General features: G+C 42.7%; 10 protein-coding genes across 22 annotated transcripts in view; 6 read left to right on the forward strand and 4 right to left on the reverse strand.

Annotated features, from left to right (window-relative positions):
• The window catches only part of GCKR (glucokinase regulator), a 28,873-nt gene extending 8,942 nt beyond the window's left edge, over positions 1 to 19,931 (reverse strand). The window contains exons 1-17 of one of the 2 annotated variants that reach the window (XM_027850535.1): positions 19,853 to 19,931; positions 19,173 to 19,328; positions 18,900 to 18,968; positions 17,542 to 17,610; positions 17,087 to 17,160; positions 16,917 to 16,983; positions 16,653 to 16,706; positions 15,828 to 15,922; positions 12,827 to 12,932; positions 10,819 to 10,937; positions 9,831 to 9,929; positions 9,440 to 9,537; positions 8,951 to 9,027; positions 8,237 to 8,333; positions 7,959 to 8,056; positions 7,781 to 7,864; positions 225 to 374 (exon numbers count right to left, since the gene is read on the reverse strand). In XM_027850535.1, coding sequence (XP_027706336.1) covers positions 225 to 374; positions 7,781 to 7,864; positions 7,959 to 8,056; positions 8,237 to 8,333; positions 8,951 to 9,027; positions 9,440 to 9,537; positions 9,831 to 9,929; positions 10,819 to 10,937; positions 12,827 to 12,932; positions 15,828 to 15,922; positions 16,653 to 16,706; positions 16,917 to 16,983; positions 17,087 to 17,160; positions 17,542 to 17,610; positions 18,900 to 18,968; positions 19,173 to 19,328; positions 19,853 to 19,912 — 1,572 coding nt within the window. In that variant the 5' untranslated portion in view covers positions 19,913 to 19,931. The remainder of the gene's footprint in view (positions 1 to 224; positions 375 to 7,780; positions 7,865 to 7,958; positions 8,057 to 8,236; positions 8,334 to 8,950; positions 9,028 to 9,439; positions 9,538 to 9,830; positions 9,930 to 10,818; positions 10,938 to 12,826; positions 12,933 to 15,827; positions 15,923 to 16,652; positions 16,707 to 16,916; positions 16,984 to 17,086; positions 17,161 to 17,541; positions 17,611 to 18,899; positions 18,969 to 19,172; positions 19,329 to 19,852) is intronic. The other variant, XM_027850536.1, reaches the window with a different exon arrangement.
• A 13,931-nt stretch (positions 19,932 to 33,862) lies between these two features.
• FNDC4 (fibronectin type III domain containing 4) lies at positions 33,863 to 37,364 on the forward strand. Of its 2 annotated transcripts, none has more exons than XM_027850490.1 (7): positions 33,863 to 34,228; positions 34,421 to 34,590; positions 34,672 to 34,787; positions 35,050 to 35,254; positions 35,740 to 35,829; positions 36,398 to 36,519; positions 36,759 to 37,364. In XM_027850490.1, the coding sequence occupies exons 2-7, from the start codon at positions 34,467 to 34,469 to the stop codon at positions 36,792 to 36,794; spliced, it is 693 nt and encodes a 230-aa protein (XP_027706291.1). In that variant the 5' UTR covers positions 33,863 to 34,228; positions 34,421 to 34,466; the 3' UTR covers positions 36,795 to 37,364. The 2 variants fall into 2 exon arrangements, with proteins under 2 accessions (XP_027706291.1, XP_027706292.1); XM_027850491.1 differs by having other exon boundaries at positions 34,439 to 34,590.
• A 3,747-nt stretch (positions 37,365 to 41,111) lies between these two features.
• Positions 41,112 to 89,875, forward strand: IFT172 (intraflagellar transport 172). 2 transcript variants are annotated; one of them, XM_027850379.1, is made up of 48 exons: positions 41,112 to 41,243; positions 52,454 to 52,597; positions 52,828 to 52,940; positions 53,426 to 53,465; positions 53,748 to 53,813; positions 54,156 to 54,235; positions 54,675 to 54,762; positions 55,447 to 55,661; positions 56,172 to 56,295; positions 56,686 to 56,781; positions 60,970 to 61,131; positions 61,565 to 61,618; positions 61,887 to 61,990; positions 62,409 to 62,494; positions 64,874 to 64,986; positions 66,028 to 66,195; positions 66,958 to 67,094; positions 67,291 to 67,398; positions 67,677 to 67,761; positions 68,073 to 68,165; positions 68,482 to 68,559; positions 68,759 to 69,007; positions 69,600 to 69,678; positions 69,871 to 69,991; positions 70,494 to 70,638; positions 71,463 to 71,552; positions 72,203 to 72,300; positions 74,419 to 74,554; positions 74,640 to 74,756; positions 74,996 to 75,138; positions 77,088 to 77,181; positions 77,294 to 77,358; positions 77,541 to 77,721; positions 77,962 to 78,071; positions 78,258 to 78,399; positions 84,633 to 84,731; positions 84,937 to 85,046; positions 85,163 to 85,226; positions 85,340 to 85,426; positions 85,615 to 85,731; positions 86,576 to 86,686; positions 86,836 to 86,955; positions 88,253 to 88,348; positions 88,511 to 88,570; positions 88,670 to 88,768; positions 89,095 to 89,248; positions 89,363 to 89,454; positions 89,706 to 89,875. In XM_027850379.1, the coding sequence occupies exons 1-48, from the start codon at positions 41,205 to 41,207 to the stop codon at positions 89,793 to 89,795; spliced, it is 5,262 nt and encodes a 1,753-aa protein (XP_027706180.1). In that variant the 5' UTR covers positions 41,112 to 41,204; the 3' UTR covers positions 89,796 to 89,875. The 2 variants fall into 2 exon arrangements, with proteins under 2 accessions (XP_027706180.1, XP_027706181.1); XM_027850380.1 differs by lacking the exon at positions 56,172 to 56,295 and adding an exon at positions 56,345 to 56,435.
• KRTCAP3 (keratinocyte associated protein 3) lies at positions 84,659 to 91,519 on the reverse strand. 2 transcript variants are annotated; one of them, XM_027850382.1, is made up of 7 exons: positions 91,448 to 91,519; positions 91,150 to 91,334; positions 91,005 to 91,064; positions 90,686 to 90,874; positions 90,452 to 90,586; positions 90,228 to 90,334; positions 84,659 to 84,743 (listed from the first exon to the last, which is right to left on the reverse strand). In XM_027850382.1, exons 1-6 carry the CDS (start codon positions 91,473 to 91,475, stop codon positions 90,233 to 90,235), a joined length of 699 nt encoding a protein of 232 aa, XP_027706183.1. In that variant the 5' UTR covers positions 91,476 to 91,519; the 3' UTR covers positions 84,659 to 84,743; positions 90,228 to 90,232. The 2 variants fall into 2 exon arrangements, with proteins under 2 accessions (XP_027706183.1, XP_027706182.1); XM_027850381.1 differs by lacking the exon at positions 84,659 to 84,743 and adding an exon at positions 89,930 to 90,055.
• Positions 91,520 to 91,647: 128 nt separating this feature from the next.
• Positions 91,648 to 105,404, reverse strand: NRBP1 (nuclear receptor binding protein 1). Of its 5 annotated transcripts, none has more exons than XM_027850458.1 (19): positions 105,248 to 105,404; positions 103,264 to 103,323; positions 100,983 to 101,212; positions 100,539 to 100,661; positions 100,219 to 100,320; positions 99,636 to 99,725; positions 99,411 to 99,451; positions 98,986 to 99,080; positions 97,267 to 97,350; positions 97,030 to 97,088; positions 96,787 to 96,885; positions 95,157 to 95,289; positions 94,760 to 94,865; positions 94,193 to 94,243; positions 93,959 to 94,094; positions 92,828 to 92,881; positions 92,675 to 92,738; positions 92,300 to 92,355; positions 91,648 to 92,215 (listed from the first exon to the last, which is right to left on the reverse strand). In XM_027850458.1, the coding sequence occupies exons 3-19, from the start codon at positions 101,190 to 101,192 to the stop codon at positions 92,111 to 92,113; spliced, it is 1,608 nt and encodes a 535-aa protein (XP_027706259.1). In that variant the 5' UTR covers positions 101,193 to 101,212; positions 103,264 to 103,323; positions 105,248 to 105,404; the 3' UTR covers positions 91,648 to 92,110. The 5 variants fall into 5 exon arrangements, with proteins under 5 accessions (XP_027706259.1, XP_027706260.1, XP_027706257.1 ...); XM_027850459.1 differs by having other exon boundaries at positions 105,244 to 105,404; XM_027850456.1 differs by lacking the exon at positions 103,264 to 103,323.
• Positions 105,405 to 123,640: 18,236 nt separating this feature from the next.
• PPM1G (protein phosphatase, Mg2+/Mn2+ dependent 1G) lies at positions 123,641 to 159,023 on the forward strand. Of its 2 annotated transcripts, none has more exons than XM_027850496.1 (10): positions 123,641 to 124,132; positions 152,217 to 152,286; positions 153,444 to 153,529; positions 154,730 to 154,862; positions 155,459 to 155,874; positions 156,407 to 156,550; positions 156,935 to 157,169; positions 157,530 to 157,659; positions 157,964 to 158,066; positions 158,362 to 159,023. In XM_027850496.1, the coding sequence occupies exons 1-10, from the start codon at positions 123,989 to 123,991 to the stop codon at positions 158,566 to 158,568; spliced, it is 1,668 nt and encodes a 555-aa protein (XP_027706297.1). In that variant the 5' UTR covers positions 123,641 to 123,988; the 3' UTR covers positions 158,569 to 159,023. The 2 variants fall into 2 exon arrangements, with proteins under 2 accessions (XP_027706297.1, XP_027706298.1); XM_027850497.1 differs by lacking the exon at positions 123,641 to 124,132 and adding an exon at positions 126,531 to 126,581.
• A 544-nt stretch (positions 159,024 to 159,567) lies between these two features.
• Positions 159,568 to 163,793, forward strand: ZNF513 (zinc finger protein 513). Of its 3 annotated transcripts, none has more exons than XM_027850373.1 (4): positions 159,568 to 159,802; positions 160,614 to 160,793; positions 161,922 to 162,509; positions 162,621 to 163,793. In XM_027850373.1, exons 2-4 carry the CDS (start codon positions 160,769 to 160,771, stop codon positions 163,442 to 163,444), a joined length of 1,437 nt encoding a protein of 478 aa, XP_027706174.1. In that variant the 5' UTR covers positions 159,568 to 159,802; positions 160,614 to 160,768; the 3' UTR covers positions 163,445 to 163,793. The 3 variants fall into 3 exon arrangements, with proteins under 3 accessions (XP_027706174.1, XP_027706172.1, XP_027706173.1); XM_027850371.1 differs by lacking the exon at positions 159,568 to 159,802 and adding an exon at positions 159,809 to 160,004; XM_027850372.1 differs by lacking the exon at positions 159,568 to 159,802 and adding an exon at positions 160,201 to 160,284.
• Positions 163,794 to 163,878: 85 nt separating this feature from the next.
• Positions 163,879 to 170,022, reverse strand: SNX17 (sorting nexin 17). The gene is made up of 15 exons (XM_027850375.1): positions 169,842 to 170,022; positions 169,302 to 169,376; positions 167,749 to 167,866; positions 167,136 to 167,200; positions 166,600 to 166,710; positions 166,414 to 166,504; positions 166,193 to 166,280; positions 165,915 to 165,984; positions 165,627 to 165,719; positions 165,319 to 165,522; positions 165,012 to 165,137; positions 164,741 to 164,818; positions 164,566 to 164,640; positions 164,441 to 164,482; positions 163,879 to 164,357 (listed from the first exon to the last, which is right to left on the reverse strand). The coding sequence occupies exons 1-15, from the start codon at positions 169,902 to 169,904 to the stop codon at positions 164,244 to 164,246; spliced, it is 1,413 nt and encodes a 470-aa protein (XP_027706176.1). The 5' UTR covers positions 169,905 to 170,022; the 3' UTR covers positions 163,879 to 164,243.
• Positions 170,023 to 170,161: 139 nt separating this feature from the next.
• On the forward strand, positions 170,162 to 175,484 carry EIF2B4 (eukaryotic translation initiation factor 2B subunit delta). The gene is made up of 13 exons (XM_027850374.1): positions 170,162 to 170,363; positions 170,686 to 170,729; positions 171,338 to 171,473; positions 171,654 to 171,860; positions 172,088 to 172,170; positions 172,366 to 172,457; positions 172,681 to 172,795; positions 173,002 to 173,078; positions 173,388 to 173,490; positions 173,716 to 173,843; positions 174,199 to 174,376; positions 174,808 to 174,988; positions 175,239 to 175,484. The coding sequence occupies exons 1-13, from the start codon at positions 170,339 to 170,341 to the stop codon at positions 175,433 to 175,435; spliced, it is 1,566 nt and encodes a 521-aa protein (XP_027706175.1). The 5' UTR covers positions 170,162 to 170,338; the 3' UTR covers positions 175,436 to 175,484.
• A 22,488-nt stretch (positions 175,485 to 197,972) lies between these two features.
• Positions 197,973 to 209,506, forward strand: part of GTF3C2 (general transcription factor IIIC subunit 2) — a 12,514-nt gene continuing 980 nt past the window's right edge. Inside the window, exons 1-18 of one of the 2 annotated variants that reach the window (XM_027850516.1) lie at positions 197,973 to 198,252; positions 200,698 to 200,981; positions 201,455 to 201,812; positions 202,368 to 202,659; positions 202,907 to 203,001; positions 203,382 to 203,459; positions 203,599 to 203,697; positions 204,255 to 204,482; positions 204,653 to 204,764; positions 205,031 to 205,139; positions 205,950 to 205,975; positions 206,166 to 206,295; positions 207,236 to 207,380; positions 207,483 to 207,644; positions 207,811 to 207,898; positions 208,250 to 208,378; positions 208,901 to 209,053; positions 209,189 to 209,296. In XM_027850516.1, the coding sequence (XP_027706317.1) occupies positions 200,717 to 200,981; positions 201,455 to 201,812; positions 202,368 to 202,659; positions 202,907 to 203,001; positions 203,382 to 203,459; positions 203,599 to 203,697; positions 204,255 to 204,482; positions 204,653 to 204,764; positions 205,031 to 205,139; positions 205,950 to 205,975; positions 206,166 to 206,295; positions 207,236 to 207,380; positions 207,483 to 207,644; positions 207,811 to 207,898; positions 208,250 to 208,378; positions 208,901 to 209,053; positions 209,189 to 209,296 (2,577 nt within the window). In that variant the 5' untranslated portion in view covers positions 197,973 to 198,252; positions 200,698 to 200,716. The remainder of the gene's footprint in view (positions 198,253 to 200,697; positions 200,982 to 201,454; positions 201,813 to 202,367; positions 202,660 to 202,906; positions 203,002 to 203,381; positions 203,460 to 203,598; positions 203,698 to 204,254; positions 204,483 to 204,652; positions 204,765 to 205,030; positions 205,140 to 205,949; positions 205,976 to 206,165; positions 206,296 to 207,235; positions 207,381 to 207,482; positions 207,645 to 207,810; positions 207,899 to 208,249; positions 208,379 to 208,900; positions 209,054 to 209,188; positions 209,297 to 209,506) is intronic. The other variant, XM_027850517.1, reaches the window with a different exon arrangement.

Here is a 209,506-nt window from a genome sequence, read left to right on the forward strand (position 1 = left end):
ACACACACACACACACACACACACACACACACACACACACACACACATACACACTTGTTAGTAGTTAATATTTTCCCAACAGTCTATATAGGGTAAGGTGAGGAAGGTGAAGGGCAGAAACAGGACAAGAAGTATGAAAGCAGCCTTACCCCTAAACACATTTTATGCTAACGAAGAATACCTTCTGATACCCACTTTCACAATATAGCCAGTCATTCCCTTACCTGCAGCATGGCCAAGCCCCTCCAGAAGAGCTTGGAGTTGCCCAATCTTAGGTCCAACATATGGTTATGCAAGATCTTCCCACGAAGAACATGGGCCCCAGTACTCACTGTGTTCAGCACCCACTTGGTGCTCAATTCACGTTGGAACTTCTGAACAGAAGAGACACAAAAGATGAAGTTTACACTAGCAGGAGCAAGCGAACCAAATCCTACAATCAAAAGAAAGTAGACAGCGGTCTACTTGAGTCCTTTAGCAAAAGAATTTAGCTGATTCAAGACACCCTTATAAACTAAACTTTTGTTCCCTCCTCTTAACCTTGATACCTTGACCTCTTGCTCAACATCTGACCCCTGGTCTTTCTTAGGTAAGATAGAACCAATGCTACTGTCCCCTAGTGGGGAATACTAGTAATTCAATTCATTTCAATTCAAATGGATTAAGCACTAAAGTTACAAAGGTGAAAAATTGTATAGAAGCTTATAATATAAAGGTACCACCAAATATTTGTAAATTCGAATAGGTTGAGGCCCAAAAGGCTTAATTAACTTACCCAATATCATAAAGTAACTGGTAGAGTCCAGATTTGAACCCAGGTTTATTGACTCCAAATCCAGCATTCTTTTTACTGTATTACATTGTCCCTATAATCCCCCAAAACTGTATACAACTAAAGATCAAAGCACTAGCCATAAAAATCTAGAATAACCAAAGAACTCAGGTAGTCACTTAGATTTTGTTGTAATAAGATTTTATATGAATATAGGGTAAATCCAAAAACATTAAAGTTTGGCGTATCAACCTCAGTTTTCATGTAACATACACAATTACATGTTATAACCAGGTTCTTTTGATAGTAAATCCTGCCTTTTTTCAAATTCTTCATGATAGAGGATCATGGTACAGCAATACTCTAGTGAATTATTATTCCTTAGAATATTTTTCTATAGCAATCAAATTTTTCAAAGCACTTGAACATTATTTGATCAGCAATAATCAATCAACAATAAGTATTTATAAAAGCACCTACTATGTGTCAGGCATTATGGCCAGCATTAGGGATACAAAAACAAAAATTCGAAAAGCTCTTATTTTCAGTGAGCTAGACTAGCCATGAGAGACAACATGTATATATGTTGTGCACAGCACTAAAAAATTAAGTGACTTGCCCAGTCACACAGCCAGTAAGTGTCAGAAGAATGACTTAAACCCAGGTCTTCCTGGATATGAGGCCAGAATCTTGATCCACTATGCCACATAAAATATAGTAGATACAAGGTGATTTTGGAGGTGGAGAGAATTGTTAGCAGCTCATGAAGTAAGAAGGTCAGATATTATTATCTCCTTTATACAGATAGGGTAAAAGAAGGATGTTACATAATTTATCAAAGGAACACAGTGAACTAGCATTTGGGTCTACTGACTTGTAGTCCAGTGTTCTTTCCCTTTTAACGTTTTTTCAAAAGAATACAAATCTAGAGCTCATAATCTAATCTTCACTAGTTGCCTGAGTTGGAAATATCATATTGGTATGGGGAAGAAATTTTGTCCTTTGAATTCATTGATAGTGAAGACAAGAAGAGGAGGAAACAATGCATTTGAAGCTAGGAGTAGCTACAGAATTGATATCACTACTAAGTCTATACCTTAAAGAGATTTAAAAAGAAAAGGAAAAGGAAATGTACAAAAATATATTCGCAGCTCACTTTGTAGTGGCAAAGAACTGGAAACTAAGGAGATGTCCATCAATTGGTGAATGGCTGAACAAGTTATGGTATATGAATATGATGAAATAGTATTGTGCTGTAAGAAATGATGAATGAATTGTTTCAAAGGAACCTGGGAAGGCTTGTATGAACTGATGGAGAATGGAAATGAGAACCAGAACAATTTATACAATAACAATCTGTAAAGATAGTCAACTTCAAAGTCTTAGGAACTCTGATTAATATAATGACCAACCATAATTCCAGATGACTCATTTTGGAACAGGCTATCTATCCCTTGATACAGCCAGCTGGATGGCACAATGGATAGAATACAGGTGGTCTGAAATCAGGAAGATTCTTCTTCATGAGTTCAAATCTGACCTCAGACACTTACTAGCTATGTGACCCTAGGCAAGTCACTTAACCCCATTTGTTTCACTTTCCTTATCTGTTAGGAGCTGGAGAAGGAAATGGCAAACTACTCCAGTATCTTTCCGGAGAAAAGCCCAAATGGGGTCACAAAGAGTTAGACATGACTAAAAAATGACACAACACAGAAACAGCAACAACAAGAAGCATACCTGGATTCAAATCTTGGCTTTGCAACTTATTGTCTATACAACTTTAAACAAGTAACTTAACACATCTGAACCTCAATATCCTCAACCATAAAATGATGATAATTTCAAGAATGTTTTCTAGCTCTAAATCTTTGATTTAATGACCCTTGTTGTCCTACAAGATGTGACTCAATCATTTCTTAGTAGAGATGTGGTTCAAAGGATATAATCAGTCTTTTTAAAAGTGCTCAAGGGGGCAGCTAGGCGGCACAGTGGATAGAGCACCGGCCCTGGATTCAGGAGGACCTGAGTTCAAATCCGGCCTCAGACACATAACACTAGCTGTGTGACCCTGGGCCAAATCACTTAACCCCATTGCCTAGACCAAAAAAATAAATAAATAAAATAAAAGTGTTCAAGGTTACTAGTAAACAGAGAAATGTAAATTAAAACAACTCTGCAGTATCATTTACTGTTAAATTAGGAAAGATAAAAAATATTACTTGTAGGGATATAGAAAAACAGGAATGTTCACTGTTGGTGAAGATGTAATTTTGTCTAGCTATTTGGGAAAACCATGTGGAATTATACAATAAAAGTTTCAAAATTGTTCATAACCCTTGACCTGTTGATCCCATCACTAGGTTTATATACCAAGGAAGCTATAATGAGAGAGGAAAACTTTACAAAGATATTTATAATAGCACTTTGTCAATCTTTTCAATAATTTTCAGTCATGTCTGACTCTTCATGACCCCATTTAGGGTTTTTGTTTTTGGGTTTTGTTTTTTTGTTTTTTACAAAGATACTTGAGTGGTTTGCCATTTCCTATCTTTATATTTATAATAGTACTATTTGTAAAAGTAAAAGTAAAAAATTAGAAATAACTTGGGGTATATGAATGAAACTGAATATTACTGTGCTGTAAGGAATGACAAATATGAAATATTCAAAGAAATATGAGACTTGCAAAGAGTGATGCAAAGTGAAGAAATCAGTACTGCAAGCATAGCATTGGTGCTACTTTTTAAAAGTTTCTTCTCTTTTACCAAATGGTAACTTACCAAAATGAGGGACTGCATAGACTATTAGAGATATGCAGTGTTCTGTAGAGCTTTTTTTGGTCCTCAAGGCATGCTGGAGTTAAGATTTATCCATAAAGCGCAATAAAAAGCTCTTGGCCCAAACTCCTCCACTCCAGGAGGACTAACTCCAAGATTACTTAACTCCTCTGCTTAATCCTGTCTGTCTCAGATCACTCTTACAACTCTGTCCTCTTGTATATTTTCAATGCAACAAGCATCTGGAAGGTGTTTCCCCTTTGGGAGTTTCCAGGAGCCTCTCTCTTCTCCTGCAGGGATGAAATGGCTTTGTAGACACCCACTATTTGTACTTTTTGATACCCTGTTTCATAATGGCTCTTAATGGTACATGTGTGTGTGTGTGTGTGTGTGTGTGTGTGTGTGTCTCCCCCCAGCTAGATGATAAGTGCCTCCTCATAAAACAGTACTCTGAACTCAATTCTTACTTCATATAGGTACACCCTCCACCAGCATAAATCACAACCCCTCTGCTACATCTTGAGTTGCTATAGCCAAAAATATATCACTCAGTCAATCTGATGATAAGACTCTTGGCACTTAGTGAAGTTAATCCTCCAGATACACAAAGTCAATATAGTAGTATAGTAGGAAGAAGTACAGCCTAGCTCCCCTATCACACCTCCTCCAAAAAGATCAAGAAAATATACTAGACCTAATTCTGATCAAGAAATCCAAGAAAAAAAATCACAGTGAATAATTTTTCCAACCCAGATCAGTTTAGGGAGACAGAGAGGTCTGAGGATAGTGGAGATGGAGTTTGGCCAGGAATGTAGGGCAATGCAGAGCATTCCCCAGGTACTGAAAGAAGGTTGAGAGTGGGCATGAGGATAGGAAGCATAGGAGTAGAAAGAGGTGTCGAGGAATTCCTGAAATAACATAGAGTTCAGAAATAAGTGCTATCTGGCAGCTTTGTCACTCACTACCCAGCTCTGGGTTACTAATCCAAGATGGGCTGAGGGAGAGACCTGTGCCTAGGAAAGGCGTGGTCACATTTGGACCTTTGCTGTGTCCTGGGATAAGAACAAGTTCAAAAGCAAACAGTAGTTGTGTGGCTCTGATCCCAGGAACACAGCAGAGACTCAATTCTGGCCTCCAGATCAGCCTAAAGCTTGCAGTGGAATAAGCAGGGTCAGAATCTCAGACCTGCACTTTGGTTATTCTGAACCTACAAAGTGTCCCAGGAGCTAACAGTGGCTGAATCCAGCAGCAGTCTGTTGAAACTTTCAACCAGAGACAAACTAACAGAGGTCTTGCTCAGAACAAAACTTGGTTCAGGAACTTGCAGAGTTCAAACAAACAGCAATAAGCAAACTTTGCCCAGCTCATATCATCCTCTGTGAACACTGAAAGCTTGCAGATACAGAAGCTTAAGACAGAAGCTCAGAAGAAAAGAATTATTCAGAAACATCTACAAGCAAAAGCTCAAAAGCTCAGTGGCAGCTTGGGCACAAGACCAATCAGAATTCAAGGACGAGATAAAGCAAGAGTTTTTTTTTTTTTTTTTAGAGCTAAAAAATTAATAAAAAAATAAAGAGAGAACAGTAGAGGGGAAAATGGGAAAAGAAATGAGACCCACAGATGAAAGATATGAAAAAGGAATCAACAGCTTGGAACAAGGGGTATAAAACCTTACCCAGGAAAATAACTCCCAGAAAATTAGAATTGACCAAATAAAAGTTAATAATTCTATGAGACATCAAGAAATATTAAAACAAAGTCAAAAGATTAAATAAATAGAAGAAAATGTAAGCTATCTCTTAACAAAAACAACTGACCTGGAAAACAGATCAAGGAGAAAAAAAAATTAAGAATCATTGGACCACCTGAAAGCCATGACCAAAATCAAAACAAAAACAAAAAAAAGCAAAAATTAGCCTAGACACTGTATTTTAAGAAACCATAAAAGAAAAAATGCCCAGATCTCTTAGAATCAGAGGAAAATGTATAAATTGAAAGAATCCACTAGTCCAGGGGTGGGTGACCTGAGGCCCTGATCTAGGCTAACAATCAAGGATAACTTACTCAGCAAAACTGAGTACAATACTATGGGAGGAAAATAGAATTATAATGAAATAGAGGACTTACAAGCATTACTGATGAAAAGACCAAAGCTGAGTAGAGAATTTGATATACAAATGAAGGAGTCAAGAGAAGTATAAAAAGGTAAGTGTAAACAGCTAAACAAGGTTAAATTGTTTACATTCTTATGTAGAGAGATAATACAGGCATTCCCTCAGAACTCATCATCAAGAGTCATTGAAGGAGTCTACTTACACAGAGGGCCTAGGAGCAACTGTAACATTTTGATGATCTTTAAAAGAAGAATGAAAAAGGAGGAAAAGGGGGATACATGAGGCACTGGGGATGAGATAGGGAGAGGAAAAATGGGGAAAATTTTCTCGTATTAATGGGGAACGTAAGTAGAATCTACACAACAAAGAGGAAAGAGTATCTCATCTGAACTGGTCAAAGGAGGGAAGAATATATATGCACATACAGTTGAAATAGAAATACATTTCACTCATGAGGGAAACAGAAGGAAAAAGGGCTAAGGAAAGGCAGGGATAGAATAAGAGGGAGGGCAGATTAAAGAGAAGAAAAAGTGTTAGAAAAAAGAATGGAAAAAAAGTTACAATTCATAATCATAGCTGTGAATGTTAGTGAGATGAACTCACACATAAAATGGAAGAGGATAGTAGGATGAATTAGAAACCGAATCCAATATGTTGTTTACAAGAAATGAACAAAAAAAAAAGTAGAAAAAAGAGACATACAATTCATCACACTTTAGGCTGTACTCCAAACCAGTACAGCTTAGGAGGTTGAGAGGTAAGCAAGTAGGTATGAGAGATAATGTATAGCCACAGAAAGAGTGCCAAACTTATAGTCACAAGACCTGTGTTCAAATCCCAGATCTTCAGCTTACTAGCTTTGTGTCCTTGTACAAATCACCTACCTTCTCTGTAGTACAGAGAGGTGACTTCTAACATTTCTTCTAGTTCTAGACCTATAATCCTATGGTAGGACATGCCAGAGTTTGCGCTCCACTGATGTGATCTTCAAGAACCCAGTGTCATCTCTACACCATGATGAGGCATTGAAGGATGACTTTAGTAAAGGGCTCTACAGAAAGCTGGTGTTCAATAAACACATATATTTGATGTTAATACTATAGCAGGCCTCTTCAATGTATAGCTCACACCTGTGTCCCAACTGCCTTGTGACCTAGTGAAAAAAGAATTTACCCAGCTTGCCCCATTGTCACATTCACAGAAGTGGGACAGGGCAATATTAAATCACCAGCTTTCTACAGATATGGATTTCATTGTCACACCAGACAGCTGTGGAAGAAGTTTAAATATGAAATGTCAAGTAGTGTAGATAAAGCACCAGTCTGGGTGCCATGAAGATTACCACATGCATCATTAGTTAGCTATGTGACATTGGGTAAGTCACTTAACCTCCCTAAACCTCAGTTCCTGCAGCTATAAAATAGAAATAATAATACCTACCTCACAGGGTTATTCTGAAGATTGAATGAGATAATACATATATTTAAAACACTTTGCAAACCTTAAATAACTATATAAAACTGAGCTAAATGATTGGTTTTGCTTAATTTTTTTTGTTACAACAGAAGGGTCAATGTGAGGAGATGAAGGGTAAAGAAGAAATGACTGTGATACTTTAAAAAATAATTTAAATTTTAAAAAAATTATTAGCTTTCAGCTTCCTCCTTGAGTAGTTGTGTTTTTTTCCTCTACATTTCTTTCACTGAGAACACCACAGTATGGTGTAGTGGAAAGAATGGCTGGAGACCTGAACTCAGATCCTGAACTCTGATATACTTAGGATCACAGAGGTGAGCCAAAAGGTAGCCCACAGGCCACCTACTCCAATCCCTTCACTTTACAGTTGAAAAAAAAATGAGACAAAGAGGTTAAGTGTCTTTCTCATGGGGTCACATAAGTGGGATTTGAGTCTGGGTCTACTGACTCTAAACTAATGTCCTTTCCACTGTACTTTCTCACTAACAGAGGGATCATGGGCAAGTCATTTAACCTCTCTAAATCTTAGTTTCCTTAACTGTAAAATGGGAATAACAATATTTTACCAACTGCTTCACAGAGTTGTTTGAGGAAAATACTCACTTTAAGTAATATATGAATATGAGTTGTACTTTTACCTGGATGAAGTTCCCTTCATATTCAAAGAAAAGCAGGGGCCAGGTGATGCTGATGATGGATGGAAAGAGCTTCTTCAGTGGGGACTGAGGATAGAAACGGAAACGAAAGAAATATGACATATGAAACTCCAGCCATGCACTTCCCATCACCCCCCTCCCCATCCTTGCTGTTTCTCACCGGTAAGTTCTGCCCCACTGTGCTGTGAGCCAGGGCTTGGATATTAGGAGTCTTCCTCTCTACCTGCTCCACCAATGTTTCCACTTCTGTGAGGTTGTCTGGAATATAGGGAGAAGGGACCAAAGCTGAAATTCTCTTTGGGAAGAAGCAAATGATTGAACTGTGGGTGAACTTGGGGACTACCGCCAAAGACCAAAGCTATACTGTGGGGGGGGAGGGAACCACTACCCTTCCCACTCTTTCCTCCCTACAACCACCTCCTCCATATCCCCTCTCACCATCCAGGGTGAAGATGAAGAGCACAGTGTCAATTTCAGTGAGGGATGGCAGGATAAAAGTGAGGAAATCTTCTTGGGAGAAGGAAAACTGTGGACCCTGGGGTAGGAGGAAAAAGGAGAAGAAATCCAACCACCCCCTCCCCTAAACCTTTAAGATTCCTTGCTCCTATTTCCCTTCTTCATACACTGAGCTAATATCCTCCTGTCCCAAACCACTTTCAGTTATCTCTGTGGCCTTGTCACCCTAGGATATACCTCCCTGTCCTCCCATTGGTGAGTTCCTCTTGAGGCCTCCATATTTTGGAGGGGCTCAGGCCAGTTGACCTTCATTCCTCTCCCAACTCTCCTGACTTTTCAGACTTCAAAACCATGCCCCACCTTGTATATCTTCATAGTCCACACCCCCCCACCTCCAGCTTTTCAGTTTCATTTTGTGTGTTGTTTGCCTCCATTAGAATGCAAGCTTCTTGAGGCCATGGACTGTCTTCTTTTTGGGGGGGGGGTGCTGCATTTGTATCCCTAGTACTTAGCACAGTGCTATCTCATTGTAAATGCTTAATACAGGCTTCTTGCCTTGCCTTGCCTAATGACCCCTAGCAAATTCTAATGCCTCCCCATGAACCCTCCTCCCACCCCCTGCACTCTCTCAGTGGCCATGACTCTTCTCCAGCCCATCTATCTCCCCAAGTTTCATCCTTCCCATCAGCTTCCAACCTGGGCAACAATTTCTTCCTTCTGATTAAACATGTCACTATGATCACCAATTAGGAAGCCTCGAACATCTCGGAAATCTAGTAAGTTTAGGAGATAAACAGGTACTTATGTCAGATTTTAAAAGTTAGCTTTTAGGAGCATGAAAGCATATGGACATAGGGAAAGGAGCAGACTTCACCAAGATCTGAGGTGTTGGGGCTGGAATAGGATTAGAAAGGAGGGGGTTCAAGCTGTGAAGAACATGGGATGACATGGAAAGATACCTAAGGGTACTTAAATCTTGGGACTGATTAACAAAGGGTTAATAGGGTTAGGGAATTGCATTGGATTAAGAAACAGTGCCCATAGGATAGGGGCTTCAGGTTAGTTTGGGTTAAGAGAAATGTTGGGTAAGGAGCCCACTGTGTTGGGAATAGAGAAGTGTTGGGGTGAGGAGGCAGATGGGGTTAGCAATGTAGATCAGAGAGGCAGGCTGGACTGGGTTCCCACCTGCACCAAAGGTGTGTATACACTCCACTCCATCCATGAAGGCAATAATACCTAGAGTCTGCCAACCAACCAGGTACACTCGGCCATTCTTCTGCAGACTGGGAACAGGGTCAGAGATCAGTAGAGTCAGTTCAAAAGTTAGAGGATTTGAGAACAGATATTACTAGAGAAAAATTCAGAGAGAGAGAGAGCTAGCCAAGCACAGAAGAAACAACCAAGGCTTCCCAACGGCAACAGATTAACATCATCCAGGAAGACAACAAGGAAGGACTTTTATAACACCCATCTTTCCTTTGTCACCCTATTCTAGATTCACAAGTGCTTCCCTTAAATCTTTGTTGTCCCCTACCCAGACCTGGTTCACACCGCTTTAAACCTGTCCCCTCATCACCTGGTGCTTGCCTGCTTCATCAGCGCTGCAATCTTGGGGCTTTGGCTGTAGGTGACTTTGTGTGCTCGTTCAAATGTTCTCAAGATCTCCAGGAGACAGCTATGAAGAAGTGAAAGACACCTCCCTTCCAGCTCTAGAATGCCCAGAAAGTTCCCAAGCTCTGCCTTGTCCCTACAACAGCTCTTTCAGATAGATCCCTCTTTGAGAAAGGGATCTCCCCCCAAGAGAAGCACTGTTCCTAAATAGATCAAGGTAGCCAGACCTTAATGAAGTAAAGTGGTCAGTCAGGCTGACATCATGAAGGGCAAAAGAGGGCTTGATAGATTTGCAGGTAACAAAAAGGGCATGATAAGGTCTTCCTGGGAGGGCTGTGGGGAAGATGGCAGAGACCTGTCAAGAACGCATCATTTGATGCTGAGATGATGCTGATGCCACCCTTAGCACCTCTAAGATACCCTTTGAAGTAGGAAGATATAGTACAAAACTACTCTGGCCTTGGTCTTGAGTCACTCTAGGTCAAAAGTTTTCCCCAGAAATCAAACTGGTTCTGGATACTCCATGGGTTCCTGTCTTCCCTTAAACAGGCCCCATGGTTTAGGTTAGGATTGCTAGGAATCCTGGGGCCTTGTTACACAGAGAGAGCATTATTCAGTTCAATAGAATGTAAGCTCCATGAGGTCAGGGACTGATTTGTCTTTGTATCCTTAATGCCTAGTACTTGGCATATAGTAGACATTGAATAAATGCTTATTGAATTGAACTAAATGTTCACCTGCCAACCTACCTTCCTTTCCTGTTCAACTGCCCCAACTCTCCTAACTCTATCACCCTGCTCTCAGGGATGATGGAACTGCCTTTGTCCCAGCTCCTCTCTATTTCTTTCCTCTCCCACTTTTTCTCCATTGTCCATCTATGCTCTGGAATGCAGTGTTCTACTCCTAGTCCCTTTTTTTTTGACCCCTCCCTCCCCTTACCTCTGGCTTCCTACCTCTGAGAGGCTGCAATGCCTCTGTCCACAGTCTTGTGTGCTGCCAGCAGAAGAGTTTCCAGCAGGATCTTCGTGGCACTTCCACCCTTCATTCTGGAGGAACCACTGAGCCCTTCAGGCTGAGGTGAACAGGACAGGAAAAAGATTGGGAGAGGGTAAAAAGAAATCAGAAATAAAATTTGCCAGGTGATATTAAAGGTGCTCTTCTTTCAGGGGAGATGGATGTCAAGATGATCTGAAGCGAAAGAACGAGAAAGCATGGGAGTAGGAGGTGAGGTGAGAAAGGGAGCAGATCATCTTCAGTACTTTTTGTTGAAAATGGGGCACCTGGACTCTGAAAGTAGAGAATTATGCTGCAGGTAGATGACTTTTACACTAAAACACTTTTCGGGGATCCCCTCTCCTCCCCGCCCCTTGTTTTTCTTTTTTTTTTTTTCCTATCTAAAAATTGTTGTTTGACATGCATCTGGTAGGTCATGATATCACCTTCCTGATGTCATGGTCCTCTTCGAGAACAAAGGACAAACAACAACAACAACAATGATATCACATCAATAATTGCTCCGGACATTTAGCAAACATAGCAAATAGCATAGAGGCATATGTAGGGAGAAATCTAGGTTGAGACAAAAGTAAAGAGATGGATGGTGGCAATGTACAAGTTAGAAAAGATCCAAGAAGCATCAGAGAAGAGATATCAGGGAGCCCAGGAGGCTTGAGAAGGACTTTTTGCAGCTTGGTGGAGGGGAGCAGAAAGAGTAGGAAGACATACAGGTTTTCACTATTTTTAAAAAACACCAAAACATTTATGTGAAGATCCAAACTTATAAGGCAGATTTATATTTTTGGACTGAACTTGTGATTTCACTGGTACAGGTAACTTCAGAAGAAGCTGAACTTGCTTTGCAGTTTGAAGCTTTGGAGAGTTGCCTGAGGCACTGAGAGGTTAAGTGAATTGCCCAGGGTCACACTTTAGTATGGGTCAGAGATGGGACTTGAACCAAGGTCTATCTGACTAAGACCATCTCTCTATCCACTATCTGGCTTAGTGATTATTTATATTACATTAACTGATTTTTTTTGTATGGATCACAAACCTTTTTTAAAAGTTTCATTAGATGTTTTCCTAATGTAACCCATGGTTTAACATTTGCATAATACTCTCTTCATTGGTGGAAATTGATCATTATAGGACTGAAAAGTAGCGTACCTAATCTTCAGGCAGTAGGGTCAGGGAAGTCAGTGTTACATTAATAACAATCATTAACAGAAAGATTTAAAGGGTGAGTACTTGGGAGAAGTGAAACCTAGAGCTAAAGTATTAGGTATTGGCTGCTAATTGAAAGGGCAACTAAGTGGTGCAGTGTCAGGTCTGAGGGTCAGAAAGACCTGAGTTCAAATCCTTCCTAAGATACTTACTAGCTATGTGATTCTGGACAAGTCACTTAACCTTGCTTACCTCAGTTTTCTCATCTGTAAAATGAGCTGGAGAAGGAAATGACAATCTTTGCCAACAAAAACCCCAAATGGGGTTGCGAAGAATCATACATGATTAAACAACAACAATCTAACTGAGAATCAGAAATAAAGATAAAGCATCGGGGGCAGCTAGATGGCACAGTGGATAGAACACCGACCCTGGAGTCAGGAGGACCTGAGTTCAAATGTGACCTCAGACACTTGACACTCTCTAGCTGCGTGACTCTGGGCAAGTCACTTAACCCCAATTGCCTCAAAAAAAAAAAGCATCTATAAAGTTAAAATGGGAGTGACTGTAAAGCAGAATTTCTTTTTCAATAATCAGTTGATGCTCAAGTTTTTCATAAAGTGAGGAATCACTGTCTTCCAATTGCCAACATTTGAGAGCAACTTGAAGAGTGCACAGGTCAATGTAAAAGCAGGAAGTTTAGGAAGGCAGATGGCAAGCCTAAGAGGGTAAGACAGGTAAGATGACTGAGGCGGGGTTGGGGGCAAAGACAGCGGGAGAGAGAAGATGGGAAGAGCTTACCCCGATTACAGGGTTGAGCACAAATGCTTCCTGTTTCTCTTGCAGCTTCTGCATCCGTTGTGCAATTTCAAGGAATGTGGAATTCCAGTCCTCAATGGGATCATTTCTGGGTCCCAGAAAGGCAGAGGTTTGAGAGGTGGAAGTGAATGATTGGGGTCAGCCATCAGGTCTATGCTTTAACTTTCCTGAATTGGTGGCAGCACTATGTTCCCAAGACTTTCTGGCATTTAGTCCAGTGGGGAGCCATCATAGCAATAGAAAAGGCATGGGTGGCCCTACAGAGCTGGAGGTATTGAGTTGCCTTGGCTACATGTGTACTTTATGTGTGTGTTCATTCCTACTAACACTGTGTGCATTTGTGGGAGAGTGAGCCCCCAGATTTATGAAGGGAACATTTTGTTTCTACTATTCACTCTGTGCCATTTCAGTAAATGCCTTTGCTTTGAGCTAATTGTAGCCACTGACTGACTATTGAAGGTAAATCCATTGGTGGAAGCTTGAAAACTATAGTTTTAGGAATATGGACTCACAGAGTACTTTGAACCTAGAGGAGTTTTTCCCCAGGGAATCCAACTTTCAAGAATAGTTGAGAGGAGGGAGCCCAAAGGGGCACTACACTGAAATAGGGAACATTTTCAAATGCTCAGCTACTGAGGTTCAAAAGTACACTCAATGTAGTGGAAAGGCAGTGCCCACAATACCTTGCTGTGTGATCTTGACGGAAATTTTCATAAATCTAGCTCCTAATAGACTGCCTTGAATTTAATAAGTGCCTGAAAATATTTGTTTAATTGAAATGAATTGAAGTAATTTAACTTCTGGGAGTCTCAGTTTCTTGATCTGTAAAATGGAGACATTAATACTTGCATCATCTTCCTTATAGAGTCATTCTCAGGATCAAATGAGATAATGCATGTAAAGTGATTTGTAATATGAGTTATTATAAATGTTGCTACTACTATCACTACTAATCTAATGATATATTTGAGTTTCCAGTCCTAAAGATCACTCTGCTCCTTGTATTTAATACCAATGACTGTGCTAGCCCATATCCTCTGGACGACTCTAGCAGGATCAGTACCATGAGAATATTAGAAATACTATTAGATATTAGAAATACTGGCCCATCCAGACCAATACAAGAAGCCCTCTACATCACAGTGTATATTATAAAGAGGGAAATCTGAGAGTACTGAAGTATACTTGTTGTGGATAGACATGTTTTCCTTCATTCAATTAACCTGGAAGCAAATTGTAATGTGTTAAGAGGTATGGAATATGTGTGTCTAAATAAATGTTTGTTAGTAAATAAATAAACAAAAGAGTGAATGAATGAATGAATGAAGAAAGCTTTGGCTATGTGGGCATCAATTATTGAACTGAATTGAAAAGATTTCTTGTATCTATCTGATAGTTATATGAAGGTTCAGTTGACACATAATAAATATTCTTTAGTAAGTATTCATTGAAACTGTGAAAGAAAAATAATAATAACCTTCTATTATATTATCTCCAAAAAAAAGATTAACAATATACCCAGAGCCCCTAACTTCATTTAATCACTTATTAGTTCTATTATCCATTAATTTATTTCAACCTTTCTTGAAGTTATGTTTTCCACATTCACGGATTTACTACCTGCTATGTTACATGTATTTCCTGAAAATAGCTGCCTGAGTATTTTGTTGCCAAGGCCAGTTAATTTTACCTTTGTAACATCTCTCAAATATGTCCCTTTCTCTGCTCTGATACTGTCACCATCTTGATGCAAGCGCTCAATACCCTGATGCCTGGACTATTGCAATAGCCTGCTGGTTTGGTCTCCCTGCCCCAAGTCTCTCCTCACTTCAATCCATCCTCCACTCAGCTGCCAAAGTGCTTCCTGAAGCACAGGTCTGAGTATGTTATCCCCCTCTTTAATAAACACCAGTGTCTCCCTATCACCTTTAGGATCAAATATAAAATCCTCTGGCATTCAAAGTCCTTCATAGCCTGTTCCACCACCACCACCTTTTCAGTCTTCTTATACCTTATACCTCATCCCACCCTACATGCCCTGAGATCCAGTGACACTGGCCTTTTGCTCCTTCTCAGGCAAGATACTTCATCTCCCAATTCCGGGCATTTTCATTAGCTATACCCCATACCTGGACCACTCTCCCTCCTCATCTCCTCCTGGCTTCCTTTAAGTGCCAGCTAAAATCCCCACCTTCTACAGGAAGCCTTCCTTAATCTCCCTTAATTCTAATGCCTTCCCTCTGTTGATTACTCCCCATTTTTCCCATATATAGCTTGTTTCTACATACATTTTGTCTTCCCCATTAGACTATGAGTTTCTTGAGAGCAGGTTCTGTCTTTTACCTTTCATTGTATCCCCAGTGCTTAGCATAGTGCTGGGAACACAGTAGACATTCAAATAAATGTTTGTTGAAATGACTAGCAGATTAAGCTTCAAACTTCAGGGGATGCAAGCACCCAGTTTCATAAGTAGGAAAGCAGGCTATGCCTACATGGTAAACTTCTTTGCCCATAAATACCAGTTAACATTTTTAATTTCCCTTAGTCACATTGCCTAAATTCAATCAATTTAAGATTAATTTGTGTTAATAAATGTCTTCTTCTAAAATATGGGCACTCCTGGGAAGGATAAAAGTATCACTCGTTTACACTCAAACGTGAATTAGACTAGACTGGAGTATTTTAGAGTTGGAAGGGAAAACGTACTAAGCCTGACCAATTCAGGAATCTCTTCTCCATTGTACCTGATGACTAATCATCCAGCCTTGGAATACTTATAAAAACAGAGAGATCACTATCCTAGCAGTCAACTCATAATAACCAGTTGAGATCTTCCCCATCTACCAAGACAGATAACAGATCAGAAAGACCTGAAGACCTAATTAGCCCATTTCCCTTTAGTTTATTCAAGGAAATGCCTCCCCAGTCAGCTTTCACCTTTCCAAGGTGGAAGATTCCTGATATTTCTATTTGGAAGACTCACCTAGCCATGTTCACTGGATTGAACCCTACCAGAATAGGCAAGAAGATGTCTGGGTTATTCATACAGAAATCCATCTGACCAGCCACAAAAGGAGCCTGAGATAAGGCAAGAGAATGAGGGGAAATAAATAAAGAGGAGAAAGCAAAAAAAAATGTTTATTAAATAGTAAGATATAAAAATAGACTAGTGTGTGTGTGTGTGTGTGTGTGTGTGTGTGTCTGTATGCTTCTATATCCCCTACAGTGTCTAGCTTAGTACAGGCACCAAAGTAGGCACCAAATCAATACCTCCAGAATAATGCAGTTGTTGCAATGGTATGTGTGACTTGTTTTCACATTCACAGAAGTGGGACAGAATTAGTGGGACTGAGATCCAAGTACATCAGTAGGTCAAGGCTCTATGATTTCACAGGTATGGGAACTTTCTCTACTACATGCAAACCATTAAACAGCTAAACAACATTAAAGATCTGAGTTCAAATCTTACCTCTGATAGCTTATTTAATTTCTCTTAACCTTAATTTCCTCATTTGTAAAATGTGGATAATAATAATATTAAATGACATAACAGTTGTAAAGTATTCTGCAAACTTATGCTCTTAGAAAATTAACCTAAGGCTCAGAACCAAAGATAGAATTTGAACCCAGGCCTTTCCTGACTCCTAGTCAAGCACCCTATCCATCATACTGCTTCCGAAGTCTCAAGATCATGTTAATGCTGTCTATTATCTTCTTCTAGACCTCAGATCTATCCTCCTCCTCATTCTCTCTCCAGCCCCATCCTCCTTACAAAATCTTTCCATCCTGCCTCTGTATTCACACTCACAGAGAGTCCAACAGAAATGCCAATGACAATCACTCGTTTCTTTCCTGCAGCAACCTAGAAGAGACAGAGAGGTTCATGGGCTCTGGGGCACTTGGAGGAGATCCCTAAGGATTAGGATCTTGGATAAGGAGGATCTTGAAGGTTCATAGGGCACAAGACCCTCCTGGGAGAAGGGACACAAACTAGGAAAGGTGATGAGGGATCAACTGGAAACAGTCAAGAGCTTTTGTCCATCTAAGGGGTCTGAGGTTGGTTGTCTCTGACCTTCTTCAGTTCCTCAGTCCCATGCAAGGCACTATCTTCAGTTCCCTCCCTAGAGGCCACCACAGACCTAAGAGGACAAACTCATGGTCAGTGGGCTTCCTAGGACATTAAAAGCCTATAGTATAGGAAGGATAGGTTGAGAACTCTACAAAGGCCATAAGTCCCCTTACCTGTCACCCCCTGCAATGAGGTAGGTATAAAGAGGTTTCTGTCCCAAGCCTTTCATTAGCTGGTTAAAGGAAACCTGTCAGGGGAAAAGGATGTAAGAAAATAATAATAGTGAAGAAAAGAAAATTGTCTTGAATTTTAACTCTTAGAGATCTTAGAGACTGGGTACTTCTCTTTGTATAAGACTTAACTCTGCCTCACAAGGACTTACACACTTAAAAGCTTTTTCATAGGGTAAATTGGAAAAATAAGATAGCCAGAGTGTTAGCAGATGTCTAGGATGTGGTCAAAGAAAACTGAATACCATGGAAGATAGAGGTTGGGGAGGGGACAACTGGGCAGGAACTATGATCAGGATGATGGTTCTACTTGGGGGTTCAGATAAGGTGGGCTTCTAGGCTCTGGGTGGTGACAGTGGATATGGAGTTAGCAGCATCATTGGGATCAGAGCACTCACCGACATAAGAAACGCCATCCGGCCTGAAGTTTCCCCTCCACTCAGAACAACAAGCCCCCCTTCAGGATCCTAAGAAGTAATATACCCAAAACTATCAGCAAGATCTGGTTTAAAAGAGGAAATGGACATCCCTCCCTTTATTAGTAAAGAGAAGAACCCTTTGCCTCTCCTCTCATCTCTATATATAAATAAGAAATACAAATCAGAAGCAGTAGGATATAGAGCATAAAAGGTTGACCTTGGAGTCAGGAAAACTTTAGTTATGTTACACATACTAGCTGTGTGACTATGAACAAGCTACTTCTCAATTCACCTCCATCCCCAGCAAAGCTCTACAACTATCAGTTACAAATGACTTGCTAAATCTGCATCGATGGAGAAAATTTCCACACTAGTTCTTTGGACCAATTAGTCCAACTCCTCATTTTGCAGATGAGGTAACTGAGGCCCAGAAAGGCTAATGATGCTGCCCATTTGGGGTCATACAGGTGATCATTGGCAGAGGCATGATTTGAACCAGCCAAGTCCTCAGAACATACATTTTTCCAGTACACAGCCTGCTTCTCTGTCATAAGGGTGGAATTTGGGGCAGCAGTAAACAATGGCCCTGGAATGGGTTAGCATGTTTTTTGATACCACCAAGCAGAGGAGGGAATTATAATTCAATCAAGAATAGTCACCTGGGGCCTCCCTTACCACCTCAGAACAAGTAGTAGGACATGCTCTCTGATTGTATTCAAAGGCATTGAGTGGCTGGATGCCCAGGTTTGCATAGCAGTCTGCTGTCAGCTGTCATGCCATGCAGTGCTGGAGTGATAGGGTCAGGGAGCATGGAACAGTAGTAAAAGAGGAGAGGGGTTCTAAAAATCAACCAGGAGGGCTTACTCAGGATGAGGAAGGTGGGATGATAACTTTGCAGCATCAGTAAGTTTACTGGAATTTCAGAAACCAGTTTTAAGTAGAATTGGGTACAGTTTAAACCTTAAGCATACTTGAGTTACGTTAAGAGGAGACAGTCCCAGTAGAGGAGGACCACAGATTCCTCTGGTTATTGTTTCCTCACACCCATGACAACACAAGCTCAGACAAAAAAAAAAAAAAAAAGAGTAAACTGGAGGGTCAGGGATTGACGTTGGGAAGTCCTGAAAGCAGAGCCAGAGTTTCATGAGGTGGAGCTAAGTGAAACAGGAGAACATAATGACAGGTGGTAGAAAAGGAGGGGGAGAAGTAAAAATATAATATTAAGCTGGACTAGAAAAGATAAGAGAGGAAAAGAGAGAAAGGGTCAGGACAACAGAAGATTAGGAGACCTGGAGATATTAGATTATTTAGACAGAGGGATTGATAAGTATTAGTACCTTTAGTACTTCCTGAACTTTTCCAGCCACATGGACCATGGTGGTTAAGATCGATTCACTGTAGAGCCGCTGTGAGAGGCCAAATTAAGGTAAGATCCAGAGAAGAGGGCCCAGGCCAAAGTTCCCTCATGTTGTTACTCCTGGATTTGAAGGACTGGGGACTGGGATCCCAGGGCAGAGACCGTTGTCAAGAATGGGGGGAAAGAGGTGTGAAGGTAGAGATTAGGTTTGGAGTATATAGATCTGGCATATGTAAGGATGTTGAGGAGTTACCTGGTAGACAGGCACTATTTGTCCTTCCTCCTGGAAGATCTCAGCATCACACTGCCCCAGGAGCTGTACAATTTGTTCAGCATTTGCCTTATCTAAATCCTGGGTTAGAGGATGCGACTTTTCTGTGATTGGCAAGGATGCTTCATACCCAGACAACTAAAGGGGAAACATAATCAACAATAAGAATTTATCACCAGGTGCCAGGCATAGGAGCTAGGGTAGAAATACAAAAATAAGACAATCCTTGCCCTCTGGAGCTTACTTTCTACTAGGTAGGAAACCCTATGTGCATGATAAGTAAACACAGTACATATTCAAATAAAGTGAATCCAGGGGGAAAGGCTGCAATACGTTACAACCAATACCTGAGAGAATCAGGTGGCACCAAGCTGGGCTTTCAGGAATTGGAGAGCATACCTATGGTCCTATGTCATGCCCATTTAGCTGAGGAGTATTGGCAGGCACAAGAGTATACAGGGGATGGACATACACAGACTCAAGCACTACATTCCTTTTTGGTATCCTTATTTCATTGGCGAAAGAAGGGGGTGAAGAAGAACTAGAATGGATAAGGGAGTAAAAATAGAGTGGGGGGAATAGGACAGAGGATGAAGAGCAACAGAAGCCAACCCAGGGGAGGGGTTTTGGGGAAGGGTGTAAATACAGAGAAGGGCTTTCACCTCCCATTTGCCTGGCTCAGGGGTCTCAATCACATGTTGAAATCGTTTTGTCCCAGGCATGGACTCAAGCTCCAGCCACACTGTCTTGACAGATCCTCTGGTTTCACAAAACCTTTCATCTCTGCCTATGTTGATCTTATGTACAGCTGGCAGAGGCTTATCAGAGCTCCAATGATGATTAACCAGCTTCCCCTAGCCTTGTGTACCTCCGTCTGGGTTAACTTTTCCCTTATTCAAACCCCAGCATTCTTCTAAACCTGAGAAACACCATGAAAGAAAGACCCCCTGGAGTTTCTCCTAATATTTCCCCTTCCTCCTCTTCCCTTCTCCCTATACCTTAATCTGTGAATTTGCCACTTGCCATTCTAGGGTCAATGTCTAACTGTAGTGGCTCAGTGGTCACCATATCCTTTCCTGGAAGTGAGGACAGGGCTATAGATTCAAAGGGAGGGAGACACCCTGGGAGAAGTCAGTCCTGGACTGAGAGACATCCGAAACCAGGATTCTCTTGGAAATCAGAGATCAGAGATCAGAGTCCTCTGGGATGTTAAATATCAGAGGTTGAATGAACTCATGGGTCATAACTGTATCACATGTTCACATTACATGATCCTCTTCAACTCAGCTCCCCCCCTTTCCATAGCATACACTTCTCCAGAGGAGAAAAATGAAGGTTAAAGAGAGAACTTCAAATGTGTACCAAGTACTACAATAGACATGGGAAAATATAAACTAAATATACTGTACTAAGAAATAGAAGTCCAAATCTCTGCCCTAGCTACAGGTTAGTTAGGGTTCATGAACATCTATCCTAAATGATTTAAGGAAATTACAGAGTAATATATAAATAAGTATCTAACAAGGATTATACTGGGGCATTTCCCATGGATCTAGGCATTGCTTCTACCCCCTTCCAGTGAGACATGTTCTGGCCCTTTAATAAAGGACATGCAATCCTGGGTGGCCCCTTGATCCCCATAAGGGCTATACACCTTTCCCTCTTTTTAATTTTTAAAATTTTTCTTTACGCAGTTGGGGTTAAGTGACTTGCCCAGGGTCACAGAGCTAGTAAGTGTCAAGTGTTTAGTCTGGGGCCACATTTGAACTCAGGTCCTCCTGACTTCTGGGCCAGTACTCTATCCACTGCACCACCTAGCTGCCCCTTTCCCTCTTTTTAGTATATTGCTTGAGACTCAGAGAACCTATCCCATGAACTTCCACCAAGAGAGAGAAATTACCTGACTACCTAGCAGGAGGCAATTCCTACAACTATAATGCTTCTCAGAGGAGAAGAAACAACACTACTATGAGAATTTTGTAACTGAAAGGTCTAAGATCAGATTTGAGGTGAATATTATATATTGTTCCATATCACCACAAAATTGTCTTTACTTCTCTTAAGAGTATAATTGGTATTGTGTGTATTGTTTTATGTGTTAAATATTATGGAGAACTGGTTCTGAGTCTTTTATGTTTTAGGTATTCCTTTTGTGACAGATAAAGTAAATAGTCTATTATATGTGGTCAATATTTTAAATACTGAGTATCTTTTCTAAAAGGGACATGAACCATACCCAAGCCTTGTTGTAGAGATTTTTTCTGAAACTCTAGGGTGGAGCCATAAGAAGCCAGAGCAAATTTTTTAAAGTGCAAATGGAATGTAGTACATAAACTTAGGGAAGATAATGTTAATCAGAAAAAGCTTTCTGGAGATGACCATTGAGGTGAGGCATTAGGGAAAGAAAGGATATCTGTTGGCATTGTGTATATCTGCAGGTGCATCATTTTGAAAGGTGGGAGAGGAATTGCACGTGCAAAGATGGAGAATCATTAAGTACTTATTGGAAAAGATTCTTCAACAGAGAGGGATGATCTTTGTCCTGGCACCTAGGGTCAAGATTTTACACTGGATAAAAACCTGGAAAAGTTGGAGAAGGTGGTTAATTTGATTCAATTCAATACAACAAACACCTATTAAGTGACTGTTATGGGCAAAGCACTGTGCTAGGCACTAGAGCTACAAAGACAAAACCCAAAAAATTGCCCTTGTCTTCAAGGAGCTTACATTCTCCTGGATGATCACTAACGTGGGTCCTTCAGTGATAAGATAACAACTCATCCATCCCCCTCATCTGAGATGATTCTTGTTCATGTTTCCCCCTAAGTCTTCCATAACAGTCCACCTGAAGTGCTGAGTGACTTAGATCTCTTGACATAGTGTAAATACCAATGGGGCATGCCACTTCTTCCATCAGTTATCCCTTGCTCTCAACACATTATTGGACCACTTTTGCTTCTGGTCACACATCTCCCTAATGATATCTTTTATGCTACTTCTCTGGTGCAGTTCTTGCTTAGTAATGGGTTGCAACCTGTTCAACGTCATCATGTTCCTCTCCATGTTCTTCTATGAATGACCCTCAACTTTAAACATTCAAAGATTGTGGCATTCCATGACACAGCCATATTACATCACTGGAAGACTATTGGGGGTGTGTGTGTGTGTGTGTGTGTGTGTGTGTGTGTGTTGGGGGGGCAAAGTTAATGACCCTTTGTTTCAGGGAGCCGATTAGGGTCATTAAAAGTATCAGTTTTCCAAAGTTTTTTTTTTAATCTTGAAGTTTTATTTGTTAATTTGGAGTACAAACCAGAATTTAACAGTTTATGTGTCATTTTTAGGAAGCAAAGTTCTAAAAATTACATGTGATGTGGATGACTTCTCCTAACTTTGAAATAACTGGATTGGGATGGGAAGTGCATTCCCTGTCACAGTTCCACATTTGGAGTTTATATGCCTTGATTTAAAAAACCAAAACTTTGACTTTACAATTAGAAGTGGTACCTTGATAATCTAAAACAATCTAAGTGATTTATGATTTACGTATGATGCAAATCCATTGAATATTACAGTTCTATTGCTTATTTGGAACAATACATACTTAGCCTTAAAACAAAACAATCATTTTGCATTTGGATACAGTGAGTTAGAACATAAAAGCAAAATCAATTCTTTATTCAGTATGTCATTTCTATAAAATGTCATATTTTTAAAAATATGGAACACTGACATCCCCCAAAGAGAAACAATGGAATAGTCTATTGGTTTGCTAAACAGAAGAGGAAGAAAGTGTTTATTGTTAATTATGGTGGATATTAAAATATATTATGTCAGCTTCTTTAAGCTCACTCTCAAATCTTATAAATTGGCAGTTTTAATCCCCTCAATTTTACGGAGACAGATCCATTGAAAATTGGAAAATTTTTGCAATGTTTCACTCCTGTACAATGACAGCAGATGTTAAGCAAGATAATCATAATAGTGAACCTATGGTTTACACAGGGGAAGAATACTGGACATTACTTTTTTGACGTTTATTCAATCAGTTTTTGGTACTGATCTATCATTTGTCAGTATTGGTCAGTTTCACAGTACAAAAAGTATTTTCTCCCTTTTGAAAAGAAGACTTTGTGTTCCATTTGTATCTAACTTAGAAGATTTGGGCCCTGATGGTTTAATGTCAAACTTTTCAAAACAACATCTACTCTTTTGTCTGTAGGAAATCCTCTAGACAAATATGCCAGATAATCTGGGGGCAGGATGACAATCCTACTTTTTTTAAACTGATAAATGCGCTCTACTGATGCTTTTAATGGGTACAGGGTTTAGAACTGGCATATTTAATGTTTCTTCTTCATTCTCTTCTAATAACTTCATATACAATGATGGAGACCAAGTCTTCACTTTAGTTTGGTCATGTTCTCTATAAAACCAGTCATCATTTTCCTCAGAGATGAGCAAAATGATGATATCTCCCTGTGCAATGTTAAGTAATGTTTGGTGACTTTCAGCAGTATGTAGAAAGATTGTTTCTACTTTCTGCCTTTTAATCATGTTTGATCCCATTGCCACAGAAATAGATAACTGTAAGCTGAGATCCTCTGAAACCTTTTTGAAGTGTTTGTGATGGTTGCTTAGTGGTTAAATATATCGACGACAGGGCTAGCATATGATCTGGATGAAGGGATTGAGCAAAATTTTGGTGAATACTTAGGGAGGGCATCATGATCTTTCCCAACCATGCTGCTTTTCTCTATAATTGGTGAAGGTTGAGGCTTCCCTTTTCTACCTGGACATTCATCAAGGCAGAAGGCAATCCTAGCTCAGAAAGGCATCTGCCAGGCATTAGGAAATCAGATGATATTAAAACCATAAATAACAAGGAAGGCAATCAAACAGTAAAACATTACCTGAACCTTTTTCTAATAGAAAGAACTGGAAACAAATTATATGACCATTGATTGGTGAATGGCTAAACAACTTGTGTCACATGAACACAATGGAATATTACCTTTCTATGAGGAAAAATAAACATGATGAATATAGGGCAGCATTGGAAGACTTTTGTGAACTAATTCAAAGTGAAATAAGCAAAATCAGGAAAACAACATACAATAATGACTATAATAATGTAAATAGAAAATATAACAATAAAACAATCAGAATGGAATGTTGAGAAATTAGAATTTCTTAGCTTGACCTCCAATAAGGGAAATAAGAAGGTACGTCCTCCCTTCTACCTTACTATCAATTCTTTACAGAGGTAGGGGCCTATGGATATGAAACATATATTATGTCAGAATTTTTCAAGATATTGGTTAGTTTTGCTAAACCAGATTTTTCCCCCTATTTTTTTTTATTAATTTTCATGAATGATGGATTTCTAGGATAGGGGATGGGGACAGATACATTGGGAAAGGTAGAGGATATGAAACTAATATTTGTTTCATTTGGCTTTCCTACAGAAACTATAGATATTGTTACTATATCATTAAGAATCAAATGAAATGTTATGGGAACAATACTTTGCATGACAGCTGAAAAATGTCTTGATGTGAGGTACTTCTTCCTATGGAGTGAGGGGGAGTGTGGAGGTTTTATTTTTGGTCTAAGGGAATTTTATAAAGAGTCAGTGAGGAGCTGGCAAATAACAGTATATTCTGGAAAGACTATTTCCTGTGACGACTAGAGAGAACAAAGAAAAAGGATTTACTTAGCTTATCCCCTAAGAGACTGGATTTAATTCTTATCTTGAAGGAAAAAATATGAAGAAAATTATGAAAAGACTATAATCAGTATTTGGAATGAACTAAATTATTAAATTGTATTTCTGGAAGTGGAATCATCTACTCTTATCTGGAGGGTTTGAGGTGATGCTAGCTCAGTCAAAATATTGTGAAGTTGTCTATGTCTTTGCTTTATTACAGATTTAATTTGTTAGTAAATTGTGTATGAGTGACTACTACTGGAGAAAGAGATTTCCCCATTGTCTTTATGAAATAATATTTGGACTTCGAGTCAAGATGGGTGTCTAAACAAAGGCAAACTGCCCAGCTCCCACAAATGTATTCCAGTAAAACCCTGAAATTTGCACCAGAACAAATAACGAATGAGAAATAACAATAGGAAACTATAGCAAGTGACTTCTTCCACCCCAGAACTGTACAAAAATTCAGCCAGAAGACAGAAGGCAATAGGAGGGTGATTGGGCATGGCAGGAAAGTAGACTCCCACGAAGATTTTCCCAGTCTTACCAGAGATGGCCAGGGACACATGTAGAGTGCAAGGCTCTGTCTAAGGAAGGTGTGAGAGTGGGGGCCTCAGGGTAGTCAGATGGGGACCTTGTAAACCCTGAGGAGCAACAGCAAATACGCCATGACAACAACCACAGTGTAGGACAGCAACAATTTAGACCAGGACAGCTTAGGCCCAGGGGCTCTGAGATCCCTAACAATCTGTCCTTGGATGCCAGAGAAGTCCCTGAAGATCCATCACTCTGAACCTCAAAGATCCTTGGAGTCCAAATACTAGAAGTATTTGACAAGTCAACACAGAAACCCACGGGACCCAGAGAAAAATCAAGTACAGCCAATAATCCACCAAAAAGTGGAGCAGAGGGTAGAGCCTGGCTGTGGCACAAAGTCCCAGTTTAGGAACTAAAGTTGGAGAGATGAATAAATTGAAGAAAACATCAACCAGTATAAAAAATTTGTGCAAACCTAAAGATCCTCCAAAAAGAAGAGATTAATTCCATAATAACTATAAGCAGAGACTCAAAGGAAAAAATAAATTATCTATAAGAACTGCATGAGTATCTAAAAGAAATGAAGCAAGAGATAAGAAATGAAATACAAGTGTTAAGAGGAAAGAACTGGAAGGAAAATAAATAGCTTAGAAGAGAAAGTAATAAACTTTACCTAAGAAAAGGATTCCTTTCAAACTAGAATAAACCAAGCAGAAATCAATGAGTCAAGAGATCAGCCAAGATGTGTGTATAAGAGAAAGCAATATATCCCAATTCCTCTCACAACTACTCCCACAAAGATCTAAGAAGACCACCAGACCAGTAGTGATTGGTCCCAGGCCATGAAGAGTCAGCAGCCTGGGTCACCCAGAGCAAATGCCAGATACCCACTCATCCAGGTCAGCCACACAGGGTCTCCCCATTTAGTCCCTAGGGTGCAGAACAGGGCTGGGTCCACAGCATAGCAGACTTACCTCTGGGCCTAGGCCAGCAGCAGGGTCTCCCAGAGGGGCTCTTTTGAGGACTTCCCAGATCTCTGAAAAGGGCTGGACCAGCAGTCCCTATAGCCCAGAGAAAAATCAAGAGCTCCAATCCAGATCCAGAGAGGGCTAGGTCAGAAACACAGTTGCTCTGAACCAGCTGAGCCTTTTAAATAGCTGTCAGGGGCTGGGGCCAATTACTTTTTACTAGAGAATGAATCAGGTGCAAATCTGCAACTTTGTTGCATGCAAAGCCCTGGAGGAGAGCAATGGAGAGATGATCTTGATCTGACTGCATAGGGCCTGCTGAAAGTCTACAGTTTCCTGGCTCAATCTGCCTCTGTAATACTTGAAGAACACAGCATTCAATAGCCAAATATGATGAACCAGGATCATACAAAGCTACAACAGTCCCACTAGAAGTGTACAGATTCTGGTCTCAATATAAAGTCCAAATCTGGAAATAAAGCTGGAAGAATGAGTAAATAAAAAAAGATAAAGAATTTTTATGATGCCAGGGATATCTAAGACTTTACAAATCCAAAAGAGGTGAACCTTTCCAAAACACCTAAAAGCAAATACCCCCCCCCAAAAAAAAACAAACAAAAAAACAACACAGCTTGACCAGTGAGAATTTTTAGAAGAAATGAAGCAAATGTTTAAAATAAGAGAAAAATGATAATATAAAATGAAATAAGAGTGATAGAGGAAAGAATTGGAAATAAATGAGAGCTTTGAAAGAAAGTCTTGGAAAGAAAATGAACAGTTTAGCACAAAAGGTATAAAACCATACCCAAGTAACAGACTCTTTGGAAATTAGAATGGCCCAAACAAAAGTTAATGACTCTACAAGATAACGAGAAATATTAACACAAAGTCAAAAGATTGAAAAAAAATGGAAGAAAATGTAAGGTATCCTATATAAAAAAATATGACATGTAAAACAAATCAAGGAGAAATAATCTGAGAATCACTGGGCTAGACTTCTGCATTGAGTCAGCACCTATTTTTACACTAGCCCCCATGCCTTGGCAGGGCTGCACAAGGAGACCCAGGGATTGTGTTAGGAGATCCACACTACACTTCTCTTGCTGCTGCTGCATTCTAAGCCAGCATACTCCCTGCTCTTGCGCTCACTAGAGCATTCTGTGACAACAAGCAATGGAACTTAACTCTGTCCTTGCCCTTCCCCACCCCATTTTCCGTATGGAGGATGCAGAAGTATAGAAAATGGAAGCATGCTCTGCTGGGGCAGCAGCACAAGTACACTGCACTGCTGCAGTGCTCAGGCAGAGAACTAATGAATAGAGAGAACTGGGGCAGTGCAGGGTTCCACCAACCCTGAAGTACAGGGATCAATACCAAGCTAGGGCCAATTCTGCCCCTCAAAAATCACTTGGGACAGGGACTAAAGCCAGTGAAAAATGAATTTCTCAGAATTAATTCTTCTCCAGGGAAGAGGCTGAGATAGTGGTGATATCCAGCCTTTGAGGGATCCATCATCAAAGGGGAGGAAATTAGAAAGTGAGTAAGAGGAAAATATAAAGAAAAAAGAACTCAAATTGCCAAAGATTTCAGGAGGAAGAAAACAGAGAAATCTTGAGCATAAGCAGATTAAAGCCAACAGAAAAGATATTAAAGCAGAAAGGAATGTCCTTCAGAACATCTAAAAATCTAAACAGTCTAAACATCTCTAAAAAATATTGTAAGACAAAGTAAAATGAATCAACATCCGATGAGGCAGAGGACTCTTTGGATTCCCAGGACAGCATTTAACCACAACAGGATGTTCTTAAATGATTCAAGAAAGAAATAAAAATCATGAAAGCAGAATTTATGCCCTACATAGCAGAAACAATTTGCAGAACAGAAAAACTTAAATCCACAGTGGTGAATCTCTTCAAAGACACAAAAGAGAAAACAAGTGGTTGGGAATACAAATATACAGACGTAAAGGATACTATAGAAGAAGAAAATTAAAAAGTCAAACAGGATATTACAAGCAAAACATATTAATTTGAAGTCAAAATGTGTAGCAACAACTTGAGTAGCAGAACATGACAAGTCAAAATAATCTGAACATCATAGTGTAAGAAATAATACAAGAAAACGCACCAGAACTGAGCATAGAAAACAAAAGTGCCGATTGAAAGAACCCACAGATTGCCTCCAGGAAAAGACAAACAAATGAACAAACAAACCCTATACTGCAAACACATTGTAGTTAAATTTAACAATTCCAATTACAAAAAAAAAAATCATTGGATGCCTAAAAGCCATGACCAAATAAATCCTGGATAACATAGTTTAAGAAATCATGGGGCAGCTAGGTGACACAGTGAAAAGAGCTCTGGCCCTGAAGTCAGGAGGACCTGAGTTCAAATCTGGCCTCAGACCAAACACTTGACACTTAACTAGCTATGTGACCCTGGGCAAGTCACTTAACCCCAATTGCCTAAAAATTTAAAAAAAATTAAAAAAAAAAGAAATCATGAAAGAAATTTGACTTGACATATTAAAACAATAGGGCAAAGTGAAAATAGAAAAGATCCATCACCACCTAAAAGAAACCCCAAAATGAAAACTCCCAAGAACATCATAGGAAAAATCCAAAGCTTATAGAAAGAGAAATCAATGATTGCATGGGACAGCAAGAAATATTAGAACAAAGTAAAAAGACTGAAAAAAATAGAATAAAATGTAAAATATCTAATCTCCAAAACAATCAAGAATATATGAGATCTGGCAACTTCTGCTATAAATGAGAGTAGAGCTTAGAAAACAATATTCCAAAAGGCTACAGATTAGGCTTACATCCAAGAATAATTTATCCTGCAAAGCTGAGTTCTCTCCCTATGGGGAGAAAAACTGACTTTTAGTGGAATAGAAGTCTTACAAGTGTTTCTGATGAAAAGATCAAAACTGAGTAGGAACTTTAAAATAGAAACACAAGAGTCAAAAGAAATTTTAAAAGGTAATTGTCTGCCTCAGTTTTCTCAACTATAAAATGGAGATAATAATGTCACCCAATCCCCAGGGTTTTTGTGAGGATCAAATGAGATAATATTTGTAAAGTGCTTAGTACAGTGCCCGGCACCTAGAAGGCATTTAATTCTTTTCTTCCTTTCTCTGTTAGGAGGTAGGTAACAAGGAAGGAAGGACAAGTGAGTTAACATTGTAATGGGAGGAAAAGAACCAAGTACCCTTCTGGAATTTTAAAGTCTTCAAAGGGTACTGAGGGAGTTAAATAAGAATACAAAAGTTCTGAGGAAGGTGAGGGTGATTGATTCTTTTCTGAGAGTTGGATGAGGTGAAAGAAAAAGGTAAAAGGAGAAATATACCAGTGTCCAAAAAGAGGAAAAAGAGATTGGAACTTAACAATTTCTCATAATTGAGGTACTTGAGAAGAATATATAATATAGAAAAAGGGATTGGAGGAATTCATAACAGATGAATTTCACTCCTCTAAAACAGACAAAGGAGGGATTAACACATATACACTCACAGTTTGATATAGAAATGTATCAAACTCAACAGGGAAACAAGGGAGAATGGAGGCAGAGGATTAAGAGAAAGGATAATACCAGAAAGAAATAGTCATAAGCAAAAGAAATTTCCTGATCCTAAAGGGTGATGAAAAGAAGGAAAAGAAAATTAAAGGAAATGATGAAACTCTAAGATGGTGTCTTAGATGACCTCTTAAACAGTTGGCTGAACAAATTGTGTTAGATGAATGAATGTAAAGGAACATTATTATGCCTTAAAAAATGATGAAAGGCACAATTTCTGAGAATCCTGGGTGGTATGCAGGATGCAGAGTAAAGTAAGCAGAACCAGGAGAACAATTTACACAAGGATAGCAACATTATAAAGAAAAAAAAACTTTGAAAGACTTAAGAACTCTGAACAATGCATTGATCAGCCAGTTCTCCAGAGAAACTACAATGAAGCATGTTACCTACCTCCTAACAGAGAAAGGAAGAAAAGAATTAAATGCCTTCTAGGTGCCGGGCACTGTACTAAGCACTTTACAAATATTATCTCATTTGATCCTCACAAAAACTCTGGGGATTGGGTGCCATTATTATCTCCATTTTATAGTTGAGAAAACTGAGGCAGACAGAGGTTAAGTAACTTGTCCAAGACCACATGGCTAGTAAGTATCTGAGGCCAGATTTGTATTCAGGTCTTCCTGACTCCAGGCCAACCTCTCTATCTATTGCACTAGATTGTGAGCTTCTGAAGGACAGGGACTATCTTTTGCCTTTCTCTGTATCCTCAGTGCATCGTACAATGCCAGACACCTGCTAAGTACTTAATAAGTGTTTATTAAATTACATACTATATCACCTAGCTGCCTACACAGGGGCGATGGGCATAAGATGCATAATATACTTTTAGACATGTAAATCAAAACAACCCTGAGGTTTCACCTCTCACCCTTGGCAAAGAAAATTGGCAAGAAATGACAAGAGATGAGAATAGTCAATATTGGAGGAGTTGTGGGAAGATAGGCTCTGCCATTGCAGGTAGAACCATGAATCAGTACATCCATTTTGGAAAGTAATTGTGAATTATGCAAATAAAGTCACTAAAATGCCCATGCCCTTTGACCCAGAGATTCCATTACTACCCCCAGGAGACCTTTAAGAAGAAAGTCATCATATACATAATATTTATAGCAGCACTTGTTTTAATTAATTAATTAATTTTTAGTTTCCAACAATCACTTCCATAAGCTTTTGAGTTTTAAATTTTCTCCCCCTCCCATCCACCTCCCTCCCCAAGACAGCATGCAATCTGATATAGGCTCTACATATATATTCCTATTAAACATTTTCACATTAGTCATGTTGTAAAGAATTAAAACCAATAGGAGGAACCACAAGAAAGAAGAAACAAAACAAAACAGAAGGAAAAAAAAGAGCAAATAGTATGCTTCAATCTGCATTCCAACTCCATAGTTCTTTCTCTGTATTTAGATGGCATTTTCCATCATGAGACTTTTGGAGATGTCTTAGATCCTTGCATTGCTGAGAAGAGCTAAATCTATCAAAGTCAGTCATCACATAATATGACTGTTACTGTGTGCAACATTCTCCTGGTTCTGCTCACTTCACTCAGTATCAGTCCATACAAGTCTTTCCAGGTTTTTCTGAAGTCCGTATAGGAGCACTTTTTGCAACAACTATACCATCTTAATAAATAAAAAGTGAATTGTCTGGCTGACCAACTAGCATCAATAGATATCTTGGGAAGAAGCACACCAGTGTGGGCTCGTGAACTATTGAATTGAACTATATCTCCCTAACCTCTCAGAGCTACCCCTCCCCTGTGGGGAAATGTAGTATCATGTAAGTTAAGATGTAACACCATGCCTGCCAGTGTATGAGCTGGAAGTGTAACCGCAAAACGCCTATGTGCTACTCTTATCACAAATAAGTATGGTTGAGCTAAACAATTCAATACATTGACTATGTGTGAAAATATATGCTCTCATTCTGCACCAATCTTCTGAAATCATGATTGGTCAATGCATTGATCAGAGTTCTATAATCCTTCAGAGTAGTTTTCCTTGTGGCACAGTAAATTGTTTTCTTGCATTTGCAAGAATTTTATATACATTTCATTCTCTATCACTTTATACATGTCCTTTGTATACACTTTATACACACCCTCTTGTGTCCACTGGCCTCCCACTCCATAGTTCTTCCTCACCAATCATAATCCTCAAGTGATATCACCATTCTGTGTACTCCAGGCAACTTTTGGAAGATGCTCTCACCCCTAAGTATTGAGGGAAATAAAGCCCTATAAACACACTCCTTACATAAATGCAGGATAACTTGAGAAAGGAGAATCACAAATAGCAAAGGGGAGGAAGGAAGAGAGGAGGTTAAGGTTTCTTATTGGAGGTAACACCCCGAGCTGTAACTTAAAGGTTTCTAAGAGGCAGAGGTAGAGGGAGTATATTCTGGGAATAGAGGGTAGCCTCATAGGAGTTGGAATGCCAAGGACAGGAAACAGCAAGTAGGTCAGGTTGTCAGGAGAGTATAGAGTATAAAAGAGAGTAATGTGCAATAAGTTTATTAAGGTAGGATGAAGTCAGACTGTGAAGAACTTTAAATGACATTTTGAGGAGTTTGCACTACCCTGAAATCATTCTATTACCTTCTGTTGGTCTCCTCACTTCTAGCCTCTTCCCTCTACAATCTGTCCTCCTCCTATATCCCAAAATGATATTCCTAAAGCATGTCATTCCTGCTCAGAAATCTTCAACGGTTTCTGATTTTCTTTAGAAGAAAACATAAAAATTCTCAAAACAGTTAAGGTCCTCTGCAATCTAGCTTCCACTTACTTTTCCAATAATTTCATATTGTTGTTGTTGTTCAGTCATGTCTGACACTGTGATCCCATCTGGGGTCCTCTTGGCAAAGATACTAGAGTGTTTTGCCATTTCCTTCTCCAACTCATTTTGCAGATGAAGAAATGAAGGCAAACAGGGTGAAGTGATTTGCCCAGAGTCATACAGCTGATAAATGTCTGAGACCAAATTTGAACTTAGGAAAATAAGTCTGCCTGACCCCAGGTCCCATACTCTATCCACTTTGCACCTAACTGCCCTTCATTTATTCTCTGTCTCTGTCAAACTGATCTGCTGGCTCTTCACTGTACATACCATTCCGCTTCTCACCTCCAAAACTTTGTTCAGGTGGTCTTCCATATATGAAATGTACTTTCCTCATCCCTACCTTACAAAATTTCTAATTTCCTTCAAAGCACTGTTCAGATTCTTCTTGAAATTATTTTGTATTACTTTGTATATACTTAAAAGTAATTATATACATATGTAAGGACATACAATGTGTATGTCCTTGTGTGCTGTATTTCCCCACTAAAATGTAAGCTCTTTGAGGGCAAGTACTGTTTATTTTTTTTTTTTGTCTTTAAGTCTACAGTATTTGGCACATTACCCTGAATATAGTAGCTTAAGAAATATTTGTTGAATTTAATTCTTGTAGAATGCTGTTGTTTCCTTAAGTTTCACACCTAAACCATCCCATTTTGGTTTGTTTTTGTTTTTGTTTTCTCCCACTTGAAATCATGGAAGTTGAGACTTGGAGTTAGCAAGAGAATGGGTTTGGGGAGGGCCTGGCTGGTTGGGTTGGAGACTCAATGTTAAGAAAGACCCTACTACCACTTGTCATCTGCAGACAACATGCATCCCTTACTGGACCACTGGGTAATCTGTTCTTGTTCTATATGTATGGGAAACAAGGGGGAAAACAGAGAGAAGTAGGAGGAAGAGAGCCTACAGGGGAGGGAGAGTCGAGGGTGGGGCGGTGGAGAGAAAGAAGGGAGGCGAGAGCCCTGGGCGGGGGCGGGGGCGGGGCTGGACCACACGTCCCAGCTGCGGCGGCAGAGCCAGCGCGCTGCAGAACCCCAGTCCGCGGTCTCAGTCTGGAGGGTCACATCCTGCTGCAGAGAGCGGCGGAGCGTGGCATCTCGGCATCGCGCTCCGCACCGGGGAGCAGAGCCAGCGTCAGGATCCGCAGGGAAGGAAGGAAGCGAAAGAACGACAGAGCGGAGTCCTCTGAGAGCCAACCGGACCAAAGCCCAGCTTTCAGAGACAAGTGCTCCGCATCACGCCCTTAGCTCCACGGACCGGGCCCTGCACCGCCTTCCTTGCCGGGCCTGGGCTGGCATGGGGTAGGGACAGCGCAACGGAGCTGAGAGATGGGCCGCTCCCTAGGCATAGAGCGGCCCCTTAGGCTCAGAGTGGCCTGACTGTCGGAGACTCTGGGGCCCAGCAGGTGGGTGTGGGCAGGGCAGAGACATGTTCAGAGGTGTAGTTAGTGGAGCTGCTGTGTGGGTGTGGGCGGAGCTTACCTGGGGGTTTTGGGGGTTGTGGTGGACATAGCATTGGGGAGCCTTCAGAGGGGAGGTTGGGTCGCATCTTGGACATCGACTGCAGATCCTATTTGTGGGCATTCTTTGATATCCAGGACTCCTGACACCTGCAGGAGCCCCTAAACTGGCTGGATTGAGCAGATGATGACCCAGTGCCCCAGAATGGACTCTGTGGGAGCAATGGCTTCACTGATTCCACTGACCCCATATCTAAGCCCTACAGTGCTACTGCTGGTCAGCTGTGACTTGGGGTTTGTCCGAGCAGGTAAGTTGAGTGAGGATGGGAGGGATCAACTAGAACCTACTTTATAGGTTGTCATATTAACTTGTCACTTTGTTGGCACAGATCGGCCTCCTTCCCCTGTGAATGTGACTATCACTCAGCTCAAAGCCAATTCAGCCACAGTGTCCTGGGATGTTCCAGAGGGCAACATTGTCATTGGCTACGCCATCTCCCAGCAAGTATGAATCAGCCCTCTGGTCCCTCCTTTTTTCAGATTCCCCTGCATCCTCCTCAGGCTCTTCCCAAGTTGGGGAAATACTGGAGTAGGTATCTCCCATAACAGGTCTTCTTTAATGAGAACTCCAACACTTTCTCCCCATTTACATAATCATTCCCCCAATACAGGCTGTATGTGATCCCTGAGAGGAATATTATAACCAGAACCACAATGTGTGCTGTGTTCAGAGTCCTATGATCTACCACTCTTTTCTGCCACCACAGAGACAGAATGGACCTGGACAGCGGGTAATCCGAGAGGTGAATACCACAACTCGAGCCTGTGCCCTTTGGGGTTTGGCTGAAGACAGTGACTATACCATACAGGTCAGAAGCATTGGTCTTCGGGGGGAGAGCCCCCCTGGGCCTCGGGTTCACTTTCGAACTCTCAAGGGCTCCGACCGACTGCCCTCAAACAGTTCAAGCCCAGGTAAGAACCTGACCTGTACTCAAGATGTTCTGACCCTTACTTACCTAACCACTCAACTTACCCAAGGCAAGTAACTATCCTAGATAAATAGAAAGAAGGGTGATTGAACTAATTATGCTACCACCGTATCTCTAAAGGAAGGCAGACTGGGAGGGAGGGAAAAAAGAAAGGGCTGGTAATTTGGAAGAGCAACTTTTTACAAGGCAACCTTAACCTGATCTCCAGCCCACAAAGTTTCCATCCTGAGTAAAAACCTGGCTTTTTGCCCCACCTCAACTATCTGATGCCTTGATTCCCTGACTTTCCAATCTCTCTGTCCACAAATCAGCCATCCTTGGGGAGAGGATGACCTACAATTTGAGCTCAGTGGCTGTGAATCTATCCCTCATTCTATTTCCCAGCTGTGCCTTCCTTAAGTGCCTTTTAAAATAAAGCTTCCTAGCTATCTCCTTGGTAATCCTTTAGGCCTTGTATGTCCTCCTCAGGTGACATCACAGTAAAAGGTCTGGATGGAGAACGAACCTTGCAGACAGGGGAAGTGGTCATTATCGTGGTGGTGTTGCTTATGTGGGCAGGTGAGCAAGAGGTTTGGAAGAAAAAGGGTCAGGGTTGATTGAAGACTACTTAGGGTGGGCTGGGAATTAAAAAGAGAGGGGTAGAGAAGATGGGGGTGGTGAATAGCACTGGGAGAAGGGGGACAATAATAAGTACTTGAATTTCTAGAGCACATTGAGATTTTCAAAGCACTTCCCTCACAACAAACCCATAAGGTAGGTAGTGAGAATAATATTGTCACCCTTTTACAGATGAAGAAACTGAAACTCTTAGAGGTGAAGTCACTTGTCCAAGGTCACAAGCAAGGGAAAGAGAATGAGGGTTGGTGAATTTAGGGAGGGTGGAAGGGAATCTGGAAATAACTTGAAGTTAGGGAGGGGATGCTGATGAGAGTCTATTGAAAAAAATCAAGGGGGGAGGACTTTGTAAGAAGGAGGCAAAGAGGAAAAGATCAGACTACCTGGGATTTATAGAAATTGTGTGTGTGTATGTGTATGTGTGTGTGCATGTGCACACATAGTAATGGTGGATAGAAGGATCCGAAATTGGGATTATGGATAAGAGTAAAGTATCTTGATGTTATTACAGCTGTGATCGGACTATTCTGCCGTCAGTATGACATCATCAAGGATAACGACTCCAACAATCCCAAGGAGAAGGGAAAGGGGCCAGAGCAGAGCCCTCAAAGTCGGCCAATGGGGGCCAGACAGGTGATGTGGGAGTTAGGAACTGAAGAAGGTTGGAAGGGTGGGTGCTTTAGCAAAGGTCTCCTCAGGTAGCCAGCAAGACCCAGATAAGTGAAGGGGAAACCAAAGACAACAGAGAGAATGGAATGGCTTGGAAGAATGGAAGGGAAGTAGGTACATGGAGTAGGAAAAGAGAAAAAAGGAACTGTATCCCTAAGATTCTTGAATGATTTCAGAGCCTCAGGCATAATTTTCCATTACAGAAAAAGTCACCATCCATTAACACCATTGACGTCTGAAACAAATGGAGCCAAAAGAGAGAGATGGATTGGGAATGGTAATAAAAGACTCAGATGGTCATCCATCCAAGATAGAAGGATCCTACCCACTTCCTTACAGCTGAACCAGAGGGGATAACTAGCATTCCTACACACTCAAACCTGCCTCCTATTCCCCTTTCTCACTGTAAGCTGGGTCATGAGGGTATGGTAGGGAAAGCTTCCTTAGACCTGGAGAGTGAGTGAAAAGTGGGAGAAGTCCCCAGTGTTCCAGGTTCTGAGAGGAGTGACTTGTCTAAATTTATCTCATGAAGACCAAGAAAGCAAATGACCTACTTCACCTGCATCAAGACTGTCAACATCTTTAGCTGCCTCTAAACACAGCCTCTGTCCCCAGGACTTAAATGGGGGTCTTTCTGTGGGCTCTGGGCAGGGGGGAGGGACTGTTGGGGCCCACGGATCAGATACCACGCTGCACTAATCTAATGTCTTCCATGAAGCCTGAGGAGCTTCATTGCCTCATCAGGCAGCCTCCAAGAGCTGCTGGTGATCACACCCTTGGGCGTTTTTACAATAAAAGGTTCTTCGAACGAAGTAATTTTCCTATGTGACTATTGGAATTTCCCCACCTTTTTCTATATGACATCCTAATTCAAGACTTGCCCCCCCTCATACGAGCCCCCAGGCTTCCTGTATCAAATGCTCTATTTCTTTACCCAGAGCTAGAAAAAGGTGGAGAAAACACAGGAGGAATGGGTGTAGGGAGTCCCTAGCTCCAGTTGTTTTAAATTCAAGCATTTTATTGAGCACTTTGTATCTTACTATGGGCTTGGTACTCTGCTAGGTGATGGCAATACAAAGACAATGCCAAAAATCTGGGAAGAAACAATGTGCCCACAGAAGTATATACAAAACACAAGATAAAAATAAAATTTCTGGGGGTTGAGGCAGGGCACTAGCAAAATTGGCAAGTGTGTGTGTGGGGGAAAGAGTAGTGTCAGGATAGGTTTTATGAAAAAGATGGTGATGGGACTTAAACTGAGCCTAGAAGGAAGCTAGTGATTGTAATAGAAAAAGGTGAGTTTAGGCATAGGGACTCAGTGATGGAATGCCCTAACTATACAGGGAATAGCAAGTAGATTGGTTTAGCTGTATAAGGACCTGAAAAGGTATGCAGAAGCCAGACTGTGAACATGGGAGTTTTTATTTTATCCTAGAGACAACAGGGAGCTACTGGACTTTTTCTGCTCGAGTGTGGGAGGGATGTGGTCAGACCTATGTTTTGGAATTTCACTTTGAGAGAAACCACCTAGGATTCTATTGCAATAGTTCCAGAGAGATGGATGAGAGCCTGAATGAATGTTGTGGCTATGCAAGTGGAAAGAATGGCATCAAAAAATATTACGAAAGTTGAATATTATGAAACTTGCCTGTTAATTGGAAACAGTGATAGGAAGAGTAGAAGATGACTGGGGTTGGGAATCTGGGTGACTGGAAGGATTTGCCTTCCACAGAAATGGAATTTAAGAAGAGGGGAAGGTTCAGGGAGAAAGAGAATGAGTTCTATTTTTATTTTTTATTTTTGTTTTTTGTTTGTTTGTTTTTAGGCAATTGGGGTTAAGTGACTTGCCCAGGGTCACACAGCTAAGTAAGTGTCAAGGGTTTGGTCTGAGGCCGGATTTGAACTCGGGGCCTCCTGACTTCAGGGCCAGTGTTCTATCCACTGCACCACCTAGCTGCCCCCAGTTCTATTTTTAATATGTCGAATTGAGATGCCTATGGGACGTTCAGTTGGAAAGATCTAATAGGTGACACATAAATGGAACTTGGAAAAGACTAAATTCTCCTGATTATGGTCAAAACAGGGTAGTTATAACACATCAATTAACATTATTCAAAAAAATCAGTCTCTACTATGTGGCAGGCACCGTATCTTTTGACAAAAATGAAACTGCCCCTATCCTCAATAGGGGAGGACAGAGAAGGAGGGTTCATACTATCACCAGTAATACCTTTTATATCTTCCCTGCCCACAGTCTAAATCAGAACTGTCCACTTTTGCCTCTTGTGACATCCCTGCTGCACAGGGACAGGTCTGAGCAAAGCAATGTTGGTCAGTCCTCCCTAATGATAGCGTCAACAGTCCTCGCTCATCTCTTCAGTAGAAGTGGGACTATCCCAGAATCTGTTTACCCCTTTCTAAACATTTACCTGCTTGTCTCTAGAAGGACTCAGGCAAGGATAATACTTTCTATATGGGGTCTGTACAGGGTTAGTGTTCAAATGTTCAAGACACATTAATAAAGAAAAGCTTAAATGGCGTCATATTCAGACTCTGTCTCGAACAAGGTCCTGGAAGCAGAACTAAGGACAGGGGTTATTTTTGCCCAGTGAAACAATGTGACCCTGATCTAGGTTATTTTCTTTCTGGGCCTAATTTTCTGTGAAAATCATGACTGTGTCCTGCACCCTCTTTGTTTCTTTCTGTGAAGATGAGAGAAATCCTGGATAGCTGCTCTACTAGCAAACTAACCCAGAGGCTAAAAGTTTCTAAGAAGAAGACCTCTGTCCTGAGAATTTCTGCCCCTCCCAGCCTCATCCTCTTCCCTCTGGAAGCTTCAGAGCCTTCTGATTCACAAAGAGGTGACTTTTGTAATCACCTGTCCCCATTTCCGTTGCTAACTCTGGGTAAGAAACAAGAATTCCAGAACACAGAGGTAGGCAGGCATGGTGGAAAGGGCACTGGAGTCTTTAGCTAACACATCCAGAATTGGAAGTGACCTCAGAGACCATCTGGTCCAATCCCTTCATTTTACAACAAGGAAAATGAGGCCCAAAGAGGTTAAGTGACTTGCCCATGGTCACACAGGCAGAAATTGATTATGAACCCAGGTCCTCTGACTCCGTGTCCAGTGTTCTTTGTACTATACCTATCACACTGTCTCCTCCCCTCCACAGGGCCACAACACGCCAAAACTAAACAAACTCAAAAAAAAGATAAGAGTGTTAAATAGAACTAGGAAAAGAAATCAGACACAGAGATTACAATCCTCTGAGGTAAAATGAGATAAGCTAGGACTTAATTAAACTAGCAACTTGGAAAAAAAAAACCTAGTTGAAACATAGAAACGAGTAGAGGGAAAGACTTCTAAAAAAGTTTGGTTGTGCTACCTGTGGAGTACTGGGAAAGTTACTTTATCTTCTCGGTTCTCCATCTCCTTATTTGTAAATGTCAGAGTTCAGATGAATCAACCTCTAAGAGCCTTTTCCATTTTCATCCTGTGACCACAAGGCAAACATCTATCTCCTCTACTTAGCCTGAGTCAAGGTTCCTATTTCTATAAGTTCTATAGTCTTAGAAATCACCTAAGAGTCCAAAATAGGAAACTGAAGCCTAGAGAGGCTGTGACCATCTGGATATTGAGCCGGAGGGCCCAGGTTCAAATCCCCACTCAGCCACTTGAATGTCTTGACTTTGAACCAGTGACACAAACTGTCAGGACTTGGTTTCCTCAACTGTAAGATGAGGAGCTTTTTCTAGATCACTACTGAACCTGTGCTTCTAGCTTTAAATCTGATTCTCCGACTTGCCTAAGGTAGCAAGTAGCAGAGCCGGACAAGAGAGGTGTAGCAGAAAGAGCAGTGATGAACTATAGTAGTGGCAGGTTCTGAATCTGAGTCGGGCTCTGGCACTTGTACCCCTACTGTGACTTGTACAAGTCACCCCAGTTTCCTCGGCTGAAAAATGAGAGTGGTTGGATGAGACGACCCCCGAGGTCCCTTCCAGCTCTAGATCCGTGATACTAAGATCTGACCAAGGTCACACAGCTAAAAGCTGCAGAGCTGGGATCTGGACTCAGGTCCTCTAAAGTCAAATCTAGAGCACCTTCTGCTGCAGCCTGGTCCCTAAACAGCTCCTGCTCTAAGGGTCATTGTCCTCTCCCCCTCTCACTCCCACCGTGCCCTCCAACTGGCCCCGACCCCGTTAGAGACAGAGGCCTTTGAGCAACGGCTCAGAGGTGAATTTGGGGGGTGTGGATGCTGCGGCTATCTCAGACCTGGGCTCAGGCTCAGGAATTGATCTAAACTGGGAAGCTGGGTATAGTCCAACGGATGGGAACATCCTCTCTACCCGACAGCTTCCCCGAGCCGGTTTCCCTCCTCCCCCTTCTTTCTCTCTCCTCTCTTCCTCTCTCCTACCCCTCTCTCGCCCCTTCTTCCCTCCCTCCTCCCACCCTCCTTGTCCCCCGCCCCCCTCCTGCCCCTCCCCTCTGCGTCCCCACCGTGCTTGCGCCGTCGCCGCGCGCCGTTTGACGCGCTGGGCCTACGTGAGCGCGGCGCGGCCCAGTTAGCTGTGTGCGTGAGGGCTGGTTGCCCGGGTAACCGCGGGAGTTTGTTGCGGAAGGTGCGGGAGACTAGTGCTGGGTCGCCATGCAGTTGAAGCACTTGAGGACGCTACTGAGCCCTCAGGTGAGCTGCCACGGGCCCTTCCGGCCGCCCGCCGCCCCCTTTACGTTACTCAAGGCTCGGGGGCAGCGGGGCACCGATGGGGCCTCCGATGGGGCCTCCGATGGGGGCTCTCCCTGAAGGGAGATCTCTGGGGATGCCTGCGGGGCCTCCCTCCCTCCCTCCCCGCGGCCGGTGGCCGGTGGCCGGTGGCCGGAGGCGTCCGAGCAGCACCAGCCCTGGTTCCCGCGGGGGTCACCACAATAACAACCGTCGCCCCCGAGAGCTGCAGATGGGCGGGGTCTCGTCCAACCCCGCCGTTAGACAGAAGTGACCTGACCAAGGTCACACAGCTAGTGAGTGGCAGAACCCGGGTTTGGATCCTGGGCCACCGACTCTAGACCTGGGTTTCTTTCCACTGCACCATCAGTCAGCTTGTGGAATTGAAGTTCAGCTCTCAACCTGGGCTTTTGTGATAATGGTAATAATAGAGTTTTAAGGTTTGCAGAGTGATTTACATAAGCTTATTTGATCCTCATAACAATCATCCTGTGAAGTACGGTGGTATTGTTGTTCCCAGTTTACAGATGAGGCAACTTAGGCTGAATGAGGTTAAGTGACATAACAATAACCATAATTGTGACAGCTAGCATTTATACGGCAGCTAATGAGAAGTGAGATTTAAACCTAGGTTTTCCTTACTCCAAATTCAGTATTCTATCTACCTGATCTCAGAAAATTGTTGAGTTTACAAGGGATCTGTCCAAGGGGAGGGATGGAGAGATCTGAGAGGGGACATGGTAGCTGCCTTCAAGTATAGGAAAGGGGTTAGGATCAATGGTTGGAACTTGCTAAGTGGAAGATTAAGACGATGTCAGGACGCGCTTACTAACTAATTAGGATCATCCAAAAAGTACAGGCTGCCTCAGAAGATAGTATGTGCCCCCTTTGAGTAGATGGCTGTTTCCGTTCCTTTTAACTCTATTTCTGTGGTTCTGTGAGAGTTGAGTCCAGGGCAGTGCCTTCAGCCCCTTCTTTCAGCCTAACAGAAGCAAGAACTGGAGACTGATAGTGGTGGTTTTAGTAGTGTGACTGTGTTACTGGTTCTGGCTCAGAGAGATTGCTCTGGGTAGTTAGTCTGGGTAGTAAGGTTTTTGTTTTGTTTTTTTTGAGAGGAAGACTGTAGGGCAAAGAAACTTAAGTAGGTAACCAATCTTATAGATTAGCTTGAGGAATTAGGATTACAAAGGATGATTCTGACCTCAGTTAAGGGAAATCCTTGGTGACAAATCTGAACAGGGCTAGTGTGGGGGGGAGTAGATACTTTAATGCTCCATTGATCTTGGGCATTCTCTTCTCTAAGATCTAGACAGTGAGATAGTGAAGTCGATAGAGCAGCACTGGGCCTGGAGTCAGGAAGACCCAGGTTCAAATCCAGCTTCTGCCACTTATTACTAGTATAACCTTGGGCAGGTCCACTTTTCACCTTTCCAGGCTTCAAGTTTCCTCAACTGTAAAATGGGAATAATGGTAACACCTACCTCCCAGGGTTGTTATGAGGGTCAAGTGAGATAATACTTGTAAAATGCTTAGCACAGTGCCTGGCACATAGGAGGTACTATGCTAGCTATCATCATCATCATCATCATCATCATGATCTTTGTGTCTTCCCATAGAGGATCTACCTAAAATGCATGAGGCCTTCTTTTGGTTATTTTGATATTTAATGAAGCACTTAGGTTATTTCTTATCTCTTATTCTTGTTATGCAACTAGCCTACTTCTTTTTCCAATTATACATTCCTTTGTGATGTCTTTTATGGTACTTCTGGTTTGTAAGTCTTGAGTACTTCAGAGATTTGTAATTTCCCTGGTGAGAATGTTCCCATAACTAAGATTGATCACAATCCTTCTGTAACTTAGATTGTCATCAAGAATTGCTGTGACCAGGTGGTGAGGTGGATAGAGCACCAGCCCTGAAGTCAGGAGGACCTGAGTTCAAATCCGGCCTCAGACCAAACACTTTACACTTACTAGTTGTGTGACCCTAGGCAAGTCACTTAACCCCAATTGCAAAAAAAAAAAAATTGCTGTGACTATCTGAATTTAGCTAGGCTAGTCCTTAGAATCATAGAATTTGAAAGTTGGAAGGGACCTCAGCAACCCTCTAGTCTAACTCATATACCAAAGGAATCTCCACTGGAATTTCCTTGACATGTGGTCATGCAGCTTCTTCATGAAGAGCTCCGAGGATTCCCTAAAGGCAGCTCAGCCGACTTTTGGATGACTCATAATTAGCAAGGATTTGGTCACATCAAACCTAAATTGGCCTTTTTGCAACTTCCACTATTCCTCCTGAGTCTGCCTTTTAGGATGAAACAGAAAAAGTCTAGTGCCTCTTCCACAGAGGCACTTTCAGATATTTGAAAATATCATGTGCCCCTTCTCTTCCCAAAGCAAAATGTGTCCAGTTCCTTTAACCATTTCTCGTGTGTCATGGACTCAAGGTCCTTCACATCCTGGTTACCCTCCTTCCTTCACTCTATCTTATCAGTGCTCTTTTTAAACTATGATGCCTAAAAATGAACACAATATTCTAGATGAGGACTGATTAGGGCAGAGTACCTAGGGATTATTACCTTCTTATTCCTGGATATTATGCCTCTTCATGCAGCTCAATATTGAATTAGCTTTCTTGCTATCATATCACACTGTTTAACTTATTCACTTTGCAGTCCATTAAAATCCCTTAGTCTTTTTCAGAACAGTTGCCATCTTATTATGCCTCCCTCTGCTTGTGTTTGTGAAGTTGATTTTTTGTACCCAAGTGCAACACTTTTATATTTATCCCTGTTGAATTTCATCTTTCTGGCTGCTTGAAGTATTTTCTCTTTGACTTGGGAGCTCTTGAATTTGGCTATAATATTCCTGGGAGTTTTCATTTGGAGATCTTTCAAGTGGTAATCAGTGGATTTTTTCAATTTCTATTTTACACTTTGGTTCTAAGATATTGGGGCGATTTTCCTTGATAATTCCTTGAAATATGATGTCTAGGCTTTCTTTGATCATGGCTTTCAAAAGGTCCAATAATTCTTAAATTATCTCTCCTCAATCTGTTTTCCAGGTCAGTTGTTATTCTGATGAGATAGTTCACATTTTATTCTACTTTTTCATTCTTTTGACTTTGTTTTATTGTTTCTTGATGTCTCATGGAGTCATTAGCTTCCATTTGCCCAATTCTGAGTTTTAAGGAATTATTTTCTTCAGTGAGATTTTGTACCTCTTTTTCCAGTTTTCCAATTCTGCTTTTTAAGGAGTAATTTTCATCAGTGAAATTTTGTACTTCTATTTTTTAAGGTGTTATTTTCTTTGTTGTGCCTCTTTTACCAAGCTTTTAGTTTTTTTTCACGATTTTCTTCCATTGCCCTAATTTCTTTATGTAAGTTTTCCTCTACCAGTCTTATTTGATTTGGAAAATAATTTTTTAGCTCTTCCAAGAATTCTTTTGGGGCTTGTGTCTAATTCACATTTTTCTTTAAAGCTTTGCTTGTAGCTGTTTTGACATTATTGTCATCTTCTGAGTTTGTATCTTGATCTTCCCTGTCACCATAGTAGCTTTTTATGGTCAGATTCTTTTTTTGTTACTTACTCACTTTTCCAGCCTATTCTCTACTTTGAACTTTATGTTAAAGTTGGGCTTTGTTCCTGGTGTGGGGTGAGGAGGAGTGTCACTGTTCCTAGCTTCAGACTTTTTTGTACTGCTGTTTTCAAAACTAGTTCTGAGGATTTGGAAATTTTCAATGCTTCTAAGTGGTGTGATCTGGGAAAGGTGTGGTCAGTGCTCTCCTAGTCTGTACTCTTGTCCTTATCCAGGCACGGCCCCTGATCCCTTGGGATTACAAGTTATACTGCTCCTTAAGGACCCAGCTCCCTCTTGACTAAAAGTGTACCTCTTTACCCTCAAACTGTAACCCATTAGTGGGTACAGGCAATGGTACTGCCAAACAACATTTGGTCCTGCATCCAGTCCTAGCACAGGGATCCCCTTTAATATCTTTCTGACCAGTTGCCAAATCTCCTTACCATCTATGGCTTCCGAACCCTCAAAGCTACTGCTTGCTCTGTCACCACCAGCCAGTCCCACCACTGGTGTTACATCCACATGGGCTCCCTGTCAGCTCTCATCTCTGTTTCACAGATCTCTCCTTCCAACCTCCTAAGCCTTACCCTGACCATTTGTTGATGCTACCACTCCAGAATTTGATTTGAGGTGTTATTTTAAAGTTGTTTGGAGGGGAATGTTGGGAGAGCTTAGCTGAATGTTTCTTCTATTCTGCCATTTTGGCTCTGCCTCCAAAAGTATCTCTGAATTTCATCTTATTAGATTCAACCCAATGTTCTAACCTGTTAAGTTTTTTTTTTTAAGAGCCTTTTAGAGCCTTAGTCATTCAAGAAAGGTGCAGAGAGCTGTCCCTCTCAGCTTTGTGTCATCTGCAAATCTTACGCTTAAGCTATCTATGCCTTTACCTTTGGACTTTGATAAAAAATATTAAACAACACAAGATGAAGCACAGATCCCTTGGATGCTCTACTGGAGATCTCTTACCACATTGACATTGAACCATTAACTTTGGTTTGAGTCCAGCCATTTAAGCAGTTCTGAATCCATTTGATTGTATGTTGTCTAAATATCTTTGCATCTTTGCTCAAAAATGGTATGACATATATGACCAAAAGTTTTCACAAAATCCAGGCAAACTATATCCACAGCATTCCCTTCATTTAACTAGTTTGGTAATCCTGTCAGAAAAATGAGATGAGGTTATTCTAATATGAGCCCTTTTCTTGATGAAACCTTGCTTCTGGCTCTTTGTATTAACTACTTCCCTGTCTAGATGTTCACTGTCTCTTTAATGATCCATTGTAAAATTTTCCCAGGAATCAAAATTAAGCGCGTAGGCTATTGTTTGCAGACTCTTCAGTCATTCAGTTAGTTAAAAAGCATATATTAAGGACTTATTACAAGTCAGGCACTGTGCTAAGTGCTGGGAATACAAAGAAATACAAAAACATGATTCCTGTCCTTAAGGACCTAACATTCTCTTGGGGGAAACAGCATATAAAAAGAGTATATAACTATGTAATACAAGATATAAACAGATTAAGTGGAATGTAATCTCAGAGGGAATGTGCTTGGGAGGGAAAGGAGGAGCGGGGGAGGAGAGATGTGCTAGGCAAGGCCTTCTGAGATTTAGGATGGGATGAATCTTGAAGGAATCTTGAGGGAAGTCAGGAGACAGAGGTGAGGAAGGGAGAGTGTTCTAAGCATGAGAGACATCCAGTGAAAAGTCATAGAGTTAGGAACCAGAGTGTTATGTGTGAGGAATAAAAAGTAACAAACCGAGGATTTTATATTTGATCCTGAGGTAATAGGGAGCCACTGAAGTTAGTTGAATAGGAGCAGTGACATGGTCAGATCTGCACTTAAGAAAATTGATTCGCAAGCTAAGTGGAAGATGGCTTGAAGTGGGTAGAGACATGAATGAGGTAGGGAGATCAATGAAAAGGCTGTTGCAGTAGTCCAGGGGAGAGGGCCTGAACTAGAGTAGTGGCTGTGAATGGAAAGAAGGGAGTATATAGAGAGAGATTTTGAAGGTTTGACAGTAGATTTGAATGTGCTAGAGCTGAGGGTGACGCCAAGTTTGTGAACCTAGGTGACTGGGAAAGTAAGAGTGCCATTGACAGTAATAGAAAAGTTGGGAAGAAGAGGTTTTGGAGGAAAGATAATGATTTCTGTTCTGGACATGATTAGTTTGAGATGCTTGTGTAGTATATTGCTGTATCCAAAAGGTAAATCATTGATGTAAAGCTATAGAACTCAGGAGAAGGATTTGGGCTGGATATATTTATTATATTTGTATAATTGAGCCTATGGGAGCTGATAAGATCACCTAATGAAATAGTATAGAGGGAGAAGAAATGAGGGACCAGGATAAAGCCTTAGGGGAAATCCTCAATAGTGGATATGACCTGGAGGAAGATCTCGCTTAGAAGACTGAGAAGGAGCAGTCAGACAGGTAGAAAGAGAACCAGGAGAAAACAGTGTCACAAAAACCTGGAGAGGAGGGAGTATCCAGAAGTGATGGACAGTGTCAGTGATTTCAGTGAGGTCAAAAAGGATGAGGATTAAGAAAAGGCCATTAGATTTGGCAATTAAGAGATCATTGATAACTTTGGAGGGAAGTTTCAGTTGAATAAGGAGAGTGGAAGTCAGATTGCAGATTTTAGAAGCAAGCAAGAGGAGGGAAAGTGAAGACACCAAGTGTAGACAGCTTTCTCAAGAAGTTTAGATAGAAAGGGAAGGAGAAAGATAGGATGATAGCTAGTGGGGATGGTATGGTCAAGGGATTTTTTTTTCAAAGATGGGGGAGACATAGCCATGTTTATAGGCAACAAGGAAAGAGACAGTAAATAGGAACAGAATGAATGTATAGAAGGAGTTGGGTCAATAGTTGGGGCAATCTGCTATAAAAGATGAGAGGTGATGGGATCAAGGGTACATGTAGAGGGGTTTACCTGGGCAACAAAAAGGGTCATCTATTCCTGTGAGATGGGGATCAAGGAAGGGGGAGATAGGGGGGAAGATATCTGAATGGTGTGAGATGAAAGAGAGAAGAGAGAGCTTCTCACTTTTTTCAGTAAAGTATGAGGTCCTCAGCCAAGAGGGTGGGGGTAGGGAATAACTTGTTGGCTCCTCTTTCTGAGAATCAGGACATTTGCTCTTCTCCAATCTTGTTGTGTCTCTCCTGTTTTTCATAATCTTTCAAATATTATTGATAGGGATTCAACAATAACATCTTCCAATTCTTTCAATACCCAAAGGTACAGAAAGACCCTAGTTCATCTGAGCTAAGTAACTTGAATTCATCAAGTTCATCCTTATTATATCAATTCATCCTTATCACCAGGCTTATACTTGGCAACTTTCTAGCTTGTTAGAATCTGATAGAACTTGCACCCCTCTTGCATAGCTTTTGAGAACCCAGGATCATTTTCATACTCCTTTGGAGTCTCAGAGTAGGATTTCAGTGGCATACAAGTCATCTCTGATAATAAGCTATAGCTTAATTTATACCCCGGGTCCCCTCCCCTCCCCCACATCATGAGGAGAATATTGGAGTTTAAAAAAAAACAAACAGGTTTTTGCAACAACGAACAGCTTGGAATTACTGAAAGTACTATGCAGTTTCCTAAATGCAGTCCATCCTAGTCTTTTCTTCTTATCCAATTCTGGGGTACAGAGAAAAGCAGATAATTTGGTAAAAGATAATTTACAGGATTCTCTATTTAACTGAACAGATACTTATTAAGCATTTAGTATATGTAAGATATTGTGTTGGTTCCCTAAAATGTCAATGACCTGTGATAAGATTGGTGTGGGAACTTTCTCCTCTGGAGCACATGGCAACCTATCTATAACTTATCACCTTAGAGAATTCTTTGCCTGAGGCGTGGAGGGTAAGTGACTTGCCCAAGGTCATACAGTTAGTAAAGTATCCAAGTCTTCCTGATCCCAAGTCCAGCAGTCTGTCCACAGTTCCAGTGACTCTCTCAGGAGCTCCTAAGAACAATGCACAGTTATTGTCCTCAGGGAGCTGACCGTTCAGCAGTGAGATAAGGAAAGGAGTTTGACTTAGTAGGTGGAGAGTAGCATGTCTCTGAGGTAAGAAGCTCTGTGTTCACATTCTACCTCTGACAGATACTGGCCTTGTCACTTAACATCTACGTGCCCTGGGCAACTCTAACATGCTAACGTATTGAATAGCATGAACAGAGGGGGTTTCCTACACCAGTGAAATCATAGATCTAGTTTAAAAAAGGTAGGGAGCAGCAATATGTGGACACAAGGTTCTCTACAACGATAATTTGAACACAGACTGTAGTATGAAAACGGGAAGGTCCTATAAGAAACGTATAAAAAAGTCAACAAGCATTTAGCCTTCTGTGAGCTAGGGACTGTGCTAAGTGCTAGGAATACAAATTCAAAAGTGACATGGTCCCTGCTCCCAGATACATTGTATTCTACTGAGGGTATATTTGGTCACAAATAAATAAAGACATAGACAATAAATACAAAATCATTTGGTCCATCTTACATGCTCGTGTTTCTTATTTTCTTTCTTTTTTTTAAGTAATAAATATTTATTTTTAGTTTTCAACATTTACTTCCACAAGATTTTGAGTTCCAAATTTTTACCCCATCTTGCCCCTCCCCCTACCCCAAGATGGCATGCATTCTGAATACCCCTTCCCTACTCTGCCTTCCCTTCTATTTCTTCCCCCCTTCTCTTATCCTCTTCCCCTTCTATTTTCCTGTAGGGCAGGATAGATTTCTGTAACCCATTTCCTGTATTTCTTATTTTCCAGTTGCATGTGAAAACATTTTTCTTTTAAACATGTGTTTTTAAAACTTTGGGTTCCATATTTTCTCCCTTCATCCCTCCCCACCTACCCTCATTGAAAAGGGAAGCAACTCAATATAGGCTATACATATGCAGTTATGCAAAACACTTCCATAGTGGACATGCTGTGAAAAACTAACTCTATTTCCCTTAATCCTATCCCGCCCCCCCATTTATTCTATTCTTTCTTTTGACCCTGTCCCTCCTCAGAAGTATTTGCTTCTGATTACCCCTTTTCCCAATCTGCCCTCCTCTCTATCATCCCCCTACTCTCTTGTCCCCTTCCCCTCCTATTTTCCTGTAGGGTAAGACAGATTTCCATACCCAATTGAGTGTGTATGTTGTTCCCTCCTTAAGTCAAATCCTATGAGAATAATATTCACTCATTCCCTCTCACCTTCCCCTGTTTCCCCTCCACTGTAAGAGCCTTTTCTTTTCTGTTTTTTTTTGTGTGAGATAATTTATCCCGTTCTACGTCTCCCTTTCTCCTTCTCCTAGTATAATCCTCTCTCACTCCTTAATTTTATTCTCCAGATATGACATCTTCATCTTCAACTCACCCTGTGCCCTCTACCTATCTATCTATCTATCTATCTATCTATCTATCTATATATATATATACACGTACATATATTTTTTTCCCTCCAACTACCCTAATACTGACAAAAGTCTCATGAGTTACAAATATCATCTTTTCATGCAGGAATGTAAACAGTTCAGCCTTAATAAGTCTCTTATGATTTCTCTTTCCTGTTTACCTCTTTATGTTCCATTTGAGTCTTGTATTGGAAAGTCAAATTTTCTATTCAGTTCTGGTTTTTTCATCAAGAATGCTTGAAAGTCCTCTATTTCACTGAATGACCATTTTGTCCCTTGAAGAATTATACTCAGTTTTGCTGGGTAGGTGATTCTTGGTTGTAATCCTATCTCCTTTGCCCTTCGGGATATTATATTCCATACCCTGCGGTCCCTTAATGTAGAAGTTGCTAAATCTTGTGTTATCCTGAATGTGTTTCCACAGTACTTGAATTGTTTCTTTCTGGCTGCTTGTAATATTTTCTCCTTGACCTGGGAACTCTGGAATTTGGCTCCAATATTCCTAGAAGTTTTCCTTTGGGGATCTCTTTCAGGAGGAGATCGGTGGATTCTTTCTATTTCTATTTTGCCCTCTGGTTCCAAAATATCAGGGCAGTTTTCCTTGATCATTTCTTGAAAGATGATGTCTAGGCTGTTTTTTTGATCATGGCTTTCAGATAGTCTAATAATTTTTAAATTCTCCTGGATCTATTTTCCAGGTCAGTTGTTTTTCCAATGAGATATTTCACATTGTTTTCTAATTTTTCATTCTTTTGTATTTGTTTCACAGTGTCTTGATTTCTCACAAAGTCACTAGCTTCCAATTGCTCTATTCTAATTTTTAAGGAAGTATTTTCTTTAGTAATCTTTTGGACTTCCTTTTCCATTTGTCCATTTTTGCTTTTTAGGGCATTCTTCTCTTCATTGGCTTTTTGGACTTTTTTTGCCATTTGGGTTAGGCTATTTTTTTAAGGTGTTATTTTCTTCAGTATTTTTTGGGGTCTCCTTTAGGAAGCTGTTAACTTGCTTTTTATGATTTTCTTGTATCACTCTCATTTCTCTTCCCAGTTTTTCCTCTACTTCTCTTACTTGCTTCTCAAAATCCCTTTTGAGCTCTTCCAAGGCCTAAGACTGATTCACATTTTTCTTGGGGGCTTTGGATGTAGGAGCTTTGACTTTGTTGTCTTCTTCTGGTTGTGTGTTTTGATCTTCTTTGTCACCAAAGTAAGATAATATAGTCTGACTCTTTTTTCGCTGCTTGCTCATGATCCCAACCAATTACTTGAGTTTTAAACTCTTTTTTAAGGTAAGAGCCTGCTTCCAATGTGGAGAATGTACTGTCCCAAGCTTCGGGGGTTTGTACAGCTGTTTTCAGAGATACTTCTAGGCACCTGAAACGTGTCAGTTCTTCCAAGGTGCTATGATAAGGGGCGAGGTGTTTCCTCTCCACTGCCACAACAAGCTCCACCACGCCAGTGTTCTTCCTCGCCCCAGGACCGCCCCTCAGAACTGTGATCCAGATCCAAGCACGGTCAAAGCAAGAGATTCCTGCCTCAGCACTGGCAAAGAGATCCCTGCAATCCCCCTCTGATCAGCTACTTGATTCCCCCTCAGTCTGTGGGCCAGAAGCTCAGGAGGCAGCTGCTGCCCTGGGGGCAGCTGAGACCTAGCTTCTTCTCTCACCGCAGTCACAGACTTTTCCCACTGACCTTCTAAGTTGTCTTCGCCGTTCGTGGGTTGGGAAGTCTGGAAGCCACCACAGCTGCCCGAGATTCAGTCCTCTGAGGCCTGCTCCAGGTTCACTGTGGCCTGCGCGCCCATGCAGAACTGCACTCCTCTCCCCACCCGGCACAATATACCTTTCTGATCAGCCATCCAGGTTGTCTTGGGCTGGAAATTTGTTTTACTCTTTTTTTTGTGGGTTCTGCTGCTTTAGAATTTGTTTAGAGCCCTTTTTTTAGGTATTTGGAGGGCTTTGGGAGAGAGCTTAAGAAAGTCACTGCTTTCCCTCCGCCATCTTGGCTCCACCCCCCCAATCCATCCATAGCATTTTCAAAAACACTAATTAAATGCCTACAACATGTACAGCAGGAAGGTAGAATGCTTTTGTTTGTATACTTGAATGCTATTACTTCTTAGTAGAAGCTAAAGTAAAATTTTCTTTTTAATTTTAAAAATTTACCTTTTCCCCCAACAGGATGGGGCTGCAAAGGTGACCTGCATGGCGTGGTCCCAGAACAATGCCAAATTTGCTGTCTGTACAGTAGACCGTGTGGTGTTGCTGTATGATGAGCATGGGGAACGGAGAGATAAATTCTCCACCAAACCAGCTGACATGAAGGTGAAGAGAGAGACTGCTTCTGCCTTGGCCTCTGCCAGGGGTCCTGAGGACAATGGAAACTTTTCAGCACTTTCTCTAGACTTAAGTCACAAGAAATGGCATATCACTCTCTTATTCCATGCACTTCCCTTTTCACCTCCACATTACCCTTAATTTCAGTACAGTCATGTAAATCTTTTTTTTTTCATTATTCCTCCTAATATACTTGCATTCCTTTGTCTCACCCTTAGTATGGTAGGAAGAGCTATGTGGTGAAGGGCATGGCTTTCTCTCCTGACTCCACTAAGATTGCCATAGGACAGACTGACAACATCATCTATGTATACAAGATTGGCGAAGATTGGTAAGGCTAGAGATAGTGAAAGTGAGTGGCTTGGATATGAGGAGGGAAAGGGAAATGACCCCCTGGGGAGAAGGGGCTAAGGATGAGCTATTAAGACCTCAAAATATAGAGGCATTTACTATGCTTTACCATGGTATTGGTGCTTCTGCCATTGTGATTTCCCAGTCCGATTCCTAGGAGAGTCAGTGTCACATAAACAAAGCAACAGCACTGTGTCTCTGCTTAGTTACTGAGGTATGGACCATGTCACTGAAACTTGGTATTGTTCACAAAGCCATGGACACTCAGAATGCCACATAGGCTTCCACCTAATGTTCCCATGGAGCCTCTATGGATGGAAATACAAATGGGCCTAAAGAGGTAGTTCGGTGGTATTTTCCCTTGCTGCTTCTTACCTAAGGCTTCTCTTAATACTTCTCTTACGATTTAATTTTAACAAATTGATTCTGCTTTTGATACCTTTTTTTTTTCCTTTTTTGGGGCAGGGGTGACAAGAAAGTGATCTGCAACAAATTCATCCAAACGGTAAAGTATTATACTCCCTCAGGATGATTTTATTAGAATATACAGATTTTTATCAGGATATCTGACTCTCTAAGAGGTCCTTAGTCTGACATCTGGTGCTAACTCTTTCCATTGTCAAGAAGGTAGCAGTCTCGGTACTCATCCTTACGTGTTTTCTCTTTTTGAGCTCAGTTGTCTCTTTCCATGCAAAAGACCAGAGGAGTGCTTCTGTATTGATTGGTTCTGATAGTTATAAACAGTGCTAATTCCACAAAACTTTTTTATTCTTTTTCTTCCTTATAGAGTGCTGTTACTTGTTTACAATGGCCTGCAGAATACATCATTGTTTTCGGACTGGCTGAAGGGAAGGTAAAGGAAGGAAACACAGAAAAGGTCGTCAACAGGGCCTCTTCTCTCTTAGGATCAGATCTATATAGTATTAGTATTTATTTTATAAAGGTAAGGTGATTGACCTTATTCACACTAAATTCACACCAAATGACAGTGCAACTGAGAAAAGCTTTTATATTCCCAACACCTGAGTTTAATTTTACTGGAGGGAAATAGGAGTTGAGCTATTTTAGTCTTAGCTGTCCCTCTTCTTAAGTCTTGAGCATGTGCAGAGTCTAGTCTCTTTTTTGTTGCCTTTCTTCAGGGTCAAGGTGAAGAAAGAGTTCATCTGGCTTCTTACTCTCTCTCTCTCTCTTTCAGGTCCGTTTAGCAAATACTAAAACCAATAAATCATCTACCATCTATGGAACAGATTCTTATGTTGTATCACTAACATCAAAGTAAGTAAGGGAGAGTGCTGCTGGGGGTAGGAAGGACATAAAGATATTGAAAGTGGGTGGATGGATGGCTTTTGAGGGGTTGTATATGAGGGATGGAGGGAGTCACAGGTTGGGATAGGGCTTGAGAGTAAAAGGGCACTTGATTGCTGGTATTGAATGCCTTAGGAGAGGCAGGGTAGTAGGGGGAAAATACTTTGGAGTCAGATAAGACTTGGGTTTGAATCCCAGCTGTGACATTTATGAGCTGTAATCCCCAAGACTGTTTTCTCCTTTGTAAATGGGGATAAAAATTGATGTTGCATCTATCTTATAAGGTTGTTATTAAGTTCAGATGAGATAATGGATATAGAGTGTTTTATAAATCTTTAAAATGCTCTACAAATGTCAATTATTATTACTTTATTTTCTCAATATCTACTTTTTTCTCTTGACTTTCCAGTGGCTCTGGGAAAGGAATTCTTTCTGGTCATGCTGATGGCACCATTGTCCGATATTTCTTTGATGATGAGGGCTCTGGGGAATCACAGGTATGTATGTTAAGGGATCCTTGGAAATCAAGGTGTTTAAAGAGTAAAGGTGAGGAATGGCTTAGAGCTTCATAGGTAGAAGATCAGAAGACTTAGATGTTTGGACTTGGGAAGTCAAGAGGGCTAGAATCTTTGGAGAGAGAGGGAATGAAAATCCCAAGGCTAAAAATTCCTGGGAGAAATAGGCATAAGGATAATAGAAGTTGAGGGTTTTTTGAGAATGGTACCTTAAGAGGGCTTGAGGCTAGAATGAAATAAGGACTCTGGGAAAAGTGGATTGTATGGGTGTGGGTCTGCTCACTGCATGTTGATCGGTGTGTGTGATCTCACTAGTAGGACTTACAAACTAATTTTATTTGATATCAGTTTGTAAGACTTGGCCTCCCTCATACTAGTTGTTGTGTGTATTGGGGGTAATTGCCTCTTGGACACTGGTCAGTTTGTGTGTGTGTGTGTGTGTGTGTGTGTGTGTGTGTGTGTGTGTGTGTATGTGTGTGTGTTTTGTCTTCCTAAAAGAGATTTGGTTTGTATAAGTAGGATATCTCTTGTATTAAAGGTATAATTTCTGTAGGGAGAACATGGTGAAAGTAAGTGTGAAGAAGTGATGAAAAGAAGAGATTTTTCTTTTAAATGGAAACAAGGTCAACGTGGCTGCTTGCCAGACTTCCTCCATTCCTGTTCTAGGGGAAACTGGTCAGTCATCCATGTCCACCCTATGCCTTGGCTTGGGCATCTAATAGCATTGTGGCTGCTGGTTGTGACCGAAGAATCGTGGCTTATGGAAAAGAAGGCCATGTATTGCAAACTTTTGATTATAGCCGTGACCCTCAGGAGCATGAGTTCACGACAGCTGCAGCCAGTCCTGGAGGCCAAGCTGTTGTCCTGGGAAGTTATGACAGGTGGGACAGGAAAATGGTTAAACAGTCAGCAGAAACATTGGGAGTCATCCCGTAGTCTTGTCCCATATATCTCTGTGCTTCCTTTTAGTCTCTTCTCATTCTCTCTTCTTTAACCTCCTCGGCCTCAGACTTCCTATTTTTGTCTTTTCTATATTTCTGTCTTTTCATCCCTTTGTGTCTCTTTCCTAAATGACTTCTTCCATCTTCCTTTTCTCCAGCTTTTGCCCATTTCCCTATCTGTAAGAGCTCACCTCACCACTTCCTCTTCTTTTCCACAGCTTCCCTAACCATCACCCTTTTGTCCCCTTCCCAAGTCGCCTTGAAGTCTTCATTCCCTCTCCCACTGGACTTCTCTCCCTACTCTCTCATTGACCCTTTTGCTCACTAATGAAAGGAAAACATTTTTTCCCATCAGTACCATGCCCCTACTCTTTCTCCTTCCTCTACACCCCTCTGCTTAAGTCCCCATTCCTTCTACAAGCCATATGTTTTGTGTCTTTAAATCCCTAGGCTTCGGGTGCTGAACTGGAGCCCTCGACGAAGCATCTGGGAGGAGGCAAAGCCCAAAGAGATTGCCAACCTATACACAGTCACTGCCCTAGCCTGGAAGCGGGATGGTTCCCGACTTTGTGCAGTATGTTTACCTAGAATCCCTTCCTGACAAGAACTTTTCCCTTTCCTAGGAAAATCTTCTCTTTTCCTAAGGATGTTTACCTGACCCCACCAGCAGACCTACTTTCTTTTGGCCGCATTCTGCTAATCCAGGGACTGGAAGTAAGAAGGAGAAATTAAATCTTCTCTGTTTAGAGGTCACTGGGAAGATGCAAAGAGACATGTATAAAGGTCTGGTGTTTCACCAATGTCTCACCAGTTTGTGATGCCCTGTTTCTACCATCTTTTGCTTTTGTAATGCTTACTGCCAGTTCTCTTCCAAATATTCTATGTCCCCAGCTGCTTCTCCTTGGTTAATAATTCTGCCTCAACACTTTCTAGTGGCTTCCAAATGCTACCATTTTTCTCACAGGGTACATTGTGTGGCGGGGTGGAACAGTTTGACTGCTGCCTCCGAAGAAGTATTTACAAGAACAAGTTTGAGTTGACATATGTAGGACCCAGCCAGGTAAGTAGGACATAGTCCAACCCATCTAGGCTTTGCCAAAAGTCACCTAGCTTTGTACTATTTCCTTTCCTCCCAGGATATATCACTATTATATCCAGGGATAACTATTTTCATCACACTGGAGGCAGAGCTTCAGTGAAAAGCAGGTCATATCAGGGTAGTTCTCTTCCTTCAAGCCACAAAACTTCCTTTTTTTAGACAAGAGACTGGCAGACATCAGATCTTTTAAACTGGGCTCTAGAGACTGATTCTCAGACCTTTTCTAGTCTGAAATTGTCTTGATTGTGAATTTAGGGAAGAAGAATGATTCATGCTTACATGCTACTTTAAGGTTTGTAAGCATTTTTCTCACACCTCTGTAAGAGAAATAGTGCAAGTATTATTATCCTCTTATTAAGATGAGGACACAGATTTAAATGAAGTGCCCATGACCACAAAGCTGGGATTCAACTGTAGGTCCCCTGATACCTAATCCAACTCTGCTTCCACTCTACCATGTTGCAATAGAGTTTGCTGATTTTTAAAATCTTTTTTTTTTTGGACTAGACCTGTGATTTCATTAGTATTGGGAACTTCTGGTAAGGAAATTCCCTCTACCGTTGCTGGTAAGTACGTATTCTGCAACTTATCGAATTGGAGAGTTGCCTGGGGCACTGAGAAGTTAAGATACTTGCCTAGGGTCACACTGCCAGTATGTGTCAAAGGCAGTATTTGAACCTAAACTTCCTGACTCCAAGGCCAGTTCTCTATAAATTAGACTATAATGACTTTTAAATCTTATTTTTTATTGATTATCTTCCTTTTGCTAGTAGCTGATTTATAAGTAACTAGCATTTGTATAGTATTTTGAGGTTTGTAAAGTACTTTATAAATATTATCTATCTCATTTTCTCTTCATAACAATTCTGAGATGAAACCTGTACTCAGATTCATTGGGATTGATTCCCTTTCCTTGTGGGTAGAGAGACCCAAGTTAGGAGAGGGGAATAGGGGATGGGGGATTGGGTAGGGACACATTTCTTCTCTATACCATGTCTCCAGGGCACTTGACTCTGGCCAAGGTGGCCAGGTAGGCCAAAGTAGGCCAAAGATTAGAAGTGCAGAGGGCCAAGAACTAAGAACCCAAACAGACAGGAAGGCATGGATGGCCCTAAGCCCAAAGAAGGTGTAGCCCAGGATCCAGGCTCTCACTCTCTCAGCAGACACAGGGTGAGAGGGCCTAGGACCAGGCAGAAACTCGAGGTCTTGTTTCCTTTTTCCCCAGACTCTTTCCTTTCCCCACCTCCAATCTGTAGGGCTGACCCATCACCTAGGGAGGGCCCTTCCCTTACTAGCCTTTGCTTCCTTCCACTGCTCAAGTCCCTGAAGGCCAGATGACCAGGGCTAGAGGCTGATTTCAGGTTAAAGGCTGATGTCTAACTTGGGGTGAGAGTGATATCTTATGGGCATGTCCAGAGCCCAAGGGCAGGTCTTAGAGCTAGGCTCAGGGAACTCCCTTAGCTGGTCTAGGACCAGACAGAACCTTAAGGCTCTTAATCCCTTCCAGGGGGCACAAAAGCAGTCAGGCAAGCCTTGATTCTCTGGGAGGGGCTCACCTATCAGGCACTCTCTCCCACAGCAGTCAGAAGGTCTGAAAGAGTGCCAAGGCCCAAGACTAGGCAGAACTCCAGACTCTTACTCTATTTCCTCTAGGGATAAGCAAGCAAGCAGGCAAGCCTTGAACCCAAGGAGAGCTACAGGTTACATTCTCTGTGCCACCCTCAGCAGCCTCTAGGCCATCAGCTTCATTTCCATGTATATGCCTTTTCTCTTCTTATCCAATGAACCATCCCTTATAATAAAATATTAAAGCAAGAAAGTTCAGCAAAACCAACTCACACATCAGTCTTGTCTGACAGTATGTGCAATGTTCCATATTCAAAGTCCCCCACCTATGCAAGGAAGGGAAAGAGGTGAATTTGTAGGGGCAAGCTTGCTCATTATCATTACACAGCGTTCAGTTGTTTTGGGTTTTTTTGTTTAGTCATTTATTTTGTTTATTTATTTATGTTATTGTAGTCATTGTATATATTGTTTTCCTGGTTTTGCTTACCATATTCTGCATCAGTTCATAGAAATTTCCCTATGTTTCTCCATTTATTATGGCATAGTAATGTTCCATTATATTCTTGTACCACATTTTGTTTAGCCATTCCCCAATTATTAGTTGACATTTTGTTTCCAGGTTTTTGTTTTGTTGTTGTTGTTGGGTTTTTCTTGTTTGTTTTTTTGCCAACCTGTGATTTAATTGGTGTAGGGCTCTCTATTGTGTGACACACTTCCTCTATCAATGCAGTTCTGTGCCTGTACAACTGATACCACTAATAGCTTAGATAGTCACCCAGGGGACTTAGGAGTCAGCTCATTTGTCCAGCATCCCACAGTCAGCATGTGGCAGAGATCTCCCTGATTGTGTGGCCAGCTTTCTATCTACTATACTACACTATTTCTTTAACCAGTTCTTTCCTACTACAAAAATTGGAGATAATCAAGAGGCAAGGCACCAGAATTAAGAGGGATCATAAAAGGTTTCCTGAAAAAAGTATGATTTTTATCTGGGACTTGAAGAAAACCAGGGAAACCAGGAGTGAGAGATTAGGAAGGAGGACATTCCAGGCATGGGAGCCCAGAGTTGAGAGATGGAGTGTCTTGTTCAAGAAACAGCAAGAAAGTCATGTTACTGGATTGAAGAATATGTGAGTCGGATGTAAGAAGACTAGAAAAGGGAACGGGGGCAGATTTTAAAGGGTTTTGAATGCCAAAAAAGATTTTTATTTATCCTGGAGGTGATAGGGAGCCACTGGAATTTAATGAGTAGTGGGGAGTCATAACATGTTCATACCTGTGCTTTAGGAAAATCACTTTGATAGCTGAGTGGAGGATAGATTGGAGTGAGCAGAGACATGTGGCAGGAAGACCAACCAGTAGGCTATTGCAACAGTCTAGGCATAAGATGATGATGGCCTGCACCAAAGTCGTAGCTGTGTCAGAGAAGAGAAGGGGACATATGTGAGAGGTTATGAGGGCAAAATTGACAGTGCTTGGCAACAGATTGGAAATGGGGGATGAGGAAAAGGAGTTGAGGATGACACCATGGTTGTGAGCCTGGGTGATTGGGGGGATGGTAGTGCCCTCAACATAATAGGGAAATTTGGAAGAGGGGAAGGATTTTGAGGGGAAAATAATGAGTTCTGTTTTAGACATGTTGAGTTTAAAGTGTCTTTGGGAAATGTAGTTCAGGATGTCTAATAGGCAGTTGGAGATGTGAGAGGAGAGGTCAGCAAGAAGGTTAGGGCTGAATAAGTAGATTTGAGAATCATCAGCATAGAAATAATTATTGACTCCATGAGAGCTGATAAGATCACCAACTATAGAAACAGTATAGAGGGAGAAAAGAAGAGTGCCCTATGGGCAACTCACTGTTAGTGGGTATGACCTGGATGAAGATCCAGCAAAGGAGACAGAGAAGAAACTGTCAGACAAGTAGGAAGAGAATCAGGAAAGAGTGGTGTCCCAAAAACCTAGAGAGAAGAGAATATCAAGGAGGAGGGAGTGATCAACAGTGTCAAAAAAATGCATAGAGTTTATGAAGGATTAGGGTCAAGAAAAGGCCATTAGATTTGGCAGTTAAGAAATTATTAGTAAACTTTGAAGAGAGTTTTGGTTGAACGATGTTTGGAAGCCAGATTGTAGAGAGTTAAGAAGGTAAAAGGAAAGGAAGTTGATATTTATGCAAGTTGTTATGTTGAGCCATCAGCCCTTTGTTCCCTTCACATTATCCTCTACCCATTTTATTCCCAATTCCCCATTAAATCAGTACCAGCCCCTGACCTGTGCTTATGGAAAAGCCAGGATAGGTGAGAGGATGAGTAGGGTTCAGGATGCTGACTCCTCTCCTAGGATAAAATGTTTAAGAGCAAGGGAATGTGGTGTAATTAAAAGAGTACTGATCTAAAACAGATGGAAAACCTGGGTTCAAATTCCAGTTCTGCTAATTGGTACCTGTGTGATCTTAAATAAGTCACTTCACCCCTATGGGCCTTAGTTTCCCCATCCATAAAATAAGAGAATTAAACTAGATAATCTCTAAGGCCTCTTTAGCTCTTAACATTTTATGAGGTGGTTCTCTGTGCATTACCTTCTACCCAGGTGATTGTGAAGAATCTTTCATCAGGTACTCGTGTGATCCTCAAGTCCCATTATGGGTATGAAGTAGAGGAGGTGAAGATTTTGGGCAAGGAGAGATACCTGGTGGCCCATACCTCTGACACACTGCTGCTAGGGGACCTGAACACCAATCGGCTCAGTGAGGTAGGAACCAAGGATGTAGGAGTTGTGGGGCTGTCTTGGATGGCTAATAGGAATCCATTCCTCAGAATGCCTGAGGAATAGGAGGTGGGGAAAAGTCTTTAGGCACTGTAGACATTTTGATTCTAGGTCATCTGGTTTTAATCATTTCAGTGTTAAAGGTCTGGCACAGGGACCCAGGAGGCTCAGGGGACTGGGACAGAGAGATCTCTGAAAAGCATGATACTGTTACTATATTTGGACTCCTTAGGGGCATGGTAGGGTAGAAGAGAGGGAAACCAAGATAACCAAAACAAGATCTGCCACTAGAGCCTCATTGTGTAATGCCCATTATTGGTCTCCTTCTGGCTCTCTTCTATCATTTTTCCCTTCATCCCCCACCCCAATCCTCTTGGATTCATGTCTTGACTAGTCTTCTTATCTTCCCTTATTGCAGGTGGCTTGGCAGGGATCTGGTGGCAATGAGAAGTATTTCTTTGAAAATGAGAATGTGAGTGGAGCTGAATTTATGGCCCACCTGGCTTACCAGTCCATTGACTATCCCAGTCTTTTCCATTCTCTCGCTTCCTACTGGAGAAACCTGGCAGTGAATAGAGAAGATAATGGTCGGAGAGAGAGCTGATTAAGTAGAGGAGTGAAGCAAAGAGAAAATCGTGAACTTCTCAGTGCAAGAATCAATGTTCTAAGATGCCACATTCCACTATTTTTTTTTTTTCTGAAATGAAATCTTGGTTAATGTTAGTGTCACTCTTTTCCAGGTCTGTATGATCTTCAATGCTGGGGAGCTGACTCTGGTAGAGTATGGGAATAATGACATCCTGGGTTCTGTGCGCACTGAGTTTATGAACCCCCACCTCATCAGGTAAAACCCAGAGACCCCACCTTGTCACGGATGCCTTTCACTCTGACTTGTGACTCATCCCTTCAAGTGAGACCAACACCCAGATATACCCTGCCTTCAAAGACTTAGAGAGATAGAGATAGAGAGCGTTTGGGGTTTTGGTGAAAGAGCTGACCTTGGAGTGAGGAGGACCTTAGTTCAAGTTCTTCTAAATCTAATACATACTGGCTTTGTGATTCTGGGCAAGTTACTTAACCTCTCAGTGTCCCAGGTAACTCCATTTGATTGTATATTGCTAAGAAGGTTTAGATCTTCATTGAAAAGGGAGTTCCTCCCCTGAAGCTTGCTACTCCACTGAAATCACTGAGCAAAAAAGAAAAATCAACATCAAGATGCCAAGAACCTAAACCTTGTTTGTACCCTAATACTTTTCTTGAAGTGTCCGTATCAATGAAAGACGTCAGCGGGGAATGGAAGAGAACAAGAAGCTGGCTTATCTCATAGACATTAAGACCATTGCAATCGGTAAGAGCATTCCACAATCCAAATAGACATACTGTGTACCCACATTGTGCTTAACTGCTCAGGGCCCCAATGTCCTTATCTGTAAAATGGGGATAATAATACTTTGCATTGTCTGTCTTGCAAACCTTAAAACTCTCTAATCACTTAAGTCAGTGTGAATTATTCTTATTATCATAGTCAGTTCTAATGTAATGTTTACATATACACATCTGTATCTCAGGCATCATGATATCATGGATAGAGAACCAGCCTCAGAATCAGGAAGACCTGGGTTCAAAGTCCAACTCTGATCCATACTAGCTGTCACTTTAACCTCTCAGTGACCTCAAGCAATTTAGGTTAGAATATAAGTTGCTGAAATGTGCCCATCTACATTCCTAGAGAGAGCTTTCTCCCCATTAATTTCCCTCTCCTGAGGAAATTACAAGTCTGCAACCAACCCCTGACCCTTCCCCCTTCAGTAAAGTATGTTGTTCAGTCTTGTTTGACTCTTCATTACCTCATTTATGTTTTTGGTTTTTTGTTTCTTGGCAAAGATACTGGAGTGGTTTGCTATTTCCTTCTTCAGATCATTTTACAGATGATCAAAATGAAGCAAACAGGGTTAAGTGACTTGCCTAGGGTCATACAGCTGGGAAGTGTCTGTGGCCAGATTTGAACTCATGAAAATGAGTTTTCCTTGACTTCAGGCCCAGCACTCTAACCATTGTACCAGCTAGCCGCCTTCAAGTAAAGTATCCAAAGAAGGATACTTCATTATTTTTTAGTCCTTTTGTCTCCATTAGTCATTAATTGGTCTTTAGCCTAAATATTTAATAAAAGGAAGAAGCTAATGGTATATAAGGAGACTCTATTGGGGCTCTAGTGAGGGAGTCTTAACAACCCTGAAAAACTCTTTGCCATCTAACTCGCCTGATCTAAATGCCATGGCCTTCCTGATCACCTCCAAACCCTGATTGACCATACTCATGCTCCATGCTGCCAGTTTATCTTTAGCTAAGGTTTCATAGAATCACTGAATTTTAGAGTTGGAAGGGACGTCTAAACTAACCTATGCTCCCCTCCACAACATACCTGACAAGTACTCCTCTGGCTTTCACCTAAAGACCTCAAGTGCAGAGGAACGCACCCCCTCCCAAGACAGCCTATTTCACTGTGGGACAGACCTAATTTTGAGTGATTTTTAGAGTTGGATGAGCCTTATAAATCGTTTAGTCATTTAATTTCACATTTTGAAACTCTGAGAGGTTTGAATATAGTCAGAATGACAAGAACTAATTGCACATCTGGGGACTAAAGAACCCAGCACTAAATTCACCCTGAGGAAAAAGGACCACAGAATTCTTACAAATGGATGTGTAGGGAGATGGTGAGAGATGAAGGAATGTTACATTTTCTCTGCATTATATCTGGGCAGGTCCCTAGTTTTCTTCTGGGACTATCAGGGTCAATTTATGCCATTATCTCTATTGCTTCTCCTATCATAAGACAGAACACCTCTGTTTTGTTCCTTGATGGGGCAATCAGACATGATTGCATTAGCTGCACTAAAGCAAAAATATCTCCTGTTTTACTGTAAAGTTTATAAGTGCTTCCTACACAACAACCCCACGAGGGATACAGTGGAAGTCTTAATATGCTCAACTTACAAACGAAGAGACTGAGGACCATTGAGGCCAAGTGACTTGCCAGTGATTACACAATGCATAAGTGGTCCCACCTGGTTTTTCTTGTCCTAATATTTTTCTCCCTTCTTCCCTACATCTATTTATGTTCTTCCCTGAATCCTCACATAATAACAATACAGTTAAGCTTATTGATCAAGCAAATATTTCATATGAACGTAAATTTGAAGAACATTTCATTTATAAATTGTTTATCAATGAGGTGACTACTAAGTTGAAATTATGGTCCTGAAGTTTCTCTTAGGTTTGTCTCAATGAGATCTTCCAGCACCTTTGAAGTTATAGTCACCATATGTCTCGTCTGGGGCGGATTCATGCTTAGTGATCTCTTTTGAGCTCCTCCTAGTTCAGCCCTCTCTTCTGATTTAAAGTTCTGAGTGAGGCCAGATGTACAAAAAATTGTCCTTTCCTCTAACCTCCAAGAATCCCAGATATGAATTATATTCTTTGGACTAGTCTGAACCATTTGGTTCTACTAAAGACCTGAACTGGACTCCTAAAATTCCAGAGCTGGGTCAGCATGTCAAGCATCCATCAAAATAATGTCACATCACCATGTGATATGCTTTGGGACAGTGCAGAATTCCTGAGGCCACCTTATGCTTTTGAAGCCTTTTCCAAACTGTTTTGGTACTCAGTGGGTGGTCCCATGGTGTCACTCAGCCCTTCATGACCCCTTCTCTCCATTCTGCAGTGGACTTGGTTGGTGGCTACAACATTGGTACCATCAGCCATGACAGCCGTGTTGACTGGTTGGAGCTCAATGAGACTGGACACAAGTTGCTCTTCAGGGACCGGAAACTTCGTGTAAGACACTGGGCTCCCGGAGTGGTCACTTTGGCAGTAGCCACAGGCACAGTTAATAGGGGGCGTGGTGCAGATGTTGCTAGTAGTCCTTGAATGGAGGGTCTAGCAAGGCAGACAGGGCCGTTGAATTCTTCCTGCTGCTGCTGCCGTTGCTACTACCTGGTGATGACTACTTCTTGCTTCTTCTGTACACTAACCACTTATCAATGGATGGCTTAGTGCCTGAGTGATCAGCACCCATCCCTCTATTGCCGTTATTGTAGCACTATACTGTAGCAACAAAAGGGAGATGGGGAAAGGGGATCAGTCATCACTGCAGACAGCTCTCTTAGGATTTTTGTCATTTGGGAACTTCCTACCCTTGTAAATCCTAATCTCTTTGCCTAACTGATTTTCACCTATCCCTGCTTCAACATTGATATAATAGTGAAAGTAACTATTAAGACAATTCCCCTTTTGTTTCCTCATTAATTTATGAACTCACACATTAAAGGTTATTTTGATGACTCTCAGTGCAGCATAACATCATAATGTCAGAGTTCTACATAGAGTTGCCCTCTATGAAACCCTATACCCTCAGAAACAATGTGACAGTGTTTGAGTGAAGTGAAAGACAAATCATAAAGTCAGACCTTTTGACATGTCCCTCAGCCTAGAGCTCAGAACCTGTTGTGATTCTGGAACCATCAAGTTTCTGGGGCTCATCTGGAAGTGTCAGTCTGGCCCGTTGTCAGTGTAGGCTTCCAAAGAGTGGGTCAGTGGTCATAAGAGGCCTGTGCTATGTTAAAGGGCATGCACACTGCATGCCTTTCTGGCTCCTTGGTTTCCCAGAACCAGAATATTTCATATCAGAATGGATGAAAAGGGATGCCGCTTGAAGGGTTTGAGGGGTGGTATGTACCTGACTAGATGCACCCTTACCTCTGAGAATCACATGTTTACCAAAAAATCTTCAATTATTTACCAACTATTGTTCCCACTGGGGGAGACCTTCACTGCATCTCCTACTGATTCTCTGTCCTCTACCCATTCTTTCCTCAGTTGCACCTATATGACATCGAAAGCAGCTCCAAGACGATGATCCTGAATTTCTGCTCCTATGTGCAGTGGGTGCCAGGAAGTGATGTGCTGGTAGCTCAGAACCGGAATAGCTTGTGTGTGTGGTACAACATTGAGGCACCTGAAAGGGTCACCATGTCTTCTATTAGGGTATGGTGGGGCCTGGAAAATTTCAGCCACACAACCTGGTATTGTGTTAATTCAGATTTTGATACACATTAGTTACAGTTTTCATGATTTTCAGCTGAGGTATAAAAAGAGCCTTAGGGAAGCATGAAGGGTCCTTAGTATGGCACACATAGTAGTCTGTTCCTCACTGCACGGCCACTACAGCATGCTCCTCAGACTGAAGTAAAGCCAATTTGGAGAATCTACTTGTAGTTTGGAAGACCCCCACCTAGGTAAATTATGTCTAGATCTACCTCCATATATATTGTGATTCATTTGGTGGAATCCTGGTTTGGTTCAGGCTATCTCTGATCCCTTTTCCCTCAGCACTGCCCACCTTCCTAATTAGAAATCTTGGAAGAATTCTAGATTAGCTTAGGTGTGCAGAGTAGAGAATATCCTGACTTATACTTTCAGGGTAATCTTGGAGCCATCAATGTGTTTAGGGGTAGCAGACCAGGACTGCCTTGAAATCTAGTAGAGCTGATTGGCACAATTACTGTTAAGCATCAGTGCAGTTTTGCCTATTGGATCCTACTTTAGCCCAAGAACTTAATAGCATATAATAGATGTTGAAATACTGTGCCTTGGGATAGACCCAGAAAAGTCATATTACTGTGTAATTCCCTCAAGAGTGGAAAAAAAAAGGGAATGGGCAAGGGTGGGCCTAGTCTCTTAATGGGAAATTAATCCAAAGAAGAGATACTAATCCAGAACCTGGCTGGGGGGGCGGGGAATCCACAGGGTGATGTCGTGAGTCTGGAACGGGGTGGGGGAAAGACAGAGGTGATGGTGACCGAAGGAGTGACGACTGTTGCCTATACGCTGGATGAAGGGCTTATCGAATTTGGGACCGCCATTGATGACGGCAACTACACCCGGTGAGGGGATGGGCAAGGGCACAGGGAGGCAGAGGTTAAAACCAGAGCAGAAAGAAGAACCAGTTTTGAGTACTGCTAAACCTGAAGAAGGGTGGTTCAGGGAGAGGGAGGGCCATCAAGGGCCAATTTCCCTGCTCTGGTATTCCAGAGTTCCTGTGTTTTCTAATCCTGTGGTCATTCCTCATGCCACTTCTAGAGCAGCTGCTTTCTTGGAGACTCTGGAAATGACCCCAGAAACAGAGGCAATGTGGAAAACATTAAGCAAACTGGCACTGGAAGTGAGACAACTACATATTGCAGAAAGGTAAGTCAGAGGGTTGGATTGAAATACTGAAAGTTTTGACTGGAACAGTAGGTGGCCAAAGGAGGTACAACCGTGCTTCAATCCTGCTTTCCTGAGTCCTTCCTTAAGGTCTTTTCTTGGTGCATCCCCTCCTAGGATCCTGACAGACTAAGATTATAAATTTCTTGAGGATAGGAACCATTCCTGCTATTACATTTTTGCATTCCTTAATTGTTCACTAGCTCTGCAGCCCTTGTCACCCCACCCAGATTTATACCTTACCACACTCCCCCGTCCAGGTGCTTCTCTGCTTTGGGCCATGTAGCAAAAGCTCGGTTTCTACACGAGACCAATGAGATTGCAGACCAGGTGTCCAGAGAATATGTAAGTATCAGCCTTCTGATCCTTTCAGTCTTTCAAATTGTGATTCTTCAATTTTTTTAACTTTGTGATGTAGCTTTCTGGTCATCTCTTTACTTTTTACCACCCCCTCATTAAGAGACAACCAGTTATTTTGGGATAGCTCCTCAGCTCTCTTGGCCTTTAAGCCTCAAAGTTTTCACCATTTTCAGTACCCTGATCCCTTAGCATCCAAGACCCTGTAGCCCTTCTCCTTGTCATCCAGTTACACTCTCCTTCTTCCATGCTTCCTCTTTGCACACACCTGTGGTTAGAGTCTCCTTTTTCTTTGGCAGGGTGGGGAAGGAACTGACTTCTATCAGGTCCGAGCACGTCTGGCCATGCTGGAGAAGAACTACAAATTGGCAGAAATGATCTTTCTGGAACAGGTAATAGAATGGATTTGCATGGATGTGGATAAGCAATCTAGAGACATGGGAAGAAAACTCGCATGTGGTGAGGAAACAGTGGTAGAGAAGTAAAAGCAACAGTGACAAACTGCTTTTACCTAAAGGTTGGAAAGAGTGAGTTTTGGGAAAATGTTGTGTGGTTAATGCTGGCTTTGTGTGTGTGATAGAAAGTCAAAGTTAATTCCATTTGCTTGTGACGACTCTCAGGGCAGTCAAGCTGCGAAGGGTCAGGTGATTGGTCGGCGATCCTCATACCTTCTTCACATTCCCATTTCCTCTCCCTCTAATCTCTCAGAATGCTGTGGAGGAAGCTATGGCCATGTATCAAGAACTGCATCGTTGGGATGAATGCATTGCTGTGGCTGAGGCCAAGGTACAAATTTCTCTTCCCACAGCTCTTCAGAAGTAAATTTCCCTTTTTACTTCACTTCAGAAACTTTCTCCTTTTGTAGACAAGACCAGAAAGTAGAGGTATGGTTGAACCTAATGAAATTGGTAGAGATCTGCAGCATCCTGGATCCTGAGGGCAGAAACATGTACCAATTTTCCCCATTTCTCTCTTCTACACACAGGGTCACCCTGCCCTGGAGAAGCTGCGCCGGGGTTATTATCAGTGGTTGATGGATACGCAGCAGGAAGAAAGGGCTGGTGAATTACAGGAAACCCAAGGAGATGGGCTGGCTGCCATCAGCCTCTACCTTAAGGCTGGACTCCCTGCCAAAGCCGCCCGGCTGATTCTAGCTCGAGAGGAGCTGCTGGCCAACCCTGAACTAGTGGAACACGTCACCTCGGCCCTTGTTAAAGGAGAGTTGTTTGAGAGGGTGAGACAGGTTCCCTTGTCCCTGTTTGTCTGACCCCTCAAAGTCCTCCTTGTTCGGATTCTTTTACCCTCTATCCTGGTGTTTGTGATGGGGGAGGTATTTCTTTTTTTAACAATAATAGCTTTGGTACTGCATCTTAACATGTTCCTAGTAATAATAATAATAATAATAATAATAATAATGACAATAATAAGCATTTATATGGTGCCTACTATGTGCCAGATAGTGTATTAAGCATCTTACAAACATTATTTCATTTGATTCTCACAATAACTCTGGGAGATAGGTGCTATTATTAGCCCTATTTTACAGTTGAGAAAACTGAGACTTTTTAAACAGAGGTCAAAGTTAAAAAGCAAGTAAATGTCTGAGGCCTGAATTGAACTCAGGTCTTCCTGACTGTAGGCCCAACACTATTCACCACACCACCAGCTACATCTACTTTTGTCAGTATTAGTCACACACCCGGGCATTACCAGAGTTGGGATAAGATCTTAGATCGCCAGAATGCTAGTCACAGAATCCTTCATTCTTCATGCTGCCTCTTCCAATACATGGACTGAAATTCCTGTAACATTGTATATGTTAATAGGCAGGAGATCTATTTGAGAAGATCCGGAATCCACAGAGGGCCCTTGAGTGCTACTGTAAGGGCAATGCGTTCATGAAAGGTAACAGTGCCCTCAACTATTTAACTGCTCATATACTGGGCCCCCATATTTTCTTCTTTGGATTGACTCTGCCTGCAGTTCTCCCCCATTCTTCTACTTCTCACAATCCTCCCCTAGCCCTCATTTTCTTCTCCTGTTTTATGGCCTGAACCCTGAAAGTCTGAGCTGGGTTCTTTTCTTTGTCTCTGGCAGCGGTGGAGTTGGCCCGCATGGCATTCCCAGCTGAGGTTGTGCGACTAGAAGAAGGTTGGGGGGATCATTTGGTGCAACAGAAGCAGCTTGATGCTGCCATCAATCACTATATTGAAGCCAGGTATGAAGAAGCCAAGAAGGGTAGGTCTGCAGGTGGGAGATAGGAGCTCTGCAAGGGCAACTAAATTGGAGATAAAAGTGCTGAAAGAAAACAGGTCCCAGAACAAGAAAGAGCACAGGTTGGAGTATTTCTTTCTATGCTTATCTGCATACAGTTCTATCCTCAACTTGAATGAATGAATGAAAAAGCATTTATTAAGACTTACTGTATACCTGGTAATAGAAATACTAAATTCTGGTAATACAAACACAAAAGTGAGACAATTCTTTACCCTCAAGGAGTTTACGTTTTTAATGAGGGAAACTAGACTTACAGAAAAGTGTAGCCAAGAAAGGTGTTTTGATCTGAGAAGTCACAGAACAATCTATTGATAGCCTCTTTCCACATGTAGTGGCAGTTTAGATGGTAAAGAGTCCTTGACTATCTCTCTTATGTCTGTCTTCATATCTGAACATGTTTTCTTTGCCTCATCTGATAGCATCTCTTCTTTCCTAAATGTCAGGTGCTCCATCAAGGCAATTGAGGCTGCTGTTGGTGCCCGTCAGTGGAAGAAGGCAATTTATATCTTAGATCTGCAGGACCGGGCTACTGCGTCCAAGTACTATCCTCGTGTGGCCCAACACTATGCATCCCTCCAGGAATATGAGGTGAGGAGTCAGCCCCTACCATTACGAGGCCAGCAACACAGTCTAGAACCTCTCACGAAGTACAGTACTTCAGAGAGGCAATGGTGCCACTCCTTCCTTATTCGACCCGTGCTGCTTGTTTGGAGGTCCAGCTCAGAAAACTCTTCTCAGAAAAAAACAAAAACCCACCACACCATGACCTGAGAGCTTTGTAGAAACGAACTATTATTATTAGCCTTGGAGAAACAGTCGATCAACAGTGAACCCATAGTCATCATCATAATGATACCAGATGTTTATGTAGCACTTTATGATTCCTTACAATGTGCTTTACATGTTTTCTCATTTGATCCTTACATAACCCTGTGAGACATTTTACAGATGAGAAAACAAGCCCAGAAAAGTTAAGTAGGTTGCCCAAGGTCTTACAGGTGGTAGAATCAGCATCCAGGCATAGGTTTTCTGACTCCCAAGTCCAGTTCTTTCCATGCTTTTTATTTAAGTCGAATTCTACAGTCCCTCAAGAAATGTAAAGTGAGGCTTTAGCCCCCTTCCCCTGCAAATGTGAGGGTATTGCTTTACACTACAGAAATATAAGGTGAATTCCCCTTGTATTTCTCTTCGTGTTGTTTAGTGCTCTTCTGTGCTACACACATATAAAATTGTAACCTCCATGTAACCTCTTCTTGTCTTTCTACCTCCACTAAAAGAATCAAGTGAGAAAACTTCAATCTCTCCTAGTAGTTTCCCACCCTAAGCCTAGCTTATATTCCATACCCTCTTAGCCCAGTTTTCTTTTCCTATAAGCCCTGACTGTTTATGTTTTCCTCTCTTTTCCTTTCCAGATTGCAGAGGAGTTGTACACCAAAGGAGATCGGACAAAGGATGCCATTGACATGTATACCCAGGCTGGACGCTGGGAACAAGCACACAAGGTGGGGAATTGGGGTGGACTGCCATTGTGGTCACGTTGCTCTGGGCACGTGACAATGCCCCTTGTCAGTTTGAGAGTACTCTGTATGTTAGGTCAGGTTAACATCTAGTCTCCAGCAGGGAGAGGATTGAGTAAAGAAACCAGTTTGGGTTCCTGTCCTTATTACCTTGAAGGGAAAAGATAGAAAAGCCATGGGAGCTGTGGGAGTTGGCCTCCCCCTCCTGAAATCCCAAGTTCCAATGGGTGACTTTGCTCCAATCTCAAAGGTGTGGGGAATAAGCACACACTCCTCAATGATGCAGGGAATCTCTGAACCAACCTGCAGAAGAAAAAGGAAATTCCTATTCTATTTCTTCACTCTTGAAGAGTTTCTAGTCTTTGTAGTCCAGAGGCAAAGGTTGAAATAATCTTCCTTGAAATAATCTTGGAATATGACAGTAGCATTAGGATTTCAGCAAACCTGTTATGGTTTTAGGGAAGGGCTGTTGTCCCTGTACTGTGAATTGGGGATTCATAGAAGCCAGGCCTGACTTCTCATCTCTTCCATATACCCTTTAGTCTCCCTTGTCCCCAAGTAGCAAGGGGGAGCACTACAGCCAGATGGCTCCTTTTGGCCTAAGGGACTACTCATGTCTCTGTGTCTCTGGACAGTTGGCAATGAAATGCATGAGGCCGGAGGATGTGTCCGTGCTGTACATTACCCAAGCTCAGGAGATGGAGAAGCAGGGGAAGTACCGAGAGGCGGAGAGGTAAGGGGGAAAGAAAGACAAGAATAGGAAATTATTATAACAGTAACAAGTCACATTTATGTAGCTCTTTAAACTTTTCAAACACTTCCCTCACAGCAGTCCTCTGGGCTAGGCAGTACAGATATCATTGTCTCCATATGAGAGAAGAGACAACTGAGGCAAGGAGTTAAGTGACTGAGAAGTGTCTGAGGAGGCATCTGATCCCAGGTCTCCTGATTCAGTTTAGCTTTCCATCTCTTATGCTTTTCTCAAGGAAAAGAAAGGAGGGAGGCATCAAGGAGAAAAAGTCTAGTGTCCCATCTCAGGAGAGGCAACAGGATATAGTCAAAGACCTAAACTTGATTCCTGCCTCCAACATTTAATAGCCCTATAACAATAGGCAAGTCAGCTTCACCTTATTGGGCCTCCGTTCCCTTCTCTACTCAAATCCTTGGATAGATCCATGATCTCAGTGATTCTGGAGTCCCCTTTCATAGTCCAGACCACAGCTTGTCCTTGCCTAACCATACTATGTGACTCATCCATCTCCTCACAGAAGTTTGCCACAGAGGGTAAACTCAGCATGCTGGAGACTTTCCTTGCTCTCTCCCCATACCAAGAGACTGCTCAAGCTGTTCATTTATCAGCCCTCACTCCTGCCACGTGACCCACTTCATCATCTCTTCTCTGGTCTACATTTTTTTGATGGCATCCTTTACTCCTAGTCTGCAAAGTTCCTCCCTGGTTATGTGTTACAGCCTATTCACGCCTATCACATACCTTCCTATTGCTCTCTGTGTGATACCTATCTCTAGTGGCAGTGGTATTCCAGGTCTTGTTTACATGTAGAAATACAAGTAAAATGTTTGTGTTGAAAAGATGGGCCTTTACTGTTATGGGAAGCTTGGGGTCAATAAAAGTGCTTTACAGTGTCTCCATAGCAATCAACCCACTCTCCTCCTCCTCTTCAACTCTGGGCCCAGCTCTTTGTCCATCTGGACTGCCTCTCCCAGATGAACACTGTGGGACAAGCTCAATAGGATTTTTATTCTTCATCCATGTGGTCCTTCTATGTGGATGGATAGGCCAACTCCTCTGAGTGATTACATATCTACATCCTAGAACTTTATACAGTCAATTCAGTGTCATCCCAAACAGCATCTAGAGGACCTCAGCATCCGCTGGGGCTCCTCCTCCACTCCGACTGTACACTGGACCCTCCTCCATCACAGAGCATGCATCTCCTTCTGTGCTTTACCTGACATTTTTTATCAGAGGGTCTTTAACAGGATTATCTTATTGTTACATCTTTCAGGAAACCATCTTGATAGGTGGGTGGGAGATATTTTGTTGTAAAAGAGCCTAAAAGTGTTTGGTTCTTCTGAGTTAATACTTTTTCAGTCAATTATGAGATGTTAGATGTATGCTGCATTGTTAAATATTCACCAGAGCCTGCTTGTTCCCTACTAATACCCTTATTGAGGATGTCCTTAAATGGAAGATCAGGCATGGCAGTCATTGATCTTTTCACTTATTTTTTGGTATCAGTTAAGGGCCTAGATTTTTTTCCACACCTTTGATATCTTTCCTTCCTTTAGTTATGTTGTAAATTTGCCCCTCAATGCCTTCATAATTTTATCACCTCCAGGACAGATCCATGTATATTTATATCTATATTTCTATATTAGATCTTTTTATATTGGATCCAGTTCAGTTGCTGTATCTTTTGTACCATTTGCATTTTCTCTGTCAGCCCCTCAGGGAGATTTGGGTCCAAGTGTGGGATTCCACTATTCTTGATGGAGAGAACAGTTGTAATGTTTTTTGCAGGTCTTTTCTACTTTTTTTTTTCTGTTTCTGTCCTCTTTCTATTTTCATCCTTGAGTGTCTTTGGAATGACTTTACTTAATTAATTTGTCAAGTTTTCTTTAAACTGATTTTACCCTTTACTTCTTATGTCTGCTATTTCTGCTTCTCTTCCTTATCTATAAAGTGGAAATATTTACCTCATTGTTGATTAAGAATATATTTTGTAAACTAGAAAATGCTATGTAAAAGTGCTGTATTACTATTGCTCATCTCTTGGGGATGGTTCTAAGGGAAAGTATCTGGGGTAAAGAATGTTTTCACTACCTGTAGGTTATATGTGACAGTGGAGGAGCCAGATCTTGCCATTACTATGTTCAAAAAGCACAAATTATATGATGACATGATCCGCCTTGTAGGGAAGCACCATCCAGACCTGTTGAGTGACACCCATCTGCATCTGGGCAAGGTGAGACATTTCCCCGTCCTGATCTGTCTTTCCCTTAACCTCTACCTGTCTCCCTTTCTCTCTACACTGGCTTATCGTTCCCCAGGAGCTGGAGGCTGAGGGCCGACTACAGGAGGCTGAATATCACTATTTGGAAGCCCAGGAGTGGAAGGCAACTGTGAATATGTACCGTTCTAGTGGGCTTTGGGAGGAAGCCTATCGGGTAAGGAGCAGATTTGTTTCTTCTTCTCACCATCCAGTAATTGTCAGCTTCATAAATAGCTTAGTTTCTTCTGATTCTTGTCTGAGGTTCTGTATCCTAAATTAGAGGCAGATGTAAGATTAGGAATCTGAGGATGGGGCAGGGAAGGAATGCCACTGGTACATGGGGTGAGGATCAGATACTATAGAGCAACCACGTGCCTTTGGATTGGAGGATCACTGGGTAGCTCTTCCTTTCAGGTGGCAAAAGCACATGGAGGTGCTAATGCTCACAAGCATGTGGCCTATCTGTGGGCAAAAGGTCTTGGGGGAGAGGCTGCTGTTCGGCTACTCAGCAAACTAGGACTCCTAGAAGCTGCCATTGACCATGCTGCTGATAACTGGTGAGACCCTAAACCTTTTCTCCCATCTCTCATTGGAAGTGGTGTCTCATATACCGTAGGAGTATCCCCTTCCCATTCCTGCCTCAAGGATATGACACAATTTCCTTAGGATACCACTAGCTATGAAAGTTTCCTCACCTGTAAAATGGGGATAGTGATAGTCCTTTCCTTCCCAGAGTAGTTGTGAGGGTAAAATGAGATAATATTTATAAAGTACTTTGTAAACCTTGAAGAACTCTATAAATAAATGTTAGCTATTATTATCATTGTTAATTATAACAATAATAATTAATAAAAACAAAAACTGTCCATGAATCTGAAAAAAAAAGTTTGGAACCTAGAATTGAAGAAACGAGTATAGAAGAGGTCTTTGGAGTGAATTCTAGGAGGAGCAGGAAGAAAGCGAGTGTTTTCTCATTTTGCAGGGTTCAAATCAAAGTTAAATCAACTTCTTCCAACCCATTATCGGCCTAAGCATGGGTTGGGGATGGGGAAAAGTCTATCCTCAGGCCTTAAAAGTAAGGGTTTTTTAAAATATTTTATTTTTACATCATAGTAATTTCTGAAGATAAACCATTGCTCCTGCCCCCCTGAAACTGAATCCTCCTTTGTAACAAAGAATAACAGTTATGCAAAAACAGCTAATACAGGGACCTCATGTGACAACAAATACAACATTCTGCTCAAATTGTATCTCACTCATCTCTGCTGAGAGGAGGGAGGTATATATTTCATTTTCTGTTTTCCAGGATCCTTTTTGGTCTTCCAGTTACTCAGAATTTGGCTTTCTTTTAATGATCTTTCCCTGTACATTGTGAAAGATATGTTCTTATAGAGCCCTATATTTGTACCAGGCAAAGTTGGGCTGAGGTGAGGGACAATGGACAGGAAGGAGGAGGGGACCCCACTTGTGTAATGGTAGCCAAAAAGTACAAATAGAAGGAGCATCTTAGGATTGACCAGGTAAAATGGATAATGTTTCCATGGTGTCTCCTCCAAACCACAGGACCTTGGATTTTGCAGCACAGTAAAATTATCCCTGGTTTCTTTCTTTTCCTCCCTAAAGGAACTTTGTTTCAAAGGGAAGGGAAAAAGTTTTAGTGTAGATGCAATCATGGGTTTCTATCTCTCCGGGTACCTCTCTGAGTCTGTCTTACAACTAAATTTGATACTAGCATGGGATAGCATTAATAATTCTGGCACAAGTGAAGTGCACATCCTTTTGTGGTGGGGTGAGGAATCAATGAAGGAAGCCATTTAATGATGAGGATCAACCTTCAAGGTCAGCTCTATACTAAGCCTTCTGGGACACTAAAATTTGCCTCCATTGGATCTAAAGTGAGATTTTCTTCAGCAAGTGAGAATAACACTAATATAAACTGAAACTGTCAGAATGCCAGGGTATTTGATTTATTTCTTGGCCACTTGATTTAAGGCAGGTCATGTTTCATAGTAATATTGATGGGTCTCAGGAGATAATAGGGTGAGAGTCTGCATTAGTTTACTGATGTCATCCCAGTGAAAACATGAGGCAGCCCCATTGATTATATAAACTAATGCTATGAGAATCAAGTGCGGTTTTGGAGGAAAAAAGGGAAGAAAAGAATCAGGTGTGATGACCTCTCTCCTAACCAACCTTTCTCATACATACTCTCTTATCCACTTTTTCTGTTCTTCTTCTTCATTCCAGTCCTTGAGGCCCAGCACACCTTATCTGGTAGTAATGCCTGTGCACCTCTGCCTCCTCCTGGAGAGAAAAGGGCTCTGTGGAAGGTCAAAAATGCCAAAGATCTCACTTCTCCTTTCTCTTGTGCTTTTCCCAACTATTTATCTTTTTCTCAATCTTTACTTTTTAATTCATCTCACTCACCATTATTTTTCAGTTTTTGTTTTTCTTTTGCAAATACAAGTATTGAAGTAGGCAAACTTCATTTTCATCTTTGTTCTAGCTCCTTTGATTTTGCTTTTGAACTTGCTCGACTTGCCCTCAAGCACAAAACCCCCGAGATTCACTTAAGATATGCCATGTACCTGGAAGATGAGGTATGGTCCCCTAGTCCCAGAGTCTTTCTTCTGCATCCTTAAGTTAATATCAATGGACGACTGTGACCCCTAGAAGCTTCTGACTGGTGTGGCCTGTCCTCTCCCTGAACAGGGCAAGTTTGAAGAGGCAGAAGCGGAGTTTATCCGAGCAGGGAAGCCCAAAGAGGCCGTCCTCATGTAAGTAATTCCTATGGGACTTCTTCACATTTCCCACCAGAAACGACCCCCAAGATCTTTTCCTTCACCATGACCATCATTCATACCTAATATCATTAAACTCAGTGCCCTTCACACAGGATGATGCTACCCTGTACTTTTTTCCTCTTTTTTAAACTCATAACACTGATCTTTATGAACAGGTTTGTCCACAACCAGGACTGGGAGGCAGCTCAGCGGGTAGCTGAGGCTCATGACCCTGACAGTGTCTCTGAAGTGCTCGTCGGTCAGGCCCGGGGAGCCTTAGAAGAAAAAGATTTTCAGAAAGCTGAAGGGCTGCTGCTTCGAGCCCAGAGACCTGGACTGGCCCTCAACTACTACAAGGTACAGAGCTTAAGTGAAAGCCAAAGAGAGAGGGTGGGGGGTAGAAAGGCCTAGATACTCAGTGACTTCCAAGAAAGCCTGGAGAACAGGACAAATGAGAGGAAAGAGACCAAGAGACTCGGGACAGCAAATCAGGTGGGCTGGTAGAAGGGAGCTTTGAGTGTTGGGATGCACGGCAGTTGTAATTGGCTTCCTATCCTCTAAAATTTCTTGAAACCTCCATGAATACACTGTTAACAGGAGGCTGGGCTTTGGAGTGATGCTCTTCGAATCTGTAAGGATTATGTGCCTGGGCAGCTGGAGGCACTGCAGGAGGAGTATGAGCGGGAGGCCACCAAGAAGGGCGCCAGGTATTACACCATTAAGGAAACCAGAAAATGGAAGACCAGGGTGGGGAGGAACATAGAGGTGTGCAGGAAGCTATGGCAATCATGGGTTTTAGATATTCAGCCACCCTATCCCCACATTCTCTGTCACTCCTGCCCCTTTCATGCATATCCTTTCTTTAGCTATGGACTCCTTTTTCCCTTCTGTAGGGGTATGGAGGGACTGGTGGAGCAGGCACGGCAGTGGGAGCAGGCTGGTGAGTACAGCCGCGCTGTTGACTGCTATCTCAAAGTGCGTGACTCTGGAGGCGCCAGTGGAGCCAGTAACCTTGTAGAGAAGTGCTGGATGAAGGTAAGGGACTCCAGACCCTCCCTTCCCTCCCCATTCTTCCTTTAGCTACCCCTAGGGTATTTCCATGGAGGCCTCATTTCTCCCCCTGTTCTCCAGAAAATATTTACTGTGACACACTGGAAAGGACTCAGAGAATAAAAAACATGGTCTTTACTCTGAAGGAACTCACAGACCATTTGGAGTCATGAGACTACCAAACCTTATACATTGAACAAGCAGGATATATAATTAAGTGCTAACTTACATGATAGACTCCGTGTACTGTAGGAGCACTCCTCTTAATTCAAATCCTTTAAACAAAGATCTGAGAGCTAATTACGAGAAGGATCTGGTGATGGCAGAACACAGACTATTCCTAAACAGCTTCTGGGAATAGGTTTTCAGGCAGTTCCTGGTTCTTTCTTCCTAAAGGATCAGGGGGTCATCTGGAAGGACAGCAAACCCTCTCTTCTGGCGTCTCTTTCTTGCCAAGTACTCACTATAGAAGGAGTAAATCTAGGCCTATACATGTGGCTTGGCTGTAGTTTGAGAAGCAACAGGAAGTATAATAGAAAGGACACTGGACTGGGAACTGAAGGACCTGGGTTTGAATCCTTGCTCTGTTACCAGTGACGTTTTACCACTTTGGGCCTTAATTTCCTTATATATAAAATATCTATTCCTCTTCCTTTTCCTGTCCGAGTCTGCTCCTTGCCCTTAATTGTTTTTTCAGTTACTCAGGCTCTTCATTTCAGAACCATCTTTGATTCTTCCCATTGCCTTCAACTCAAGTGCCAAATCTTGTCTGTTCTTTTTGGCTCCATTACCTACTTTCTACATTACCGTTGCAGCCACCCTGGTTTCTGCCTTCTTTGTGTCACTTACATTACTGAGGAGATTGTACTTTAGGGATTGGTCTTTTCCAATTCTGAGGCTCTGTGCTCCTGCCTTCCAAAATATTTCCCCCACCTGCTCTGATGCCTGAAATTCTTAGGATCGTAGTACCACATACACTGAGATTTGGAAAGAACTGACCATTCATTTTACAAAGGAAGAAATTGAGGCCCAGAAAGGTTAAATGACTTGCCCAAGGTTATACAGGTAGTTTTAATGGCATAGCCTAGATTTGAACCCAAGTCCTTTGATTCCTAATCCCCTATTTTTTCCACTATGCTACTCTGCTTGCCCTAAGTGTCCTCAGCTGGGGCAAAGTCTTTCATGCCATAATTAAAAATAAAATGTTAAAAATGCAGTTGCCTGGAAGCAAGTTCAACAAGAAGTCTATCAACAATTATAAAATTGGTACAAAATAATTTCTTGTTTGATAAGGTGAGGGGAGGAGCAGTGATGCAAGGAAGCAGGCAGGACACCGAGAACCTAAAGGAGGGAGCGGGGTGTATCACTGAGAGGGAAAAGAATGATTAAAAGGGAAGCTAAGAGACAAACTTCACTCTGCTTATGATGTTCCCTCCGGTCAGCTCTGATAACCTTCATTCCTAAACTGGCAAACAGAAGATACACAAGAGAAATAGTTTTACCACACTGGGAAAGTATTCTTGTCCATTTGTACGTAGGTTTAACTTAGAGCATGGCTTCCTGGAAGAATATTGCCTTACACTTTGAAAAATGTTCAATCCCCCAGCTCTCCTCAGAGCTCGTTCTTAATAGCTCTACCGAGAGGCCCTGCTAGCAACTCAGTCTCACCTGCACAGAACTGATCTTTTCCTTCCTCTCCAGATCTGCTCCTTGTCCTGACACTAGGGTTCAGTTGTCCTCTCAGTTACTCAAGCTCTTAAGTTCAGAGTCCTCCTTGACTCTTCCCGTTCCCTTCAACTCCTCAGTTGCCAAATTCTGCCCATTCTTTTTCTGGCATTCTTTCTTTTTGTTGCTTTTTTCTCCTAAAGACCAACTTTAATCCCAAATCACTCTGGCTTTTATTGATTGACCAACAGTAGGTCCCAGGCCAAGCCATCCTTTGGGATGGCCCATTGTTTGGGCCCTGATTGGCTCAGAATGAATGTAAATAACAATTGTGTCCATTTTGGCCAGAAACTCCCAGATCTGTTTTTTTGGGGTTTTTTTAGGCAATTGGGGTTAAGTGACTTGCCCAGGGTCACACAGCTAGTACGTGTCAAGTGTTTGGTCTGACATCAGATTTGAACTCAGGTCCTTCTGACTTCAGGGTCGGTGCTGTATCCACTGCGCCACCTAGCTGCTTCTGGCATTCTTTCTACGCTACCATTGCAACTACCCTGGTTACTGCCTTCATTGTGGCACTAGATTACTGTAACTTAATCCTAATTGATCTTTCTGCTTCTAACCTATCCTCAGTCTGATCCATCACTCATACTATTGTAAAATAATTTTCCTTTAAAAAAATTATTCTTAACTCATACCAAGTAAAATGGGTATTCCATTTACAAAGTGGAACAGAAAAAGAGGACTGTACATGAAACTCACATATTATATTTAGCATGGTTTTCATTTTAAGTTTATAATAAATGCTTTGAAAATTCCTTTTTCTTTCTGTCCTTTCTTCTGTTCATTTTATTTTAAAATGCTTTAATGGTACTTTTTTATGTCCTCCTTATTTTTCAACAACCCTTCCCTAGCTCTCCTCTTCCTCCCAGCTCTCTTCCCTCCACCTCCAAATTGCAGGAAAACAAACATTCTAACAAATTCCCCCATTGGCCATGTCCAAAAATGCATGTCTTGTTCAGTACCTTGTATCCATCACTCTTCTGTCAGGAGGCAAGTAGCGTGCTTCATCGTGGGTCCTTTTAAATGATGGTTGGCCATTACATTGATTCTCAAGTCTTTCAAAGTTATCTGTCTTTACGATGTTATTATTGTATAAATGCTTCTCTTGGTTCTTCTTATCTCACTTTGCATTATTTCATACAAGTCTTACCAAGTTTCTCTGAAATTATCTTGTTTGTCATTTCTTAAGTCAATGCATTATGTTCATAGACCATAATTTGTTCAGCCATTGCGCAATTGATGAGAATTCTCTTAATTTCCAGTTCTTTGCCACTGTGAAAAGAGCTGCTATAAATATTTTTGTACATGTAGGTCCCTTTGGGTGTATAAGACTAGTATGGATATCAGTGGATCAAAGAGTATGCATAGTTTAATAGCTTTTGGGGCATAGTTCCAAATTGTCTTCAAAATAGACCAATTCACAAGCTCTATCAACAGTGTGCCAGTTTTCATGCAGCCCCTCCAAAAATGGTCATTTTATGTTTTTGCCGATTTTGCCAGTTTGGTAACTGTGAGAAAGAATCTCAGAACTGCTTTAACTTACATTTCTTTATTATTGAGTTGGAACATTTTTAGATAGCTTTTAATAGCTTGGATTTTTTTTTTTTTTTTGGTGAGGCAATTGGAGTTAAGTGACTTGCCCAGGGTCACACATCTAGTAAATGTCAAGTATCTGAGGGCAGATTTGAACTCAGGTCCTCCTCACTACAAGGCCAGAGCTCTATCCACTTCACCACCTAGCTGCCACTTTGGATTTCTTTCTTTCATAACTGCCTGTTCATATCCTTTGACCATATTGGGGGAATGGCTTTTATTCTTATATATTTGAATCTGTTCTTTATATGTATCTTAGATATGAGAACTTTAACAGAGAAACTTGATACTAAGATTTTTCCCCCAGCTAACAGTTTCCCTTCAAATTTTAATTGCATTGGTTTGGTTTGGGCAAAAGTTTTTGGGTTTTATGTAATCAAAATTGGCCGTTTTATCTTCTGTGATCTACTTTCTGCCATTTGGTAATGAACTCTTCCCTTACCCATCGTTGTCCTAGGTTGTTTTCTTCCTTTTCTCCTCTAATTTATGATGTGACCTTCTATATTGAAGTCATGTATGCATTTGAAATTTCTCTAGATATATGGAGTGAAATACTGGTCTAAACTAGGCTTAACTTTGTGTGTATATCACAGACCCCTTTGGCAATCCAGTAAAGCCTGTGTACTCCTTCTCAGAATAATGTTTTTAAACACAGAGGCAGCTAGGTGGTGCCATAGTGCACAGAGTGTTGGGCCTGGAGTTAGGAAAACCCCAATTCAAATATATCTTCAAATACTTCGTAGCTGTGTGACCCTGAACAAAACACTATACCAATATATGTCTCAGGTTCCTCAGCTGTCAAATGGGGAAAACAGTATTTAACCTTGCAGGGTTGTTATATGAGCATCAAATGAGATACTTGTAAAAAGTGGCACAGTGCCTGGTACATAGGCAGTATATAAGAGCTTATTCCCTTCCCCTCTCCATAACTGAAATAAATTCTAAAATTGAGAGGTTAGTGAAAAAAGATGTAACTTTTTTTCCAATTCAAGTTTATAGCATCCCCTGAAATCTGTCCATAGTCTGGATACCATGTTAGGAACCCTTTATCTAAATCTGTATCTGCCAGGTTGTTTTCCAGTTATCTCAACAGTTTTTGCTGAGTAGTGAGCATTTACCTCAGTAGTTGGGGTTTGGGAGTTTATTCATAACTATGCCTCTATGTTTATTTGCTTCTATATATTAAGTACTTCATATGTTCCATTGATCAACCTCTCTATTTTTAACAATTACCAAGTAGTTCTGATGATTACAGCTTTGTAGTATATTTTTAGATCTGGTACTAATAGGCTCCCTTCCTTTCCACTTTTTTTTCATTATTTCCAGTGAATGAAATTGTTGACCTTTTGTTCCTCCAGATGAATTCCTTTACCAAACGCACCCTTCTGATATCATTCATCCCTCTACTTCAAAAAATCCATTGCCTACTAAATAAAATCCTGCAGTCTAGCACTCCTGCAGTGTAGCCTAACTTGGCTGCTTTCCATCCCACATTGTTGTTCTCTCTTGCCTCTGCTTTTACCTTTGCAGTTCCTCGTGCCTCCAATGGGTTCCCCACCTCAGCTCCCTTAGCCTTCTGAGGGCCCCTTCCTTTAAGACCCAATTCAGGTTCCATGACTTCTTTCTTGCCCTGCCCTGAAGCTCAAAAGAGTTTCTTCCTCCTCGGATTTCTTCATAGCATTGTGCCTGGACCTCTCCTTTTATGCTTACCACATCTCCTTGGTGTTCTAGTTATTGACATACTTGTCTTTAACTGTTAGGTTGTAAGCTCCTTGCTACAAGGTTCTATATGTGTATATGGAGTGAGGGAAATGGGGCAGGGTCTGACTTTGCATACCCAGCAGTAAGCAGAGTGCTGGTACCAAATAAATGCTCCGTGATTGGTCACTTTCATTTGAAAGTGACTTAATCAGGCTGCCTAGAAGTGAAGGGCAGCAGCTGTGGAGTATGAAGGGATGAAGGAGAACAGATTGGATTGATGGAGGCCTGAAGTTACTGAAGATCGTCTAGTCCAAACTTTCATTTAAAAATAGTTTATTATAAACTAAAAAATCATTAATGGACACAAATGTTTGCACATGAAAGTATGAACTTTTATTATTTAGTTTGTCCTCTCCTTTCTGCAGCCCCAAAATATCAAGGTATCTTGAAGTGTACTTCCTTGTTCCCTGCTGTCAGGGGTCTGACCATGTCACCCTCCCCCACTTCAGTAAACCCCAGTGGCTCCCTATTACCTTCAGAATCAAATATAAAACCTCTGATTGGCTTGTAAAGCCCTTCACAATCAGCTCCCTCCTCCTTTTCTAGTCTTTCCCTTTATTCTCCACCATATACTCTACAATCCAGAAATACAGATCTTCTTGCAGTTCTGCCCCCCATTCTCAACTCCTTGCCTTTTGACTGGCTATCCCCTACACCTGAAATACTCTCCTACTCCACCTCCACCTCCACCTACTGGTGTCCATCAAGACTCAGATCATGATCCCACCTCTGTAAGAGGCCTTTCCCAAAACTCCCATATCTTGTACCTACATAGTTATTACTGCTTGAGGATGGGGACTTTTGCCTTTTCTTTGTATCCCCAGAGCTTGTTGACTGATGGTTGGAGGTCCAAAGTGGAAGATTCTTAATGAGAGAAGAAAGTTGGGATGAGTTTAGAGAAATAGGTGGTTCATTGGGTCATTTGAAGGTTATTATGAATCAGCGGGTAGGCTTTAAAGAGCATCATGGAAGGGAGAGCATCAGAGAAACTTGTGACTTAGGGGAAATGGCTTAGATGGAGCATTTATGTGTCTAGAATCATAGGAATAGTCTGTTTATAGTCTATGAAATAAACTTGGTGGGAACTGTACCAGAATCTGGCTCTCTTACCTGCTTCCCTCTTTCATTTTTTCCTCCAGGCAGCTGAACTCTCCATCAAGTTCCTACCCCCACAACGTAGTCTAGAAGTTGTTCGGGCTGTAGGACCTCAGTTGATCGGAATTGGGAAGCATAATGCGGTGAGCAGAGTGCTGGGTAACAGAGAGGAGAAGTACAAAGAAAAGAGGTTGCATTGGGTTAGGGGTAGGGCAAAGGTGGAGATGCATGAGCTCAAGAAAATACCTATGATGGGCTAGTGATATGACTCTGGGAAAGAATGGAATATATATTACTTAAGAGTAAAGATGACAGATAATCTCTAATATGTAATTTTTAACTTTGTAGGCTGCAGAGCTCTACTTGAACCTAGACCTAGTTAAGGAAGCAATTGATGCTTTCATGGAAGGTGAAGAATGGAACAAGGCCAAGCGGGTGGCCAAGGAATTAGATCCCCGGTAAAGGCAAAACCTCACCTTTTACTTAGAAACCTTTCACTTTCTTTAAGGATGAGAATGGAATGGGATATGACTTCCAGCAATCCAGAGGTTAACTGAAACATATGTCTCCCTAGGTATGAGGACTATGTGGACCAGCAATATAAAGAGTTCCTGAAGAACCAGGGCAAAGTGGACTCAGTGAGTTGCCAGAAAATGCCAAAGCTGGTGGGGTAGGAGACAGAATTCCGGGAGGGGTCGGAGAAAGCTCCTCTCATATCCCATGGAAATATTTCTCTTCAATTTGCCAATAGCTTGTAGGTGTGGATGTTGTGGCTGCTCTGGACTTGTATGTGGAGCAGGGTCAATGGGATAAGTGCATTGACACAGCCACCAAGCAGGTAAACTTGTTCCAACAGCCCATACCTACCCCTTTGCTTCCACTTTCCCCCAAGTCCATTTGCCTGCAAAACTTCAGTGTTTAAAGCTGATCCACACTTGCCTTGTTTCCCCTAAATACACCCATGTTCTTCTCCTTCCAAATCTTTCTGGTCCCAAACCTGTCCCCACCATCTTCCTCTCTGGGCAGAACTACAAGATCCTGCACAAGTATGTGGCATTGTATTCGACCCACCTGATCCGAGAGGGTGGCTGTGCCCAGGCGCTAGCCCTCTATGTGCAGCACGGAGCACCTGCCAACCCACAGGTACTGCCTCTTCCTGGGGGAAACCTTACAGAAACCCTCTTTCTTCCTGTGGACCGTTCCCACTCAGCAGGGGGAGAATAACTATCCCATGGATAACCCAACCTCTCCTCTCAGAACCTCCTTTCACCCGAGTGTCCTACACCTGCCTAGAATCTACCATATTCTAGAAGAAATGGCACTTCCCTTAGAAATGTGTACTTTAATGAAACATACCCATATTTTGGGAAATCCTTTAAACTTTTAACGTCAAGTCTTTGCTGATCCATCAGGACCATTGTTTCAGAGTCTAATCTTGCTACTGGAAACATCCCCAAAGTCTTAGTAAACTTCTCCCCAAAGAAATAAACATCATACCCAATCCCTCTTCTCCTTTGTCTTATCTCAGTTCACTAGAGTCAGCACATATATTCTCCGGAAGCTTATGGCTGTGCGGAGACTAACCCACATCTGGTTTGAGAGGCAGGATTTGGAGTCAGCAAACCCGAGTTCCAGGCCCAGCTTAGATACTTTCTAGCTGGGCAAATCATTTAGTCTCTGGACTTCAGTTTTTTATTTGTGAAATAGGGATAATAATACTTGCACTAGGTTGTGAGGCAAGTGCTTTGTAAGCCACAAAATGCTATAAAAACATGAGTTCGTAGTATTATCATTCTATTATCAACATTTCTTTTTCCCTCTTCTGTATTCCTTTGCCCCTGAAAAACCTATTCTCTCCCTATACACACACATACACCCTGTTCCTCATTTAGAGCCTCCCTCCCAAACAATAAATCTCCTCTCCAATTCCAGTCTTTTACTTCTTACTAAGATTCCTTTCTTTCTTTCCCACCTCAATAACCTCCAGAACTTCAACATTTACAAAAGGATCTTCACGGATATGGTGAGCTCCCCTGGAACCAACAGTGCTGAGGCCTATCACAGCTGGGCTGACCTTCGGGATGTCCTCTTCAACTTGGTGAGGGAGCCAGGGCCTTCGTTTACAGAGACACATTTTCATCACAGAACTACTCCATCTTCTTCTCAGTGTTCATAGCATTCATCCCTTTGTATTCTTTTGGCCTCCAAACTAGGCTGGGATCTCACTTATTTTCATTCTTTCCCCAGTGTGAAAACCTAGTGAAATCCAGTGAAGCAAACTCAGCAGCCCATGAAGAATTTGAGACAATGCTTCTGATTGCTCATTACTATGCCACTCGTTCTGCAGCCCAAAGCATCAAGCAGCTGGTGAGATGGAGGGAAATGGCGGAGGGGCATAATGCTCCTTTCAAGAAGTCATGTCCAAGGCTTCATCAGAACGCAAGCAGGTTTCAAGCTCATGCTGTAGCACCTTCTTAGATTTATGCAGGAAGCATCGTTGCATGGCAGCCAAGGTGACAAAGGAGTATTCTGGCTAACTGAATGCAAATGTCTCGGGTCTTTTTTAGCATTGGACTAGTGTGACTACCTTATGAAGTCTTAGAATTAGAGAGGCCCTTAGAGGTCACTGAGTCCACTTCCATTCCTTTAGAAGGTCCTGCCTCTACTTGCATACTTTCTACCATGGGGAACCCACTACTTCCTGAGGCACACAATTCCAGTTTTGGACAGCTCTAATTGTTAGTGATTAAATAGTAAATCACATTTATATAGCACTTTAATGTTTACAGAGTACTATCCTTCAAAACAACCATGTAGCTAGGTAGCTGAGGGCACTGAGTGTCCTAGAAGTCAGGTACACTCATGAATCCACAGCTCGTCAATGTCCACACCTAGGTTAGAATTGAGATCTATCAGTGCAAAGCTAGGGCTCTTTCTACTCCATAGTACTGACTCTTCTAAGTTTTAGAAAGTTCTTAATTAGGGGCAGCTAGGTGGCATAGTGAATAGAGCTCTGATCTTGGAGTCAGGAGGACCTGAGTTCAAATCCAGCCTCAGATACTTACTAGCTGTGTGACTCTGGGCAAGTCACTTAACCCTGATTGCCACAGTAACAACAAAAAAAAATTCTTAATTTTTAATCTGCCAAATACACACCCATTGGTACTGATTCTGTCCTCTATCTGCCCAGAATAAATCTTGTCCCTCTTTCTACCTGACAACACTTCAGACATTTGAAGACAGTTTTAACACATCCCCAGTGTCTCTACTTAAGGTCCAGCTCTCCTGTTCTTGTAATGGTCTCTTTGATGTTTTCCCCAGCTACATTATATCCAAGTATGCAATTCCTATGATCTCTCACTCTTCCATCTCACAATATATGTCGTATATTTGTCAACACGTTGTCTTTATGTACTTAGAATCATAGGCTCATAAAACTAAAAGGGACCTTAGAGATCACAGAATGTTAGTGCTTAAAGGTAATTTAGAAGGACCTTGTCCAACCTGTGCATTATGGAGAAAACACTGGTCCAGAGAGGTTAAATATTATTAAATGTTTGTATAGAGTTGCGTTTTCTGTGTCACTCATCTCTCTGAAGCTGCCTCCCCAGTACAAGCCTGCACCCTTGATTTAATTCATTGCCTTTTAAATCATAATTCATAGGAGACAGTGGCTGCCCGGCTTTCCGTGTCCCTCTTACGCCACACTCAACTAATTCCTGCAGACAAGGCTTTCTATGAGGCAGGCACAGCTGCCAAGGTGAGTGATGAAATGAGTAATGTGGCCAAAGTATCAGGAGCTCAGAAGTGTAAAGAGTAAGGCAAAGGGACATGGGGTGAATAGGAAAACTGAGGGGTAAAAGCTCCTAGTAACCAGAAGCTGGTTACTAAATTCTCCTTTCCTTTATTACTTCCTACCTAGGCAGTAGGTTGGGAGAACATGGCATTCATCTTCCTGAACCGATTCTTGGATCTGACGGATGTAAGTCTAGAGGCAGCTATGCCCAGGGGAGTGGGTGACCTTGCGCAGAGAGCTCATTGTGCTGTTAGTCTCACCACTTTGCTCCTGTGACTTCTTCAGGCAATAGAGGAAGGCACTCTGGATGCCCTTGACCACTCAGATTTCCAGGATACAGACATTCCCTTTGAGGTGCCACTACCAGCGAAGCAACATGTGCCGGTAAGGGCTCAGGCTTGGAAAAGCCTGATTGGTCAGGTGAGAGTTCAGCTGGGGAGAGAAGAGCTTTCCACTTCTTTTATGAGCAGGTAAATATTAACATTTTCATTCATATTTTCCCTATGCCAGGAGAGGACAGAAAGCGTAAGGGAAATAGGAATTTTGCTGTGAGGGCTTCCTGAATTTCCCTAAGTTGGAAGTGTGATCAGAAGAAAGGGGAAGCTTTGCAAAGACCCCTGATTTGTAGCCAGAAGGTGGCCTGCTGTGCCATTATGTAATATTTGAGTTCTGCCTCCCATGCCCTATGTGAAAAGTCCTGTTCTTTCCAGGAGGCCCAAAGGGAAGAAGTTCGGGATTGGGTGCTCACAGTCTCAATGGACCAGCGGCTAGAGCAGGTTCTACCTCGAGATGAACGAGGTGCCTATGAGGCTTCCCTGGTGGCAGCAAGTACTGGCGTCCGGGCATTGCCCTGCCTTATTACAGGTACAGAACCACCTTTGTATGGGAGAAGAGCAGGAAAGGCACCTCCATTGTGCTCGTTTCTGATAGGTATAGAAAACCGGTAGTGAAAAACCAACTGCTCTTCTCCCACCCCAGGGTACCCAATCTTGAGGAACAAGATTGAATTTAAGCAACCAGGGAAAGCAGCCAACAAGGACAATTGGAATAAGTTTCTTATGGCCATCAAGGTCTGTGGGAGAGACTAGAGATGTGGATGAGGGTGGGGAGAACAAAAGCTTATGAATTATGTCAGAAAGTCTGGTTGGGTGGTCTAGATATAGTAAATAAGATGGGGGCACTGGGGGAGGGTGGTAAGAATGCCATAATTCACTCATTGTGTCTGGGGTTAGATAGGATCACTTCTTGCCAAATTCCTTCCCTTCTACCAGGAATCCCAGGACATTGTCTTTACCAAGTTTTCCTTTACTTTTCCCCACAGACCTCCCACAGCCCAGTATGCCAAGATGTCCTTAAGTTCATTAGCCAGTGGTGTGGAGGGTTACCCAGCACCAGCTTCTCCTTTCAGTGACCCAAAGCAATGGAGAAAGCACAAAGGCCCTGTGCTGCTGTATTCTTCTTCTACATTAAAGTTCTGAGTTTGACCTAGAACTGGATCACTGTTTCTTTGACCTAAAATCATCCTTACACAACCAAAGACATTAATTAGGTGCAAGTGGAAAGCAGGTCTTTTATTACAATTATTTACATCACATTCTGGGTTAGTTTTCCTGTGGTTTTAGGAAGGAAAAACAATTGTCACCCCAGGCTTGTTAGCTTCAATCACACGAACTGCCGAAGAAAGGGGAAAACTAGTATTGGTAAAGGGGTAGTGGGGTAAAAAAATCAAAAACAGAATGGGAGGTAGAAAAAACCAAGGGCAGCCTAAAGTGACACTTGGGTATACATGTATAATTCTACCCAGACTCAGCCCCCAGTTTATTTTTTCCAGATGGCTCCTTACCTGTCCTAAACCCAGACTTTCCTCGATGTATGGATTTCTTCCTCCAAAAGCTGTTCACTTTCCTGCCTTTTCCCTTTGGGGAATTCAGATTCTCCCAGTTCCTGAAGCTATAAAATAGTAGGGTTAGGGCCTTGGCCAAGGCCCAAGTTTTGAATCAACTCCTGAGTTCAGAAACGCCCCTGCCTGCCCTTTCTTGGCAGCTCCTTCCTCATTTTTTTTTTTACCTGTTGCAGTAGTCCTTCCTCCCCACAGGGCTGGAACCCCCGAAGGGCTAGTGCAGCCCCACAACAGTATCCAGACAAAGCAGCCTCGGCTGCAGCCATGAGCATAGATGGAAGCCAGAGAGCCAGAGCCGTCTCCTAGAGGGCAGAGGGGAGGGGGAACGGCCAGAGAAGTGTTCTGAGTTGGGCACTGGGAAAAGAATGGAAGGATGGATTCAGACTTTGGAAGACGCTTACGTAGATTCGGGTGGGGTCGAAAGGGCAGTCGTCAGTGGGTGCCAATGGGTCGGAGAGGCTCTGGTAGCACTGGGCAAGAAGGCGTCGGCCTCCGTTGGCCACGGTCATCGAGAAGGCCAAGAGCAGCCCCAGGGAACAGGCGGCGGACAGGAGCAGGTTCAGCAAGGACACGGCCAGCAAGGCCCAGTGCTGGGGGTGGGGCAGACAGTTAATGGTTCTCCCCCCACCCACACAGAGCAGCAGCCGCTAGCTTGGGGCTGGGGCCGATTCGGCCTCGGGCAGCCCCCAGCCCCGCCCCGCCTCTCCCGCTCGGCCTCACCAGCTTGGGCAGGAAGAGGTTCCTGGAGGCCAGCAACGCCACGAGTCCCGCAGCCACGCTCTGGGGAGACAAAGGGCTCGGAGGTGAGCGCGGGATGCCGGCGAGCCCCACCAGCCCGGCCTGGCCCGCCAAGCTCGCGGCTCACCAGAAGGCCCGAGCCCACGGAGACGACGTTGGCCGTGGTGTACTCGGGCGTGATGCCTCCGCCGGGGTTCGCCACATGCCGCAGGACGGTGCCGTGAAGCACTGCTCCCACCAACAAGTTCACGTGGCCCACCAGGATCAAGGCGAGGCCGGTGCGCATGAGCCGGCGGGGACCCTGGGCCGCATCTGCAAAGCACCGGCCCAGAGCCGGGGGAATAGAAGGGCCCCAGGGTGAGAGAGAGCTCAGTCGGCGGCCCACGAACCGAGGAAGCACACCACCCCTCCCCTGGGGAAGTTACCGAATTGGCAGCGGCCTCCACAGCACATCCTGCTTGGAGCGCCGCCGGCCACTTGGCCTTCCTGTACACCTGAGCCTGACCGCCCCGCCCCGCGCTCTCTAGTCCCGCCCCTCTCTACCTGCGCCCCAGCCACGCCCCTTGCTCTCTGAGGGCCGACAGCGCCCCCTCTCAGAGAAGGCGCGAAGAAAGAGGCGCAGACATTAGCAAAAGTAGACTTTATTACAGCAGCAACTGAGTCACACAGCCCCAAGGGGCCACACTGCAGCACCCTCCCACCTCTCCGAACCAGTCCTCCCTAGCGGGATTGTGTAATCAGCTTCCTCTGCCCCAACGTCTTTCCAGCACAGGCTGGGCAGGCTCAGGGAAGCTGGTGGAACGCCTGAAGGCAAAGCAGCCACTCTAATGCCCCACCCAAGGGGCAAGAGCAGCTGAGTACCCCCCTGGCTCAGTTCTGTGCAAAACAAGTAAACAAAGTGCAGGGGGAGAGGAAGAAAAAGGGAAAGGGAGTGATGATGCTCAAAACCAGAGCCTTTCACCTCCCTCTTAAATAATAAGGGGAGAGGGCGCTGCACTGGGTAATACTGACTCCCAGAGGGGAGGTGGGGCAAGAAGGGGCTGCAGCAGGTCTGATGACAGTCACAGCCCAGGGCATAGGAGTAAGCACTAGGAAGAGACGGTGACAGCAGTGGAGTTGAGGGTGCTGTTCCTGGCAAAATTGAACTTGTTTAGAGTCTCCTCCAGCAGAGAGGTCAGTCGACTCTGGTCAGCCTAAAGAGGGAGAAGTCAAGGTGAGGTCTGAAGTAAGGGGGGATAGGTCAAAATGACTCCAGGAAAAAGGCAGGAAAACCTCACCTCACTGATAAAGCCCAACTGCACTAGCTCTGCAGCCAATTCTGGGATGTTTTCATCTACAAGTGGGAGAGAAAAAATGTTAAGACATTATTATGGAGGTGAACTGAAAACATGTCTACAAGGGCCAAAGAACATGCAACTCTAAAATTTCTCAAGCATAGGACTAGTTAAATTGGCTGAGGAGAAAGTTATCCTTCCTCCCATAATCCCAATAAGAGGCTAAAGATGCCTTTGTAGTATTTCCCATATACCCAGAATGAACCTTGCCCCCTTTCCCACCCAGGATTGACAGTCCTTCAAAAGGCAAAGATGACAGACCGCTCCATTTCCTAATGGGAGAAGATAGATATGGAGGGAAAAGGAAGCCATACTCACTGGGCAGCAAGTCACAACTCAAATGCCGATTCAATTTGTCCTCAAGTTTGAGCAGGAGTGTCAGCTGAAATACAGCAAAGTTAGGAAAAGGGAAGAAGCCCAATCCCCCTCATCCTACCCCAGTCCCCAGTAGCTCTGTCCCCTGGGACTCACATGGTGTTTGACTCCTTCCTCTACTGATTCAATGTTGCACTGCATCAGCACCACCTGAGGGGGCAAGTGTTAAGAGAACCTCTTTATCTCTGAAAGCCTCTCTCTGGGACCTTCCCCTGGGACACATGACTTACTCCAGGGCAGACAGGACAGCTGTCTTTTAGTATGTGAAGGGCTGTCATACATAAAAACGTCAAAACCTCAAAAGGGCAGACCTAGGAAGAAGGGGTGTTGCTTACCAACAAGTAGATTTAAGCTCAATATAAGGAAAAATGTCCTAATGATTATAGAGCTGTCCAAAATGGGTTTTGAAGTTTTACTAGATGAGTTGTGAAGTACTTTACAATGGAAAGTCTGTCATTCTAACATATCAATTGAGATTCTCTAATTTCTTATAAAATTCAAAGATATTTCTATTTCACCAATCACCTTTACCTTTCAGATAGAAGAGCTGACATTCATATAAGTCATTTAAGTCTTATAAAAACCATTCTGAGATGAGGAAACAGATTTCATAGAGATGAAGTGACATGCCCAAAGTCACAATAAGTGGCAAAGCCAGATTTAAAACCTAGGACTTATAACTCTAAATTCAATGGCTGGACCATCTCAACCCCATATGGGGTGTCAGTTTATATGCCCAAAGGGCTATAAAAATGTGCATACCTTCTGACCCAGCAATAGCACTCCGAGGGCTATATCCCAGAGAGATCATACAAATGGGAAAAGGACCTACATGTACAAAAACATTTATAGCAGCTCTTTTTGTGATGTCAAAGAACTGGAAGTTGAGAGGATGCCCATCAATTGAGGAATGGCTGAACAAGTTGTGGTATATGAATTTAATGGAATACTATTGTGCTACAAGAAATGATGAACAGGTTGATTTCAGAAAAACCTGGAAAGACTTTTATGGTCTGATGCTGAGTGAAATGAGCAGAAGGGGAGGCAGGGAGGGAGGGGGAGAAAAATTTAAAACTCAAAAGCTTATGGAAGTGATTGTTAATAATTCAAAATAAATTATTAAAAAAAAAAGGCCTACAGTTTAAGAAATGCTAATGGAGTCTCGAGTGGAAAAAAGTTTAAGAAGCCCTGGACCATCCCACACATGTACTCTTGGCTGTTCCTCACCTTTCGAGTCTCTACTTCAGCTGGCTCAGGTGTTGGAGTCTTCACAGAAGGGGGCACTACAGGTGAAGTCACCTCCTCTTGTTGGGGCTGCTGGGGCCGAGGTAGCCCAAAGGCCGTTAGGGGATATATCCCATTTCTGGAGTGAGATTAAGTATGTTAAACAAGGATTCCCAAGGGCCCGACTGACTCCCCATGGCCCTGCTTCCCCATAGATACCGTCTTTTTCCCTCTCACCTTACATCTTCAAGGAATTTATCCAATTCCAGAGCTGGTGACTGAGAATACCTTGAGAAAAGAGGAAAAAAGTGAAAGGCAAAGTTATTCACTTAGTCAAATACAACCACTCTTGTGAAACATTTCATGATCCTTAGAAAATCCCTTTTTTAGCCTCCACACCTAAACCCAACTAGACAACTTATAGACATTCAGACATCTTGTAGACAAAATAGAATGCCCATTTACCATGCACTCCCACTATCCCCCATACCTGGAATAAATTCCTTCCAACCCTTCTATCAAGGCCCAAGCCAGCTTCTACTTTCCTCCGTGAATTTTTTCCCTCATACCCACCCAGAGGTGAAAATGATTTCTCCCTCCTCAAATCTTTCATAATGCCTTTACATGAACCTAGTCCTTTCTATTCTCTCACTTCAGTTAAATATTTTTGTATATATCTCTCCTCTCTCATTTCATTAGATTGGAAATTCCATTGTCTCTGTTGTACTAATTTTTGTAACCACAGCACTACACAGCATCTTACATCTTGCTGCTAAACTATTTTCAACACCTTACAGCACTCACAGGGTTCGATAAAGTTCCCTCCCAGGTCCTGGAGGAATTTCTGCCAGTACAGCATTGGTGTCCATGTTCTTGGTGATCTCCTCCAGAGCATTTTCTGGTATGAGGTCTGGAGGACATGGATAGGTGAGTCAGAGTGGAAAGTTATAGGAGGTATAAGAAGCAAAGACATCAAAAAAAGGCTTTTCTTCCCCAAAAGACTTATAAGGATAATAAACTTGGGGGGAGAGCAAAAAGGTGGTATTTGTCACATACTGTGACCCTATAATGCCATGGGTAGAGATGAGGAGTTGTGCGGAACAAAACAATCCCTTGGGTGAAGAAGAGAAATTCATGATGATGTCATAGTGGTATAGCTATAGAGGCACTAGAGTAAAAAGAGATCCTAAGCAAAACTTACGTTGGTGTCCCACAATGCAGTGCGCAGCAAGCAGTTTGAGTGAGGGCACCTCAAACAGTGCAGGGTGGAAAAGTAGTTCTCTGGCTGTAGGTCGACGAGCAGGCTCAGGTTGCAGGCATTTTTGAATGAACTCCTGAGAATGGAGGGGGTTAGGCTCTCTGTTCATGCTCCCTTCTTTTCTGGTTTCCAGACCCAAGATTTCTCAACAACTTTCACTTCTTATATCCCTGTGTAGTCAAGTCTCAAAAGCTCTTTCCTCCACCATCCCTCAATAAACTCATTCTTCTTAGTTGACCCCCAAATTCTATGAATCTCACCTTTCAAATTCTTAGAAATTTTCTTGCTATTTAACGTTCCTCTCCTAGATCCTTTCTTGACCTACACTTAGCTGGTTTTCACCTTTTATGAAAAACTTATCTCCTTTAAGGTCTCCAATCATCTTTTAAGCACCAGGTTCAAAGGTCTATTTATTTATAGTTGATCCATCTATCTACTATATTTAACTGAAACCAAGGTTGGTAAAGGTTAGAAAAAGAAACAGATTATGGGACAAAAGCCTATCTTCTTCAGTAGTTTCTCTACCCAATTTCTCTGTATTGGTCAGACACCAATCCTATTTCCCAATCTTGAGACCATGAATTAACATCAACTCCTGAAATATCTTTTGTCCTAATTCCATTCATCAAATCCCATGCTATTCCTTATATAGACTTCCTCTAAAAGGCAAACTGCTTCTTAAAACTTCTGGCAGGTGATGCCTTGCTTGTGTTGGCTGAACTGAACATCCTCATTCCAATGCCATCACTCAACACTGAAATTATCCCTGATTCTCTATCTGATCCACATTCTAATCTATCAATCTCAAGTCATATCACATCAGTCTATCCTTATATTCCTCATCTCTGGTTTCTACATACCATTCACCTACTGAATTCCTCATGGTTCACCTCCCTCCAGGTTTGCTCCTTCCTAGTCCACCTCCACACCTCATCTCTGCCCCTTCCTAGTCCACCTCCACACCTCATCTCTGCCATTATTACTCTCCACCTACCACAGCATACCCTTCCTATTAAACTCTAGGACACTGTGAGATCTATCCAAGTGGGTAGGTACACTAAATAGCAGAATTAAGGGAAGGAAGCCTGGGAACAGGAAGCTGACAGGAGGTGGTCCAGTGGCTAGAGTGCTAGACTTGGACTAAGAAAAACTTGTGCTCTAATCTAACCTCAGACATTTGCCTAGGTGTGTAAGACCCTGGGCAAGTCACCTCATCTGTCTCAGCCTCAACATCCCCATATGTAAAATGGGGATAAGAACAGTATCTAACTCTTAGTTTTGAGGATCAAATGAGATAAAAGGTAAAGCACTTCACAAATGTACTTATGTGAAAAGGCTGCTATTAGTAGTTATTATCAAAGAACACAATGTCTCTGGCGTCAGGGAACCTGGTTTAAATCCTATCTCTGATGCCTATTACCCATGTGAACTTAGGCAAGTCAATTTACCAGTGTCTCAGTTTCCTTATCTGTAAAATGAGAGAGTCATATGAAATGGCCTCTTCTAGCTATAAAGGTATGCCTATGATTAGGGTAGAAAAGGGATTAAGAGTAATGATCTTGAAGTTGCTCACCCTCTGAAGCGGGTCCTCCAGAAGCTGGATGGCACTGCTGATGGCCTCCTGTGGCACATAAGATGATTCTCCATTTCCCTGAATCTCCAGCACTGCCATCTGGGTGGTTTAACAAAACAGAAAAAAGATGCTGCCTAAAGGCCTACATGTTACAATATGACCCACAGGCCTCAGGAGACTGCCTGACCCTCATCCATTTTCTCCTCCCATTTTCCCTCATCTCATCCCTTATGGAATCCTCACCTCCAATGCACACATGCCGAAGGAGTAGATGTCCACTGCTGTTGTCACGTTAGTGACTTCTAAGAAAGAGACAAGGCTCAGCATGGATAAAATAGAAGGATAAAGGAGATCCGAATCTGTCCTCTATGTGGACTAGGACTAGAAATCTTACTTCTTGTATGCCAATAAGTCAAATGGAAAAGGGCTTCTGGGATAGGGAGTTAGGAGCTGAAAGTATAAGGGAACAAGATCCCTCACCTCCATACTCGGGGGCAAAGAAGTGTAGATTCTTCTGTTCTTCCCGGCAAGTCTTCACATGATTGTTAATGGTGTCAGGAGCCACTGGGAGTGGGAGATGCATCTTCAATTTGGTGGTCATCAAGACCACACAGCTCCAACCCAGACAAACCTCAGTGTTCACTTCTGAGTCCCGTTCCCAGTCTACTCACCTACCTACCCTGAACTATTCTATATCGGAAACACAATATCACACAGGTACATCACCCTCTGCCAAGTCCTACTGGTTCTTTCCCCACTGACAACATAGACACAAAGGCATCACAGCCATATGAGACCTTGGGCTGGTCAGTGGTCAGGTCTTCTAAGGAAAAGCCTTCTACCAAGGGCCCTCCCACCTCCCTAAAATAGTAGGCTAACTTGCCTATGTCCACTCCACCCCCCATATCTCAATGTTCTCTAAGTCACTGGCGTTGGTTGTGCCCTGATTTCTTCCTCCCACCCACTCCACTGTTCTGTAGTTTCTAGCTTAAGCTGCCAACATAGGAGAGTAGGAAGCCCATTCTGCTCCCTTTGTGTCAATGTGGGGACCTTGGGAGTTTTTCCTGAAAAAAAGGCAGGAAATGCCAATGCATGACAAAGTGTATAGCTTTCTTCTTACTCCCCCTGGGCTGACACTCCAAAGAAACTGAAGTCCAGAAGTGAGCTGACAACTTTGAATAATGATCCCACCTTTAACCTATCCTACTTCTTATTCCCTGGCCCCCAAAAGTATCCCTCTGCCCTTCACCCTTCCCCCAATTTCCCAAGATCCTGCCTGCCACAGGGCTGAGTGAGGAACCAGGGCTGGGCCCATTTTTGGAGTCACTCAGGTCAGAAGACAATGGCCACAAGTCACAGAGAAGCTGGGGAGCACAGCATGGTTTAGAAGGGACCAACCTGATGAAAGGGTCTGAGGAATGTAAGGGGTAGGTGGCCAGCCACACAAAATCCACAGGGAATAAGCAAGTTATGAATAGGGCAAGCAAATACATGACTAATGGGGCACGGTAACTAAGCAGGCATAAGGGTAGTAGGGAATAGGTGCTTGCTCCATCATTGCATGCTTTGGGTAGCCAGCCCCAAAGGGAGCAAGGGGAGCACAGACAGAGCCCCGGGTGGGGCAGAGAGAGCTCTCACCATTAGCAAAAATCCTATGAAAGACTGTTGGGAACAGAGCAGCCCGTAAGCGGGAGGGAGGAAAACAGAGAGAAGTCATGAGCGATGGAGCGGCCAAGCCCCAGACGAATGGACACACAAACAGCACACCAACACAGCACACAGAAATGCAATACACTGCACACAGATACATAGCACATGGACAGCACTCACAGCAGGCACAGTCTGGAACCTCTTTTGGCAGGGCTTGCAAGGCCCCACTGACTAGGTATATACCAGCCTCTCCCCTTTCTAAACAGATACCACCCTACCTAGTCTTTCCCAAACTGTCTGTTAAATTCCACCCACCCAAGCTGAGGCTAATTCCCTCAAAAAAAGCTCTAGGTCAAAATTACACTATGCTTCTCCCTTAAAGGGACTCTCTCTCTGTTTATCCTACCCATGATCTACCCTCCAGCTTAATTTGTACCTTTTTCCCCCATTTCAAGAGTTTTCTCTGCTTTCTTCCTATTTTTCACCTTAGCCCATAATTCCCATGTTCCCCTGCCACTCCCCTGACCTGAACCTCAGCCTCCCCCTCACCAGAGCCAATCTTGATGAGTCCATTGTGCTGGATGAAGATGGTGTCACAGGTCAGGTTCCCATGGATGATTGGGGGGTCACAGGAGTGCAGGTAGCTGTGGGGGCACTGGGCTGTTAGAGGGGCTACTAGAAAACTAGGGAAAGGGCAACCCAGGGAATAAAGGAGCTAGCATGAAAAGCCCTGCTGGTTATTACACAAGGTGCCCCCACACTCTGGGTTTTTCACCATGCCAAATGCTTTAGGTAATTGGAAAAGTACTATAAAAAAGGTAGGAGATGGTGTTATGCCTGAAGAATTGAAAATAATTTGTTAAGGATGACCCGCTATCATCCAGATATAGTATTACATGGCTAATGGGAAGTGGGAAAAGGCAAAGAACAATGCCTTGCAATCTATGGGTGGAAACTAACAAGGAACAACTTACCTAAGAGCAGAGAGGATCTGTGTACACCACCGCTTCCAAGCCTAGAAGACAGGACAGACCAGGTATAAGAAGTAACCCAATCATTTATCCCTAATAACTCAAACCAGGGACCTTTCTCTCTCCCCTCCATACTTAACCACCACCACCCCCACCAACACCAGGGTCAATAGAACATTCTTCAAACTTCACACCCAACCCAGCCCTCTGTCTACTTTCTCTCCACACCTTTTCATTCATGGTCTTATGGTTCTTCTTTGTCTTCTTCAGAAACTGTTTCAGACTCCCAGATGACATGTATTCTGTGATAAAAATCACCTGAGGGGTAATTAAAAAAAAAAAAGCACAGTGAAAACTTATGAGAGGCAGAATTCCTCACCATTTTGTGATCTACAAATCAGATATGGGAAGGCAATCCAGGTAAAAAATAAAATCAAATCACTTATCTTTGTTAAATCATTTGTTGAGTTTTTGCTCCTTTGGTTTGGAAGAGCAGTTAAAGACTGCAGAAAAATAAGTCTTTTTTGTGTATTGGGGGTGAGGAGGGTAGGAGGATGGGGAGCAAAAGTGACAACTATTGGCCTTGGAAAAGCTCTCATCTTTATACAGATAATAGGTAAGGAGGTCATGGCCCTGCTTCCCACTCCACAGACCACTCCTCACTTCCAATCCCTCCCCACCTTTACACCTACTGATCCCAGTTCTGTTTCCAAGCTATCTTGTTCTCATCTGTAGAGGTAGAAAAAGACACAGGAACTGCTCATCTTCTTGCATTACGAGGATTAGGAGAATTCAGGAACAGATTTCTTACCCTGGCCTTGTTCTCCTTAATGTCAGCCCAATACTTGTGGAATTTAACAATGTTGAGATGTTCCAGCTGAATCAGATTATCAAATACAGCACGAACTTTTTCCTGAAGGCAGGGGACAGTACAGTGGAACTCAGGAAACCATCTTATAGATTATTACACTCTACCTCTTTTCTTCACTTTTCACACCCCCTTCCTCAGACTGTCCTAATTCCAAAGTTATCCCCTCCCCCCACAGCCAGCTCCCCAACACCAATTCCACAGATGCTAAAACACTTTCCTTCAAGCCCTCTTTCTTCTCAATTCTGTTCACTATCACGCACCTCCTGTAGTTTGTAGTTCTTTCGCTCAGAGAATTGTACTTCATTCCATACAACTTCCACACCCTCCTCTGTATCCATTGCTAGGTAAGCACTATCAATGCCTGGAACATTCCGCTGGTTCACCTGGTGATCACAACTCCAAATGAGAAGAAGTGAGGATAGCTTCATACCAACCTAAACATACCTTCTTCAGTTGGGAAAGCAGTAAAAAGCATTGCAAACCTTATAGCACTACACATATGCGAGCTATCATTTGTTTATTAGTATTCATTCACACAGGGGGAAAGGTATATATCACATTCAACCTGTACATCCATCTCCTTCCACCTATGGTAAGCTAACTATCTATCCTACCTATTTAGTCAAGTCCTATGAGACTCCTTTACCCAGCTTTTTCCTATTGTCCTCCCTTCACCATTTTCCAAAACACCCTTATGAGTTCACCTCTTCTCTCCTCTTCTGCCAACGCCCACAAGGTGACTCTTCCAGGATCTCAGACTCATCTTCGCTCTCTTCTTCTTCCTCCGGAGAAACAGCTGAAGCTGTGGAGGTCACTGGAGGTGACACAGAAGTCAACCCTGGGGCTGAAGATGAGGATTCTGCCTTTGGATCTGAACCACTGCTGGGTGCTGTTTGGGTCTCCCCCTCTGACATGCTGGAATGAACACTTAGGTCTGCAAAGGTTGGGAAGTGGGAAGTCTAAGAATAGATCCACAGCCACCTTATTCCACAAATCCCAATTTCCTCATGAGTCAAGGAAAAAAACATACTTCCACATTGTCCTCCCTAATTTTCCCAACTCTAATTCCAAAGTTAAAACCAATCCTGCTCCATAACGTATTCAAGCTCCTTTTTTTTCCAAGCCATTTAAGTGTTCTTATAACACTAGAAAAGAGAAGCTAGGAGCTGTCATTGCAGTTGAATTTGGATGGGGATCCAGAGAGCAATACATAAAGGATTATGGCAGCTTTATCTTCCACACTCAATCAATGACTCCTCAAACCCAGTCAAGTGACAGAATGGTAGGGTTTCAGTTCTTCTCAAGAGCAATAAAAACTTTCTTCACCACCCTCACCTTCTCTTATTTATACTCAGTAATGAGATTCCATGGGAAAGACAGGACTGATTGACCTTACTGGCTACAGTCACTCACACTCTACTTAGCCTAGGTGGGATGATGGTTCCAGGCAACAAGCCTTACTATTTCATGGGCAATTAGAGTGTAGTCTCATGAGTGGGGCTAGAGGTGCACCCTCGGCAATATCCGTTGTGTATAGAGAGGTCCAGCAATATAATGCTCCCATTCAAACCCCAAAGCTAGGCAATAGTTCCACTCACCCTGCCCTAAGTAAGGACAGACCTGGGATGCCCTATTCCAACTCTCTAGATAGGAATAATATTAGTATTCTAGAACTAGGGCTGGTCCTCTCATTAAATATGTCTCCCACTCAAAGGACTAGTACAGTCAATTCATGAAGAAACACATCCATAAAGCCAGGTGACTGGCAGTTCAATGTTCTCATCCCTGATGACCTCACCTTGTCCTGTGATGTCAGTGTGGCACACATGGGTGTTGCTCAAAAACATCACATCACTCACGTATCCAATGAGATGTCAACCTCAGGCAGTACATCTGGCCAGGAAGAGCCTACTCAGGGCCCTCAGGATCTAGGTCTACAGCTAAATCTATCTCCTGTCTATTCAAAATACCTTGTCAAGATCTGACTGTTCATTAGTTTTCCATTCCCAAAGCATATGGTCTCCAGTTTTTTGGTACATGGGGATGGTCATAAGTCTCCATTCTAAATGCTTCAACAAATTCCAACCTCAATATCCTCTGAATCCCTGAATGAGATATGGAGGCTTCTCTTTGAAATTCATATGACTTCAAAATTCATAGTGGCCTAGTTCCTATGTGCACCAGCAGTAGGACAGTATAATTTGCTTTTCTGTCTACATATTGTTTCCCCCAAATAGAATGTAAGTTCCTTGAGGGATAGGATTGCTTTGTTTTTGTCTTTGTAATCCCCAGTGCTAAAAGTAGCACACAGTTAATTGTTTTAATAAAAATTATTGTTAAATGAATGACTAGAGGCAGCTAGGTGGCGCAGTGGATAGAGCACTGGCCCTGCAGGCAGGATGACCCAGATTCAAATGTGGCCTCAGACCACACACTTAACACTTACTAGCTGTGTGTCCCTGGGCAAGTCACTTACCCCAAATAGCCTAAAAAAAAAATTACTGATATCTGACTTTAAATTACAGGAAAGTGACTTACTCAGTAAAGAAGATTCCCAACTTCTAAACTTCAACTTTTCCAGAGAAAATAGTCACTATTAAATAGATACCATACCCTTGAAATTAAACATTGAAAAGAACTTAGACCCAGAGTGCTAACACAGAACTCGTGCAGACTGAAAGTGCTATCCACAAAGTAAATATGCTACTGTTATAATGGTTATGAATTTTTAAAAGCCTAGACTGAATCTATTCCACATATTTTTAGAAAGCAGACCACTATGAATATATATTTAATCCCAATCTGATATCCTTTCTTTTTAATATCACAAACTAATAAAAATGGCACTAAACCAAAGATATTCTTCCTAATACCATTATTTAGTTCTTTGCCTATCATTCCTTCAAGGTGAAATATGGAAGAATTTTCAGAAGCTCAGCATTGCCAGGATTATTAGGGACTGTATAACTTTTCTGTCTAGCTTACCCCAAGTAACTGACTTCTTCAGGGGTTTAGGGATGACGGGTCATTCTCTTTCCTCTTTCTCTGAAATGAAACTTAAAAAATGAACATGTTCCCCCACTTTCACCTTTGAAAAGATTAACATAAGGAAGTCCTTATGAGTCATCCTTATAAGTGGTCTTATCTCTCAGGATATAGGAAAACAACTTATCTTCACCTTCCAGTGGGGGTATTAACTAGCAAAATTTGATAAATTTGCTTCTCAATTCCTTGGCTTAGTTACACCTACTCTACTCTGTTGAGCCTGAATCTTTTTCTAGAAATGGGCTCTAAAGTCATTCTTAGCAATAAACATGATTGGTTACTATGAAGTTTCCAAGGACCAGTTACTTCCAGAAAAGCAAAACAGTAAGTTTACTGCTAGAGGAGTACTGGTAGAGAAGTATGATTTTCAGGTAGGTGTCAAAAGGACTCTTTGCCTACGAAATTCACATGCCAGAAGCCCACAGAGACAATGAGGATATAAAGTAGATTCCTCTGGCTTAACACAACAAAGCAAGATAGAATGAAAAGTCATAGCCAATGCCTCAGTAATAATGGCCATGCTCTCAAAGATTTTTTCTTTCTAGATGTGGTGTCCAAGATTCTAGTATCAATATCAATCCATTCAAAAAGCATTTATTAAAACATCTACTATGTTACAAGGATACAAAGACAAAAAATAACTGTGTCTTTCCTTAATGAGTTTATAATCTCGTGGGAAAACTATAAATATACACAGAAAATATATAAAAATTAAGTGCAAAGTAAAGTGGGGAGGGAGGTAAGAGGGGGAGAGCATGAACAGCCGGGATGAGGATCTGAGATCCTCCCCCAGGGGGCCACTTAAGAATACCTGTACTGGAAAGGGGACCAGGTCATGGCCTTGACCTACTATACAAAGAACCCCTGACAGGCTGTTGTGTTGTTTGTTCTTCCTTCTCTAAGAGGACCATGACATCAGGAAGGTGATGCCATGACTTGCAAGTGAATTGGATTTAAGTGAGGGAGGGCTGTGCAAAGTCACCAGCCTCACTATCTCCTCCGGGGCCATCTGGGTCCAGTGGCAAGCTATACATCAGGAGGACTGGAGATGGCCCCCACAAAGAAGCCCCAGCAGGCCAAGGAAGGAAGAGACTCCTACCTCAATACTGCCCTCTACCCACATCCTCACCAAAACAGGGTGGAGGGGGAGTGGCGGTGGAGATCAGGAGTGGAAAAGAACCGCTGCTAAATTCTACCTGAGTGCCTGCATCCTAAATCTCCAAGCATTTGCCACAACGTAGGCGCTTAATAAATGCTTATTAATGGAGAGATTGCTACCGAAAAACCTTACCACAGCTCTACGGCGTTGGACAACCACTGGTTTGGTAAGTGTTGCCGGCTGGGCACCGAGAGAGCAAAGCTAGGGCAGGGTCTGAGTTCTCCTCTCCAACAAAAGCTCGGAGGCCCCTTGCAACCAAGTGCCCCTCGTCCGGAACCGACCTCACTGGGGTGCGCTCAGCAAAGCTGGCCCCCGACACATGTGGAGCTGGTGGCCCCGCAGCGAGGGGACGAGCCGGCAGGTCTCGGGACAGGCCCGCTGACACTTCCCCGGCCGCGGGACGGAGAGACTGCGGGGCTGGGTGGCCCAGGGCGTCCGTCCCTTGTCACGCGGGGCTGTCAGCAGGCAGGAGGCCACGCCCACGGTCAACCAATGGTTCGAGGCCTCAGTCCCCGAAGCCCCGTGGGCCAGTCACAGCCGCGGACCAGGCCGTTGGAGCCGCTGGCCCTGCCTACAAGGCGAGCTGCCCCTCTCGGGCCTGCGGACAGGCTGCTCCGCTACGTCGGAGCCGGGGAGAAGGCCCGAAAGCCCGGGGGCCACACACTGGGGCCGGACAGCCAGCCTGGCCCCTCCACCTCCTCTCTAGCTCCCCCATCGCTCTCCCCCTCACGCTCTTCTCGACCCTCCTCCGGCTCACTCACGTACGGGCTTCGGTCCCCTCAGCCTCCGCTGCAGGTCCGGCTCTGGTTCTGGCTCCGGTTCCTGTTCCGGTTCCGGAGGCTCTGCTCAGTTGGGCTCAGCTAGACTAGGCGCAGCTCTCTCACAGCGGCTCTCCACAGCTCAACCGAACTCTGGGCCCCGCCCTCCTCGTCCGAACCAATTGGCTAGCGGCGCCGAGCCGACGCTGCAATTCTATTGGTCTGAGTGGACGACAGTGGGAGGGGAGGTGCCCCTCTTAGCCAGTCAGTGTGAGGCGTAGGCAGTTTCGTCCCACCTCTCCTCCTTTTCACGTCAGAGAGGTTTTCCCCTCCTCCTCTCCCCTCGGCGCTCCAGTCAAAGAAGTCAGCCTTTCAGTCCGGTCCGTCCGGACCGACGGCCTGCCCCTCCCCCCGCCCCGCCCCGCGCGCTCCTCCCTTTCCCCGCCCCTCGCCGAGTGTCAGCTGGTCTCGGATTCCACCGCAGGAAGGCTGTTTACTTCCTTCGGGGGCGATGTGGCAAGAGGTAGGGCAGACAAAAGAAATTACACGCAGCCAATGGGACCGCGCAGTGTAGAGGAAGCATTAGATTTGGAGTAAGAGGACTTAAATTCGAATCCCGCCCCTGCTTCTTGCTTTACGGGTGACCTTCGGCTTTTAGCCTCTCCTTTCTTTGTTTTCCTCAGTTTCCTCACTTGTTAAAATAAGATAATTGAACCAGATGATCTCCAAGGTTGCCTTGAACTCCTGTGACAGGGAAGCCCTTGAGGGGGTCTGCCATCTGTTTAGGATTAGAGGATATTACGATAAATTTCTTGAAGGCAGGAACTGTCTCGTTGTATCCGTATCATTTTGCACAGAGCTTGGCACTTTGTAAGCGCTTAATGTTTCTTGATTAATAAATACAAGATAAACATTGGTAAACAGCAGGACTAGAGATATGCCTATAAACCAGCCTGTAATAGACATCATATGTAAAGAAGTTCAAATCAATAATTCTTGTGTGTTTACTTAGCAGACAATGCTTTTCAGAACATTTTCACATGTATTGTTCATATTTAGAGGTTTCACAAAAAAAAAAGAGCCCACCCCCCAGAAAAAACACACAAAAAAAACCAAAAACAACCTAAGGCACAGGAAGTTTACAGTATTTGCCCAGGGACACAAAGCCAGGACAGGACCCAACTAGTGTACAGACTGTGTATGTGAGTAAAGCACAGGTTACAGGAGTAAACACTTGCATAAAGAAGTGAATGGAAAAGATTTGTCTAAGAGAAACTTAAAATGTCTTGAAAGAGGAAAGAAAATGTAACTGGAGAGGAAGGGTATGATCAGCTCTGCACAAACTTTTGTATCTGAGGAAACTAGGCATGATTAGTAAAGGATGGGAATTCATTGTTAACAGCAATATTATTATTATTATTATTTGCGTGAGGCAATTGGGCTTACGAGACTTGCCCAGAGTCACACAGTTAGCAAGTGTTATGTGTGGATTTGAACTCAGGTCCGTCTGACTCCAGGCCCGGTGTTCTATCTACTGCAGCACCTAGCTGCCCCAGCAATATTAATTTTGAAAAGCTGATACTCTACTATATCTTTATCAAGAGTCAGGAGTCTTTCAGTCATCAAACCCCACCATTGAAGCAGGATGTCTAAATCAAGGAAACAATTAAGCATTTATTATTATTTATTAAGAATTTAGGGACAGCTAGGTGGCACAGTGGATAGAGCCCCAGCCCTGAAGTCAGGAGGACCTGAGTTCAAATCCAGCCTCAGACCAAACACTTGACACGTACCAGCTGTGTGACCTTGGGCAAGTCATTTAACCCCAATTGCCTCACTAAAAAAAAATAAAAAATAAAAACCAACCATGAATATGGAAAAAATTGTTCAAGAGCTAAGCTTCAATGCTCTGGTCAATCAACACTCAGGAAGAAACTGTACACTAGCTCAGGCATAGGCCACCTGACCAATTAGCTCTTTTCAATATTCAAGAACACTTGATGACTAAAGACTTCAGAAGAAGGCAGGGACTCACCGGAGCTCTCCCCCATACCCCTCCAAATACCTTTTAAAAATGACCCTGAACAAAGTCTAGAACAACAGAACCCACAAAAAGACAGAGTGAAACAAATTTCCAGTCCAAGACAACCTGGAAGGTCAACAGGAAAGATTTGTTTCACTAGGCTGAGAAGGGAGCACAGTCTAGTACAGGCTTTGCCAGCACAGACTGGGCTCCAGCAAACCCCAGGCAGGCCTCAGGAGGACTGAATCACTGGCAGCAATGGCAGTTTCCAGAATTCTCAGCCCACAGGCATCAAAGAAAACTTAGAAGGTCAGCAGGAAAGGTCTGTCAGACCTGGGTGAGAAAGGAGCCCAGTCTAGCCTGCACCAGCACAGCCCTGGCTCCAGCAAACCATGAGCAAGCCTTGGGTGTGATTGAATCAGGAGCAGCAGCAGTTGCTTCTAGATCTCTAAACCCACAGATGGTAAGGGAACAACCCGTCAGAAGGAGATTACAGGGGTCTCTTTGCTAGCACTGAGGTAGAACTCTGTTGCTTTGCCCATACCTGGATCTGGGTTGCAGTCCTGGGTGGCAGTTCTGGGGCAAGGAGGAGCACTAGCATAGCAGAGCTTGCAGCCACAGTGGAGAGGGGATCCCTCCTCACAGTCCAAGGGCAGAAAAGAGTGTTTATGGCCACTCACAGACCACAGCACAGGCCAGGGAAGCAGTAAACACCTCTCTTTAGATCATACCACCTTGGAAGAACTGAAAACTTACAGGTCCCTAGAAGTATCTCTGAAAACAGCTGCACAAACCCCCTGAAGCTTGGAACAGTACATTCTCCACACTGGAAGCAGACCCCTACCTTAACAAAGAGTTAAAAAGTCAAGTAATTGACTGGGGAAATGAGCAAACAATGGGAAAAAAAAACAACCTCTGACTATAGAAACTTATTTTGGTGACAAGGAAGATCAAAACACACACGCAGAAGAAGACAATAAAGTCAAAGCTCACACATCCAAAGCCTCCAAAAAAAAATATTGGTCTTATGCCATGGAAGAGCTCAAAAAGGATTTTGAAAATCAAGTAAGGAAAGTAGAGGAAAAATTGGGAAGAGAAATGAGTGATGTATGAAAATCATGAAAAACGAGTCAATAGTTTGCTAAAAGAGACACACAAAAAAAAAATACTGAAGAAAATAACACCTTAAAAAACAGACTATGTCAAATAATAAAAGAGGTCCAAAAAGTCAATGAGGAGAAGAATACCTTAAAAAGCAGAATTGGCCAAATGGAAAAAGAGGTCCAAAAGCTCAGTAAAGAAAATAATTCCTTAAAAATTAGAATGGAGCAAATGGAAGCTAATGACTCTATGAAAACTCAAGAAATCATAAAACAACATCAAAAGAATGAAAAATAGAAGACAATGTGAAATATCTCATTGGAAAAATAACTGACCTGGAAAATAGATCCAGGAGAGATAATGTAAAAATTATTGGACTACCTGAAAACCATGATTAAAAAAAAAAAAAGCCTAGACATCATCTTTCAAGAAATTACCAAGAAAAACTGCCCTGATATTCTAGAACCAGAGGGTAAAATAGAAATGGAAAGAATCCTCCGATCACTTCCTGAACGAGATCCCAAAGTGAAAAATTCCAGGAATATTATAGTCAAATTCCAGAATTCCCAGGTCAAGGAAGAAATATTGCAAGCAGCCAGAAAGAAAAAGTTCAAGTATGGTGGAGTCATAATCAGGATAACACAAGATTTAGCAGCTTCTGCATTCAAGGATGGGAGGGCTTAGAATATGATATTCCAGAGGGCAAAGGAGCTAGGATTACAACCAAGAATCACCTACCCAGCAAAACTGAGTATTATTCATGAGAGGGAAAAATGGATATTCAATGAGATAGAGAAATTTCTAGCATTCTTGAGAAAACACCAGAACTAAATAGAAAATTTGACTTGTAAATCCAAGACTCAAGAAAAGAATGAAAAGGTAAACAGGAAAGAGAAATCATAAGGGATTTATTAAAGTTGAACTATTTACATCGCTACATGGAAAGATGATAGTTGTAACTCATGAGACCTTTCTTATTATTAGGGTAGTTAGAAGGAGTATATATAGACAGAGGGCACAGGTGTGAGTTGAATATGAAAGGATGATGTCTAAAAAATAAAAGGGTGAGAGAGGAATGTACTGGGAGAAAGAGAAAGGGAGAGGTAGAATGGGTTAAATTATCTCACATAAAAGAGGCAAGAAAAAGCTTTTATAGTGGAGGGGAAGAGGGGGAGGTGAGGGAGAGTGAGTGAACCTTACTCTCATTAGAATTGGCTCAAAGAGGGAATAACATACACACTCAATTGGGTATAGAAACCTATCTTACCCTACGAGAAAGTAGAGGGAAGGGGTTAAGAGAAAAGGGAGGTGATAGAAGGGAGGGCAGATTTGGGAAGGGAGTAGTCAGAAGCAAAACACTTTTGAGGAGAGACAGGGTGAGAGAGAGAATAGAATAAACAGGGTGGGGGAACAGGATGGAGGGAAATACAGTTAGTCTTTCACAACATGATTATCATGGAAGTGTTTTGCATGACTACACATATATAACCTATATCAAATTGCTTGCCTTCTCATGGTGGGGTAAAGTGGGAAGGGAAGAAGGGTGAGAATTTGGAACTCAAAGTTTTAAAAATGAATGCTAAAAGTTTTTACATATAACTGGGGGAAAATAAAATACTAAAAAACAAACATCCAAAGGTCTCATGATGGAAAATGCTATCCACATCCAAAGAAAGAACTATGGAGTTGGAATGCAGATGAAAGCATACTATTTGCTATTTTTTTTCTTGTTTTGTTTCCTCTTTCTGGTGGGTCCTCCTATTGATTCCAGTTCTTCCTTACAACATCACTAATGTGAAAATATGTTTAATAGGAATGTATATGTATAGCCTATATCAGATTGCATGCTGTCTTAGGGAGGAAGGTGGGAGGGGGAGAAAAATTTTAAACTCAAAGCTTATGGAAGTGATCGTTGGTAAATCAAAATAAACTAATAAAAAACAAAAACAAACAAAAAAAGACTTCCTTGATAAGGACCAAAGCCAGAAGAGAAGCTTCTTCACAAAATAAGCAATAATTGATATTCTTCCCAAAAAATCTCATCAGAGTATGCACTCAGTCTGTCTTGCTTTCACCTTTCAATAGTACAGGGGTAAGATGTACCCCATAACTTTTCACTTAGAGACCATTACCTGCTAAATGTTTGGGAATAGGCAGGAGAGCCTGTTCATTTCACTAACCCTTGGAATTAGCCCCCAATCCTGCATGTGGATATAGTAATGCAAATCCTGAACAGGATATACCCATCAGAATAAGGGACATCAGAAAATATCTCCACTCAAATTGATACTAAGATTCAATACAAAGTGGATAAGATTAGCTTTCTGTAGGAGTGGTGAACTGAAAGTTCCCTTCCCCTCATTAAGATAATTCCACTCCTTGATTTAATCAACTGTCAGGACAAGCAAGATAGTTTTCCTTGATGCTAGAAAGTTAACAAACCTAAGTTCCTGCTAATTTTTCTTAGTTATATTATCTGCAGGTGTGCAGAGCGTGTACTGTCTCTGCCCCTCGTAATCTTTCTCCTAAGGGTCAGTAGTCTTTGTAGTCTCTGTGCTGATAATGAGTGAGTCTAGGCTCTTTGGATACAATGCAATCCAACACTTCCCCTCCGGTCCCCATATCCTGACAGGAGGGATAGGGAGGTCAGAGAAGGACAAGGAGAATCACGATATGAAAATGAAAATTCTCCCACCACAAGGATAGACACCTTGGTCACCTTTGCTTCTACTAACCTTGGAGGTCCCTGGGCACTTTAGGGCCTAAAATCAATCACCACCTAGATATAGTGAGCCATGTGAGATCTCAGGACAGAATCCTTGGGAAGTTTCTATTGTAACAATTCAGGAAGTCTGTGTCATTTTTCTTTGTCTCTCTAGCACCTAGTACGATGCTTTGGCCCTATGAGGTGCTTAGTGGGGAGAGGAATTTATTAAGCATCTACTATGCTCCAGGCACTATGCTAGGGCTTTGCAAATATTAGTTTATTTGGTCCTTAATAAATGAAGCTTAATATTTGTTGAATGAACAAGACTAGTACTAGTCCTGCTTTTGGTTGCAGCTTCTTTGCAGCACAAAACAGTCTTGGTTCTGAGTGCTTTCAGTTAAGAGCCTCATTCTGAATACCAAGGTTCTAGGTCTGATGGCCTTACCTAGGTTTCCTCAAAGCCCTGCCCACCCCCTCCCCCTCTACTTACCATGACCCTGCTCCCAACTATGTCTCACAGAAACTGCCCTGGCCTCCTCTCTGAGCACTGTTTTCTTGCCTTTTGTCAATTCCTTCCCGGTGGGGTCTCCTTTTATTTCTGTTTCTTCTTTCATTCTCTCTGAAGTGTGGGGTTATCTTATAGCAATCTCTGTATTGAAATCTTATCAGAACCAGGATACCTGGGGGATATACCTATAGGGATATACACTGATTGACTCAAATCTGATCTCTTACTAGCAGTGTGACCATGGGCAAGTCGATTAACCCTGTTTGCCTCAGTTTCCTCATCTGTAAAATGAGCTAGAGAAGGAAATGGCAAACCCTCCAGTATCTTTGCCAAGAAAACCCCAAAAGGGGTCATGAAGAGTCAGGCACAACTGAAAAATGACTGAACAACAACAACTTCTGTACCTCCCTTCCCCCAATCACTTTACAATTACAAAAGAAAACTCATAGGACTTTGAATAGTTCCAGAAACTCACCCCTTTCTCTTTATCTTCTCTAATAAGGCTCATAGTAAGAGCTTAAAATGCTAATGAACTGACTGATGGAGAAGATACTGTTTTCTTTGGTAATGTATAAATAGCTATGCTAAAGGCATTTATAACAATTTAAGCATACTTTTCCCCTTAAAAATGTACCTTTTCCTATGTGTCCTACCTTATCTTACCCAGAACTGTTTTGTAAGTCTGCCTATGGGACCATGGTAGCTCAGGAGGAGAAACTCTTTACATAGGCCATGTGTGGAATTGTGAGACACACATGTCCATCACCTACTGATGGTGTGTGTTACACTTTTGGGTAGATAAATAAACTACAGTGTTCCTGTTTATATGTAACCTGTGCTAGTTTATTCATGAAGTGGCTAGCAAGGACCCTGAAAATTCCTTTTTTTTTTTTTTTTTTGGCTAAGCAATGGGGTTAAGTGACTTGCCCAGGGTCACACAGCTAGTAAGTGTTATGTGTCTGAGGTTGGATTTGAACTCAGGTCCTCCTGAATCCAGGGCCCGTACTCTATCCACTACGCCATCTAGCTGCCCCAACCCTGAAAATTCTTGCAACAGTATTCAGACATTACATTAGCTGAATCTCAAGGGAAACCAGCAGTTCAAAGTGGTATGGAGGGAGAATACTCCAGGCATGGAGAACAGAATGCCTATCAGGTGATGGAATTTAAAATTTTTAATTTCTTCCAGCACCTAATACAATGCTCCAGATTTAATACCCTCTAATATGTTGAATTGATTATGTACTCAATAAATGACCTTCCAATTTTATCATATGGTTGTCTGAATGAACTACTCATCAGAAATTCATACTTATGCTAAGGTGTCCTCTCGGAAATACTTTGCAGAGCTAAGAAAAGTTATCTATCTTAGAAAAACAAACATAAGGTAATGAAAACAAGAAAGATTAAAAGAATTAGAGACTATTTAGCATAAAGAGGAGGCAGTTCAGACAAGCAGAATTGATTCCTCAGTCTAGTTGCAGTGATTGTATTTTCTGAATTAAAAATCAGAACACATGCTTTGACAAAGGATGATTCTTTTTGTGAAACCTTCATAGAAGCCTTTTCTTGATATATGCTCTGGGCTCACTATACCAGAATCAGGATGGCTACATCTCCCCCTCAGGGTTCTAGGGGTATCCTGAAGGGTTCTCTAATACAATTGGCTCAGGCCCCCATCAGTTTTGTTCCCCAACTATTGACCAAGAGAATGACTAGAACCCCAAACCCCTGAACCAATTAACATCAATTAGCTTTTACAAAGGAAAGTTATTTACTTTGAAGATGTAGCAACAACTAAAGTACCAACATTCCTTTTCTGATACCTTGGGGTATACTCTCCCCTATACCATCTCAGTCACTGGGGAGAGTGAGCTCAGACTTAGCAGAGTTTCTGCCTAGCATAGGTCCCACGAAATTCACCTTCAAATTTATCATTGCTGCTGGATAAAGTGCTCATCCTCAGTTACTTCGGGGATGGGTCAATGTTGAGCTGGTTGGAAAACTTGGCATGGACTTAATTCCTGGACTCTCCAGACTCCCTGTTTCCCAGATGCCCAGATGGCTTGTTCTCGTGACCTTTCAAAACTCACAAGGTGGAAGCCACCAGATAAATCTCACCTACTTAAAATACAAAAACAAACACTGAGGCCATACTTACTTTCATGGGGCCACAAGTTGGGCTAGGAGAGGAAAAAAACTTTAGGCCTCTCACAGTACAGTACCTCACTCCTGGAGTCAGAGCCACATTGCTGATGCTTTTTTCCAAACTTCCTTTCTCAGCACATAAGCTAGGGTCCAAAACAACTCTCATCCTGGCATGTTACCCCTGGATGCAGGTCTCTTCCTCAGTCCACCCTGAATCAGTGACCTGGACCTGGGTAGTAAATAACAAAACCGCCAGTTGGCACTTGTTCCTGAGCAATACACACACACACACACACACACACACACACACACACACACAGACACACACACACACACACACACACACACACACACACACACAGAGTCTTGGTGGTCTGGTTGGGTCTAGACTACCTCTTGCCTGGGTACACAGGCAGCCTCTCCCTGCAATGAAGCACTACTGGCCAGACCCCATCCCCAATATCCACAAACCTCTCTGTCTTGCTTTGACAACTTGCTCTGGAAAGGTTACTCATTGTGATTTTTTTCCTTGGATTTCCCAAGCAGAATTCAGTCTGGTGTATTTTTTAGATCTGCTTGGAAGAGTTTTGATGGGGAGCTCTCTGTACTTCTTCCTGCTTCTACACCATCTTGTCTTTACCCTTCTGCCCCATATAACTTTAACCAGTTAACATTAATTAGCTTTTACAAATATATATTTACTGCAAGAACAGAAGTACAAAACATATTCTCCCCTCCCCCCAACCCCAACCCCAACCCCAGGGCATACTCTTTCCTATTCCATCTCAGCCCCAAAGAATAGTGAATTGGGTTTAAACTTAAATTGGTCACCACAAAGCCCCCACTAAGTTTATTTCCGAATCCAATAGAGCTGATGGACAACATTCCCTCTTGTTTACAAAAAACAACATCTCAGTGTTTATCCTTGGCTGGAGTGGTTCTAACAGGTAACTCAGGGCTTTATTCCTCACTGGGCTTGACTGCTGCTGTAGGCATGGATCTAATGTCAGCACCCTCTTAGTTCAGGTTCAACGTTGGGATGAAATGTGGTACTTGAAAGTCACTGAACATTCAACAAAGAAGGTTTACTTTGCCCTATTGCAGCCAGACTTTGCAAGAAGGATACAGTGACACTTAGTCTCTCTGGACATGGCCCTCTTCTGGTCATTAAGTCATCAGGGCATAATAACTCACAAGATCTCAGGCATCCATCAAATCTGAAAGGCCCCAAATGGCCTCCCTTACCTAGGATCTTTTATGCTCCCAGATCAGGAAGTTTTGTCAGGGAAGCTGGGGCCATCGGGTAAGTAATGGAAGCTACATTGGGAAAACCGTGGTCCTCTGACAACCACCACAAATTTTGGCATGAATTCAGTTCCTGGATCCTTGGTGTTCTCACAACTTTTCCAAGATCACAAGATTACAGCCTAGTCTGTTCCATTTCTTTCTTTTTTAATTAATTAATTTATTTTTAGATTTCAACTTTCACATCCACAAGATTTTGAGTTCCAAATTTTCTCTCCATCTTGTCCCTCCCCCCACCCCAAGTTGGCATGCATTCTGAGTACTCCTTCTAATCTGTCCTCCCTTCTATCTCTCCCCCCCTTCTCTTATCCTCTTACCCTTCAATTTTCCTGTAGGGCAGGATAGATTTCTGTATCCCTTTTCCTGTATATCTTATTTCCCAGTTGCATATGAAAACAATTTTTTTTAACTTTTGTTTTTAAAATTTTGGATTCCAAATTTTCTCCCTCCCTCCCTCCCCATCTACCCTTATTGTGTTCCATTTCTAATACATGCAACAGGGACATAAGCCACAGCTGGGCCACATACTCACAGCTTTATATTGATCCAGGTTTGCACCAATTACTGTCTCTTCACAAAAATGCAGCCATGAAGGGAGGAGAACAAGGTTGAGTCATGGGGACCTTTTGTAGGTATGCTCAGGACCAACTCAGAAGCTAATAGAAAAACTTTTCTTCATCATGCAGTGAGTAGGTCATAAACACTCAGAATAATTAAATATTCTCTAAAGTCCAATGTGGGAATTGCATCAAGCCAACTACTCTGTGCATGCTTATAAAGACTGGGCTCTCATAGGACAGTTTCCCATTACAATTATTTTAAAAATAGGATAGTTAACAGACCTGTGCTAGTGCTGTCCCTCTGTTGGTTTTCTCCAATTTATCCTTTACATGGCTTGTTTGCATAGTTGTTTGTATGTTCCCTCCCCTATTAGATTTGAATGCTCTTTGAGTGGAGGGACTATCTTTTGTCTTTCTCTTAATCTCCAGAATTTAACACAGTGCTAGTTGGTGTCCCTGTCTCAAGTCTCTCCCCATACCAGTCCATTGTCAAATCAAATGTCAAATTAGTATTCCTAAAATTCAGGTTCAGTCATGTCACTCATTCATTCAATCAACTCCCTATTATCTCCAGAATCAAACATAAAATCCTTTGTTTGGATTTAAAATCCTCCATAACTTCACCTCTTTTGGCCTTTCTAGTCTTATACTGCACTCATTCCCTCCCCTACATACACTGGGATCTAATGACAGTGGCCTGGATTTCCTTAAACTACACACTCTATCACCTGATTCCAGGCATTTTCACTTGATGTCCCCTAAACTTGGAGCTCTTTTTCCCACCCTTTCCTCCTCCTAGCTTTTCTGGCATTCTTCAAGTCTCAGCTAAAGTCCCACCATCCACAAGAAGCTTTTCTAGATCCCCCTTAATGCTAGTACCGTCCTTTCATTGGTTTTCTCCAAGTTATCCTTTACATAGATTGTTTGCACATAGCTGTATGTTGCAAGAACACAAAGTACACCCTTAATAAATCCTTATTGATTCACTGATCATCTTCTTTTTCTGGATATTCTCTCCTCCTTTGGCTTCTGAGACATCATACTCTTCTAATTCAGTTCCTGTAACTCTAATCGCTTCTTGTCTGCCTTTGTTGACTCATTTTCCCAGTCTTTCAATAAAGGTATTAGGAGGTTTTGTCCTTAATCTTTCTTTCTTCATTAGAGGATCATAGATCAGAGGTGGTAAGGACCTTAGAGGTCACTTAGTCCATCCCAAACATGAAAGGAATGCCGTTTATAAGATCCCTAAGAAGTTGTTAGCATGAATGTTCATACTAGAAGATTTACAAGTCTCCCAAAGCAAATAATTCCATTTTTGGACAGCTTAAATTATTGGGACATTTTTACTGACATGTAACATATGAACACAATTACAAAACATTCTTTACACAAATAAAGGCAGATCTAAAGAGTTGAAGAAATGTTAATTGCTCATGGGTGAGCCAAATCAATATGTTGACAATACCACCTAAATTAATTTACTTATTTAACAGCATACCAATCAAACTACTAAAGAATTACTTTATAGAACTAGAAAAAAATAAATTAAAAATTCATCTGGAAGAATTAAAGGTCAAGAATATCAAGAGAATTAATGAAAAAAGTGGGAGGGAAGGGGGTCTAAAAGTACTTAAGCTCAAACCTATAATCATTAAAATAATTTGATACTGGGTAAGAAATAGAGAAGTTGTGGGGCAGCTAGGTGGCGCAGTGGATAGAGCACCAGCCCTGAAGTCAGGAGGATGTGAGTTCAAATGCGGCCTCAGACCAAACACTTGACAGTTACTATCTGTGTGACCCTGGGCAAGTCACTTAACCCCAATAGCCTTAAAAAAAAAAGAAGAAAAAAAAATAAAGTAGTTGATCAGTGGAACAGATTATGTACACAATATATAAAAGCAAACAAGCACAGTAGCCTAATATTTGATAAGCCCAAAGATTCCAGCTATTTGTGGAACTGATTCAAATTTATAAGAATAGGAGCCATTTTCTAATTGAATGGGCAAAGGACATGATTAGGTAGTTTTCAGAAGAATAAGTCCAAGCTATCAAAACATACATGAAAAATGCTCTTAATCACTAATAATTAAAGAAATGCACATTAAAAACATCTCTGATGTATCACCTTATACCCATCAGATGGGCAAAGTTGACAAAAAAGGGAAAATGACAAATGCTGGAGGGGTTGTGGAAAAACAGGTACATTAATAAAAAGTAGATGGAGTTGTAAATTGGTCCAACTCTTCCAGAAAGCAATTTGGAACTATGCCCCTAAACCATTAAATTATGCATATCTTTTGATCCAGCAATACTACTAGTAAGTCTATACACCAAAGAGATCAAAGAAAAAGGAAAGGGACCTATATGTACAAATATATCTATAACAACTCTTTTTTGTGGTGGCAAAGAATTGGAAATTGAGGGTGTGCTCATCAATTGAACAATGGCTGAACATGTTATGGCATATATATGTGATGGAATGCCATAGTGCTATAAGAAATGATGAATAAAATGGTGTCAGAGAAACTTGAGAAGATTTACATGAACAGATGCAAAGTAAAATGAGCAGAACCAGAAGAACAATCTATACAATAACCAACAATATTGTAAAGACAACTCTGAAAGACACAAGAACTCTGATCAACATGGTGACCAACTACAATTTCAGAGGACTCATTATGAAATATTCTATCCACTTCCAGATAAAATAGAGTTATGGCCAGTGTTCTGAGCAGGGTGTGTGTGTGTGTGTGTGTGTGTGTGTGTGTGTGTGTGTGTATGTATTTTTGATAGAGCCAATAAGGGAATTTGTTTTACTTGATTATACATGTTTGTAATAAGTTTTGTTTTTCTTGCTTTCTCAATGGGGAGGGAGGGAATGGAAGGGAGAGAATGTAGACCTGAAAATAAAATAAAATTTAAATTAAAAAAAATACAAGAAGTACAGAGAGGCAGGAATGGAGCCCAGAATGGAATGAAGATGTAAATATGTCTGTCTCAGGCACTTTCTTTAAAATGAAAGTTCTGGGAAGAACTGACCAGTCAGAAGAAGGGAACCTAGGAACAGAATAATCTTCCAAGGTGAAAAGATTGTTGGATCATGAGAAGAAGGAAGTTCAAAGAGTCAGGGGCAGAGGCCAGAGAGGAAAGGAGCAAACTCTATGATACAGTAAGAAATAGTAGAAAAAATCAAAAATTGAAAAAATAGAAGAAAATATAAAATCTTCTATCAAAAACCACTGACCTGGAAAACAGGTCAAGGAAAGTCATTGGACTCCCTGAAAACCATGATTTTTTTTTTAAAAAGTTTGAATTCTATATGTCAAGAAATCATAAATGAAAATTGCTTAGATCTATTAGAACTAGAAGAAAGCCATAGCTTTGACAATATGGACCTTTGTTATATTCTTGGGCTCAAAGATCATTACAGATGATGACTGCAGCCATGAAATTAAAAGATATCACCTTGCTAACAAAGCCATATTGTCAAAGCTATGGTTTTCCTCTAGTTTGATGTCCAGATTTGCCATATCTTTGCTTCCAAAGAGAAAGTGTCTTTTAATTTAATTTTAATACTCATTTTCCTAATTTGAACAAATCAGTTGTTCCATATTTGGTTCTAACTGTTGCTTCTTGACCCATGTACAAAACAAATAAGATGATTTAGTACTCCCATCTCTTTGAGGACTTGCCACATTTTGTTGTGATCCACACAAAGGCATTTAGTATAGTCAATAAAAGAAAAGTAGATTTTTTTTTCTGGAACTCCCTTATTTTCTCAATAATCCAGCCAATGCTAGTAATTTGGTCTCTACCTCTTCTGCCTCTTTGAAAGCCACCCTGCTCTTTTGGTATTTCTCAGTTGCTGAAGCCTAGCTTTCAGAATCTTAAGCACAAACTTGCTGGTATGTGAAAGGAGTGTAATTGTTTGGTAATTTAAACATTTTTTAGCATTGTCCTTCTTTAGGATTGGGATGTAAACTGACCTTTTCCAAGCCAGTGGCCACTGTTGAATTTTCCAAATTTGCTGGCATATTGAATGCAACAAATACTCAAACAGCATCATCTTTTAGATTTGAAATAGCTCAGCTGTAATTCTGTGAGTCAAAAAAAGTTGTTGCTATTTTGAGGGTGGCCTCCAAGATTGAACCTAGTACTGGTAATATGAGTAAGGGAAGACTGGCCATGAACAAAGTGCTGTTAATACAATTCCCCACATGGAAGAAGCTGGCGTGCCTACTTCTTGGAGAATGTTGATGATGTATAAAGGAAGTAACTTGGAGAGACCATAGCATTTATAAATGTTCTCTAACTGTTTCTGGTCTGCTAATCACATGAAGAGAAAGAGCCTCTTGTATGGCTGTGACTGTATAGCCAGAACTGGGAAGGGGGAAGGAAAAGAGCACCATTGAAAAGGCATTAGTCAGTCAGTCCTTCCTTGCTCTTGGTACTTTCTCTTTGGTTGACTTCTTCCTGGTTATTGGTGTTTCAATGAAAGAAGAGACACAAGGCCCTCTCCCTTTGAGATGACATTTGATTTTAGGTGAAGATTAATTTACAGGTCCCAACCTTCCGAGTTTCAAAAGATCAGGAGAGTGAGTCACCCAAGGTCTAGGAATCTAGTCATTCAAAGTTTTATAGCCAGCCTAAAAAGGATTGAGCAGTGATGTTTAGAATCATTATTCCACGCACCCTTTTGCCCCCTGAATTAGTTGAAATGAGGCCTCATTTTGGCAGTGATGCTACATTTGGTGTGAACAATGCTATGTAGAAACTATACTAAATCTGAATCCATTTTCCCCAGACACCTAGTTGGGAGAGTATGTGTCTGCCTCCGCCTCCTTCCCCCACCATGTTTGGGAAGTAAAGATATTTGTATTTCTGTTCTTAATATGTTTCCAAATCTCAATATGTTTCCAAATAAATAGCCCTTTGTAAAAGTAAATTGATGTTAATTGGCTAAATGAAAGTACAGTGCCAACAACTGGTGGCCAACAAGTAGTGGGAAAATACTTGGAATGGGGGTGGGGTGGCATTTCAAACTTCTAGGCAGCTGTATCTACTTCCCAAGATTGGCAGAGAGGTAGGGCTGGGACAGTGAAGAAACCCTCCAAAGCCTCAGGGGTACACCTAGAACCCTGAGGGGGAGAGAGGTAGCTGGCCTGGTTCTGGGATAGTAAATCCCAGAGTACTAAGTACATATATATATGAGGATCCTTGATTGCCTGGATCTATGAGGACCCTTGGATGCTAACCTCCAGAATACTAATTCATCTTAAATAGACTGAAAGAACTCAAGGCAAGCAATCACACCCCACCTGTGGGCCTCTGAGTCATTATCCCTCTCTCCCAGAGAAATTTAAGGTTCTGCTTGACCTAGTTAAAACAATATATATAACAGGGGCCTTCAAGTTTGTCTGTGCTTGAGCCCAGTTTCAGAAACACATCATATGGACAATCCTATGACTTCCCAATCTGTGAGTATTGCTAATAAAAACGGTGCTGTTCTCGTTTCCATGTCTCTTTCTTTCTCTTCAGCTTCTACTGGTTCCCAACTCTAAACCTTTTGGTTTCAGGGCTGTTTTAAATTTAATTTTAAAAATGATTTAATTTTAAATTTAAATATAAAAATTATTGAGGATCCCAAGGAGCTTTTATGTAGGTTATATCTACCAGTATTTACCATATTTAAAATTAAAATGGATAAAATATTAAAATATTTATTCATTAAAAATAATAAACCCATGACATGTTAATACATAAAGTAACCATATTTTCCAAAACAAAAAAAAAATATGAAGAGTAGCATTGTTTTACCTATTCTTGCAAATCTAATGTCTGCCTTAACAGAAGACAGCTGGATTCTCATATCTGCTTCTGCATTCAGACTGTTGTAAAATGTTTTGAAATACATGAAGCAAATACACCCTCACACAGATACATAGTAGGAAAAGGGAGGAACATTTTAATAGTAGTATTGTGTAAATATTAGTTTTAATAGTTAGTATTATGTAAATAGTTTTGACCTTGAATACCCCCCTGATAGGGAATCAGAGACCCCCATAGGGTCTACACTTTGCGAAAGGCTGCCTTAAAGTGGTGTCAAACTCAAATAGAAAAGAATCCCTTAAGGCATCATATTGACTTAGAAAACCACAAATTAACATTATCTTATGTTGTAATTTTTTTTTTGTTAAACATTTCCCAATTACATTTTAATGTGGTTTCGGCAGGACTTGGAAGTTTTGACATCTCTGCTAAACTATAAGCTGTTGCCTAGGACTAAGCAGAGCCTTCCAGGCAATTGCACCTACTTCCCCAGCCTGGGAGAGGCGATTGAGAAGGTAACACTCCTGAGGGAGTCACAGGGACACCCTGCCTCTCTGCCCTACGTCTGAGCTGAGACTAAGGAGTTCACCTTCTACTCCTAGGTTCACTCTCTCCCAACCCACTTGCCATGGGAAGGATGCTTAACCTGTCAACCCAGAGCTTAAAGTTCTGGGCCACAGGTTATATAATAACAGCTTTTATATGTAAAGTCTTTTTTATTTTTTAAATTAAATTCATTTTTAGAGGAGGAAATTGAAGTAGAACAGAGGTTAAATGATTTGTCCACGGTCGTTCTGTTCATGTCCATTTCTTCGTGATCCCGTTTGGGGTTTTCTTTGTTCCTGCTCATTTTACAGATGAGGAACCGAGGCAAATAGGGTTAAATGACTTGCCCAGGGTCACAGAGCTAGTAAGTGTCTGAAGCTAGATTTGAACTCTCGGAGATGAGTATTCCTGATTTCAGGCCAGTCATTCTATTCACTGTACCACCAATAGTAAATGTCTTGAGCTACAATTTGAACTCGGGTCTTCTCGATTTTAGGTCCAGCCCTAGAACCAGTGCACCATCTAGCTGCCTCATAAAATACAGCTAATTTACTACGATAGCATTCCTGAGGTCGAGGACCTTCACACTTCATTCCCATCTATTATCATTATCCTTCTTTCCACAATCTCTCTTCATTGTCTCCACTTCCCCAATCTGTGATACCATTTCTTTCTTACTTTCCTTCGACTCATTTTCTAGACCTCCTTCTTCTCTTTTGTCTGTTTGGTTTCAGCTTTTCTATACTCCGGCCCTGCCCTGCCCTGCCCTCCCCTCCCTCGGAGCTACTCTAGGTCTGCATCTGCACCGGTTCATACTGTCGGAATTCTCGTGTACGTGCAGTGGCCTGGGCGTGAGCTTTCATTAATGCAAGGAATCCCCAAAGAGGAAACTCCGCCTACCAAAGGCCCTCTGCAACCCTTTTGCAATTTATAATCTAAAAGCAGGGGTTCTTAACCTTTTGTATTGTTAACCCCTTTGGCGGTCTGGGGCAGCCTATGCACCCCTTCTCAGGATGCTTTTTAAGTGCCTAAAATAAAATGTATAGGATTTCAAAGGTAAACCAAAGGTTAGTGGAAAAAAACCCCTGAAATCTATCCACGGACCTCTATGATTGTGTATTTTAGGTTATAGACCCCTGTCTTTGCGGGTTCCCGGGGCCCTAAGAAGTTACTTGCCCAGGGTCACGAAGCTAGTGTGAGTGAGGAATGGGATTTAAACTCCGATCTTCTGGGCTTCTTCTTTAGGTGACGTAAGGGGCTTAATATAAGATTTTAAATTATTTGATTTCCCATGCCTGCCACGTGCCTAGCACTGTGCTAGACGCAAGGCATTGGGGGGAAAGAGACAAAGACGTTTCTCCCCCCCAAAAAAGGAGGAATCTGCCCTCGGGGAGTTTGCATTCCCCAAGTCTAAACCCCAATCTAGCAGAGTCAAGCGGAAGTGAGTCGTACGACCAGTCGCGCTATTGTCCCTCCGGGAGAGAGGGGGAAGGGAGGGAAACAGAGGGCAGACGAGAAGCGCGGGGAGAGCCCGCGGCGGAAGTGGCCGCAGCCCATGGCTCCGCCCAACGGAGCCTTGTCAGCCAGACCCTGAGCCCTCAGCCCGCCTTGGCCCCGCCTCTTGGGAACCTGCGGCCGTTAGAGGGCGTGGTCAGCAGAGGGAGTCTCGCGGGAAATTCCGTTGGCGGGGCTGTTGTCCCTGGCGGGGGAGCGGGGCATAGTTGCTAAGGAAATGACTCTTAAGCACCGCCCCGTCTGGTCGGGCGGGGTCTCCTCCCGGCGCGATTTCCGGTTCCGCTCCCCCTTAGATCCCTTGGTCCCGTTACCGCGGCCGCCGCCTCCTCTAGCCCCCAGCCGTCGTCCTCACTCGCAGGCTTCGCGCCTCTCGCCGGCACGTCGCTTTGGCCACGCCTTCTTTTCTGTCCGCTCCCCGCGGCGTGTGCCCCCGGAGCTCCTGCGCCGGGACGGGTCACGGCTTCTCTCGCCCGCCCTACCCATCTGCCGGGCCTTCAGACGTCGCGATGGGCGCGTATCTCTCCCAGCCCAACACGGTGAAGAGCTCTGGGGATGGGGAGGGCACCGCGAGTCCGGGGGGACACGGCGCCCCGCGCCTGCCGCTGCCCTACGGCTTCTCGGCCATGCAAGGCTGGCGAGTCTCGATGGAGGTAATTGCGGGAGGGAGGCAGACCCCGCCGGCCGGGCAACCGCTGGGAGATGGGAGGCGGAGTGCGGGTGCTGAACTCACGTGGAGTAGAAGAGGCACATTCCGGGTCCCCAGAGTTCAGGGGGGCAGGCCCTGGGGCTCCACGGAGGGTGCCTCATGCCTCCCCCCCCACCCCCCAGGCCGCTCCCGTCCTTCCCGGGCTTTGCAGGGCCAGCCGGCCGCGCTCTGGGTGTGAGCCGCGTGAACTCGGGTTTTATCAGCCCTTCTCAGGGTAAAGGGAAGGGAGGAAAAGGTGACTGCTCCCCACCCCGACGGTGTTGACAAGTAATATACCTTGTGTGTCTGTGTGTGTGTGTGTGGGTGTGGGTGTTTAGACGTACATACATACAAAATGAGAAGGCCTAGTTTGGGTGGGGAGGCCGCCTAAATGGAATGCTGAGCAAGCATTCTCTTTTGGCTTTTTCAAGCTCCCAAGTTGCTGTTGCTTGGCACTGTATGGAGTTAATTCCAAGGCCCCAAGCTTGTCTTCCAGAATCTGTCATTAAGAGTGAACCTTGTGAGAGAGAGATCTTTTCCAGGGAAATTTTTTTTCAGTCTTTTAACATACTCAAGTTAACCTCCTGATCTCTTTCCTTCCAGCTCAGTGTTTCTTCTTTCTTAAACTCCTCAAAAATTAGTTTTGTCGTGGTCAGCTGCTAACTTTGAAGTGGTCAACTGCTTATAGTTCATTTACTTGCTGTTATCTGTGCCTTTCTTAACAAACTTTTCGTTGCCTTCATCAACTTTGTTTTCTGTGACTTCTACTTGAGCATTTTCTTCCCTTGTATTTTTGTAAGGAACCCTTTTTTACTCCCTTTAGGAGAATGGACATAGCAAAGAAAGTTTAGTTGGAGTTATGTTTGAAAATCCAGAGAAGGGTATCAGATATTGGTCCTAAAGAAAGGAAGAGAATAAAGATAGATTACTACTTAGCACTTCTGCCTTCTTTAATGACTTATCTTCTAGTTCAAGAAGAGAGGTGTGAGTGGATGAGGGAAGAGGGGAATATGTCTAGATGAAAGACTGGAGTGAGACAGTGGATTAAGACAACGGGGTTAAAACCTGTGTTTTATCTGTCAAGACATGTTCTGTAGGTATTACTCTTAGGGATTCTCCCTGCCCCACACCTTTCCCCTGATTTAGCTGTAGAATGGCAGCATGGAATTAAACAGTTTTCGTTTTTTTAGGTTCAAATTCTGTAGCAGAATAGTCTCTTTTGGCTGTTTATAACCAACAGTTTTGATAAATTGTGTGACCAGGTTGTTAAAGGGAACTGAAGGGCTGACATCTTTGTACTGTTTCTCTCCTCCAGTAATTTAAGTCCCTTAAGTTCAGAGACAGTGTCTCCATTTTTGTGTAATTCCCCCCAGTGCACAGTGTAGTGGGTATGGTGGATGCACAAGTTGGAACTTTGGGGTGGTTTAAAGGTCAGTCCTGTCTTGAGGAAGGTGTGGGTTGGGTGATTTGGGGAGGTTCCTTTCATTTCTTCAATTTTTCCATTGAGAGTCTTTGTTATGGTCTTATAATTTCTTTGAGATGTATATGCAGTATGGCAAGACTTTTCCTCCAGGGTTCCTCATTCCATACATTTTCTCTGTGTTAAATATGTGAAGTGGTCTTTTCCTTCAGCTTTTCTTTCTATTTTAGTTGCTGCCATTCTTTGGCAATAATATTTCTAGTTTCTTATTTTAACTTAATTGTCTGGATCTAGATCTACTTCCTCCATCTATTTGTCCCATTAAGCCAACATTCCTACTAGACCTTTTCATTTTGCCCATGAGTTATGGTATAGCCAGAGGCTGATCACCAAAAGTCTGTGTATCATGCAGTGATTTTTAGCTAAAATGCCCATGATTTAATTTTCCCTCTGAGAGATTGACTGCTAAAGGTGTTTGAATTTTCTAATGTGCTTTAAAAAAAAAAAAAACCAAAAACCTCCTCCTTCACATGCTTGGATATCTTTAATGAAACGCTTCCTAAATTGTCTTCTGTATTGGATATGTACTCTGTAAGACCCTAGTACACTATTGCTAAAAATAATTTTACATTTTTTGTACTTTTAAGGTTTATATCTCTGTGACTTAACACCTAGTCCCTCCTTAACCCGCTTAGTCCTGTTGGTTTAGATTTGGGAAGTTTATTAGCCTAATAAACCTTACAACATTTGGTAAATCCTTGTTGCACAGGCCCAGCGTGACAGGATGTGCTACTGTAGCTTTTTCTCTTGAGTTAGGGGTGGCAACTGTCACACTTACCTTCACATTTTATTCTCCCTGCCTTTCTCTAGCCTCTTTCACTGTGGTACCAAGGTGCCTTGACTGAGGAGGTGTAATCCAGACACAACAAACAGGGAGTTCCCCCTTCCTTGTCTCATCATGCTTTGGAGGGAGCCTGAGACCAAGCTGGTTGAGGTGTGTGGGAGCAGAGTGTGAATTTGGTGGTGGTCGGGGAAAGGGTGGCTGGTTGGGAGGTAGGGAGTGGATGGATGGGTAGCCTAGATTTTGTAACTTCTGATGGACTAAAGATCATTGGATAGATATTGCTTTCAAAGATAGCTCTGAATGTCTTGACCTTTGGTGTTAAAAGCTAGTTTTAATGGTGAGTCTGTGTCTCTTGAGTTCTTTTATGTTCTTTATTCTTCTTGTGATTCTTGGCCCAGGAATCCTTACCTTTCTAATATCTCTGTAGATATCTGTGATGTAGTGATTTTAAAACAGGTTTGAGGCCTTCTAAAACAAAAGCTGAGGTTTTCCAAAGGACTTGTGGAGAAGGAACTGTAGAGCTTTGGATAGGTATGGACTGTATAATTGAACTGACTTTTTCTTCCCCAACCTTTAAAATCTACAAAACTAAGAGAAGAAAAAGCTATGAAGCTCCAAATCTGTGTTTTTGAATTGGTAAGATTTTTAAGGACTTGTATATTTTTGGTGGAGATGTGACAGGATTGGAGAAGACATTTATTGCAAGATGGAGTTTTATTAGAACTGTTGGGTAGAATGGATGTCTTAGGTTAACCTGACTTGGGGAAAGGTATGTCAGGTCCTACAGGCAGATGAATAGAAACCATTTAAAATGATTGGTTGTGGAAAATGACTTGCCTGAGGCTTTAAAAAGCATGACCAGCCAGAAAACATTGGACTTAGTTTTGAGAAAGAGAGTGGCATGTTAGAGCATTGCCCTGGGAATTAGGAGGCTTCTGAAATGTAGTGCAAACTACTTCATGTTCCAGAACCTTAAATTTGAGAGATTGGGACAAAATGAAGAAAGGAAGAAATTTTCTAGACTTGGGGAAGGATAGTTCTGGGCTTTAGGCTCATAATTCTGCCTTTTATATACCCTGTACCTTAGTTTCTCATCTGTAGCATTGTGATCTTTCTGAAGGGAGAAACTGGTTTTTCATCTTTGTTTCTCTAATTTACAGCAGTACAATACATAGAGTAGGCACTTAATAAATGTTTGTTGAATTGAGAATCCTAAAACCCTACGTGGATGTAGTTTTTTAGACAGGGTAGTGGTAATAACTGGCTGATAGGAGACAGAGTAGCCTGGGATCTAGTTTGACTTGAAGAGATGCAGTATACATATGACAGAGGTGGTATTTTCTTTGCAGGTTTCAGGCTCCCTCTAAAACTAAACTGGAATAGTTTTGTATGAGAGTTTTTAAAGAAATGGCCTCAATGTTCAACTTAAAATGGACAAAAGTCATTGAAAGACAGTTTTTAATTTTCTGTGAAAACACTGAAATTGTCTCTTCATTGAAATGAATGTGAAATATGAATGTGAAATGAAGTGAAAATGAGCAAAATGCTTCTTTCTCCATTTCCTTCTTCCTCAACCACTTACCATATAGGTTTGAGTAAGACGTTGTGATCAGGAATGGAGGATAATTGGGCTTATTATCATGTGCCTAATTTTTTCAAAGCATTTTGAGGGTTCTCATTAGCAGTCTGTTGGAGTAAGATTGGAAAATATTACAACTGCTCTAGGGTTTTTTTTGGCTAACAGTTTTTTATGATGTGATTAAAATTGGCGTGGTCTTGATTGGAGGACACTGTGCCTTCTATTGAAATTATAGACCTGCTGTCTTTAGAATTTCCTAGAAATGGTGCTCAAAATTCTCTGATTCTGTATCTTAAAGGGTTCAACATGACTTCTTTTACACTGAGAACACTTTGTCCTTAGAATGGAAGATTTGGAATAGTTGAACCGTTAACCTTGGTGCAAGAGTTAATTTCAGATGTGCAGTGTATTATGTAAGATATGACTCTAGGATTTGTTATAAAAATGTGTGAGTCCTGATGGTGGAAAATTTTAGGTATCCAATAGACAGTTTGGTGACTCAGCGGATAGAGTGCTGAGCTTGGAATCAGAAATACCTAAGTTCAAATCCAGTCTCAGACACATACTAGCTGTGTGACCCTGGACAAGTCACTAACCTCTGTTTGCCTTAATCCTCTGGAGAAGGAAATGGCAAACCAGTATCTTTGCAAAGAAAACCCCATGACATGGTATGGTCCATGGAGTCATGGTGAATTGGACACAACTGAACAGTAACAACAACAGCAGTTTCTAATATTGTGACATTCATGTGTGATAGCAAAAGAGATGCTGTGGATAACTAAAGGAGCCCCTTGGGGCATTGGAAGCTGAAGTTTTTAGAGCAGTGCCTACTTTTGCTGAACCAAACTGGAACCCATTCTTTACCTAGAGTGCATTCAATTTATATAATTAATCTGGAAGAATCAAATCAACTTTTAAAATGTAACAGTGCATTTTTGTTATAATCTGTAATAGATTTTTGTATTCCTCATATTTCACAGAGAGATAGGTCTAAAACTTTTAGAAAGTTTTAAGAGACCTTTTCTTTTTACTGTATCTTTTCCTCATGATCTTTCAGACCACTGAAAGCTGTACTTGGAATCTTTCAGACTTCTGAGACATCCTGAACAAGTTTATTTCCAGACCCTTAGTCCTTCACTTGCCTCTCACAGTCCTCTCTATTCAGTTATCTTAAGGTAACTTTTATCCTTTGTACTTTTAGAGGACTGCCCAAACTTGCAGAGAGACAGAGGCTCCAGGTCTGTTATCTCCCATTTCCACATGCTACTTTTAACAAGCATGTTGTCTCTAGAGGCACAAATCCATGGAACCAAACTTAAATGTCATTGCTAAGTAGGACTTTCCAACTGAATGTGGATTCCTATTTAATGGATGATTTTATTTGCTTTTGCTAGACCTATAAAACCTATATTCTTGTAACCTATAAAAGATTCCCTGGGAGGGAGGGGAGAAAGGAAGGAAGTAAATAAACATTTAGTAAGCAGCTAGGTGCTACTGTGTACCAAGTCCTTTACAAATATTATCTCATTTGATCCTTACTGTAACTCTGGGAGGAAGGTGCTATTATTATCATCCCCGTTTTACACTTGAGGAAACTGAGGCAGAGAGCTATTAAGTGACTTGCCCAGAGTCACACAGCCAGTTAAGTGCCTAGGACTGGATTTAAACTTGGGTCTTCCTAACTCTAAATCCAGTGCTTTCTCTGGCCCATAAACTTTGCCTTCTGTGACCCATTGAATATTTAACACTTTCTGAAAATGTTAAATCATGGTGTTATGTCATTAGAAATTGTCATGTTTCATCTTTAAATATTAGTATTTTGGATTGAAGAGTCATAATGTTTCTTGGTGTAAGGCAGGTAGGGACTAGAAGAGAGCTGGGGCTAGAACCATGGGTAATAGGAAGACAATGCAAATAGAGTGTTCAGGAATAGCCTCTGTTTTTGGCAAACAGGCAGATCTGAAGAAGACTCTCAAAATACAAGAACTTTCTCCAAGGAGCTTGTAATATTAGGTCACTTTTAAGAATTGTTGGGTGAGCTGAGGAGGCATCAGGGAAGACAGTGATTGGGTTGTATTGAAGACATGATGGCATCTCATAGAGAGCCTAGTTCCTTGTCCAATGAACTACTACTCTGCAGGGCTTTCAGTTGTGGTCTTGACATTTCCATTCTCACTGTTGTCCTAAGAAGAAGAGTTCTCAACATTTCAAAATTCATTCATTCATTTATGTTGAAATGCAGTAATAAAAATATTTTATTAATTTTTTTTCCGTTCTATGTTATGTCCCTCCCTCCCCTTTCTCTACCCTGAGAAGGCAAGAAATTCTCTTTCTCTCTCTTTCTGTCTCTCTTTCTTTCTCTCTCTCTTTCTCTCTCTCTTTCTCTCTCTCTTTCTGTCTCTCTTTCTCTCTCTTTCTCTCTCTTTCTCTCTTTCTCTCTCTTTCTCTCTCTTTCTCTCTTTCTCTCTATGTACATATATATAGTTATGAAATCACTCAAAACATTTTACATGTAAAATAATGCAAAACATATTTCCATATTAACCATGTTGCAAAAAAAGGAAAGAAAAAGTAAAAAAAGTATGCTTCAGGCTACACTGAGACTCTATCAGTTCTCTCTCTAGAGGTAGATAGGATGAAAAATGCTAAGTCCTTTGGAATTGTCTTAGCTATTCTGAGCAATAAAATAATCTAAGTCATTCACGGTTGATATTCCTTATAGTATATATGCAAAATGTATTTCTGCTTTTGCCGTGTTCTGGGGAAAAAAGGCAAGAAAAGAAAAGGAAAAAATGCACACTTCACTCTGCTCTCTGAATCCATCAGTTCTCTGTCTGGAGGTGGCCAGCATTCTGTGTTGTGAGTCTTTTGGAGTTGTGGTGGATCATTGTGTTGATCAAAGTTTCGGAGTCTTTCACTTAGTTGATTGTCTCCACAATATCGCTGTTACTGTGCAGATCGTTGTCTTGGCTTTGCTCACTTCACTTGGTATCAGTTCACATTGATCTTCCCAGACTTTTCTGAAACCACCCCTGCATTTCTTACAGCACACAGGTACTCCATCATGTTCAACTACCCTGACTTCTTCATATTTAATTTAGAAGCAGTGACGGTTTCTTGTAGGCAAGGGACCGTGTCATTTATATTTGTGAATCCTTAATATTAGTGATTTGCACATAGTAGTTAACTTATTAATGAAGAAGCATTTATTAAATTCTATGGGCAAAGTAGTTGTTATTGAGTAAATGAATGAAAAGCATTTATTAAGTACAAAGCATTGTGTGCTAAGTACTGGGTATACAAATAGAAAAGCAAGATGTTTCTTCTCAAGGAACTCACTTTCTAGTGGAAACAGCATGTATAACGGAATTCAGCTAAAAGTCAGATGGAAAGGTCTCGTGGTCCTTAAGGGTGCAGTGGCAAAGCAAATAGTATTGCATCTTCTTTAATGTTATTCCTATTGACAAAATCATATTGTTTCTGATATTGAACATTTTAACAGTGCCAAGGACTTTGGTGTCAAGAACTTTTCTTCTCCAGGTGTTCAGTAGAAATGACCCCTGAGGAGGCTTCAGTGCTCCCCAAAGCAGTTGTCAGGTCATATCTCCACAGGGGTTGCTTCTGAGGATGATGTCTGAGAGGGCTGGAAGCAGGACCACTGTTCTGGCAGAGGCTGCAGTTCCTAGGACTTTTGGATTGACATGTCCATTGGTAGTAGTTAGTCAGAGGTTGATATTGCAGGGTGAGGAAAAGTGGGCCCCTTTTCCGTAATAACTACTCCTCTCAGTGATGACTGTGAGGCCTAGGCTAAGAAACCAGGCTTACAGTCCAGGGGGCACTGCTAGGCTATCTTAATAAAGAATATGATTGAAAGAATGAAGTGTGGCCGTATCATCACCATTATCTTACAAGGTATACTGGTGGTCTCTTTCTAAACTTTTTTTTTTTTTTTTTTTTTGCTGTCTTTTTCTCCTCTAGGTAATTTGTTTCTTTAGGAACAGTAAAACTATTGCATGTAACTTGGTTTGTTTATAAAAATGTGTTTTGTCTATTACACTTAAAAGTATAATTATTAAAATATTTATTACAAAGTTTATAATAGAATTTACTTTAAACAGTTTTGTTGATAGCCTTTGTTTTTTCATCACCTTAATTTATATAATTATATAATTAATAACACTTGGTGGTAGATACCTCAAATTAATTCTTTTGGAAGATCTAAAAACTGATTCTTAATAGCCTCTGGATCTTGTTGTCCCCCCCCCCCCCTTTTTTTTCCTTTGCTGTCATCACTACAAAGAGGAAAGAGATTGCACAATGAAAAATATTTTGTACTTTGCTTGTTTCATGGGTTGACAAAAAATAACATTCTTAGTGACTAACCTTCTGGTGATAGGCCTTAGTATTTAAATATCTAGGCTGATATCTCAGACATAGTCTGTCACCGACCTATATTTGAGGCTTCCTGTATCTGTCAGCTCTTGTATTCTTCTATTATAACCTTCAGAAATCCGGGAATTACCCCATGATGGGACATCAAAGTAGTATTTTTCTTTTTTTTTTCTTTTTTCTTTTTGAGGCAATTGAGGTTAAGTGACTTGCCCAAGGTCACACAGCCAAGTGTCTGAGCCCGGATTTGAACTTGGTTCCTCCTGATTCTGGGGGGGTGCTCTATCTAACTGCCCCTTCAAAGTAGGATTTTGATGGAATCTAGCATGTCTTAATTTTTGCCAGTTTGAAAATCAGAGGCAGTCTGGCATAGTGAATGGATACAGGGTCTAACTTTGGAGTCAAGAAGACCTTGGTTCAAAGTCTTGTCTCTGATACATGTTGGTTAATATGGCTAATTACTTAATCTCTCAATGCTCCCAAGCAATTCTCTAAAATTGTAATTTAGTGCGTTGGGGAAGGAGGTTTGAAGAGAGGGGGAGAAAAATTTAAAACTCAGAAGCTTATGGAAGTGATTGTTGATAAATCAAAATAATTTAATAAAATCGTAATTTACAAGTTAGTTGCTCACTTGCATAGATAGCATTTCTACATCTGTAGCTTCCTATCTGAATGAAATCTCAGATCTGGGGGGGAAAAGGCAAGCAAAACTTGAACAGAATAAACCATTAACATCATAGTGAAACAAGATAATGTTTTCTAGATTTAGTGAAACTGACAGACCATAATTTTTTTATATTAATTTATTTTGATTTATCAGCAATCACATAAGTTTTTGAGTTTTAAATTTTTCTCCCCCTCCCTCCCCAAGACGGCACACAATCTTGTACTAGGCTAGACATATATGTAGTTTGTAAGCTTTTTTTAGTTTTTTTAAAAAATTTTTTTGTGAGGCAGTTGGGATTAAGTGACTTGCCCAGGGTCACACAGCTAGTATGTGTCAAGTGTCTGAGGCCGCATTTGAACTTGCGTCCTCCAGACTCCAAGGCTAGAGCTCTATCCACTGTGCCACCTAGCTGCCCCAACCATAACTTTTTTAAAGAAAAAATAGTGTGAGGAAGAGGAAGCTTATCTTGCCTCATGCAACTTTGTCTAATCAGTTTCTGACCATCTTCTGACACTTTATTTTTATCATCTTCACAAACATAATTTGAAGGTTTTCCCAAATATTGATACAGCCCTTGGGTTTTTCACATGCTTATTTCTTGATCTGGTGTATTTCCAAATGTTACCTATGATAGAGAAATCTGAAGAAGGCAAGAAGCAGGAGGAATCAGAAACTGCCATGAGGAGGCCCTGCCACAGTATAGTAGGAGTCATGTACTTGCTAGTATCCTGAACTAGATTTCAGTGCCTGAAGATTCACTTTAATAATTCCATTCAACAAATATTAGGTGTCAACTGTGTGCAAAGCATCTTTGGAAAGAACAGAAGAAATTCAGGGAATTGATCCCCAAAACAAATGGGGAGAAAATAAGAACATGCTTGACTTTGCCTTTGAAGAATTCAAGTTTCCTGATCAGATAACATGCATTTCAGGGGACTGCAAGAACTGATGAATGTTATTACTGAAATTTTGTCTGTAAACTTTGAAAGATAACTGGAGAAGAGAAGAGGTATGGAAAGATTGAAGAAAGTCTCACCTTTTCCCAGTTAAAAAACACAACCAAACCATATTGGAGGGGAACAAGGTAGAGTTGGAAAACTACAGGCCAGTAAACTTCACTGATCCTTGACAAAATTATAGAATGTGTTATTGAAGTGATAGTTAACATCTGGAAAAAGAAGCAGTCATGACAAAGTTCATGTTGACTTTAACAAGAACAAGTCATATTAAATACTTTATTTCCTTTTTTGGATAGGTTTATTAGGCAGATCAGGGAAATGCTGGTAGATATAATTTGCCTAGATTTAGCAAAGCATTTGATTAAGTCTTTTATGCTCTTCTTATGGACAATAGAGATGTGGACTAAATAACAGTAAAACAGATTTAGGACTTACTGAATAGACAGATCCCCAGCTGACTGTCAGCGTTGGAGGTCTCCAGTAGCATGTCCCCCAGAGTTCTGTCCTTGGTCTTGTGCTGTTTTTAACATTTTTATTGGTGACTTTTTCATGATCCCAGTCGATTACTTGAGTTATAAACTCTTTGTTAAGGTAGAGGTCTGCTTCCAGTGTGTAGAATGTACTGTCCCAAGCTTTGGGGGTTTTGTGTAACTGTTTTCAGAAATACTTCTAGGGTCCTGTAAATTTTCAGTTCTTCCAAGGTGGTATGATCAAGGGCGAGGTGTTTACTCCTTTCCTGGCCTTCGCTGTGGTCTATGAGTGACCACAAGTACTCTTTTCTGCCTTATAACTGTGAGGTTTCCCTCTCCACCACCACTACAAGCTCCACCATGCCAGCGTTCCTCCTTGTCCCAGGACCGCCATCCAGAACTGTGAGCCAGATCCAAGCACGGGCAAAGCAAGAGAATCCTTCCTCAGCACCATCAAAGAGATCTCTGTAATCCCCCTCTGATCAGCCACTTGATTTCCCCTCAGTCTGTGGGTGGAGAGCTCTGGAAGCAGCTGCCGCCTTGGGGCTGGGACCGAGCTTCTCTCTCATCAAGGTCACACACTTTTCCTACTGACCTTCTAAGTTGTCTTTGTCGTTTGTGGGTTGAGAAGTGTGGAAACTGCCACAGCTCCGCCTGATTCAGGCCTTGGTGACTTTTTATCATCATATATAATGTGCTTATCAGATTTTCAGTTGTTACAGAGCTGGAAAGGACCTCACCTAGATTACCTAGATTAGAATATTACATGGCAGAGTCAAAAGTGGAAAGGAGCCCAGTAGACTAGAACACTGGCCAAATCTAATTAGGTGAATACATTTGAGTAAAAAAAAACATTTTACATATAATATGGGGAAGGTATTATTAGACAGTAGTTCATCAGAAAAAGATCTGGCAGTTTTAGTGGATTGCAAGCTCAGCATGAATCAACAGTATGATGTGACCACCAAAGGAGGAGGTATCTGACTTAGGTGGAGAAGTCAGTCAGAGAAGTCCCCAAATAGCGCAGCCAGGTGAGAAATGAGGAGAGATGTCTGAGCTGAGATCTCCTTAAATGGAGATTTGGAGTTCAAACACCTGTACCCTCCACCCCCTTCAATCAGGGAGGCAGAGGGATTTTGCATGATGATGAGGTTATCCCAATAATTAGTTTCCTGGGGTATGTTAGAAAAGTCTTAAATGACAGGCAGAACTAGGAGCCTGTGAATTATATACTCAAGACATTTTATGACCTGGTTTTCATGACTACTTTCTTAGTTAGGAGAACCTAGTGGTTTCAAAGATGTTCAGTATGGGTAGAGGTGGCAAGGAAGCAGATTTAGGCTTGATGTAAGGAAAACTTCTTAACCATTACAACTATCCTGGAATGGGCTACCTCAGAAGAGTATATTCCTCATTACTAGAGGTCTTCAGGCAATGGCTGTGTGATCAATTCTTTGGTATGTTGTAGAGAAGATTCTTGTTGGGGTCTAAACTGGATGGTCTGTGAGGTCCTGTCAAACTCTGATTTTATGTTTTGTATTCTCCCAACATGTTTGAAAAGACCTTTCCAATTGCAAGTTGCTTGTGTGCTCTACTTCAGTAGCAGAGCTATCATCATTTACATTTTTACTTTTGAAACTGCAGAGTCCAAAGACTTTAGAATTAAGATTTATAGTAATAGAAGTTGGCTGACAACATTCTTACAATTTCCTAATGAAGTCTTTCATTTTACTTCTATGCTTGTAAGTAGGAAATTTTCAGGTTCACTTGATAAAAAATATTTGATCAGTAGACATAGATAATGATGCATTAACTGTATAGCTGTGCAATGTTTTACCAAAAAATCCTTTAGAAATAATTTAGGATGTGGTGGATATCTCATTTTAAACATATTTATGATTTTAAAAGATTTTTTTAATCCTACATTTTTAGGGCATTGTTGATATTATTGTGAGTGTGTTTTATGACAACAAAAAGTCCCTAGGAAAATAAAGAGAAATGTTTTTCCCCAGAATTTTTCTGTCCTCCCAAACAACCTTTAGCATGTCCCATTATGGCTAGAATGAATACTGTTTACTAAATCTTGATATCATAAAGAAAACAGCCTTTGAGGTTTAAAAGAGGATAGCCTTAGTACAAATGTAAGGAAGTCCTACTGCCTGACCTACTATCTCAGGTAGGTAAGCTTTATAAAATATATCAGAAGGGGAAATTCAGAATGGAAAATACGACTATGTTCAGAAAAAAAGTTCAGATAAATGCAGGAATGGTAAATCTATAGTGAATCGTTTGATGGGGAAAATGAGATGTTTGGGGAAAACATTCCCTAACTTTTTAAATTTTGATTGAGGGAGTATAACTGTTTTCTCCTGCACTGAATATTATAATCATATAGATATCATCCAGTATGATATTTCTGAAAAGCCCTGACTCTCCTGCTGTTTTGTGGTTGTTGTTGTTTGGGGTTTCTTTTTTGTATGTGTATTCGAAGGGCAAATAGTCTTGGAGATCCTGTAGTGCAATGAAAGTGTCTCTGGGTCTAGGATTGGAAATATAGAGGTAGAGTGATTTTCATTTATTGTCTACCTGCTTCCTATATAGCATTTTTACTTTTAAAAAATAACATTATAGGTACAGCTAAGTGGCACAGTGGATAGAGCACTGTCCCTGGAGTCAGAAGGACCTGAGTTCAAATTCGGCCTCAGACACTTAGTACCTGTGCAAGTCACTTAACCCCACTTTTGTGCTCGCGCGTGCGCACACACACACGCCAATACAATACAACCTACAGTAAGAACCTTATATTCCTTATATTAATATAGGAGCTTTGAAGAGAGAACTTCAAATGGTCAGACAAAACTATATGGAAAACAAGCATTTTACTAAGTGCCTACTGTGCCAAGCACTTTACAAATCTCATTTGATTCTCACTACAACACTGGGAGGTAAGTGCTTATTATAATCTCAATTTAACAGTTGAAGAAACTGAGGGGAAACAGGGTCGCACAGCTAGAAGTGGTAAGAACTTAATTGATCCTTTAAGGTAGAATATAACTTGAATAAGAGAGGAGGGGAAAGGACATTCCAGGTAGGAACAAAAGAGAGAAGGTAGGAATGCTTGGGTTATGTTAAGGAAATGAGTGAAAAGTTTGAATAGGAAATTAGGATGATTTGAGGTAGGTAGGTGTTAGATTGTGAAAGGCCTTGAATGATAGTTCAGGGTGCTTGAATGATATTAATGGGAGTAGGGAACCATGAGTAAGGGGATGGGAAAGTTTTGAATCAATGTTTTAGGAAGTTTAATGTGTTGATTATATGTAGGATGGATTAGAGAGACTGGAAACTGGAAGCCTAGTTAAACTATTGCAACAATATTATTGTTAGCTAATAAATGTCTAAACAAAGGTGGTAGCATTGGGAATGGAAAGGAGGAGGGAAGTATGTAAGAGGTTAAAAAGGAAGAATTAAAATCAACAAATTTTTAATAAGCAAACACCTATGTATTAGGCACTGGGGATTCAGTGATTAATAATGTGATCCCTGTTCTCAAGTAGCTTAAAATCTACTGGGGTAGATGGGTGGGAAATGATATGTATACAAATAAATATATAATAAAAGTAGAATATGATAGGGCAAAGAAGAATTTCAAAATATTATAGAAAAATTTGAGGGCCAAGATACTTGCAGCTGAAGGAAATTCAGGGGTGGGGGACCTGTGGCTTTCTAGGTGCTTGGATGTGACCTTTTCACTGAGTCTAAGTTTTACAGAACAAATCCTTTTATTGAGGGGATTTGTTTTGTGAGGTTTGGATTCAGTCAAGGGCTGCACTTGAGGACCTAGAGAGCTACATGTGGCCTTGAGGCCACAGGTTCCCCCTTCCTGGATTAGGTAATGCTCCATATTGGAGGTGGCAGCCAACGTGAGCCTTGAAGGAAGAAAAAGATCCTGATGTGTGAGGTGGGAGATTGGTTCAATCTAGGAACAGTTGTAGTCTAGTTTGACCGTAATGTTGAGTATATGTAGGAGTAATGTGAAAAGCAGGTTGAAGCTAACCTTATATGCTAGCCTAAGCAGTTAGTGTCTGAAGCAGGATAGAAATCCATCTTTCTGACTCCAAGTCCATTATTATGTCTATCTACCACCTTTTGTCTGAGCCTCGGTTTCCATGCCTGTAAAGTGAGTGGACCACATAGTCCCTTATAGATTTAACATTCTGTGGCCTGGAAGTTTGTTCAAGGATGAATGAAAGACAAACTCAGAATGAAACAAGTGCCCACTCCTATGATTGGATAGTTTCAGAAAAGATATGATTGGATAGATAGTTTCAGAAAAGATATGGGCCTCTGAGGTCCCTTTCAGCCCTGAGATTCTGTGATACTGTGAGTTTATATTTTATCCTATAATAGGCAATAAGGAGATTTTTGAACAGGAAAATAACCTGTTCTTTAGGAAAGTTGTTTTGGCAGCTGTGTAAAGATTGGATTGGAGAAAGGGGAGTCTGAAGGCAGGTAGATGAATTAGAAGACTGTTAACAGTACTCCAGGTGAATAGTGATGGGGGCCTCATCAATTGTGGTAGCAGTAGGATTGGAAATATGGGGTTGGGTCTATGAGCTGATATGAAGGTAGAATTTAAAGGATTTGGCTAATTGAATGTGGGGTTTGAGGGACTAGAGTAATAAAAGTGGTGGCAAGGAAAATGATGTTATCAACAGAAGTATGGAAGTTGTAGGAGATGATTAATTAAGTTTTGGACTTGACATATCCACACCTGAATATCCTGTTGGTACTGATGTCATGCAGACAGGTGGAGCTGAAAGGAGAGATGGGGGCTAGAGATGCAGATTGGGATAATTTGCATGTAGGTGATTATTGAAGATAGGGAAATGAATACGATTACAGAGAGTTTATAGAGAGAAGAAAGGTCACCCATACTGAGGAGGTGGGAGGATAATGAACTGGTAAAGGAGACCTTAGAAATGGTTAACATGGAGAACCAGAAGAGAATAAATAGTACCACTGAACCCAAGAGAGGAAAGAGGATCCACATTGATTGAAAGTAGGAAGAGAGAAAGAACAAGGGAGGATTCAAAAATTATTCTGAAGCTTTCACGTCTTGGTGAGTGGAAGAATAGATATCTCTATTTCTGACCATCAAAATGAAATCTGATTTTGAGAGAAAGTTTAATTCAAGGTCATAATGGGAGCTCCCAGGTTGAGTTTTCCAAAGGACTTACAAATACTATGGGACAGAAGTTCAGGGGTGAAGCTTGTGTTGGAACTGTAGACTTGGAGGTAATTTACAGAGAAGTCAGGGGATAAAATTTGTGATGGAAAAAGGATAGTATAAAAAGAGTTGAGACCTGAAGACTAAATATGGAGATAAACCTACATTTAGGGGACAGAAGGAAAAAGGAAAGCCAAAGAACAGTCTTCAAGTAGATACTGTAGTGTCAGAAGATGGTCAGACAAGTCTAAGAATGAAGACTGGGAAAATGCCGCTCAATTACATGTTAAAGAGATGTAGAGGATTCTCCTTTGGTCCTTGGTTTTTTTTTTTTTTTTTTGGTATCCTATCAGTTTCCTGAACTAATCATTTCCCATAGATGTAGTGCAGTGGATAAAGTGCTGGGCTTGGAGTCAGGAAAACCCAAGTTCAAATTCAGCCTCAGATACTTCCTTGCTGTGTGCCTCATGGGCAAGTCACTTAGTCTTTGTTTGCCTCAGTTTCCTCAACTGTATAATGGGGATAATAACAGCATCTACCTCTGCAGAGATGTAAGAATCAAATGCAATAATTGTCTAGGCCCTTAGCACATAGTAGGCACCATATAAATGTTTGTTCCCTTCCCTGACGAGGAACCTAGGAGACACTTGTTTTTCTGTTTCAGGGTTTTTTCTTTACTAACTTCTAAACAGTCACCAGTAATTAACCCCTGACTCTAGAGATCAAGTGTCTTAATTTTGATGCTTGGGCCTGCTTGGGCCCCTGGATTCAAAGATTTGCTGCACCCAGCCTCTAATTTCAGTTTTCCCTTTAACATTTGTTTTTTAAAATTTTTAATTCCATATTCTTTCCCTCCCTCCCTCCCTTTCTCCCTGAGAGAGCAATTTGATATAGGTTATATACATGCTGTCATGTGAAACCTATTTCCATATTAATCATGCTGTGAAAGAAAACACAAAACAAAAGAAAAACCCATACAAAAAATAAAGTGAAAAATAGTATGCTTTGATCTGCATTCAGACTCCATCAGTCCATCAATTCTTTCTCTGGAGGTGGATAGCATTTTTCATCATGAGTCCTTTGGAATTGTCTTGCTGAAAATAGCTGAATCATTCAGAGTTGATCATCATTCAGTATTGCTGTTACTTTGTACAATGTTCTCCTGGTTCTGCTCACTTCACTGCATTAGTTCATGTTAGTCTTTCCAGGTTTTTCTGAAATCATCCTGCTTATCATTTATTATAGCACAATAGTATTCCATTACAATTTTATACCACAACTTGTTCATTTATTCCCGAATTGATGGATGTCCTCTCAATTTCCAATTCTTTGCTGAGGGGTATTTATTTACAAGGGAAAATACAATTTCAATTAATATGTCAAGGTAATTAGAAATATGTATTTTAAAAATTTCTGCCTAGACTAGTCCTAGCTTGCTAGCTGTTCTTGCTAGCTGTAAACCCAAGCCTCAGCATGCTGTTACTCTACTCCCACTCCTACAAGGTTCATAAAAAGAATTTTAACCCTTACCTAAAAACACCACCTGCCAATTTAGAATTCTGCCCACCTTGGGTGCTTTGAACCAAACTCATTCACCTATTTCATAATTTTGGTCTTAGCCAATTAGGAAGCTTCCTGATTACTGGTGGGCTTTGGATGATTGGTCCACATTCCAGTTTTGTCACAATTAACTCCAAGAAGAGTGATGAGGGAAAAGCCCTCTGGTTTTGTTGTTGTTGTTGTTTTATTTTTGGTGGTGGTGGTTGTTTTTGGGGGTATGTGGAGAATAATTCTTCCTGACCCTTAGTTCACCACCTTTCACAGAAGAAAATTCTTTAATTAGAACATTCCCACCAAAATTACAAGTGTCCATGATCACTTCTAAAATTTTTTTTGACTGGGATTTCACATGTGTAGGAAGCTCATGTTATAGAAACTTCTTCAGCCTTGCCCCCTCCCATGAAGATCAGTCAGCAACTTGGTAACTCATTTATAACTGAGAGTTGTCTGAGAGCAATGAGAGATTAAGTGACTTGACCAGGGCCAAAACAATTAGTGTGTCAGGCAGGACCTCTCCTAGAACTTGCAATATTTAGTCTCTTTGTCTTTCAGGGATGTTAAAGTGTTTCATTCCCCCCCCCCCCCTTTCTCTGCCAGGAAGAACATGTTTAATCCCTTTTCTACATGATAGCCCTTCAAAATACTTGAAGTTATCTACCAAAAACATTCCCATTTCCTTCAACCACTCCTCTTACTGCATGAATAGCAGGTTTTACTGTCCTGGTGATGGCCTATCTAGAGGATGCTCTTCAGTTTATCAACATCATTATAAAATACAGTGCCAAATCAGAAACACAATAGCACAATATTCTAAATGTGTGATTATGGTGTGAAGTACAATGGAACTAAACACTGTCTTTTAATGTAATCTAATCCTAAACAACATACCTTTTAATATAATCTGCATTTCCCTTCTTGGACTTCATATTACACCTGACTTGTTTTAGCTTGTAGTCTACTAATACTTCCAGATAGTTTCCAAATAATCTGCTAGCTAGCCATATCACCTCCATTTTATACTTGTAAAGTTAATTTTTTTTAAAGTCAAGTTGAAAACTTTACATTTATCCTGGTTAAATTTCAAGATTTGGCCCAATGTTCTAGCCTGTAAAAATATTTTTAAATCCCAATTCCTTCATCCAGTTTGTTAGCCATACTCTTCAGTTATGTATTAGTTGACAAAAGAAATGAGGAATGTGTACTGTAACCTTAACAAAAGGCTACTGTGGATGTGTAAACTTGCATGTATTTTCAGTGTTTTTTATGTGTTGGCTAATTATGCTGGTTTTTTTCTTTTAAAAATTTCTTTGTTATATGGGGTGGTTCTCTAGTAGGAGAACGGTGAGGGATACAAGGAGAAATTTGGTCAATGTAAAAACAAATATTATCAATAAAATTTTTACTTAAAAGGGGTGGTACCATTGCTGTCCATTGTACTTGTCAGTAGTTTTGCTGCTGCTTGATACTATCTTCTAGTACAGGGCTGGAGTCAGTAAATATATTGTTATTTTGGTCTTGCTTTTTGATTCTGCATCATTTCATATGTCTTCTTGTAATTATTTGTTTTCTTCATTCATCATTTCTCAGGGTTATCTGTCTGTCCATGAAAACCTTCAAAAGGTTCTACTCGGTGTATTTGAGTAATGTTTCCTCTGATTCTTTTAATATTTCATAGATAACCAGTGTAGTACTTGGGTTGTGTTTTCTTTCACTTTCACTAAGTGACCTCTCCTTTTTCCTAATTACATCTTTGAGGTTTTTTAAGCCTAAAACTTCTCATGTGCAAGCCATTATTTGTAATTTGCTGCCACCTACTTACATTTGGCATGTGTCTTTCAGTTGTTCTTTGGGTCATCTGCAATTTTTATTCTTCTAAGGGCATGATATTTGTGATTTCAAAACCATAAGTATGTAAAACCACAAGAAAATATTGATGTTGATAATGGGTTTTTATAGCTGTTTGGGATCACTGAAAGCATTGCTTTTGAATGTGATGAGATCTAATACTGGACATCATTATTGAAAGGACAGTGGATTGCCTCTTCCCCTATCAACCCCATAGAATCTACAGGATCAGCCTTAGAAAGGATATTGTAAGTCATTTAGTATTACTTATAGTTAAGTACTAATTCCTTCTACAATATTTAGCCTTAACTTTTCTGTTGACCTTTAGTGTTGCATCTCCAGCCTTTCAGAGATCTTGAACTGGATGTTGTCTACTCAACATCTTAAACTCAGAATATTAAAAATGGAACTTTACCCCTGCATTATTCCTCCTTCCAAACTTCCCCATTACTATTGAGAGCACCACCATCCTCCTACCCCCGCTGGCTTCCATCCTAGGAGTCATTCTTGATTCCTACCTATCTCTCACCCCCCATATTCAGTATGTCGCCAAGGTCTGTTGATTTCACCGTTGCAACATCTCATGAATATGCCCCTTTCTTTTATTGCCACAGCCCTGGTGTAGGCCCTCATCACCTCACACCTTGCTTATTGCAATAGCCTGCTGATGGGTCTGCCTGTCTTAAGTCTCTCCCCATTGCAATCTATCCTCCATTTAGTAATTTCTTTTTTTTTCCCAGCCAAAGACAAGGTTTATTAGAACATCTGTCACACTGGGCAGACTTTTAAGGAGTCTGAACATTAGTGACTATTGGCTAGATTATAAGAATCTGAGCCTATGGCTAGATTGTAAGAATCTGAAAAGTGGATAGATTTTAAGAATCTGAGCACCTTAATGGAGACAAGATGGACCTTATATACAGAAAGAGCGTGGGAGGGATCTCAGAGTGGCCAAGTAGTTTGGGGTGACTGGAGGAGGGGTCTAAGGAGATCTGGATGGGAGTGGCCAGTAACCTGAGGTGAACAGAACACTGGGGACCTATGACCAAGGGAGAATGGAGCCTAGCTAGGAATAAGGGTGCGGGGCAGGCATAGGGAGGTAGGCCTAGGCTAGGTTAAGGGTGACAGAATTGGGAGATTGAGTGTAGCCACAATGAAAGACCAGTTGATGGGATTATAGCCTCAGGCAAACGCCAGAGATTTAGCTCCCATTCTCACCATTCCCTCCTCAAACAAATGGGACCCAGATTCTTTTGGTGTAAGTAGTGAAGGTCTCAGCTTCTGAAACTGCTCCCTGCTGGCAAGGGGTGTAGAGCTGTCCCTGCCTGCACGGTACCCAAAGAGGAGGTTGACTGGAACCGAGCACAGGCTGCATCCAGGGAATGATGGGGAGACATTGGCTGTCTCCTAAACCCACTGTTTGCTACCAACTGTAGGTGAATGGCCTGTAGTTTGGAAGACACAAATCTGACAGAAAAGACTGTAGGGCCCAGATATAAAGCAGGCACTAGATTTAGGGCCCAACTTTGAGAGGGTAAAACATCCTTAGCTCTGTTTGGATTCAGATAATTCAGTTTTCCAACCATGCAGTATCAAATCCACCTCGTAGCTAGACTCTGGAATAGCCAGGTGGATAACATATCTTTTCAAAGGAACATAATGGGGAAACTGAGCCAGGAGGATCCCATCTTAGACTGAGGCTAAAATTGTCCTCTCAGCTTTTCCCAGCGCTGACTTCCCACCAGTATCACATTCTCTTGAGTAGCTTGTGGCATTTCTCTCAGATGGTAGATTACTGATTATTGATGGATTACGAACCCATCAGACAACTCAAAATAAAATCCCATGAACTTTTACCTCAAACAGCAAGTTTCACTAATCACAGTTTAGGAAAAACTTTTCCAGGATTTACATCTCAAATTTAAATTTGTTCTGGTATACAAAGCCAATGTTAGAGATTATTCCTATATAATTGCAAAGTCTTAGCAAGACAAAACCCAAACAAGCTTTTTGTGCAAGTTTACACATTAAAACAATAAGCAACAATGGCCAAATTATTTTAGTGGTAACCAAATTTTGAAAAGTTGCTTGACATATCTTATACAAAAAGTTCACCAATTTGAAACATGAAACAAACTCATTACCAACTGGTGACTTCAGTTTTGTTAAATGCATTTCCAAATTACTTTACACAGAGAATCAACATCTTATCATTAACAGTTAAAACTACAACTTTAAAAGAGCGTACTTACCCAAGGTCGGAGCCTAGCTTCTTTACCTTAAGCAGGATGGGCTGAACCTGGGTGATGCTTCCAGTCAAAGGTTGCCCTAGGGCCCAAGGCCATTGCCAGTGGGGCCCATGCTGTAGCCCCTCCCCCTCCTTTTCCCCAGGTGGGGGAGGGCAAAATCAAAGGTGAGGGGGAAAGGGTGAAACTCTCTTATATGAGACGGAAGGGAGTGACCAAGGTTGTAAGGAGGTGGTTCTCAGCTCCTTAATGATCAATCACAAAACCTCCAGAATCTGCCAAGATATTTTTAGCTGTTCTGAACTTCTCCCTATAACCTCCATGAAGGAGGATTCAGAGGTGTAGAGGGAAGGGAGTAAGAAAGTCTCAGAGAACCAAAAAGCAGCTACAGTTTTCCCCAATTCCCTAGCACCGAGAGAATTGACAGAACTGGGTATACACTTCCAGATAAGGTGTTCGTCCTTGTCCTCTATGCTGCAGAAGGTATACCCAGGTCCATGGCCTGGCACCGACCCAGGGGACAGAGAGCCTGAGAGTGTCAGGCTGAGTGTGAGACAGCCTCGTAACTGTCTGCCCTAAAAAGCACCTCCAAGCCTTGGTGCTTGGAGAGCGACCCTAACTGCAGAGCAAGAAAGGAGGGGAAGGGGGAAGCTTATATACCTTCCAGTCTTGGCTGGAGAAGAACTTGGGGTAAGGCAGTTTCCCCATATGGGCCACCAAAATGATGTGGTTTAGGGGTGCTGGGACCCCAAAATCAGAACACGTGTCCTGCCTGAAAGAATTCAACCCAAGCTGCCTTTCAGCCAAAGACAAGGTTTACTAGAACATGCGTCATATTGGGCAGACTCTTAAGGAGTCTGAACATTAGTGAGCTGTTGGCTAGATTATCAGAATCTGAGCCCGTTTAGTAATTTCTTAAATCACAGGTCCAACCAAGTCATCTCCCTACTCGGTAAACTCCTGTGGCTCTCTGTCACCTCCAGGATCAAATACAAAGCATTAGGTATTCAGAGCCCTTCATAATATTCCCACCCCTCCTTCCTGTCTTCTTCCACCTCGTACTCTTCAGTCTAGTGACACTGACCTCCATGAACAAGACACTCTATCTCTGGGCTGCAGGCATTTGGCTGTCCTCCATTCCTTCTCATGTTTGCCATCCTTCCTTTCAGCATCTTTGCTGACTTCCTTTACAGTTTAACTAAAATCCCATCTTCTATGGGAAGCCTTTCTTTCTCAATCTTTCTTTATTCAAGTGCCTTCATTCAGTTAATTCTTTTCCGTTTATCTTGTACATAGTAGCTTGTTTGTACAGAGTTGCTTACTTCCACTATTAGATTGGAAGCTCTTCTGAGGGCAGGGATTGTCTTTTGCTTTTCTTTGTATCCCCAGCACTTAGCACAGTGCCTGGCACATAGCAGGCACTTAATAAATGTTTGTTGACTGATTATGCATTTGTTTACTGTCGTTAGTGTATAAGTCAAATTTCTTTTCCCAAGTGTCTGTGCTCCCACCTTTTCTTTCATTCTAGAAAGCAGAAGATTTTTCAAGCTTCTTTTCCCCTCAATGTGAAGTAAGGTCAGGGAAGTTAATGAATTGCTGGAAAAGGCCTCAGAGATCATTTAGTTCCACCTTCTCTCCCTCCTCTCCCCTGTTCTCTTCATTTTATGGGTAAGAAAATAGAGATTTTTGGAACTTTTGACTTGTCTAAAGTCACATGGAAGTACCAGAAGCAGGACTGAACTTGGGTCTCCAGGTTCCTATTTCATTGGTCTTTCCATTAAGCTCTGTTCCCTCCTGACCAGAACAGAGATTGTTAGAGTAATTCTAGTAGTGTTACTTTGCGTGTTAAGTAGGACATTTTATTTCATTTAAAAAAAAGAAAGAAAGAAAACTTCCAGATAGGAACAACTTAATTTTACAACTGTAGATTCATTGACTTTGCTCTCCTCTGGAGTCAAGAGTTCCCTACTTGTTTTCCCTGCCTCATGTCCCTTCTGTTCCAGTCAGTACTTCACACAGCTGCCAAAGTGATTTTTTTAATTAATTTCTTTTGATTGATCAACAATCACTTCCACATGCTTTTGAGTGTAAAATTTTTCTCCCCCTTCCTCCCCAAGATGGTGCACAATCTGATATAGGCTATACATATACATTCCTATTAAACATATTTTCACATTAGTGACGTTATAAGTAAGAATTAGAACCAATAGGAGGAACCACCAGAAAGAGGAAACAAAACTCAACAGAAGAGGGGAAAAAAAAATAGCAAATAGTATGCTTCAATCTGCATTCAAATTCCATAGTTCTTTCTTTGGATGTGGATAGCATTTTCCATCAGGAGGCCTTTGGAGATGTCTTAGATCCTTGTATTGCTGGGATGGGTTAAGTTTATCAATATTAGTCATTGCACAACGTGGCTGTTTTTGTGTACAGCGTTTTCCTGGTTCTGCTCACTTCACTCAGCATCAGACCATACAAGTCTTTCCAGGTTTTTCTGAAATCAGCCTGCTCATCATTTCTTATAGCACAATAGTATTCCATTACATTCATATACCGCAACTTGTTCAGCCATTCTCCAATTGATGGGCATCCTCTCAATTTCCAATTTTTTGTCACCACAAAAAGAGCTGCTACAAATATTTTTGTTCATGTGGGTCCTTTTCCCTTTTGTGTGATCTCTTTGGGATAAAGCCCTAGAATTGCTATTGCTGGGCCAAAGGGTATGCACATTTTGATAGCCCTTTGGGCATAGCAAAGTGATTTTCTTTTTTGTTTGTTTTTAGGTAATTGGTATTTTTTTTTTAAGGCAATTGGGGTTAAGTGACTTGCCCAGGGTCACACAGCTAGTAAGTGTCAAGTGCTTGGTCTGAGGCCGGATTTGAACTCACACCCTCCTGACTTCAGGGCTGGTGCTCTATCCACTGCACCACCTAGCTGCCCCCAAAGTGATTTTCTTAAAGTGCCTACTTAGCCAGGTCACCCTTCCTTCTTATTCAACCCTTGTGGCTCCCCATTACTTCTAGAATAAAATATAAAATACTCTGACATTTACAACCTGTTCTGGACTGCTTCGGCCTTACTCCTCTCATGTACTCTACTGTCCAACTATCCTGGCTTAATTGCTGTTTTCTTACTTAGCACTCAGTTTTTCATCTCTGTGCCTTTTTGCTATTCTCCCTGCCTTGAATGTTCTCCCTCCTTTTGGAATCTCCAGTTTCTTTCAGAACTCAACTGAAATACCATATTTTCCAAGAGTCCTTTTTCTCTGATCTTTCCTAAATTACCTTGTATTGAGGTTGTATATATTCCTTTTATTTTCACGTATGTACATGTCGTCTTCCCCAATAGAATGTAAACTCCTTGGGGGGGTAGGTGCTTAATAAATGTTCATTGATTAATCAGAGTCCTGGAGTTCTAGGGATACAGAAAATGACCTTCTACTCTTGCATTATGCTACTGGTATGGCAGTCCCATTTTTCTTCCTGTTCTGTATCTCTGGATTACAAGTCAATACTTGTCTGTTCCTATACAAAGTCATAAAGACCTCTTCTCAGGGAATTACTTGGGCTCTTTGTCTTGGGGCCTTTCCTGAGTCCTTTTGGGGACTTCGTGTATGTAATCCTGGCCCCTATGCTTCTTCCCAAGTACATGGCTGAATCTAGTTCAACTTCTTCAAATTGAACTAATCCTGTTCCTAGAAGGGACCTGTTTGGAATTTAGAATTCGGACTTTGGGCCCTACTAGGGTTAAAGAAACTTTTTCCCTTAAGTGGATAGTTAGTGTGGGGGGGTATATTATTGTGACTGGATCACGTACTTTTGGGGGCTAGGCTTAATACCATCTCTGGACATAGATATTATATCCTCATTTGGAAGAAGTCCCCTAATAATAGAACTCTCTTTGTCCCTTCTGTTTGGGGAAAACTTCATGGGAAGGGTTGAGACTGCTTCATTTCTTTAGAATAGGCAGGGTTACCTTCATATTCCTGTTCAAATTTGGGGCCATTACCTTATCTATTTGTTCCAGGGGCGCCCCCACATCTTTTCCCTGTGCTTGCTGTGGTATTAGGCTAATGGTAGGAAGGGTCTGCCCCTATTCCAAAAGTAGTCTCTTTGAAGGATTAGGGTTCAATTGTGAGCTTAATAGAATTTCTTCTTGGCTTTATAAAGCAGGGTGTGACTGACTCTTGGACCTCTTAACCCCTCCAGAAATGTCTTTGGACTGCTTTGCAGTGGCATATCTCTCACCTGAGTGAAAATCCTGTGGGGAAAAAAAAAATCAGACTTATGTTTCTTCTCTTACCATCATAGCATAGGCTTCTCTGTCACTAGCTGAGGTTCTCTGACTTTGGGGACTCAAGTTTTCCTTGCTGCAGTCTGGCAGGGGCAGATTTTCAGCTGGATCTAGAAAGCAAATCTAAAGAGAAATTAACTCTAGTTCTCCTACCCCACAACTCAAGGCCTATGTTGTGTTGTTTTGTTTTTTGTTTTTCTTTTTCCTTTGAGTACCTCTTCTGCACTTGCAGCATCCTTCATATCTTCCTTTGCAGCCTGAGGTCCAACATAGGAGTCACTGTATTCTAGCTGTTGAGCAGGGCTCGATGTGGTTGTGATCACAATAGTTAATTTTATTTTGTCCTGTAGGAAGAGACTTAATGGAAGGAGAGAAATGAGTTGTAAACCCTCTGGGTTTAAAGCATTCTATTTTGCTTTTAGTTTGCAAATAGTTGTAACTACCGCTTCTGTCATACCCACGCTCTATCTTCTTTAGCTGATACTCTGTTCTCAGCCATTCCAGTGCTGTAGCTTTCAACAGAACATCATATAAATTCACTGGGGACAGTTTCAAACTGAAGAAGATAGAATAATGTCTTTGGTGTTCCTTTTGGGTGTTATTTTTCTTGAAAATTGCTTTAATTAGAGAAACCTGTCTTTTCTAGGCTGACTCTATAAACAGAAGCTTGGGAATATTTTGGTCTTATGATCCCTAGTCCACAATTTCTGGCTCAGCTTCCTCTACCTGCAGCTACCTGTGTTGGGTATGCTACAAAGAAACCACCCAGGTTTTCCTTCCTATTTCTTGGCTTGGAGACTATCCACTCTCCCCTTTGAGGCTCTTGGCTTTCTTCAAAGGAAATAATACTGGGAAGTCTCCTTAAAACTGTCTTTGAAAAGATTCCCCCCTCTGGCTTCCCTCTTTCTTCTTTAACACTGTTCAAGATCCTTTCTATTCTAGATCTTCTTTTCTTTTCACTTGGATTTCCAGTTCTAACACTTTCAGATTCTCATTTCTTTCCTACTTTTAGATCTGAATTGGGCCTAATAACTTTCTAATAATTTTCTCATTCTTGCTGTAAACATTCTTGAGTAAAGACTGTTTCACCTAATCCCCTCTAGATTCCCTGGAGTACAGTTATGGAGCTTCTAACACCAATCAACCATGTGTGTAAAGTCCCTTTGTTATCCTCACTTGTCCTTTCTCTGCCAGAATCTACATTGTCCAAGAGGAATTAGGTTTACTCATGCAGTTCCAGGGTCAGTCTCCCATCTCTCATTGGGGTTCTCCAAATATCATAGGAATGCCACTTTCAGAAGCTGTATTGTTGAGGGCCTAAACATCTGTTTTTCATCCCATCATTTAAGCTACAATATACAAAAGTCCAAAGGTTCCCTGACCTAGTGCCTAGGAAGGAGTTGGCACTGGGGGAAGCTAACTAGATAAGCAGCCTGGATAAAGGATGGGATCTTTTAATAAGAGATCACTTGGTAACCTTGGAAAGATATTTTCAGTAGAGTGTTGGGACAGGGAGCTGGATTATAAGGTTTTGAGGAATGAAATTAATGGGAAAACATAATAAATGTAAAAACTTCTTTGAATAAGTTTGGCATTGAATAGAAAGAGAAGACTGCAGCCTGAGGAGGAGAAAGCAGGGTTGAGTTACTAGTGTGTATGTATTGTTTATCTTGTAGGCAGTGGGGAGATTGATAGTACAGGATGGCATCAATAGGTACTGTATGGATCCCATATATCTATCTCTTGGGAAAACAGAGATAGTTATCAAAACCTCAGCAATGTGTTAAGAAGAAAAGAGTTTCTAGAAATCTTAAAGTTGAATCAGTTCTGCCAATTTTGTGTTAACCTTTCTGGTGCTTGTCCAGATTGCTGTTCAGAGTTTTGTCTCTTGCTTAAACAAGAGGTCCAGAAGGACAGGAGAGATGATGGGAATATGACTAGAAGGAAGCCTTGTAGGAAATGAGACTATTATGGACGTGGCTGAAAGTAAACCTAAGAAGTGTAATAAAGTCTTCAACTCAGTCAGGAGACCTAGGTTGTAACCCATCTCTCTCCTTTGCTAGAGTCCTTAAATCTTTTAGCTTTCCTGATCCTTAGTTTCCTTATTTGTGAATTGTTGGATTGAACAGTCTCTGAAGTCCCTTTTTTGGCTTAAGAAAGCTATAGTGGGACTTAGGAGGTTTCATGGGAGTCATCACTTCTTGATAGTACTTTTTTTCTTTGAATCCCACGTCCAGAGAGCTTCATTTTGAAGCCCAGCAACTAGAGGTGGTTCTAACTGTTCAAGGCTGGGATGTCCAAGGGTAAAGTAACTAGGCTAATGTTGCCAGCATAGGATGGTAGCCACCTCATTTCTCTTCTTTCTTTCTACCATTAAAAAATAAAACAAAAAAGCTTAACCCTACCTAGTCTTCCTGCATTATCCAGGGAAAGGTTCATTCATGAGGTTGTGCCCTGAGGAAAATCTTCAAGACCTGAGGTGATAGAGGAAAGTTCAAGGGAGGTAATTTTTGTCCTGGAAACATTAGTCTGACTTTGTTCTTCTCCCAGGATGCTCACAACTGTATTCCTGAATTGGACAGTGAGACAGCCATGTTTTCAGTCTACGATGGACATGGAGGTAAGTGTAACTTGGCAGATTGTCTCATTCAAGATTCTGGGACACCTTTTCTATGTTAAGAACAGACCCATATGACTCTAGGATTCTCAGTCCTCAAACTGACTAGATCTGTGTGCTCTTGGGGCACAAGAGCCCCAAGCTCTTTGCTAAAAGCTGTTCATCCTCTTGAGCATCTAGTGATCAGACCTAGAGTTTGCTCATTCATGTTGGCAGCAGGTCATATGGGGAGCTGCCTCTCATGGTCTGCCTAAGTTCCATGGTCTCTTCAGCTGTCTTTATCATTTCCTTCATGTGGAGTTCATGCTATTGCTGTTGCCCCCTCTTCCTAACAATTCTTTAATGATTCGGTGTGCTATAAATTGACTGGGCCTGGTTTTTATTCAGGTGGCTTCCCCCAAGTTACCTTCCTCCTCTGGGCCGAGGCTTTGGTATACAAAAAGAAGAGAAGTACAGACAATTTTGTTTTACATAAATTTGCAAATTGGATTTAAAGAATTCTGAAAGAAATCCACATTCCTAAAAAATACCTTTGTTAACTTTACTATACAGTACTGTGCTCTCTCTGCTTCTGCCCCTCAGCTCAATGCCTGTGACCTCCCAACCCCCCCATCCCCCCTCCTCCACCAAAAAACCCCAAAACCTTGCAAATGAAAGCAGAACAGATGAGGGGAAAGATTGCTACTGGGCAGGATTGTGGGGGCTTGGCTTGAGCCCTCTGGCACTGAGAGAGGAGACCTTTACCCTGCTCCACTCATATGTGTCTAACCTCCACCTGTGTCTTCCATCTGTCATTGGCTCCTTTGTGTTGCCTGTCCTCTCCTGTCTGTCCGACCTCCATGTATCTACCCCCAACGTGGTCTTCCTCTTGATTCTGGTCAGGCCCCTACATGGCTGGCTCTGGCACTTCGAGTTCTTCCTCCTGCTCTTGCTTCTCTGTCCTCAGCTCCAGCATGTCCTTGTGCTGGTCTTCTGCACGGGTTCCTCTTCCTTCCTCTTTCTCTTCCCCACCTCTTCAAGCAAATTCACATGACATAAAAATCTCTTTACATAGAGGTCTGTGGATTGGTCCATTTATGTAAAGTGAGAACTGTCTGTATGTGAATGTACCTCAAAGAAAGCCATGAAACAGGCTCTGAGTGATTTCACCTTTCTTCTAGGGGAGGAGGTTGCCCTATACTGTGCCAAATATCTCCCTGAGATCATCAAAGATCAGAAAGCATACAAAGAAGGAAAACTACAGAAGGTAAGAACCCCAATGTGCATTTTTAAGTGGCAAAGTAGATATAACACTGGCTCTAAAGTCAGGAAGCCCTGAGTTCAAATTTATCCTCAGACATTTCCTAGCTATGTGACTGTGGGCACTTAACCTTTGCCTCAATTCCCTCCTCTATAAAATGGGAATAATAATAGCACTTACCTCCCAGAGTTGTTGTTGAGGATCAAATAAGGTAATATTTGTAAAGTGCCTGGCTCATAACAGGCACTAAATAAATGCTAAATATACCTTTTTTTTTTTTTGGTATTTGTATTCAGGACCTTTCAGCTAGGTAGTTACTTGGGGTTTGACCCTTGGGCAAGTCACTTAACCTTTGTGTTTACCTCAGTTTATTCATCAGTAAAATGGGGGTAGTAATAGCACTTACCTCCCAGGATTGTTTCAAGGATCAAATAAAATATTTGTAAAGGTTTAGCACAGTGCCAGGCACATAAGAAGTCCTTAATAAAGACTTGGTACCTTCCCCATTCCCTCTTTATTTGCCCCTCTATTTGGGATCTTTTGCAAAGTTCTGAATTTCATCCTAGCCCTGGGACCTTAATCCAGATACTAGAGAATATAATGTGTCATGCTTATATGTGTACTATAGCCTTGTAGGCAGGCATTTTCTTTATCCCAGCAGTTCTCACAGTGTGGTCCCAAGACCCTTAGGGGTCCCTTAGACCCTTTCAGGGGGTGTACAACATCACAACTATATTTTTCATAATAATTCTAGGATACTCTTTGCTTATTGATATAACTACATATCTGTGTGAGGCCAGATTTTCTTCATGTATTTCAACCAAAGAAACATATTGCAACAGATTGAAAACAGAAGTAGATATGAGGATCTAGCTGTCTTTTACTAAGCCAGACATTAAAGAAATCTGCAAAAAATATGTAAAACAATGACAGCACCAAATTTTTTTGCTTTGGCACTTTTTATTAGAATGCTATATTAACATGCATTGGGTTTATTGTTTTTAAATATCAGTTTAAATTTTTTTTAGTGAATTTAATATGGTAATATTGATAGATATATTATAACCTACATAAATAAAAGTTCTTTGGGATCCTCAGTTTTTAAGAGTGTAAAGGCATGCTGAGATCAAAAAGTTTGAGAACCTGTGATTTAGGCTGTGATTTTTTCCCCCATCTTCCTCTATTCTTCACATTGCTTAAATCCAGGCTTTAGAAGATGCCTTCTTGGCTATTGATGCCAAACTGACCACAGAAGAGGTCATTAAAGAGCTGGCACAGATTGCAGGAAGGCCCCCTGAGGATGAGGATGAAAAGGAAAAGGTGGCTGATGAGGATGATGGTGAGTAGAATTAGATGGTGTCATTTATTTCAAAAGCCATTCATCAATGCTGATTGAGTGCATAGTACACTAGTGAAAGATGCTTGGGAAGTTGGCTTCCTGAGGACCTAAGAAGTCTTCACCATTCACTATGGTGTGCCGTCCCTAGGTTATACTTATGGTGGGTTAGGGTAGTGGTCCTTTGTGGCCTGTGGACTCTTCTGGGCTCATGGTAGGTGGTCCTTACATCCTAGATTTCTTTACCTCTTTCATGAATAGAGGCAGCCCAAAGTGTTAAAAGATTGTTTCCTAAGCACAGAGCAGTATCTTAGTTTTCTGGATGACTGGTGTCATTCTCCATGGTATTTCTATTGAAAGGGAGATTGAGGGTACCATAGACTGATAATGGGGAGGGTGTGACAGGCCAGCCTTTAGTGCCTTTCCCAAGTAGTATATAAGAAAAGAGCTTCTCTCTGAGACCAGATGAGAGGAGCCTTAGGCACACTGTTGAGACAGGAAAGTTAGAATCTTAAGCTACAGGTCTGTTGAATGAGAGTGGGGAATAATCCACAAGGAAAGTGGCATAAAGGGGCTCTGATTTAGCCTGTTCCCTGCAGTGGACAATGAGGAGGCAGCCCTGCTTCATGAAGAGGCCACCATGACGATTGAGGAACTTCTAACACGCTACGGGCAGAACTGTCACAAGGGCCCTCCCCACATCAAGGCTGGGGCTGGGTTGGGTGAGGAACCAGGGTCCCAGGGCCTCAATGGGGAGGCAGGGCCTGAGGAGCCATCAGGGGAATCCCCTGTGGAGGAGAATGGCCCCATAGCTGAGGCCCACACAGACCTTTCCTCCAACTTGGAACGTGGGCCTGAGGCAGTCCAGGGCGATGAGCCTATCACCCCCACTGGAGAGGCTGGCCCCTCCTGCTCTTCCACCCCCGCCAAGCCACCTCGTGCTGCTAAGTCCAAGTTCTTTGAGGACAGTGAGGATGAGTCAGATGAGGCAGAGGAGGAAGAGGAAGACAGTGAGGTAAGGGCCTGTGAGGGCCAACAGGTGCTATAGTTGCACAGAGGGACTGTCTTGTCCCCACCCCACTTTTTCAAACTTTCCCTCCCATCCTCCCCACTCCCCTAAAGGTTTAGCCTCCTTGAGCCTAATATCGCCACCATCACAATTAACATCAACTCTCTTCCTGGGTGGAGGCAATAAGAGATAGACCCAGTCTTGGCCCTCAGAAGCCCAACCATCTCCCAGAGAGGAAACCAGAAGGTAGATGATAATCGGGGTATTAGGGCATTTCCTTCTTTTTGGGGAGGTTGGGGTTTTTTTGGGCTGTTTTGGGGAGGCCTTCCCTGGGGTTTCCCACTTCATGACAGCTAAACCCAGTTCAGGATGATACCCTTCCCACCCTGAAATTTTCCCACCCCAATCCTGTAAGTAGCAGCTTTTTAGGGGTTGGAGAGAGTGTGACTAGGTAGGATTTGATGGTGGTAGATGGGTGGGCTTTAGGGTAGGAAAGGTTCAGCCTCATCTCAGCAGTATGGCGTCATCATTGTGGCAGGAGTGCAGTGAAGATGAGGATGGATACAGCAGTGAGGAAGCTAACGAGGATGATGAAGATGACACAGAGGAGGCAGAAGAAGAGGATGAGGAAGAAGAGGAGGAGGAGGAGATGATGCTGCCTGGGATGGAAGGCAAAGAGGAGGTGTGTGTGGTGGAGGGAGTGGGCCTGGAGTAGCAAATTTTTGTGCAGAGGCATGTGTGGTAAGGCTTTGATTTTGGGGGGACGGGATCACATCTGTGTCTTAGCATGGGAGCCCTGGCCAGAGGGTCTCTATTGTCAGTCAAATGGTGGTCTGTAGAATCTTTACCTTAAGGGAGGAGGTGGTTCTTCCTTGGAAAGATTCTTTCACCTAGCCTCCATTTATTAAAGTTGTGGATACAGTTTCTATCCTAGGAGCCTCCAGTATCTACTTTGGCTCAAGATAAGAGGATGAAGCTTGGGAAGGAACTTCTTGGATGAACATCACTGCGAAAGGCCATGATGATGGCGGTCCTCATGACCCTTTCCTTTTTCTTCTCTCATAAGCCTGGCTCAGACAGTGGTACAACAGCAGTGGTGGCTCTGATTCGGGGGAAGCAGCTGATCGTGGCAAATGCAGGAGATTCCCGATGTGTGGTGTCTGAAGCTGGTAAAGCCCTAGATATGTCCTATGACCATAAGCCTGAAGATGAACTGGAGCTTGCAAGAATCAAAAATGCTGGCGGCAAAGTTACCATGGATGGACGAGTCAATGGGGGCCTCAATCTCTCCAGAGCCATTGGTAAGAGGCTTGGGGGTGGGAGTGATATTGGGGCTTCCACCCTTCCAGGGACAGCCTATGGTCATGTCTGCGTAGTGCTTTTAATATTTGGGAACATTCTGTATATAAAAATATGTATATAATTTTCTCCCTATAATTGAAAGGATAGGTTTATCATCCTTATTTTATAGATGACGAAATAGGATGAAAGGTTAAATGACAGTCAGATGGCAGCTGGAACTAGGCCTTGGTTTCCTGGTTCTTTACCCAAAGCTCTTTCCACTGTACCACATGACTTCTCAAAGCCTGAGAGAAGCATGTGCCTTTAATACAATTCCCTGTCCAGATGGCAACACTTCTGATAATTCATCCTCCTACCAGGTGACCACTTCTATAAGAGAAATAAGAACCTGCCACCTGAAGAGCAGATGATCTCTGCGCTGCCTGACATTAAGGTGCTAACCCTCAATGAGGACCACGACTTCATGGTCATCGCTTGTGATGGCATCTGGTGAGCAAGGGCGTGGGAGGCCCTGAAGAAAGGTCTTTTGCCATAGACCTCCCTCTAACTTCTTGCTCTGGGCCTGATGCTTTTATGGTGTTGTCATTTAATTGCCTGCATTAAGCAGTTTTATATTCCCTGAGCTGCTTTAGTAATAGGCCTTCATGAGTCAAAACCTCTAAGTGTGAGGCTGAGATGGCAGTTTCTTTAAGTATTGACTGGTGTGGGGTAACATGACTGGGCCTTCTCCAAAATGGGTCCCTTTACTCTGGTGGATCCTAGGCAGTGCTCTGACCATTGTGTTTGGCCACAGGAACGTGATGAGCAGCCAGGAAGTGGTGGACTTTATCCAGGCCAAGATCAGCCAGAGGGACGAAAACGGGGAGCTTCGGCTGCTCTCCTCCATCGTAGAAGAGGTGAGCTGAGCACCCTGGAGAGAAGTGGGAGGGTCCTCTAAATGTAATGGAAATTGAGTCTCTGTTGCAGCCTAAACCATGGAGATTAATGCAAAACTTTTAAACCATCCAGTGGAAGTTTTTCTTTCCTGTCTGTAGTTCTTAGTTGACCAGCAGGTGACAGCTTTTTCATGAAGCTTCAGACCCTTTTCCCACTCCTTTTCATCCCTACTGAGCAGAGCCAGCCCTATTATGAACTCTCAGGTTCAGCCTCTGGTCTCCACCCCATGACTGAAGTAACCTGTTCCTCCTGCAGTTGCTGGATCAGTGCCTGGCACCTGACACTTCTGGGGATGGCACTGGGTGTGACAACATGACCTGCATAATCATCTGCTTCAAACCTCGAAGCACAGCAACACCCTTGCCTGAGAGCGGCAAGAGAAGACTAGAAGAGGTTGTGACCCCTGAAGCCACTGGGGAGAACGGCAGCAATGACAGCAGCAAGAAAGCCAAACAGGAATAGCAACTGTCTCGTCCCCTGCCCACCCAGACTGTTTTCTGAGCCCACCGGACTTAAGACTGAGTTTTGTCTTTTTCCTTTAGCCTTAGCAGTGGAAATGAGGTGTGCAGGGGGATCCGGGGTGGCTTTGCTTAGCCCATTCCAAAGAGGGCTCTCCCTCCACACAGCACACTGCGGGAGCCCCTTCTTTCTCCCCCAACTGGCCCCCTCACCGGGCAGTGGGAGAGGTGGAGCACGGCACCAGCTGGAGGCCTTGACCCTGTGCAAGTCACCATTAATGTGCCTGTGCTGTTGTGTTGGAGGGAAGGACTGGTGGTTCTGGTTTTTACTCTGTGAACACTTTATTTAAGAACTTTCTTTTTTATTGGCAGCTCCCTGGTCCCTCAGCTGCCTCCACCCACTCTGTTGTACACTTTCAATCAACACTTTTTCAGACTAAAGGCCAAAACCCAACTGTGCCCTGTGGTGTCCTTCTTTACTGTAACCCAATTCCAAGTAGAATCCTCTCCAACCTAATTCAGCAAACTCTCATTGAGCACCTCCTTTACGCAGGGTGCTGAGCGGCGCCGTCTGACCCCCCGTGGGGTGAGGGGTCACTTGAGGTTAGCAGGAATGAGCAGGCGTTCTGGAGGGGCCGGGGCTACCCGACCTGGACCTTGAAGAGGATTTTAAAATGCAGGGGGAGTGCTGCAAGCACGGATAAAAGGGGATCCAAATGAATGGGGGCAGAAAGGAAAAGGACACTTGGGAGAAGGGGAAGAGTTAACTTGATTGGAAAGTTAAAAGTACTAAGGGCAGTAATATTATAATGGGCCAAAAAAAACTCAAAAAGCCTGTCTACCGCCAGTCCGGCCGGGCCGGCGGGATCCCAAGCGCGTCCTCACCTCAGGAGGTGAGGGCGCGCCCGTACTGCTGGGGGAAGCGCCTGGGGGTGGGGGTGGTGAGCAGGAAGGAAGCCAGCAGGGGGCCTGGGAGGGGGAGGGGAGGGAGTGCAGGGCCAGGCACCCGAGGCTCGAGAGAGGAGAAAAACGGGTTCCGTTTGGGCCGTGCGGAGATCAGGGCAGGAGGGTACTGGGCTCTTCAGTGGACGGGACGGGAAAGTGGGAGTCTCAAAAGAAGGGAGAAGAAAGCCACGCCCGCGCTCTAGAGACGCGGGGTGGTGGTGGGGGCGGGACAGAAGCAGAGTCTCGCTACCCACCTTCCGCGGCCAAGAAGAACCTGGGCAGTTGGGCTCGAGGTAAGGGCGCCACACTTAAAGTGAGTGTGTGTATGGGGGGGGAAGCATCGGACACCCGGCTCTTGATTGGGTCCTATGCCACCTCGTCGCAATTACTTCCGGGCCGAGCAACTGAGCCACGGAAGTGGCTGTTTTTTCTGTTTCCTATGGACTACGAGTTCCGTGGGGCTTCGCGGCAGCGGAAGCGGAAGCGAATACGGAGGTACCAGCTGGTCTCCGAAAGGAGGGGGGTTGGGGGGGCTCCATGAATGGAAGCGGCGGCGACGGCGGCGGGAGCGGCCTGAGCTGGGCGCCGGGGCCAGGGCCGGGGGCTGCCCGGGGCCCGCGCCGCTGCATGGGGGCGGCCCGCGGGCCCTGAGCGGGAGTGAGGGCGGGCCAAGGCGGGCAGGCAGGGGCGGGGCGGCCTCGGGGCCGGAGGCGCGTCGGGCTGGAGCCGGTCACGATGCCCCGAAGGAAGCAAAGCCACCCACAGCCCGTGAAATGTGAGGGGGTCAGGGGTCAGGGGGGAAGGAGCGCAGGGGCGGGGGGAGGGGAGTTGGGGCGGGGCGGAGGAGGGGTCAGTCGTGGGGTGGGGGAGGGGTGGAGCCGGGGCGGGGGGGCCCGGAGACTTGGGGGGAGGAGCGCAGGGTGAACCCCCGGAGCCCGGTTTGTAGTGGGTAGTGCTAGGGTCTGGCAGAACTCGGGCCTCCCTCTCCCCGGGAAGCAGTCAGGGCACGGTGGCAGGCAGGGGCAGGTGCCCTTGCTTTGGGGGAAGGTGGGCATGCCCCCCTCCCCCCGAGGCAGAGCCGGCAAGCTTTGTGTCTCTCCGTAGTGGACACGGAAGATCCCCTGGAGGAAGGGCCGGGGGCCCTGGTGTTGGAGAGTGACTTGCTGCTAGGCCAGGACCTGGAGTTTGAGGAGGAAGAGGAAGAGGAGGAGGAGGAGGAAGAGGAAGAGGAAGAAGGTGACGGCAGCAGTGACCAGCTCATGGGCTTCGAGAGGGACTCCGAAGGTGGGTTTAAGGGTTGCTCGGCCATCTGCTCAGATTGGGGTTTGAGGGTCAGAGGTCTGCTGACCCGGAATGGCCAAGTTTAGACTAGAGTTTAATCTTAAGGGAGCAGAAAAGAAAATCATGTCCTGGTTTAGAACTGAATTGGGCCAGAATTTTTCACTTGATCCACTACTTTGCAAGACCCTTACCACATTTGTCAAGTCTATTCATATGTCTCTCCATGCAACTAGTCTTGTAGCTTGTACCCCATGATATCTGGCCCCAGACTTGGGGTGCTCATGGCCTGAAAACCTTATCCTCAGTATTGGCACCTTAAATACCACTTTCATCTGGCCAATTCTGACCACTAGAATCTTTCTCACTCCTGACCTTTGGTCCAGTTACTACCCCTTCCCTGCCCTTTAACCATTATTTAATTTTTCCTTTCCTATTTTATAACTCTGCTTTTTATAGCTCTGCTTATTTCTCAGAGTTATTGTGAAAATGAGTGAGGGACTCTGGTAAAGTTCTGTGCATGTGGAAGGTGGTATATTTCTCCTTTTCATTGTGTTGTTGCCATCCTGAAACTTGCTTTTTAAGTTGTGTACTAAGACTTGAAGGACAGTAGATAGAAACTGAACCTCGCTCATTATATTTTAATGATTCATCCTTCGGCTTGTGGTCCTTTATGACTCCTCCTAGATGCTTATCTTGAGCATATGTAGGCATCTCATCACATTTTGGATTTATTCTCTCTATACATTTCCTGGTTTTCTTTTTCTTGTTATGTTTTTACCTACGTTTGTGTTATATTGTGGAAAGGACCAAACAGTGCTGTCATTTTATCAACCCAGCTGTTGCTCAGAGTTGACAAGGCTGGTTTCTGCACCAAAAGGGGGCTTTTTCATTTACCTGCCAAATAGTCACTGACATTGAACTTAATTCTCTAGAGAAAATTCAAAAGGATTACCATAGGGTAACACGTAGGGAATATCTTCTCTGTCCTCAGTAAGAAATAGATGAAATGAGTTATAAGGGAAGAAATAAAGGTGAGTTCTCCTGGATGATGAAACGGGAAAGTGAAAACTAAGAGGGGACAGGCCTACCACAACCCACTTTTGACATCCCCTCCTGTGTCTGTCTTGCCAGGAGACTCTCTAGGGGCCCGGCCAGGGCTGCCCTATGGACTGAGTGACGACGAATCTGGGGGCGGCCGGGCGCTGAGCGCAGAGAGTGAGGTTGAGGAACCAGCCAGGGGCCAAGGGGAGGCTGGGGGTGAGAGGCCAGGCCCAGCTTGCCAACTGTGTGGGGGGCCTGCTTGTGAAGGACCATGCTGTGGGGCAGGAGGACCAGGTGGGGGACCACCACTTCCCCCACGGCTGCTGTATTCGTGCCGGCTTTGCGCCTTTGTGTCCCACTACTCTAGCCACTTGAAGCGGCACATGCAAACCCACAGTGGGGAAAAGCCATTCCGCTGTGGCCGCTGCCCCTATGCCTCTGCCCAGCTTGTCAATCTGACACGCCACACCCGCACCCACACTGGTGAGAAGCCGTACCGCTGTCCCCATTGCCCCTTTGCCTGCAGCAGCCTGGGCAACCTGAGGCGCCATCAGCGCACCCACACAGGCCCCCCTGGCCCTCCCTGCCCGACCTGCGGCTTCCGGTGTTGTGCCCCAAGACCCCCCAGGCCTCCCAGCCCCACGGAGCAGGAGGGGGCAATGCCCCATCGACCAGAAGGTAATGGGCCAGTAGGGAGGGTGGCTCAGGGACCAAGAAACCTGGGACAGAAGGGCAAGTGGTCCTTCAATACCTGGAGTCACAGCCCACGTTCTGACCTTCTCCCCACAGATGCTGTGCTCCTTCCAGATTTGAGCCTCCATGTGCCGCCAGGTGGTGCCAGTTTCCTGCCAGACTGCGGGCAGCTGCGGGGAGAGGGGGAGGGGCTGAGAGGTACTGGACCAGAGCCACTGCCTGAGCTGCTGTTCCCTTGGGCCTGTCGAGGCTGTGGGCAAGAGTTGGAGGAAGGGGAAGGTGAGGGAGGCCGCCTGGGTGCCACCATGTGTGGGCGCTGCATGCGGGGAGAAGCTGGAGGGGGAGGCAGTGGGGGCCCCCGTGGTCCTGGAGATAAGGGCTTTGCCTGCAGTCTCTGCCCCTTCGCCACTCACTACCCCAACCACCTAGCCCGGCACATGAAGACACACAGTGGTGAGAAGCCATTCCGCTGTGCCCGCTGCCCCTATGCCTCAGCCCACCTGGACAACCTGAAGCGGCACCAGCGAGTACACACGGGGGAGAAGCCCTACAAGTGCCCCCTATGCCCTTATGCCTGTGGCAACCTGGCCAACCTCAAACGCCACGGTCGAATCCACTCGGGTGACAAGCCCTTCCGCTGCAGTCTCTGCAACTACAGCTGTAATCAGAGCATGAACCTGAAGCGTCACATGCTCAGGCACACAGGAGAGAAGCCCTTCCGATGTGGGACCTGCGCTTATACTACAGGCCACTGGGACAACTACAAGCGCCATCAGAAGGTGCATGGCCATGGAGGGGCTGGAGGGCCTGCCTCAGAAGGGTGGGTACCACCCCACAGCACATCTTCTGCCCTCAGTCCTCATGGCCCTACATCTCTGAGCACCACCAGTGGGAGGGGACTCCACACAGATTCACCCTGAAACAGGTCCCCTCCCCAACTCTGGACTCCACATGGACCAGCTCTACACAGACTGAGGCTGAGGCCTGTCCCCACAAACCCTTTTTTTCTTCTTCCCCCCGCTGGCCAGGGGCTCCATACAGACTAATCCAGACCCTTACATGGACCAGCCCAGAATCCCATGGAGGGGGGACCCTCACATGGACCAGGAGGCCTTGCCTTCAACACTCCTTGAGTGCAGTGGGAAGGGCCCTCTCCTCACTTCCTCTGTCAGCCTAGGGGCTGTTGAGGGAATGGCTGGGGGCCTGCCCAGCTCCCACCTCTTTATTTAACTTATTTCAGTGCTTTATAATAAAGGAAACACTAACGGAGCCATGTCTGCTGTGGTAGCAGAGCTGGGCACAGAGAGCTCCTCTGGGCAAGAAAGCAGGGCCAAGTAAGAGGGGAACGCCAAAGGCAGGCAGCGATCAGGCCGAGTTTAATGATGGGGCAGCAGGGCCAAACTATACACAGAGGCTCTTCCCGACTCTTGCCTTCCCCCCTCCCCCCACCAGGGATTCAAAGCAGCTCAGGGGCATGGGAATCTCCATCCTCCAGACAGGTGTCCATGGTCCATAGGGCTTTGTGCAAAAATACTAAATGCTAATTTGGCATTAGGAGCAGGGGAGGAGGTGGTTAGGAGGCCACTGGCCTTGATAAGGAAGGCAAGGAGATAAAGAGGGTAAAGAGGGCGGGCCCCCAGCCTGGGGGGCACAGGCACAGGGCAAGTTCCTGTACATTCCTCCATGGGAGCTGGAGGAGTCATCCAAGCAGCAGGAAGGTTACAGATCCTCATCCCCAATGCCTTCAAAGGCATAATTGCCATGGACATCACTGGTGCTGGTATCTGGGCTAGGGCTGCTGATTCCTCGAAGGCTCACTGCACTCAGCTTGCTCTGTAATAAGGATAAGGGGAAGCTCAGAGGGCTGAAGATACTCCAAAAATATCAACTTCACCCACCCTGAGCTGGGAACTCACTGAGAGTTTGACCATTGACTCCCGAGTAGCATCAGGCGAATCCTGGGGAAACCAAATTAGAAATATTACTAAACAAAGGCAACATTAGTTTAAGACTGGAGAGCTAAAGGGTTGGCAATACTTACAAGCAGTGGTGGGGACTTTACTGCTTGCTGACTGTCTGAACGTCTCAGGGTTCCACCTGCTCGTCGTCGTAGCATCTGTGGATAAATAAATGGTTCAATTATTGAGACAGGTGCACACCTCCCAAGGTTAAGGAGGAATGAGATGGTACAAGTCACATATATGTTCACCTCTCACCTTCCTGATGCTCCCCCCTGATTTTTTCACCATCAGTTCATCCACCATGGACTGCAAGCAGATGCTCATCATGATGGCCTAGGGACAAGAGCAGAGTTTAACTATGACAAGGGCTTACAAAATACCCAGGCCACCCTAAAAAAAAAAAAGCTGTGACATGGAAAGGTGAATCTTATTCAGGCATATAGACTTCCCAGACCCAGACGCACAAAACAGATAACAAAAGGCCATAACATGGGAGGTCTGTGGCTAAGCTGGGGGAGGTCCACACCTGTGGGCTAGTAATGGTGACCCACTGCAGCCGATCCTTGCTCATGAGATACTCAAATGCTAGTTCCAACCGAACTTCTCCCCTGCCTCGGCCTGGGCTGCTTGTGCTCCCACTGGGCAACGGCACCTGGTGGTGTGGAGGACAGAGCAAAGCTCACCTGGAATACATTTCCCTTCCCTCTTTTTATTTTAACCCATCTTATATCTAATATTTTCATTTCCTAAGCCAATAACTATTGGACCCTCCAGTGAGCATATTATATGAGTTACCTTTAAGAAGTCCCTCATGTGTCTCAACCCCAACTCACAGAGGAAGTAACCCGCCAGCACCGCATTCGGGTAACCCGGAAGGAGCCCTCACGAAGCTGCTGACCAGGCAGACGAAGCTGAAGGCTCAGCTCACTGTTGCCTGCACTCACTACCACTGGGCAACCCTTCTCTGGAAAGTCGGCCACACAAGGCTCAAACCGAAGATAACCATAGTGCCTCAGGGTCTGTGCTAACCGTAGAAACTGAAATGGAGCATGAGTACAATAGACAAGGTCAGACAAGAACTTAGAGGGTAGTTTGTGAGTGTTATTGAGGAGCATACAGAGACAAGTGGCGCTATCTGTACCTCTTTCTTGGAGACCTTCTCCTGCAGAGACTTGAGTTGCCGGTGCTGTTCCTTAGTAACCAGGATCCAGCCATGCTCAATGTCAGAAACTGTCTATAGATGGGACAAGAGTACAGAGTTGGGGGAGAAATATTGTGTTAGCCAGAGCCTTGGACTCAAGCTGCCTTCTTCATTCACATGGGTCTCAGCTCATACCTCATTTCAAAAGGGATTAAGATGGGCTTTCCAAGTGGAAAGTGGAAGCATGTGGAGCATGAAGGCAATTTTCTTGGACAGTTTCCAGTTTACCTGAGCATAAAGTAGATTCAGTCCAACCCGGTTTTCCATAACATCATCATCATAGGCAGAGTCCCAATAACTGTAAAGCCAAGGGGGAAAAGATAATGGGGCTAAGACACAGCAAAAGAAATTCCAATAAACTGCTGGGATGAGTGGAGTGGCACAGATACAGAAGAAAGCTTAGGAAACCTGCCCCAGCTCTAACCCCTTTCCTGTGTTGTTCAGTCCCTTACATGCCCTAACAACCCACACCTGAGGCTGCCCCAATGCACTAGGCCATCCCTGACCTCTTCCTAAGCACAATCTTATACTCTTGACTCCGTAGGCTGGTAACAGACACATAAGGCAGCTCAAACTCCTGCAACTTCCGCACAACTGTGGGAGAGAGAAGAGGAAAACATGAGACTGATGAAGGGAGAGAAAACCTGAAACCATGCAACATCATGGTCTTGTAAATCAGAGGGAGGTATTCAAGACTAGTCATCACAAGGTATTAGCAGTGACTCACAGGAGAAGGCCCCATCCTCTTGCTCTCGAACAAGAAAAAGGCTGAAGTAGCCAATCAAGTCATCTGGAAGGTCCAACTTTGCAGCTACTGCCTGGGGAGAGGGACAAAAATAACAGCTGGTTACACACTAGCTCCCCATTATCCTCAAGGCAAGTCCAATGGATGAAGGAGAGGCAGGGGTCTCACCTCCAGGACATCTTCAGTCTGGTCAGAAGTCAGAATAGTGACTAGCACCTTCTGGCCATTGCTTAGTAGCACCTCCAGGGATACCTCCTCTGTAGGTACCTGCTGCGTTTCCTGGACATAAATACAGGACTAGATAGCTTTGCAAAGCTCAGACCCTGCCCTAGAGTTGAGACTTCACAAGCTTTCCTTTAGTCCCACAGAAAGACCCAGGTTGCCTTAATCTCCTCCCCACAGCACAGACCATTACCCAGAAACATGGATCAGAATCTGTATTTAGTTTTTTGTTTTTTGGTTTTTTTTTTTTGGTTAAGCAATGGGTTAAGTGACTTGCCCAGGGTCACACAGCTAGTAAGTGTTATGTGTCTGAGGCCACATTTGAACTCAGGTCTTCCTGAATCCAGGGCTGGTGCTCTATCCACTGTGCCACCTAGCTGCCCCTGTATTTAGTTGTGACTGCCCTCTGCCTACCCTCCTAAAATGACAGTCCTCTACATCATGCTCTTTCCCATGTATCTCAGTCTCAATCAACTCCTCACCTGTTGTGCCCGCCGAAGGAAACTGTTAAAAGTCTCACTGCCCCCCAGCAATGGGTCTTGTCGAACTGTAAGGGGGTAGAGGAAGTTACGACTATGTACCAATTATTCAGACTCCCACAACCCTTGGCTATCCCAGTTCTGTTCCTGATTGGTCCCACCCCTAGTTCCATTTCCTGGACTGATGTTAATTAACCTGCTAATTCCTTCAGCTGGCCTCACCTCACTCACTCACTCCTTGCATAAATTCTTCACCTGCCCCACCCTTGGCTGGTCCTGCCATCTAGTTAGGTCCAATCTACAGAGCTAAGGAAATAATAGTAGAGTTAATCTAAAGCAGGTAAGAAACAAATTAAATCTCTTCCCTCACTGTCTCCCAATTTATATCAGTTATCACTTAAAGTTATTTAAGTATTTCTTTAAAATGTTAAGTAACAAATTATTTTCTCAACATAGCATTCTTTTTGGTTCTGCATAACATAGCAAACAAGTGACTTTAAGGACTTAGAAGTGAACTAGAAACCTTCTAAACAGCCAGCCCTATTTGGCCATCCTGCCCTAGCTGTTTCTCACCTTGCTCCAACCAGCCAGCCTAACATTCCCTCTCACAACTCACCAGCCTGCATGTATTTCTCTAGCTGCTCTCTTCGCTGTTCCACCTCAGCTGGTGTCAGAGTAAAAAGCTTCTTTGGGGGAAATGCAGGGAGAACATTAGCCCCATACTCCTTCCGAAGCTGTTGGGAGAAAAAAGGGCAATTCCACAAAGAAGTGAAGGGATGCAAGTAAAGATAGGCTCTACTGGGCTCTTTAATCAGTCAGGCTCATTTTTCCATGCTTTGATTCTCCAGTCACTTGTTCCCCTGCATAAAAAAAAAATCCTGACTACTTGGAGAAGAAACCTTTCTTCTTTTAGAAAAGCACCTCTCAAGAGAATCAGGTCTGCCCCAAGGAAAAAATACCCCTATCTTTTGCTCTCATAATAGACAAGTCAGCCTTTCAAGATGAAGCTGGATGGAAAGACAGGACCAGAGTCTAAAGTCCCTTCACTAAGTCACTCAAGTTCCAGTATTAACTGAACCCTAACAAAGTACAAAAAGCAGGGAAGAAAAACTTAAGAGGAACACATCAGTGATCAGACACTGTCCCTAAATTTAAAAGGTTTACAACCTGATGGGTAAGTGAGAGAAACACAACAGAGGTTTAGTTGAACTGAAAGGTATTCCAGACAAGTTTATTTTTTTTAAATAGTTTTGTAGATAATAAAACTCAAACCTGAGAGATAAAATAGCCTGCCCATAGTTACATCATTTGTGGAACATCTGGGATTTGAACCTTTTAAAGCTCAACTCCTAATGCTGTGTGCTTTTTCCAATGTCATAGAGATAATTTTAACAGATTAATTAAACATTTCAAAAGACTGCCAAATTTTGAGCCCAAGGAATTTGATTCCAGTTCTTGCAAGGATGTAGTGGATACCTGTGCATCCCTGGCAAGTCACTTAGCCTGTTTGCCTCAGTTTTCTCATCTGTAAAATAGAAATAACAATAGCACCTACCTCCCAGGGTTGTTGTGAAGATCAAATGAGAAGATAACTGTAAAGCTTAGCACAGTGCCTGACACACAGTAGGTGTTTTATAAATGTTAGCTATTATTATTATTACTATCTATGTGACTTTTAGGTAAGTCACAACCTCCCTGGTCATAATCTTTTCTATAAAAGGAATATGTTAAAGTGGCCAGTATGGTTTCTTTCATCTCTAAACTCTATAATCCAGTGGTTTTAAGTTTTGAGGCATAATTTGTTGATCAGACAGCACACCGACCCAATCCCATTAATGGTAATGAATTCTTTTTTGAAGTTGGAAAAAGTCTGGATGATTACGGAAGTAAGCTTGAAGCTGCAAGCTGAGAAGAATGAAGTCTGGCTGTCAGAAGGTGAAAATTTTTCTACACATGGGTTGAGGCGGGAGAAGGAAGCTCGAGTATGATGGGGGAAGAGGAACAAGGAAAGCTCAACTAGAAAAGAGAGGAAGGTGTGGGCTGGAGGTCAGATGGGAACGGCCTGGACACTGCCTGCAGCCGCGATACGGGCGCATTAGAAAGCAGAGGGGTGGGCAAGGTGCAGACGCCGCTGCAGCTGGCCAGCTAAGTACAAGTGTCAAGTCCCACCTGCTCGTGCAGCCCCAGGAGCTGGCTGTAGCGCACCCGGCAGTGTAGAACTCCATTCACGTGGATGTTGTAGGCCTGCAAAGACAGAGGCAGGTGCCGGCCCTGAGCCCCCGACGCAGACCCATGCCAACCCCGCTCCCCGGGCGCCACGCCCTGGCAGACCCTTCCCCCCCGGGCGGCGGGTCACCCGCTGGCAAGGAGCCCCGGCCCCAGGGGTCTCCTGACAGGCCGGGAGACTCAGCGTGCGCCGCGGGAGTACAGATCGCGTAGGACGAGGCGGCGACCAAACCCTGAGGAAGAAGGCCGGGTCAGCTGATGAACTGTCTGACCACAGTCCACCCGGGCGAGGCTGCCCGAATCGCGGGGCGCCGGACGGAAGCCGCGTTGGGGAGCCTCAGCCTCCCCCCCCACCAAGGACGGCGGCCGAGAGGACCGGGGGCCTCCCGCCCCGCGAGGAAAGGGGGGCTTTGAGTACCACAGTGACCGAAGGGCTGGGCCCGTTACTCCTAGCCAACCCCGCCCCGCCCCTCCTCTCCTCACCACGTAGTTGGAGCCGCCGCTGTCCCCGCTTCGGGACTCGGTTTCAGGGATGGAGAAGTGCATCTTCCTGGCTGTGAAGCCCAGCCGGGCTCCGGACTCCTAGCGCCGCCGCTCCTCCGCTCGTCTCCGCTGCTCAGCGCGCCCCCGCTGCAACACTCGCCATTTTTGCGGCCGAGGGGGAGGTGGGGAGGAGAATGGAGCGGGGCGGTGCCAGATGCATGCTGGGAATCGTAGTTTACGAATGGCCGTAATGCATACTGGGCCCGAGGCTTGGAAGGCAAGGGAATTGTAGTCAGTGGTTGGCCGCGGTGGCTGCCGGACTCGGATATCCGTCGGTAAGGGCTTCAGCGTGTCCTGGGAGTTGTAGTCGCCCTTCTCCCTTGTGCTGTTCCTAACTTCGGCTGGGCAGGCGCTGTGACCTCAGGGCCGAGTGGAGTCTGGGGAATTAGGGTCTGAAGCTCTTGGCCAGCCGGGGCCGTGGAGAGTCCGGGCTGCGGATGGCAGCGGTGGCGGTTCTGGAGGGTGAGCTTAGCGGGGAGGTGGAGGTGGAGGCGGGGGAGCTGGGCCCCGGGGTGGCCTGGGTTGGGGGCACCGGAGCCCGGCCCCGGCCTTTGATCTGCCTGCGCATCCCTTCGCGTCGCGTCCCCACGCCGGCGGACCGCGTTCGTCCTTCCCTCCCTCCCTCCCTGCCTGCTCGCCTCCTGCATCCCCATCGCAGACCGACTCCAGGCCCCGGCTGGATCCATGCGGCCCCCGCCGCCCTCGGCTCCCGGCCCGGGGCAGCGTGCCCCGCTGGCCCGGCTCGGCCCCGCACCCTCACTGTGCGCTCTTTTCTCGGATTCAGGAGCAGTGTCCACGATGACGGCCCAGCCGCCCGGCAAGCCCGGGGTAAGTCCCCTGGAGGTTTGGGGCGCGTCCCGGGGCTGGGAGTCAGAAGACTTGGGTTCGAATCCCGCCTCCGCCACCTGGGTGACCCGGGCCAAGTCACCTAAGCTTTTTTGATCCGTAGATTCATTCTCTGTCAGGTGGTTTGATTGGACTAGAGCTCGAGTGCTGAGCTTAGGTGGGGGGCGGGTCATGGCAGGTTGGTGGACATTTCCTCAGAATGGTTTTAAATAATTGAAAGAAATGCTAAATTTCAGGTAAAGGTTAATGTAAATAAACTTTTTCCTATCCGAGTTTGCAGGATCCCCTGAAATCCTAGGTTAAGAACCCCTGACCAGATAGCATCTAAGGTCCTTAAATGAGTTTAGACTAAATAATCCCTAAAGTCCCTACCACCTTTAAAATCCTGGGATCGTTTCTTGACCCTAGTGAAGAGGTTATTGTGGAACTCTGACATATGGTAAGTAAGGGGATGGGAATTAAAGGATTGGATTATTAAGATCCAACCTTATCTACCTCCTGGGAACCTTATGGGTAGGTGGGAATGGTTGTGGATGGGATGGGAAAGGCTGGGTGGAGGGAGAGAGTGAGCATTCATTTCTGTGTCTCAGGCTGGGGGTAAGGAAATGTCCCGAGAAGAGAAACTGCAGCTTCGGAAGGAGAAAAAGCAGCAGAAGAAGAAGCGGAAGGAAGACAAAGGGTCAGAACTTGAGTCTGCTCCCACTGTATCCCCTGGCCAGTGTCAAGGTGGGGACAGTATGAGACTAGTGGGAGGGTACGTTTTGAGCTAGCAAGAGGAATAAGGATGGGAGAAGGAAGCCTAGGAAGAAGTTGCACTATGAGAGAGGAAAATCTGGGGTGAAGAAATACTGGACTGGGGAGGGATTCCAGTTGTCCTGTTCTTGAGTGTCTTCTTTTTGACTCCAGTGGGCCCACCAAGAGAGGTTCCAGGCCTTGGTAGTCAGTTAGGATCTTCAGGGGAAAAAATTCCAAGTGGCCGGAGTAAAGCAGAGCTTCGAGCTGAGCGGAGAGCCAAGCAGGAAGCTGAACGGGCCCTAAAGCAGGGGCGAAAGGGGGAGCCAACAGGATCAGCCACTCAGTCCCGCCCTACCACAGCTGGAGAAACCCCCTTAGGTATTTTTCATTACCTCAGAAGTTCTATTTCTCCATTTCCTCTTGATAGAACTCACCAATATATTCTAGGCTTCCTAGGAATAAAACAGCCTTTACCGTTTTTTTTTCCTACCCCTTAGTAACTTTTGTGTTTTAATAACCTTTGTGTACTAGGAACACCGCACCTAACAACTTGTATAGCCTTAAAAAACAAAAACAAGCAAAAAACTTTTTTACTTTTCCTGCAGGAGCAAAACATCCTCCAGAGCACGTTCAGGTGGATGAGACTACAGCTTTAAGGAGACTAATTAAGAAACCCCAGCGGCAACAGGTAAGGATTATAATTAGAGGGCCAGACAGAACCCAGGGAGGCGTCCTGTAGAGTAGGGGCTGGGGCAGAGGACAGATCAGGAGCAGAGAATGAGCGTGGTGGTTTGTGGCAGAAAATTCCCCAACATGATTTCCTCCATTGCTCCTGGATGGTGTGTGAATCTCCCTTTTAAAAAAGCATTATTGTTTTCTGCAGGTGCCTTCTCGAGAGGATTATGGCTCCAAAGTCAGCCTCTTTTCCCACCTGCACCAGTATAGCCGCCGTATTCCTCTAACCCAGTATATGAGGTAGGTGTACTGTGACACCAGCAGAATTCTAAATAGAAGGAGTCAGAGCAGCTTAATTTTACAGTGGTTAAAAATTCTGGGTGAAAGGGTCTGGGATTTGGGGAAGGGAACGTGGCGGGGGGGGGGGGCGGCTACAGAGAAAGATAAGTCAGTCTTATAAGTCAGAAATTGGAGGGTTTTCTAAGACTCCCCTGCAAAGTGTATGACACCCGCATCCTCTCAGCATCCCATCCTCTGTGATCCACCCAGCTGTGGTGCGACTTGGCCTGCAGTACTCCCAGGGCCTGATCAGTGGCTCCAATGCCAGATGCATGGCCCTACTTCGTGCCTTCCAGCAGGTAGGCCTCATTTGTCTTCATTCTTAGACACCTCCCCTTCTCATGTTATTTCATGTTCATCTCTTACCATCTCAGGGTGGGCTAGGGCGGGGGTTTGAGACCCTCATAGCTACCATAACACTTACCTAGAGACACTCAAGTATCTCCCCAGGGCTTTCCATTTCTCAAGTCCCTTCACTTCCCATATGGCCTTTTGTTCTCCCCAGGTGATTCAGGACTACACCACACCTCCTAATGAAGAACTCTCCAGAGATCTGGTTAATAAGCTCAAGCCCTATATCAGGTGATGACCCGCAGCATCAGTTCACTCTTACTCCTGTCCTACTTCATGCCACTTTCTACTTTCCTTTCCTTTTTCCTCTTTATGTTTCTTCTTCGCCTCCACTCTTTCCTTGTCTTCTGGGTTCTAGTCCCTTTGTCAGCCAGAATGTCTTTGGTCTCTCACCACCCTGTACACCAGCACTAATTTCTGCCATCTTTTGTCTGTTTGCCTTCTTAATGGCTCTCATTCTTTTTTTCCTTCCTCTGTCCCTCCACTTCCCCGATCTGGTCTCTCCACTCCCACTGATTTGTGCCCTCTGTGTTCCTCTAGCTTCTTGAATCAGTGTCGTCCACTCTCAGCCAGCATGTGCAATGCCATCAAGTTCCTTACAAAAGAGATCACAGCTGTGAGCAGCACCCAGCGAGAGGAGGAGGTGATGACTAAGGGCTGGGGCTTGATGAGGCTTGGCATCTTATAACTAAGGATTTCCAGGGAGAATCAGCAGAGGTCATCTTGCTCCTGACCACGGGTTCAGGCTTATGTTCCTGAAACCCTCGGTGTTTCCTTTGAGTTGATTCTTACCTACAAGAACAACATAACATTCCAAAGATGGCGGTGTGTGCATTCCTACTTCCTCATCCTTTTCCCCTCTGATTAGGCAAAGTCAGAACTCCGAGCAGCCATGGACCGGTATGTGCGAGAGAAGATTGAGTTGGCAGCTCAGGCAATCTCCCGCTCAGCTTGTGAGAAGATTAGTAATGGGGATGTGATCCTAGTGTATGGATGGTATGGTTCCAAATCAAGTGTTAAAGGGAGGGACCATGTCATTAGGGAATTTGTAGGGTGGTGATATGCACTGGGGAAAAGTCTGCTCTTGGGGCAGCTAGGTGGCACAGTCGATAGAGCACCAGCCCTGAAGTTAGGAGGACCTGAGTTCAAATCCAGCCTCAGACACTTAACACTTACTAGCTCTGTGACCTTGGGCAAGTCACTTAACCCCATTGCCTAGCCAAAAAAAAAGAAAGAAAAGAAAAGTCTGCTCTTTTGCTCATTAAAAAATGGTACGACGCTAACTGGGATTTTATAAGAACTGACCTTAGCATAATGACATTTATAGTTGAATTCTTTCCCCCTACTCTAGTTCATCCCTAGTGTCCTTTATTCTTCGGGAAGCTTGGACTCACGGCCGCCGATTTCGGGTGGTGGTAGTGGATAGTCGACCACGGCTTGAGGGACGGCGTACTTTACATTGTCTGGTCCGTGCTGGGGTCCCTGCCTCCTACTTGATGATTCCTGCAGCTTCCTATGTGCTCCCTGAGGTAAGGACAGGGCTGGGGGTAGAATAGATTCCTGCCTACTATATAGCAATCCATGTAACCTCCTCAGGTGATCATTTAAGATGGGGAAAGGAATAGGGTAGGAGCTGTACAGGAAATGATTTAGTAGGGCTTCTGTGGTCTTAGTAATGGAATTGGTAACAAAAATGAATAAGAACATGCCACAGTATAGTCAGCTATTGGTATAGCATCACATGAAACCAGTAACAACCAAGAAGGAATAGCCCCCAATGAAAACAGCAGAATTTATTATTGCTTTCTAGTGTTGGTGGGTCAAGGATGGCACAGTTTTCACACCAGGAAGACCCATCATTAAGACTTACTGATTGTTGCCTTAGCATTGCTACCCTTGGGAACAGTTAGGAACCTCGTTCTTTCATTGACATTTGCCATGGTGCTCTCTTCTACTTCAGGTGTCTAAGGTGCTATTAGGGGCTCATGCGCTCCTGGCCAACGGGTCTGTGATGTCACGGGTTGGGACGGCACAGCTGGCCCTAGTGGCTCGTGCTTATAATGTACCTGTCTTGGTCTGCTGTGAGACATACAAATTCTGCGAGCGTGTGCAGACTGATGCCTTTGTCTCAAATGAGCTTGGTAAGAAGGAAGAGAAGAGCCTAGAACAGGGGGAGATGGGGCGGGGGGGATCTGTGGCCTCCAGGCCAAAGCTTCCCCACCCCTGGAGAAGATTCCATGCTGAGCAAGGGGGGTATAGGGTGTGCTGGGGGGCAGGCTGATTGATAAAGGGGAAGAAGCGTAAAGGAAGGACAAAGATTGACAACTTGGTTTCCAGGGGGGTACGGTTGGGAACATTCCTTAAGGTCTGATAACACCCCTTCTTACACAGATGATCCTGATGATCTGCTGTGTGAACGAGGAGACCACGTGGCATTGGATAACTGGCAGAAACACCAGTCTCTGCGTCTGCTAAATCTGGTGTATGATGTGACGCCTCCAGAATTGGTGGACCTCGTGATCACTGAGCTAGGAATGATTCCTTGCAGTTCTGTGCCTGTTGTCTTACGCGTCAAGAGTCCACAGTGAGGTGTGGAATGGCCAGGGTTAATAAATGATGTCCTCTCTCCCCTAGCAACTCTGCCTCTTTCTCTGTATTCCTGTGGAGCCTTCACAGCCATTCACACCGGGGTTTCCTATCAGTCCAAGTACTCCAGGGAACTTTTTTTTTTTTTTTACCATTATAGGTGCCTCTTAGGTACCACTGGTCTGTCCTTGAAGGTGAAGGGAAAAGTCTATTTTTGGATCAAAAACCATTGAAATCTGGAGCTGGGTTATGGCCACTGCTTGTCAGAACAGCTTTTTGGGCAGTGCTGCATGAGGTAAACCTTCAGCTGCACCTCCTTCTTGTGCAGCTTGTGTTTCCAAAGAGGGCTTAACCCAGACTCTGATTCCTCAGCTACGCTAGCCTTGATCAATCTTTTTTTTTTATTTTTTTATTTTTAGGCAATTGGGGTTAAGTGACTTGCCCAAGGTCACACAGCTAGTAAGTGTCAAGTGTTTGGTCGGAGGCCGGATTTGAACTCGGGTCTTCCTGGCTTCAGAGCTGGTGCTCTATCCACTGCACCACCTAGCTGCCCCTCAGCCTTGATCAATCTTAAAGCTGTATCTTAAATAAGCTTAAATCTTAAATGTATCCAGTGGACGCATTAAGGAATCACAGCCTTGAGAGCATTGTTTAGGGTGTATTGGGAGAGGTACTAGATTGGGAGTCAAGGGAACTAGGTTTGACTCCTGCCTCTGTTCCTTATTCTCTGGGTGACCCTAGATGAGTCACAGCCTCTCCAGTCCCTTTCCCCTAAAAGTAAAATTGAGGCTGATAATACTGGCAGTGCTTAGCTCATAGGCTTATGAAGACCACATAAGATAGAGTGTCTGTGAAGAGCTCTGTAACCATCTGGGAAATAACTTGCTATTATTATCATCCCCATCCCCTATGGGGATAATGTGCTTTTAGTTTTATGTTGGGCTTCTCAGTTCTGTGCCTTAATATTTTTATTATGTGGAAATATTTAGGGGTCACTCAGGCCTCAGGCACACTCTTCCAGTTTAGGGCAGTGCACTCAGTAAGTGGGCAAAAAGCCAGTGAAAACAAGGGATGCTAGTAAGTTCCAATATCACTGGAGTAATCCTAGAAACAACCTGGAAAGTCTTGAATTTCAAATGCCACAGACTTTTTTTCTAAAGTGAATTGAAAATAGTGGGGAACCACCTCCCCTCACTCCAGCCCTAATGTGACTTTCTTTCAAGAAAAGAAGCTATTTGTAAGGAGTTATTAAAAGGGACTATCCCTTGTCAACCAGCAAGCATTTATTTAATCCCCACTCTATGCCTGGAATTGTGTTGTTTGGGGTACGAAGACAAAAAAGAGACAGTCTCTGCCCAGATAGAGCCCATGTTCTTTGGGAAGAGAACACACACACATATACAAAATAAATACAATAAGGTTATTTTTTGGGTGGAGGCAATAGCAGCTGAGGGGGACCAGGAAAGGTCTTGTGGTCCTTTGAGTTGAGCTTTGACAGAAACGAGGGCCAATGAGAAGTAGAGGTGGAGAGAGAGGACATGCTTGATGTAAGGGACAGCCTGTACAATGGGATGGAGATGGGAGATGTGATGTTTTGATGGAAAGCAATAAATCTCATTTGGTCGGTCTATGTAGAGCACCTGTGAAGCAGTCATACGCAAGGCTGGAAAGGCTGAATGCCAGGTGGGATAATTCATGTTTTATCTTAGAGGAAACAAAGGGCTTGAATGATAATGACTAGAGGATGGATTTGAGAGATGTAAAGGTAAAAACAGGATTTGGCAAATGATTGGGTTGGAGGGAATTGGCCAAGAGTCAGGAACCTGGGGGATTGGAAGGATGGGTTGCTCTCAGTAGAGATAACTAAGGAAATTTGGAGGTGGTGCAGGTTTGAGGAGAAGATGAGTTGTTTTGGAGAATTTGAATTGGGAGGTCCTGACTAGTCCTGTAGGGTATTGTCAAGGAGGCAGTTGGAATTCAGGAGAGAAAGAGGAGGGCTGGTTATCTAGGTTCTAGTGTAATATGCATAGAAAGGAAGGCTAAGCTCATGGAACAAAATCACAAAGGGGACTTTCTACTTATCCATGACCTCCCTAAGGTATATTTATAGCATCACTTTTTTTAAAAATTAATTTATTTGATTTATCAACATTCACTTCCATAAACTTTTGAGTTTTAAATTTTCTCCCCCTCCCTCACCAAGATGGCATGCAACCTGATATAGGCTCTACATATACATTCCTATTAAACATATTTTCACATTAGTCGTGTTGTAAAGAAGAATTAGAACCAATGAGAGAAACCACAAGAGAGAACAAAACAAAACAAGAAAAAAAGAGGAAATAGTATGCTTCGATCTGCATTCAAACTCCGTAGTTGGATAGAGATAGCATTTTCTGTCATGAGGCGTTTGGAGATGTTTTAGATTCTTGTATTGCTGCGAAGGGTTAAATCTATCAATATTAGTACCTAACTGATTATGTTATTCCCTTCTTGAGCCAAATCTGATGAGAGAAAGGTTCAAACAATCCTCATCTCCCTCCCTTCTTTCCCTCTGCTGTACTAGGTTTTTGTGCCTTTTCCTATAATGTAATTTACCCTTGCCGGCCTCCTCCTTTCCTTTACTCTCAGTACATTTTCTTAGATCAGATTAATCCACTTACTTGGATCCATTTAACCCACTTGATTAGATTTTTTCTTATCATTACATCAAAGTCAACTTACACCCACCCCTTTATGTATACCCCTTTAACATGGTGTAGTAACAATACAGTTCTCAAGGATTACAAGTGTCATCTTCGCTTGTAGGGATGTAAACAGTTTGCCCTTATTAATAACATGTTTTTTTCTGTCCCATTTACCTTTTTATGTCTCTTGAGTCTTGTATTTGAAGATCAAATTTTCTGTTGAACTCTGGTCTTTTTATCAGGAAGGTTTGGAAGTCCTCTATTTCGTTGAATATCCATCTCCTCCCCTGAAAGATCATGCTCATTTTCACTGGATAGTTGATCCTTGGTTGTAATCCAAGCTCCTTTGCCTTATGGAATATCATATTCCACGCCCTATGATCTTTTAATGTAGAAGCTGCAAGGTCCTGTGTAATCTTGACTGTGGTTCCGTGATATTTAAATTGTTTCTTTCTGGCTGCTTGCAGTATTTTCTCTTTGACCTGGTAATTTTGGAATTTGGCTACCATATTTCTTGGCGTTTTCAATTTGGGATCTCTTTCAACAAGTGAGCAGTGGATTCTTTCTATGGCTATTTTACCCTCTGGTTCTAGGACTTCGGGGCAATTTTCCTTTATGATTTCCTGAAAGATACTGTCCAGGCTCTTTTTTTCATTGTGATTTTCAGATAGACCAATAATTTTTAAATTGTCTCTCCTGGATCGATTTTCCAGGTCAGTTGTTTTACCAATGAGGTATTTTATGTTTTCATCTCTTTTTTCATTCTTTTGTTTTTGTTTGACTGATTCTTGCTGTCTCATAGAGTCATTAGCTTCCATTTGCCCAATTCTAATTTTTAATGAATTGTTTTTTTCTATTAGGTTTTGTACCTCCTTCCCCATTTGGCCAGTTGTATTTTTTAGGGATTTGTTTTCTACAGTTAATTTTTCTTCCTTTTCCAAGCTATTGGGTCTCTCTTGCATACCTCTCATTTCCTTTCTCATTTTTTCTTCTACCTCTCTCATTTGACTTTTAAAATCCTTCCTGAGCTCTTCTAAGAAGGCTTCTTGGGCTTCAGACCAGTTCATGTTTTCTTTTGAGGTTCCAGATGTGGGTTTGTTGACAATGTTGTCCTCTTCAGAATTTCTGCCTTGATCTTCACTCTTCCCATAATAAGAATCTATCGTACATTTCTTTTTGCTCATGGTGTTTGCTTATTTCCTGGCCTTTAAAGAGATTGAGCTCTCCTGCTGGGGAGCAGATGGCACTGACCCAAGTTTCTTGTGTTGGGAACCTAAGGCCTGGTCACTGGCTTTGTGTGCTGGGGCCTCCAATGCTGGCAGTTGGAGGCTGTAGGGTTCTGGCAGCTTACCTGGTATTGGGCTGGAATCATCAGCAACACTGGAACTCTAGGGGTAGGATTGGGTAGTGTGGCTCCTGGAGGTTTCCTGCTCACCCAGCCCTTTCCTTCCTTTTGCTTTCTTCAGCTCCTTTCTGATGGATGTTGCAGGATGTTTATCTGCCTGGGGCCCCTCAGAGCACTGCTTCCCTTAGGTTTTTTTTTTTTTCCCCAGGCGATTGAGATTAAGGGACTTGCCCAGGGTCACACAGCCAGTAAGTGTCAAGTGTTTGGTTTGAGGCTGGATTTGAACTCAGATCCTCCTGAATCCAGGGCCAGTGCTCTATCCACTGCACCACCTAGCTGCCCCTGCTTCCCTTGGTTTTGCTGAGACACTGGGAGACCTGGTTGCTGTAGAATGCCAAGGCACCTGGTGGTTTTCTGAGGTGGTTTCCACTGGTTCCCCTGCCCTCACTGAGGCACTCAGGGGTTCAGGTGTTGGTATTTGCCTGCTCCACCACCTGGGTTTCAGGATCTCCTGGTTTGCTGAAGTGGGGCTTTCTGCTAGCTTGCTAGGGTGCCTCTTGTTCTGTACTGCTCCCCTTTCCCCAGGGCAAGAGGGGCCTTTCCCATTAATCCCTCAAGCTACTTAGGTTACTGGGCTGCTATACCCCATCTTTCTTCTGGTTCAGCTGCTCTAGGGTTTTTCCTGGGGCCCATCACTTTTTTTTTTTATAGTATTGAAGAACTGGTAATAAAGTAGACCTCCATCAATTGGGAAACGTTTAGACAAATTGTAGAAATGAATGTAATGAAATGTTACTCTGCTATAAGGAACAATAAATAGGATGAATGCAGAGAATCCTGGAAAGATTGATATCAACTGCTATTAAGTGAAAGCCAAAGAAACAACATACACAATGACTACAACTATGTAAATGAAACAACCACTATAGAACAATCAAAAGTGAATGTTGCAAGGTTGCAAAGAACAAGCATAGCCCCAGAGAAGAGACATTAGAAGGCACCCCAACCCTACACCTTAGCAGAGGTGGGAGGTTCATGGATGCGGATCACTGCAGATATTTTCAGACTTTCTTGATGTATTGATCAGTTTTGCTGATTGTTTTTCTCCTTTTTTCTTTAAAAATATTCTTTGCTATATACAGGGTTAAACGTATGCCATGTAAAAACAAGTAAAAATTTCTTTAAAAAAAATCACCACGGGAGAGACTAGAGGAGAAGGTTCAGGACAGTTGGCGAACCAAGAACCGAGTTACATCTGTGTTTAGAGACAGAAGCCAAGCCAATGAAAGACATTTGAAGTGGTCCAATAGCTAAGGATAGATACTTCACAAAGGACTTCGTCACCAATGTCACAGATGCCCAAGGGAGGAGACTGTATCTTGGAGGAAGGCATGGTCAATACTATTAAAAGCTGCAGAAAATCTAGCCAAAGCAGTTGGCTCAGAGTCTTTACTTCTAGTTGCACTGCTTGGTTTTCTTGTGCCTTTTCAGAATCTCTCAGTAGGTCTCTCAACAGACCATGGAGTAAAAGCCCTTGAATTAGCAAAAATTATCAGCTAATTTGGCTGAGGCACCAGTCTTTGTGGCCATGGTGCAAAGTTGGAAAAGAGAAGCTAGAGGAGTGGGCACACTCAGAGAAAGCCAGAAAGGTGTTGGTTTTCCTGTGTGCCTTATCTTATGTCACAGGTATAGTCATAGCAAAGCAGCTTCCTAGTAGTAAGAGATAAGACCTGAGACAAGTCTGAGTGAAGGACCTCAGTGAGAGGAAAATAATCAGGGTAAATCCCTGTGAAGTGAAACCAGAGATAACTACAAAAGTCAGATTACATACAGGAGGATAAAGAGGTTGAGAGTCTAGTTACAGGCAGAAAAGATTCTGTGACAGACATCAGAAGTAATGATTTTATAAACTACCTTCAGCTCTGATGCAATTCCTTTCTGTAGAGCCAAGGTCCCTCCCTTTTCCTCCCTGCTTAACTAAATGTTACAGGTGGGATCATTCTGAGCTGCCTCTGACCCCATACGTATAGTCCAGTGGTCAACAGCTGGGGCAGACAGGCTTTAAGATACATAAAGAGATAATCAGTGCCATGGTTCCCTTGTTCCCCCCCTTTCATTCTTCCCCTTCCTGGTGATGAATTCTCTTTAACCTTTAATACTTATTTCATTAATTCTCAAACTTTTACACTCTTAAAAAATTATTGAGGTAAGTCAGGGAATGGCTAAATAAATTGTGGTACATGAATGTAATGGAATGCTATTGTCCTATAAGAAATTATGTATATGATGAATACAGAGAAGCATGAAAGATCTACACGAACTGATGCAGAGTGAAGCAGGGCTAAGAAAACAATCTACACAGTAACTACAATGTAAATGGAAAGAACAACCACACTCCAAAAAATCAAAAGTGAATGTAACAATAATAAACAGCAAGCAAGATTTAAATAAAGAGATAGGAGAACATCCAAAACCCATCCCTTCATGGAGGTGGGAAGTCCACAGGTGTTACCCATTGCATGTGGTTTTGGACTTGTTCAATGTATTGATCAGTTATGCTGATTTTTTTTTCCATTTAAAAAATTCTATTTGTTAAATGGGATGGCTCTCTGGGAAGGGGAGGGAGAGGGATACTGGGGATAATCATATTGACCTAAGAAAGGGAAGACATCAATAAAAACTTGTTTTTAAAATAATAAACCCATTCCATATTTTGTGAATAATACCTATAATTTCTGAAACAAATTTACTGAGAAAAGTGGCAGTTTTACATTTTTATAAATTTCTTTAATGTCTGGCTTAATAGAAGACAGTTGGATTTCATAACTGCTTCTGCTTTCAATCTATTGAGATATATTGTTTTGGATGAAGTATATGAATAAAATCCAGACTCACAGAGATGTGTGGTTGGAAAAGGAGGGGAATATTTTAATAGGAAATGTCTTAGTATTATTAAGAAAATAGTTTTGACCTCATCCCTTTAAGGGTTTTGGGGACCCCCAGGGATCCACAGACCACACTTTGAGAACCACTGCTTTATTTTTTTGTGTGTTCAGAGAATAATCAAGGAAGCTGGAAGTAAAGTGGAACTAAAACCAGGTGGACACCAGAGGACCACCATGCTGGAGTCCCTGGACTACTAATACAATCTCATTCCAAAAATTGTGTTAACTTTTTCTTAATCCAGATCAGCTTCATTTGTAAAAGTGAGAAAGACTTCCCTAAAATTCACCTTTTCTTTTCAGATCTGTATTCCCTTGCCTAACCTTCACTTCCATGTTCTTATCTTATTCTCCACCTGGCAGTTCAATGTTAGTCCTACTTTTACTATACATGCCTAGAAGTACTGGATCCTCTCTTCTGTTTTTCCTTAGCCCTTCCCATTTTCCTCCTGCTTTCTTCTCCTCCCTTTTGTCCTCCTTCTATCCTTTCCCTCCTCTCCCTCCCCCTCCCAAACCTACTTCTCCCTCCATTCCTCCCCCGTTACCTCCTCCTCCCCCCTCCCTCTGGTTGTCTGTTTTCCTTCTCCTCCTCTATCCTCCCACCTCCTTCCGAGACAGTGCACCTAGCAACAGTGCCTGGCACATAGCAAGTACTCAGTTAAAGCTAGATCAATTGAATTTTTCCATCATTCACTCCCCACCCTCATACAGTACAATGAGAAGGTCCCTGGATTTGTTTTCATAGGACTTGGGTTTAAATCTTAAATCTGACACTTACTACCTGCATGATTTTGGGCAGGTCACCAAACCTCTTAGAGCCCCTATTTTATCACCCGTAAAATAAGAGGATTGGACTAGATGGTGTCTAAGATCCCTTTCAGCTCCAGCAGTCTTTAATATTACGATCCTCTCTCCTCTCCTTCCTCCTCACCCTTAATCAATATTTCTTAAGAATCTATCATAATGCCAGCCACTGGGAATACAAATACAAAAGTGAGTCAGTCCCTGACCTCAAGGAACTTAACATTCTTCTTGGGGTGGGGTGGATACATGTTTACAAACAGGATAAACACATACACATGTGCATATATGAAATAAGTACATGTGACCATGGAGAGTGAGGTTAGCCACTGGTAGAAACTGCTTGCTGTTGTTTATTTGCTTCAGTCATGTCTTTGTGACCCCATTTGGGGTTTTCTTGGCAGAGATACTGGAGTGGTTTGCCATTTTCTTCTCCAGCTCATTTAGGATGAAGAAACTGGGGCAAACAGGGTTAAGTGACTTACCTAGGGTCACACAGCTAGTAAGTGTCAGAGGCCAGATTTGAACTCAGGATGATGAGTCTTACTGACTCCAGGCCTGGCACTCTATCTACTGCACTACTCAGCCACATAAATAGGTCAACTGTACATGCTCAATTGGAGCCCTTTAGCTGAGCTGCAATGTCTATTCTGAATCTCCATATCTCCACCCCCAAGGCAGGGCTTGAATTGTAAATAATCAACCAATAAAACAAGTAAGCACCTACCAAGTGCCAGGCACTGGGGATAGAAGTACATAGAATGAAACAATCCCTACCCAAAAGCACAGTGGGAAGTCAGCTTTTGTCCCCCAAAAGCTTCCAGAATGGGGGTCTCCTTAAGGATAGTAAGGTATGGTTCTTGCCTTCTTGATCCCTGCCAATGCTAGCATTTCCTTGAGCAAGCTTGCTTTTAAAGTATTTGCTTTGGTCTCATTCCTGGTTGGTTATTCCTGTGCGTACCTGGTGACATGATCAGTCACTACTAAGAGAGGATTTTTGTTCTTATCATTTTCTTCCATAGATAGAAAGTCTATGCAAATAAGTTCCAAATATTTTTGAGTGCTTATATTCTCCAAATATATTAATCAATAGCACTTTGTACACATTGGACGTATCTCACACTTCACGGTGGCATTAACTACCATCCCGTAGTCAAGCTGTTTCCTTGAAAGGTTCTTTTCTGGGCTACTGTCCAAAGTCATCATGTAGTGCTTTCACAGTCAAAGGGCAAGATGCCCCGTATAGCACCAACTACTTCCTGGTATCATACTTGGGATCAGTTATAATTCAGTACAGATTCTGTCACACAGCTCCAGTTTATGCCATTGTCTTAATAGTAAGGTGTCTTTTTCTGCAAGGAACTTAAAGGGTTTTTGTTTGTTTGTTTTTTAGCATCACTTCCCTGCTTCTTGGCTTGTAAAAATTATCAAAGTCCTTTATCAGCCATCTGCTATCACCAGGAGCCAGCCACAGACAACGAGGAAGGGAAAGTTGGTTCAATAAAACAGCTCACATATATCGCTGTCATGTGTAATGGGAAACTGAAAGCTCTCAGATGCACTTCCACTTGATACATGAACATCACTAGAAGGATGTTTAATTAAGGTCTAGAAGCCTGGGTGTCACATAGTTTTCATTCCTTTCATTCTCTAAAGCAGTGCCATAACATAGTCTTTAATAGTTGTCTAGTACTACTGCATATTGCTGGTAAACAGCATCCGAACTTGGAACTGGTCAAAATATGTCAATGCATTATTGTTAGTCCACACTTGTAATTTTTTACCATTGAATTTTTTAGTGACAGCACATTGATAAAAGCCATTTCAGAGCCAAGAGCTCAGTTTGTGTATGGGGTATGGAGTCTCACTGTGACTAAGTTCTTTAAGGCAAATGCAATTGGTTCCTGGTGAACGCTGCTCTCTTGGTTCAGAACCACTCCCAAATCCTCCAGGCTGGCCTCTGTGAGCAAACCAATTGACTTGCTGGGAACTGCATAAGCCAATACTGGAGCAGGTGTCAGGGGGATGACCATTTCTTTGAATGCTTGCTCACATTTGTCCATCAATCTCGAACTGGTTTTGTAGGTTTTAGCGCAGTTCTACTGTTCTTGCCTTTCTGGTTCTGTACCTCTTTCACTTATGCTATGTACAAATGAGGTCATGTAGTGATTTAGCAATGACAGTTCTTTTAAAAATGTTTTCATTCTAACCTTAACACCAAATAAGGCAAATATTTCCACATACAAAGTAGAACAGAAAAATTATTGTACACGAAGCCATGAATCAGTTAGGTACAGCTTGATTTTCTTTTTAACTATATAATAAATTAAGTATATAATAAATTCAACATTTTCAAGGCTGTCCTGCTTATCTGTGTCCTATTGACTTTCCTTCTGCTCTCTTCTGCATTTAAAAATGCTTCAATGATCTTCTTTTCTTATTTTAATTAGTATTTTTTTTTTAATTTTGGTAACTTTATTGCTAGCTCCCTTCTTCCCCTAACTCTCCAACCTTCTCAAATTGAAAGAAAAACAAAACCTTTGTATCAAATATGAAGAGTCAAGCAAAACAAATCCCCAGGTTGGCCATATATGAAAATGTATGTCTAATTCTGAACTTTTAGTCATCATCTCTCCATCAGAATTTGAGCAGCATGTTTCCTCAGTAGTCTTCTGGAAACATGGTTGGTCATTGTTCAGAGTTCTTAAGTCTTTCAAAGTTATTTTTCTTTAAAATGTTGCCAGATAAATTGTTCTCTGAGGTCTGTTGTTGTTATTGCTGGTATTTAGTTGATTGGTTGTGTCTGTCTCTTTAAGATCTCTTTGGGTGTTCTTGGTAAAGATACTGGAAGGGTTTGCCATTTTCTTCTCCAGTTCATTTTGCAGATGAGGAAAGTGAGACAAACAGGGTTAAGTGACTTGCCCAGGATCATACAGCTAGTAAGCATCTGAGGCCACATTTGAACTCAAGTCCTTCTGACTCCAGAGCTGGTACCACACTACCTAGCTGTCCTCTCTAGGGATTTATTCACTTCATTCTTTATTAGTCCACACACATCTTCCCAGATTTGCTGAAAATGTCCCTTTGGTAATTTCTTATAGTACAATAGCATTCTATTATATGCATATGCCATAATTTGTTTTGTAGTTCCCCAACTGATGGATACCCTTTTAGTTTATGACTCTTTGCCACCACACAAAACCCCCCAAAACAAACTATCTTTTTGCACAGATGGCTCCTTTTTCTCTTTAAACTCACTGGGGTATAGGCTTAAGTAGAAGTATTGCTAGATCAAAGAGTATGCACAGTTTAATGATTTTTTGATAGTAGTTCCAAATTGCTTTCCAGAATTACTGAAACCAATCCAATGCACAGTTCTAACAATATCATCATTAAGGTAGCTTGAAAGAAAGGCTGGGACTGGTTGTGTATGGTGAAATGATTCTAAAAAACAAAATTAGGTAGGAAAAGGTAAAAGGAAGCAATTACATTATAAAAATGGGGTGTGAAAGGAAGCACTAATACAGAGGAAGCACGTTGCGGTAGAGGGCTAGTAATGCTGGAAACTTATTCTCATCTGGGTTGAAGATGAAATAACATAAATATCTGGAAGGGTGTAGAAATTTTCTGAACACAGAGAGGTGAGAAATCTGGGGGAGAGAGTAGGGGAGGGACTTTTAAAAGGGTGTGTGGATTGGCATTTGGGAGGGTGAGGGGAGAAGATGGGGGGACTTTTGGGAGGGGTGTATGGATTGACATGGCGGTAGAAAATGGGGGAGACTCTTGGAGGGGTTGGTGAAGTAGGGGGTGAAGATAAGGTAACAGGAATAGGGTAAAGAGAGGCTGAGAAAGAAAATAGTAAAAATAAGGAGGGCAATTTACAAGTAGTAATTATAACTTTTAATGTGAATGGAATGTTTATAGCAGTTCTCTTTGCTGTGGCAAAGAACTGAAAATTGCAGGGATCCCCATCAATTGGGGAATGGCTGAACAAGCTGTGGTGTATGGTTGTGATGGTATACTACTGTGCTAAGAAATGATGAGCTCAATGATCTTAGGAAGACATGGAAAGATTTGCACAAAATGATGAAGAGTGAAGTGAGCAGAACCAAGAGAACACTGTACACAGTAACAGCAATATTGTTTTAAGAATGAGTTAAAGCATCTAAATCATTTTGACTATTATAAATATACAAATTAAAAATAAAAGACATATGAAGAAAGATGCTATCTGCATCCAGGGAAAGGACTGATAAATATATATATGGAGTAATTTTATATCTATATCTTTGTGTCTAATGGTAGCCACTCCATGGGGGTGGGGGAAGGGAAGGAAAAAAAGGAAAAAAAAAGAAATTTACATGATAACTTTGTTGCATATTTGGAGGGAATAGCAAGTTGTACATGTCAGATTTGCAGTTTCATGTGCAATTATCTTATTTATTGTACTATGTTATAGAAATGCTTGTTTTGTTCCATGAGTTGAAAATAAAATACATTTTTAAAAATAATGCATTAGGGTATCTGTTTTCTCATAGCTTCCTCAACAACTGTTACTTTCTTTTTTGGTCATTTTTGACAATTTGATGGTTATGATACGGAACTTCAAAGTTGTTTTAAATTTGTACTTCTCTATTAGTAATCTGTGATATTTTACATATAATTGTTGATAGCTTGGACTTTGTCCTTTGAGTACTGCCTGCTCAAATTCTTTGACCATTTGTGTATAGAGAATAGTTCTTGTTACGTATTTGAATCAATTAGTTCTGTATTCTAGAGACTGGAATTTATCAAAAACTCATTGCAAGATTTTTGCCATTTAACTTTCCCCCCTAATTTTAACTGCATTAAATTTGTTTATGCAAAAACTTTTCCATTTTAAGTCATCAAAATTATTCATTTATTTTCTAAGCTTCTATCATGTTTGTCATGAAATCTTCATATGTATGTATATATGTGTGCATGTGCATGTGTATATATATGTGTGTGTGTATTTCCTTTCTTGTTTCTCTGTTTATGCTATGACCTTTTATATCTACCTCATAAACTCATTTTGAACTTATCTTGGTTTAAATTACAAGATGTTGGGTCTAAAATAATTTCTTCCTAACTCCTTTCCAGTTTTTCCAATAGTTTTTATGAACTTTTTAAAAGTGCTTGTCCCACTTTAGATTTAAGCATCATTGCTACTATGTTCATTTAATTCTGTATGTTGTGTACCTATATACAGAAAGGCTGATGATTTATGTGGATTTGTTCTGTATTCTGCTATTTTACTGAAGTTATTAATTATTTCAGTCAATTTCAATTGATTCCCTAGAGTTCTCTATGTGATCATATCATCTTCAAAAAGCAAGTTGGTTGTTTTTGCTTATGTTAATTCCCTCAGTTTCTTTTTCTTGTTTAACTGCTTTGGCTAGCATTTCTAGCACGATATAAAAAAAAATAGTGATCATAATGGACATTTTTGCTTTATTTATGCTTTTACTAGAAGGGCCCCTAGTTTATCCCCATCACATATAAAATGGTTCATGGTTTTAGACAGATACTACATTCTATATTAAGGAAAGGTTCATTAATTTCTATAATTACCAGTTTCTTTTTTTAAAATAAAAATAGGTATTGTATTTTGTCAAAATCTTTTCCTGTTTCTACTGATATACTCATGTAATTTTTATTGATTTTGTTATTAATATGGCCTGCTGTATTTATAGTTTTCCTAATATTGAACTAGCCCTGTATTTCTGGAATAAATCCAATCTGTTCATAGTATATAATATTTTTTAATATATTGTAGCTTCTTTGTTAGTATTTCATTCAAAGTTTTTGTGTCAATATTCATTAAGGACACTGGTCTATAATTTTCTTTATCTGTTGTCTCTTCTTGGTTTAGGTAGTAAGACCTCATTTGTATCACAAGAGTAATTTGATAGAATCTTTTTCTATTTTTAAAATTCAGTTTATGCAATATTGGAATCATTTCTTCTTTTGAATGTTTGACTTTATCTGTAAGTCCTGGTACTCATTTTTATTCTCCCTTGGGAGTTTATTTCTGGTTAATTTTTTTTTTATTTTCCTGAGATTGGGTTATTTACGCTCTGTGTTTCTTGTTCTGTTAATCTGTTTTTTTTCATTAATTGTCAGTTTTGTTATATAATTGTGCAAAATATTTTCTAATAATTTATTCTATTCTTTATTAGTTGTGAATTTCCCTTTCTCATTCTGTGATACTGGTAATCTGATTTTTCTTTCTTTTTTTAAAAAAAATTAAACCAGTTAATGCTTTATTTAATGAGATTTTTAAAAACCCTTCTAGTTTATTTATCAATTCACTGGATTTTTTTCTTTCAATTTTGTTCATTTCTTTTTGATTTTCAAAATGTCTATTTTGGTACTTACATGGTTTCAAATATTTGTTGTTTTTATAGTTTTTTTTTCCAACTTGAATGCTCATTTCATTGATCTGTTCTCCCCCCCGCCCCGCCCTTTTTTTGGAGGCAATTGGAGTTAAGTGACTTGCCCAGGGTCACACAGCTAGTATTTGAGGCAGGATTTGAACTCAGGTCTTCCTGACTCCAGGGGGAGTGTTCTATCCATTGCACCACCTAGATGCCCTTCTTTCCTTCTTTTGCTGATGAATATGTTAGATATACAGACTTTCCCTTTAGGACTACTTTGGCTATATTTCAAAAATTTTGGTATGGTATCTCATTGTTACCATTTTCTTTGATGAATTTATTGTTTCTATGACTTGTTATTTGACCTTTCGATAAAATTTTTATGCTTTTTCTAAAGTCCTTAATTTTCCATAATTTGTATTGAATTATTGTAAGGTACTTAATATCTCTGATTTTTTGCATTTGTTTGTAAAATTTTTATGACCTAATACATGGCCAATTTTTGAAAAGGTGTAATGCACTGCGAAGAAATATTTATGATCCCAATTGCCTCACCAAAAATAAAAAAATTCATGATCCTTTCTAGTCCCATTCAGTAATCTCCAGCAATCTATCATATCTAACTTTTCTAAAATTCAAATCATGTCTTTATTTTTTTATATTTTTATTAGATATATCTAGATCTGAAAGGCATTCTTTAAGGTCCCCAACTGTTAAAATTTTATTCTTTATTTTGTCTTGTAAATAGTTTAATTTTTCCTTTAAGTATTTAGATGTTATGCATTTGGAGTGTATTAAGTATTGATATTAATTCCTTGTCTGTAGTGCCTTGCAAAATGCAGTTTCCCTATTTATTTCTGTTAATCAAGTCTATTTTTACTGTTGCCTTTTCTGAGAACATGATTGCCATGCCAACTTTTTAAAATTCATTTGAAACAAAAAAGATTTTGCTCCAGCTCTTTAACTGCATGTTAATTTTTGTTTCAAGTGTGCTTCTTGTTAATAACACATTTTTGGACTGTTTTCTAATCCATTGTGCTATCCTCTTTCATTCTATAAGTGAGTTCATCTCATTCACATTTGCTGTTATTTGTATAATTTCTGTATCCTTTCCTCATACTTTCTCTTTGCCTCTCACCCCATTTTTTATTAAGAGTAATATGTTCAGCAAACGATCTGTACTTGATGCAATATGCTTCTGCTCCTTGCCCTTCTTTTCCCCTCCCCAAACATAGACCAGTTTCTTAATCTTTCTTTCCTTTTAATCCTCCTCCCACTTCATGATCCACCCAGTGAGGCTGGAGTTTGTTATGCCTGTGGAAGGCCTGGAATTCCCCTGTCTGGGGAACACTGAACATCCCCCATAACTGTGAAGTGTTCTTTTTAATACCAAAGGAAAAGGTCAAGTATCTCCATATTGATTATAGGTAGTAGTTTAATCAATCATTATGATTACTTATGAACAGGGACAATCTGGGGTGGCTGCCAGACAGTTTTGTGGATCCTTGCTTCAGAACCCCAAAATCCCCATGGTAATTATAGAAAACGGACACAGGAAGGAGGAGCTAGAGAGCTGATTGGTGGATATTTTTGGTTTTCTGCTTAGTAATGAGCTTGGGACTTAAGTCAATGTTATGCCCAAACATAAGTTTAAGCATTGGTCACAATATTCTTGTTTTGGCTTTCCTAGGTCACAGTATCTTAAGTTTTGACTCAGTGTCTAAGTTATGATGTGTCTTTGTTATGATTTGTAAACAGGTCACCATACTTGGGCTTTCACCTTTCACAGAGTTTAAGTTTTTATGGCTTTTCACTTATTCCTGTATTTCGGGGTTTTTTCCCAATTCGAACCATTACAGCCTGTGATTAGTTTCTTCCTGAACTATCCTTCTTGTTCCCTTCCCTCCCCTATTTGCCTACAGTTTCTCCATTGAAATGATGTATTCCTACATCAAACGGTGTGCAAATTTTACTCTCCTTTGCATAGTTTAGATGAAAGTGAGGTTCAACTGACTGATGTATTTCTACATCAAACTATGTGTTTTACTCTCCTTTCTAGGTTTTTTTTATGAATCATTTAAGCAATTTTTAATTCATTTGAATTCAGTTTTGAACCCAGACCTTTGCATTTTCTACACAAGAATAGCAAGACAGAATTTGCTAAATGATTTGCTGAAATAAAGATGTTATGTTTATAATTTATAATTGCAATGTCGTAAATTAGGTCTCATGCCTCTTTCACATAAAAACCTTCACATATTTGAAGATGATGACTATGTACCTCCTAAATCTTTTTTTTTTTTTAAAGCATTTCTAATTCCTTCAATCGGTCCCCCATGGTTTGAAGTGTTCCCACTCTCCTGGCCATACTCCTCATGACTTTAGCTTGTAATGTCCCTTTTACAATCAATGTGGTGCTTGTAACTTGTTCTGATATTCCAAGTATTCTCTAATTGGTCTCCTTGCCTCAAGTCTCTCCCTACTCCAATCTATCCTCCAGTCAGTTGCCAGTGATCTAAAGTTCAAGTCTAACCATGTTGATGAGGATGGGATCTAGACCCCAGAAAGGAAAATCCCTGGACTTTCCCACATGGCCAAATCTGGCTATAATCCCATCAACTGGTCTTTCATTGTGGCTACACCCAATCTCCCACTAGAGTCTTGTATTTGAAAGTCAAATTTTCTCCTTGACTTTATTTTTAGTTTTCAACATTCACTTTCACAAGATTTTGAGTTCCAAATTTTCTCCCCATCTTTTGTCCCCATCTTGTCCCTCCCCCAACCCTAGCACAACATGCATTCTGAATACTCCTTCCCCTAATCTACCCTCCCTTCTATTTCTCCCCCCTTCTCTTATCCCCTTCCCCTTCAATTTTCCTGTAGAGCAGGACAGATTTCTATACCCCATTTCCTGTATATCTTATTTCCCAGTTGCATGTGAAAATAATTTTTTTTAAACATTTGTTTTTAATACTTTGGCCTCTAAATTTTCTCCCTTCCTCCCTCCCCACCCAGCCTCATTGAGAAGGCAAGCAACTCAATACAGGTTATACATGTGTAGTCATGCAAAACACTTCCATAGTAGTCATGCTGTGAAAAACTAACTCTATTTCCCTTAATCCTATCCTACCCCCCATTTATTCTATTCTCTCTTTTGACTCTGTCCCTCCTTAGAAGTGTTTGCCTCTGATTATCCCCTCCCCCAATCTGCCCTCCCCTCTATCTTCCTCCTGCTCTTTTCTCCTTCCCCTTCTATTTTCCTGTAAGTTAAGACAGATTTCCATACCCAATTGAGTGTGTATGTTATTCCCTTCTTAAGCCAAATCTGATGAGAATAAGATTCACTCATTCCCTCTCACCTTCCCGTTTCCTCTCCACTGTAAAAAGCCTTTTCTTGTCTGTTCTATGTGAGATAATTTACCCCATTCTACTTCTCCCTTTCTCCTTCTCCCAGTATGATCCTCTCTCACCCCTTAATTTTATTCTCCAGATATCACCCCTTCATTTTCAACTCACCCTGTGCCCTCTATTTATCTATTTATATACATACATATAATTTTTTCCCTCCAACTACCCTAATACTGACAAAGGTCTCATGAGTTATAAATATCATCTTTCTATGCAGGATTGTAAACAGTTCAACCATAATAAGTCCCTTATGATTTCTCTTTCCTGTTTACCTCTTCATGTTTCACTTGAGTCTTGTATTTGAAAGTCAAATTTTCTCTTCAGCTCTGGTCTTTTCATCAAGAATGCTTTAAAGTCCTCTATTTCACTGAATATCCATTTTTTTCCCCTGAAGGATTATACTCAGTTTTGCTGGTTAGGTGATTCTGGGTTATAATCCTATCTCCTTTGCCCTCTGGAATATTATATTCCAAGCCCTCTGGTCCCTTAATATAGAAGCTGCTAAATCTTGTGTTATCTTGATTGCATTTCCACAATACTTGAATCGTTTCTTTCTGGCTGCTTGCAATATTTTCTCCTTGATCTGGGAATTCTACAATTTGGCTATAATATTCTTAGGAATTTTCCTTTGGGGATCTCTTTCAGGAGGTGACTGGTGGATATTTTCAATTTCTATTTTGCCCTCTGGTTCTAAAATATCAGGGCATTTTTTCTTGATAATTTTTTGAAAGCTGATGTCTAGGCTCTTTTTTTGATCATGGCTTTCAGATAGTCCAATAATTTTTAAATTATCTCTCCTGGATCTATTTTCCATGTCAGTTATTTTTCCAGTGAGATATTTCACATTGTTTTCTATTTTTTCATTCTTTTGGATTTGTTTTACAGTGTCTTGATTTCTCATAAAGTCACTAGCTTCCAATTGCTCCATTCTAATTTTTAAGGAAGCATTTTTTTCAGCAAGCTTTTGGACTTCCTTTTCCATTTGGCCAATTTTGCTTTTTGAAGCATTCTTCTCCTCATTGACTTTTTGGACCTCTTTTGCCATTTGGGTTGGGCTATCTTTTAAGGTGTTATTTTCTTCAATATTTTTTTGGGCCTCCTTTAGCAAGCTGTTGACTTGTTTTTCATGATTTTCTTGCATCAATTTCATTTCTCTTCCCAGTTTTTCCTCTACTTCTCTTACTTGCTTCTTAAAATCCTTTTTGAGCTCTTCCATGGCCTGGGACTAATTCATATTTTTCTTGGAGGCTTTGGATGTAGGAGCTTTGACTTTGTTGTCTTCTTCTGGTTGTATGTTTTGGTCTTCTTTGTCACCAAAGAAAGATTCTATGGTCTGACTTTTTTTTCGAGGTTTGCTGGAGATCCCAGCTAATTACTTGAGTTATAAACTCTTTGTTAAGGTAGGGGCCTGCTTCCAGTGTGGAGAATGTACTGAACCAAACTTTGGGAGTTTTGTGCAGCTGTTTTCAGAGATACTTCTAGGGACTTGTAAATTTTCAGTTCTTCCAAGGTGGTATGATCAAGGGCGAGGTGTTTACTTCCTTCCTGGCCTGTGCTCTGGTCTACAAGTGACCACAGCACTCTTTTCTGCCTTGGAACTGTGAGGAGGATTTCCTCTCCACCACCACTATAAGCTCCACCATGCCAGCATTTGTTCTCTCCCCAGGACCGCCATCCTGAACTGTGACCCAGATCTAAGCATGGGCAAAGCAAGAGAATCCTGCACCAGCAAAGAGATCCCTTTAATTCCCCTCTGATCAGTCATTCAATTCCCCCTCAGTCTGTGGGCCCGAAGCTGAAGCTCTGGAAGCAGCCACTGCCCTGGGGCCGCGAGAGGGGACTTGGGGCTAGGACCAACCTTCTCTCTTACCGCAATCACAGACTTTTCCTACTGACCTTCTAAGTTGTCTTTTGTGTTTGTGGGTTCAGAAATCTGGAAACCACCACAGCTGCCCATGATTCAGTCCTCTGAAGCTTGCTCCAGGTTTGCTGAGGTCTGTTTTGCCTGCGCGCCCAAGCTGAACTGCGTTCCTCTCCCAACTTGGCATGACAGACCTTTCCGATCAACCGTCTAGGTTGTCTTGGGCTAGAAATTTGTTTCACTCTGTCTTTTTGTGGGTTCTGCTGCTTTAGAATTTGTTTAAAGCCATTTTTTACAGGTATTTGCAGGGGTTTGGGGGAGAGCTCAAGCAAGTCACTGCTTTTCCTCTGCCATCTCGGCTTTGCCCCCTCATTCACGGTTTTTTGAAAGATGGTATCCAGGCTTTCTTTTTGGTTGTGGCTTTCAGGTAGTGCAGTGATTCTTAGATTTTTTTCTCTGTGATCTGTTTTCCAGATTAGCTTTTTTTTTTTTTTTAATAGGAAATACCTTACATTTTCTTCTTTTGTAAAAGTCTTTTGACTTTGGTATAGTATTTCTTGTTGTCTCTTGCAGTCAGTGATTTTTGTTTGGTTCATTCTCATCTTTATGATAGTCTGTTACTTCAGCAAGGTTTTATCCCTTCTGTATTAAACTGTTTATTTACTTTCTAAGTCTTTCCTCTAATGCTCCTATTTCTTTCTAAATTCTTTCCTCTAGAGCTCTCATTCCATTTGTATTATCTTTTTTAAACTCTAGCTTCATTTCTTCCAGGAATTCTGGTTGATCTTGTGGCCAAGCTCTATTTTTTGTTTGAGGCTTTGTTTGTAGATGTTGTGTTGTCCTTCTTTTCTTTTGGGTCAGGTTTCTCTATCACAAAATATCTCTTTTTGGCCTAGACCACAGGAGAGCTTTTTCTTTCTGGCTTAAGTACTCTTCTCATTTTCCTTTCTGTCACACACCCTTTGTTCAATGTGGCCTCTTCTCTCCTGACCAATTCTTCCTACTCCTCCTTAGGAGGAATTTTGGAGACTAGTTGCTGTCTCCTACGGTTAGAACATTAAGGTCTTTTAAAATGATTGAATGGATCAAATGATGCATAGGGTACTGAGTGATCTCCCAGTCCTAACCTTGCAAACCACCTCTCTCAACCCTTTCACACTTCTTTTTTTTTTTTTTCTTTTTTTTTTTTTTGTGTGAGGCAATTGGTTACACAGCTAGTAAGTGTTATGTGTCTGAGGTCACATTTGAACTCAGGTCCTCCTGACTTCAAGGACTCTATCCACTCTATCCACCACACTTCTTTTCAATGACTTTACAATGTCTATGTTTTTATGTTCTGGGTCCACTCCTAAAATCTGGAGACCCTTTGCATCTCCACTTCTATAATACGAGAATATATTTTGATCAAATAAGACCCTATCTGTCTGACAGACTGATCTAAGATGGTAGTATTCAACAAACTGATACTGCTCAAGTAAGTACTAACCGTGAAATAATATATTATGATAAGGCAATGCTGCACGTGACACTTAGTAAATAAATAGTAAAGCAAGTATGCAAATTAGTAGTAATATGACAGAAAGAGCAACTTCATTCATAAACCTCAATTGGTAGCATCTAATAAATCAAAAGCTATTGTACACACATTCTCATCACAACATATGTTTAATGTAACAAGTAGTAGCAGTGAAACAGGTACTTTGCATTTATAAGCAGTTTATAAATGCATTTGATTGCTTGTTAGAAGACCACCAAAGGAGGTACATAAAAGGAAAAATGGAATTTAAGGAGGTACATAAAAGGAAAAATGGAATTTAAAGCGGCAAAACTGAAAACAAAATAGTAAAACCAAAATTAAAAACTGAAATGAAGTAATTTCTTTGAAAAATTCAGAACCAAAAAAAAATTCAGTGCATAAACATTTTGATGCTCAAAAATAACAGCATCAGAAAAAGAGAAAAAAGTTTCCCAAGCGGAATATATTCAGTGTCACCACTGCGTAAAAAAAAGGAAAAATATTCAAGCTCCCCGTAATAGCGCCAAAGGCTAATTATAACCACCAGGTGGAACTGGCGAGCAAAGCAAGGGACCTATCTTTGGACTAAAAGGGAATTCCTTCTGTCGTTTCGCAAGGGCAGTGCTGCCCGGCCAATTCACTCCTCTTCTTTTAAACCCTCCTGTCTCTGTGGGGTTGGAAAAGAAAATGCACCCTGTTCGCTTGCCTCTCGCTCCTGCCTACCTGGGGTATCTTACCAGAGATGTTTCATTCTTTTGGGGCACTCATTCAAACACCTAATAAAGACTTATCTCTTCAATACATAGCAATAAACTCCCAGTTTGTTCTTGCAAACTCTTAAACTGAATTTATAAAACCTTAGAAATTTAGATCTCCATCCCTTCCCGGTTATGCATAACAAGCAGGGTCAGAATTAGAGGTATTTTGTTTAAAAATTCTAAATCTGAAGTAACAGGTAAGGATAAGCAAGTTTGCAACTTTCATAGGTATCAGGCAAGAAGATAAGTGGTTTTTTGTTAAAGAGGTAGGAAAGATTACGGGCTCCCATCAGAGAGGCTGGAGGAGAAGCAGCTAGATGCCATTAACCCAGGAAAATGTCTCTCACTGCCCCAGGGCTGTTGACCTTGGGCGCTCTCCTCGCTGGACTCCACCCCTATGTGCAGCACAGGATGGACTGACCCATCTCCAGCATCCTCCCTCCCTGCCCATTCCGCGTCCTGCTGGCTAGACCCTCCAGCTGGCAGGTTCTCAAGGCTTATCTTTCAGCAGCTGCTCCCGCCTTCCAACGATTTCTATGGGTTCCCACCAAATTCGAGCCTGGAGCACCCTTCTGTGCAACTTCCTCCTACTGCCCCAGCTTTGGCCTCACCAACCGCCACTCCCTTGGACCACAGTGTCTGGAGAGGAGAAACATTCGCTTAGGAGACACCCGCTCTATTTAACCAAATAAAGAGGAAGAAGAAGAAGCACTCAGTACAGATCTCTGAAAGGTCGAGAAGAGCTGTGCGCATGTGCAATGCTCCCCACCCACCCAGCCCCACAAAAGACTACAATTCCCAGATGACCTTTCCCAAGGAGGGTAAGATGCATTCAATGGACGGATCCATAAAGGCTTAGCCGCATTCCCTAATGGAATCCAGGATACAAGTCACGCCCTTCGGCCTGATGTTGACTCCACCCCATTCCCCTGACAGCCAATCAGAGATCGGAGCGCCGGGAGTCTATGGTAGACTCTGAAGTGTCCCGAGTTATCTGTAGTAACGAGACGTGGCTGCATCCCTCTACGTCATCCGTCCGCGACCAGGGTGGTCCAGGCAGCGCCATCTTCGAACTTGGACTTCCGGTCGGGTTTCGGTGGTTGGTGAGTGTACGGTATCAGCCGCCGCGCGGCCCGAGGACAGCGTCTCATGCTCCCCGCCTCCCCCTTGTAGCGGGGGAATGATGGCTCCCCCCCTGCTCCGCTTGCTAGGAATAATATCGGCCTTCCCCTCACCCCTCTCCCCGCCTCCGCGGGAGCCGCCACTCCCGCCCCCTGGTCCTTCAGTGGTAACGCCGTCGCGGCGCGCGCATCCTCACCCTTCGCCCCGGGCTGCGCGCGCCCGTCCCTCGGGGCCGTACCGCGCGGCCTCTGACCCCTGACCCGTGACGTGACTCCCCTCCTGTACCCCGCGGGGCCCGGCCCGATAGGAGCGGTGGCTAACGGTCCTCGCGCCTCCCTCGGAGCCTGCCAGAACTAACGGGGCCCAGGATCCATCTCTTCCAACCCGCCCTTTTGACAAATGGGGTGACCGAGGTCCAGAGAAGGGATAGGACATCACAGGATCCTAGATTGAGGCCATCGAGTCCAACTTCTTCCTTCTATAGAGGAGGAAACTAAGGCTCAGAAAGGGGAGTGACCTTTCCGGGCACCCTCAGCGAGTTTGCTGCCGGCCTGGCCTCTGACCCAACTTTCTTCAGTCTTAGGGATGGAGTACCAGATAGCCCCAGTGCTCTCCATTGTCTTGAACAGATTCATCAGCAGGCATTTATCAAGTGCCCGAGATGTAATAATAGTGGCTAGTGTATATAACAATGTATGTAGCAGTTTATAAATGTTATTCTCACAACCCTGGGGAGTAGGTGCCCCCATTTTGCCGATGAATAAACTGAGGTAGATAGAGTTGGGGTGGGGTGGTGATGGTACTGATTCCAGGGCCCACGCTATATCCAGTGCACCACCAGCTCCGTGTGCTAGATACGGAGACAAAAATAACGACAGCTAGCACTTAAATAGTTCTTACTATGTAGGGGCTTTGCAAATATCACATTTGATCCTCACAACATCCCTGGGAGGTAGGTGCTATTATTGTCCCCATTTTATTGTTGAGGAAACTGAGACAAACAGATTAAGTGACTTGCCCAAAGTCACATAACTAGTAAGCTTCTAAAGTCATATTTGAATTAGTGTATACTTGAGTCCAAACCCAACATTCTGTCCACTGCCATTCTATCTCCTAGGTGCCTTAATGAAACAGTCCTTGCCCTCAAGAAGCTTAGAATCTTCGGGGAGGGGGTGGTACAGGATGTACATGTAAGTGTAAAATAGGTACTAAATAAAGACAAAATAATTGAGAAAGGAATCAGGAAAGGTTTTTTGAAGGTCATGACAGTGGAATTTTGAAGGAAGCTAGGGTTTCCAAGAGAAAGAATGAGGAGGGAGAGTATTCCAAGGGTGGGAGACAACTGTGCAGAGGCTTGAAGGTAGTGCATGAATTGGCACATTCTGGGAACAGGAGGTAGCCTGGTTTGGCTAAAATGTACAGTTTACGTGGGGAAGTAATACATAATCAGGCTGAAAAGATAAGCTGGAGCCAAATTGTGAAGGTCTTTGCCAGACATAAGAATTTGTATTTTATCTCCAAAGTAATAGGAAATCACTGAAGCTACTTGAGCTAGGGATGTAATGTGACATGAGCAAATTTGTACTTTATGAATATCAGTTTGGTGATTGTGAAAGCTGGATTCATGTGGGGAGAGGCTGGATACAAAGAGACCAGTTAGGTTATCCATAGCCCAGGTGAGGTGATGAGGGCTAGAACTAGGGTGGTTGTGGCATGAGTGGAGAGAACAAGTTGGCTGTGAGGGAGGTATCTATTTTATATATATTTTTGGTTTATCTATGTTATAGTCTCCCACAAGAGTGTACATTTCTTGAGAACAGGGACTGTCTCACTTTTGTCTTTGCATCCCTGGATCTTAGCACAAAGCCTGGCACATAGTAGGTGCTGTGTTTCCTGGCCTGGGCTCCTTGCATGCCTGATGGACAAATATGTTCTGAGTCTAGGCACGAAAAGGGGAATGGGGTCCTCTGACACAACTCAGTTGGTATTATAGGAATGAGCAACAAAACCCCTCCTCTTCACCATGAACTGATAGCACCTTCACTCATAATCCTTAAATGCCCATATTAATGGTGGTGTTGTATTGGCAAATAATAAGAAACCTGACATAAATGCCTTCTAAATCCAAGGTCTAGGTTGGCAATAGACACAGGTAGCAATGCTATACTATACCCTGCGGAATTCATTCTGGAGTGAAATGTTATCTCACAAGGGTTTTCATAGCTAGATTCTAACTATCCTGTGTTAGTCCTTTCCTGAAAGATTGAACCTGTCCATTTCAGTCTGCTGACCATGGTGGAGAGTGAAGAAGCTTGGCTGGGGGAGTGAGGGGTGTGTGTAGAGGTAGAATTAGGGTATCAAAGCTAATAGCGGAGGAGTCAGTGAGTTGACTCCTTTGGTCGACTTATACACATCTATATGTGCAGGTGTAGCCACTGAAGAGTAATGCTGATGGATGCCCTAGGGGTCGGCTGCGTTACACTGGGAGGGGCCAACCCCATGGGGGAAACTACTGTGACAGAGTCTCCTAGAAAAGAAGTACCAGACCAGCTTGTCTCTGAGGCCCCAACATTCAGGGCTAAGACCACATGTGAGGATAGTTCCATAATGACGTCTTCAATCTCTCCTGGACTTGAGGATCCCTCCAGTAAACACGGCCACCTGGATACTCGCCCAGAGCAGGAGAATGTCTCCAAACCTGAAGGGCAAGGTATGGAGCCAGTCCCTCCATTTCCTCACCTCAGGGTGAAAAAGACAACTAAAATTAAGACCTCTTATAGGCCTAGAACAGGGGTGGAGAACCTGCAGCCTCGAGGCCACATGTGGCTCTCTACGTCCTCAAGTGTGGCCCTTTGACTTGACAGAACAAATCCCCTTAATAAAAGGATTTGTTCTGTAAAACTTGGACTCAATCAAAGTGTGGCCCTTTGACTTGACAGAACAAATCCCCTTAATAAAAGGATTTGTTCTGTAAAACTTGGACTCAATCAAAGGGCCACACTTGAGGACCTAGAAGTACACATGTGACCTCGAGGCTGCAGGTTCTCCACCCCTGACCTAGAGTATTTTTTTTTCTTTCTTCTTTGTATCTTAGGGAAAGACTACCAGGATCAAGACCTGGGCATGGGTGGAGAGGCTCTGAGGCCTGGATCCTTGCCCACAGCCTCTCCTCTTTTTCTGTAGATGTTCCTTCAGGGATTCCAGAGATCTCAAAGGTGAAGACTCCAAAAACTGGCAAGAAAAAAGGTGTTCGGACTCGAAGAGGCCCAAAGAAGGGTGGATTGGGGGCTAAGGGTGACCGCCCGTCTACCTTACAGCAGGCCAACCCTCCAACAGGGACCCTGGGACCTGGTCCCCTGGATCAATCTGGCCCTCCCCCTACTACTATCCCTAAGAAGCGGGGTCGAAAGTCAAAAGCTGAGCTGCTATTGATGAAATTGTCAAAGGGGCTAGAGCAGCCTGAACCCCCACCTCCACAAAGTCCGACTGAGAATCCTGAGGCCCCGCCAGGGGCACGACCCCGCCGGCGGGCTGCTAAAGTGTGAGAATTATGAAGCTGAGTTGGGGGGAATGATGGGGTACAGTAGGAGTAATTTGCCTGATGTGAGAAAGAATAATAATAGGTAACGTTTATGTAGCATTTACTAAGTGCTAGGCCTGTGTTAAGCACTTTACAATTAATGTCTCATTCGAAATAGGCTATTTCTGGGTAGTACCAGACGACCAAAAAGGATTTGGGTAAGCTTCTGAGTCAGATATGAAATCTTGGTCTGTCTTAAGACTAAAGGTAGAAGTTTAAGGTTTGAGATTCCCTTTGTTCAACAAATACATGTCTACCCCCTTATTAGTTTCTTCTTCTTTATCTGTGAGCTAGGCAGTTTCTTTTTTATAACTTCTACTGTGACTGCATTCCACTAAAGTTCTCCCATGTCTTGATCTGGGTGGGAACACACCAGACTGAACAGATTTTCCCCTGCCCATACCTTTCTTAGTTCTGTTTCCATCTCTACCTCTCTCTCTTCCTCTTTTGGCTTCTTTACCCTATTGTGATCTCTGATTGTCTTCCATGGCCCCCTGACCTGGTTCTGTTCCTCAGGGCACTTCTGTACCTTCAGGAATTGGCTGAAGAGCTCTCCTCAGCATTGCCTGCCCCAGTCTCTTGTCCTGAGAACCCTGAGATAGGTGGCCAACCTAAACGGGGTCAGGGCCGTCGGCGGGCAGCCTGGCATGGAGAAGAGGAAGAAGATGATTCAGCCCGGGATGCAGACTTTGTACTGCAGGCTGAGATTGAAGAAGGGGAAGAAGAAAGTGAAGCCCCGAGTGAGAGCTCCTCTGACTTAGAGCTTACAGCGCTTCGGGGGAGTGGCCTTCGTGCGGCTGCCTCAGGGGTAACCTGAAAGGGCAACCCGAGACTAAAAGGGATGAGAGATGTAGCTGTCAGGGTGACCAGGGGGCAGCAGGGTAGCAGAAGGGTACTTTCACAAAAGATAATGGGGTTAAGTAAAAAAGTAAGGAGGCAGGACAAATAAATAAGTGACTGGGTGATTGGCAAGTAGGAAGCTGGGTGGGCCCAATGGGAAAAGACGATTACTAGAAAATTGAGGCATATGAAGATATTTCCCTTTTATCTTTCAGAAACAGAAACAACAATGCCGGGGACTGGCTCCCAATGGGCTTCCCAATTCTATCATGGCTCCTGTTTGGAAAAGCCTCAACCTCACCAAGACCCTGTGAGACCCTGGGAATGGCAAGGGGGGCAGCACGTGGTAAAGGAAGTATTTTAGAGTGGGAAGCTGAGCGATTTAAAATAGAAAATGGACCATGGGGGCAGCTAGGTGGCACAGTGGGTAGAGCACTGGCCCTGGAGTCAGGAGGACCTGAATTCAAATCCAGCCTCAGACACTTGACACTTACTAGCTGTGTGACCCTGGGCAAGTCACTTACCCCCACTGCCTAGCAAAAAACAAAAAAACAAAAATGGACTACGAGGAAGTGAAGAAAAACTAACACTTCAGTGAGGTTATAATGACAGTAGTGACTGAAAGGGAAAACTCCGGAACCTTGGCTCTACCCTTTCTTCTCTTGGTAACCCTTTCTCCTGTCCTCTTAGCCGAGAGCAAAGCCATTCGCACTGGGAGTTCCCTGAATGGATCCCTTCAGCCTTGAAGTGGCACTTACTATCTGAAAGGTAAGCCCAAGTGGTGTCCTTTGAGCTAAGGAAGTCACAGGAAGAAAAGGAAAGGCTAGAAAATTACAAAAGGAAAATGGGAGAGCTCAAACCAGTGAGGATATAATGAAGGCGTATTGGTCCCTTTGTCTTCCTCTAGTGAAGCAGCGTCATACTTGCCTCAGGAGCTGAGGTCTCCTCTTTTCTCTGTGCAACGGGAAGGTCTTCCTGAGGATAGCACTCTTTATAGAATAAATAGGTAAGAAGGGTCAGCATTGGAGTTAGCTTCCATTTCTGCTAGGTGCCCATGGGATGAGGACTGGAAAGTAGCAAATAGAAATATAGTGAAAATTTGTTCTCCTTTTTCTCCCTAGGAAAGGCCTAGTCATTCCAGTCCTAGGGGTGGTCATATGTGGTCCCAGGGTTATGGGAGAGTATGGGGGCTCTGGGGCCAACACAAGTTAGGGTTTCTTCTTCGATGTACCTGGAGCAACCAAACACTGAGTGCCTTGTAGTAGTTCAGAGCTCTAGGAGCCAGGCCAAATCATCTAGGGCTATGGTAGGCTCAAGATTCATTATTGAAGATAGATGAGAACACGATTAGAATTGGGCAGTAGGAGAAGTAAGGTGTTGGAGGAATGAGTATACATGCTTTAATTTTTTATTCTATGTTATTAAACTTTCCCCATTTCCTGACTAATAATCCCAGTTTCGGTGACCTCAGTTTGAATCGGAACTAGTCTATATCCCTCACTTCCCTAACCCTTGTAATCCAGTTATGTCCTACCTATGGACCCAACCTTATCTTTTTCTTAGGTTTAGCTCACTGGCACCACATCCAGAGCGATGGGATGTGTCCTTCTTCACAGGGGGACCACTCTGGGCACTAGAATGGTGCCCAGTACCAGAAGGTGCAGTTGCTTCCCAGTATGTGGCACTATTCTGCAGCCCCAGCATGAATGAAACCCATTCATTGAGCCGGCCTCATGAAGGCCCTGGGCTTCTACAGCTCTGGGACCTTGGGACGCTGCCACAAGAAAGCTGGTGAGGTGGGGCTGGGAACCCTGCAAGAGGAGAGCAGACTGGAATGGGGATAGAGTATAGGGGGACTGGGGAAGAAACCTCCATAAAAGACAAGTTTCTGCTTCATTGAATGTGATATATTGGCAAGGATACTTTCCATTCATTCTCCCCATTTCATCTTCTCCTTCTAGCCCAAGCAGTAAGGCCCACCTTGCCTATGGCATTGCTTGTGATCATGGATGCATCTGGGACCTCAAGTTCTGCCCTAGTGGAGGCTGGGAGTTGCCTAGCACCTCAAGAAAGGTACTTTCTGAATTGTGGAGGAATTGAGGATAGAATTTAGACTCCCAAGTTTAGGTCCAAGAGGAGTCTAAGTTAGATGTCTGCAAGAGGAGCCCTGAGAGCTCCCAGGGTTGGGTGGTAGTGGGCAGTAGAAACGGAGAGTGGGAGTATCTGGATTCTGTGGGAGGCCAGCCAAGAAACAGACTTTTTCCAAAAGGGAAATAAAGGAAGAGATGGGTAAGGTAGGAGTCTGAAGATTTGGCTCTTGCCCTGGCCTTATCCAATAGGCTCCTTTCCTGCCCCGGCTGGGTCTCCTGGCGCTGGCCTGTTCAGATGGGAAGGTGTTACTGCTTAGTCTACCCCATCCTGAGGAACTTCTGGCCCTTCAGCCTCAAGGTAAGGGTAACAATAAGGATTTCAGGGCCCATGGGGAGGTACTAGACAAAACACAGGGAACCATGGTTCTTGGAAAGGGCTCACACCCCCCCAGTGTTCTTTATACACTGTCATCTAGCCACACATACTGATATATAGATAGATAGATAGATAGATAGATAGATAGATATTTCCCACTGTATATATGTTAACTTACTGTCTTGGTAATTGGCTGCACATCCTAATTGTAATCCTCTGTCCACTTTCACATTGTCTTCCTTCTCTCACTTTCATGGTTAATCAGTTGTGTAAATCTACTGAGGAGAGACAGCCTCAGAGTGTCCTTCCTCTGTCATATACTGGCTGTGTGACCCTGGACAAGTTGCTTCTCGATGCCCCACTTAGCCCAGACTAAAATGGCAAAACAGTTTGTCAGTCTGCATTGGTGGAAAGAGCCCCTCACTAGGAATTCTCAAAACTGAGGGAAATCATGGGTCTGGAGCAAAAAAAAAAAAAAAAAAGCTCTACCAGGGTTGTTGCTAATGAATGGGATGCACTGGGCTCCTGTCCCATGTTTTCTCTAGTTTCTGGTCCCCCCCCCCCCCAAACCCTTTGTCCCTTCTTCCTGCTGTTCCTTCTTCTTTTGCTATTTTACCCTCCTGTGAAAGGATGTAGAGGATCGTGGAAGGAGGAAGGGTACCTAAGTCTCCGATGAAGCAGCTATAAGGAGATAAGGGATAAAAAAAGAGAAGTCATAGGTTATTGAGGACTCCAAGGAGGCCCATGTTGTCTTACCGTTCCTTACCATGTTGTCTCTGTCTTTCCTCACAGATGCTCTCAAGCCTCCTGTCTATAAGGTGAGTAGGAGAATCTGTTTCTTTCTAGCTGATACTCCATCTGACCTCTAACCTTCCTTCTTCAAATTGGTCTTCTTGCCAGCTGTTGCTTATTTTCTGGATACAACCTCCTTGCTCTTCTGACTAAAGCCTGTCCTGAGCCTCTTCTGAAATAGATGTTACTAAGACCCACTCTTCTTTATTCTTACAGGTACAGTGTGTGGCCTCTCTTCAAGTGGGCTCAGTACAAGCTGGGGAGCCCTCTGAGTGTGGGCAGTGTTTCACCCTTGCCTGGATGCCAACTCGGCCCCATCAACATCTGGCAGCTGGGTTCTATGATGGTGAGTGGACATAGAAACAACTTTTTTTAAAATTAAATTTTATTTTATTTTCATATCTGCGTTTTCTCACTTGTACCCCCCCCCCCACCAAACAACAGCAACAACAGCAACAACAACAATAAAATGTCTAGAAAACTATGTTTCAGTCTATGCTCTGAGTCCATCACTTCTCTTTTGGGAGGTGTGTAGTATGTTTCATCTTGAGGTCTCTGGAATTGTTATTGGTCATTGGATTGATCAAAGTTCCTAAGTCTTTCAAAGCTGTTTATCTTTACAGTAATGATATTATTGTATAAATTGATCTCCTGGTTCTGCTCCTTTTATTCTGTATCAGTTCATCTGAGTCTTCCCAAATTTCTCTGAAACCATCCCCTTCATAATTTCTTACAACACAATAGTACTCTATCACATAAATATAGCATAATTTGTTCAGTTATTCTCAAATTGATAGGTACCCCATCACAAAAAAAGAACTGCTATAACTATTTTTGTACATATGGATCCTTTTCTGCTTTCTTTGATCTCTTTGGGGTAATACTACTACCTAGTAGTATCATTGGCTCAAAGTGTGTGTACAGTTTAATAGCTTTTGGGTCATAATTCAAAATTTTTTTTTCCAGAATGGCTACTACTTCACAGTTCCATTAAAAATGCATTAATGTACCTGTTTTCCCACAGCACTTCTAGCATTTGTCATTTTCCTTCTTTGTCAACTTTGTCAATTTGGGGTGTGTGTGTGGTGGAACCGGTATTTTGAGGATGGATGGCAAGCTGAATAGGTGGTAGCTGTAGTGGGAGGGTTAAGTGTAGCTACTAAGGATGTCTCACTTAATCTTTTCTGACAATGTTTGAAGCTAAGGGAAAGGACCCAAGGGCCCTGGGAGGGGAGACAGTAGTGAGGGATGTTGTGTTCATAACTAGTATCTGTTCTCTACCTTAGGCACAATAGCAATCTGGAACCTACCCACGACATCATTGTTGCAGCGTGTTCGACTCCCAGATGGCTCCCTGAAACTCTATCCCTTTCACTGCCTCCCAGCCCATGACCAGGCCGTGCGTTGCCTTCAGTGGTGCAAAGCTAATAGGTATAGAACAGGGGGAGCAAAGGAGATAGAAGATGAAGGATGGTAAAGGTCAACATTTATGGGATCGCTTGAGTCATGGCCTGTTTTTCAATCTTTTTGTAGTAACTTTCTAGTCTCTGCTGGAAGTGACCGTAAGATCAAATTCTGGGACTTGCGACGACCCTATGAGCCTATCAACTGTATCAAACGTTTCTTAAGTACAGAGCTGGCATGGCTGCTCCCTTACAGTGGAGTTACTGTGGCCCAGGACAACTGCTATGCATCGTATGTAGGGCAGGGAAAAAGGAAGGAATTGGGATTAGAGGCGCCAGGTCCAGTGGGTGGGGGTGCCAAGGGTGCTGGGTGTTTTGGACAAATGTGAGTGAGATGCTGAGGGCTGAATCTGATCTCAAGCTACATAAGGATTGACACCCTTCTTTCTCTCTCAAAGCTATGGGCTTTGTGGGATTCACTACATTGATGCTGGTTTCCTTGGTTTCAAGGCCTATTTCACGGCCCCTCGAAAAGGCACTGTCTGGGTGAGTCTTTCCTTACTCTTTGTTACTCTAAGTAGGGGTTCTTAACCTGGGGCCCATGACCTTGCTTTTAAAAATTTTTTGGTAATTGTATTTTAATTGATTTCCTTTACAATACTGTGTATTTTATTTTATACGTTTAAAAACATTATTCTGAATAGGTTTCACTTAATTGAAAAAGGGCACAAAGAAGGTTAAGAACAATTGCTCTCAAAGAACTTTTTTATTATCACACAGAGCAAGGAGAGGGACAAGCAGCAATCTGTGAGAGGGAAGAGGAGTGTGTTGTATATGTAATACTCATGTAACCACTTAGGAAGACAGTTAGGACTCTGCTGCCTGTGTCTTTTGTAGAGTCTGTCAGGCTCAGACTGGCTTGGAGCAGTGGCTGCAGGGGACATGTCGGGGGAGCTCATCGCTGCTGTGCTGCCTGACATGGCCCTCAACCCGATGAATGTCAAACGTCCAGCTGAGCGTAGATTTGTGAGTATCTCAGTGTCTGATGGACATGCCATCCATTGGTTCCCCCAGTCCATCCACCTTTCCAGCCTGTCTGAATAGAAGTTACTGTAGGTTTTCTTCTAGCTGGGGTTGGTCCAGTGGAAAAAGCATTGGATTTGGGAGTTTAAAGCCCTGGTTTAGTACTGGTGTGGCCTTGGGCAAGTCATTTATCTTTGACATGATGCAGTGGGAATGTGCTGGATTGGGAGGCAGAAGACCCTGACTTGAATCCCCACCACCTTATTGTTAGTGTTGCCTTGAGCAAATCATTTAATCTTTCTGGGCTTCAGTTTCCTTGAGTGAGGGAGTTTTAGGTCCAGCTCAAACCTATGACCTAAATTTGTTCTTTTCTCCCATATCTGCATTTTCTTTATTACTACACCTTTTCTATCCTAACCTCAGAGACCCGTGAGTCTTATTAGAACTATAATTTGTTTGTTTTCCTTTTTCCCTCATCCACTCTCTAATATTTTGGGATCCCAATCTTATGATCTCTCCCTATAGCCCATATACAAGGCAGATTTGCTGCCCTACTGGGAGGGTTCTGAAGACCAAGATCACCATGTTGCCTCACCTGTGGTCCCTGGACCTCCCAAGGCCAGAACTTATGCTGAAACTGTTGAACATCACTACCTGCTCTTCAAAGACACAGACCTGGTAAGTTGGGGCCAATGGGTAGCCAAAGAATCAGGTAGAAGAGGGGGTTCCTGTAGTGTAGGGAATAACTATGAGGCCCACAAAGGTCCTTAGTATAAAGACAATATCCTAAAACTTAACACTGCTTAACCACAGCGTGGATTCCAAGATTTGCTTCAGAGGGAACCAGTGCTTCGCATGCAGGAAGGAGAGGGACGCTCTCAGCTCTGTCTGGATAGGCTGCAGCTGGAGGCTGTTCACAAGGTATGCTCATAGGTTCATCAGTTTAGAGATGAAAGGAATTTAGAAGTCATTTTGTCCATACTTCTCATTTTACAGATGAGAAAACAAACTGAGGCTGAGGGGATTTATCTCTCCTCCCTCCCCTCCCCCACAACACACACACACACTCTCTCTCTCTCTCTCTCACACACACACACACACACACACACACACACACACACACACACACAC

This window comes from Vombatus ursinus, unplaced genomic scaffold (genome assembly GCF_900497805.2).
Source record: "Vombatus ursinus unplaced genomic scaffold, bare-nosed wombat genome assembly UNPS02009062.1, whole genome shotgun sequence".
Classification (NCBI taxonomy): domain Eukaryota; kingdom Metazoa; phylum Chordata; class Mammalia; order Diprotodontia; family Vombatidae; genus Vombatus; species Vombatus ursinus.

What these genes read in the sequence shown, in the direction of transcription:
- FNDC4 (XM_027850490.1), top strand. Translation starts at nt 34,467, where the DNA reads ATGATGACCCAGTGCCCCAGAATGGACTCTGTGGGAGCAATGGCTTCA. An exon ending in CTTGGGGTTTGTCCGAGCAG is followed by an intron (nt 34,591 to 34,671) that starts GTAAGTTGAGTG and finishes TTGTTGGCACAG; the next exon opens with ATCGGCCTCCTTCCCCTGTG. An exon ending in GGCCAATGGGGGCCAGACAG is followed by an intron (nt 36,520 to 36,758) that starts GTGATGTGGGAG and finishes TTTCCATTACAG; the next exon opens with AAAAAGTCACCATCCATTAA.
- IFT172 (XM_027850379.1), top strand. Translation starts at nt 41,205, where the DNA reads ATGCAGTTGAAGCACTTGAGGACGCTACTGAGCCCTCAG. An exon ending in CCATGTACCTGGAAGATGAG is followed by an intron (nt 77,182 to 77,293) that starts GTATGGTCCCCT and finishes CTCCCTGAACAG; the next exon opens with GGCAAGTTTGAAGAGGCAGA. An exon ending in ATTGCCCTGCCTTATTACAG is followed by an intron (nt 89,249 to 89,362) that starts GTACAGAACCAC and finishes CTCCCACCCCAG; the next exon opens with GGTACCCAATCTTGAGGAAC.
- KRTCAP3 (XM_027850382.1), bottom strand. Translation starts at nt 91,475, where the DNA reads ATGTGCTGTGGAGGCCGCTGCCAATTCG. An exon ending in CCGTGGGCTCGGGCCTTCTG is followed by an intron (nt 91,065 to 91,149) that starts GTGAGCCGCGAG and finishes TTGTCTCCCCAG; the next exon opens with AGCGTGGCTGCGGGACTCGT. An exon ending in ACCTCTTCCTGCCCAAGCTG is followed by an intron (nt 90,875 to 91,004) that starts GTGAGGCCGAGC and finishes CCCCACCCCCAG; the next exon opens with CACTGGGCCTTGCTGGCCGT.
- NRBP1 (XM_027850456.1), bottom strand. Translation starts at nt 101,192, where the DNA reads ATGTCAGAGGGGGAGACCCAAACAGCACCCAGCAGTGGTTCAGATCCA. An exon ending in GGCAGAAGAGGAGAGAAGAG is followed by an intron (nt 100,662 to 100,982) that starts GTGAACTCATAA and finishes TGTGATCACCAG; the next exon opens with GTGAACCAGCGGAATGTTCC. An exon ending in CTGAAGTAGAGACTCGAAAG is followed by an intron (nt 92,882 to 93,958) that starts GTGAGGAACAGC and finishes TTGCCCCCTCAG; the next exon opens with GTGGTGCTGATGCAGTGCAA.
- PPM1G (XM_027850496.1), top strand. Translation starts at nt 123,989, where the DNA reads ATGGGCGCGTATCTCTCCCAGCCCAACACGGTGAAGAGCTCTGGGGAT. An exon ending in GGTGGCTGATGAGGATGATG is followed by an intron (nt 154,863 to 155,458) that starts GTGAGTAGAATT and finishes TGTTCCCTGCAG; the next exon opens with TGGACAATGAGGAGGCAGCC. An exon ending in TCTCCTCCATCGTAGAAGAG is followed by an intron (nt 158,067 to 158,361) that starts GTGAGCTGAGCA and finishes TTCCTCCTGCAG; the next exon opens with TTGCTGGATCAGTGCCTGGC.
- ZNF513 (XM_027850371.1), top strand. Translation starts at nt 159,878, where the DNA reads ATGCCACCTCGTCGCAATTACTTCCGGGCCGAGCAACTGAGCCACGGA. An exon ending in AAGCGGAAGCGAATACGGAG is followed by an intron (nt 160,005 to 160,613) that starts GTACCAGCTGGT and finishes GTCTCTCCGTAG; the next exon opens with TGGACACGGAAGATCCCCTG. An exon ending in AATGCCCCATCGACCAGAAG is followed by an intron (nt 162,510 to 162,620) that starts GTAATGGGCCAG and finishes TTCTCCCCACAG; the next exon opens with ATGCTGTGCTCCTTCCAGAT.
- SNX17 (XM_027850375.1), bottom strand. Translation starts at nt 169,904, where the DNA reads ATGCACTTCTCCATCCCTGAAACCGAGTCCCGAAGCGGGGACAGCGGC. An exon ending in AGAGAAATACATGCAGGCTG is followed by an intron (nt 167,201 to 167,748) that starts GTGAGTTGTGAG and finishes ACCCCCTTACAG; the next exon opens with TTCGACAAGACCCATTGCTG. An exon ending in TCCTTCGGCGGGCACAACAG is followed by an intron (nt 166,711 to 167,135) that starts GTGAGGAGTTGA and finishes ATTTATGTCCAG; the next exon opens with GAAACGCAGCAGGTACCTAC.
- EIF2B4 (XM_027850374.1), top strand. Translation starts at nt 170,339, where the DNA reads ATGGCAGCGGTGGCGGTTCTGGAGG. An exon ending in CCTCTAACCCAGTATATGAG is followed by an intron (nt 172,458 to 172,680) that starts GTAGGTGTACTG and finishes GCATCCTCTCAG; the next exon opens with CATCCCATCCTCTGTGATCC. An exon ending in CTTCCTATGTGCTCCCTGAG is followed by an intron (nt 174,377 to 174,807) that starts GTAAGGACAGGG and finishes CTTCTACTTCAG; the next exon opens with GTGTCTAAGGTGCTATTAGG.